The following is a 205,011-nucleotide window of genomic DNA, read 5'->3' as shown; positions in this document are numbered from 1 at the left end:
GAAACTAGAAGAATTAAAATTTCAAAAGCAAAGCTTTCTTAAATATTTTAGCAAAATTAATATCTCAGGTGAGTCCCTAATTTTCTGTTATCAGTCTATGCTCTTAAAATAAGTAATAGAAAAGAGTGAAGACAACAAGCTTTGTAAAATTTAATAAATAATTTATTTCCCTAGAATATAAGATGAAAAATGAGAAAAAGGATCTTATGATATAGCAAATTAAATCCAAAATTAATCCAAGAATTAAAGACACAAGTCCTAGCAATAAAAAGTCCTGAATAAAACTCAGTTCAAGTCCCAATGAGATTCAAAATTGAAGGCAATGACGTGTCTGTCATACACTACAAAGTACTGAAGTGTCAATAATCTCTTGCTTGTTTCATCAAAGAAATATTATTCCAGGTTTGAATTCAGTATAAATTCTAGTAAATGTCTTTATCCAAGAATTTTATCAGAGTGCTTTTGTATTTCTGGCTAAAATAATCACTTGAATTCAATAATTTGGAAAAATAAAATTCAGCCCAAACTGGTCACAACATAGTACAACTTAAAATGCTAGATGTTGAAGCATGACTGGTAAAATCCTCACAGTCACAAGATAACATAGTTTTCTGCTTGACATCAGGTTACAATTAACATTTTCTAAAACTGACCATTACCTAATGGAAAATAACCTTCTAGAAAGATCTAATGAGCCTGGTTTATTTACAACACAATGGTCTACAAAATTCTCTTAGGAATCTCCAAAACCCTGACCTTGATCAACATATTTATTCCTTCTTTATTTACCTAATAATAATCCTCATAATAAGCTCAAACACAAAGAGAATAATTGAGCTATTTTAGTTGTTTACATAAATGAAATACAGTTTTTAAAAAATTTAAAAAATCAATCACGTCAAGCAGAAATGAACTCAATTTTGAACAAGGTCAAGTCCAGCAAACAATGTTACATTAGAATAACATGTCATGAAATAAAAATTTTAAAACTAACAAATAAACAATTAAATTAAATATATATAACAATAGTAAAGATGTGATTTTTATCAGATTGATTTAATGTGTGACTTCATTTGAGGTAATTATATTGTATAAAGTTAAAATGCCTTATATGTTTGCTTAAAAGATGAGTCCAACTGCAAACTGCATAGACCCAGATCTGCTGTTGCATAAGCACTGGCAGAGCTGGGTCTGTGCAGTTTGTTAGGAGAAATCCATAAAACAAACAACATAGACCCTGATCTGAAAGAGTACTATGCTATGGCAGATCAGGATCTTTGTTGTTTGCAGTTTGACTTAACTTATAAGTGATTATATATGTTATGTAACTGTAACTGTGTCCTACTTTTTGAGGGACACTATAATACAATTTGAACCCACTTTTAAATGAATCTTGTACACATGATCACCAAGGTTATTTCTGAATATTCTGCAGCAAGGTAAAATTGTGATTAGGTTATTTTTATCAGAATTTATTGTGTATGGCAATGGTTGATGTACACATATTTTAAAAACTGAAAGCAAGAAACTGTGGTTTATGTTTCTCAAGGCACAATACATAGTGTGTCGAAATTATGGCTGGTCCATATTTTAATTAATTTTTCATGCATGGCCACCAAGGTGGTTTAGTACATATGTCATGGGCTGAATATGTGATTGCACCTCAAAACAGCATATCAAGGTATTCATTTGATTTTGCTGTCTTCTAAACATATATGTAATATTATTGGCAGACCATTTGATTCCAGTTCCGCTTATGGAAAACATTACTTGCAAAGTCAATACCATAAATACTTGCTTATAAGTTTAGTCCTACTGCAGATAACACAGACCCTGCATATGCATTGGCAGATCATGGTCTATATTGTTTGTTCTACTGATCACTCCCAACAAATGCATAGACCCCAAACTGCTGGTGCATGATGCAATGTCACATCTGGTTCTATTTAGTTTGCAGCTGGACTTGTCTTATAAGTGAGAATATATGGTAGGCTTTAAAACTGAGTGACCATTTTTTTAAAATACTTTTACTCAGACCAAAATAATAAATTATCTGCATATATGTTTTGGTAACATTGTACCTGGACTTACTGACATACGTGGTCTTATCCTTGATAATTGGGTTCATTCCAAACCAAATTATGCAGACATTGCTATTTGAACAATACAAATGGAGGATGAGACTAGTAAATTTTCATTATTAACGTCAGCAATAAGATATCTTACTTCTAAAGTAAAAGAATTTTGCAAAGACAAAGTTGAGTGTGCAGTCAACCTAAACTTTTTTAATAACCTGACTTTCCATTGGTACATACATTTTTTAAATTATTATTATTATTATTATTATTATTATTGTTATCATATTATTATTATTATTATTATTATTGTTCATTTCTTGCCACTGCGACTGTGGTCGTTTTTATCCGCAACTTGTACACACTTGGAAGGAAATTATATACAAGCCAAAATTGACTGGTTTTATATAATGCATAAAATGTACTAATAAGGACGTCACTGTTTGAAAAACCAAACTACCTTCTTAACGCATTATCTCGCGCGATAACACGTAGTTTGGCAGGGTATTTTCCCTAGTTTGCAACAAAAATAATACAACAGAATCTGTTATCTTACCAAACTTTTCCCAAATTCTACTAGTTTCAACGATCATAGCAAATATGGCAACGGCATCATTGTCTCCAGGACCTTCTGGGTCAGGTAAAATGGCTGTTTAAGGTTTATTAATGTAGTCTACTATAGACCAAGTGTAGAGAATAACACCATGTCTGGTGGTGCAAAGTAATCAACACAAATTAGAGACTTGCAGAATATTGTTCTTAAAGTAATAGTTACCTGAGTAATATCTTGCAGTTAGAAATTGTATGGCCTTAAATCGTTTCCTTTCATCTTTTATGGGCTGAAACCCTACAGCATTCGGTGTACCGTCCAATGCAGCTTCCTTTCAGTCGGGGAAAACTTGACAGTGACGGTAGAAACGTGAAACGTCGTGGGATCTCAGTTAAATACACACACTCAGATACACACAAACAACACATGTACTTTAATGCTCAAAGGTAACAGTGCAAGTATATTTAAAAAAAAAATTGCCTTGACTAAAATTACACTTGCACAAATAGTCCTACAATGTAAGAAGTATCACATGTTATTTATGTTTTAGTGCTACATCTTACTACCCAAATAATGTTCTTGTATAGCATGTTCTAATGACGGTTGATATCGGAACAAGTAGTCAAAGTTCAGGAATATCTCACACACTTGGCAGCCCATGTGGACACTTCCACAAATTGATATGTAATATACTTACTGTGCTGTTTTTATCCTGGTGGAATAAAAATCTGACACTAGCAAATGGATGCATTTTCCATACATGCCAACCATTACGCTTTTGGCATAATCATTATGATTTTTTTCACCAAATTACACATTACGCATAACTGTATTCAGATCATGCGTTTTCGGTATATACCCCTCCAAAAAAATTGTTTTCTCATTTTTATTAACATCCCATTAATCCCACAGACCATATTCTAGAAAAGATGGCTTCTATGTAACTACGACATAAGAGTACGCTTGTCCGAAGACTTACATGCACTGTCCCAACAGTTTTATGTTCTATTTATAGCAGTTGCCCTACTTCAAGCAACATGCTAGTTTCTACTTTCAACTTTTGACCTCTGTTTCTGGGGCCCCGAGTGGCCGAGTGGTCTAAAGCGCTCACCGTTACGGATCACTGCCATCTCACCTCTGTCTGCGTGAGTTCGAGTCTCAGGCTCGGCTAACATTGGTACGTGAGAAAGCCTGTCAGTAGCTTCTCGTGGGTCGGTGGTTCTTCCCGGGGTTTTCCAGGGTTCTTTCTCCACCAGTTATACTGACCGCCATGTATAGGTTATCTTGTGCTGAAAAATGGCGTTAAACCATACAACAACAACAACAACAACCTCTGTTTCTATTTATAGCAGCTCTATGGCTTACAGGGTTCCCACGTTACTGGAAAATAATGAAAAAGTCTGGAGAAATTATAATTTTTTCCCCGATCATGAAAAGTCCTTGTAATTTGCAAATATTGATGAAAGTCGGGAAGAATTCAGGAATTTTCCTCCACAATGTGACACATGAAACAATTAAACTGAGTCATAACTGAACTGATTGCGAGTTTAATTTATCGATTTCTAACCAGAATATTAGGAGGTTGCAGTATGGATCATTTGGGTGCTTGCCATAAATATATTTGTTGAGACAATCCAAACGCTCTGGATTAGATTCATCTAGTAGACTTTTTGTTTCACAGACAGCTCGATAGCGTATATTTTTTTTTCTTTCATTATGGAAGGTATGAAAATCAGTCTAGCATCACGAGTGGCCAACATGGTGGCATTAAAGCATATCCCCTTAGCAGATGGGCTAGCAAACTTAAACGTTAAATTGAGTTATACCTGCATGAAATCGATATGAAAATTATTTATTTTCTCAGAAACTGTGAGAGTATTAAAGTCGTTATGTCTTTAATCTGCTGAAAGACGATGAAACTAATTCGTTGATGAAATTTGAGCTGGTACTAGCGATTTCAATAGCATGTCGCTAAAGCACACAGAATCTCACAACTGTCATTTTGAAATATTGTAGAAAAAAATATTAAGTGAAAGCTGTATACTGGTTGTAATAAAAAAAAAAAATGAAAGAGCACAAAATTCTCTATATTTATTCTGAGACCAACTTTGGAGTTTTGTTGTATCACGTGATTACCACGTTGACATGTGATCTCTCACGTTAGGAGCATACAAAGCAGGTAACCAGACTACTCTGCTTGACGAATCAGACTGGCCCAGTATATTGTAGTTCTCGAAATAAATATGTTGAGAATTATATGTTCTCTCTGGTTTTTACAAAAGGTATCAGACTTTCATTTAATGTAATTGAAATTTTATAAAACAACATTAAAAAGGAGTTTGTTGTTGATATCACATGCCTATTGGACTTCTGATGTTGTTGTTTGAGATTTGTGAGGTAATGTGACTATTAACGCAAATGGCGAGTACTGGTTCAGGTTTCATCTATGCTGAGTTTCGTCTAGTCTTTCAGTGGACTAAAGAAATAACGATTATAATACTTGCCATTTTTGAGAAAATAAACAATTTTACTATCGATTTCATGCAGGTATAAGTTGATATAATCTAGTATAAATTTGCTAGACCCGCTGGTAAGCTATCTTATGGTAGCGGCAGATTCCAAATTTGATATGTAATTGGTCTGAACCCACACTCCATCCAAAATGTCCAAATGTGAAGAAAAAAAAACTATTACACAGTGACATGTAGCTTGAAGCATTGGTTTCAGATCTTAAATGGAATGCAGGAAAAATGGGAAATTACCGTCCCTTTTATTATATATTAAGAAACAATAATAGCCCATGTATCAATACAAGTTTGGGGACTGGTTTATTGAACTACGAGAAGATAAGTTGATTTTACAGAAAATTCAGTCCTTGTTTATACAACAGTATATAATTTTGAAGATCTTTTGTCAAAAATTTAAATCAACCCTGTTGTAAATGTCTTTAAATGATGGAATTTTTAACCAAATTGTCATAAGAAGTTTAGGTTGGTTGAAAAGTCTTGTTTGAGATTTTATTGGCACACGTAATTTCAAGGCAAAATTTTTTTGTAACAAGATAAGATTCTAAAACTTTGCATTTATTGGGTTTTTTTCATACTGTGGTAGGAAATGTTTACTTTGTGTAACATGCACACATATTGCTCTAGAATTGTTTGGAATGAAAGGTTTGGAAGGAAACAAAATAATGTATGTTCATTATGTTGTTTCCATGTAGCAACATAATGCAGGTCAGCAAAGTAAAGTTAAAATTTATATTCTGTACATTGAAATAGCTTTAAATGGCAATTTATGGGAATATAGTCGAATTTGTTTCATTTGACTCATTTTGTGGTTTTGTACATGATCATCGTTTCTGACATGTATGTTTTGGAGGGTCTTGAAAGAGAAGCATCATCAGATTTGGAAAATGCATGTTTTATAATCCAAAATGTTCTTTAATTCCATTCAGTAATGGTCATATGTTAACCTTAAAAAAATTAATTTCATCCTGGAAAAGACCTGGAAATTTATATTTAGAAAAGCGTGGGAACCATGGGCTTAGTTAGGAGAGAACAGACTGGTTTTCTAACTTTTAATCTTTGCTCGCAGATTCTTTGTTCTAATTCAGAACAGAACCAGTCTCTAGGTATTTGGCACAATAAGTCAAGTCAGATTTATTCTAGTCGATGCTTGTTAGAGCAAAAATATTTTTCAAATAATTTCACAGATGGATGAGGAAAAGACAAAAAACAATTCAGAGATGAATAAATGAATCACACAATAAAGCGTTCCATTCTAGGGATCTTCATGCCCCTTGCAGGCTGCGTGGAAAGGATTTTAATATTGGTCATGGTGGTAAAACAAGAAACCTTGAATTAGCTTGTTTACTAACTCCAGTACTGAGGTAACTTCTTTTTATACAGCAAAACTGAAATGTGGACATGAATTTTATAAATGCAGATGCGTTATCTACTGAGTTCTTAATAAAACACGGACAACCTCTAGCGGTAGAAGACTACATTGGTCCTTTGTTCAAACAATGTTTCCTGATTCCAAAATTGCAGAAAATATTCATGTGCAAGAACAAAATCATCTAATATTGTTGGTTGTTTAGCAGAAGATACTTAACTTAAAAATGCGGAAGCCATGAAAATTGGGCCCTTTAGTATTGCAACAGACAGGAGTAGTGATTGTGACAAAAGTTGTACCCAGTCTATGTAAGAGACTTTGACAACGAAAAGGGCAAAGTCAGAGTGCTCTTCTTTCATTACCAGATTTAACAGTAGATTCCACTGGAGAAAACATTTTATTTATTTACTTGATAATACTTTGAATAAACTTAAGTTGGCATAATTGTATGGGGTTTTAAGCTGATATGGCATCAGTGATGACTGGAATTCATAAAGGAGTTGCATTCTGTATTTTGAAAAATGTCTCCATCATTGTACACATCAGGTTGTCTCTGTTATATGATGCACCATGTTGCAGGAAAAGCTGCTGATAAATTAGAACTCCTGAAGTATCAAGTTGGCACTCCACTCTACCTGACAATGTACTTCATATGGATAGAGTTGATTTTTTTCATCTTATTTCCCAGGTAAAAGACCCAATAACTGTAAGATATAAATTTCCTCTTCTTTGTCAGGTTATGAAAGGAATATTGGTTCTTTACCATTTTAATGCTGACTGAGAGAGATTGTTCAGTATTGTTCACAAAAATGAAACTGAATTCAGATCCAGGCTCTCTAACCCAGCACTTAGTGCTTTACTGGTGTGCAAAACATTCATAATCTCAGCTGGTACAAAGTGTTTTTAAATGTAATATGAGAGTTAGCTGCTTTTTTCAAGTAATTGATGTTAAAATTCCAGAGGAATAAATAAATCATTTTGTACATATGCTCATTGAATTTTTTTTCATGTTGTATGTGATTACACTCTTTCTGCTCAGATTACTCTTTTTGTCCACTTGGATTAGACTTTTTCCTCGCCAGGGGTTGGCATGTATGATTTTGATGTTCCGCTGACATTTGAATTTGTTTAAATGCGACGGTTGTTGAGGTTTGTCCAAGTAGGTTCATGCGGGGGATATGTTTCTTGAATGAAACAAAACAATGCTTAAATTTCCAATAGGCATAATATATTGTTATTCGTTTTGTTCAAGAATAATATTTCAACTCATCCCGATTTCTGCATTCCTAGCTTTCATTGCTTTCCAGCAGACTGAAATATAGGCCAACGAAACTTTAAAACGGGTCCTTTTCTTTTGTGAGAATTTGAATTTATGAGAGAAAAGACATCAGGGTAAGTAAAGTCCGACTAAAACATCATGACTTAACTTTGTAGAAAAGCATTGTTATTGGTTGCCATTTGTGTCAGATATTCTGGAAAATATGATTTTCGTTAAGATGCTAGTCAGCATCAAAACATGCTACACAGCACCGTTAGTTAGGCAGCAAGACCCAGATGCCCAAAAGGTAAATATCAGCATCGAAGTTTTACATGTAGGACTATTGTACAAAATGACCCAAAAAGTTAATCAGCCTCTTTAAAGTCCAATTTCAATTTTTAAAATGTCACTAGAAGAAAACCGTGTTTGGATACAAATTTACACTGAACCATTTTTGCTTCAATCTATTTAAATGGCAAAACTTTAAGGTGAAACTATAATGCATTTTGTTTGTATGCTGTGAGACTCTACATGATCTTGTCGATTATGGCTACAGCCAGATCCTAATCCCATGTCGTGCCATATGCAGTTGTATGTAGGTCACATGTAATTCAGAAGTAATGTTCCCAATGTTTTCCATGACTGTTAGTTAGGGATGAAATGATAAACATGTGCCGCGGATTGATACAATTCACGATATGCAGCCTGCGATATGTATCACATATGAACTTGATGGTATTTCCATCTTTGGAAGGTAGTTGGTGCCCTTTCTTGTAGATATTCTGGTGTTATTTCTAGTGTGCAGATGACAGATATAATTATCATATATTTATATGCAATTCTCATTGATGAGAGGATAACAACAATACTTTCAATCAGACTACCTATTGGTTGCAGTGAGTTTTATCCAATGTTTTAGGCAATTTAATGGTCACTCCATTTAACTCCTGTTGTTTTGTACAACATGAATGATTTAAAAACATCTTATTACCAATTTCATGTCTCGGTTACACTTGGAAGACATTACAGTGTTATCTTCAAAACAGAAGAAATAATGCAGTTTCCTCGTGCAAAGAAAATCTCATCTGGAACAAATCCAGGCATTGGAATAAGGCTGAATGCCAAATAAAATCTATCATATTTTACTTCCTGCAGATGCAAAAGACTATTGCAGCCACTTTCTTCCTGCTCCACTTTCTTAGAGCTCTACTGAAATCAATATCTTTGACAGATGTCACCTCAAGTTGTATAAGCATTAATCTGTTAATTAATTCTGAGCACACTCTGCTCCTTTTCTTTGTATCAATATTGTTCTGTGCTTCTTTCTGAAGGGGCATATACATTGCTAACTTTGTCAGCTTGAATGTGTTGGGAAACTGATCTTTGTGACTTTTTTCAGAGCTCACAGATATTATCTTTTGGCTACATCTGCTCCAAGATATTATTTTTCATTAACATAAACTTCCTTTGTTAAATCTGTAGTTTACTGACTACTATGCCAAATTTGTTATCTGTTCCAAAATGCTGTATTTAGTCCATCAATGCATGTGCAGACAGAGGTATTAAAATAAATATATTTACTTATTATATTTCATTTTTACCCTGATTTTATTCAGTTTATCTTAACCCTGAGATGGATACATGTACAGTGTGACCCCACTTTAGCTTGCTCTGTTAGAATGTAAATTCAAATATTACACGGTCGTGGCGTGACTCCTGAAATTTTTTATACATGTATTTTTCTCACACAAAAAAAAGTCTTTTTGAAAAGTATGAAAAAAACATAAAAAGTTGATTGTCATTTTGGGGAAGAGATCGCGCATGAATAATACAAGACGATCGTGGAGTGGCTCCTGAAATTTTATGTATTTTTCTCATACACTAAAAAAGTTTTTCCTTCTTAAAAGTATGAAAAATAATGTGTAAAATGTTTATTCTAGGATCGTGTAGGGCTTCGCCAATGTTACAAACTGTTATTTTATTTTCCTTATTGGCGGCAAAATATACCATCTGGTGATTTTTTTCTTTTGCCGACATTGTTGGCTGTTTAAACTTGTATATACAACCATTGGTTTGGAGTGGAGAAATTCAGAGACCCTATGAAAGGAAGCCGCAAACCTGATACAAAATGCACTAAAATTGATCTATTGTTACATAAACAATTTCTTTGTCCATATTGACAAACCATCTTAACAGTGCATTGGTATATCATAATCCACTTATGTTGACATCAAGCATGAGTACATGTACTGTATGTTGTGAGATATCTGCTTTTTTTTGTTGTTGACATTTCTGGTAACAGAGATCAACCGGATGAGGCATGATCTCATAATCTATCTCTCATCAGATTTTCGGCAGCTTGCTAGTAATTAACATATTTACATAGACTGACATTTTTGTGTGGATGGTATGTAAAATTCTTCTTTCCACTCAGAATTAAATCCTTCAGAACACCCACATGTTCTGTACTGATCCTTGTCATCAGACCAGAACACCTGCGTCTCTATCATCCGTTGACCCTTTGTTGAATTGTTGAGTGGAAGGCAGCATCACTCCGCAACAACAAATGTAAAAAAAATTAATTAAAAAAATAAAAAATCTTGGTTTATTCAATATTTTATTCAAATGTAACTATGATTGATCAAACGACGGCCAATTGCGTTTTTAAAAATGTGTGACTTTAACGAATTTGCAGGAGTTTTCACATTTCACTATTCTCCAAGAGCGCGAATTTGTACAAATTTTGCACGATTTGTGCAATGGCACACCCTGACAGCATTTCCGCTTAAGTAATTGACATATTAATTGACTTTACCATGAAGTCTCTATCTCTTTCTTGCTCTACCAATACTTCCTGTTTGTTACACAGAGAATAAGCTACATTGATTGGTTATTTTTTAATCTGGACCAGAAAAGCAATAACCGCATATGTGAATTCAGTGTTACATATTTCACCGTGCAACACACATAGCTTTCAAATCGACCAAAAGGAGTCAAAATACAATTCAGAGTAGAAACTTTGCGTGAAAGTTGTTATTAAATGATAATTTTACAAATCTTACATATGTTGCTGTTTCCCCATAACTGTATATTAGTTACACTGCTAGTGGTACTAGCTTTATTTAAAACATAATATGGAAATAAGAAGTTTCACCGTAACTAGTCAAATGCTTGTCTTACAGCATACATGCAGTTTGTGGTTTTGTTTATGGATTTTTTAGCACATGATTGGCTGTACAAGGCAACCAGTATATTTGCTGGAGGAGGAACCCAGAAAGAACCACTGACCAATGGAAAGCCACTGGCAAGCTTTCTCACATAATGTTTGATAGAAGAGCCTGAGGCTCCTATCCTCATGAACAGAGGTAAGGTGTCAGTGATCTGTAAAGGCAAGCACTTTAGACCACATGGCCATCTAGGGCACTCAGTTGGTCATCAATGAACATGACCAGAATGGTGAAATTGATCAGCCACTTTGAAGCTGTAAAATATTCCATTTCATAACAGTATTTCATCTTATGTTACATTTATCTGTCTCATCTGCTTTTTATGCCAGTAACCCCTTTTTTAGTTCTGGAAAGGTCCTCTTGGGTTACTGTATTGTATCTAACCCTTTAGGGATTAGGGTACACTCCTCAGATTTTCAGAATAAAAATGGTTCATGTGTAAATCTTATATGTTATAATGTGACATGGCCCTGCTTCAGTTAGTAGGAGTTCACGATACCTGTAATTAAATAATTGATAAGTTCAGTGTTTTATTTTATTTCACTATTGTATTTTAATACGATGTGTGATTTGTCACATTATTGTGTCTTTTGTTGCTCTAAGAAAAGAATAAATGTTATCAACTGAATGTCTTCCTTATTAAAAAGGAAGAAGAGAGTCAGAATACAGAAATTCCTCACTGGTCAAGTATTGTTTATATTGTGCAATTAATATGGGGTGTATATGGCACACAGTACATATAAACAGGTGAGTGTCACATGTGAAAATGATATTGTTATTGTTATTGTTCTCATTCAGATAGCTTTTATTTCAAAGAACAATGTTAGAACATTCAGTGGGAAAGTGTGGTCACAAAAAAGAGCCCTTGGATTACTCACTCAGACTCCATTACGTGTTCAAAGTGCACATGTAAGAATCATTGTACTTTATGCAAATTCAAGTCTAGCCAATTCCAACATATGTATAGAGGGCGGAGGAAATGTCAAGCCTCCTCGTCATCTGAATTGATCAGGATTTTGTCTTGCAAAGCTCCAAGAAGAAACCTACTATATGAAGTCTGATTATTCAGCTCTAAATAACACTCCTGGGTCCCAGAAATCTATGTCACCAGTCTCATTAGAAACAGGAAAGGTCCTTCCTATCTGAGGGAATGAACATTCAAGTACCCCCTCCCCTACCAAAGTGTGAGGAGGAGGGAGGTGCACCTGTTGTCTCTGGATAGTGAGTTGCTGCTTTCTGCAAGGAAAGAAGTGGATCTATTTTCTTAGGGTAGTGGCACATCCTCTTGAGGGAGAGTAACTGCACCTCACTCTGCCCAGAGTGTTCTAGATGATGATGCATTATCTATCATCATTGATTCCAATGGATTTGAAATTGAAACAGCTCATTTAATGCTTCCTATCAGACCCATCAGCTCCTGTCTGTTGGATGAAGAGGAGAAGATCTGGTAAAATGGTAAGGCTGTAAATAAAGTTTACTGTCTTCTACCAGCAGACTTATTTCCCAAAAATTGCCCAAAACAAACTCAAGATCATTTCCATTTACAAAAAGATTTCCAAAACCCAACCATAACCAGATCTAGCTTGAGACCTGTGTTCTCTGCCTCTTATTACTGGGTATGTTCCCCAAAGTGGCCCATTATACCTCCCCATTCAGACATAGATGCTTCCCAAGTAGCTATTACAACTGGACTCTGGGCCAGCTGCATTACAGGCCAAAATAAATGTGTGTTTCCTGTTGCACTGGTTTTAAATTAGGGTAGGTAGATAGATTTTTTTTAACATTAAAAATATTATCATGATTAATACAGGGTTTTCAAAAGACATACCCTCGGGTTTGACATGTTGGATTTGAATATGACCCATTTTTGATGCTTTGTCTTTTACTATGAGTGCACTGTCTGTAACAAATTTACTATTGGAGTCACTGATTGACATCTACTCGACAACAGTTTATACTTATTTGGCCAATAATATCGCACCAGTGGAAGATATATATACATGAATATGAACTGGGCAGAGCGAACAGTTAACTGATATCATGCTTATGGCTTAGATGCATCTGAATTAAGTTGAATTGTTTTGATATTACATTTGAAGTTTATGATGGAGGAAGAGGAAACAATTATGACATTAATAGACTGCCTTTTAATTAAATATCAGAATTGGTATGTTTGGACATCAAAAATTATTATGAACTGGTCCGAACTGGAGCATATTGCAGCTTGCAAGGCTGATTGTCAAGATAAGTGGACCAATTTGAATTGTTTTATTGGCAACTAATTTGCTTCACTTTGCGGAATGTTTAAAAGAATATTTAAGCATTTATGACATCACTGGAATCATTTCTGATAAAATATGGATGTTTTGTTTTATTGCTAGTTAAATTATAGTCATTTAGACAAAACAGGAATATATTGCTTCTTTAGAAGCCAGTTTTCAGTGAGGGATTGTGTTTTATTGGCACTTAATTTGCTTCACTTGGCAAAACATTTAAAACCTCGAGTGTTTTAATTCATGGATCATTCAGAAAACATTGAATGGCCATAATGCAAAGTGCATACATCTGAACTTTAAAATCATAATGGTGCAAGAAGTATTTATTTTCTTTCTCAATCTTGGAAATGACCTGCTGGTATTGAATTTTCTGACCCTCAGACTCCAAAGAAAGAGAAAGATAGTGTCATTTCTAAGGAGAAGGAGAGTCAATCTCCGAAATTTGTTCAAAAATGTAATGACTATTTGAAAAGTGAACTGCCAATTCTGTGATGTACATCCTTGACATCTGAACAATATATAACCTTCATAGTTGTATGGGTATATGTTTGCATATAAAATGATTTTAGCAGTTGATAACAGAGTACATTTATGTTGAGAAGTTTAAAATATAATAAAGTATAAAATAATGCTGTCTGTTTCATATACAAAATATAAACACAGTAACACATAGTTAAACGAGAAACACTTTTAACAAAAATCAGATTGTATGTATGTTTTTTATAAAATACTGCACAGGTATTTCTCATCACTCAGCATGAGACAAGAAATCTAGAATGTCATTTGTTTCCACGATTAACAGGGAACCACAGCTATGGGCTCATGATTGTCCCAAAGAATTGACTCTTGAGATTTCAGTTTTGACCCCTGAGAATTTCATTTTGACTCTTGAGATTTTAGGGTCACGGGTCAGCTGACTCTTCAGTTTTGAAATCCAGTGAGAACCTTGTATTATATATTATGTATTAAGCACAATTTAAGTGCTGGGCTAAACCAGCTCAGTTAGATGCACAAATCAGTTTTGGGGATTTCTTTTTTTTCTTTCAAAAAATATTTCTAAATATTTTTGTATGAGTTGTGAGGGGAATGCTAGGGTTGGCAGTGAATGACAGGGATGGTCAGCCAACAGGAAACACACATTTTTCTTTGCTAAATGCATTCTGGAAGTTGTGGCCAGGACATCCCAGCATTCACTTTCTGTCACAGTGGCTTTATGGGTGGAACTTGTACACATTCACTGTGATGTTGCACTGGATTCCTTGAAGGTCTAACTTAACCGTAGTGAAGACCTTCTAAGGGCTGCTCTGTTGGAACCTTAGACCCTCTTTGGAGGACCCATCCCACAGTGGCTTCACAAGATTGGAAGCATCATCACTATAGATCCTTTACAACTGCTCTTGGCCCATCATGATTGATCAGGAAGCCTACTAATGTGAATCACCTCCAGAAGCAACCCTCCAGAACCTTCCAACAGATGCATCACCAATCCAGTGCAGAACCTGAAATAAGATCTCCTCATCAGTCAAGTTCTCCATGTGGAAGTTGTCCAAAAACCCAAGGAATAAATTCCCCTAACTGCCTTTCTTCATATGCCTCATTTTCTAGGCTTGCTCAAGCATCACAGATGAAGGGTGGGTCCTTCCCAATGTTGGCAAGGGTTACGGACTTCAGTTTTGGGAATAACTCCCTCTGTCAAGGAATCTATGTTCCTTCACTACTCCATTCTAGTGAGATTAAAGGAAGAGGTGCACACCCTTATGCAGAAATGGGAAATAAAAAGGGTCCTGAACAATCAGTCTTCCTAATAATACACTATTCCTGGTCACTGGTCACCAAGAAAAGCAAGAGATTTCACTCAGTCTATCTCTCTCCAGTTTCTTCTTTGATCCAGAATACAATGCGTGCTTCAGACTGAGTATATGTAAATAATTAAATATTGGCATATAATTTTAAGGTACAAATAATGATAAAAATATAACAAATGTTCTTTCTTTGCAAAACAGGAAAAACCCAATTTCCTTAAACATACCATATTTTATTTTCCATGCCTTTTTTTTATTTAAAGACTGATATTATGTTTTCATATTTTTGGGTAAGCTCAGTTCTCTCAAGAGTGAGTTCTGTTGAAGCCGACTTGTCTGATTTCTAAAGCCCTGAGCCACTATTTTGTTGTAGTGATGTTAAACATTAAAACTTTACATGCATATATACATTCTTTTTATTTTATTCATACTTTAAATTCCTTGAAGGAACTATAATATATTGATTGGTAAGCTGTCTGTATTTACTACCCAGTTGTTACTTAAATTTACCTTTTAAAAAAAGAATGCTAAAACCAGTCAGTAGCATTTATTGTACTTATAAATTCATCCTTTCAAGAATGAAGCAGGGCTGCTAACATTTCCTTTTCCATCTTTAGTTTCTGACTGGCTCACATTTCAGATTGAATAAATTGCTATCTGGCATTAATTACTTTAGCTTCTGGGATAAGTGGACAGTAATCAGCATAACATTTAGAATTGACTATCCCCAGCCATTTGCTGCATAAACTGTTTTTTTTTTTTGTGTGTGTGAAAAATAACCCCTTTAATCATATCTACTCAACTGCATATCAAAATATTTTCAGTAAAAACTGTACTGCTGCAAGCAGTTCCAATAAACAAAAATCTCCTTTATGCTTCACTGCAACAGCGAATAGCCAACTTTGGGCACATTTATGTCCCAGTTTATGATTTTAAGAAATCTAATACAGCCATGTGAGAGGTCTGACTGATTGAGACTTAACAGTATAGGCCCCAGTCAACCAGCTCATTATGTGACTGCAGATCAATTGCTATGCTGGCTATATTTCATAGTTTGTTTTGTTTACAGGTGTATTGCTTATAAATTGAGTCATTTGCAAACAACTCGGATCTTGATCTGTCATAGTATAATGCACCTGCCGATCAGAGTCTCTGTTGTTTGTTCTACTGACTACTCCTAATAAGCTTCACAGACCCAGATCTGCCAGCACATTATGCAATGGCAGATCTGGGTCTGTGCTGTTTACAGTTGGACTCGTAAGCAAGTTGATATGGTATTTAGTTGATATTGTATACATGTACATGTACCACCCTTAGGTCAAGGTACAAGGGGAGAGATGTGGGTTAATGTATTTCAAGTTAAACCCCTACAAAAAATTATATGGATTTTCAGATGTGGCCATCAAAGCTACTTGTAGTTAGCTCTACTGGTCATAAACCAAATTGCTTTTATTATGTCTGTTGTTTATTGTCTGGCTGTTAGCACAAGTTTGTTGTCAGTGCTTCTTGAAAATTTCATTGAGGAATGCCATAAAACTTGACACTGACACATTTATTCTAGGGAGTCTGGTTTGTCCAAAATGAAATTGGTGTTGCTTAGACATGCAGTATGGTAATTACCTTGGCCATCTTGAAAATTTTGTTATTGCTACTCCTAAATTATTGGCCATAGCAATACCAGGTTTACACTAAAAGAACTTGTGATGTCAAGTTTATCCTAAGTGAAATGGCACTGAGCTGTGTGCCAATATGGCTGTCATGGTGGTCATCTGAAAACCTTGTTATCATTACTTCTAAATGGATGGCAATATCAATGTGGGTTTTTCACCAGTTGACTTAATATTTTATCCAATGAATCCCATATTAAAAGGATACCAGTGTTCATTGAAATATCAAACACAATTAAAATTTTCCTATCACTGCTTCTCTTGAATAATGGTCTTAATGACACAGGGTTTTCACCAGTAGAATTTAGATGCAGTCTAGTTGGTTGTGAATGAAACTGGTGCCTATATTGGACATCCAGTATGGCCACCAATGATACCAATTTGAAATTCTTGTTGTAGGTTGCTTATCTTGTATTCCTGGAACTTCTTTCTGACAGTTAATCATCAGCCCCTTTGCATGCCTTAGTTTTTATTTCTTTTTTTTTTTCACTTTACAAACATGTACATATGTGCATATAAAAGTGCCCCAACTGGGAATTTTTTTGAGCGTGGAGGGCAAGAGAAAACACCTTGAGTGATTGGGGCACATGTTTTGAAGGAAGGGCACTTTATGGAACAAAGAGGCATTTTTTTAAATAAATAAACTTGCTGATATTATAAAATTTAGAATTTGATACTTTGAAGGTGGAAACAGACAAGTACTTTCATGCATTTATCCTAATTAGGCAAATGTTAAAATAAATGTCACAATTAAAAAAGTGAGTTAAGGAGAATTTAATGAGAGTTTCTTCTGAATGTTTTCAAGTAGGATTCATCAGGGTTGAACTAGGCAGATATCTTGAGATGTCTTGTTGTCATGTCATTTTAAGTAGAAGAGCTTTCTCTTGTATTTTCAAGACCTGTAACCATGAGGGTATGTTAAAATCACACTTTCAAGTTTTCTAAAAAAAATATCTTTTGCCATATTCTTGGAAGATACATGAATTTTATCTCTGTGTAAGAGTGGAACAGTCACATGTCTACCCATATATACTTGCTTATAAGACAAGTCCAACTGTAAATGGCACAGACCCAGATCAGCCTGTGTATAATGCACCAACAGATCTGGTATGTACAGTTTGTTAGGAATAATCAGCACATTGTGCTATGGCAGATCAGGATTTTTGTTGTTTGCAATTTGACTATTTATAAGTGAGTATATATGGTACTTGAAACATGGTGCTATACATTGTAATTTAAAGGCATTTATTATGAGAGACATGTGGCAGGGTAATTAACAGACGTGTCAGCAGGCTAATTGTCTGAGAGCACATTTAGAAAATACATTGTGCCTTTTTTTTCAGCCACTAGTGTACAGTATGCATATTGATTCCTTAAAGGATACTGTAAATCAAAAGATTTTATGTTTGTGAAAAAAATATCTTTTTGATGAGTCATCTTATTTTAACCCTAAAAACTGGTAAAGCACTGATCACACAAATATGTTGTCATTACCATTAAAAGAAAATTTTAATTTCTTGCCAGAGTTTGTGAAAATTTTGTTACTGTATAAAACATAGTTTAAAATGTGAACTTTTACTTTTGTTGTGGCACATTTTTGGTGTGAAAATTTAAAATTAAATTGTAGGTTCATGCTCCTAAATTTGTTGATGAAGGTCATAGTTTCTCACAGAAACTTGTTTCATATGTACTAATTTCCTTCGATTGACTTCAAAAATGTCTGACATCAGCTGACTTAATTTACCTTTCTTACCATTAGACCCTTCCTAAATTCATTAAAATTCATCACTCAGATGTAATTTATGGAGAACCTCAGGGTCCAACAAATATTTGGTTACCACATGTTGATTTCAGGTAGCCCACTGGGATACTGCAAGATATCTTGACTTTTTACATAACTTTCATAAATAAAATAATCATGATTAACTTGTGTTTTTCAGCTAACTGTTTCAGTATTAAAGTGCCTTCCCTAGGTTACTAATTTAGCCAGGGCTACTAGTTTTTTTTTATCCAGTAGCCTACTGGGCTACACTTGCTCAGACACACATAGATGTGTTACTTATGAAAGCCATAAAATATGGCTGTAATCAGCTCATAACATAGTCTTCATTAAGATTAAAGAACTACATTGTTGACTTGAACTTTCCAGCACATTTTTTATCATTTGATCAAGGTCTGTATAGTTATCTCTTCAGGGTTTTCATACAGAAGGCAAATTCCCCCTTTTATACTGTCATCAGTGGGAATTTAGCAAGGACTCAATTATGGATGATATAAAAGTCCATTATTTACATAATCAGATTGAGATTTGTTAATCTTACATTAATGTTACAATTTTTGTTATGCAGGCAACAAATCAACTGCATGATTTATTTCACACATTTGTAAGGAGGAATTTATTAAAGTTTAGGGGATTCATACAGTTGTGCATCTTAGAAAAAAAACAGTCTTTATGGATTTTTTTTAATGCTATGGCACATAATACTGAGTGTATTAATTTGTAGCTCCTGGTAGCCCTTATATGTAAGCATATATGGTTTGTCAACAGCTTGGTCATATTTCTCCCTTGATGATTAACTTGGCATTTTACAAGATTAATATTTGTCTCTTTAGTACTGAAATATAGCTGTGCCCTCTGTACACCTGTATAATTTTTATTGTCCCCAAATTTACTTTACATTACAGTCATGCACAGAAACATCTGAGCTGAAATTGTCTGCTTGTCATAAACCTGTGTTGACATTTATAGGAAGCAGAAAGCCTCAGAAATGTATGTTGGTTTCTGCTGTTAATCATTAGCATGGATGTGTATTCCTTTGATGTGTGCATTACATTGAATTACAAGATGTCTGACATCTGAGATGACTTTGGATCTGTAATTAGGCTGTGTTATTTTACCCATGCTTGTATTAAAGTATACATGGCAGACTATACAGTTTTGTGTTGTATAGTGAAAGTTCTTTTTTTTTTTGACAGTCTTTAAGATCAGAGTCTTCTCTTGGTGTCTGCATTCAGTGCCTTTCAGTAGTTACCTGTGCACTGTATTTTGATATCATTCTTATGGTGGAGTCAGACATTGGACAGCTTACCGGTACATTCATTCCAACAAGAACAGTGTTACATTTGCACATTTGTATTTTACTTAGTAATAATACAGAGTGTTCATTATAATAATTTTGTTTGTTGCATGAACACATGAGTGACACATATGAATATAGGATGTGCAACATGCTTTCTGTGGACATGTGACTTGAAGCATACACGTACATCTGCATTAATGAACGTTTAATTTTGTGCCCATTTTAAAATTCTTGTGTTGATTAATGCATTTTGTCCAAAGCATATATGATTTACATAAATGAGCTAAGCCAAATGCCTTAGGGTATGTTGCATTTGGAGATATTTTTCATAAAAGGATACCTGACACTGTGATTTACATGAAGGACCACACATTAGCTAGCATGTTTAACACCATTTATCTCCTTGGACTTGTTCAATCCATCACATTTCAGTGAACCCCAATGTACATTAATGTGATTTAATTTTTGCAGAATTTCCTTCCTGGCATTGGAGCTATTAAAGACAATGGACAAATATTGATACAATAATATTACTTGTGGCAAAACAAAAACATGTTGCACACGTCCTTGATTTTTTAAGTCTATTGTGTGCCTTTGACTCATGAGTTTGTATGTTCTTTTATCTTGGCACTCATTTCATGGCATTGTTGGCACTATGGAATTTTTTTTAATGATTCTTGCTCAGAACTGAGACAGACCATTCAGCTTTCTTTTAAATAACAAGTGAGCAGAAATTGTCTCCTGGCATCATTTTTTGAGGATTTTTCTTGGAGCTCTTTTTATATACGCCTGAGCCAATATAGGATGGATCCATTTTCTACTGTAAACAACAGTTGTCGATTGCCTGTTGGATTTGGTGGCAGCAGGATGGGATATATAGTGGATCAGGACTCTGTCTCATATTCTTTACCACTTCAACCTGGATATACATGTACCCCTTTTGTAGGAATACCATCCACTGCCAGATTTTCTTTATTTGGTAGGTCACTTACATATTTTCATGTAATTCTTTTGATCCTGCATTTTTTACAAAAATTAATTATGATTCTGCAAGGAGTCTTAACAATTTACAATACTCTCAGGAGTTGAAGTTTCCTTAATCCTGGTTTTTGACATTTTGGGAGTGTAGTGGAGCAAAGCAAGTACATTACCACAATGTTGCACAGGTATTTAAGTCATTTGCATCCTGTTGAATCAGAATTTTGTCTGAGGTTACAACAGTAATGTCCAGAAGTTTGCTCTTCCTATAAAATAGAGTATAGGAATTTATAATGCATATCACCTACAGAATAGGCATTTGTATGCATTATGCATTAACTTAACCTTAAATTTCAGATAATTCGAAAAATTGTGTTTTAGATTTTGAAAAATTAAGTCACTCCAACAAGAAAACTGGCTGAGAAAAATATATGGTACATGTGCTTAAGTTTCTTTGATATTTTCCATCGTTTTGAAAAGACATTTCTTGTAATAATAATAATAATAATAATGAGGACTTTGTATAGCACCTAATATTTAGAAGCTCTAAGCACTTTACAACATTAGACAACACCTATAACATAAAAATCATATACATGTATAATGATACATGTATTATTACAAAAAACAAACACCATGAAATTAGAAAACATAAAAACATGCTGAAAATATTTAAGGTAGGGAACATTATTAGGTCTTTAGGTTTGTTCTTGCAGTGGAAATAAGTGAGTTTTTAAGGCACTCTTGAATGGGATCACTGTGTCTTTGTGTCTAAGTTCAGTGGACAATTCATTCCACGTTGCTGGGCCTTGGTATGCAAAAGAATGTTGTCCATATGACTTTGTTTTTGTAGTGGGAATAATGAGTATACAATTGTCAGAAGAGGAGCGTAAGTATCTTGCTGGTGTGTACACACGGGTGAGGTCGGATAGGTATGTTGGACTGGAGTCCATCAGTGAAACTTAGCACAGAGAACAAATTTTGTGTTTGATTCTGGATTGAATGGATAGCCAATGTAGGGTACAGAGCAGTGGGGAGGTGTACTCTGATCGTGGTACTCTAAGTATGATCAGAGCAACTGTGTTTTGAAGTTTCTGAAGTAGATATTGAGATGAACCAGACAGAATTGAGTTACATTAGTCCAGTCTTGAAAGTACTAATGAACATACAAGTGTTTTAGCAGAATTATGTGCAAAATCTTGCCTTGAATCAATTGTCCTTTGGCTTTTTTTAGATGGCACTGTTAGATTCGAAGCAAGTCGATTCCCATAATTTTATTCTAATCATCATTAAATGAAAAAGCCAGAAAATAGAATATGTTCATCTCAACTGGTTTTATTGTCAGAATGGTTCTGATTTATTAAAAGACTTCAAATAATTATTAGTTCGTTCACAGAAATGAGTCACTGTGGAAAAGTCACAAGTATTCCAGTTTTAATAGCAGCAATAACTTATCTCTGTTGTGCAGCTTATACTTTTTCATGTAAAAAAAAATACCCTCATCCATTCAATGTGAATATATCCTCCCAGAATGGAGAATTGTTAATATTGCACATTCCACTCGTGTACCTCACATGCCCATGCACAGAACAGTCAATCTTTTTCAATGATACCCTGTTAATGGTTTTCCATTCATCACAGACCCCCCCCAAAAAAACTGCTTGCTGTGAGTTTAAAACTGCTTTTGCTGCTTTCCCTTCAACGATTATCCATTTTCCATTTCATCATCTTAGTAATTAGTTTGGTTACCACATTGTATCCCACCTTTTAGGGGTAAGGGTACACCCGTTATTATTAACATTCAGATTTTAACTGATAAGTCTTGTGTGTTAAGTAATAATGCAACATAGGCCCTATCACTGCTTAATAGAAATTCATATTCCTTTATATTAATTAAAAACATCAGATTGGTGTTTTTTCTCTCCAATTTACCATTGTATATTAAATACGGTTCATGCAACTTGCATCTCTTTGTTATTTATCTGTCTGCATTACTCTTAAAAAGCAGTAAAAGTTTTAACAATTGAATGACTTCCTTATTAAGAAAAGACAGGAAATTACTTCCATGTGAATCATTGTTTTGCAAGTACAATGGGTGTGTATATCACACACTGTATACATATTGTCAGTAATATTAGTCTCTTTTAGATATATTTTATCTCGGTGAACAATGTAGGGACAGTCTGGGGAAAAGTGTGGTCTCAAGAAGGGCTCTAGAGACACTCAACTAGACTGCCTTGCATGTTCAAAGTACACACATAAGAATCATTGCCTTTTTTCAAAATATGGTAAAATGAAATCTGGAGTCTAGCCAATTCAAGATGTATGTATTTTGGTCGGAGGAAATGTCAGCCCTCATCATCTGAATTTTCAGGTTTTCTCTTAAGAGCCTCAAGAAGCCCATGGAAATAAGACAAGTTCTTGAGCTCAGAAGAATGCTCACAGGTCCCAGGATTTTATGGGACCAATCACTTCAGAGCCCCACCTGTAGGAGGGAATGAATGTTTAATGATTAGATTGCCTCCTCCAAAAAGGGAGAAGTCAAACATCCCTTGCACTCCAAGTAGCATTATGCTGTTTTCTGCAAGGAAAGAAGTTCACCACTAATCTATGGGTTGATTTGGGAAGAGCAGCACAACACATTGATAAGTGATGAAGACCAAACTAGGCTATGATATATCAGTGTCGCTTGACCAGTGTCATTGTACCAGGCAGTGACTAGTCTGGTCACCATTTGACTCATTAACCCCTGAAGCAAACAGCTAGGTGTTCCCTTAAGTATGCAAAGGGGTCACCAAGAGCAGTGTTCGCCTTACCAGTGCTACATCCCTGAAACTCATTGACAGCACCTGACTTGATAATTTTTACCAGGGTTGTTATTTGTGATAAATTAGTTTTTTGTGTGCCTTGTATTCCTTCACTTATGCTGAAATTTGTCACAGATGTTTTCAATAAAATTATGTACATAATGGTATAAATTTCATGCAAAAAGGAGGAAATAAAATTCAGCATAACGGTGAAAATAAATGATTTACTTACCAATTTGCTTTTCGTGTCATTTATAATCCATACAATTCATTATGAATTGATGATGAATAATTCAAACTTTCAACACATAAATTTTGATTTTATTTACTTAGACAAATTCCACATGTCACATCTCTTGCAACCTTTAACCTCATGTGAAACTGCAGACAGGCATACTTTTTCTTGCCAATTACATGCCTATCTTCCTTAGAATTCTCCACTGAACATTTAAAAAATAACAAAACTTTTTTTTAACAAACTCAGAATTGTGTACACTCGTGCTAACTAAATTCATTTTCCCAAATATTATTTACCGATTCTTCAAAAAATCTAGAAAATTCTCCATTAGAGTCTGTAAGATAACTTCTACTCCAGTGGATGATTCTCATATTTTACATCATTTTCACATCTAAATAACTCCTCTGTTTCTGGCGCTATTGAAGTCAGTTTTTTTCCCTTTGTGTTTCAGTGTTTCCTGTATCTATGTAAGTAAAAATTTATAAGTTAAACTACCTGCATAAGGAGGAAATGGCTTGAAATCAACCAATTGTTTGTGCCACTTTAACTTGTCGTGCAGGATACAGGTATAGATTAATACTGCCACTCAAAAGCAGTGCCGATGCTCTCATGGCACTTGGGAGATGAGGAGGTAAAGTATGACAAGTTATGTTGGCAGCAGGGGTAATGAGTTAACATCTGGTCACAGGTCAGTTTGTCAAAGTGACCAGTTATTTTAGAGTTGCATCTTGCTGATCTCATTAAATATTTTGAGCTGCAGAGTCCTGTCTCCCAATCTCTTACACAAAGATGGAATCTATCTTGTGTTTTATGGTCTTCCATGCAGATCCTCACACACGAGGCTGCTTTTACTCGCTTTGATGTCTGCAAGAAGATCTAGTGAGATTCATGCATTGTTTGTTGACACTGGCTGGCTGCAGTTTTATGGGTCTTATGAATCCATCTGGATTGTTAGCCAGAACTTGGTTACCTTTGGTAGCTCCATTACCTATAGAGATTCTCAGTCCAATCTGTGCTGTAGATGATCAAGATAACCTTTTGTGTCCTGCTAGGGCACAGCATTTCAATCTAAATGCCTTGGAAGGGAAAAGAAAGTGTAGAAGGCATCTTTTCCGTCCTCTTAAGGGCTGTGTTGATATTTCAGCCTCCATTATCATAGGTGGATTATAACCACAAGAGTTTTATGATATAGACCTTTCTTTTAGGAAACTTAAAGCCCATGAGACAAGAGCCGTCACTGCCTCATGGGTGTGTCTAAATCATTCTTTCTTGGAGGACATCATGAAGGCAGCATTTTGGCAATCCGTTTCTGCTTCTCCTACATCCACTCATTGCCAAAGCAAAAGCACTTTTTCTCTTGAACCCATAGTTGCATCACAGCATGTGGCCCCAAAGAACATATTCTATTAGTGTATCTCAAAATGGTTAGTATTTTTCATTTTTGTATGTTTTAACAGTTTAACACATCATCCTATCTCGCCTGACAAATTCAGGTGTACAGTAGCATTGGGTTAGTTATTGCTGCTATTAAAATAATTTTTGAAGGGTGTTAAAGTAATTTTAATTATGCAACACTTACCCATTGCTATTGCTTAATGCCCTCCTTCCACCCTTCTCTAATGTGCTGGCATTATTATCGTCTATGAAAAAGGTGACTTCTGCACCTGGCATATGAGGTGTATGCATGGACTGTGTGTTATTGACAGTTCTCAACTCTGTGGAAGGATCATTGACATTGAACAGGTGATGTTTTTTTATGCAAACAAAATAAAATTTATACAAGAGCGACAGGTAAGTATTGCATGCATAATTAAAAATGGTTTAACCAACCCACCCACCCCCAAAATGCATGCTCATGATGCAGGTTGGTGATAATGTGCCCATCTTCAGCAAAGTTTGATTCCAGTAAATTGTATCAATTCAGTTACATTTATATGTTTATTTAGACTTCATTTCCCGTTTTGTAACTTTGGCTTTGAATCTTGATTTTGTGTACAAACATGAATGTGTACATTTTATTTTTGTATGTACCTCAGATGGGGAAAGGTGTCATATTGTCTTTTCATACTGATTATTGTTCATTGGTATTCATTTTTGGTTTGGGGCCCCAATTGGCCGAGTGGTCTAAAGCGCTCACCATTCCGGATCACTGCCATCTCACCTCTGTCTGTGTGGGTTGGAGTCCAAGGTTTGGCTAGCGTGGGTACGTGGGAAAGCCTGCCGGTAGCTTCTCGTGGGTCGGTGGTTCTTCCCTGGGTTTTTCAGGGTTCTTCCTCCACCAGTTATACTGGCTGCCATGTATAGCCTATCTTGTGCTGAAAAATGGCGTTAAACCCTAGAACAACAACATTTTTGGTTTATAGCAACAATAAAATCTTTAAAAACCTGTTTCCCATTAGTGAATATACAGTACTTATTACTGTTTCATTCCAAAACTGGCTCCATTGTGTTCATACTAATGAAATCTTTCATTTCAAATTTACTTCACAAAATTTCTCATTTCAGGGACCCCAGACAGCAATAGAAGTCGGAAGAGGAAAGGGGCCAGTGGGGAATCCAACAGTGGGAGAGAGTAAGTAGCAATCATTGTCCCATGTTGTTGATTTTCTTAAGAAACAAAACTTTCAGGCAGCAATGTCATCCAAAGCAGAACAACTCAGTGTACGTGACCTGTGACCAAAAGGGTGCTGGTTTGATCCTGTCATCAGTTCAGTCCGGGTCGACTACCATATTGTCCATGGGCATGGTGCACTCCATATGCCTTGGCACCATTTGTGTTGCAGTGCTATAAAAAAGCCAAATCAAACCAAAACCAAAACCTGCAGCATATAAGGTACTATGTATACTCACTTATAACAGTGTTTCCATTTACCCTCATTTGCGCTTCAGAAACACCCAGATTTTTAATTTGACCCCCAGCAACAGTCTTGCAATCCTAGGGGATACACTGCTTATAAGTAAAATCCAATGGCAAACAGTATAGATCATGATCTGCAATAACATAATGTGCTTGCAAATCAGGGTTTATTTTGGGGGGTTTTCCTACCTTACAAACTGAACACACCCAGATCTGCCAGTGTATTATGTGACAGCAGATATGTGTTTTTGCAGTTTGCAATTAGACTAATCTTATAAGCAAGGTGGTAGAGACTTGAAGCTTTTATGAATGTGTGGTGTTTGTAGATTTGCTTTTACAATGAACCATGCCTTGAGAAACCACCCATTCTCTCGAGACCAGTTGTTTCTCAATAGGGGTCATTGCATCATATGGCAAAAGTGATTTCCGCATTTTGAATCTGATCATTTATGATATTTAGTCTTTCCAGTCAGTACTAGAAATTTAATCCATTTCTTGTTTGGTAGGGGATGGGTGGTGGGAGAGGGATCTTTAAGTGGAAAAATGTCATCAAATGTAGTGTATCTCCATCTTTATGTTCATTGTATTGCTTTGAATTCTACATTTGAAGTCCATGTAAGAAAATGAAGACAATTAACAATCTCAGGCTTAAAGGGAGGGTCATAATGTCTTCATAAGTAATTTAGAAGCAGAGCTCAAATTTAACATTCACATAAATTTGGGTTGATTGTGCAAAAAATGGTACTACACAAATTTCTAGAAGCTCTTGCTTCTTTTTGCAGGTACTAAATTTTCTGTTGAAGTTCTGTGAATCAGTAGTAAAACTCCTTGTGCATATGTCAGCAAAAGCAGAAGCAAAATTTATAAAGTGTAAACCAAGCATGTTGTGGCATTTGATCCTTTGGTTTGATGTATTTCTTTTGGTGTGGCCATTACCTTCTGTTAATATATACAGGACCAGGGTACAACCAAATATTTTCAAGGTGAAGTAGTATCTCTTTCAGTCACAAAAATATTTCTCTGATATTATCTTACTTTAGCTAAATTCTGGTTTTTTTTGTCTTGTTTTTAAGATAATTTCTAATGCTTGTGTTTTTTTGGTAGGATTGTGTCCCATATTATGCTGACCACCCCTTAAAAACAAATTGATCTCAATAGAGATATTATTGCAACTTTTATGATTGAAGTGCTTTATATTTTTATTTCTAATAGCCTTTCATGATCAAAAGATATGAACTTGGACATGCGTAATCATATTTCAGTCATAAACAAGAAAAACCAAAGTAGGAGTTTGTTCATGAAGAAATTTAACGGAAAGAAAAGTAGTTGCATTTTATTGTTAAATTAAAAACTTTAAGGTATGAAATGACATGTAAAGTAACAGATTTTAAAAAAATAGCTAGGTCATAGGATTTTGCAAGTTGTGTTTTTATATGCCTTCCATGTGTCATGCTATGATGTGGTCTGTTCATCTGTCCATACTTACATCTCTCTGTACATACAGCTCTTACATTTTTCATTTCTGCACATAAACTTTAGTTTTACACTTTAAACTTTTACCAAAACATTTTTGATGGCTTGTACTATGGGTGAGTATGAGGCCTATTTGATTTGGTGCCAAAAGGCCAAAGGTGAAGGTCGCTGACAAAATATTCTGCACAATAAGATTAGTTCTATATCACAGATCACAGATATCAACTAAACTTTGTGAATGGCTTGCACTTTGGGTAAGGAAGAAACCCAACAGTTTTTACAACAAAAGGACAAAGGATAAGATCATTGTGACTGAAAGAAGAAAAACTATTTATGTGTGGTAATTTGAGTTCTACAAAACAGACCTGGACCAGACTGTGGGTGGCTTGCACTTGGGGTAAGGAAAACATACTATTCATTTTGGTACAGAAAAGTCAAAGGTCATGGTCACGCAGACTGAAAGAAGTAAATGGTTTCCATACATTGACTTTACTTCTATGCCACATACAAAGACAGCTCCAGTGGCCTAGTGGTTAGAGCATCTGCCTCAGATGCGGGAGGTCTTGGGTTTGAACTCTAACCAAGACATACCAAAGACTTATAAAAATGGCACTAGCAGCTGCCTTGCTAGGCATTCAGCATTAAGAGGTTGTTGTTAGGACTGGCTGACCTGGTGTCAGGATAATTTGTCTGGGTGGGGCATGATGCCCCAGAGCAAGACATCACTGTAAACTGCCACACTGCAGACATGGTAGTGATATGACTGAAAAATTGTTAAGGCTACATTAAAAATCCAAAATACACACACACACACCACATACAGAATTCATACTGTATGTGGTTTGCATGTGCAGTAAGGTTCAGGTCTATTGATGTTGGTTTCACATGGTTAAAAGTTAATGGTCACTGCAGAAAAATAAAAATGGTGTCTGTTCATATATTTCAGTGCACCATGAACCATCACCAAGGTTTGTTGACACTTAGGAGAAGAAAAAAAGTGTTGATTTTGGGGTCACTGTGACTGAAAGAAGACAGTTGTTTTTGTAAATAATAACTTTAGTTCTAGACTGTATACCTTAACCAAAGTTTTGGGAGGGCTTGCACTTAAATAAAGAAGAGACTTATTGATTTGGGGGTCAAAAGGTAAAATGTCAAAGTCATTGTGATTTAAATAAGAATATGTTTTCTACACTAACTTGTGTTGAAGATTAAGGTCCTTGACCTAACTTTGTAGATGGCATGCACTTAGGATAAGAAGGAAGCCTACAGATTTTGGGGTCAAAAGGACAAAGGTTATGATAAGTACAAAAAGAAAATAATGGTTTCTGCAAAGTAAGTTAAGTACAAGTGCACATAATGTGACTAAAGGTCCAAGTCAATGAGACCTTTTGGTCAGTAATGTCCAGAGGCAGCCATACTCTACTAGTACCTACACAGAGGTCTATTAAACACAGGGTGGGTGTGTAATGTGCCATTTATGGTACTCTCTTTTTTTCCATTTCAGCTTGTGTTTTCTGGTGTTCATCTCTCCTGCTTACATATTGAATGTGTTCAATTTTTATCTATCCCTTTTGATGTAGTATGCATGTGATAGCCAAGTGATATACATGTCAGCTATACTAATTAATTGTAAATTACCAGCTTTTCATTCAGTCTTGGACTGTAAAGACTTTAAAGAAGCCTATCGGTGTTCTTCACAAGAAGTTGATGGTTTATGTTTATCTTCATTATTATTTTTGGGGGGGGGGCATTTCTGTCTGTCCTGTACTAATATCATACATTGTGTTAACTTGATGTACCAACAGTAGTTAATAAAAGCTCATGATTCTAACACAACTAATGGGTGGCAAATATGTTAAGGCACTGTAGTTGCTCAGTTATCTGACATTCCGCTTTATCTGACATAGCCATAAGACGTGCTATTTACAGTCTTATGCTGCATGCACATTCATGCTCATGCATCCCACTTTTTTATCCTGCAAGTCCAGCAGTGTAAATTTTTATATTATGTTGGTATCCTGTGATCAGACTGCTTTGATGGCCTAGTGGTTAGAGTGTCCGCCTTGGAAGCAGGAGGTCTTGGATTCAAACTCCAGCTGAGTCATACCAAAGACTTAAAAAAATGGTACTAACAGCTGCCTCACTAGGCGCTCAGCATTAAGAGGTTAGTGTTAGGACTGGTCGGCCTGGTGTCAGGATAATGTGAGTGGGTGGGACATTTCTATGGCATGATGCCCCAGTGCTAGACATCACTATAAACTGTTACACTGCAGACACTGTTGCGATATGACTGAAATTTTTTAAAAGCTACATTAAAAATCCTAATCACACACACACACACACACACACACAGTATCCTGTGATCCTGCACTCTCAATGCATGTACTACTTATGTTTGTATCTTTTGGTCCTGCATTTTCAATGTATATACTACTTATGTTTGTATCCTGTGATCCTGCACTCTCAATGCATATGCTGCTTATGTTTGTATCTTTTGGTCATGCACTCTCAGTATATACTAATGTTTGTATCCTGTTGTCCTGCAGTCTCATTGCATATACTATATGTACTTATGTTTGTATCCTATGATCCTGCACTCTCAATGCGTATGCTACCTCACAGTGTATATACTAATGTTTGCATCCTGTTGTCCTGCACTCTCATTGCATATACTATATGTACTTATGTTTGTATCCTTTGGTCCTGCACTCTCAATGTTGCATTTAAAATCCATTGTTCAGTTTACTGGATTGAATTTATCTCTTCAATTTATAGTTCTTTGTTATGTTAGTTGCACTGATGAATAATTAATTATGAATGAATCTGGTTTCATACTTACACTGCACATTTAATTTGTGTAATGCCTCCCCCCCATCTGCATTATCTGACATTTTCGTTAATCCGACCAATTATCCGCCCAGTTCAGGTCAGATAACCAGGTCTCAGCTGTATGTCCATTAAGTCACTCCTAGGTTAAGCCCAACGGTGTCAGGATAATTTGTAAATTGCTTTATTTTGTATAGAAAATCATATATGGAGTGATGAGAAAGGAAGAGATTGAACAATTAAAAAATATATTCAAGCTGTAATGAGATAATTTTGATGCAACATGTACTGTAATTGCACAGTTATATGGTTTTGCCCTGATGTATGTGCTGTAAACATTAAACCTGATGAGTAACAGTTATTCATATGTGTTGCATTGTGATTCCAAGTTATCGAGAGTGCAAGAGAGGATTTTCTGTCATTTTATAGCTCATAGCCTTGTTCTTTGGTTTCATTACCTAACACCTTCAATCTGCTATTTGTGCATTCAAATCCATGTTTGTAATATTATTTAAAGAAAAAGACCTGCTGGTGACAAATTGATTTAATTAAATGTAAAAGGTAAATACAATTTCTGCATTTCGCAAAGTTTTGCTTTTTAACACATTTCTAAGAGATTTTTCTGTATTTCTTTTGTGCTGTCAACAAATTTCTTGATGCATGGGACGTTGCAATATTTGAGAGCTCTTTGCTTGTCAGAGCAGTAATTGTCCATACCTGTGATGTTTAATCTATTCTGATTATGTAACAGAATGGTAGTTCATTGAAAGGACTCAAAAGTTTTGAATGTTTTTGTTAGACACTTAGATTTTATTTTTGGATATAATTTGGTCATATGAAAAATTACATAACTTAGCAGTATCTTGGTGTATCTTGATAAGAATTTGATTTTACATAAAGAAGTACTGGTATATATATTTATCTTGCCATAGTGAAAAGTGTTTGGTTATCAGAGTAGGTTGCATGAATCTGACAGACTTATAAACTGGTTCTTCATGCATGATATTTTGGCAATAATGTATGACATGCACCCTGATTTTTGGCACAGAATGAGGTGAAAATCTTAGATGTGTCGTATAATACACATGATAACCTACATTTCAAAATCTTGATGATTTCACTGCTTTCAATTAGAAACATTTTCCTGTTTTGGATGGTAAACTAATCATGATTTATCAAATAATGTTTGATGGTTTGGTTTTCAGTTTAAAAATGCTTGACAGTTTCTGCTGTTTTCTATCAGTGCTTAATACATGTGCATGTACTTGAATGTGGTTATGATGGCTGGATTTTCTCTATCACTGTAGGAGTTTCTTACATGGCCAATGTTGATAATTTTGTCTGACTTTATTCATTAAAATTTTTTATCAAACGCAGGATGCTGTGTGAAAGTTCAGGTCCAGTAGTTATAAATATTTCGTCTTACTGACACCACTGAAGTATATACCAGTGTTGGAACGTAAATTTATCCACATGCTGTATCATTTAGAATGTTGGGCATATCAAGGGTTTAGAGTTTCCCTTTAATAACACCCAAGTCATTGAAGTCTTGATCACCATATGGTGACAAAGAGTATCCATTACTGTGATTTAAGATGAAAATTGAAACAAAGAGCTAAGTTTTTTTCTCCAAAGAAAAGTAAATACAGATTTATTTAGATAATGCATTGGACTTGTACTTAGCTAGCTGGTACAGGATGAAGCCAGGTTGGATTGGATCTAGTGAAAACACTTAACACAAGTAGGTTAGTGAGATGTTTATTTATAATCCAAATAAATGTTAATGTGCATAAAGTTCAGCAACACATATAACAGAATCATTCCTAAATGGATATAATCAGTGTTTGGGTTTTCAACAAATTATTAATTACTGGTATACATGTACTGTTTTTCAAAGGATATGATCAATACAAGGATTTACCAACATACATGATCAATGGAATTATTGTCCCTCAGCAAGTGCAATGTTGCATTAAATTGTCATATGTATAATGAAATTGTCTTGTAGCTTCAAAACCAAATATGTTCATTTATATTCCGTAAACACAAATGATGATTTTATCCCATGCATCCAGACGATGATCACAAAATATTTCCAATCCACAGCTCCCTACAAATTCATTAAGGAACGGCCTCACGTAGACTGCTCCTCCTAGTCTGCCAAAGGATTCTTCATGAAAACTTCCTAGTCCGTATACCTATTTTTCCATGACCTTTAGCCCCTTTCAGAATTTACCCATATTTTCGCTTAAACCAATGTCACCATTGACTGCAGTATCCAGGTTACACAACCCCTAAAGTTCAACAACTGCCTGTAACAGCTTAGAAATGCAATAACTTAGAATTACTTTATGAGGTTATTATTATAATGATTACATTCATGCAGCAAGAATAGTCACACTTTATTGGAAAAGCTTGAACATTTATCATAATTTAATGCTAAAAACATATAAATGAATTCAGTTGTCAGTTCAGCTATAAATTGTCTATCTTGGGACCAACTGTATTCTGTCTGACAGAATGGCATTATGTGACATAGGTCAGAATTAGTACACATTTAGAATAAATTATGAAATATTCATTGTATGAAACAATTCCATCACATGTCACAGATAGCAAGAAAGAATTAGATATTATATATTGCATACCTCTACAGCTGAAGATTGCTTCCATAAAGTAGACAGCTTCTGACAAGGCTCCTGTGTTGTGACAATACAGAGTGCATTAGCACTATAAGTAATCTGTTTGTGGTCAGATCCACAGACAGAGAACTTGAGATACCCCCCCCCCCACTGCATGTGCCTGGTTTGTACAGCAGCTAATAGATATCAGTATTTAATACAAGTAAATCCACTTAAAGTATAAGTTTGGCAAAAGCATTTTCTTTGTTGCGTTGCTGCTAGTCACTAGTTCTTTAGTGTGGAAGAGTAGTCCCTGGTCCCAGAGTGTATGGGACCAGTCTCTTTGGAGATAGGTAAGGCCCTTCCTTTGCAAGGTAATGAGTGTTCATAAGTATATTGCCTCCACATGTAAGGAGAAGTCAAACACTTCGGTCTCACTGGATAGTTTTTCTGTTGAATTTTCATCTGACAGTGTGGGTATGACATGGATTTTGAATGTAGCTTTAACAATTTTTTTAGCCATATCACTACGATGTCTGCAGTGTGGCAGTTTATAGTGATGTCTAGCACTGGGGCATCATGCCGCAGACATGTAGCATGATGTCCCACCCACTCATATTATCCTGACACCAGGCCAACCAGTCCTAACACTAACCTCTTAATGCTGAGCGCCAAGTGAGACAGCTGTTAGTACCATTTTTGTAAGTCTTTGGTATGACTTGGCTGAGGATCGAACCCATGACCTCCCACATCCAAGGCAGACGTTCTAACCACTAATCCACCGGAGCAGTCATCCAACAATGACCTATTGCAGAAAAATGAGAATAATTTTAGACTGAAGTTCCAAATAAAACAAACTAATGATTTTTATAGAAAGCATGCATGTGAGATTTTGACTGCGGCAATCAGGTTAATTCCTTATACAACTGGTGGCTTTTATACTGAACCAACACTGCCACCAGACCCTCTTTTTTTTACGTTAATTTTTGACAGCAATGAGCTATTTTTAATATTTTCCTGTGACAAGACAGCTAAAAGAATCAGTATGTGCCTTATGCATGAATAAAGTTCAGTAGTGCTATAACAAATTAGCATACGTTTCATTACCCCTCAGCCATCTTGATTTTTAGATATTTACCTCTGTAGTAGACATACATAAACACATAAGCCAAGTAAGTTGTTCATTTGCTGCCCAAGTTACACATTTAATCTCTAAAGCTAGTCTAACTGTGACAGGCAGTCACCAAAGAAGCCAACCCATTTTCAAGCCTAACTCAAAGTAAATCTAAACCACATTACAGATGTAGCTTCTGTGTGAATTTATAAATAATAAGCTTATAATAATTAGGTTCATGCCTTTTACCTTAAAAATTAGGGAGATGTCAAAATATGAAACTATCCAGTGAGACTTCTCACTTGAGAATAGTGTACTGCGTGCTCCAGCAAGGGAGGAGAGTCACTGCATGTCTTACATTCTGAGTAGTGTGTTGCACCCTCCCACTGACAGAGGAACTGCACTGCACTCAGGACTTCAGGGTAGCATGTCACACCCTCCAAACGGGGTGGGGTGGGGAGCACCACTGCACTTTACTGAGTGATGAATCAGATGAAATACTTCTGGGATAGTGTGTCATGCCATCCTGAGAGGGAGATGCAACAGTGCACTTAACACATTAACCCCTAGCGACGATTTAACGTGGCAGGAGGTAGTAGCCTACTGCCGAGTTCTGTAGCATCATGGTCATGCATGATACACTAAAGTGGGTGGTGTTATAGAAAGGTAGACAGATGTAGCTCTACAATGATACCAAATAATCTGGAATATCTAGTTGCACTACAAAATATAAGATTAAAAAACCCTCATTTTTTGGACCCGACTTTTTTTAACCCAAAATTAGCATGTGGTCGGAATCTGGTTTTGCGTCCGGATTTTAGACTTTTTGGTCTCAGATCTAAGGCAAACCGGTATGAACTGCAAACAGACAGATGAGCCTTTGCAAAAAGTAGGATAAGATGGGCATTTGGAATAAAGAGTGGTCTCCATACAAAAATAATGGCTCTGTTTAGCAAAAAAGAAAAGAAAAGAAAAAAAAAAGAACTCCAACCTTTACCCTTCTGCTCATGTGCGAGTCAAATAGCCAATGAAAAACGATGTTTCTATCACAATTAGGCAGTATGTTATTGAAAGATGACCGGGGATTTTGGTGTTTTCAAGTCTATTCAGAAATAGTTTTCAAAATGTGTTTCCTACTCGATTTTCAGGCGAAAATGACAAAAAGTCCCAGGGGTTAATGTGTTAACAGTGATGAATCAGACAAACACTTCCAGCATACCTTGTTTCACATGCCTGAGTGGGAGGTGCCACACCACACTGTACAGTGTGATGAATCAGATGTACCAAGCTCTGAGATATCTGATCAGTGACCAGTGTCTGGTTTGACCGCCAGTCAATGTCTGGTCTCTACTAATCATCAGTCAGTTCATCTAGGTGACTGATCAGTTTGTCCTGGTCATCACTAAAGGTGCCAGTGGGTATCCAGGTACTCGGGTACCTGCCCATTCATAATTACCCTGGTAATAAAATTAGCTGTAGTTTATCTATTCAGTTCATGTTTTAAAAAAATATCTGTTTCCAAATTCAGATCAGAGATTATATCCGGTAATGTCAGGAGCAAGAAAGACACAAATAATGAGTACAGTTCGAGGCTTGTGTCATGTGACATTGATCCATCATATCTACTGATCTTCATATCATCAACATGTACTACCATTTGGCTATGTACTCAAACAGTTTCCTTATTTTCCATTTATAGGAACTGTACATGAATGTTTCGAAGAAAACAGATTGGTTTCTTGAATTTGAAACCTTTTGTCACAGATTAATTATAGTTTGATACACACTTACGTGGTGGACCAATCTTTATTGAATATTGAATGGTTCCATGTATTAAGTAAAATGGGCTTTATTGATGTGACTTGTGGATCTTTATGGATGAAAACTATTAGAGGAGAGGGATTTTGTTCAATTGAAGAACATGTTGCATCAGGAAAAGGACAAACAATAGCACTTTAAAATATTTGAAAGAGGAATTATACAGTAATATAATACAGCATTCAGAAAATGTAGACTTAACAACATTTGATGGAAAGTTAAATGTGATGTGACTAACTAAAGTGAATGTTGTGTGTAAATAATTTATCATTTTGTTTTGTGTCTGTGTATTCACATACTAATCCACTTGGATTTAGCAGATTTGTAACAAGAATTTTAAGTAACTGCAGATCCAGGTAAATAGCAGAAATAAATGTATGTATTTTAAAAATTATGGAATATAATAAATAGATCACTCTTTTTATGCTTAGATTGCGCTTTTCTGCCACTTATATTAATAATAATTACGCTTTTACCTCTCAGGAGGTTGACATATATAAACTTAGAGAAAAGCAGCCAGGTTCACATTTAATAAAATTTCCTTTTGATTGGGTACCCAGATAACAGATCATTAGGATCGTCATGTACCAGGTTGACTTTTTCTAAAATTTTATATCTCTGTCTGTTAACTGGACAAGCAGTCTCATCGCTCAAGAAATTTTTTTTGAGTGGGACAATCCATCTTGACCCTCCTGCCTGCATTTGGGACTGGCTTATTTTCATTTGAAGCCATCTTTGTGGTGGCCATATTTCTGGCACTGAAGAAGTAATGATAGGGTCTGCAGGGATATTTATGAACCGAGCATTGATCGATGTAGTTAATGTGGTGCAATTGACCATCATTGTGCAAGTGTTTGCCATTAAAGCAAATGTTGATTCATTTCAGAGGCTACATGTATGTTTTTTGTAAGGTTTGATGAACATGTTGATTGATCACAAAGGTCAGTTTGAAACTAAGTAAAACAGTTAAGCTGAATATCTTTAATGTAGCCCTGAAGTTTTGTGTGATTAGCCGATTGATCAGATCAGAGCCTTCTGAACACCCGTTCGGCTGAAGGTGAGGCCAAAGTAGCATATTGCACAGGAGCAGCAACCATTGGCCCCTCCTCTATTCAGCTACCATCCTCCTTTTTTCAGATGATACAGGACGCAACCTGTAATGTTCTTTGATTGTTACAAACCCAAAAGGGATGATTAGGAATGACTCAAATTTAAATAGGTTTTTATGTCTCTTTTATTCAGACTCCACACTACAACTGTCTAATAGACTCTGTATCCTGCATGCAATGCCAGATCAAGGTAGGGCTAAGTAGGGTTGGCATTGCTACTGATTACTATACAACAAATGGCAAACAGGTTATCTCCACTCATTTGCCTCATACAGCTTGCAGCGAGGCCAATTGTACGACCCCTTACCTGCAACAATTATTTCTTTCAGCTGGAGTCCATTTCTGGTCCGATTTCAGTCAGAAGTTGGAATATGGGTTTATATGATCAAAGTCTTGGGCAAATTTGATAATGAACAAGATCCATATATATCATTGAGATTCTCTTGCACTGGATTGACCAACCTTCTTACCATTCTGATGGTCATCTTTCTAATCCAGTTTTGATCAGACATGAAATAGATACTTAAATCATAAAGATCTGGGATGAGATCGATAGTGAGTGAAACCCATGTATATTAAGTAGGTGATATTGCATCTGATTGGATTAGTTTGTTACCACTCTGGAGGCTGTAGCATGTGAGTGATATCACTAAATCAGGTCTATTTGGGCCTCTTGTTTTTAATAGGTATACCAGTATATGATTTAACAAAGAAACACATTCTGGCTGTATTCACCAGAAAGTAAAACAAAAACCATGAAGAATCTTGAGTTAATCCAGAAAGGCATATCAAACTTTGAACAATACAGACAAAGAGAACATGAAAAGACAACCAGATGAAAAAGAAAAGAAAACAAGGAAGCTATTTTTTGTAAACAAAATCATAAGTTCATTAAGAACTTTAGAAGTTTTTGATGATGAATCAATTCAACACTCAGTGGAGAGACGGAGCCAACTTTTAAGTTCAGATTATCAAAAGAGAATGACCTTGATGAACCTGTTTTGAAAATATTTCACAGAGTAGGGCTGATGTCTGAGGGGTTTAGTGGAGGAAAAAGATAAATTTTCCCAGGATAATATTTATTTCTTTCTTTTTCACTAAAAGATATTATTTGTATGGGTGGACCCAAGAATATATGCAAGATGATAAAACCAGTCACCAGTGCAAGGTGTTTTGAATCTTATGTATATAAAAAATCACTTTCCCTTCCAATTATAACTATCTCTTTGATGGGAGATATCTAAAAAGAAAGAAGCCTGGTTTACTAGAACCAGTTCAGGAATTGGCACCAAAGAATAAAATGTACACTATGTTTATTGATGGAATGAAGGTTATTGTTCTTATTGACAAAGTTCATATGGATTTTTATATATTAGTCGTGAGAAAGGCAGGAACAACACTAAAAAAGTGAAGAGCTCACACACTTTTCTTGCACAGATCTATTTTCAGAAAAAAGAAAATTAATGCACTTACCAGAAATAATAATAATAATCATAATTATTATTATTATTATTATTATTATTATTATTATTATTATTATTTACAATGGTCATAAATAATAAGAAAAATTCATACTTATGGCATATTGTTAATTTTAGAAAATAAAACTAAATGAATTTATTAAGATGACTTGCAAAATAATTTTATCAGTGACTAACTTTTATATCCAGTTGCTAGTAATATTGGAAGATGTATCACTTGAACTGAGAACAAATTGCACTCAATAATTTATAATAGGGACTAGACTTGGCTAGTCTTTTTTTCTGTAGGTGAAAACATTTGGTGTCCTGTCATATCCATCATCATACCTTAAAAATATTAATTCGTGCTATTATAGAATGTGTCAAAAAAATTATCTTGTAAAATCTTTGGAATAAATTTATGCTTAAGCAATAAATTCTTTGCTTAAAACAAAGATGGCAAGCTAGAAGCTTAGGATTGTATTTACTATCATTAAAAGCCAAAATGGATAATATCCAAGTTGGTCACTTACTTTACTGTATCAGCTAGCTGAAAATTTCAGACAATATTTCTCTATAAAAAAAAGATGATGCCCTACATGTGAATACAGGGCTTTCTTTATCAGCCAGGAGCTGGGTGACATAGCTGGCCATATTTACTTTACACCTGGCCACTTTAAAAAAACAACAAAAAAACTATTTCTATTGGGGAAGGTCCCCCAAATCCTCTGCCTACTTTTGTATGGTAAATATATAAAATATTTCTGTATCAGTTCAAGTATATTTGATGAAGCTTATTTTGTGTATGAAATATTTGAAGCATGCATGAAATGCAGTAAAATAGAGAAATTGCTTTCGACTGTAAAGAATAAAACGTATTACCCAGCATAATTTAAAAAATTTAACAATATTTACAGGAAAGTTGAATCAAGCTTCACAAAACTTATGAAAATGAGCTCTACATATCATCTCAAACTTTAAGAAGTTGTGAAAGTCATTTATATCTTTTAAGGGAGAAATTATATAAAATGTGAATATTTATCACAAGTAATTGATTTAAGTGATCAGTATGGCCCATTTTTCATGGGCTACAACTCTACTACAAAGTGACAAGCTGAAACAAGAAACAACATTCCTTTTAATACAGAAGAATTACAATAATAGTTATGATTAATAAGATGTATGAATATTTTTAGGTTGAAAACATGTGGCCTTATTATTAGTGTGCTTTACAGTAAAATTTAAAATTTTAATATTGATAGTCATCTTTTCTACTTACAGTTCCTTCATTGCTAGAATTGATTATCCCTAGACATTTACTATCCCCTAATCCCCTTGCCAACAAAGTTGGTATACATTATTGCATTTGCCCATTTATTCATGTTTGTTCATACATGTGTGTGCATTCGGTTGTTCATTCATTATGCCATTGGAATATTGGCAACCTCATTTTAGTGTCTTGCTCTGTGGAGAGAGATACAAGGAAGAACAGTCCTGTTTTGAGTAGGCTGAAGATGTAATTTCTTTCATTGTGGAACCAAATGAGTTCTCAAAGGTACCTGCCCACCATGGGGGTACCCACCCCCTACCCACCTGTTAGACTAATTATTGGAAGAGCAAGTTTGGATGCTTGATATAAAGTGGTGAACAAAGTTCACTGCCTCTTTCCCCTCGAATTGTGTCCTGAGCTTCTGGTGCTGAGGACAAAGAGATTCTCTCTAGTCTTGAGAGGCTCTTTGGTGCCTCATCTCCTCCAAATCTTCTGTTGCTCTGCACTTTGTGATGGTGTAGGAATTTGCACAGAAGTCTTCCCAGGGACAGGAGTTTTGTCAGGCAGCCGGTGTGGTCTGTCCCCTCGTCCACACTTCAGCCACTGGTTTCTTCTGAAAGCTGTCAAGTCCATTGTTATGGTACCATTTGAATGTCACAAGTGGGAATATTGGCTGGGACATTGGCTTCTTCCAAGCTTTACAGTGGGCACAGCCTTAATGATCTCACAAGCATCTTCACTCTCACTTGAGAAGTCAGATTTTGCCCCTTCTTAAGACTTTGTACATGTAAGGATGAATTTCCTCATTAGGCAAAGGAGAGTTTTTGTTCCTACAAGCAGGATTGACTAAATTCTGTCCTTTGTATGGGCTTTCCTGGCCAGTATCTCATCAGCTCATGTTTACCACTTTCTCCTGGGGACTCTGAACTTGGCTATAGAGTAAGTTTACTTGCACCCTCTCTAGTTCCTGTTTTTAGCAAATTGGAGACCCTCTAATATATCAGATCCCTATGCGATCCGATTTTCTCCACCACCTCTGTTGGTGGCTAAATCAGGAACTGTTTTTAACTGGAGTCCCAGTTTACACCCCTAAAATCCCACTCCTTTCTGATGGGGTGTTCACCAGAAACCAGGTGTAATTATTCTGGGATTTTGGTCCCAGGAAGAAGCAACCTTTCATAGGAACAGCTTGGAAATGCAGGCAGTGTTTCATGCCTTATAGGGGTGTGTCAGCCTCGTTAGGGATTGTTGAGTTATGGTTGCCTTAGACAACACATCAGTAGTATCCTACCTAAGGTGTCTGTGAGGTACTGTTACATATGCTTCCTCTCCTTTTGAGGGAAGTCTGAAACAGCCTCCAATGGCAGGGTTAAACTAGGAGTCCACCATTTTTCAGGCAAGAGGAGTATCCTAGCAGACAGTATGTCCTGAGGGAGTTGTGTTTAGTCTTCATGGAATGGTCAATACACCAGTTTTTTTTAATAGCAGAGTCACTTTTTCAATTGTGGGGGATACCCTAAGTTGACTTATTCACTTAGAAACTGAACAACAGTCTCCCCTTTTATCTTTCTCCAGTATCAGATCAGAAGGCCTGGACAGTTGGCACTTTCATTCAAGTGTGCATATGCTTTCCCATCTTTGAAAATAATTCCACAGGTGTTCCACCACATCAGGATATACTTGGCTTAACTCATCCTGGTAGCCCTTCTATGGCTGCAGTGGTCATGGACCAACAGCCTTGGTTGATGAGCCCAGATTACTACAGAGGAAGAACCTACTGTCATAGCACAGGGGTCTTAACCCCACAACAACGGACAGATTCTTTATTTTCACACTTTGCTCATCTTAAGCGATCAATCCATTAGAACTAGTTTTCAATGCAAAGTGGGAAATTCTAGGGAATTCAATAATCTAACTATTACCCTTTCACTGCAGTTGCAGAATTTGTTCTGTTCCATTTTTTGAGGAAAGATAATATTCAGTGTCCACTATTAAGGGCTGTAAGGCTGCCCTTTCTAACTCTTGGAAGTTCTCTAGTGGTTCAGCCACTTGGATGGGCCCTCATCTTTTGGATGTCATCAAGTATTTAGAACTTGAGAGACTTGAATCTTTCATGTGTGGACATTATCAAAAACCCCTTATGAACCTTTGAGGGAAGCTTCTATTGAGAACCTTACCCACAAGACAGTTCATATTTTCCTTAGTATCAGCAAAAGGAGCAAATTTATTGCCCTATCGGTGAAAAAGGTTATGTTTGGTTCAACATTAATTATGATTTCGTTTCTCCTCTTTGCCAACCTGGGTTTCTGGCAAGAATCAACTGCTTTCATTAGCTCTACTTTCTATTGAGATCCCCAGTCTCGGTTGTCTATGTGCTGCTGATGATAAAGTTAGTCTCTAATGCCCATTTATGGCCTTAAGAATTTAACTTCAAAAAGGAGAAGGAAGGATTGAAAGTGTATCTTCCTATGTAGTAAGAGTTCCTCTGATATTTGGACTGCTGCTGTTTCAGGTGGGTTGTCCTCACTCTGTCAAGAGAGCTCATCAGTCCCTCACTAAGAGGGACCTATATTAAAATTAAAGGCATGAAGTTAGGACTGTTGCTACATCTTGGGTTCATTTGAATCATTCCATCTTATATAATGTTACAAGAGCCACCTAGTACCTTCTCCTTTTACCTTCAATCCTTGGCACACCATATTGAAGACCTTTTATTGTTGGCTCTAAAGTGGCAGAAGAACACATGGCTCAACCCTCTACCAGCTTACATTGGTGAACACTCCTAGCACTATGGTAAGTACAGTTTTTTGGCTGTCAGTTTACCTCCTGGTAAATTTGGCAATTCAGTAGTAGCAGTTAATGTATTACTACTATTAAAATGCAGTTAGGGAGATAAAACTGATGTGAAATAATGTCATACTTACCTGTTACTAATTCAAAAGTCCTTCTTCTGACCCCACTCTGATGTCCTATATTCTTGCTCCAAGTCAAAAGTGGATGGTATTCTGCATTTTGGCTGTGAGCTAGACTGGGATTATCTTCTTTTCAATTCTGACCTTTCAGTACTGATAAGGGAATAACTGTCTCAGACTGGGGAAATGTCCTGGTAAAGGAAAGCAGTGCAGTAGTAGCTGATATGTAAAAAATAATTAAATTTAGTTTCACCACCCCCACCCCAAAAATGGAACTTTAGTAAAGTAAATTTTAGAACAAATTAGCTTAGTGTATAAACTTTCATATTCTCATTAATAGGTTTCATGCCATGTGGATCCATGTATAATTCACATCCAAGTGCAAGATAGAAATCTATTGTTTCCTTCAATGTAAACCTTTGTGATGGATTTAATTTATTAAACTAGAATAACACAATTAATGTCAGTATTGTCTGTTTGTAAAAAATTATAGCTGCATTTCTATTTGATAGCAATATACATGATTATGGTTCAACTTCACTATTTGGTCTTTTGATATAAGCAAGGGAACTTCCAGCTTTATTTTTTGTTGTTGCTATGAGGCACTTAACTTCAGGTTTAATCTATGTATCCTTTTGATGAAGTAAATGTCCTTATTGATAGTTAAATCAGATTATTATCTTGAATATACTTGATGATTAATGTTGACAAAGGTTTGTTAGGGACTCAAAATGGCGGCGTAAGGTGCACACACATTGCATTGTGGGTATTTGCATACTCAATCATGACATCTGTGAAAACAACCCATAGAAGGAATCCAGTGCATTAGTTACAAGCTCAGATGAACCAGATCTGTTACTTGCATTAGGCACTAGCATATTAATAAAAATTAGCATGGGTTCTTTTGCATTTTCTGAATAAATTTGGAATGTGGATTTTGTTTGGATTGGTGTTTTATGGCACAGTTAACGATAATAAAAGGATGGGAGAATCAGTCTTATCTTGGATTTCTAGTAATTTTTATTTGGATAAAAACACACAAATCTCAAAAATTCTGTGCAACTAGTTTCTCATTTAATTTATGCTTCTTCAGGCACGAAATGTTTTGAAAGAAACAGATGATGTCTTCTATTTTAAAATAACAATTACATCATTACATGTCTTAAATGATATGCATCATATATATATGTATGTATGTATGTATGTATGATAGGATCTAAAAGATACAAGAGTCTCTAATGAAACCTGAATCAGTAAAATAATATAATAAAATAGAGACAAACAGTCATACATATAAATATATTGTTATAAAGGATATATAATATATCAATTTAAAATATTTTTTAATTTTAAGCGTCTAGAAAATTAACAATTTCTTCAGCGCATTTAATTTTGCTGTGACATTTTGATTTGGGACAAAATTTTAGCCCTTTGCCTACCAGTATATAGTCATTATCAGTTAATCTTCTGTGTGAGAGGTTTAACACTTTCTTTACCTCTCTTAATTTATTTTCTTTCTTTTTTCCACTCTCTTCTACTTTTGAATCTGTTGAACCTCCTATTCTTTTGTCTTGCGATGTTGCCTCATTTAGCCCTTGTAAAATCTTTACCAGGTTTATCAGTGTCTTTCTCTTAGTCACTGTTTCTGATCCCCCCCCTTCCCCGATTTATGGCACCTAAAATTAAAAGAATTTTTTATGATAAAGCATACAGCAATTCAGAGAATAAATCAAATTCTTTTTGTTCTAAAAAATGTGTTATTTTAACATAATTAAATCATCTTTTACACCACCAAGTGAATGTGATTCATATTTAGATTTTTATTTTGATGCGATCACAGAAGAGATATTAACTGGTAATCATTAAAAGCAATATCATAGTAATATTTTTGAGGACGAAATTAATGTATAAGTATAAATGATGACAGTATAGTGATTAAAATGGCTGATAAATCAAACACTGTTATTATTATGAATCAAGAAGATTATGTTAAAGAAGTTGAACGTCAGTTAAATGATGAAAAATACTACAAACATTAACGAAGACCTGTCAGTAAAATTAAATAAAAAAATTCAACATACATTAATGAGATCACTAAAAATAATAATTCCGTGTATGAGGAATTTGATATTTCCCTCTTAACATACGTACACCTCAGTTCTTCATGTTACCCAAAACTCATAAAAATCCTGACCATAATTTATCTTTCAATTATCCAGGACGACCCATTATATCAGGTTGTAATTCATATACTGAAAATCTATCCAAATTTATTGATAGTGTTTTACAACCATTAATGAAATCACTTCCTTCATACATTAAAGTTACTACTTATTTCATTAAAAAGTTGAGGTCTATTCCACTGCTATCTGATAACTCAATCCTGGTATCGTTAGATGTAATATCACTATATACCAACATTCTGCATGCAGATGGTATTGAAGCGTGTAAATATTTTCTTGATAACAATCCTAATAATAGCACACTATATACAGTAGTGAAGATATTTGTAAACTAATAAAACTTATCTTGGAAAATAATTATTTTCAATTTAATAATACAAATTACATCCAAATAATGGGTACGGCAATGGGTAGTCCTATGGCTCCTTCATACGCTTCCCTTTCCATGGGTAAATTAGTAAAATATTTTCTTCAAAACGAAAAGTTTAATCCGTCTGTTTGGTACAGATTTTTAGATGACATATTTATATCTGGAACCATTCAACTGAAGAAATTTTTTTATTGATTGCCAAATACATTTTCACCTGACAATTAAATTTACTTATACTGCATCTAGTACACATGTTTCATCTTTAGATGTAAATGTAATAAAAAATATTGATAACACTATCTCTACAAATATTCATATCATGGAAATTAATATTCACCATATCTCTGTTTTATTTTATTATTTTAGCAATTTTTATTAAACAGTAGAGCATCAGTCCCTTCGAGGGACTCTTGTTCAAATATAACTTTTCAGGGACAAGTAGATCAAGAAGTATTTGCTTAGCTCTGCTAAAGTAAGGTGAGAATTAGTGAGTGACATCTGCATGCACTAAAGGGACTCAATAGTTGACTTGGCATGTGATTGCCTGAACCTATAGATTAACTAAAATAAGTTGACGGCTTGACCTTTCATGAGAATATCAAGTTGGGTCTTGCTAATTTGAGAAATAACGTATTTGCCCAGGTATAACGCTCACACAACTGCGAACAGCATATCTGCTTATCTGCCATTATTCTGTTATTGCCTTCTTCCGAGGAACTGTTCTCCAGTAGTGTCAACTGGTGGGTGCGCTCATTGAAGGCATTGTACCACACCAGACAACTCTGTCGGATAACAGTCCCCAAAAGAGAAGGCAATAATAGAATTAGTATTTCACATGATGTAATGTTACATCCTATGACAATTGGCACATGGCAATAGTTCCTGATGTATTAAATCAAATGAGCCAGGTTTAGTATCTAAGAGTCAAGGGGTTGTATGCACGGTCTTAAATAAAACCCTATTCTTAACCAGTCAGAGCTTGAGAACAAATTCCCATTGTTAGGGAATCAAAACTTGAGAATTTATCATGTGATGTACTAATTATTGCATAATGAAACTTATGGGATTTAAATATTTGCAGTTGGGTGGGTATTATGCATGGGTAAATACTGTAAGTAGCGATATTTTGTGATTTTTTTTCCAGCTCAGATGATGATGAGGGGCAGGGAGGGTCTTTTACCCAAGAACAGGCAGACAAAGAGCGTTTTGCCAGGTAACTACAGATTTCCATTTAGCAAACATAGCACAGTAAAACTTAATTATCTGTACACAGATTATTAGGACTGTTCATGACACTTATAATTGGAAAATTAAATGATACTAGTTTGATGATAATTTCACTGAACCTGTAGTACCGTTAGGGATCACATAAGATAATGCTCAGGTCCCATGAATGGTCAGTCTTCAGATAGGTCACAGGACACAGTATGAGACAAGGAGGGTGAATGGGCACGTGAACCCAGAAGGTAACACATGTTCAGTGAAATTATCATTAAACTTCAACTTGGTAAGTACCATTAAGGTTTCCATTTTCATTGAACCTTTCATACCCAAAAGGACCCCTTAGATGTGTAGAGTGTGCCCTGCAAAAGAACCATAATAGGGTAAAAAAAAATTGAATCGTTTAAATCACAAGAATTTATTATGCAAATTCAACTGAACAAGGTAAATGTATGTAATGAATTTAATAGCTTAGGTTGGAGATGAATCAAACAGTTTTTCACTGAATGTCAAGTCATACGTGACAGATTTCTGATCATAATTTAGGAACATAAAGTCTTTGCTCCAACTGGCTGTTTTTAATGTTGTAGATACAGGTACCTCATATGATAAAGGTAGCATTAGTAAATGACATTCTTGTATTGTAAAATTTGTTTTGATGGCAGCAGCTGGCAAGGTGGATTTTAGCCATATTGAAATAGTGGGCCTTGAAAGTTAAAAGTATTTTTTTTTCCTCATTATTCCTAAATATCTACAAGAGTGACTGTACTAAGTTGTATATCTAGTAAATAAGCTGCTATACAAATTTCACCTAAATTATTTTACGTGCATCATTGCTTAATATGACCTATCATAAAGATAATTCAGTTTTTATATATATCTAAATTTCTAAGACCGATGTTGGGATGGACAGTGGAGAAATTTCACTGGGTATCAGGTAAGGAAGTACCTGGCAGGACTTGAGGCAACAAGATCAATATCAAATTTACAAAATTATGATCAGTTTCTGGAAAATATCAGGCCTCTGCATGCATTGGGAATCATGGTTTAATTTACAAATAGAACATCAGCCTCCAGTTTAAATTGGCCTGGCGGATGACAAGCACTGAGACAAATATCTATTGCTCTACACTATTCCAAGAAAAAAAACACCAGATCATCAAGTTCCTCATACTAAATCCCATTTTAATTATATTTGAAAAGGCAACAGCATAGTGCATAAATAGTCTTACTTGCTGACCTTTCATTCCTGAACAGAAGCATTGTGAAATCAAAAAGACCTGCTTTTAGTTAAGAAAATGTATATGCCACAGTCTTTCTTCTGATGACCAGTGGTACTCTGTGGATATGCTAAATCATAGTTGAGTCTTCACAACTGTGTTAATATGAACCATGTAAGGCTGGAATACAAGAGAGGGTGAATGGTGAAATGCACATTCTGTATTCAGCATTGAACAAGTTTGTGACCTTTGTCCTCAAATCATGGCAATGTCAAATTCACCCCAATGAAATTTCAAATTGAAGTCCTCCTATTTGACATGGACTCTAGTACAAGGTAGGGCACTTCAGACAGACTGGTAACCATAATTCCAATCAATGTTGCAAAATACCTACTGGGAAAAGAAAGTTTCCTCAGCAACTGCTGTCAGTGAGATATCAAGTTATCAGTCTTGTGTAAGGCACCCAGTCATGTAAATATAATAGTAAGTGACCAAACACAATAACTTGAATAACGAATTCCAAGTTTTGGACTAAATGCAGTGTCTTGCACATCTTTTATACAGTCAGAATGTGTCTGCCTGAGGTAAAACTCGTCAATTTGCACTAGATTACACCGTGGACTTTGCACTTGTATGCAAAATAGGTTTTGATAACTTTGTGAATACACAAAGTGCCGAGGACAACGCACATGGAAGTTAAATAACCTAAGTTATCCCAACATAATCTTAATGTCTCTGCAGCAGATCATGAACGGGAATATAATAGTATTCCTTTTCTAAGTAGATGGAGGCAAACCAGCAGTCTTTTTAATCATTAGATTGATGGCAAAATGTAAAGTTTCCATCTAAAAGTGATTTTTTTTATTTGTATTGATTTAAGTGTTCATGTTTAAGGATTTATCATCTGCCAAAGGGTTAAAATCAACTTCAAGCACTTCCTCAGTGTCACTGATGTTATTTTTGGGGTGAAAGATTTTCATTTGAGTCAGTTCAGTTTTATATTGCAGTAAAGTCTTTAAAATGCAAGTGTCAGCAGTTAGTTTTTTTTTCTGGAAATATGACCCTGTTTTGCCAGCAATGAAATTGGCTGGAGTGTTAAAAGTACTGGAAAGAAATTCCCAATTTAGCTTTGAGGTAAGGACAAAGGGATCCATAGATTTACTTACAGACAAGGTATCATTTGTGGCAGCCTCTACAGCCGAGCTGAGCCCTATCCCATTTGTTCAGCCTCCCCTCTTTGACCATAAGACTTTGTTATGTTTAAATGGTAGATTTGATTGATGGAGAATGAACCAGACTGAGTGTCCTTAAGAAAACATGGCTTGTACATAAACTGCTTGTGAAAAGGCAAAATGTGTCAGTTGCCAAAGTTAGGGCACCTTTAGAGGTCTGTTACTCTCTTTATTTGTAAGAACAATATCCATTACAGGGGATTTTGAGTGGAATGATGTTATTGATCATATGTCCCTGAACTTTCTGTACTTGGATTTCAGGAAACCTGTTATAGTCTGACATTTTTAACCAATTTTCTGGATTTTCTTTTGGAAGTTAAATTCGTACGTTTCTTTGGCTGCATGAACTACCCATGATGAAATTCACAATTACTGTAGCCAACTTGTCAGAAATGGCAGGCCCAGTATGAGCCTGGAGTTGACTGAACCATACCAACTCAAAATGCATTGGAAACCTTATGCAAGTTCATTTGCAATGTTTTCGGCAAAGAGGACACCTAATTTGTCCCATGGTGTTGCCTGAGTCAGTCATCATCATTGTTGACTGAGGGTGGGTGGAGTTGATCCTTATCACATCTCCGCCTTCATGGTAGCAGCTCTGACCAGTGCACTCAAAATTAGCAATAGGAAGGAATTGCTATACAATTAATGCAGTATGAAGGAAACAGTACCAACCCAGTCTAATATCTTGAAAATACAAGGAAACAGTACAAATCCCAGACTTATTAGTTTGAAAATACAAGGAAACAGTACAAATCCCACTCTTATTGTATTGAAAATACAAGGAAACACTTGGAACTAATGGATGAACTGTAACAACTTTGCTAGTAGCTAAAACCTTGAACTGGCTGTGAAGTTGGACTTTGCACTGACCAGTCACGTGACCTGTGTCATCTAATGGGGTCCCATAGGAATACATGCTTTTTGCATAATTATTATATTTTTTCACCTAATTTTGTCTTATGGTTGCCTGTATATGGATTACACTTATTTTTGGTACATTTAAAAAATAAAAGCAATCATCTCTTTATTACCACATTTATAAGTTTGAAAATATTCCACACAAAAAGTATTATGCTTTATTCAAATAGAGTAAGAGCACATTTGTCAGCATGTACTTTGCTTATTTTCTTTAAGTAGCAGCTGCACATGGCACATTTTAATGGAAATGGACAGATTTCTTCAACTTGAAAACTTGTCTCGAGATTCATTATACTTCGATAATATATTTAGGTACCAGACCAGTCTATAATTTTTTAAAAATATTTGGAAAAATAAGCTTTATCAGTGTGACTCATGGACGTTTCTTGACTGAAAAATGTTAGAGAAGATAAATCAGTTTAAACTTCAAAACCTGTTCAGATTAATAGCATTATATGCAATAAAGCACACGGTAGATTGTCATGCTCATTGCAGAATTTGCAGACTCTGCAACCATTCAGCAACAGTTAGACCGCTATAATAGTTAAAGCGAGTGTTGTATATACATAATTTGTCAGTATGTTTTATGTTTGTATTCTGGTATGAATCCTCATGGATTTCGCCCATTTTTGACAAAAAATTTAAGCAGCTGCAGATCCTATTTAGTAGAAAAGTAAATGTGCGTTTTAATAATTCCTGTAATTTTGGCATGTAATATATAGATTGCCCATTTTTTCTACTTACAGTAGTAATAATTATGCTTATACCTCTCGGGATTGGCATATATGCATGGGGTAACAAAGGTTCAATGAAATTGAGTGTTCCTTGGAACTACCATGTTTATCATGAACATTTTTTCCAGATGATTACAGTCAACTCTGATTACAGTGACCAGCTTGCTTTCAAGCACTTTTAGCATTATAATGATACTGTCATTTGTAATGATTCAGGCAAATTATTTTGTGTGAATGCCATTTTTTTAAATAGGCTGTAAACAACATGTAATAAAAGAGATTTTAAAAAAACATGATAGTGCATTTGTTCTACCAGTTGTTTTATAACTTGTATGGTTTACTAATGAGAATTATTATTAGTTTTCTAAAATTACATAAAAAAATAAGCATCCAACATGTTGTGCGAACTTGGTCACATCAGAGAGTCCCATGTGATAAAAAATCCAAATAGATAATTTACATCCATTCAGTGAGAGATGACACCTGGTCTGCAAAGTTTACACATTGGAGTGGTGTTGTTGTTATGGTAAGTTTATATAGGTAATTTGCATGTTATGAACATTGGCAGTGTTGAAAGTAGAATGTTCCATTGTAACAGACAAAGTTTGTTAGTGTGTACATTTTTGGGTGGTACTTTTTCTTCAGAGATGGATGTTCCATTATATTGAATGTCATTGTACAAAAAAAAATGCTTGATTTGGACAAAATCAGTCTCCCAGGAGTACAGATATTAAATGTATGAATTATTTTGATCTTTCACAACACTCTAGAGAACTTAAGAGAATTATGCTTACAAAGGTCAAATGTATATCCCTCCATCCATCAGACATCCATCCAACAATTGTTTATGAACAAACACTCTAGAGGCTTATTTCTGATCCGATTTCAATCTGACTTGGTATGGGAATGGAAGGAACCTGAGATAAGCATAATTAATAATCACAGGATTTAAGAAGAAACTTGTAGTAAATTAAAAATTAATTTTAGAATACAGTACTGTGTGCATAAATTCATAAGAACAATTATAAAAAAATTTAAACTAATATATGTCATGGATTATTATTAATAATTTGCAGCTCATACTGAAGAAAATAGAATAAAGGTGCGAGTTGATAATAATTTGATACAGTAATTATATTTATATTTACATGACTAGTTTGTAAAATATTATTGAATTATAATTAATCTTGTGGATGTGGAGGATTTTAGAAAAGATGCATAGGAATTTACTAATGATGCAATGTAACCTCTGAGCAAATAAAAGGGTCTCTGATACACACCGGTAAATGTATCAAAGTATCAACATTTCTTAATCTTATGCAAGGAAGATATTTTGCTTTAGGAATATGTTTCTTGTAAAAATGCTGTCCAAGTTTATAAATTTATTTGTAGAGAATTGTTACTACAAATTTGTCCACATCTGTCATTCTTGAATAGTTTGAGGCAGATATGATATGTTTAGTTACATAGTTTCACAGTTGTTATCATTGCCATAGTAAAGTTGTTTTGTTGTTTATATGTTATCATATATATTGGACATTATTTATAACATCTCACATGTATTCAGTGCAATGTCTGACATTATTTCAAATGTATATATTTGTATTTTAGCTTTTAACACAATATACTTTTTTCCTCAAACTCCTCCAAATTTAATTACTCAGAAACCATTTTTTAAATTAAAAATCCTGAAAAAATCTGTAGTTAATCCAAGCAGATCAGAGGGTGGAAAACAAACCTGCAACCTTCTGGTCATGCGTCCTATGGCTTAACCATCGATCCACCAAAGCTTTCATGGGTGGGATCTCAGGTGATACAAAGTGATGAATCCAGGGAGAGGGCTCTGGAGGGTGGAGGGTAGGGGAGAGGTAAGGACAGACCTAGGAATCTTTGCTGACAAATTGACTCTCTTTATACCAAGATCGATGAGACCGTCCTGAATGTATAAATGATGTGTCCTTATTATGCTTGGAGAATGATGCTATATATGTGGTTTAGGTAGAAGATAAATGATACCAATATCATAGGCAATATAGGAACTAAGTGCTTGTTTTAATTTCCCCTCTACAGTTTCAGTATGTTTGTGAATGTGCATTTACAAGCTAACATATAACTTTAAAGGTGAGTGATATCAAGCACACCTGTGTATCTTGTTTCATTTTTGATTTCATATATATATATATATATATATATATATATATATATATATATATATATATATATATATATATATATATATATATATATAAATGCAGTATTTTTCAAATGATTTATTTGTAACCTCTTTTGGCTATTAGCATAATGAACTGTGTTTTTAGCGTCTGTAGCCAGTATTGAGAAAGATCTGACTGTTGTGATATTGTGTTAAAAAGATTTTGTGTAACTGCAGTATAATTATAGGTTACTGCATTTGTATGGGAAAATATGAAAAAGGTTTTTCGGATGGAAATACTGCACGACCTTGGGAGTGCAGTATATCCATCCGACAAAATGAGTTCATATATTCCCATACAAATGCAGTAATCTTTCTATTATATGCTCATTTCCTTATTCTACCTATGGCTTAATTATGTAAATAAAAATACGTGAAACAAAGTAACTGAATGAATGCTGTATTCCAAACTAAATACATAAGCACAGATTCATCATTACACAACAACAACATTATTAATGTGCACATAACTCCGCTCAGATAAATTTGAACTTAGTCATGCAATAGACATAACTTTCGAAAGAAAATGGCATTTTGGTTTACTTAAAATTGAAATTTGGAGTCATATTGTGAATGAATGCGCATTGCAACAACTTTTCCATTTGATCTGGAATGAATAGAGTTTGGTATATTTTTTTTTATTCTATGAAATTTCGTGATTATGGACTGGACTTATCTGCCAATTCTACATGAAATACTTCAGATTGAAGCAGTGAGGAAAAAGTGTGCTGACATCTGCAAGTGTGTTTCTGTTCTGACATTGAATTTTTGAAATCATTATGTTTGAAATCATAATGTGGGGAAAAATATGAAGTCTTTCAATTGCAATTTGCAAAAAGACGCTATGGAATTTAATGTTTATTTCATTTTGAGTACAGTAAGGATGATTTATTTGCACTTGGAATATAGTCAAAATTACAGTACAATTTCGAAATGTGTAATCAAGCTTGAGAACCCATGACATGACTCATGTAATTTGGATTTGCAGAACTAAGAAAGTACATTTTGAGGAAATTCGGGATGTAAAACTGTAAGTATATTTTTTGCCATTCTTATTACCAGCTAAAGACAGTTTATGTCTTGTCACTTGCATGTTATTTGTAAGGACCCTGTCTGGCATCTATAGCTAGCCTAACTCCAAAACATTGTTTCAAAAAAGTTAACACAGAATGCAGCAAAGCATCACGTAAGTTGCAGTCTATGAAACATCTGCTTTAGTTCATTCATTTGGTTTACTTCCACAGACAAATAAAATAAATCTGTGCTGGCATCTGCATCCATTGTTTACAAAAGAAAGTAGTTCCTTTATTCACGTCAGTTCAGTATGAATTGCACATGAGTTCAATATCGTAAAATACTGCATGATTCTGACAATGTAAAGTTAACAGAGAAAAAAATGAGCATATAATAAGGCTGGATATTGCTAGAATTTTTTTATTGTTTTACTGAGAGGATGGTGTATTACATTATGTCTTGCAATATGTTGTGCAAAATCTGATGATAATTTCATACCATTCACAAACTTTACCATCACTGCATTAGTTTCTTACAAAAGGCATGGTTATTTATTACTTTGTCATCTTTGGAGAATCAAAGCAAAAAATATTGCCAGACAAGTAATTTTGCATTTTGGTAGCAGCTCATTCATTGTACAAAACTTCTGATTCTACACTCACCATTTTGGTTGTTACTTTTCAACACATAGGGCAGGCATACGCAACATATGGCTGTGCTTATTCAATCACAGACTTTAAAAATTGCTTATCTGGCCTGAACCCTGGAGGAAGTTGCTCATGACTGGCTTATGGTACACAAATCAACTATTTTGGCAGAAACATTTTTCAGAGATCTTTGGGCTTGGGCTAGGTTGAACAACAAATATTGGAAGAGACAAAATACTCAAATATAGAGGCTGAATAAAAATTTTAAAAATTTTGTTCACAGTTTATATAAATGCCACAAAACCATTTCATTGGCAGTGTTCTGTATGCATAATTGAACTGGCAGAATCTATACCATAATATGCTGGTAAAGCTGCACACATCTGTTGCAATGATGTATAATTTGGATATTCCAGACATCAAAATTATGGCAGAATCTGTCAAAAAAGGACACCAAAATAATTTCTGAATTTTGCTCTTTATGGAAAGATTTTTTTATATTGAGGTTAATTATGTATGCAAAAAGTATCAGAAGATTTTCATTAATATTTTTTTTTTAAAAGGTCTCCTTTATATTTAGGTTTCTGCTAAGATAGGTTTTATTGAATTCTTCTTACAGGGAAAGTCACTGTGAAATTGAAAGAAGACGAAGAAATAAAATGACAACCTACATCAATGAGTTATGTGATATGGTACCTACCTGTAGCACTCTAGCCCGTAAACCAGACAAGTTAACAATACTGCGCATGGCAGTCTCTCATATGAAGACTCTCAGAGGTTTGTCTTTGTTTTTTTCATCTACAAGATGTGGCCTTTTAAGGAAATTTAATGTATTATTTCATGGGCCTATAGTGAAAAATGGTCTGTTTCCACTCCCCAATTCAACTCCAGAAGTTAGGCCAACTCAATTTTTTTTATAATTTTAGGGGTGGGGTGAGATGTCTTTCTTTGTGCTTTACAAATGTTGTGTTCCTGGGCTTTGTTGCAACCATGACCCTGTTACTGATTTATTGATATTAGTATGAGCCCATCATTGTCATCAACACTTTAATTCATATGTATGTTGGTCCATTTCAAGTGCTTTGCTAATTGTGATACTGTGGTAATGTTGGTTAAGATGAAGCAAAATTAACATTTTTGTGACATTTAATATAAAATACACTTCAGAACTTTTCTGTGAAGGTTACATATCAACTACCCAGTCAGGCACTAGATCAAAACAGGATGGAAATGTGCATGGTAGTAGTGACGTGCCAAGCACTTTTGACTTACTACAAACTATTTATACCGTTTGTCAACCCATGTTGGACTTTAACCGCAGCTGTAAATATTAAATGGGGGCCCCAGGTGGCTCAGCAGTCTAAAACTCTAACTTTTACAGATCACTGACATCTCACCCCTGTGGGTTCAAGTCATGGGTAGTTGAGAAAGCATGCCAGTAGCTTCCTTCGTCTTACTGGTTCTTCAGGTGTTTTCCCGTGTTCTTCCTCCACCAGATATACAGGTCGTCATATGTAGGCTATCATGTACTGAAATTTAGCTGTTAAACCCACTAGACTGAACTAAACTTGGAATTTTGAACATAAAAGCTGCTCCATGAAAACTTTGATAACATGACCTTTCTGGATTAGAAAAAGACAGGGTACATTTCAGATGACGATGTATTCTAGTTCCAGCAAGAAATAGAAGGCAGTTAAGAAAGTCCAGAATGTGTGTGGGAGATTCACAGGTACTAAGTCTGTTGGGTTGCTTATTCATTATGTTGTTACTTTAACATATTAGGAATTTGTTTTGTTCTGTTTAATTTTTTTAATTAAAAAAATGAGTGTTCTGGTATGTCAGCTTTTGAGATTCTTTGTTTTGTTTGCTGTTTTCAGTTCAGTTTCATTGGTTTTATGGTTTATTTGCTTGTAATTACATTTTAAAAAATGAACCATCCAACTATCGTTGAACCTTTCATTGCTTTCTAAGGGTGAGTTTGAAAATACGAAATCAAATGTAATATGAGGTTTAGAAAAGATCAAAAATTAGGATTTAATACTTATGTTTTACAGTTCCTTTTATACATGTTAGTCCTGGCTTTAAGGCCATGTGAGCTTGTATGATTTTATTTCTGTTGTGTATCGTCTGTTCACAGTTATTTATGACGTCTCAGAAGATGCTTGACCAATTTGTACATAATTTGACAGAGAGCACTCTTGCATCAAGGCCTTGCACTTTGATTCAGTGAATGTTGATTTGACATTCAATATTGCCACCATTACTACAAGAATAAGAACTCTTAAAAGACTTAATTTCAACAGTTGGAAAAAAATTTGACCAAAAAACATCTAAGCATGAAGGTCTTTCAGATATTGTTGGAAAGATACCAATTTGTCCACGACCGCTCCGGTGGCCTAGTGGTTAGAACATCCACCTTGGAAGCGGGAGATCATGGGTTCCGACTGTGGCCAAGTCATACCAAAGACTTACAAAAATGGTACAAACAGCTACCTTGCTAGGCGCTCAGCATTAAGAGGTTACTGTTAGGACAGGTCGGCCTGGTGTCAGGATAATGTGACTGGGTGGGACATCATGCTATATGTCTGCAGCATGATGCCCCAGTGCTAGACATCACTATATAAACTGCCACATTGCAGACATCGTAGTGATATGACTGAAAAATTGTTAAAGCTACATTAAAATCCTAATCACACACAAACACACACACCATTTTGTCCACCCCTTGTACAAATAATGCTGACTCACCATCAAGTATCATGACCAGGCAGTGTGTCATATACTATAGCAACACACATCTGCCTCATTATTTAGATGTCTGATAATTGATTACTTATGGTTCTTGCCTTGATAACTTTATAAGGACTTTGATATTTAAATCAAATTTATTATGAGCGTTGATATTAAAAACATCAAGATCAGATTTGACTTTTAACTTTTACAGTAAGAGTTTTAGTTATGGCTCCTGTTAGACTTAGTTTTCATTTTGTTCTTGAACCAAGGTTCCTTTTTATTCATACAACATTTATGTTGGTGGGGACTAACAATGTAGTCCAGATACATTTCTATTTTTTTTCTTCAAACAGGAACAGGGAATACCAGCACGGATGGTTCATACAAACCTTCTTTCCTAACTGACCAGGAGCTGAAGCATCTCATTTTAGAGGTAAGTATAACTTGACCAGAATGGTCTTTCACTTTTACTGATTATCAGAAATGGTATGTGAAATGAGTTTACTTGAACAGATAAAGTAGAACCTTGTTTTGGTTCATTTAAGTCAACACCATATGCCCCAGACTTTTCTTATATAACCTAACATGGCTGTATTTGCCAACTTGACCACAAATAGTTAAATTGGTCATTTGACATGTCAGATATTGGACATAAGATATTCATAATTGTCCCTTGAATTTGTTTGGTCATTATCTTTTCCCATTGTCCCATATATTGTTTTTGATCAATATCTTTTCCTTTCTTCCCATGTATTTGTTTTTTCATTATCTTTTTCCATTGTCCCATGCTTTAATTTGGTCATTATTTTTTCCCAGTTGTTTAAACATTGTGTCGTCCATATCTGCAAATTGAACATTTTTCATTTCAGTTGCTCAAACCAGGTACTTTAAACTATATTGTGTGTCAGTGTGACAGCACATATAAGACCTTTAGAACAAATTGTATTGCCTTGGCCCAAATTAAAAAGAAAAAAGAATCAAATGTCATTTTCTTCTCCCAACACTTCTTTGAGTACCTCACCAAATAAAAGAATACTTGAAATGCTTTTTAATTCATTATCATGTATTTTTAGGTAGGAATTGTGCTTGTTGGTAATTGACAATGAGTTTCTAAAACAAACAACAAATAAAGTAACATAAATACTGTAGTAAAGTGAAAATGCACACACACACACACACACACACCTAACTCATGATTATTAAAACCCTTTACAAATCCCCTCCGCCTTAATAATTGGGTTTCTTTTGTAAGTTGTGTATTAATTATGCATGATTGGCGAAGAGAAATATTTGATTTATACAATTTTTCATTGATAATGCAGCTCTAGGGTATTGGTCACAATATTTTAAGAAAAGAGAGCCTATTGTCAATGGTGGTAATAACTAGCAACTTTGCACATGGCCTAAGACTTAATGACCCCTCATTTGTAAAGACAAGCCAGTATATGTTAAGCGCAGCAATTAGATGATGTTGACTTATTTATGAACATGTCAGAAATGCTATTTGATTATTACAAATCATATAAATAGTATAAATACCAACCCATCTTTTTTTGTTCACTGATCTTGACTGTGAAGAACCTCAGTAGCTCAGTGTTTAAGGCATTGGACTTAAAACTAAAATGTGTGGGTTTAGTTCCCACAATAAGGTCCTCCTTAATTGGCTGTCTTGGTGTGTTCTTGGTCAAGGTACTTTATTTCACTCGTTTCTGCACAATATAACCTCCAGTGCAAAGCTGTATTGTAAGACATCAAAAGTTGAACTAGGACTTGAGTGACTTGAATTTGTCCTTTCAGTAGAAGTTGACCTAATTTTACTGAATGCATTCAGAAATAAGGTCTTTGAAGTTTGCACAAATGAAGTTCATCTGCCATGCAATATGGCTATGTTTACTATCGCTGTCCTGTATCCTTTCTGAACAAAGATTTTGAGGACTGTAGGATTTTGTTGTCAAATTAATAAAAAAAATTCTTCTTAATTTATAAAAGAATCAAAACAATTTGTTAGACTCTAAGATGCAAGTATATACAGGTGTTTATTTTGAAATTATGATTAATACCTTTTCCAAAGGTGCTCACCTAAATTAATATATTAATATAAATCATTTCTCTTATTTTCTTTTCTCATAAATAACATATAACATGACAAAACACGACATGTCACACAAATAAAACATGACATGTCACACAAAAAGGACAATGTATAAATCCCAAACCCCTAATGCAGTTGTATTTCGAAAAACACAATATTTAGAAATCTAAGGAAGAAAAAAAACTTTTTTACCACCATGATATATGATGTAACCTGTAGCCTATATAGAGTAAACAGTCCTGCTCATGTAAAACTATTCTGCAGGCAGTTTACACAGTTGATTTTCATGGAGGCAGTTGAAAGATAAGGCTGTCAAAGATAAACAAGGATGATGTCGTGTTAAATCCTTTGAGCACTGATGTGGGATAGCCCAGCAGGCTAATTCTAATAAGTGAATTACACTAAGTGGAACAACCTATTTCATTTAAATTAAGTAAATCAAGGAGATACATGTTGATGAACGGAAGTTATTGCACATCATTCACTTGATTGTTTAAGCCATCTTTATTCAAGATCAATGGCAAGTTCATGAACAGTGGCAATATTTCTGATTTAACTCCAATATTTTTATCATGCAAAAATTATTTGGATAGTCCGGATAGTGTACAAGTGTGATTCATTTTTTAAGGCAGAATGTCAAAACACTGCTGTGGTTGGCAGATGAGTCATCTGCAAAGCAAGCAAAACTACACTTAAAACTACTGGTTGGCAGAGTTTGATTTTGTGAAGTACAGCAACAGTGAGAAGAATTTTAAGTCTTTGGTATGACTCGGCCAGGGTTTAAACTTGTGACCTCCCACATCCAAGGTGGATGCTCTAACCACTAGGCCACTGGAGCAGTCTCTAACCATTTATGTGTCATGCTACTGGTCCAGAACATTAAATTGTTGCTCCCAAACATAATTGCCGTATACCCTTGTTTGTATCAAAGTATTTTTGGAGATACCATGGTACAACATTTTTCACAGTACCCAGCTATAATGGTCGCATCAAATGGAGGTTTAACTCAGTGACTTCAGATGATGTCCTAAATCAAAATGGTGCCAATCTAATGGATCCATCTTGAAAATATTATCATTTCTTCTCCAAAACAAAAAGTCATATTGACCTAGGGTTATTGCCAGAACACTTCTACTCAGACATCCAATATGGCCACCACTGCAGCCATCTTGAAATATTGTTATAGCTACTCCTAATTAGACAGAGATATCATAATGGGATTTTCACAAAAGAAATGTTTTGATGTTGAAACAAAAATAGTACTTGTCTGAGGTCCAATATGGGTACTACAGCAGCCATCTTGAAAATCTTCTAAACAGAGAAAGTCATATCAGCATGGGTTTTTCACCGGATGATTTCTTATGGTATCTGCTTGGTCTTAAATAAAATTACTGCCACTTTCATATCAAAAAGCCACTATGACAGCTGTCTTGAAACATTTTTTTGTTGTTAATATTCCACCTAAATAGAAATTCTTATTACCATGGCGTTTTGACCATAGGCTAATTATGATGTCTAGTTGATTCTGAATGATAACAGTGCTGATCTGTCCTCAAATACACCTTACATAAGGTTTGTATTGAAAATCTCAAATTTTCACGAATGGATGGTTATATCAACACTCAGGTCCAGTTTGTCCTAAATGAAATGGTGCCAATTAACAGACAGTTTTACTGCCACAGTGTTTATATGCAATTGTATCTCTCAGTAACATCAGAGATGGTTTCAACATCTGAAGTTAAAAATGAAAATATGTTCTTGAAATCCTGGTAATTCTTTTTATACAGTACAGCATCAGTCCCTTCAGGTAACTCTTGTTTTTTGTAAGTGTATTAAATGATTCAAAGAAATCATTTTATTTTATTCAGATGTTAATTTCCAGTAATTTTTTAATAGGCCTATACAAGTAAATAGCTTCTGTTCATTTGTATGATATTGCATTTTTGGGTCCACAAACACTGGTTATTTTCCCATGGGTTGTTCAGATTCATCACCTCCAAAACAGCTTTTTGCCATAATAGTGACCAGTAAGTATTTTGCACAAGTTGTTAAATAGAGAATCTTGCATGAGTGCTCATTTTCAATTAAATTTAGGAGACTTGTTGAATCATTTCTATTTTGTAAGCCTTGGCAAGAAAATATTGATATTAATCACAGATTTAGGATTATATTCATCACATAACAAAACAATACTTATTTTATTTGACAGAACAGTAGAACAGTGTAGTGAAAGGACTGAAATACATTTGGAATGCCTTAGTCATTATGACTTTGCATGATGTTAAAAAAGCATTTATGACATCATGAGTTGTTATTACACGTGTTACATATGTACAAATCATGATATTGGTAACATAAGTAACAGGGTAAAATTGATACAATTTGGTATACAATCAATGTAGACTCAAAAATGCTAAAACTTGCTTTTCATTTCAGGCAGCAGATGGGTTTCTGTTTGTGGTACAGTGTGATACAGGAAGAGTAATTTTTGTTTCGGACTCCATTGTACCAGTCCTTCATATGTCTCAGGTAAAGACTGCAGTATTTACTTGTATCCTTACTTGTTAAAATATATACACAACAATTAACAGCAATGATCCATAATGCCATGGCAAGCTATGGTTTAGCCTCCTCTTTGCATAAAAGCACACCTTGACCTGCCAGAGCATTATGGGATGTACAATACATACTTGTGCACAACATTCACCCAGCAGCCAACAGCATAGACCGTTAATGTCCAGGCAAGCTCAGTTTTCTGTTAACCTTGACCTTATCTACCAGAGCATTAATGGATGTAAAGTATTTACTTGTGTACAGCATGTACTTACCAATTTGACCTCCAATATGGCTGTCACAAAGAACATTATTGAAAATCTTATCACTGATTCTCCTTAATAGATTTCCATATCAACATGGAGTTTTCACCAGAAGTCTTCTAATGGTTTCTGGTTTGTCCTAAATGAAAATGGTGTTGATTATACATGTAATTCTGCCACAGTGGCTAATTTGAAAATTGTATCCCTCAGGAACATCAGGGATGGTTTCATTGATCAACAATTCAAAAGAAAAAGGTGTGAATTTGGATTCCTGGAAATTCTTTTTGAACAGTAGACATAAATGCCAACCATTACAGTTTTGATGTAATCATTACACCTTTTTTGACACAATTATGTCTTATGCCCACCTGTATGTGGATTAGATTTTTCTGGCACATTAAAAAATAAAATAAAACTAAAACAAGAAAAAGTTTAGATTGTCATGCTTATTATGATTTCCTTAATCCCACTCATCATATAAATTTGAGAATGAAAAGAAAGACTGCTGTATATAAATAGAATAAGAGTTCAATTTTCCATTCAAGAGCTATATGTACTTTCTTTATTTTCTATTTATAGCAGTTGTTTATGACCCATTTCCAAGAAAACATATGGGTTTCTTCAATTTGAAGGATTATCTCACAGATTCATTATATTGATAATTATGTTAGGTAGTGGACTATTCTGTACTTTTCAAGAAAATGGCATTAGATGTTTAGCAGAATGGGATATTACAGTGTGTCTTGTGTATACAAATTGGTAGGGCAGATGGATCTTTTTAAACTTTAAAGCATGTCCAACCAGAAAAAGAACAAATAAACACCACTTACAAATTTGAAAAGAATATGAGAGTAGTTGTAATACATCACTCAGATTGAGCACAAAAGAATTTTTGGACTTCATGATCATTCAGTGAAAGTTAGGCATATATCTTAGTTGAGTGTTGAATATAAATAATTTGTCAATATGTTTTGTGTTTCTATTCTGGTTCTAATCACATGGATTTTGCCTAATTTCACCAAGAATTTTTACCTGCTCCAGATCCAGGTTAGTAGCAAAACTAAAGGTATATGTTTCCTATAGTCTACTGTAATTATGGCATGTAATATTATAGATTATGCTTTTTTGCCACTTATATTAGCAAAAATTACGCTTATTCATCTCTTGGGGTTGGTGGGGCCCCGAGTGGGCCGAGTGGTCTAAAGCGCTCTCCATTACGGATCACTGCCATATCACCTCTGTCTGCATGGGTTTGAGTCTAGGATTCAGCCAATGTGGGTATGTGAGAAAGCTTGCCAGTAGCTTCTCGTGGGTCTGTGGTTCTTCCCGGGGTTTTCCCAGGTTCTTCCTCCACCATTAATACTGGCCGCCATGCATAGCCTATCGTGTGCTGAAAAATGGCGTTAAACCCCAGAACAACAGCAAATCTCAGGGGTTGGCATGCATGAGTAGAGTGACAGTCCCTTCAAGGGTCTTTTGTTGAATATTGTTTTAAAAAAAACATTGCAAAAGTAAATAATGAAATCCAGAAGCTGTAGTAAATATTTTGCTTTTAATTTACATTCTAATCTCTCCGATATATCATACATAAAGATGACTTCACAATTTAACAATTTCACCCAATATTTTCTGGTCAGAGAAGGGATTTTTAGCTTTGGGTATGGCACTTCCTAATCTCCAGCCATAGATTTTCCAGAACTTCCAAGAAAGAAAAATGGATCCCTTGTTTAATTTTAAATTATCTTTTTTTTTTTTCAGATGAATATAAAGATGTTTTTTGTCTGTTTTTAAATTAAAATATTAAAAAGATATAGAACATCTTGATGGAAATGCTTCATCATCACAAAGCCAATCCATTTGGGAGTAAATGCCTACCCTTTTTAAGCTAAAGCACTATGATGCACTACTGTAGATTTTGTTTGAATTAGCTGCCAGTAATACTGATGAATCTAAAGCAACCAATATATTTGAGTCCACAATAACCAAAATTATCTAAGCCTCTAAAATAAACAAGAGTAGAAGAGTTAATAATGCAGAAAAACCTGGTTTGAAAAACCAGTGATATGAGATGAACATTCTTGAGAGCCCAGATTCTTGATGCAGAGATTCATTGGATTAAATGGTGTTATGAAATGTCATGGGAAACCACCTGTCTTGAGAAACCATGACTTTTGGGGTCAGAAAGAGTTGGTCTTTCAAGACTGGAAGGACAGTTGACTTAATGGTACTCAATTAACTTTAGGCCTTTGAAGACCAAAGTTGAGCTTCATTGGTGTTCACTTTTAAGAGATTTGTAGACAATCTTCAGATTTGATGTTATCCTTAAGCTAATCTGCATACCATGTCATTTTTCCATGTCTTTAACTGTTACATGAAATCAGTTATCTTAGTATAATTTACAATTCACCCAAATCCCATACTTATATGGTGTATGATTTTCTTATGCCATTATATGTCACAGATATTGTTTAATATTGTATGTTCTATATAATGTTTACTTCTAGACGGACTGGTTTGCTAACAGTTTGTATGAACTAATTCATCCAGATGATATGGAGAAAGTCAGAGAACAGCTATCAACATCTGAATCTCAGAACACTGGCAGAATCCTTGATCTCAAGAGTGAGTCCATAGAGATTTTTTGGTACTGCTTGGCATAGACCAGAAGAGCTTCTGTTATCCATCACCTGTTGTCTGTCATCCATAGTCAATCTATCCACTGAAACAAGTGTTATAGCTACTTCTCTTAAACTACTTGGAGGTTCGGCATGAAATTGTACACACACATTCCTCCCCAGGTCTAGCTAGTCCTAAATGTAAGGACTGGTCAGCCTGGTGTCAGGATAATGTGATTGGGTGGGACATCATGCTACATGTCTGTGGCATGATGCCTCAGTGCTAGACATCACTATAAACTGCCACACTGCAAACATTGTAGTGATATGACTGAAAAATTGTTAAAGCTACATTAAAATCCTAATCACACACACACTAAACTCTTGTTACAGATGCTCCTTCTGAATGGAAGGTCATCAACATAAGGTTTTCACTAAAAGACTTCTTATGATGTCTTGCTGATCTGAATGAAGATCTGACATCCCAAAAATATGGTGGCCACATTAGCCATCTTAATAATAATATTGCTGCTCTTGAATAAAAGGTCATATAGACATGGAGTTTTCACAAAAAAGACTTCTTAAAAGTTGGTCCCATATGAAATAGGTGTGCTTGGACATCCAAAATAGCATCCATGTTGAAAATCCTGTAACTACTTCTCCTGAATGGATGGTCAGATCAACATGGGTTTTTCACTGAAAGATGTCTAGTTGGTCCTTAATAAAAATGGTTTTACTCAAACAGTGGCCATCTTGAAAAACTTGTTATCATGTTTCTAAATGAAAATATTGTCCTGCAAACATCCAGTATGACTGTCACAATGAACATATTGAAAATATTTTAACTAATCCTTCTCAATGAATGGTTATATTGATACAGGGTTTTCACCAAATGTCTTCTAATGGTGTCTGGCATGTCATAAATGAAAAGGGTGCTGATCTTATGTTCAGTATGGCCACCAAAGCATAATCTGATTCTTCAAGAATATTAGAGATGGTTTCAAGACTCAGCATTAAAAGAAGAAATGATCATGTATTGAATTTCTTGAAATTTCTTTTTGGACAGTAGAGTCATTCAGGGACCATGCTTCCAGGCAAAGTGGGCAATTAAGTTGCCTAAAAAATGTAAACTTCGCCTTCTTCTGTTAGAAAAGTGAAAATGACTTCGCCCTGTGATTTTTTTAGAGGTACATTGACTGACCATACATTTTGAGATGCCCCCTCGCCTTAGCCAGGTTAATTCTAGTATTGTGTTGTAGCAAAATGTATTCATCAAGCCACAAGTAGTTGTAGCTAGGTCTGGTTTTGAAATCCATTACGCTGACAAACACACTCCTGCACATTCACAGGCATGTGTTTTGATAGCATTGACCATTAACCAAGTAAGCTATATAGCAACTATCACTACCTGATTTCCATATGTCATCCTTTGATGGTAAACACATACAAACTTGTGTTTCGGAACTTTAACAATAGTATGTAAATAGTAATTTGTGTTTTAAGAACTGAATTGGTGATCTGGATATTTTACCTTACTCTTGTACACTATTTTGTCAAAAAATTAGTTTGAAACTGTACTGTAAGTGAACCAGGCATAACCGGGAAATAGTGGCAGACATCGCTTATTAGATTTTCTGTTTTTGTAAATCATCGGGCAGATATATTTTGAAAAATACACAATTCGTACAAAACAATGCCTAGGTATTATGTTAGTTAAGATAAACTTTAAAATGCAATTATGTAGGTCAGAAATGTTTAGGGTAATGCTACGTTGTGGAATTCGTGAGAAGCGTTGTAAGGTCAGAGTTGTTTTCTGACTTGACTCATATTTGTAAAAATACCCAAAAGAGCAGTGAAGCATATACTATTTAACCAATGTGCAACATTACTACAAGTACATAGACAAATAATAAAACCATAAATTTGCACTCCTATCAGTGGACAAACCGTCCTTCTAAAAATAGATGCACTCACATTTGTGTTTATTCGGTTAGAAAGAAGAGTTTAGTTCATATACCAACTTTAAAGGAGCCACGTCTGTAATTTTATGTGTTTTAGTGTGTTATGTATGCATAGTTAGGGTAATGTTTTATCTGCAACAAAGAAATTGAGGACAAAGACACACGCATTTGCCCTCATGTACATAGTACAGGGGTTGTTTCAAACGCATTTAGAAATCTTTGAAAGTGCCATTATTGTGAACTTTTAGAAAGTATAACAAAACAAAAAAATTAAGGGTAGTTGATTAAGCATTTTTAAAACTTGCAATTGCAATAATGTAATCTGGTTACTCAGTTAAAATTTGTTACATTGTAGTTTCTATTATTCTCTCTTACAGTGATATGGCCAAAATAACTTTAAAAAATTCTACTTGAAAATAAAGTATTGCTTAAATCAAATATTAAATGCAAATATGGATACTGCGAAATAGAGGACATAATTCAGATAAGAGAACACACACACACACACACACACATATATATGTTGCATTTCTTGCATCGCATCCACTTCTCCCTGATGAGATTTCACTTCTCCCTGTTCTTTCCAAAAGGAGAAATGACTTCTTCCTATAATTCAAGTCTAGTTTGACCCCTGGTCATTCATTCTCTTAAAGAAAACTTGTTAGTTTTGCTGGTCATGGGCTAGAGGAGCTTATGTGATTGCCTATCATCTGTTTGTCATCCATCTGTCATCCATAATTTATTACCATGAATTTAGTTTTGCTGCTCCTCCTCAACTACTGAGATGATTCCATAAAACTTAACACTTTGCATGCACAATAAGTCTAGCTGAAACAAAAAATGAAAAAGGTGATCCTAGGACATCCAATATGACTGCCATGATTGGTATTGTGTAAGTTTCCTTCCAACAGATGGCCATATCAGCATAGAGTTTTCACTGAAAGATTCTTATGGTGTCAGGTTGGTACTAAATGAAAATGGTGCTGATGTGAATTCTAGTATGGCAACCACAGCAGTCATCTTGTAAATTTTATTATTGCTAGACCTCCTGAACAGTTCATCAACATGGGGATTTTCAAAAAAACTTATTTGGTCCTAAATGAAACTGGTGCTAATTGATGGCCATCTTGAAAATCCTGTCACTATTCCTCCTTAGTGGATGGTTTTATTATGATGGTGTTTTCACAGAAAGTTTTCTAGTGTAGTTGCTACCACATGTTGCCAATCTGACAGTCAACATGGCAGGGAGGCCATTTTGAAAATCTTTATATTGCTACTTCTGAACTGCCATAGTGTCATGGGATTGTCCCAGAAAGACTTCTTCTGATGTCTAGTTGGTCACAGTTGAAAATTGGTGCTAATCTAACATCCAGCATGGCTGCCATGGTGGACTCTTTAAAACTTTATTATTGCTACTTTTTCTGAATGGATAGTTGTAATGACCTGGATTTTTCATAAAAAGACTTCTTATGATGGTCTGAAATGAAAATGATGCAGACCACATCACTATGGTAGCCATTCTGAAACTCTCATTATTTTTACTTCTCATGGTCATATAGAAATTCATTACAAAAGGTATTATTTTTAGTTTGTCTTAAATAAAAAATGGTGCTGAGGACACTCCAGCATCGTTGTCATTGTAGCTATCCTAAAAATCATAGCTCTTGAATGTGTGGCCATAATGACATGTGTTGTTTTCTGAAACACTTCTCACTGTATCTAGTGTAGCCAGATATAACTAGTACTGACTGAAAATGGTGTTTAACTGGCCTCTAACATGGTAACATCAAAAAACGTGTTATCTGCACACTTCTTGAACTTTATAATTACTTCGGAATTAAAATGATTCAGGTCTGACCACCAACATATCTACACTTTTGTGAAGTAGTTTAAAAACCAGACCTGATTGATAAAGGAGTTATGTCAAGGTCATTGTTTGCATTTTTATGTTTAATTGAGCCTATGAACATGGTACAAATGTTTATGTACAAATGAATTTTGAGCAGGCTTGTATTTAGTTACATTCTGACAAACAAGATGATGGCACAGTCTAGTTGATTTTATTGTCAAATGTCTCTATTAAGATTTTTAACTATAACAGGCTCGTGCGCATGAAAACACAAGTATGAATGAGTTTTTATTAAACCTAATTTGTGCATATATCTGAAGAATACCTTGAATGATACCATTTCAGTAAATTGGGTTTTTCTTCCAAAATGATAATTCTGTATTTAACCAAACTTTGTATGTGGGCATATCCTGATATTGCCTAAGACAGTTTAGCTCAGTGATCATCCATTATATTAAGTTAAAACTCAGTAGCCCTGACAAAGAACTTTGTACTACATTTACAGCTATCTTGTGAAAATGTTGACTGTAAGAAAATATTTTTGTTTCCAAATTTGGTACGTTGGAGGATTTTATGAGCTACAGATGAGTTAAAAGAATAACGGGAGTGAAGAAACTGACTTTTCATGAATTCCAAGAATTTTTGTCAACCAGCTCAGAATAATTCCCTTTGAAGGACTCTTGTACAATTTTTTCTTGTCCCTTCCTCCTATTTTCTCACCTGCAAATTATAAGCTAGTCATATGTCACTGTTAGAATGGTGTAAGAAGGGATGCTGGTAGGGATTGTATTGTCGGTGTTGCTGTCATTGTTTAGGCCATAAAGTTGAACTGGTTTTTATATTTAGCTCAATTTATCTGAAACTATTGCATACAGACTCCTGATAATTACTTTACAGTCCCTCAGTGATTAAGATTAAATGAGAGGTTGATCCATACAGACAATTAAATGAGATAATGTACAAAAAGTAGAAAAAATATGTATGTATATCTTTGCATAAAGTCTTCCTAAGTGAGTTATTCTATCTATTTTCAGCTGGAACTGTGAAGAAAGAGGGACATCAGTGTAAGTTTCTTCTTAGTTACATCATGCTTGAATAAACCATTTGTTCTTTTTTTAGCCCAGAGGTATTTAAAAATGGCAATAACAAAACCATATTTGCCTTTTTGGAAGTGAGAAGGTACTGGCTCAGAGTTAAATAGTTTTAGATCCATGAAAAGGTTTATATGAAGTAATTGTTTAGTTTCATACTTTATCATTAATTGAAAGTGAAATAAGGGTGGTAATGGGGAAAATGTTATGTACATGAATCATCTGTATAGGAATAATCAAACTTCTTTCTTTCCACAGCTTCAATTCGATTATGTATGGGATCACGACGAGGTTTCATATGTAGGATGAAGATGGGAAATGTGCAAGTGGATCCAATGACAGCAAATCATTCTATACGAATCCGTCAAAGAAACACACTCGGTCCAGCCAGTGATGGCAACCATTATGCTGTTGTCCATGTTACAGGCTATATCAAAAACTGGCCTCCATCAGGTAATATGACAAGATATAACAGCACAAAACTTGTACCAGAATAAGTTTATAATCAGAACTTTTGAAAAATATTTTCCTGCTCGTGAATCATAGGAGAGACTATTATATCACTTTTCTGATGGTACTGTAAATGTTGGTGTAGGTATTACATTTTTGCTTTTAGTCTACTTTCTTTTGATGCTGCTGCCATGTACAGTTCTCAAACATTATGGATGTATTATTATTCATCTTGGGAGGGGTGTACTGTTCATCACCAGGAATTTGATCTATGATTGATGTTCCATTGTTATTGCCTGGTATTTAGAATATGACTCAGAGGAGTTGGCAAGAAAGCATTCTGCTGAATTCTTGTGTCAGGTTGGAACTCTAATAGAGCATTTAATTTCAGTGACACCAATATACTACAAGTATCTTGGCTGAGTGGGGATAATGTTAGTACTAATTTGCCTCACTCCCTGTCTTGGTATTGCTAATGCTTAGTTATTCACCAAAAATTCTTAAAATTCATGGAGAGTGATATAAGAACAAAAGAGAATACAGACATCACAGCTTCAAAGTTCTGTTGCAGTTTTTGAAATGAGGATGTGTGAGTTGAGAATGAGACCTCAGATGTCATGTCCTTTGAGGTTTTTCTATAAAATAATACAAAAATACAGGTTCTCAGATGTCATGTCCTTTGTGAGGTTTTTCTGTAAAATAATACAATAATACATGTCCTCAGATGTCCTGTCCTTTGTGAGGTTTTGCTATAAAATAATACAATAATACAGGTCCTCAGATGTCATGTCCTTTGTGAGGTTTTGCTATAAAATAATACAGGTTTCCCTAGATCCATTGGTGATTTTTAAAGACCTGGAGATACGTGGAAATTCTGTCCATCATTGAGAAAACCATAAGCTTAGCATGACTAGCTGATTGATCACACTAGGCCCTTAAGAGATCCTGTTTAGTCTGTGGCTGAGTCCAAAATAGTGTGTTGCATCTAAGTGGCAACAGCTTGGCCTCTTCTGTGTTCAACTGTCAGAATTCCTTTCCTCAATTGAGACGTGTCTGCTGATTACACATAAAGTGATGTTGGAGTTACTAGATCAAGTGCACTGTATAAATTTGTTTTGATGTTTCTTTGCTAAACATAAGAATGAATTACAAGTAGTTAATTTTACACAATCTACATATTTGTTCATTTTAAATCTTCAATTATAATACATTTTTTATGTAAATGAGTATCTAGTATGGCCCTTATTAGATAATTTGAATTTTTGGTGGAGTTTTGGGGGGAATAAATCTCCATTGTGCATCCACATCAACAGTTATTGATTGCTTTAAAATTTGCATCACAAAATATAGCCCTTGTTGGAAATTGTTCTTTCTGAAAAATGACAGTATGAAATATGTACTTCTTAGCTATTTATGGTAATTGCTTTGTTTATTACTTTGCATTGTTTTGGATGGAAACTTGGTCAGTGCTCTATACCAGATGGCTGGCATAAACGCTTTTCAAGCAATCCATCTGAATGTGATTTAGAAGAACCTTTTTAAAGAACCCTGGCATCTTTTACTTTTAACTTTGTTTTTTTTATAAAGAAAATGTTTGTTTTTAATTTCAAGCCCACATTAGTAGGAAGTGAGACATTGGCAACTTGGCATTACAATTTGTTATGACTTACAGGTTTTAACATAATAGGAAAACTAGAGTGCACTAGATTTAGAGTTTTACATTAAAAAAAGCCTTGTTTCCTTCAGATCAGATCAAGTAGGTGGTAGGATCTATAAGCAGTTGACTTTGTTCTGGAACTGTGTTCTCTTTGCATTGAAATAAAATGCTGAATATTTTTAACAACTGCACTGATTCACTGTGTGGAAATTATGTAATAATTTATATCCTTATACTTTGCCTCTTGGAAATGTTTATTTATTTTCATTCTTCATAACCCTTTGCTTCCCACATAAAATTCTAACCCTGTTACCCATGCCTCCCATATGTCATTCATGACATCACAGTCTGGTTCCCAGTTTTTTAAAATAAACATAAACTGTAAGGCAACATCATCATGAGGAAATTATATTCTTGCCTTGCTGGAAGGACCTCAAAATAAGTTAGCATTTGTTATCATTGCCAGATTTCCGCAAGTTATCATTTGTCAACATTATGTGATGAAAATATACTTTCGAAGCACACATTGCTACGTTTTAAGCACAGCTACTTGTGCTTCAAAACTTAAAACATCATGATGTAAATATCATTATGTATTTAATGAGCATACTTGTTGAAAGCATTCTTTAAAATATTTTAGTGAAAATGTTCACTGCTGTGCAGGCATTATATTCTTTGTAATATTAGTCTGAAGCCACAAGTAAATTGGTTGACCAGCAGATAAGTAAAAATGGCAGACATCGTGGTATCTGTGCAGCACCTTTTCATTAGATTTGCCATATCTGTGATTTCTTAAGCATATATATCAAGAATAATATTGAATTTATAAGAAACATATTATAAACATTCTGTGATTGAATAGTTAGCTGCTAAAAAAATTACAGCCTGTTTTTCCATACTTGGGCATGTGAAAGGTTATTACAAACATATTTTAAAGTGTTTTCTTTTTATTTGTCATTAATGATGTGGTTACAGATAGGTAAATCTATCTAGTCATACATGTGTATATAAGAAAAATAATGCCTAATGATGTTTCATTTCATTGAAGAGCTGATCTTGAGTATAAATATCAACTCTTTGGGAAATCACTTGTTTTCAGACTTTCATGTTGATCTTTAAAAAAATTCCAACTGGAAAATATAAATGGAATAGGTATAGTTCTAAAACTGTTTCATGTAAATTATGTGATGGCCCTGACTGCTGAGGAAATGGACTTGTTTCATTATCTTGCATGTCTGCAAACCAGTTGGGCTGTTCATCATCAGTGTCACTTGAGTCTGATGACATTTCATTGTAGATATACGATCAAAATCCATAATCTTAAATATCATCATTATTGATAAAATCTGGTATTCCGTTGGAACTGAATCCAGATAAATTGTTTTTGCTTCCAGACAAATCAACTGTTGTAATCAACAAATGAGGATGAAATTGACATGACAAAATCAGGAAATTCTCTTTGTAAATGCAAAATTTCACTTCCGGTATCGTATGTGATATGATTTGATTGAAACTTTGCATATTCAAATGAATGGGAGATATTGATAATACATATTCCTAATTTTTTATTTTTATTTTATTTGCCTCACAGTTGTGGCCAATTTTGTGTTTTAAACGCCTTAAAGCTCCGTTATACATAACAATGTATGGAAGAAGACTTGCCATATTTGCCATGCATTCTAAAAATGTGATTTTTAACATAAAGAACATAAAGGCATTATGAACTTATATTATTGATGTAAACTTCAGCATCATATCTGGAAAACATAACACTTATAAGTAGTAACTTACATATGTGAAAAGGCCATAATAGTTCCATCAAATTGAGGTATTACCATCGGCTAACATCACCATTTTGTATGTGGCCTTGAAAAAACCCTCTACATATAATTTGTTGGTTTAATTTAGATTCATATGGTCTAATATACGTCATGAAAACCCAATGTTAATAAAGATGATTTTATTAGTTTTGACCTGCATTTGGTTACCATGCCATGAATCATTTACCTATTCATAGTATACACTGTAAAACATAGAAATGTGTTGATGGGGGCAAAAGTAAAAGCATAGTTATGAGTAGATGGAAGGGGGGCAAAGGTAAAGGCATAGAAAAGCATACCTGGGGAGTAAAGGGTTAATTTTGTGATATTACTTGTATCACACATACCACCTCCTTGATGTGAACTTGCAAAATAGAGCCTCACACAGAATATTTGTGATTTGATGTAAAATTACTGAGTTCAGTATGTTTGGAACTCTAAATCATGTACTACATCCCCGACCCCCACCCAATAATTATTCTGGGTTGATTTACAGGTGTGCAACTTGACCGTAGTGAGGTAGATGAACATGGAGGCAGTCACTGTTGCCTGGTGGGTATTGGGCGACTACAGGTCACCAGTATGCCAAACTGCAGCGACATGATGAGTAATGCAGCTGAATTTATTACAAGGCACAGTGTAGACGGCAAATTCACATTTGTAGACCAAAGGTTTGTGTAACTGTGATTTGAATAATTTATTAAGAAATTTATTCAGAAATTATAGATTAATTTGTGTGTCAAATTGTTGGGTTTAACTTAATCATCCTGGGATCATTCCTTTATTCAATTAAAAGAAAATTTAAAATCAAACAAAAGTTTGATATATGACACAAAATTGTTGTTGTTGTTGTTGTATGGTTTAACGCCATTTTTCAGCACAGGATAGGCTATATATGGCGGCCAGTATTAATGGTGGAGGAAGGACCCGGGGAAAATCCTGGAAAGAACCACCGATCCATGAGAAGCTACTGGCAAGCTTTCTCACATACCCACATTGGCCGAACCTGAGACTTGAACCCATGCAGACAGAGGTGAGATGGCAGTGATTCGTAATGGTGAGTGCTTTAGACCACTCAGCCACTCAGGGCCCCTCGCTAAATTGTAGTTATATTATACAGTATCTTAGGCTGTCGTTTAGTTTATGAATCATTCATCAGTTCTATTTTGTACAAATATTTATCATCCTCAGTTGTTCTTTGATACTCTGTATTCTAGCTTACAAGTACAACTGCAAACTGCACAGACCTAGATAAGACATCGTAATAATTCTCTGGCAGATCTGGGTCTTTGCAGTTTGTTAGGAGTAATCATTAGAGCAAAAAAAACAAAAAGTTTAACAGATTTACATGATTGTGATTGAGCCACTAAAGAATAGACATATTTGAACTTTTTCATTAAAAAGAAACAAAAGTACAGATAAAATGCAGCAATAAATACAAATATGATATGAAAGTTATGTATATTATTTGATGATTGTAATAAAGTTCAGATTTTTATGTAGAGTAATTAAAATAAAGGCAATATAGAAGTAGAATGCAATTGTAATTACATTTCTCAAATTATTTAGCAATGAGGAATCTTGTCCTACAAACTATGTAGGAATTTAATGGTGAAGAATAGTTTGTTAATTAAATAATTTCAAAAATGTGTAATTTATAGTACATGAAGCCATCCAACAGCTAGTAACTTATTTAACTGGCCTGTTTATCAGAGCAATTAACAACAGAAGTTTGATAATTGTCCATAAATAGTAAATGTAGTGCTGTAATGAATAATAATGTGGGGAAAATAATGACCGGGGGGTGGGTGGGATTAATCTGTTCTTGTAGTTATCTGTATTTTGGTAAGTCTGCATACAACTCACTCTCTCTCTTTCTCTCTCTCACACACACACACACACACAACACAAAGAAATCTGAGTGCATTCAGTTCGATCCCCGGCCGAGTCATACCAAAGACTTACAAAAATGGTACTAACAGCTGTCTCGCTTGGCGCTCAGCATTAAGAGGTTAGTGTTAGGACTGGTCGGCCTGATGTCAGGATAATGTGCCTGGGTGGGACATCATGCTACATGTCTGTGGCATGATGCCCCAGTGCTAGACATCACTATAAACTGTCACACTGCGGACATCTTAGCCATGTGACTGAAAAATTGTTAAAGCTACGTTAAAAATCCAAATCACACACACACACACAAACACTGAGTGCATTCACTCATTTAGCCTCCTCCTTTAATCCTTCTCTTTTTGCTATTTGTGGTGGAGCATACCAAATTATGACGATATTCATTAATATTTTGTCCCTTAGTGGGGTTTTTCCCCACATAATTACATAAGTTCTCCACTATCTACCATTAGCAAATTTTGCAAGTAGTTTGCATTGGGGAGCTTAAGGATCAAAAAGGCCAAGTCAGGGTCACAGTGGCTGAAAGAAGGAAAACTGTTTTACACAGTTGCCTGACTTGCATAACAGATGCCTTGAGTAACTTAGTAAATCGCTAACATTTAAGATAGGAAAGATGCCTGTTGGTTTGTTGGTCAAAGGTAATGATGACTTGAACAAGAAATATGTTTTCTGCACAGTATTTTGTGTTTTAACGCCTAGTTTTACATATGTGATTGGCTTGTAGCTTGCATTTGAGACCTGGAAGACTCCTTTTCATTGGGAGTCATAAGGTCAAATGATAGATACACAACTGCTTAAGTACAGTACCACAAAGTTGTTTTGTATTTTGCATCTGAGACAAGAAAGACACTTAATGATTTTAGAATTAAAGGTAAAATATCATGGTCAATAACGAAAATCCTATTGCAGAAACTGGAACCAAATTTTTGGCTGGCTCAAGTTTGAGACCAGAAAGGGACCAGTCGGTCTTGGGGACCATAGATCAAAGATCAAGGTAACTGTGACTGAAAAATATTTATTTTGACAAAAAACTTAGTGCAGTGTCTTTTATCTTGTCCAGACTTTATAAATGGCCTGCCTTTAAATGAAGGAAGAAGCTATTTATAAAACAAGACATTTAGTGTTGCTGAGTGACAGACATAAGTCAGTCAGTTATTATGACTTGGTATCCGAGTGCCTGACAGGTGAGAGTATTTTACATACATGAAAAATAATAATTTTATTTTGTTTTGCAGAGTGACCAACCTTCTTGGGTATCAACCACAAGACCTACTGGGGAAATCAGCATTTGATTTCTACCATCCTGAAGATCAGACGCATATGAAAGATACATTTGAGCAAGGTACAAGTGCTAGGCACTGCTGCAGTCAGCCAAATAGTAAAACAGATTTAATGTAGCTGAAAATATTATTTGGCAACAATCTGTTTCAAATGCAAAACAAAATTGGAAGATATTACAGTTACTTCAGTTTTGTTATTGATTGCACTGACACTGGCTTAGGGGGCAGTGTACATTTTTGCATTTAGCTTCATTAAAACTGTATAATCATGAAAAGTGATGGATACATTTACCTTTAGAAGCACTTTTTTCATTCAGCAATGACATGCTGTAATTAACTTATTTTCATGCACAGTTGAGAACTTGATATATTTGGATTAATCTCAGATTCTGTTGCATGTTTAGTCATAAAGTTGGTCGATACTTTTGTGTACCAATATTCACACCCTTAAAATGCTGTTCACCACGATCTACTTCTGCTAATCTACTGACTATTTTACCTTGATGGATGGACTTGGCAGCAGCATAGCAGGCTAGATACAGCAATTTCCTGAATTCTTGTCCATCAAATAACTGTTAAGCCCAAAATTAAACAGAAAAAGTTAGCTCTGATAAATGTATTTTTTAAAAAAAATGGTAATCTGCGTGTTCCAACAGAACAAAGGCAACTGTGTTCACTATGATCAGTAGAGTTTATGGTATATACCCAGATTGATTTGCCAGCAGATCTGGCTCTTTGCAAGGAATACACAAATAAATGCAGGCATCATGTTTTTGAAACTTTCTAAGGCATAAACTTGAGCTCAGTCTGGAAACATTGACAGACAATAATTTTAATTAAAGCTAGAATTATCACAGGACTTTTATTTTTGTTTCCTAACTTAAGTCTCTTTACTAGACTGATAAAGTTTGATGACATAGATTTATTTTATGTATCGTATCTGATATTGAGGCCCTTGAACTTCTTGCTGAAAATGTTTTGAGAAAACAGGGTTAGTAGGTGTGTTATGAAATTATTTCTACTACATAGTTGTTGATTTTCTCCCATATATTGCCAGTTTTGAAGCTGAAGGGTCAGGTGATGTCCATGATGTACAGATTTAGGGCATCAAACAGGGAGTGGATATGGCTCCGAACCAGTGCTTTTAGTTTCCAGAACCCCTACACAGATGAAGTGGAATACATTGTTTGCACTAATACCTCAGCCAAGTAAGAAATACCTTCAAATAGACATCATCATAATTGTTGTCATCATCATTATCACCATCATCTTTAACATTACAAGTTTTATAACCTTCAGTAAATGCAATGATGAATGCAAAGATCTCTGACTTGCTGCACAGTTTTAGGTCAGCATCACTATTTGTGCCTGTTTTAATTTAATAACATTTGAAGGACTAGGGAGATTGAAATTTTAATAATGTTTGAAAGACTACAGGGATTGAAATTTTAGTAATGTTTGAAGGTATATAGGAATTGAGAATTTAATGTTGCTTGCAGGACTTTATGGATTGAAATTTTAAGGTTTGAAGGACTAAAGGAATTAAATTTTAATAATGTTTGAAGGACTGTATGGGTTGAAATTTTAATGTTTGAAGGACAATATGGATTAAAATTTTAGTGTTTGAAGGACAATATGGATTAAAATTTTAATGTTTGAAGGACTATATGGATTAAAATTTTAATGTTTGAAGGACAATATGGATTTAAATTTTAATAATGTTTGAAGGACAATATGGATTAAAATTTTAATAATGTTTGAAGGACAATATGGATTAAAATTTTAATAATGTCTGAAGGACTGTATGGGTTGAAATTTTATAAATGTTTGAAGGACAATATGGATTAAAATTTTAATAATGTTTGAAGGACAATATGGATTGAAATTTTAATAATGTTTGAAGGACAATATGGATTGAAATTTTAATAATGTTTGAAGGACAATATGGATTAAAATTTTAATAATGTTTGAAGGACTGTATGGGTTGAAATTTTAATAATGTTTGAAGAACTGTATGGATTGAAATTTTAATAATGTTTGACGGACTGCAGGGATTGAAATCAATTTTAGTGGATTTCTTTGTATTGAGGAAATGCAGATCAAGTTTGATATTGATTCTTGATAGTCCAAATTTGGCTGAGTTATGAGCCTTGTTTGAATGAGATGTTTGCTGTGGCTTTATGAACTCTATTTCCACCTAATAACTTTTGAAGGGCTTTCTGAATTGAAAACTAAGGATTTATATTGAATGACCTGGGTTAAGTTAGTTTTTGTTGCATTAAAATTCAACTGAGTTCATCTTTTTTGGAAGTGTGTCATTGTATCACCTATTGAATTTCCAAATTAGTAATTAAAAAATAGAAGTTGTTATGGACGTTTGTTTGTTCAGGATCCATACAAATTGGATTTTCTTGTAATTCTTTAAACATGTGATGGATTTAATGCTAAGTGATTTAATCTTTTTACATTGTGTCTTAAATTAAGATGTCTTTAAACACACCATATTGGCAGGGCCATACGTGTTCCTTAATAAAATTCTGGTTGTAATCCTAAGTGGGTGCAATTGGATGCCCAATGTTTGACACTGTTTTAATCATCATGAATTTGAATTTGGCATTTTAAATTTCCCTTCAAGCTAAAGTATTGTCTATTGTTTTTTAATGCTTAATGTTAAAACATTAATGCTAGATCAAGAGTGAAATTAAGTTGAAATTTGAAAGATATGGAAGTTCACTAATTTCATATAATGAAAATTACAAGCAATATAATGTATATATTTTGTACATTTTTTGGTTACCAATAATCAAATTTCAGAACAGTTCAGCAAGCTTCCTCCAACTCTGGTTCAAATCTCCCAGACCCAGTTGAGCAGAGTGCTGAACCTAATCATGCAACACTAAATTTTGCCCCACCAAGAGTAATGCCAACTCCAGACATGGGTATCCAGGCTACAGCTCAAGGCAAACCAGATTACCGGGATTCCTACCATCCAGAAATGTATTCTGGCCAGACTGGTTTTCCAAGGGGACAGTTGGGAAGACAAGATATGTATACTGGATACAGTGCTCAATCCCCCATGAAGTACCCGACCAATAGTGTAGCCACTACTTTGCCAATGTCACAGACAAGCATGGTTCAACAGAGGCAAAGTCCTGCTCAGGCCAGCAGCTGGGGCTCAGCACAGGGACACTATTCTCAGAGTCAGGTCAGGATTTGAAAAGATTTATACATCTGCTGTTCCAAAAACCAGACACTATTGAAACAAACAATGTGTGCTCATTTGTAGAGGTAGCCAGTACAGAGAGTTTGTATCAGAATTAGAATGACGTTGTTGGGACTAAATTATGTGGACAGTATAGCAGAGGAAGCAAAGATTTCACTGTATATGTTTATGTAAAATCAGTACTGATATTCAGCCAGAGTGCTGTTTTTGTCTCAGGACAAAAATATGCCACAAATAATGTGTTTAAAATTTATTAGCATGAATTTTCCTGATTAAATTTGAGAAATGTTAGGTTAATTGCATTTAACGAACATTGAATATAGATTCAATGGTAGGAAATAAATAACCCAAAATTTTTTATACACAAGAAACATGATTCTGTTTCATATATTAAAACTAACAATTTAGATTTGGCTGCAAGATCTTTGTCATTGGCAGGGCAGGCATAAGCTATGTGCATGTAAATGTAGTTGTTTTTCGAGGGGCACCGAATTCGAGAAGAAAAGGGCTGCAAAAATCAGACAAGGGAGCTAAAATGAAACAAAACTTTTGTTTTTTCTTCACATGGAAAATTTTTTTTATTTGGTCATAACTTCAGTTTCTTCCAAGCTTTCTTATCAGTAAATATTTTAATGGGGGAGGGGGCATAAAATGTGTTTCGCACATTATTGCCTCATGCTGGCCATGGTCATTAGACAATATGCTTATTCAGAACTTTTCTTATAAACCTAATCTTTATGTTGCCAGTTTTTTATCCAGACATGTCAGTATAAGTATCTTGTTTTAAAATCATATCTTTTTATAAACCCTCTTGTGCGTTCAATGATGTAGAAAAAATAGGCTCTCTTTATCCTCCATGCATGTCATCATATGAGGCCACTATAACCTTTCTGCTGTGAATGATGTTGATGCTGAGAAGGTTTGGATGTTTTGAAAAGAGTGCAGTTTATATAAAAATATTTGATATTGAATTTTAAAGATTTTACCCACTTTTAGTTCTATCTTTATTTTATGTGCCTTTTTTTAATAATTAAACTTTACTCTGTATTATTTAGCCAGGATTGTGTTGCTGTACCATGCATGAATGCATCCATACACCCATCCTTCCATTCATCCATCCATCCACCCATCCATCCATCCATCCATCCATCTATACATACATACATAAACACACACACACATACACACATACATACATGCATGCATACATACATACATACATACATAGCTGCCAACCCTCACGAATTTGGCATGAATTTCATGACTTTTCCAGCGATTCATGCCACAAGCCAAAAATTCACGAATTCTCCAATTCTCAATTATTTTAAATCTTTAATAAAATAACCAACTTCCCGTTAAGCGCTAGTCATGATATTAGCAGTTGCCGAAACAGTCCAGTACTGCTGGTCGCGATATTAGTAGATCTACAGTCGATTCATACAGTTGGCCCAGTAGCAAGCATTTTAGCCTATTTTAATCTGTGTGTATAAGAGTAGTTTTACAAATGCTTTTGAGAGAAACTGGGGCCTAACCGGAATTTTGCTCCGCACATGCATCATCAACACTGATTTGAGTTATCGTTCAGCATCGCATATACAATCTTGAAAATGTCTTCACCACCAAAGAAAAAGAAATGTATTGCTCAAAAAGTGAAGTTTAATTTGGAATATATCAAAAATTGGCTGTGCATTCTGCCATTAAACATTGATATTCATCATGCTTTTTGCACTCTGTGTGCCATCGCAGAGATGATGTGAGGTAGTAAATCGGTTGCAAAAAAAACACGAAGAAGTTGGGAAAATTAAGAATTTGCAAATTTTAGCTCTGGAATATTTTAAGCCATCGGCGGAAGACCTGCAAGCTACCAACGCTGAAGCATTATTTGTGAGTTTTCTTGTCAAACACAATCTACCTTTATCAGTTGGAGACCATACTAAACATTTGTTCTGACAAATGTTCCTGGACTCAAAAATCGCTTCCAAATTTTCCTATGGAAGAACCAAAAGTGCTACAGCTCCTGTGCATTCCTCTCAGCAGCAGTGACAGCAAAAGAGTATTTTCTCTAGTGAGGAAAAATAAGACAGACTTTACGGCCTCCTTAGCTGCAGAAAATTGGCAGCAATTTTAGTCACCATGATCAACCAGCGGGCAAGAAGTCTGAACTGTTTAGAAAACAAATTTATGATCAAGCAGTTGAGGAAGTTCAAGTCTGCTACAGTATCATGTCTTGATAAATAAATATTTCTGCATATATGTAGTGTTTTAGTTTTATATTGCGATCATGATATAGTGTAGTATTGATGGTCAGAGTGGATGGAGTTATTGTCATGGTATTTTTGGTTTCGTATTTTTCACTAATTCATGTCCAAATTCACGACTTTTATCCCTATTTTCACTAATTGTGGGCCTGGAAGGTTGGCAGCTATGATACATACATGTGAAATTCTTTCAAATAAATTTAACATTGACTTAAAGAACAGATTGCTTAAGTCATAGATTTAATGCAGTGGGTCTGTTAAGAAGGTCAAAATTTAAATGTGATTTAATGTTTTGATCTCAGAGGTAATGCATTTTATGTTAATGAAAGTTGAACTAGGTGTAGATTGATGATAGTTCAAGTAATCACAGCCAATCATTATTTGTTCCAGTAAAATCTACATGGGACCCAGGAAAGGTACTTTTAAAATAGAATAGTCACCCATAGATGCATTTAGAATTTTGTATTGTTTTCAGATGAACTCTGGGGTAATCTAAGTACCCTAGCCTTTAAGTTTTAAAAAGTACCTTCCATGGGTACCATGTATGTTTAAATGGAATAGCTCATTGTATCTTCTTACAATTCCCTTCACTATATCAGACTTCAATCAAGATGTGCTATTTGCAGTTGAGAAATCGTCAGGTTTAATCTCTTCAAGGTTTTGCCATTTCTTTGGCCATCCATGTATCCATGATACACACTTTTATTTCTGGAGCAAAATTCTGGTGAAACATTTTATGCTTATTAGATTTCTGATCAAGATGTGCCTTTTGCTTTTTGGAATTCTTCTGTTTCATTATTTGTAATGTTTTTGGCACTAATCATTGACCAGAGAAGTCTTTTGTCAGCCGTCCATTGGTCGGTTAGCACAATATTGCTATCACTACTCCTATTATACTACCTGGAGGATTGCTCTGAAACTTGACTGCCACATTCATCCCAAGATCTGATTGGTCATAAATAAAAATTATACCACTTTGACTTTCAGTATGGCTTCACAATGAACATCTTGTTATCACTACTCCTTTTGGTCATATCAATATGGGGTTTTCACTAAAATACCCCGTATGATTTTGGCATGGTCCTAAATGAAAATAGTGCCAGTCTAACATACATTATGGCCATCATTATTGCCCTCTTGAAAAATCTTGTTGCTTCTGCTACAGAATGGAAAGACAAATTGACATAAGAGTTTTCACCAGAAGACTTCTTGTGGTGTCTATTTGGTTCCAAATTAAAGTGGTGGTGAAATGACCATGGTGGTCATCTTGAAACTCTAGTTATTGCTACTCATTCTTAATGGATGGTCAAATGGACATGAGGTTTTCACCAAAAGACTTTTTGTGTCAAGTTATTCCCAAATGAAAATGGTGCCAGTATGACATTTAATATGGCCATCATACCAGCTAACTTTAAAATCTTGTTATCGCTACTCTACCAGAACAGAAATTGATATCAACAGATTTTCACAAAAAGACTTCTTATGATATTTAGCTGGTCCTAAATGAAGTTGATGCCAATCTGACCTAACATATGGCAACCATGGCAGCCATCTAAGAAAATCTTCCCACTACTCCGTTCTGAAATTGAAATGGGGTTTTCACCAAAAGACGTTTAATCTAGTTGGTCCTAAATGAAAATGATGCTGATCTGGCTTGAAGTGACACCATAACAGCCCTCTTGAAAATCTTGTTGCTACTTCACCTTCTTATATCATGTTGGTTCTAAATGAAAATGATGATAATCTGACCTTATGTAAGGGGTTCATAATGAAAATGATGATAATCTGACCTTATGTAAGGGGTTCATAATGAAAATGATGATAATCTGACCTTATGTAAGGGGTTCATAATGAAAATGATGATAATCTGACCTTATGTAAGGGGTTCATAATGAAAATGATGATAATCTGACCTTATGGAAGGGGTTCATAATGAAAATGATGATAATCTGACCTTATGGAAGGGGTTCATAATGAAAATGATGATAATCTGACCTTATGTAAGGGGTTCATAATGAAAATGATGATAATCTGACCTTATGTAAGGGGTTCATAATGAAAATGATGATAATCTGACCTTATGTAAGGGGTTCATAATGAAAATGATGATAATCTGACCTTATGTAAGGGGTTCATAATGAAAATGATGATAATCTGACCTTATGTAAGGGGTTCATAATGAAAATGATGATAATCTGACCTTATGTAAGGGGTTCATAATGAAAATGATGATAATCTGACCTTATGGAAGGGGTTCATAATGAAAATGATGATAATCTGACCTTATGGAAGGGGTTCATAATGAAAATGATGATAATCTGACCTTATGTAAGGGGTTCATAATGAAAATGATGATAATCTGACCTTATGTAAGGGGTTCATAATGAAAATGATGATAATCTGACCTTATGTAAGGGGTTCATAATGAAAATGATGATAATCTGACCTTATGTAAGGGGTTCATAATGAAAATGATGATAATCTGACTTTATGTAAGGGGTTCATAATGAAAATGATGATAATCTGACCTTATGTAAGGGGTTCATAATGAAAATGATGATAATCTGACCTTATGTTAAGGTCATCATGGTGACCATCTTGACAATTATGCTATATTTTTTCTCTGCATGAATGTATGGCCCTATTAACAAAGGGTTTCATGATACAACTTCTTATGTTAGTCATAAACAAAAATGGTATAAATCTGATGTCCAATATTGGCACCACTGTTGTCAGTTTGAAATCTTGTTATTGCCCAAGAATATGAGAACTCAACACTGCAATGTTCATCACTAAGCAGTTTAAAAGAAAGATGGGTCTTTTCTCTGGTTCCTTGGATATATTTTCAGGCAGTTAAGAATCAGTCACTTCAAGATTCTCTCATTTTTTGTTTCATCTTTCCATCTATTCATCTGTTATTCACACTTTCATTTCAGGAGCATACTCCCAAATTGTGTGACATTTTTTTTACATCTGTCTGCCCATCAATCTATCCATCTTGCATAATTTTGTTTCTTGAGGAAAAAATAAGTTGAACTAGTTCACATACACATAGTGTATCACTTTTATACATTGTATATGTTATCAATATGCACGTTCTGAAAATAGGAAATATTTGACAGTCTTGCTGTCTCCTAGCAAATGTTTGGCAAGGTAGGGGATGTAAACAACTCCATCTTTTTATTTTTATTGTAACAAGTTGTCTTCATGGGTTGTATAGATTTTTCTGAGTTATTCAGTGTCTTTCTTCTGATTAGCAGTGACTTAACATTTTATTTTATATTTAACAGGGAGGTGATTATGCGGGCACTGCACCAGGAGCAGTATACAGTCAAATCAGTCCTGCAGGGACTTCACCAAGTAAGAATAGTAAACTTCCAATACCGTATATACTCGCTTATAAGTTGAGTCAAACTGCAAACAACAAAAGATCCTGATCTGCCATAGTATAATGCACCTGCAGATCAGGTCTATTTTGTTTGTTCTACTGATTACTCCTAACAAACTGCACAGACACAGATCTTCTGGCACATTATGTCATGGCAGAGCTGGGTCTGTGCATTTTGCAGTTGTATTTTTTTAAGCGAGTGTATACAGTATTGTGCATTAGAAATTTTTACAAGCTTAGTTTGATTTAGCACTTTTGGCTATTTGGTTTTTTTTGTGTAGTTTTTTTCTTTTTCAAAATGACTTGTCTCATTTTATTTCTGGCTTTATAATAGTCTCTAAATCTGCCCTTGTGTCAACTTTCCATGTAAGAGCTGTTCCAGTAAAACATATATCCCCCCTGGGGACAGCACTTCAAAAAAACTTCTGTAGGAGGTTGTGTTTCAAACTATTTTGATTCTGACAGTGGAAGGTTGGTTAGGAAAATCACTTCTGTTGTGGGTTGTGCTAACAAAATGAGAAATCGCTGGTGGGTTTGTCAGAAAGAAGAAAGAAACAAAAAACAAATATATATTTAAAATCGCATCACCCCCCCCAGCGGTCTAACATGAATAAAACATTGGGTCAGAAAATGATGCCAGTACACGCGAGTGCATGTACTTTGTATGAATTCGCGTACTTTTAAAGCAGTGATATGAGTTCAGCAAATTACGTCAACGCCGCAGATATAAAAAATGTGCTTTGTGCAGTATGCAATTTTTATTAAACTTTTAACTTTAACTTTAAAAGTGCATTTCACGATGTAATTCGCGCTGCCGCAGCTGTCTCACAATGCTTGATGCAACATCCAGATATCTGGATACTTCGGTTCGACATGAATGGCTGTTAAGCGAAATTTGATTCGTTCACTGGCCCTGGAACAGGCATTTTATGGAGTTTTAGCCTTACTTTCAACGTGGAAGTTTTACAAATGCATGTTTCCAATAAGAGCCATACAGGAAACCAAAATGGTTGAATCACAACACGGTTTGTCTTCAGACTTTTTCAGTCGGCAAATACTGGCTGGTGATAGCTATGATGACAATGAATTTCATGTATATTGATCTGTTGGACATTGGAAAAATGTCACTGGAAATACCAGTGTGTGATTTTGAGCCCAAAATTGATGTTGAGTGCGAGTCCGATGTACGTGTTTGATGATCAATAAGCCGGTTATATTTATTAAATATATCCATGTCTAAACAAGCAGACTGTGGGAATGTTGGACTTAAAACCCTAATACAGCATTATGGAAGAAACAAATCTGGCATAAGAGGCAGCTAAACACTGATTCAAGGAAGTGAATCTTTGGCAGGGTTCATGTTAGTGAAAACTGACAGAGGTCTCGGAAACGCTTATAATCATGCATATTTGGATGCCAATTTTTTTTATTTAGGCGGGCGGTAAAATTCAAATACTTGCCAGCACTGCTTCAGTCACCTGCATAGTGGGAAAATGTGTTGATCAGTTAGCTGTGATGATATTTACAATGACAGAATTTAGTGGTTGAAAGCCCCCCCCCCCCCTCGTCACCATTATAAGAGTACATCAGAAGAACATGCTGCAATAGCTAAGTGGCGAGATCAAAGGCTTTGACTGGCAGCTGGGTGGGAAAATCTACTGATATTTACAGTACTTGAATTCAGAAGTAGAAATACCCAGAGATGTACATGTGGTCATTTATAACAGTACATCAAGTAAACAACTTTAGCTTTCATTCTTGTGTTTATTTCTGAGTGTAATGGAATAAGCAGTGCATGTGACCTCGGAATCATGACATGTTGAGGCATAGACTTGAATGAGTATTTTGGGGTTCAACGGCAAACTGACGAAGATTGTGAGATTCAGGAGAGGGCTAAAGTTGCTAGAACTGATAGTTTGAAAGGGACATTAGCTAAGTGTATGAAAGTGTGTGATGCCTAGCTTAGTGCTTTGAATAAGACCTTCCTTGGATCAAAAAAATTCAGACTCACTCTGATGGACAAGCAAGAGCTATGTCAGTGTTATAAAGAATGAAGAAATTAAACTCTATGGCAACCAATAGTTACTATAATTGGCATAGTTTTCTGAGAGGGGACTGCAACTTTTCCTGATGGGACTCATATTTTTACCAAAATGGGAGCCATGGACTCTTAGTTTTAAAATCCTAACGAGACCTCTGGTTCAAAACTTTTCTTTCTGGGACAGAGATATCCAAGAGAGAATACCCATGGGGCCATACATGTGAGATGTTGAAAAATGCACAACTATAAAGAACAGTAACTTGTTCAAGCTAGTTAAGCATATGCGTTTCAGACAGCAAGCAATGAAAGGAGTTCACCGCACAGAATAATATTTGTACACCGAGGAGGAGGATCATATTAAATTCAGAAACAATTAACAGATTAATGCTCATAAGGAACATCAGAGAATCCCCATACAACATAATTAAGTGTGTGAGGATCTCAAGTTGGCAGAACCACTGAGCAACAAAAGAATAAAAAGACAAACTTTGTATCATATGCAGATGTATGACCAAATAATGTACATGCTCTCTGTGTGCAAAAATTAAATGACATTAAACATAAGAGACTGACTGATCTGTGTAAACTCAAAGCAAGATGGATAAAATTTGAACTGTTTATGTTCGGTTCTTCCATATATATAGATCATGGTGGTATTTTCTGCAGACCTTTTGGCACTTAGTTCCAAGCCATTATTTGGTATTTCTATTGCAAAATGGATAACTAAAAAAGTATATTATCTAGTACAGTACATTTTTAAGCAGTATCATTAACTGATGATGAAATTGATGAAAAAATACTTGATGTCATTCTGATATATGGATTCTTTACTACACTACTAATCTGTTCATCCTCATTCTTTTTTTTTTTTTACCATCTCCTTTAGTCTTACTGGTACCAGTGCTTTTAATAAAATTGTAGCTTCTATTTTCTTGCAATCTAAATATTTATAATGGTGTGTTATTGTCAAAAGGTAAAATGTGCTTAGTGTTGTAAAATCTAAAACTATTAATTAGCAAGGGACTAAAGTAAAAAGTGGACAGAAATTATTGCCATATTACAGTGCTGTTAGAAACAACAGAATAGTTGTACAAGATGTATTTTGCACAAAGTTGTAGAATTAGCGCTCGTATTGTCACCACATATTCTACTTAAATAATTATATCATTATTTCTGTATGTTCCTATCAGTATTTTCCCAGTGGTAGTAATTTTCTGATCTGATGTTCATTTCTTGTGCAGTTTTTACACATCAAGAATTCTCACCGTATCATTAAAAAACAATGTAATCTGCACCAAATTGAGTTGTTTGAGAAGAAATTAATTTTTTTAACCCAAAAATCACTGAAGCTATGAGTTCTTGCATTAAAGTCTCACATTAAATAACATTTGAAGTAGCCACGATAGTAGTTTAGGATGCAACTGTACCAATTTCACCTTTGGTATATCCAAATCTTGAATGTGATGGAGGAACATAGCTCCAAAATAAACACATCAATATTAGAACCTGTTCATTGACTATGAATCAACTATCCGAGTCCAACTGAATTGCTAGAAATTTTTTAATTCTTTTGACAACATCATAATTAGCTGTCAAATATGGAGTAAGCCTATAGTCTTTATACCATCCGAACCAAGACCCCACCACAACCACGTGACCATGCCCAATGACGTCACAGTAATAATTGCTATACAACTAGAGATGACATCTCTTTGAGAATTTTGATTTCAGTAGAGCTGTAACAGAGTGGAACAGTAAGAAAGAGTAACAGATATATAAGTGTTAGGGAGATATTTCACAATGGCTATTCCCACCACCACAACTTCCTCATTGGAGATCACACACACACACACACAAAACTTGGAGTACATCCTGAAATCCTGGCAGCATCCCTGCAGAGGAGATAACTTGACTATTCAATTTTATTGGTCTCTGGTTATCCCATGGTATTACTGTTACTTGAACATTATCTTACAGTGTGTCCATTCAGCATGGTCGAAAAAGGCTTACAACCATTGAGTTGTTCAAAGACTCCCATTACTACAGATGTGAAAGAATGAGAACCATACTATAAATCAGTGAAGATAAAATAGAGTATATATGTATTTGGCTGTCCCTGATTGGTTGATAATGAAAGTAAGATTTTAGTAAAAACAATCTTTTGAGAGCTTGTCCTACTTGTAACTGAAAAAAAGTGAGGGACATTGTTTTATTGACATAATTTCCATCCCTTTACAGACCCGAGTTTGGACGGCTCATTACTGAAATCAGCAGCTGACTCTTTGGTGCAGTATTGAAAGCACACATTTCAAATTTGTATAGATCCAGAAAATGGTGCGGCTGTTATGGGTTTATTTTTTCTTCACAAAAGCTGTCGTATAGATGTGTCTATACTGATATAAATTTGAACATGAGCACTCAAAATTTTAAGTTACTAAATTTTAATATTGTGGTGTTTGCACAAATTTACAGTGGGAACTGAATTAGTGCAGAGTCCTGAACTCTTGAGTTTTGTGCAGAAATATGGAATCCAAGCACTGCCAGAATATATCCAGAAATGTAGAGGTTTTTAATCTTGGATTTAGTCTCCCCATTGTGTTTCATACTGATATGCATATTCACAGAACATTTGTATAGTAGTAGGAAAAGTAAGTGAGAAATTTAGATACATATCATAAACAGGACAAACAGTATGTGGGGGGAGAAGATCATTAGAACAGGCTGGAATGGAGAAGTATAATGAAAACAATAATGAGTTGAAGTGTGCCTCCTTTTTTTATGTGTGCAACATTATTTTCTTAGCTTCAGTAAGAAATTTCATCAAAAAGAAGACAATAAAGGGTGTACAGTTAACTAAACCAATATGAATTTAGCTACTTAAAAGCTGTATCAAATTGATTTTAACCTTCTGGTCTGTTTCTGTCCATTCTGGTGATATGTCCACTGAATCAGTATGGTTGGAAAAAATATTTGGCAAATTTAAAAAATTAAAAATCTTTTGGCAGATTATGATTATACCCTCCTTCTGCCTGAGAGATGTGAATAATTTTATTTCTTGGTTTGTTGATTGTGGTTGTTGCTCAGTTCAAATGCATCATTGAAAAACACTGATGCATTCTCATACTTCGTTTCAAATATTTATTACAGATGCATATCATCATATATTGGTGAATATAGCTTGAATAAGTTATAACAGTTCTAGCTGGAACAATGAACATTGTTAAGAGAAAATTTAATTGAGCTAAAATGTAAACTTTTCGGCAGTATGTGATGCAGGATTGCTCAAGACTTTTCCATCTCATATGCTCACCATGAAAAATCCATTTGCACCAACTGATGATGACTTTTAGGTAACTGTCAGAAAGGCATAATTGATGATATTCTATGGTTACAAAAATTACTTGCATCAAAAGTTGTAAACTCATGCAGCTGTGGCAGAAATGATTGACTAGTACCTTTGCTGCTGTTGCTACAGTTGATTAGTTGGTTGATTCAGTGTGGTTTGATTTTGGGGTTTTTGGTGATTTTTTTACAATATATTAGGTGGAGGAAGGACCCCAAAAGACCACCAACCTAAATTGGTTGATCTGTGACACAAACTCACTCTGTGAGATGTTTAAGTGACGTAAAAGCAAGCACCTTAGTACACTTGGGCACATAGAGCCTCTGTTGATTTGACGTTTATCTCCAACAGCTGAAGTTATTTAGACATGAACTCTCGGGGTTTCAGTAGATCAGTATGGCCTTTACACCATTTTCAGATGAAGAGAATCTATATATGGCAGAAAGTTTTACTGCTGAAGAAAATCCAAGTCCTTTTGAGACACCAAACACCACTTATGTAGAACCACTGACCTTCCACAAGTAACTGGCAACATTCTCATTAGCACACTGGAGGCAAGTAATCACATGACAAGCATCTTGTACCACTGCCATGGAAGCCCCTCAGATCTGTATCACAAGACAAGCATCTTATACCACTCTGTCATGAAAGCCCCTCAGGCCATAGGTGTAAGTCTCATATGAAAGACTAGAAGTGGGAGATAGAACCTGTGACAACTGGATTGAAAGTGCATAATGTTACTGCTAGGCCATCAGTGATGATGATGCTGTTGACAATGCAGTTAACTGCAATGACATTGATTTTATGAGTGCTCTGGGAAAAACGATTCCTTGACTTTCATCCATTTTTTCAAATCTATGATATAAAAATGTTTGACTTGCTATATTTTGTTATAACTTTATATATTAGTCTTGCAACAAGGCGTAAAAATAAGACATCGGTAACTGAAAAAGATGTTCTTACAAGAAATGATATAGTGTAAAAGTAGACAAATGATGCAACATCACTTCCACAGGCATCATTGTATTTTTTCTCTGACAGATCATAAAAGTTTACCAAAATATTTATTGGAAAAAATAATAACAATGAATCGTAGAATCTGACCACACATTTAAAGCAATACAAGATTTAACTATTATTCTAATCAAAAGCAGCATGCCTGAGAACACAGAAAAATAGCAAGACATATTGATCACTTTAGGAAACACAGAGTTTAGTAAGGATACAAATTCATGATTTCTGCATTAGAATAGAAATATCTATTATAAAATCTGTATTTATGGATGTTAAATTAGTAGGTATTAAGGGACTGATCAATGACATCTACAAATAATAAGCCACCATGAAAATCTGTGATTTTACAGTATCAGAGACATACTTGGCTGACAGACAAAGAAATAAAAGTACAAAAGACTGATTATAATGAATGAATATAAATAAAAATATGCAGTAGATTATATGATGTATATAAATTCAGTAGATTACCTTCAGCCAGCTGTCATTTAAATCACTTCTGTCCCCAACCCAATATTAAAATTGCTTCTACCGCCCACTAACCCATAGCCAGAAATTATGTTAAAAAATATACTTCTGTAGGGGGCAGTGTTTCTCGATTAAAACACATCTGAAGGTGGATCATAATTTTTTTAAATTGCTTCTGTTGTGGGTTGGTTGAATTTGAAAGTGCCTTCCCCCCGAGGGGTATATGTTTTATTGGAACAGCCCTAACTTGTCCTCAATCTGTTTTCTTTTTTACACCTTACTGCTTCAGATGATTGTAAGATTTTACCTTTCTTATTGTATTTTAAGTTTTTGGAATGGTAATGTCCATTTCTGAAATCGTTTTATTTATAAATAAATTCACCATGCTGTTTGTTCATTGACCATTCATTTCTGCTGAGCAATATATATCCATTTCTTTCCTTAGTTTGTAATAGTCTGCTTTAAAATAATTACACAGTGGTCACTCGACCTAAATAAGTTGTCATTCTTGATTTGTGCTGCATGTCATTCACTAAATTAAATTCAGTGTTGACAGCTCTTGATTTATTCTATATCTTGTATGTTTATGAACCAGTTGTTCCAAAATAACAATCTATAATACACTTCATGAATTTTTAACCTTTATCACCTCACGCATGCCATATTGACAAGTCTGTTTTGGGAAAATTAAAGTCACCTGTAATTGTTGCATGTCTTAAAGAGCCTTCTAATTTACTTACACTTGTCAGTAGGTCATTTAGATTCTCCACTGTTGATTATGGGCATTTTTAAATACATCCCAATAAAAGTTTATGATTGTCTTTCAAGTTAATTTTAACCCATACACTTTTTTGGAACTCACTTTAAATTTTAACCATGACTGATTTTAGTTATCATTTTACATTTACTAAAATTCCTCCTCCTCCTCCTTCAGGAAAACTATCTGGAAACATTTCATAACCACTTATTGCTGACTCAGCTTTGTTTAACTTAACTCTCGAGTTCTTCATAAAAACTTTGTTATCATAATAATATCAGGCATTACCTTTTAATTACTTATATAATGCAATTTAAATTTATCGTACTTATTCATAAAGATGTCCTCATTGGTAAAGATGCATTTAAGTTCATCAAACTTGCCTTTTTTTAGAATCAGAGTCATTTTAAAATCCTTTTCAACAGTAACAAAAGAACGTTGAATACTGATTTACAGTGTTATTTACATGATTACTGTTTTATTTACCTGCCCATGCACATCCTTACTGTTTTTCTGGACCACACACCATGAACTTAAATTTTGTCAATATTTCATTTTCATTCTTTTTGGCTTCTTGCAATTTCTTTTTGTAAGGTTCTTCTTGATCTCTGCTTATACTGTTTGTTACAATTTTTTCCCATGAATTTATTTCAGTCAGGATGGTATTTCATGAAAGATTTATTTGTTTTATTGTCAAGCATTATTACTTTTATCAGTCCAGACCTGGCCTCATTGGTGTCACCATTAGTTTCATCAGGTTTACCTATTCTTGTAAGATTTCTAACAAGGGGCAGCTGTGTCCCAAAGAAAGACACTTAGCACCCATTTCCTTAGCTTGATATGGCCCATAATGTTCTAAAAGTGCTTTTTAATGCCATCAAAAACAAAATCATCTTGTCAGAGATACTTTTGTATTGCCATTAATTCACAGATGATTGACTGCATTACAAAGTATTTATGAAAATACTGTGGAGTTTTTTTTATTCACAGATACTCGACTGTATCACAAGACATTTATAAAAATACCATTTCTTTTTTATTATGCATGCAACTCAACTATGTAGTTCATTATGTCAGGGATACTTCATTGTGCTGTGCTATATCAATTCCCATTTGTAGTCATATGAATTGAGTGTTGATGTGTTGTAGCCCCTAGCACATCTAACACTTGCTTCTTGTCATTACACAGGAAAGAGAACAGTCAGGAGACTGTTCAGAGAAAATTGACTCTTTTGTATAACAAATGTTTAAGCAAGAATTGCATGTCTTTGCTAATGTTTTATCTTTTGGTACTTTACATAAAATAGTTGTATCTTCCTTAAACTATTCACTTTTGTTTGATTCTTTGTTACCATATTGCCTTAAGTTCTCTTTTCTGTAGTAGCAGCTTTCTGATCATCTCAGACAAAGTAATTTCTCTGCCTTTCATTGAAAAGCAAGTTTTATCTCTCCAATCTTCCACTTCAGGCAATAATGCAGGGATGTGGCAGCCATCATCATGGCAACAGGGTGGTACAAATGATGGTAACCCAGGGCAACAAGGTCAGGCAGGCCCCCAGCAAAGTCAACCTGGGCAGCAACCAGAGGAATTCAGTGATATGTTCCGTATGCTTGATCAGCAAGGGCAAGAGTTCAGTGACCTATCAGGAATGTTCACAACATTTACTGATTAGTATCGTTAATTGGCCTTGTTGTGGCCATAATTTGTGCTTTATAATTCATATGTAACAAAAATGACTTTTCAGTCAGTAAGCAATATTATCATCCAGTCTGTAGCGTGAACATGACGTGGATTAGATTTCAGACATTAGTGGATTGCTTTCAATCCCAGCGTACAAGTTCAACTGGGGGACTTTGACTTTGAAGACCCAGATGGATAGTTCCACAATTGGTTCCTATTCTTTTTATTGTTTGCCCAATTGCTTTTCTGGGACTTGATGCTAAACACTCACAAATAACATTTCTTAAAACTACAGATAAATTCTATAAACACTGTTGGAGTTATGTGCAATCTGTTAAATAATTAGATATTTTCTGTGTGTCATCCAGTGGGTGGGATCTGGGCACACAGGCTAACGCGCATTTTGTAGCATAATCTAACCATTAATGAATTACTAGGTTTAGAAGATGTTATTAATTGACGTCAGTTGTTACACTGGAACTGTTACGTCATTGGTGGACCATATGGTTAGAAATCTAGATCACATCAAGTAGTCGGAGGATTGGAGAGATTTAAGGAATAAATATTTTAATTCTCTACTGGATGTGCGAGACAGGAAAAGATCGTATATTAATATATGGGACCAACACTTAATGGATGTATGTAATCTATAAATGACTGATTATGTTGTAACATTCACATACACATATTAGGTCAACATATTTTTTATACACATACAAAACTTTTAGAGCTTGCAGCCTTCATTTAAATTTTGTTTCTATATATTTAATGTAAATGTCCTGTTGGAAATTCATGCAGACATTTACTGTACTAATGCATTTCATTCAATAATTTCTGCCTGAGAAGTTCTGATGTATTCAGTTTTATTGGATCCTTTTCATCACCAGTGATTGAAGAGTTGGGCAGAAGGTGGAACAATCTAATTTTCATTCTTAGGCAACAGATCATTTTCAAAGAAAACACATTCCCCATTTAATGGGTAGAGTGTTAGTGCTATGAATTCTTAAACTGAGTTTTTATGTTACTATTGACGAGGGATCCTAAAAGAATATACACATTTTCGTGGTGCAGAGAAAAAAAGTGTACAGTTCACACAAAAAGTGTACTTATACAATATTACACAGTATATAGCTTTGCATTGTAGATTTTAAGAAATATTTTTCCAGATTGTTTATTGTTATTTACTAATAACTCTGACTTGTATATATCAAAGAAAATCAGTTTAAGTCATGCAGTTAATTACTTTTCAATAGTTCTTGTGTCTTGAATATTCATTTATGTTATGTATACATTAAATGTTTTGAAGTAGAGCTCGTTTTTAACTTTAATAAATGTGAAGAAGCATGGTCTATTACTAATGTTGACCTTTTGTCACTTCAGAAAAAGACATGACATAGCAGTCATAATGTCCATGCATCTATTCAGTGTCAGTGCTTTATTCGTTTTTTTAAAGTGCAATAGCCTGCTTTCATCAAGGGTTTGTCATTACATTTTGCCCACAAATACATCAGGTAGTGGGAGAGAGTGAACATCCCTAAAAATTAACAGCCAGGGATGTTGAATTTCAAGTCCATGAGGTGAAGTGGTTAAGGGGTTTACAGTGGGATGTATATAAGATATATACTGGCAGGGATACAACTTAATATATCATTGGCTGTAGAACGGTATTAGATATGTATCCAGGTTCTTTGTCACATCTATATGGAAGATAGATCAAGGCATGAAAGGTCAGGATCACAGGATGAATTGTTGCTTGGTTTTGTTCCCTTTGTTTAAAGGCATTGCAAACTGTATCTTCTGTTTCATGTTTTATCAGATTTATTTGCAGAGGAATGGAATGGTTAAAAGATTAGAGGTTGAGTATGGGGATGGGGGTGCTGCAGCAACATTATTGCAGGAAAGGTGATACACTTATCAAGTTTTCATATATTTATGTAGGATAAAAATAATTAGTAGACTGTTATGTTTTTTAATTTCTTTCTTCCAAAGATTGAAAGTGCCTGCCATTTTATGATATCTATCCATCCATTAGACTGTCTGTTACCAGTTTCGTTGTGCACAATAACTGATGTTCATCATATATAGTTCCCAAACTTTGTCGATGTTTTGCATGTGAAGTACAGAAAAACCCTATAAATTTTGGGCTCAAATGACAAGGTCATGGTGACTGAAACAGTGGTTTCTACACAATAAGTCTAGTTTTCCACCAACTAAAAGCCACCCAAGTTTGCAATTGGCTTGCATTTGGGTAGAGAAAAATCTATGGATTTTGTGGTTAAAAAAAGACAATGTCACTGCCACTAACTGAAAGAAGAAGAATGGTTTCTGAGTTACCAGATTTTTTGGGATGGCTTATATTTGCAGTAAGAGAAAAGCCTGTTGATTTTGGAATCCAAAGGTCAAAGGTTACTGTTACTGATTAAAAAATATATCTATATAATGATATTAGTTGTTCATCACATACTTGGACCAAACATTATGGCTGGCTTTCACTTGGGGTGAAGAAAAAGGCAGTTTGGGAGGGTGGGGATTAAAAAGGTCAAAAGTAAGGTCACTATCTGATAGAAGAAAAAGGGTTTCTGTACAAATATTTCATTTATTAATGACTGTTCAAGATTAGGGTCGATTTCTTTACATCATACTCATTCAGAGTTTCAGATCTTTTCATTCATTTAGTTATGCTTGCTTCAGTTGAGTCTGATAAAAATATTTAGTTCCTAAAGACTGCAAAGTTAGATTTGTGCATGGGGCAAACAAATCTTTCAGAGAAGACTAGCAGTTTTTTTTAAGGAAAAAGGAGTATGTTTTACTTTTGCAAATTCTTGAATGATATATTTTTGCATCAAAAATCAATTGTACTTTTAAGTTTCTTGACTAAAATGATTTTAAGATTGTGTGATTACAATTAGAAGTTATTGACATTCATTGATTTTTTTTCTTCTTTCTTTTTTTAATAAAGAATTTATGTTGCCATGTATACCAATTATTCATTTTAAGAATGTTGTTAGTGTATACATGTAAATTGTAGCATGTCTTTTAAATCATGTGTAATTGTTTGATATTTTAAATTTTTTAATGTATAGTGAAATATACAAACTCTTAGTTGACTTGGCCATAGGCCCAGTGTGCTTATGGTATGGTCCTCTTTGCATCATCCATCCATTTGTTCATAATAGCAATTTTCAGCTTCTTTTCAAACTCACTTCACAGAATTTGACCAAAATTTGAAAGAAAAAATCCTGGCATGAATATATTTAAAATTTGTTACAACACTTCTGATCCACCATCAAAGATGGACCCGATAACTAAAAACAGATTTTTTTTTTAATTCTCTTAAGAATTAGTACCAGATTGACAAAGCATTTAGGCATGAAAGGTCTTTCAGATTTGTTCAGATGTCCTGATCCATTGAAATAAATTTTTATCTATAAATTGAAAAATCTTTATAATGTACACTTAGGAAAAGAGCAATATAATAAGGAACACTCTAAGTTTATATTAATTTGATAATATAATTATATTTTTGTACACTAGTTTATAAAATAACAATGTCTTATTACAATCTTGTGAAAGAAGTGGCTTGTACAAAGGAAAATAGATGTGATGTAATTTAAAACTAATGCATTGTAGCCTCTAGGTTCAACAACTAAAAGCAGTTCTGATGAACACCAGTAAAGGTGTCCAACATTCTAAGTATCACTGCATATTTTTAATTTGTGCATGATAAAGTTTTTGCTGTAAGAAAAACATTTTCTTTTAAAACCCTTTTCCAAGCTAATAAATTTATTTGCAGAGAACTGTTGCTTAAAACTTGACCACATTTGTAATTATTGAATATTTTGAAGCAAGTTTGGTTTACAAAGAGTATGAAAGTTACTAGCACGTGACTGACATGTTGTTTATATCTTATCACATGTTTTGGGCATTAATTTAAAGCTTTTTACATATTAAGTACCATTACACACAATTCATTCTAATTTTTTTGTATTTTGTAGCTTTAAATAAATAAATAAGAAATTAATAACTGAATATGCTTTGCTCCTGAAACACTTCCAGATTTATTATTAAAGTAAAGAAACCTACAACCATAAAAAGAAATCCTAAGAAATTTAGTTGTCAATTCAGGCTGATACAATTATGGGACTCAAACCTGCAAACTTTCTGGTTTTGTTTCCATTGCCTCAACCATCAAGCCACAACAGCTCTATTGGGTGTTTGATTTCAAGGGTTTCCCAAGCAAGTCCGAGGAAATATGAAATCCAAGCTAACTGCTCGGATTAATTCCCATGTAATGCAAGTAAGCTATGAAAAACTTGTAAGCATGCATATCCACTACTCAGGTGAGCAATATCAAGCCATGTGGGCCTCTAGTTTTATTAAAGTATTGTCTTTTGAAGAAATAATAGATATTTTAAAACTCTGAGATGCTCAAGGTTCTCAATCAAACATTTAAATTATTGATTCAAAGGATTTTACTTTAAAATTTACCAAAGTGCACTGTATGTGTGTACAAGTACATATATGTATGTTTTGTATTGGGTTTGTTGTAAGCTTGTTTGAAGTTGTTCTTATATTTGCCTGTTGACATGTTCATGTAGCATAAAATGCATGTTTCAAAAAAATTCAAAAAAATATATTGGAGAGTTTTCAAAATAAAAAATAGAAAGGATAGTTCCAGTGAATATTATAGGAGACCTAATAAAGAAGACAATTTCAGAAGCTGTGCAGTCATTCCTTTTAACATGTTACATGTCTAACTGTCCACAAGTTTAGACATTTATATGTTGGCAAGGTCACTTAATATGCATAATGACACATTAGAACAATTGTGGCAATATAACACCAAAGGTCACTTATGAAACCACATCCCGTTTTGAGGGGATTTTTTGTCCCAGTTTTTTGTTGTCTACTTGGATACAGTGACCTAAATCTTTGCAACATTTGTCAGAAAAGTAGGTTACAGAATCTTACTTTTGTGCCAGAAAAAAACACATGGCAAACTATTCCTTTTGGCAAACTTTATTGATGGCAGTGTTTTCTTGTCTGTGTGGATGGAATGTAATCCCATTTTAAGCTTTAATTTCATGGCTTCTAAATATTTCTTTTTAGATACGCTGTGAAAGTAAAAACAAATATTGAAAATTACTTATTGAAGCTATAATGATGAAACTGTTGAAAAAAATGTTTCTTAAAATATGGATCTTACACTGTTAACATTGCAGAAACATAAATTATTGACTTGAAATTTTTTTCCACAGAAAAATGCTGAAATTTGCAGCTTTACCTCCTTTTTTCTTCTCCCATAAATAAAAAAGGGAAAAAATTAGGTTAGTTAAGCCCCACCTACAAATTATTTTGGATGTCAAGGTTGAGTATGTCAGTATGGGATTTAGAATGTAAGCTGACATTAGTTCCATGTACAGAAATTTTTTTGCAAGGTTCTCACAGTCCTTGAAAATCTTGTAGATTTTAGAATCAGGCTTGTCAGTAGTAGTGATGAATAATGTAATTATGCCTGTTTTAAAAAAATATGTTTCCCTGTAGTTTATGGGAAATATCTTGAATAAAAATTTTAAATGCTTAAAAAACAACTTTTGACAAGATTATTGTGTGTGTGTGTGATTTGGATTTTTAACGTAACTTTAAAAAAATTTCACATGAAGGTAAAATGACTGAGGCATGAACTATGCTTCAAATAGAGGTCATACTGGCTGTCACTCTATGGTTACTCAAAGCCTGTGACTTTCACACAATCTTTGACTTCTGAGAGTGGATAATGATAATAGTGTCTGAAGCAGATTTTAAGAACAAAGAAATTACTTCTTTGTTATGAAAAAGAATGTTCTTGTTTTTATTGTGCTTCATCTATTTAAGCCCTGTCACAGTCACAGGGGCACAAACTTTTTGCTTTCAAGATTACTTTAGTTTGAATTTATTGACTGTATGATAATTAAAGTTTACAGTGGCTACTGTAATTTGTTTAGTTGATTCTTTTTCTTCATTTTAAAGTTCACATTATTAGGAAAGCAAGACAGCAATCACTTTTCCAGTACTGGCATCGTTGTCATTAAGCAGTATAAGATTCTGCATCCTTTTCCTAAAGCCCTTATTAGCTTCTAATCATAATTGGCACATATTATGAAGCTAAGATAATCCATTCTGCCACATGCTTTCTTGCCTCATTGACCTTGGAGTTAGGCTCACTCATACAATTTGTGTTATGGTTTTATTCTCACTTTTACATTTGCTTATAATTTAATTTATTTTTAGTTTCTCAACTCCATCATAGATTTGGTTCATTATTAGAATTGTGAAGCCAAGACCATTTATTCTTTGACTTTCTCACATAACATTTTGACTTCTGGGTCATGGTCACATGTTTCTCAGCAGTGCTTTGATTATGGACTCAACTTGTTTCCCTTGACCTTCTTGTTTGATAAAATCATCACAGTTTTATTGGACACCTGGGAGGGTCTCATTGGTTAGTAAACCAAACATTTCAAGGTCAATGTGACATATAATTTTTGGAATGTAAGGGCAATGTATGTTTCAGGGAAAAAGATAAATTTCAAATGTTTTCACTAAAATGTTTAACTTTTACCCTTCATCTGTCATCTTGCCCTTGGTTTTACATGTGATAATATATTTTAATATATATTCATTTATAGTAAAAAGGACTTAGGTATAATGTACATTTCAGAGACACGACTTTAACCTGGATTTTAGATATAGTTATTTAATTGATCTTACAGTTATTAGTACAGTACCATCATGTTCATGATCTGACTACATTAGCAACAGACATGTATGTATATTTCTCTTTGTGCATACATATATCGTGCTACCCTTTAGAGTTCTTTTGGTTGGAATTTGTAAATCATTTCTTGTTTTCTGATTCAAGTATTCTTCATAATTTACTTTTGTATCTGATCCAACACCAGGAACAAACTCTGAACTATTCAGTGTAGTGTTTCAAAAAACATATCCATGAATTTCAAAATATTTATGTCAGGTACAGTTGGCAACTGGAGGCCTCACTCACATTGTTGTAAAGTTGTATTTAGCATCTTCAGAGGATTTATTCACAATTAATGTCAATTTATCCATCCAGTTCTTGCATTTCAATACACCTAATGCATCCAAAATATCATAAAGAAGTTGTGTCATATCCCTAAACTGCATTTTTGTGACTTGCTTTCAGGATATTTTTTTTTCAACATTGCTAAATGTGTCTGGACCTAATGTCAATATCAGTTTACCAAGTGGTACACACATTGCATCATACTTGTGTTGTGCACCAAAATCTGGGTCTCTGTGACTTATCTGTTAGGTTTTATTCAATCTTGTGTACAAATTCTAAACTTCAGAGAACTCTAGTTCAAGAAAACCTAACCAGTGTTGACTTGAATATTGACTTGAATGGTCAAAAAAAGAGAGGATCTTACATGAGTGCTCATTTCAAACGAAATGGATCAAATAATGTATTTTTGGCTAGCCTTGGCACTCAAACGATTTTTATTGGACAAGTTCCATAAGTTTTATTTTAAATGAGTACTGATGTGACATTTTGTTTGTTGCATGATGAAATACTGATTTTACTTACCCTTACATTTGGATGCCTTTGGTTATTATGCCTTTCATTGGATGATTTTATGTCTTGAGGTGTTATTACATGTGTCAGTATATGTAAATTTTGACCTGTATATATAAGCATTGTCATATGATTAAATGGTCTTTTTGCACAGTTAAATAAAATGTTCTTCCAATACAGTTTTGAAATAATTAACAAAGTAGCTATTTCTAGTGTTAAGTAAGTTGTGAAGGAATTGGAAAGTCCATATGTGTATTATTTTCAGTTCGCATAGCAATCAGTGGTTGATTTAATTCAGAGAGGATCAATGCCACCATATTAAATTTGACTTGTATTATGGTCCTTAATTGACACATGCATAATATTATTGTCCTTGATGAAATTTTAGCAACTTTTGTACAAGAAATTTTTGAAATGTATACATTTTGTTACTGTAGTAAAAAATATATTCAAGCAAAGGCAGATCATTTAAGATATTTACATCACAAAAGATTGTCTTTTGAATACTGCAATTTCAGAAATGGACAACTGAACTTATCTATGTCTGCAAACAACAAGTTCTTGATATTGTAATATACTCCTGCATGTATCATTGTTCTCATCCATTTCAAGAAATGTTAAATTTTGAAGTGTTTTGTTTATCATTGTCTACACATCAAAAAAGTATCCAAAATTATATTTGTACTAAAATATGTCTAATATGATATTTATAATGTAAATGCATGTAATAAAAATGTCATTAAAATCTTCAGAAATGATTATATTTGTTGCTTTTAACCAGGGACTAAATTCATCCAATAAGGATGGAATACTGTAAATTCATTATTTTTCTTGGGGCACCAATTTTTATGGTTTTGTGAGGTAAGCTAAACCACAAATTTAAGGTCTTAATGAAATATAAACCAAGCTGTTAATAAGCACTAGTGGTTCGTATCGCAGTACTGTTTCACTGTACCAGTATTTTGGTAGTTTCCATCAGCAAGGAATGTATGGAAATTCCAGCATAATTTTGTTACAAATTTAATGATAGTAACAGGATGTTTTCATTATACATAAAAAATAATTAAAACATTAATTTTTCTTTGTACAGAACAGTAGTATTTGTCACAAATTAATTTTGAACACTATCTAAAATAAGTATAGTTATGATCGTTTTAATCGTGTTTAACACCTGTCAAATGGGATGTTGTGAAAGATATTTAAGTTAAATCCAAACATTTGGAAAAAAACAGGATTTTGGCGTTAACCCAATATCATCAGGAAAGCAGTTGTTTTTTGTTTTAATTTTATATAATTTCTAATATCAACTAAATATTTTCTCTTTCTCAGGTAAGTGTATTTTATGTTTACTCTGATTAATAACACTTGTGTGCTGACAACCTACTCAAGTTAATGTACATTGTAAGTTGTAGGCTTCATTGTCAAGCTCTGTAATGTCAACACAATATCATAAACATGGTCTTGGCTATAGTTTAAGATTATTCATCACAGTCTTTAGATCACAACTTATGTGACGATTAACATACGCATAGTAAATTCATCTATTATATGGTACTACCCATTTAATGGGGGGGGGCTGCAATTTTCTTTTAACGGAGATATTTTTTATCTCAAGTTAATTTTTTGGAAATAATAAACTGGATATGTTATTTATTGTGATTGCAGCAGGATATTTTTCCAACTATTGACAGAATTTTGTTTTTTAAGACCGTGACAGGCCCCTGCCCAGGAACATTGAATTGTTGGTCCATAATTTGTATATTCAGAAATAACATGTTTGAAAATTGTTTGCAGTACCCAGCTCTGTTTAACACACATACAATCGTACATCGTCTGGCATATATGATTATAAAGCTTTACTCGTTTGTTTTAATAACTACAATGCTTTTAGGTCCAAACAATATATATCGTGACAAGTTGATGAAAGATGAGGAACAATGGAAAAATTATTTTGATTTAATTTGCATGCCAAGATTCATGAACTTGAGAGCTCTATATTAATGTTTTGCATCTGGTGCTTTAATAAAAAATTAAATATCACATGTCATTTACTTCCCAAAGCATATATTACATCCATTTATAACATTTGAAAACTGTTAAGCAATTAAATGAAATTTGGAAATATCAGAGAAATGTTGAGAGTAATGAAGTTAAAGAAAATAGAAAATCAATCACAGTTTGCACCTTTCTTATGCACTTGTATCATTGAATATTGCTAATCCTTGCTGATACATCAAAATATCTAACATTATGTTTATATCACAAAAGTACTGTATTATCTACTGCCGGACACTGTTCCATACTGACCAGATATATTAATGTGAATGTAATTACCATGTCTGCATCAAACATTAGTTCCATGAATTTTAGAAAAGTCTCTGCATGTGCTTTTCAGTATTCCAGTGAGGTAATGGAACTAAAGCATATTGTTAATGACTAATTATGTTTCATATATTTAATTAACTACTGAATAAACAACAGGTCAGTCCCACTTTTTCAGCAGGTACAAGGTATTATGTCAAAGTAGATCTTTACTGCCCTTCTAGTAGTTTAATTGAGGAAACATCTGGGCTGTAATGGATAAATCCATGGGTTGCAACTTAACCTTGCATGTGGTTAGCAATATGCTTTGAAAACATAAAAGAGTGCTTGCACCTTCTGAACATAAATGGGCCAATGCATCATGTACAAAGTACACATGATATCAGATTCTGGTCAACAGATAGACTCTGTATCATCAATTTCACAATGGTAGATTTAACTTAAAGTTTTCTGCATTTTGACCAATGTGTCAAATATTGTGACAGTTGAGAAAGTGAAAATCAATTTCAACAGGAAGGTTTACATGTGGAAAAGAAAGAAACTGCTTTGAAAAGTTTGGTTTGCTGCCACTGGTGTTAATTCTTAATCCCAAATTATCAAGAGTTTTATGTTTTGATAGTGGTTTTTAAGAACACAGAAGAAAAAACAATTGTTTTTTATTGGACGTAAGTTGTTAGGATTTTACCTGTTCCCCATCATCACCATCTGACCAGATGTATGGGGCATTACTTTAAAATTATTTTCCGTCCTGATTTTTTACTTATGTTCATTTATTTAAACCCAACACACACATTCACACAGACAAATGCACTCACAAATGTTGTATAAAAAGAACCACTTATTTACAACCCCACATTGCCTGTTTGATGTGAAAGTAAAGAAAAACCAAGAAATCAAACCAAAAGTTGACAAAAGGGTCCATTTTTTCTTAACCTCATCACTTCTTCACTTTGGCAACATTTTTCCAGCCTTTTGTATGATGAAGCAGCTTTATATAACAGGTGAGATTTGTGAATTTTGATGCACAACGTGATCTGTATATAACATTTTGAGAGCAAAATTAGTTGATAAGATCATCAATTTTTATTTTCTATAAAGACATCTTTTATGTATTTTAAAATTTGGATTGTAAGTTTGGATCCATTCTACAAATAATTTACAAAAATGTTCAGTACATGAATAGTCATAGAATAAGTGCTTTATTTGTTCTGTTACCTCCTTAAATAATGTGTATTTATCTCTGCTTAATTATTTTCAAAAACTGGTTTGTGGCAATATTTCTATGTAGAAATTTAAAATTAAAAGCTGATCAGTTTTGTCTTTTGTACAAAGTTTAGCAAAAACAAAAGGGTTGGTCCATTCATTCACACCAATGTGCAATTCTAGCTGCCTGGACCACATTGCATATTTACCATTTAGCTATTGTATCTTGGTTATTATTAGATATGTATAAATAAATGTATTTCATTGCTCTTGCCTTAATGAGCCAAGTTTTGTTGAGTATTCATGGAAAGTATTTCCATTTTCAAAAACTTTTAATTTTTCACTTCACTGAAATTTTTTAAATAAGAGCAAACTACTGTATAAAATTATTAGTTTGTGTTTCATCAAAATTTAATAGAGATCCTTGTGCAATATAAGGATGTTTAATAAGTACAACACCATTTGTTTCCACCTTTTGTATGGTTTAAAATTGTATATAGTTACTAAATTAATATCTTAAGTCACATATTCCTAAATGACAATTGATATTTTTAGTTGTACAAGTAATTTCTATTAGTTTGGTGTTTCCTAATTTTAATAACAGCATATCTCCAGATTTTCAAAATATTTGTTCAGAAACCAGTTTTTGCCAGAAATCGTCTTGGACACATGGTACTAATGATATGGAAAAATGGTAACCAGCCTGGAAATGGGTGAACATAAAATAGAGTATATATGGGTTAGGCTGACCATGATTGGTTAATAATGTAAGTTATGTTGTAAGAAAACTAATCTTTTGAGAGCTTATCCTAGTTGTAAGTGAAAAAATAGAGACATTGTTCTATTGATGGAATTTCAGTCCTTTAACAGTCTTGAGTTTGGAACACTCATTACTAAAATTAGCACCTGACTCGTTGGTGCAGAATTGAAGGCACATGTTTCAAACACATGCAGGTCCAGAAAATGCTGTGGCTCTTATCCTTTCCTCTACAAAGAAGCTGACATCCAGGATTCATTTATACTGATAAATATAGGTTTGATCATGAGCACTCAAAGAATTTTAAGTTATTGAATTTTTAATATCATGGTGTTTGCATAGGTTTACTATGGGAACTGAATTAGTACCATGAGTCCTATAGACAGCCACAGCAATACAGTGTCTCCACATATGCAGGTGCAGTTTACTTTGCTATGAATACAATCACATGGTTCTATTTGTGGATAACAAGCAAAATTAATACATTTTGTAAACCACAGTAACTTTAGGTACGATATTAAATGCGTATTCAGATATATCAACTGTTGCCAAGAAGGGGTGAACAGTGTGTAGATTTATCTATGGTAGGTGGAGTTTTTAGCACTTTGGTTTCTATCTAAGTGATGCATATATACAATTTATACAATTTACCATTTATAGAGTAATTACAGTAAGCAATATGATATTTCCTAATTGTGTTTTGAAACATAGTGATTCAGATATGATCACAGAGCTCTTTTCCACTGTGCTTAATGGTGAAGACCTCTCTGACTTTGCATTCCTCAAATTTCTTTCAGCGAGTGTTTTGAAAGTTCATATTTTGCATTTTAATGGACTTATGTCTACTTTACTTTAGTTATAAATTATATATCGAGGGGGGGATTTTAGGTAATTTTTGTCATTTAAATCTCTTTTTCTGTAATAACATGTACATATAGATGGTCACCTTGACCTTTTACTCATTAATTATATATGACAAGGCTGGTAATATTTTTCAGCATTTAATTGAAGAGCGATAAATGGTGATATTAAAAAAGATGATTCTTATAAGACAGCTATTTAAATGTTGCCTGAAATGCATCATTGGTCTTTAGGTGAAGATGAACTTGCAGTATAATGTAATATTCACAAATGTAATCTTTTGACAAGCAGGACTATGCACATTGCTTATTTATGTATTGAACTACTATTCCTAGGGCTGTCAGGAAAATCAAGGGTGAATATAGGACACACGGTACTAATGGTATGGAAAAATGGGAACCAGCCTGGAAATGGGTGAACCTAAAATAGAGTATATATGGGTTCGCTGACAATAATTGGTTAAAAATGTTAAGTTATGTTGTTGGAAAAAGAATCTCTGAGAGCTTATCCTAGTTGTAAGTGAAAAAAATAGAGACATTGTTTTATTGATGGAATTTCAGCCCTTTAACAGTCCTGAGTTTGGAACACTCATTACTAAAATTAGCACCTGACTCTTTGGTGCGGAACTGAAAGCACCTGTTTCAAACACATGCAGGTCCAGAAAATGCAGTGGCTCTTATCCTTTCCTCTACACAGAAGCTGACATCCAGGTTTCATCTGTACTGATAAATATAGGTTTGATCATGATCACTTAAAACAATTTTATTTTCCATCCTGATTTTTTAATATCATGGTGTTTGCATAGGTTTACTATGGGAACTGAATTAGAACTGTGAGTCCTCTTTGTTCCATACAAGGGGCCTAATCCAGGAAAGTTTTACATAACACATGAATTAATACAAGTGGCTCATATTTACCCCCACTTCCTTAAAGAGAGCAATAATAATTTCATTTTACCCTCAGTTTTGTCACCCCATGTAAGCTTGAAAAATAATGTATTCAGTTCTTTTTCTATATGTTGTGGAGGACTTGATAGAGCAGCAAAAAGATAGATATATTCTGGCAAAATCAAGGATTTTATCAAAGTAATTTTTTCAATAACGGACAAATTTCTTATGCTCCACCAGCTGAGCAATTTTTTACTTCTGTCAACTTCGAAAAATAATTAAGTTTAACCATATCCTTCAGAATCAAAAATAAATCTACTCACAGTAATCTAAAATTGGCAATTGACCAGTTAATATCAATCTTGGGCAGGGGGGGGGGGGCATATTTTTTCATTAGAAAGTTTTTTTAATTTCCAGTCTAAAATGCTTATGATTTAAAATCATTGCAGTGCAGGCTGATACCAAAGCAAAGTTGTTTAAAATCTGCATGGTTGTTTTCAAGGTCAAAAGATACTTGCTTTTAAAAAAAGTGTCATCAGCATATGGCCCTAATTTCAACTCATATCTTTATGGAAAATGCCTGTAATATTTGTGATTTTTGAAAAAGTTCTAATGCAAGAAGTTCAATTCCTATCATAAATCAGTAGGGTGCTAAAGGGTCTCCTGGTGACAGCTTCTCACCAAATTGAAAAATGGGGAGAAATTACCATTATTAATCACTACAATTTTATTTATTGCAGAATACTCTCAACCACTGACATTGATTCCCCTAAGTTAAATAAGTCCCATTCAACTGTTTCAAAAGCTTTTTCGAAGTCTATCAGTAAGAGAATACCAGATTCCTCAAGACACTGCATCCTCTAAGTTAAATAAGTCCCATTCAACTGTTTCAAAAGCTTTTTTGAAGTCTATCAGTAAGAGAATACCAGATTCCTCAAGACACTGCATCCTCTAAGTTAAATAAGTCCCATTCAACTGTTTCAAAAGCTTTTTTGAAGTCTATCAGTAAGAGAATACCAGATTCCTCAAGACACTGCATCCTCTAAGTTAAATAAGTCCCATTCAGCTGTTTCAAAAGCTTTTTCGAAGTCTATCAGTAAGAGAATACCAGATTCCTCAAGACACTGCATCCTCTAAGTTAAATAAGTCCCATTCAGCTGTTTCAAAAGCTTTTTTGAAGTCTATCAGTAAGAGAATACCAGATTCCTCAAGACACTGCATCCTCTAAGTTAAATAAGTCCCATTCAACTGTTTCAAAAGCTTTTTCGAAGTCTATCAGTAAGAGAATACCAGATTCCTCAAGACACTGCATCCTCTAAGTTAAATAAGTCCCATTCAACTGTTTCAAAAGCTTTTTCGAAGTCTATCAGTAAGAGAATACCAGATTCCTCAAGACACTGCATCCTCTAAGTTAAATAAGTCCCATTCAACTGTTTCAAAAGCTTTTTCGAAGTCTATCAGTAAGAGAATACCAGATTCCTCAAGACACTGCATCCTCTAAGTTAAATAAGTCCCATTCAACTGTTTCAAAAGCTTTTTCGAAGTCTATCAGTAAGAGAATACCAGATTCCTCAAGACACTGCATCCTCTAAGTTAAATAAGTCCCATTCAACTGTTTCAAAAGCTTTTTTGAAGTCTATCAGTAAGAGAATACCAGATTCCTCAAGACACTGCATCAAGTCAAACAAAATTTCACCAATGAATCTCACTTTCATAAAACCATTTTGATTGTCGCTAATAATAAAACTGAGGAATTTTTTACCCTATAAGCAAATGATGCCGAAGCAATCTTGTAATCTACATTAAATAATGAAATTGGTCTTCAATTTTTAATGAATTGTTTGTTTTTATCTTCCTACAGAAATGCAAGTAATGATTCCCAACAACTGAAATTCTGAAAAATGTTGCACATCATATCCAGCATTTAGAGACCTAACAAGAAAGCCACCTAGATCTTTCCAAATGAATTTGTACATGGTTCCCATGCTTTTCTAACGATAAATTTCCAAGGGTTTTCCAGGATGAAACTAATTTTTTCAAGGTTCACATATGACCATTACTGAATGGAATAAAGGAACATTTTAGATTGTAAAACACGCATTTTCTAAATCTAAAGATGTTTCTCTTTCAAGACTCTCCAAAACATCTAAGTCAAAAGAGATGATCTTGCACAAACCACAAAATGTATCACATGAAACAAGTTTGATTATATTCCTATAAATTGGCATGTAAAGTCATTTCAATGTACAGAATAAAAATTCTAACATTTTTTTGCTGACCTGCATTATGTTGTCAAGTGGGAACAACATGACGAACATAAATTAGTTTTGTTTCCTTTCTTTTTCAAACCTATAATTCTAAAGAATTCCATCACTGCTTCCATCCTCGATAAAAATCAAGTCTCAATCGTGTCTTTACAAGGACGATCAAGACTGACTTTTTTGCCAAGTTAGGTCACTGATATTGCATTTAGCAGTTGCTAAGGTAGAGGAAAGGTTGGAAAAGGTTATTCCCTCTGCCCATTAAGGGGCTCAGCTGATATTGCAGCATCCACCATCTTTTGATGTAATTCACCCAAACTATTAAGAGCTTATTGGCCTCTCACTGAGACCTATGATCCCTGAGGTCAATAGACCAATAATGGTCTTACTGCCAGGAAGCTCTCAAAGTTGATCAAATTCTGCTCAGGGCTATTCCATTTAAACATACCCCTGGGGGGAAGGCACATTCAAAAATGGGTGACCACCCATAGAAGTGATTTTTTTCTACCACCACCAGTCATGGCAGTGAATTTTGGACACCCATGGCCATGCATCTTTTGATATGACATGGCACAGAATAGATTATTGTTTATTGATGACCATGCATGGAAGTTTTTTTATTTTGCTGTCCGTGGGGTAGTGGAATAGCTCTCACAAGTCATTTAAAGGGTTTTGAAAATTTTGTAATGGTGGCCATATTTAAAGGCAAACTGACCTCTTTTGTACAGATTTGAGAGCCACTCATACCAAAATGTTCCATGCTAAATCTGTTCCAATTGGTCCAGTAGCTTTGGATAAGTTTAAAATATATAATTCCCGAATGACATCATTAGCTGTCATATTTGTGGTTAGCTGGCAGATTTGCTGTTGACTTTATATGGCATTTAGAAGTTGAAATAAATTCACTTAATCTCAAGATAGTTTTCCAAAAATTACATAACCAGAAACCAAATCAAGCTTTTTGTTAGTATCTATATTTGTGATTTATAAGTTGACTTTGCTTCAGTGTGCCTTGTTAAAAATGGTAAATTTTGGTGATCGCATATAGGAGAAACTGCCAGGTTGCCCATTGTATAATGGGCAGAATATCGACTGCAAGTGACGTTATCGGGAAGCATCTATAGCAATTGTTCGTGAATACAATGGATGGCAAACAACAGACATAGGGTCATGCCATAAATTCCCTTTGCCTTACAGTTATGTGAGCTAAAAACCATGAGACTAGTTGTGCTAACAAGATTGTCTATTGAACAGAAGGACAGATGGATGGACATAAGGATTATTATAACTCAGTTCCTATAGGTGTATAAAAATCTGCAACCAATGCTCTATCCAGAGCTGGATGGAGAGATAAAAAATGGATACTCTTCCACTCAGACATTAACAGATTTCTGTATAGAAAAAAGTACTTGTATAAACAGCTCAGTCCAAGCTAAGCCATTACATACTTCCATTCTAAAAATGTGAACTGACAAAAAAGTAAAATAAAGGACTGCAGCATTTCAAATAGGTTTCTGCATCCTACATCACCAAACTAAGGAAAAATGTTTGCCAAAATTATCTGCAACATTTGTTAAAACTCTGTGCTTTAAAAATGGGATTAAGGTAAAAAGATAAATTTAGACTAAGTTGTATACTGCTAGTTATCAATTACACCAACAACACCCATTTTTCAGTGGAGATTTATTAATCAATTTCTTGCTTCAAGAGTTTAGCACAACATATTAGATACAGAATAAGAACTGAAATAAATGCATACAGAAAAATTTGCCTATATGTGTCCGGAATGTACATTTCACAAATTTACTGGAAAATGTACATTTCACAGATAACTATGCAAAACACAACAAACCAAATCATTACAAAGCTTTCCACAAAGTTAAAAAACCAACTAAATTATTTTAATCAATAAAAATAGAGTGCACAGTGTTACAGAGGTCAAGAATGTAAGTTAACCAATTTATATTGCCATAAATTACTGATCAGCTAAATCAAGGTAAATTAGATAATGATTTACATGAAAGTCAGTTGGTGACATTACACACATAAGAGCCTATTTTTTCACTAACAAGGTCATCTTGACTTGCACTACCTTAAATAACAACAATCAACATACATGTTGAAGATCTAAGAGACATAACAAAATAAGTTTGAGGAGAGTAAAATAATGTATTCTTCAGTTTCTTAAATTTAAAGAACTGAATATTGCACAATATCCTACATCTGAATTTAAAGCCATTTTAACCATCATTTGACTTTATTCATTTGCATGAACTCTGACTGTGACCTATATCTGGAAAACATTTAAATCATCTCTTTCAGGCAATGTGATTACTGCCACATCATGTGCAGTGCATTATTCATGTATCCACAATTATAATATATATATATATATATATATATATATAATGATAAACATTAATTGTAATGGAGACTTGTAACAAATAGTTACATGCAATAAATAAGCATAACTAAGCAAACTGTAATCCATATTTCAAACTTCAAAAAGCTGCTAACAGTAGTAACTGTCAAACTTAATGTCAATTAGAAATATTAACTACAAACTGAATGTCAATTAGAAATATTAACTACAAACTGACAGGCTCTTGAATATGCACAAACACTTGCCAAAAGAGAAGAGAACAGAAATTAAATTTCTTAAGATACCAATATTACATACTTGTCTATTACATATGGATCTAGAAAATGAATCTCTGCAAGATATATTCCATAGTTTATGAAAATAGACTGCCATTTCATTTTCCAAGATGATGATAATGGACAAAAACAATGTCGGGTATACAGTGAACATAAATGACCAGAGTACATTGTTTTTCTGGAAGAAAAGAAATGTGTTGAAATCATTTATGACAGCTTCCATGACTGACCTAGCTGATGTCACAGCCCTGCCAATGTGGACGGCAAAAGATATTGAACTGTGAAGGACACTGATGAATTAAACTAAAGATTTGAAAAACTTGCATTTGCACATATCTTTTTTATCATGGTGTCAAAACAGAATGTTTTAGCATTATTACAGAATTGGACAATTTAGTTTGACTTTGATACATTATAGCAACAATAACTATTGTCCACATCAAGTCCATGTAATCCTGCCACCCTGGGTTAGACCTGAATGATATTCAATGTATGAAGGGCTAATTTAACAGCTGACTCTCACGAATTCATTTCTGGGATCAGTTCTTATTTTGCCACATATACAGTTGGAAAGTAGTCTAAATGATTTACCATGATTGATAGAAAAAGGTGACAAGAATGGAAGGTATTCCAAGTTGATAACCTATGCATCTTAAACAGTGACTTAAACTGAAATGCTGGACAAGGAGGTAACTACTCCAAACTGGACAAAGTACTGGGTACTGGTTATGGAGGTAGGCTTTCATCAAAGTCACAACACTCTGAACTGCAGTTTAATAAAGATTTCTACTTCAGATCTACTTCAAATAATTTTTATACAATACATGTTCAAGCAGTCAAATTCATGAAATGGAACTCACAGTAATGTCATTACTTGAACCGATGACAATATTACAAAACACACCCAAATTATCATCATAAACCACACCAACTACTGACATTAATACAACAGAGTGAATTAAAAAGGTTCATTGCATCCGTATAACCAAATATTACAATCACCTCCAAGTATATGACCTTATCCCACTTAATGTATGATGGATCAATGATAGTAACACAAAAAACTGGGTTACAACTGCTGATATGTTTGTACTTTTTTATTTTACATAGTTTTTTTTGGTTTCAACATGTAGGGAAATAAAATATCTCAGGAGCAAAGAGCACAGTACACACACACTATCAAAACAGTCACAGAAGTGCTACTGTACACTCCACTAGTTACTTTTCTCTACAAGGTCCATTTCTGGCAAGATCAAACATCAGTTAGAAAGATCCTAATTGCTCATCCAAATGATCGAACATGAATACAAATTCCCACCATTAGGTATTGTATTTGATGACGACTTTCATTTTCTAGCTCAAGGACACTCAAATACACCTGAAGGCCATATACACACACTTATAAGCGGTATGCAAGAGTACACTGTTCAAAATTCTGCCATCACACAATGCACAGGTAGATCTAAGTCTATACATGTTAGACGTAATAACAAGAACAAAGAATGTAGATCTTGATCTGCTGACACATTATGCACCTGCAGATCAGGGTCTTTGTTGTTTTCAATTGGACCAACACAAGTTAATATATACAGTACTATCCATTTAACCTCTGACCCTAACTAACAATTTCTGGTTGGATAATACAAAGGTTCTAATATAAATAATATCAAAGATCTTGGAAATGTTATAAAAACATCATTCTCTGATCACTTCAAAATCAAGGTACTGTACAGACCAATTAATAAATTGATCATTTCAAGTTGATAACTGTTACCTATATACACTACCAGCCAACAAAGAATGTGCTAATAAATTTTTACAGTAACAGGCCTGCAACTGTTAGATACCTACCCAATTAAAACAAAATGCACAACTATTGGTTAATTTCTAATGCAAAAAATGTCCGTGGCCTGAAACAAGTTTTACTGTGTTTGGTGATCTGGAACACTTTCTCATGTTGAAGAATAAACCATTAATACAAAATAATGTTCAGAACAAACAAATATGTTCACAAAGAAAAAATGAAATTATCTGCAAACACAAATCTCCTCGCTACACAAGTCATTTGGAGTAGCTGACAATGCAGTGATTGGTATGACGGACTGAAGCTGAGCAATGGGAGTTCTGAGACATCCCAAAAGATATGCCCTGAAGAGTCGGCTTTATAAAGAATTTGCATCCATTACCCACTAGTTGAGTCTAGCTAATAACTATGCCACCATGCGGATTAAGGAAATATTACTGAAATCTACTTCAAATTACCATGCATTAAAAACAAAGTTTCATCAGTATAGGTTCAAAATAAAGTTTGATTAGCCTAGATGTAAGACTCTAGGATAGAGAGAAACAAATTATTAAAAATATAAATGTCACTGAGACAGGAAAATCATTTTAATAATTGACTTGCTGTCACCAAGATGCATCCAAATATTAATTTTCATCTGTATATAAGACAGTCCAAGATAGTGTGGCTGAAATTTGTGAAGAGCTGAACATATACTGGTCTCTCAAGCATGCAATTTAGGTCATGGCAGCAGAGGTTTTATATATTTTTATTAGAATCACTGAGATACATCCACATACAAATTTTTTTAAGTGTAGGTGAATTAGTGTCAAAGATATTAAGGAATATACACAAATCATTCCAACATGTAAATGTGGTTAAAAAAAAACTTATTTTGTAAGGATGAGTTATTCTTCGAGGTGCATAGACATACCAATTTTCATATGTAGGTGAAATGGGGTCTAAATCATTTAGAAAATAATAAATGATTTAAACTAAAAAGTTTTGGTACGGATGATATAATTTACTTGATATGCAGCCACATGTTAATTTTCATTAGGGTCTAAGATATGAAGGGCTTAACAATCAAATAAAATATGAAAATCACTCAAGAAAAGTATGCAAATGAGGTCAAAATGACCTAGTTATATGTGGTTGGTTTACTCTACCTGTGATGCTTCAACATACCACATTTTATCAAAGTAGTTGAAAAAGTATCCAAGATACAGTGTACTGTGGACATATCAAATGAGCACAAATGTATGAATAAATATAAAAATGGGATAGTGTATTCTATAATCTTGTGAACCAATGTCAACATCTACCTATCTACAGTGCATTTTTACTTTATGGGTGTACTCTTTACTCCCAATAGTATCATTACAAACATGAAATATCCAATTCAAATGTGCATACATGATACATACAGTGAACAAAAGAAAAAAGATCCTGATCCGTGATAATGCTAGTATAATCATACAACATATTTCACAATGTCACATATTCTACAATGAAATGACACGAAACACGTGTTCAACATTATTTTATATAATAATAAAATGTCAAATACAGATTAGTGTTAACATTTTGAAAAAATAGATGGAAAATTAGATTTTTCTGATCTTAAAAACTATGTTTAGCGAAGGAGTTCATGAAAAAATCCCACTATCATCCCTAAGGAGAGGCTGGTATGAACAAGACATACAGGAACAAACAATATTACCATCATAAACATACCAAGAATTGTCACCGCATGTTTTAATGGCATGCATATAGCTTATGTCTAAAGCATGCTCATTTGTTATATTAGGCGCACCCCACTCTACCTCCAACAAAATTCTCATGCCATCTACCATATATACTTGCTTATAAGTGAAGTCCAACTTCAAAACAAGACAGTCCCTCAGCTGCCAGTGCATCATGAAATGGCAGATTTGGGTCTATATTGTTAATTCTATTAACTACTCCTAAAAAAATACATAGGCCCAGATCGGCCAGTGCATTATGTGATAACAGATCCTGTTCTGTGTAATTGGCAGTTGACTTGACTTACCAGTAAGTATAGATGGTAACTTTTTATATGTTGCCTTAAGAAAGAATAATATTCACATGTAAATAAAGTAAATTCTTCCACATTACATTTGACCACAAGTCATTCTTTTGACAGACAAAAACTGGTAAAACAATTTTGTATCATAGAATAAAAGCAAAGACCAAGTTTTCATGAGAACAAAATAGGTCTAGAGAGATTTCTTTCTGCTCTAAAGCAACTCTCATGAAGCCAGAGGGGTTAGCCTCCAAACCAGGTGAACAGTAGCAACTGTTATGGAGACCACATGACAACTATGGTACAACTGGCCATTATGGTCACCCCTATTAATGATCTGCCATAAACAGATAAGTTTTCATTAAGAGTTTACACAGTAATATGTTGCAAAAATGAAGTTCTATTAAGCAGCAGTCTGTCTTCAGATATCATTTTACCACAAGTGATTGCATAAGGTTTACTCTATTATAGCCTATGACCAGTCAGCCACAGAGTGGCCACTTACAGAAATCATAGAATGTCAGGCACTCCTTTGCAAGCATGCAGAACTGATCATATTAACAACAGGACAGACTAGCTAAAAAACCAGATAAATGACAACCCTAGTCAGCCCCAAGCATAATAAAACAGCAGTGCAGTAAAAGTGATGCTGACAGAGGAAGTATTTTCTGAAATGCCATCTTGTAATGTGTATATATAAATGAATCTGTATAATTAAAACTACCAATGGCCATAGTGAATCAGATCAAAAGAACAGAATAAAACCGTAAACATTCTGCTAGCTGCTGAAAGACGATCTGAGCGATCCTAGTCGACAAAACCATACAGATAGCAGCATACATCAAAATCTTTTAGTGAGACATATGAAAAACAATAAAACAAAATTTAAATCTATTTATATGCACCTACTGATGAAATTCAATGAATTTTCAGCTTTAACTGTGAAAGCTATTAGGACACAGAAACGTGATAATGAAAGTACACTTGCTAAATCTGCCCAAAATGCACGAGTTGACATACATTTTAAAAATCTTCCATAAAAATGTGTGACTTATTTTGCTTTTTATCTTAACTGGCAATTTTTTCAAGTTTAGTTCCGGCTAGAAATTGCATGCATTACTATCACTATGACAATACATGAAACTAAAGAAAATAAATATATTCTATTTTTATTACTGCATTGTCTTTTGTTAATGAGCAATCAAATATTCTGTAACCCAGTCCTCATATTATCATTTGCTTACATACAGCTGCTAAACTCTATTACCATAGAGATTCACTTACTCGTAGAGTCCAAATGAAAACTGCTGAGTCCCAGATCTACCATCACATAGTGCAGCAGCAGATCCAGGTCTATGCAGTTTGTAAGGAGTAATATGTAGAACACACAAGAAACACATGATCTGTCTGTATGTGAAGGCCAATCAGGGTCAATCTTGTTTGTAGGTGAACCTGACTTAAAAAAGCGAGTATATAATAATGTATTAGACACAAAGATTACTGACCAGGATGCACATAGGCATTGTAAAGAGCTGCTGTCAGATCATATGTCAATTACCTGTTGGAAGCATTTTCCCCGATTTATATCTTTTTACAAAGGATACAGAAACACAATGAATTTTGACTAAGCAAATTTCATCATCAAATTTTGAGACTGGAGTATGTCTTTTGCATTATCTTCTTATTAAATATTATTGAAATTATATAAAGTAACATGTGCTTCAAATTTTGACAGTCTCATATAGAACTTGCATGAAATTTATGGCTCTTGACACCAATAAAATATCACAGTGCATGTTCCTGCAAATTCTAAGCATCCATATTCGACCAGAAATAAGATTTCGACATGTTTAAAGATTACAGGCCCTAATCTTTAATATGAAATTTTCATAAACTGAAGGCCATTGCACTGTGTAGATATACTGCCATAATTTATACCAGTCACATCGATAGGCAACTAATATTGCCCTCTCTTAATCACCAGCTGAACCTTACAGCTGATGCTCCTTCAATCTGAACAGAATAGTAGGTTGATATTGTTAGCAACCACATATGCTGGGTCAGAATGAAAACTGGTCAACAATGTCTGTGTTACATAAAACATTTAAGGATATCGTAGCACTAAATTAAACTTTTTCTATTTTTTTTTTCATTAGTTCATAGCTACTCCACAGTCTGAAATCAGTGTATGATGTGTTATATTTTTGGAATAAGAAGATATCATAGGACACTTTTTGGCCAAAATTTGTTAAAAATGGGAAGTGGGCTTATCATCAAGCATGAGCTTATCTTTGAGTAAAAATAGCATGCAAAATCAATAGCTCTAAAACGGGAACAAAAAGAAAAATATAGCCTTTTACTTCAGACCATCAGAATGGCCTCTGATCATAATTCCGTGTATTCACAAAATAAGCATCTTGAAAGCCTTTCCAACAATGTCAATGGAGCTATATTTAAAAAGTTTCTAACTAAAGCATTATAACACAATTTGTATTTCTTTTTCATACTGGCCAAAGCTGTACCATCATTTTTAAAATTTCTCCTCAAAATGAGATTTTATAAGTTTTTAATACATCAACAAAACTCTACACTGGGTATTAACAGCAACTTGGGACTGGTGAAAATAAGGAGGAAAACACACCAAGCTCTAAAATGTTATGAAAAACAGTAATATTGTTAAATTCAAGATATATGGATAACACTTCATTGTACTGTTTGGCGACTCATAATCTGTCAAAATTTCATAACCAACAGAAGAGGTATCAGACATATGCTTCAAAATCTGAATATAAGGAAAAAAAATTCAGACTATAATAGAACAGCAGCTTTAAACAACCAGCACTAAGTCTAAGGACTTTTCTTATGGTCTTTTCCTGCATGTATATCTAGATGGCTAGTTATATCATAACAGTGTCTCCCTCTCGGGAATGAAAACTTGTGTTTCAGTAGCAGGGGATTCTTCCATCAGCTCCTCCAGTAATTGTCAGTTCACTGCTAACTCCACATTGATGAACTGCTTCAGTCTCTCAAGATACTGTCCATACAATTCTACATCATTGTGCCCTGCCCCCTCAACCCACAGGGGCTCTACAGTACGTGGACAACGTTCATATATAGCCAGGCCGTGTGAGAAATCAATGACTTCATCTTCTGTGCCATGAATCACAAGAACAGGGGAGGTGATCTTTGGTACTTTGTCAATGCTGAAATAAAAAATAAAAACATCTCATCTCTGCAGCAAACATGACACCTTTGCCTTAGTAATAAATTACCACATGCAACTGCAACCTTTATGATCCTCACCTTGGACAATATCAATGCAAGTGAATGTATGATCTTCTCTGTTAAATTTATGTGCCAGATAGCGACAACAATCCACTCATGGAAACAAGATCTAGACATGTAACAACTTACCAAAGTTAAAAATGAGTAATGCAGTGGCATTGACCTTTTATGTTGTTCTCCATCATTCTCAACAAGTTTCTAGGTACACTGGTAAATCTAAAGTCTGACATCTATCCAAAGACAAAATACATGATATTATGTTTGTCCTCCATCTAAAAACTTTAACCAATTGACATGTGATCAGCTGGTATGTTGACTTTTCAGCTCCAATTCATTTGAGACATTCTTATAAGCAGACATCTTTGAAAGGCCTAATGACAATTCAGTCATGGTAACTATAGCAATCTTGCACCTAAGATCCCAAGGGCAGCAGACAGTGTACCCTACACTCCAAAAATCTGGGAGACAATATTTGAATGGGACAAAGTAAAACTGAAGTACTTTTTATAATGCACTAGCAGCACTGAAAAGATTAGATAATCTGATTTGCTAGATAGTTTTTCCACCTTAACTGTGTCATCTGCACTGTACTGTACAATCATATTTTCCTTTGACACTTACTTATTGCAAATAAAGTTTTATCACATGCTCAAGAAACTTCTGAAAACATTAACATGCGAATATCTGGTTAACCTGCAATTAGTATCACCATGGAATCTTCTGTTCCAGATCTTGATCTCATTTTACTTTTGTATTCATTAGTTATCAACCATCATTTGTTAAAATAAAGGGGTAGACAAATCCATTGACTGGAAGCCCAGGACAACAAAAAATGAATGCAGGACAATCTTTATTTTTTATTAATGTGAGAATCCAACCGAACAGCAAAACTTATTAATGAGTAACTAAAAAATTTTAAACTATAAAAGAATTTTATCTCTTTTTATGAAACAAACGTTTGATCCTTATATTATTTCTCTGGAATGGTGTGTGTGTGTGATTTGGATTTTTAACGTAGCTTTAACAATTTTTCAGTCATATTGCTATGATGCATGCAGTGTGGCAGCATGATGTCCAACCCAGTCACATTATCCTGACACCAGGCCGACCAGTCCTAACACTAACCTCTTGGGGCCCCGCATGGCTGAGTGGTCTAAAGCGCTCTCCATTACGGATCACTGCCATCTCACCTCTGTCTGTGTGGGTTCGAGTTTTGGATTCAGCCAATGTGGGTATGTGAGAAACCCTGCCAGTAGCTTCTCATGGGTCAGTGGTTCTTTCTTGCGTTTTCCCGGGTTCTTCCTCCACCATTAGCCTATCTTGTGCTGAAAAATGGCATTAAAACCCACAACAACAACCTCTTAATGCTGAGTGCAAGCAAGGCAGCTGTTAGCACCATTTTTATAAGTCTTTGGTACGACTCAGCTGGGGATTGAATCCATGACCTCCCGCATCCAAGTCGAATGCTCTAACCACTAGGCCACTGGAGCGGTCCTCTGGAAGGACATCCACTAAAGATTATGGTTTTAAATTACAGGATGGGTAAATTTACATCATACAATTATTTTTCTTTATTTCAATTATAAATTGGCACTAATCAAATTACAAATTTGCAATTATAATATATTTTATAATAAATTAATTTTTCATTCAGGTAAGATCAGCAAATAACACAAGTAGTAATACATACAACAATCAAATAATACTGACACAGTTTTTGAACTTTCCAGAGGTTGTCAACATGGTGATCCAATATCCCCAAATATCTTTCTATTATGTGAAGAAATATTGTCCATACTAATAACACATTAACTCCTAGCGACGACTTTATGGGGCAGAAGGTAATAGCCTACTGCCGAGCTCTGTAGCATCATGGTCATGCAAGATACACTAAAGTGGGTGGTATTATAGAAAGGTAGACAGATGTAGCTCTATAATGATACCAAATAATCTGGAGTATCTAGTTGCACTACAAAATACAAATAGAAAAACCTCATTTTTTGGACCCGACTTTTTTTTTTACACAAAATTCGCCCGTGGTCGGAATCCAATTTTGTGTTAGGATTTTAGGCTTTTTGGTCTCAGATCTAAGGCAAACCGGTATGAACTGCAAATAGACAGATGAGCCTTTGCAAAAAGTAGGATAAGATGGGCATTTGGAATAAAGAGTGGTCTCCATACAAAAATAATGGCTCCGTTTAGCACAAAAAAGAAAGAAAAAGAAGTCCAACTTTTACTCTTCTGCTCATGCGCAAGTCAAATAGCCAACGAAAAACGATGTTTCTAACACAACTAGGCAGTATGTTATTGAAAGATGACCGGGGATTTGGTGTTTTTGAGTCTATTCAGAAATAGCTTTCAAAATGTGTTTCCTACTTGATTTTCAGGCAAAAATGACAAAAAGCTCCAGGGGTTAATGTGTTAAAGAATAATACAAAATTAAAGGTATCAAACTAAAGGAAACAGAATATTTACTGTCAGTTTCCAGATGACACTACTTTAATTCTTGAAGGCTCTTTTGAATCCTCTAATAAGTACTGAAGTTCTTTGCAAGGATTTCAAGACTGAAACTTAACATTGCTAAAACAAGAGCAGTTTAGATAGGAAGCAAGAAGTACAGTGCAGAAACATTGCTAAAACAAGAGCAGTTTGGATAGGAAGCAAGAAGTACAGTGCAGAAACATTTCATCGCAGGTTAAAATTACAACGATGGAATTTACATCATTGGGCATAAAGTTTACAGTGGATTTGGATAAAATGGTAATTTTTTAAAAATAAAACAGAAATGATTAAACTTGTTTAAAGCATTGGGAAAAGTGATCCTCAACACCAATTGGTAAAATAACAGTTCTGAAAAACTTAACTATTCCAATGGTTAATCATTTGTTAATCTCATTACCAAATCTTCTGCAAAATTTTATCAGGGAATTAATTGAATTATTTTGCACCTTTATATGACGTCAAAAGTGAACAAAGTTAAAAGGGATTATGAGTCAGGCTTCTGGAGGCTTGGCGATGATAGATATTGATAGCTTTGAAAATAACATCGATTCATAGAGTTCTTCTACCACATAGAAAATTGTTCAAGCTATCTGAAAATGAATAGAAGATGAAAAGATGACATTATCCAAAAAGACAAATAATGCTTTTTGGCATGTATTTTTACTGGCCAGAAAACTGTTTATTAAGAAAAATAAACTCCAGACAGAAGAAAACCGTATGAAAACAAGTTCTTGGATAATCTTTCTGATAAGGGTGAACAAAGTACCAATTTTCTATAGGAAATGGTTTGAACATAAATGTAATTTATATTGGTGATATGCGTATAAGATTGGGGAATTATTACTGACTTTGACAGCTTTAAAGTAAAAAATATGACGTCAATACAAATTTCCTTGCCTTTTTAGATTTAATTCAGTGTGTGAAGTCCTCATATAAAAAGTTAGATATAATGACACAGGTCAGACCATTTATCCCTTTCCATTTGAAAATTTAATTTTTAACAATAATGGAAGTAAAAACTACTAATGAACAAATCACATTTGAAAAAGGATGTTTAGCCAACTAGTAAAAATAAATGGAATGACATTTTCAATTTGAATATGGGTATATGGCCTAACATATAGGCTAAAATGTTTATAATCAGAAGAAACTCATAATTAAAATGGTTTCAATTTCATGTTACTCAGAATTTTACCAATGCTTCGGAGGCCCCGAGTGGCAGAGTGGTCCAAAGTGCTCACCATTCCGGATCACTGCCATCTCACCTCTGTCTGCATGGGTTCGAGGCTCGGCTAACATGGGTACGTGAGAAAGCTTGCCATTAGCTTCTCGTGGGTCGGTAGTTCTTCCCGGGGTTTCCCAGGGTTCTTCCTCCACCAGTAATACTGGCTGTCATGTATAGCCCATGTTGTACTGAACAATGTTGTTAAACCCTACAACAACAACCAATGCTACGTATTCATTTATATATAAAATAAAACGGATACAGATAAATGTACTAGTTCTAAAAATGTTTTGGGAAATTAATGTGATAATCATAGATATTGTTCCAAGTGCAAAAACTGTTATATTGGGAGATACAAGTAGAGATGGAATAAACAACCTTTTTGTTTTCCTCTAGCCAAATATAACACACACACCCCCCCCCTATATATATATATATATATATATATATATATATATATATATATATATATATATATATATATATATATATATATATATATATATATATATATAATAAAAGGGGATATGTCTAGATTATATGGGTTAAAAGTTTATCTTGAAAACCAGTAATCTGCAAAAATATATTGCAATCAAATAAAAGAGAAGCGCTTATGCTGGTTTGGGAACAGTGGGAATCATTATTCTGCCAGTAAATAGTACTAAGAATGATGTTTTACAATTCAAATGCATGTTTAACAGCATCATATCACAATATATGTATTGTAATATAAGCTAAAATCTAACAAAAAAACCCCACCATAATATAGTCACCTACACACGATATAACGGGGTATTTGAATTTGTCTAAATTATGTATCAATAATGAGACTGCATACTATATATATGCTTGCATGTATATGTCTTACTTTTATATCTTACACTGCATTTATTGTCCCTAGATTACATTAGCTTGTAAGGTGACCTTGGCAATGCTTTTTTAAAATCAATGACACTCTTTAAACAACAAAAATAAAATCGACAGTACATATAAAAACACACCATAAACAGCTGTAACACAAAACATAAAAATGCATGTCCTACACAAGGATGACTTTTAAAAGTCTATAAAACTTGTTTCGAATGAGATCCTGAGTGATCAAGACTTGGGATCAGAGTAAATTTAGCAAATTAAACATATATTTGACTAAGCTAAGAAATTATATTAAGTAATAATAAATCTTCAGTATTAATTTCAGAATTTAAAATATTTCCAAAAAAAACAAGTTCATTCTAATAAAATATCATTGAACTTTGTCTCTTAATTGCTTTTGTTTTAAATGGCATGACTTAACAGCAGATTTAAAGTGAGCTATATTTGAAATATTCTTGATAAAGTGAATAATAGGTTTCAAACATTATGGTGTCATAAAAGAAACTTTCTGAAGGAACACCAGTAAAATGTGCAATGAAATTAAATTTACTACTTCAGTGACAAATATGTAATGATCACTAATTTTAAAAACTCTCCACCCCTTATAAGATGGACATTTCTCATTTATAAAAAAAAAATAGGAGTATGAATTTGGTCTTAATTGTTTCACTCTATGAGCCACTTTTAACATTCACACACCTTCAAGTTCAAGTTGTTGCATAATTTATAGGGGTTCAAGGTTACTTATAAATTCTGGCAAACCACAAAAAACAGAAATACATTACCAATATAGTACCAGCAGTTTCCAGTTAGAGTTGTGCTCATTAAACAAACAGTTCATGATGAACAATTTCATTACCTGCCTAAAATGTCAGTTATATTAACAGGTTCATTTAAATTAAAAGTTGTCCTTTAATATATTTCCACAGGTAAGGAATTGTATTTATTGTAAATGCAGTTCAGACCACCTAATTTCAAGACAGCTGACTTTTCTGTCATGTGTATACACTGTACAAACCTGCTAAAAACACATGGCTAAAGGTCAAGTTGTGACAGTAATATTCCAATACTGACTGAATTCAAATCAGTACAATGGAAAGAAGTCTACAGATACCTAATTAATTCAATTTGGGATACAAGGTAGAACTGAGTTACAAACACTACTCATTCATTTCTGGGTGCCTGGATAACTTTCAAACCCACTTATAATGTGGATTGAAGATGAATTTATCCTCACATAAATTTTAAATAAAGAAAAAGATTCATCTCTGCTGAACATAGCTCATTTCACTGTTGAAAACACGTTGGTGCAGGGAAATTGTGAATTATTTTGTGACATATTGTTAAATTTTTTATTTAAAAAAATGTACAAAACTATTGTTAGGTGAAATTCTTGTTTCAATTCAAGCTTCTAAAATGGTTTCAGTGTAATCATAATGTGACATGCCCTCTTGCATTCAAATGAGAAAAGTATCAATTGACTGTCAATATGATGCCAACAAGCGTTTCCATGACAGCGTAAGTGCACTGCTCTGGTGGCCTAGTGGTTAGAGCGTCTACCTCGGATGCGGGAGGTCATGGGTTCGATTACTGGCCGAGTCGTTTCAAAAACTTACAAAAATGGTACTAACAGCTGCCTCGCTTGGCGCTCAGCATTAAGAGGTTAGTGTTAGGACCGGTTGGCCTGGTGTCAGAATATGTGACTGGGTGGGACATCATGCTACATGTCTGCGGCATGATGCCCCAGTGCTAGACATCACTATAAACTGTCACACTGCAAACATAGTAGCGATATGACTGAAAAATTGTTAAAGCTACGCTAAAAATCCAAATCACACAAACATACATGCATAAGTGCAGATTGTGTTCTGATCAGCAATTTCCAGAAGCATTTGCTGTATTGTTACAAAGCAGATCTGCTCCATACTATCAAGTTAATTATGTCTCTTGCATGAAATAAAGGAGGTAGCAAAAAAGTTAAAAGGTTGCATGTCAAGTCAACTCATGTCAAATGACCAATCTAACAATTTTAAACATCATTATACAGTACAAGCAACATTATTAACGTATATAATTGTTAATCAGTGGTTGATCCTTCTCATTCACAAATGGGATCAAAGAAGCAGGGAACTAAGTAAAAGGTGTTTTCTGTGCATGAAAAGAGTGAAGTTTGAAGCTAGATCCAAATTTTGATGTGACCTTAAAATTTCTTTATTGGCATTCTGATTTTCTAAAGGATCAGCCAAAAAAGAGTGAAGTTTGAAGCTAGATCCAAATTTTGATGTGACCTTAAAATTTCTTTCTAAAAGATCAGAATTTTTTTTTGCAAACACTTGCAAAGAAATCATAACATCAATATTTTACTGACAGAACAATAAAAATAATCTAAATGCAAGTTGAACATTATTTCTTGAAAAAAACGTCTTAAAATTTGATTAAGAAACCCATGAATATATGTTTTCTTGATTAACAATAACACATAACACTACAATGTATCCACAGTCACATGCAAAAAGCAGTGATGTAATACACAATGATTTTGCTGTTACACATGTGCATATAACATTTTGAACAATCTTTCAAATTTTGTGTATCAAGAACTGGCATATACATACAGTAAAACTCTTCTAAGCATGATCCATTTTAGACTGTCTTCACCACATTAACCATACAATTTTTCCCCAGCTGATCCCATTTCACAATATGTCAGACGAGTTCCTGTTCCTGATATCACTTAAATTTGAAATCACAGCTATCACTGCTGGGTGATTGTTGTTTATATTGACCAGGAAGTGAGATCTGCACGGAAAAGTCAGACTAATATCATGACATCAAGTACTCTTTGTACTGATAAACAAATGTCATAAGCATTCAAAATATGCAGACCTCTAGTCAACCCATTTCCTAATATGTCTTTTATAAAAGAAAATAGACAACACAAACAGCCAAACAAATAAATGATATCTCTTACAAATAAGTTTAACACTAAAAGTTTTTAAGAATGCATGTTATCTTCTGTTGCACTAAACCATTTGAACAAGTTTTTTTAAAAAGGTTTAAATATCTGTCAAATCACGTTTAGTTATTTGTGTGTGTGTGTGTGATTTGGATTTGTAACGTAGCTTTAACAATGTTTCAGTCATATCACTATGATGTATGCAGTGTGACAGTTTATAGTGATGTCTAGCACTGGGGCATCATGCTGCAGACATGTAGCATGATGTCCCACCCAGTTTCATTATCCTGACACCAGGCAGAACAGTCCAAACACTACCTCTTAATGCTGAGCACCAAGCGAGGTAGCTGTTAGTACCATTTTTGTAAGTCTTTGGTATGACTCAGCCGGGGATCGAACCCACGACTTCCTGCATCCGAGGTGGATGCTCTAACCACTAGGCAACTGAAGCAGTCATATTGTTTAGTTATATATACAGTTATAATAATATCTATCAAATCATGGTTTCAGAGATATATAGTTTAAATAAACTAACTACAATCAGTGGATAAAACAATCACTATCTTCAGATTCAGAAGACACCAGAACACGTACACCTTTCTGTTGAATAAGAAATAAATCCTGTATAAATCAAATAGGACTAAAAAAACTTAATAAAACAAATTGCCAAAATTCCTAAATACTGTTCATTTATTAGTCATACTGGACTAATATCTCTGTTCAGTTTTAGTCTGTGGTGAAAACTTCTAGTCACTGACTAACAGACTAATTTTGTTAGTTTCAAACCCAGAAAATGAATAACCTCCTGTCTGAATTCTCCTAATCTCATGATTATTTAAACATGGACAATGTTTATATTATTAGATAATTTTGGGGGTTTTTTTGGGGGGGGGGTATCATGGATGCAATCTTGTTTGCACATACACAAATAAGGTCTCTCTGTTCCTTGAAAACTGAATGTTGCTGAAATGCTGTTCACTAAAAAGTTTATATGCATCTTCATTTTATATAATTTGTTCCTTTTATCACTGACAAAACCTAACATTTTGGTTTTCTATACAAGAATGTCATAAATCTGATAGAAACCAGTAAGTTTTTTAAAATCTCCAACCCATTTCCATTTAGTGTTTTTGGAAGCCACAACTGATCATGAAATCAAAGGAAGTCTCAAGTAAACAATAGTCTGAAGCTTTTAAAACTTCAAAAAAAATTTCATTGAAAGTACATACATTGCAATAATGGTTGAGGAATCATCAAATGCTAACCTTTCTCAACAGAAATCTATTCTTTATATACCCTGCTCAATATTTTGCAAAATGTTCTATTTGGGAAGTATCACAACTATTATCTCAGAGTCTCTTGCAAAGAGTCAACATTATTCAACTTGCACCAAAAATAGATAAGAATGTTGCAAATGCCATTCAAATACATGGATAATCAAACCTCTCTAAGCAGAGCACCTCTATAAACCAACCGAATTCCTCTTTTTCTCACCCAAGTGACAGAAATCGCGCACTTCTGTGATCCTTCATCTTCTTAACACAGTCAAGTAAATTGGTTGGCAAGAAAACAAAGAAATCCCAATCACAGAAGCAGGTTTAAAAGTGAAATTCAATTTTAATTTTTTTTAGCATTTCTTTTAGTTTTTGTGTGAAAAGCTTGACATTTCTTTTGCAGTCCAAGACACAAACCAGTTATCTCCATGGTGTATATTACATTAATTAAATATTTGATAAATCATGCTTAGATTTAGTTTCTAAATAAAATGAAAATAAAGTTAAAATGAATAAATAATTAAAAACAAATACTGTAAGTGCTAAGAAATGTGCACGCTTTCTTGATTAGTAGGCTAGCCTAACAAATAACCATGTCTAAAAATGCAGTTTTGTAGGCTTAGGGTAGAGCATTCATCATTTTTTGTTCAAATTTTCAGGGTATTATTTTTTAAATTTACATTTTCTTTGCTTTTTCTGAGGCCCACTTCTTAACCCCGAGAAGACAGATTATTTAAATGTTTACTTGAGACTTCCTCGACTCAACATAAGCTGCTGTAACCCTTTAACTGTTTTTTTTTTTTACTTGACATAATCTGTTGCATCCATCACATGACTCTTCTTCATACTGGAATGATTAAAAAGGTTCTCCAAGGAATGAAGTTGTATTTGGACAAGCTACATATAGTATTTACCAACAGCTCATCCAATCTTCTGGGCCTTCATATCCTTTCAACAAATATGCTTTACTTCTACTGTTTGGCAGTACAGCAGGACTAGGAAATGATGATTATTGTTGTATAGGTCACTAATTAAAACAACACACATAATACAACCAACCTGTAAGTGCATGCTTCAAGGAAGTGAGAGAAAAAAAAGTGCACTTCACCCTAATACAAGTAATTAATTACATTGCCCATTATATGATATAACAGTCAAGCTGGTGCAACACAAGTCGTTGTTGTTGTTGTGGGGTTTAACGCCATTTTTCAGCACACGATAGGCTATACATGGTGGCCAGTATTAATGGTGGAAGAAGAAGCTGGGAAAACCATGGAAAGAACCACCGACCCATGAGAAGCTACTGGCAATCTTTCTCACATACCCACATTGGGTGAATCCGAGACTCAAACCGCTGCAGACAGAGGTGAAATGGCAGTGATCCATAACCGAGAGCACTTTAGACCACTCGGGGCCCCTGGTGTAACACATGCCATGCCATCCATTCAAATCATCCATAAATATAACATGGCATGAAAAATGCATCAGCTAGATACAAACTGAAGGCTTCCCCTGTGCCCATCAAGCAGCTCAAATGGCTCTGCATACACAAACCAAAAATGTCCCGAAATCGTTCATACTCTATTAAGTTCTGCACGTTTTTTTGTTTATTCCAACCAAATTTTTTTTTATTATTGTTTTTGCAAGTAAAATATGAAACATAAAAGTATGCCTTCAGTGCTCTAAAAAAAGGATAGTCTGGCACCTTCTGCATGCCCCAGAGGCATTACATTTTCCGAATGACAGGTGTTTATTAGAGCACAATAATTAAAGTTGTTCTTTAGATGTATTCTTATAATGACCACATGTACATCTGGAGATCTTGCTGCCACTGAATTCAGTCATTGCAAATATCTTCAGAGTGAAAATGATCAACTGGTAATACATTTTCCCACTTGGCAGCTCGTTGATTAGTACTGGCAAGTCTTTGAACTTGACACCCAGCTACTGCATCATGTTTAACAATATGTGTGTCCCAGTGACTTTAGTAATTTATAACCTATATAAAAATATTAACACATTTCATTGGCTGAAGGATAAAGATTCCCCAAGGAATTTGTTGCTTCAAACCAATCACTTGACTCCTTAAAACCACTATGCACAACTACAATTAATTTTTCCAAGGTTGCATCTGGATAAATCATTTCTTACAAAGCTTGGGCCTAATGGTGAAAAGTTGAAAATTAAACAAAACAGGCTATAACTAAACTTTACCATGACAGGGAATACAATAAAAAAGAAAACGAGTTCAGAGATTCTTGGCTACAGGAGTATCCTTAGCTCAAGTGTGTGTGTGTGTGTGATTTGGATTTTTAACGTAGCTTTAAAAAAATTTCAGTCATATTGCTACGATGTTTGCAGTGTGACAGTTTATAGTGATGTCTAGCACTGGGGCATCATGCCACAGACATGTAGCATGATGTCCCACCCAGTCACATTGTCCTGACACCAGGCCGAACAGCCCTAACACTAACCTGTTAATGCAGAGCGCCAAGCGAGGCAGCTGTTAGTACCATTTTTGTAAGTCTTTGGTATGACTCGGCCGGGGATAGAACCCATGACCTCCCACATCCGAGGCGGACGCTCTAACCACTAGGCCACCGGAGCGGTTGTTCCTTGGCTCAAGACAAATGAGGATCGAACAATCATATCTCGTAATGTTAAATAAGTAATATCTATCACCTAAAGACAAAAATCGGTGCACTGTTTGCAGGACAGGTTATCACATGGAAAGACACTGTTAACACACTAAACGAGTGCAAAGCATAAAACACATCAGTTAAAATTTGATAATGAAAAAGCCAAATATGAGAAAAAGTGTGTGATTTGGATTTTTTTTAAACATAGCTTTAAAAAAAAATCAGTCATATTGCTACGATGTCTGCAGTGTGACAGTTTATAGTGATGTCTAGCACAGGGGCATGATGCCAAAGACATGTAGCATGATGTCCCACCCAGTCACATTATCCTGACACCAGGCCGACCAGTCCTAACACTAACTTCTTAATGCTGAGCGCCAAGCGAGGTAGCTGTTAGTACCATTTTTGTAAGTCTTTGGTATGACTCAGCCAGGGATCGATGAGAAAAAGTTGTGGATGATTTAGACAGAGTGATTAACAAATATGCAGAGTGATTAATACATGCATTACAAGAAGCTGTTTGACATAGCATATGCCATAGCTGCAATGCTTACATTCAAAGTATAACCAATACATGAAAGAATATTTTTGAGAAAGGTCACAATGATGTACAGCTGTATAAGGTTTTTACAAAAACTGCCCCCACTTACCTAAACACCATTTTCCATGAAAGAGACTCCACTGGCATTATCTAAGATCATTAAAAGGGCGAAATTTCAAAGTACACAAGCCAGAAAAGGAGCTATTCAAAAACAGCTTTCAGTTTTCAGGTGTACTTGTTTGGAATAATATTACATTATATTAAATCAGCTCCAAGAAGATCTTCCTTCCATAATAAGTGTATTAGATAATGAAATCATTTAGAAAAATGGTTCTACACCACCCACCTCCTATACTTTATTTTCATTTCTGAAGCAAGGTAGCATTTATATGAATAGTTGTTTATATACTGTGTATGCGTGTGTGTGTACATTTTATTACAAGCTTGTATCTTACATGTAAATAACAGACAGCCTCAAGGTAGATTAGTTTCTCATTTGTAACAAATTGAGTCACCCCCAAAAAAGAAATCTTTATTATTACTATTATTATTACCGGTATTGCAAAGTAGAGAAAATCTTTTACAGACTATCAATTTCTCTGTGAGGTTCAAATAAAAAGTAGAGATGAACTTGGAAATGATCACATCAACAGAAATGCATGCAGAGATTTCATCAACAGTTTATCTGACGTCCTAATAAGAAATGCCAAGGATAAAATATTTAGAGCTAAATTCATATCCATTTTTTCAGATGCAAGTACTGATTCGGCAGTTATAGACCAAGTATGCATTCTTGTTAGATTTGTAGACCATGACCTTAAAAAAACAAAAAAAAAACAGCTGAAATATCCATTATATTTTACAGATCATTACTGAATTCATTTAAATATTTAAAAGGCATAACTTAACAAAAGCAAACATTTTAACAGTTCTGTCTTCCACTATTCTTTTCAACTATGAAAATATGGATGAATGGGTCTTTTATATGGACAAGTAAACTTTTTGATTTACTTGTCCATGGACAACTGGATTTTGACAAAATTTCTGTACCCTGGTAAACGTGTGATCAATTGAGACAGCTGCAGCATTTTGCTTCTAATCATGGATCTAAAACAGGTATTGAAAAGTACAGGTCTTATACTGCATCTTTCAAATTTTCTGTTCTTAAAATGGGGGAGGGGGCACTAATTAGGGAACATATGGTAAGTATTATTATTATTAATTATTATTATTATTGCACAAATAGAATAGAACCACCTGACCAAAGATATACCTACTGATAAAAAACCACATCAAGTTGATGCCTGTATAAAAAAATGTATAGTTTCACCCCTAATATGTAAGCATAATTTGCCTGTCTTACCAAAAAACATAGTAATTTGGCCAAACATTAACATTATGGTCGATGAAAAATTAATTAGTTGTCTGCATCCTAAAGCAACTGATATACATACTCTGTTTCAAAGGATCTAGATAATATGCTCCCCTTCCTTCCCCCAATTTTATCAGCCAATTAAGATGAATTAATTTGTTATTCTCTTGTGTAAGTTGCAGATGTTTTTACTTACAGATCCAAGTGTAAGTCAGGATGCAGTTTAAAAACAGCTATTCTGGGATGGTAAATACAGTCTGTTTAATGCATTTCTCAGCAATGCTCTACATTACAATGTTTCACCACATCTGTATGTTGTAAATTTGGGCATATAAGATTAACTATTCTTGACTTTCAAAAGTGGAACTAGATACAATGATCAAAAGCTAGAGGGAAAACATGTACAGCTTATATAAGAATATTATTATAAAAATATATCAATTTTCCCTATTAGGTCACACCAAGTAACATCTAATTAAACAAAACCAGATCACTAAATAAGGTTACATGATCATTACCTATTATGTTTGGTTTCTGCTTCTGTAACTTGGCAATAAATTTATGATAATTCATACCATACCACCCACCCCAAGTTTTCCATAATTATCAACCATTTTATTCAGGTTTATTTTATTATAGGTCAATCTGTCTCCTTTCATGTAAATTGATGCAAATGGACATGGAAACATTTTCTTTTCATAACTCATAAATTACCTAACTTGGGATTTCATTAATGCTGAAAGAAACTGCTTGATCTCTAAAAGGTGGAAAAAACTAAAGCCCGTGAACACCAGCGGATTTAAAGATTTACTTCCCTTTTTTATAACAATTATAGTGCATGATCAGCTTTCAAACAAACATTTGCCAAACCTATCCCTCTAAAGGATGAAAGGTAAATTACATCCTGCACCTGGTCATGTACAGGCCAATACAATCATTTATAATTTTAAAATCCTAAGATCTGCATGAATTTAAAAGTTCCCTGTCTCTATCAGGTTGCTACAATGGTGCAAATAAAAAATGACGCTAAATTTTACATATAAGGAATAGTATGACCAGGAAATTTAAAAAAATATTAAAAATAGCACAGTTAAATTTAAAAAAAACATATATTGTCAAACTTGTGAGAAAAAAGGAAGAAAATATTTATGACAATTTTCCAAAGTTATCTATAGAATTTAACAACCTGCTGATAGTAGAAACAAACAGACAAATAAACAACTGGCTATATAAGCATCTTATTATATTAAAAAAAATATTTTCAAAGCTTGGATAACTTTATTGTTCCGTATTCAAAAAGATTTTCTTTTATCATCTAATAACATTGCTGTACAGTTGCAGTCTATAAATCTTATCTAAATCATAAATTGATATTAGGTCCCCTGAAGTTGCAGGAATGATTCCATACATGGGCATTTATATTATAGAAAGATAATATTTAAAGGAGTTAGCCTAGTGTCAGAAACAAACAATAGGTGCATTTATGTCCTAAATTACAAGTACATAAAAAATTCTTTCAAACCCATATCCAAATATTACAAGGTAAAAGAAATTATTTGGCAATGACATAAAAATGGTAACTTAAGTGTATTGTTTCTGAAGTCATGCAGAAAATATCATATAGGACACAGGAACCAAAATACTTCTTTTGGAAAAAGCCCAAACGTTTCATAGGGAAACTTGGCAGAAAAGGGTAATCTTTCAATTTTTAAGTCAGCAATTGTGAGACATGTATATTTTTGCAGAGGTTTCAAGGATAAATGTTGACATACGCTTTTTATGAAAGTAAAAATCAACTTTTAGATCTTTGACAAATAATCACACCTGAGCTCCCCAAAGGGACAGACAAAATACAAGAACATCATGACACGTGGGTAAATAAACGGAGTAACTATAAGACAGTGTAACTATATGCAACACAAAAGACCCTACTTTATTTTTGTTTGATTTTGTTTTTATGTTCAATTTTCATTATTTTAAACATATCAGAAGATAAAGAAAGGGAAATCATGGTATGGGTAAGAAGGGACCAACTTCTATGGTGGAAGCGAGTGGACAGAGGATCCACCTGCCACCACATGTGGGTCCCAGGCCCCCTAGCCGAATTTATTTTTATTCCATAGGGCTCTATATAAATAAAGTCAGCTAATTAGAATTTCACCTTTCAAGCCTGTCCATACAAAAATAAAGAAACAATGGGATACTATACAATATAATATAGCATACATTGGACACCCACAGATGCCTTGGCAAGGATCACTAGTTAAAGTAAAAGGGTCATAAACCAGATAGAGATTATAAGCCTTTTTAGGGTTAGGTGCAGGCAGAACATGAATTCCAAATTATACGAATTTTTACCAAAATTCTTTCAGATTTTAGATTTTTTTCTCTCAACAAAACATGCTACAACAGACTATGGGGGAATACATAAACACATAAAAGCTCTTAAATCTTTAGGCACAAGGGGGTCCTCTCAAATCTAGCCATCTTATTCACAGGTGGAGGGTTGCGAGAGGTCCACACCATTAAAGGATGAATAGTTAATTTACAGGCCCAAAACAAAAGTCTGTATATGGTGATATATTACAACTGTATTTAAAATAATGATGGTTGCCAACTGGCTGATAATAACTACTGGAAAACACGACAATGTGTTTTAAGAGGAAGCCTTCATATGTTTATGCCCAGACATAGGCTTCAACCTAAAACAAACTCTCAAAAATCCAACTCACAAGCTCACAATTTGTGAGTGGAAAAATGTATTTTGCAAGCTCAGAAAATAACAAGTAGACTATCAAATGGCGATACTCTTCACAAAAAATTATGATTTTCTATCTACTTAATTTTTTTTTTAATTTACTGGCAATCAATATGACTAGATTAGGGCCTAACCGAGTAGATAATTTTCACCGAGTACCGAATCCGAGTATGTGGATATACTATTTGCCAGATCCAGGCATGAACCGAGTAGTAGGTGCGACTCTGGAGAGTACCGTTTGTTTCATTATCATACGCGAAGCTTAAACTTAAATCTTCTTCATCATCTCTCTTTCTTTTGTGGCTCCCTGTGGATCTGGTGTATTCTTCATACTCAGAGTGATGGAAGGATCAAAGGTGATTTATTAGAGCATAATTGCAATGGCAGTAGCTGGTACAGGAAAGTAACATTTCCATTGGCCAGAATGTTACGTGATCAAAATGAATTGCATTCATTTCTGTATGAACTGTAAGGAGAATTACTTTTCAACTTCTATAAATAGAGTCACGTGTACAGCATAAGATAAACACTGCCAGTGAAGGCAGACACGAAGTAAGCATTAAAGGAAAACAACATTCTTACATTTTTTAAATAAAAAATTTGAATAAATCTGGCTTCCATTAGTTGAAGGACTGGTATTATGATGACCTTACTACGATCAAGCAGGACAATATCAAGTGCTACATATAGCTACATAACAGAAAACACCCAAACATATATTACTATGCTCAATTAAGATTTCTATTTTTTAATGATGCAACCAAAATAACATAACAAATAATTGAAATTTCAATTATAAGAGTTTAACGTTGTTTTTTCTGAGTTTATCGTGGTATAAACTGTCAGTTGTTGAATCACACAGCTTACATAACGCCCTTCGGGCGTTATTTGCTGTGTGAATCGGCAACTGACAAATTATACCACGATAAACTCAGAAAAAAAAACGTTAAACTCTTACTGAAGTTCTATACGAACGAGCATTTTTGCTGCCTCGTGTTAGCCTTTCCTTGCAGACATCACAATTTGCCTTCGATTCGCCCACAGCATTTATAGTGAAAAAGTTCCAAATCTTGCTACTTAATTTCGGAGTAGACATTTTTCGATGAGTATTTTAATATATATATATTTATTATTTATTAATTTTATTTTGAATATGTAATAATTAAATTTTGTTAAGATTTTTTTTTACAAATGGCGTCTCTACACTCAAATATTTACCGGAAGCAGAAAAGTTACGCCACCTGGGGAATGGTAGTGAAATTACTAAAGGAAATTGAGTTAAATAAATTATCATCAATCATGATTCATGAAGTCCAATGGAATGTTAACTGTTTGTGTAATTATAATTTATTTTTAACTAAATTATGTATTAAAAAACTTTTTTTTTTATAAAAGTTCGATATTTAATGAATTATTTATTTTACTTGTAACCATCTGTGCACGTATTATTTGCCAAGGCGAATACTTCCGAATAGTACCGAAAAACGGGATATTCGGCCGAGGCGAATGTCCAAGGCGATTTCCGGTTAGCCCCTAACTAGCATTTTCAGTTTGGACTCCAGTTATGATTGCTGAGAACACAGAATTATAATAACAATAATAATGTACTTATACGTCTTGAATGCGTGCCATGTGTGGACGTTAGGCATGCATAAAGGCATATTCGGTGCATACATCCCACCCCTTTCAGCGTATTGTCAACTGTGCATCTGTACCGAAGTAACTCTGCAACATTTGGATCAGTCTGGATTGATAAGAGTCGACTGCATCAGCAGCAAGCACCCTGTCCCACTCATACATCACATGAGTATCACGTGCTGTGTTAGATTCCACATGCTTTGTTTAAGTTCATTCTTTTCTATTTTGTGTTCCCATTCTTTCTATCTTAACCCACTTCGTTGGGTATCCTTGCTTGGTTCATTAATTATTATTTACATTGATATTTAATATAGCTATTTTTAAAAATATAAATAATTAAAAGTTTCTAGAAGACACAGCTTGTGTTGCTGTCTCAACTGCACTGTGTGAGCAAGGGTTCAGTTTTGTGAACAGAATTAAAACAAAACAAAGATTGGCTCTAGACAATTCCACCTTGTGTGATCTGCTACAGCTGATTGTTAATAGACCACCAGCCAAGATTTATGACCCCATTCAAGCCATCGACTAATGGTACTTCTTGGCTTTAGGCGAACATTATGTGGGCGGACATACACGCAAGCTTGCAGTGGCTGATTTATAGGTTAGATATAATGTTTTTATAAAAACTGCAATTATTATGGTATTTATTATTATTAAAACAAAAACAAATTTCAGAGATCTCGCCAGGATTTTAAAACTAGGAGTCCAGGACTCCCATTTTGGTAAAAATAGGAGCCCCACCATCAAAAGTTACAGTCCCTTCTTTCCTACAGAATCAACACAGACGTGAGTGCATCTAGTTTTAGATGGAGAGGTTTACGTAATGTAATCACTCACTTTAATATAGCTTCATTACAACAGTCCATTGACAGGATTGCAAATTTATGATTTATTTATTTGTCTACGTCCTTGTAGTAACTTTACGCAATGGTTAAATAGTATCTGATTTGCTGTTTTTCCCTCATATTTTTGTAAATATGTGTAAGTCGGAAAACAGCTTAGACCTTAAAGCGCATCTTGCGAATTCCACAACATAACATTGTCTATACATTCCTGACCTACATAATTTGCAATTTAAAGTCAAATCTTTAATAAAATAATACCCTGTCTTTGTTTTCGATGATTTGTATGTTTTTCTGAAAATATCTGCCTGATGATTTACGAAAACAGACAATCTAATAAACTGGTACATCCCAGACTTAACAAAGTCCACCATTATTTCCCCTTAGGCCTACTGGTTCACTTACAGTTTCAAACTAATTTTATGATGAAACAGTGTACTAAAGGCAGTTAATATATATCCAGATCACCGATTCTGATCTTAAAACACATGTTTGTATGTTTTATCATCAAAGGATATCATGCAGGAAATTGATAGCTGCTAACTTACTCACAAAAGGGTTAATGGTCAATCAGCTATCAAAACATATGCTTGTGAATGGGCAAGAGTTTGTTTGTCAACGTAATTGATATCAAAACTAGGCCTAGCTACTGATCTATTGATGAATACATTTCGCTAAAACACTAGAACTAACCGGGCTAAGGCGAGGGTCATTTAAAAAAGTATGGTCAGTCAATGTACCTATTAAATAGCTCTTGTTCGTCCATCAATGATACTAAATTTTGTCAACCAAAGTAAGGACTTATTCCAAACACTAAGCTAGGCATCACATATTTTCTTACACTTGGCTTCTGTCCTATCCGAACTATCAATTCTTGCAGCTTTAGCACTCTCCTGAATCTCGTTACAATCTTCGTAAGTTTGCCATTTAACCTCAAAATACTTATCCAAATTTACAAATGGCATTTTGTCTTAAGTCTCAACATGTCTTGATTCTCGTGCACTACTTATTCCGATACATTCGGAAATGAACACAATAACGAAAGCTAAAGTTGTTTATTTGATGTACTTTTATAAATGACCACACGTACATCTCTTTGTCTTTCTGACTCTGAATTCAATCACGTTAGATATCAGTATATTTTCGCATCCGGCTGCCAGTCAAAGCCTTTGAACTTGCCGCCCAGCTATTGCATCATGTTCTTTTTTATGTACTCTTATAAAATGGCAACATTTATGTACATCAAGGGGTCTTTCAGTCATTGAATTCTGTCATTGTAAATATCAGCACAGCTAACTGATCGACACATTTTAACACAAAGCAGGCGGCTGAAGCAGGACTGGCAAGTCTTTGAATTTTGCTGCACACCTATTACATGCATACGGAGGACTCCTGCCTCATTGATTTTCTGCATCCTAGATCAAAAATTGGCATCCAAATATGTGTAATTAAGCGTTTCTGACATCTCTGAAATTTGTCAGGATTTTTTGTGTTTACCTGAACCTATTATATATATTCAGTGTTGACAGTTGTCACCATCCTCGCCCCATCCCCACCTTGTTGTTGGCATTCTTTGCCTAGCAAGCTGTCATAACAAACTGTGAGCTACTCATGGCTACAATTTTCGTGGGTTGCCTAAAACCATTTCCTTATATCACACAAATACTACCAGACTTAAAACAGGGTGATCTCACATGGTCATATAGGCACAGGCAAGGGAATCTTCCTCACAAACAAGCTGCAAAGCATATCATTTTCATTGTTTGAATCTTTCATCCTATACAGATCATTAATAGGATCAAGTGCAATTTACTGATCTTAAAACAATTTAAATCTGTCCAAACATTAATACTATGGTCGACTTGAATTTAGTTAGCCGTTTGTGATCTCTTTGCTGCATCACCTCAATATATGCAAAGTGTAAAGGGAAGTAACAGCAGCATAATAGTTCAAGCATCTTCCTAACTGATACTGCCAAGTGACCATGAGACAACTGTCCATATCTCTAAACACTACATTATCACAAGTGGTGAAACGATACACCTGTGTTGATTATCAATATGATTCAAGATACAAAGCCCACTATAAGATCTTCTTATCAATACAAATATCAACTTCATATTTCCAATATGCAGATCACAGACAAATATAGACTTTTGTCTATTCATATGCCATTTTCATCCCTGACAAGATAATAAAGTACACTACCTGTTAGGTGTCAGTGAGTTTTTAAAACCCTTTATGACATTTCTGACAGCTCTAATTGATAGGGCTCATCTTGGTCACCACACCCTTTGTTCTGCACTCCAGGAATGTTTCTAAAACATACGATTACCAATTTCATGTCTTTACTTTAACCTGGAAGGTGTTACGATATTTTCCTCACAACAGAATAAATAGAACAACTTCCTCATACAAAGACAATCATATCTATAAAAAGTTTGCGTCTGAAAGTGGTAATTACTAACAACTGAATCCTTCACACTGTACCTTCTGCAGATGCAAAAAAAATGCTGCAGACACATTCATTTCTGTGAGTGGGTGAGGAAATTATTAAAAACACAAACTCCCATTCTACAAATTAACAAGGTGACTAAAACCTGTGTCATGTGGAATTTGCCCCTCCCCCGGGTTTTTTTTCAAATTTTTATTGGTATCCCTTTGGCACATTCGTACAAAAGGAGACATTCCAAATTTATTCTCCAAGTACTTTACCGATCATTTAATAGCCTGTTCTGAGCACGGCTTCCTTGTTGCTTTGTATCTATTAAATTTGGATGCCAGTACTTCTGGTGTATCACGCAGTGAACGAGCTACAGGCAGTTCTGATTGGTGGTTATTGCTTTAGTCTGGATTTGCATGACAAAATGGAAGTGTAGACCTCATATTCAATACCAGTAGACAAGATGTGAAACAACAGCAAAACTTCACATAAAAGTGGTTATTAAATAGTCAGTAAAGTATTAATATCATTTATGGGGAACATATCTGGTATGTCTTCATTATGCTGCAGAGTGTAATACTTAGGAGTTTTCATACTGTTTGGAACTAGAGACAAAGGATATAACAATAATTCACAAGTGTAAATGTGGCATAGGCTGAACATACATACGATTCAATTCGATTTCATTTTTCCCAAGGCTTGCCAATAATAAATTAACTACTTTGGTGGTGATTTCTCATTTCAGTGACTTGCTGCTTTCATCATCACTTGGTCAGACAGCCTTTTAACCAACATCCTGTTTTTTCAGCTTATTCTTGATTCTATTTTGTTGGCTGAAGCTCCTTTAACAGTCAGCATAATTTCTGCCAAAGTACCAACTTTTTTTTATCTTTTTTTAGGATAACTTTAAATTCAAAATTACAACAATATTTGTAATATTTCTGAATTTGAATTTGAAAACCAATGTATCGCCACTGGGGCTCATATTGCTGCTTACAATCTGTAGACAGGCCATACATGTACTACATAACACTACAAGGTAGGATACTTATTTCTCATTTCATGTGACCTAACAATGCTATCTCAACCAACACTTTGCACAGCGAAATAAATTTGTTACAGATATTTAGCTCAGACATTCAACTTTGTATGCCTACACGAAGCAGTGTATCCCCTAGGGGTGCAAGACTGAGAGTCAAAACTCTCCTTAGGGTCAAAACTGGGGATCAGGCTGAGTAAAAAGCAAACTTTGGAATCAGAACTACGGGTCAAATTAAAAATTTGGGGGTCTCTGAAGCGCAAATGAGGGTAAAGGGAAACACTGACGAAGTTTGACCTACCATCAAACGTTTAAGGAATGCTAGACCATTTTCCCCACTACTACTCAAAATGGCCATGATCATCCCTGCTAATATGTAAGCATAACAAGTTGAATGGCATACTTACCCTGCATTGGTTGACTGAAAATAACATACTACGCCTATTGAGAACCTAATTTTCTGTCAACCAATAAGTCGACAGTATTCCATCCAGTGCATTCAAACCATGTATAATGTTGGTCAACTGTAAGCAGTTATGAGACCCTGTGTATATTACAAACACTCTTTAACACTGGTCAATATACCAGGCAAAATGAACAAAAAAGCTGCTTTAAAAATGTAAACTTCATCTTGTTCTGTTAGGAGAGTAAAAACATCATCACCCGGTGACTTTATTTTAGACAAAACAATGACAGTAGCTTATGACTTTTGAAATACTCACCATAGCAAAGTATTTAGACTAGTTCTGACAGTGCTGTGTTGTAGCCCAAGGCAAATTTATTGTAGACAGTGTTTACATCAATTGGGCCAACAAAAAGACTGACTGACCATTAACCATTTCTTGAACCAAGCTATTAGTACCGATTTTCAAAAGTTAAGACTACCATTTAATGATGAAAATACACCAACTATTGTTTCAAACCTTAAACATCAATGTGTAAATAGTCATTTGTGTTTTAAGAATAGAATCTGAAAATCCCCTTTGTGCAATACTGTGGATCTAAATGCAAAGGACTAAATAAAACTGGAAAGGTCAAAATTAAATGAGATGTCATCAGCTAAATAAACTGGTAACATCATTCTATTATTAGCCTATTACCTAGGAAAAGCATCAAAGAACCAGGTTCTTTTTGTTTCAGGAAAAGCAACACGCATTCCTGACATGAGTGGTGAATGCAAGATGACAGCTCCAACTTCATATCTTGATGCTAGATCTATGGTCGGGACTGTTCCTATACTTTGTCCATAAAGTATAATATTCTGCGGACTGATTCCATATCGTGTACGTAAGGCCTGCCAAGCAGCATCAATGTCTGAATATAAATTTTTTTCAGACGGCTTCCCTGAACTGCATCCATATCCAGAATAATCAAAACTGAAAATATTGCAATTTATCCGTGAACCAAGCCCAATGTAAAAGCTGCTCATCTGTCCAAGATCAACAGCATTGCCATGGCTAAAGAGAATTGTGTATTGGGCATTTGGTGAACATCGAACAAACATGCAAGCGTTTCTGTTCCCTCTGGATGTCCGTGTCATGAAAACTTCTATACAATCCAGTTCACGCTGTGTATATTGCCATTCGGCTTTTTCCGTCAAGTGTAGACTATAACGGGACCCTGTATCATCTTGAATTAGGGAATAGGTTGGCTCCGGGGGCAGGAAGGCGAGCTTTGCCGCGATCCTTGAGGGGCATGGCGGACAACAAAACAGACAACACAGCTCGCTAAACGATAGGCCATTCATATTGGCCCTCAAAATAGGAATTTCTGTGACTACAAATTGAGTTCTAACGTCACTTTAGTGGCCCTTTCAATTCTGAGGGAATACCACCTCACCATATGCTGTCTGTCATTGTATTTCGAAAATTGAAACACAGCTCTCCTTTTCTTCCTCTCTTTCCGTCTGACGTCACGGTATTGACAACCGGAAGTTGCTATTTAAATTAGTATTCATCTTTTGTGTAATTTGTGGATCAAAAACTGTCGCAAAAATGTTATAACAAAGAATCTTAATAAATAATAGTATTATTCATTACCAAACATTAATATAAATAAAACATGCAATTGATTGATCAGCTGGTACTCGGATGTTTAATTCAACTCTTCCGTGGTTACACATGTAAGGGCTAATGCAACAACGGCAAACAGCAGTGCCCATCTTGGCCAATCAGAATCATCGAATCATAAGTTTTCTGTTACTTTTCACTTGGTCGCGGGATTGGATTTATAATTTTATGAGGGTGCATTCACTATTTTACACATAACTGAAATATTATTAACCTTATAAAAAATTGTGTTCACCTTTTTAAAATCTCATTAATGACAATCAGGACATATACACAAAACGCAATTTCCTTTATTTATTCTGCACTGAATTCTGTCTCAGGTACCTTCTTGTAAAGACTGACCACTTTTATTACAGGTTGTTTCCATTCGCTGATATCCGGCATAGATTGGCAAGCACATATCATAGATCGGCATAAACTGGTAATCCGTAGTCGAACTCGTAATCCAAGGATCCAGAGTTCGATACCAGCCCGGGTCTGTTGCATCGACATGTCATTGGGAAAGGCACTGGTGTAACATGGTGGAGCGAAATAGTCGCAAACTGACATCCTTGTTAAAAAGGGAGTGCGGATTAAAGGGCAATAAGGGGAATGTAACATTAGGTAGCCATTTTTTCGACACTTGGGATACAATGGGGAATTAACAGCATGACACCATCTTTGTTGGTTATGAGCGCCTAAGAGAAATGCAATGTTTAAATGTCCATAGGTTTAACATGTTGAGTCCATATGGGGTCAAAAGAAAACGTAATTTTAAAAAATGTCAAGGGTTTATCATTAGGTGGCGCTTCGGTGTCGAGATGGTTAAAATGTTTATGTGTTTAAAATTATGGCTATCTAGCTTACATATATGACGTTGAGAGCACTTTGTTCATTCTTAAAAGTGGTTGACCTGAAATAGAACCTTGTGACATTTAACGGGATTCACATCACGCCGTATGTTTGAAATGTGTGGGTATGTCTGACCTCTAACGAGAAAAGAAATGTTAAAAACGTATACAGGTTGCACATACAATTTGACTGACCAATGTCTTTTTATCCACCACTCATACTCCGGTTTTATACTTTTAATACCTCACATTTACTAGTCACAACACCTCTATTTTATTTTTCCAACCTATCACCCCATGATCTTTCATAAATAAATTTATTTGCATACATTTTGTTGCAAAAATAAATTTTCAGTCTTAAAGTGTGTGTGTGTGTGTGTGTGGTATCCATGCTTGAAAAATACACATCAAGCAATATAGACACGTTTTGTTTGTATATTCTAGTGAACAAAAAGAATGAACTTTTAAAACGCATCACAAAAGACCATTTTTCTTCTGTATTTTATTGTTTTTCTTTCTTGAATATCGTTTTGCATGCATTTGTTGGAATAGATTCTTTTTATTCTTCATCTTCGTCCTTGTTCTCATTTTTCATTTTGTTGGGACACTTTGTGGACCAATGTCATTTTTCTTTACAATGATAACATGTGTTGCTATATTTGTATCCCTTTTCTCCTGTTTAATAAGTTCCATTTCTTTGACGCGGTGGACATTTCAAGCCCAGTGTTTATAGGTTACTGCATTTGTATGGGAAAATAGGAACGAGTTTTTCGGAATGAATACTGCACGAACTTGTGAGTGCAGTATATCCTTCCGACCAAACGAGTTCGTATTTTCCCATACAAATGCAGTAACCTTTTTATTATATGCTCATTTTTTTTTATTCCACCTAAGGTTTAATTATGTAAACAAAATACACTACAAGAAACAACGTAAATGAATGAATGCCGTATTCCAAACTAAATACACAAGCGCAGATTTGACATTACAAAATGACGTCATTATTAATGCGCACATAGCTCCGCCCAGATAAATTTGGACTTAGTCGCGCGGTCGACATAACTTTCGAAAGAAAATTGCGTGTCTAGTTAAAATTGAAATTTGCAGTCATATTGTGAATGACTGGGCATTGCAACGACTTTTCCATTTGATCTGGAGTGAATATATTTTGGTGTTTTGTTTCGATTCGACGAAAGTTTGTGATTTTGGACTGGATTCATCTGTGCAAATTATACATGAAATACATCGGATTGAAGTGGCGCGGGAGAAGCGTGTTTACGTCTGCAAATGTGTTTTTGTTTCTGTCACTGAATGTTTGAAATCATAACGTGGGGGGAAATATGAAGTCTTTCAATTGCAATTTTCAAAAAGACGCTATGGAATTTAATGTGTATTTCATTTTGAGTGCAGTAAGGAGGATGCAATTGCACTTATCATCGAAATTACAGCACACTTTCGAAATGTGTAATCCAGATTGAAAACCTATGACATGACTCATGTAATTCGGATTTGCAGAATTAAGAAAAAACATTTTGAGGAAATTCAGCATGTAAAACTGTAAGTATATTTTATTTTGCCATTCTTATCACCAGCTTAAGAAAACAGTATATGCCTTGTTATTTGTAAGGACCTAATCCGTCATTTATACAAGGTAGCTAGCCTAAATCCGTAACATTGTATCAACGCAAAATGTCAGGACAGCTGGGGTTTTTTGCAGTCCACGAAACATGTTTTAGTTCATTCAGAAACAAATAAACAACCACAACGTAAAGAGCCTCTTACGCGAGTGTACATGATTTGTTTACAAATCAAAAGTGCTGGCGTCTGAGTCCATTGTTTATTTACAAAACAAAGTAGTTCCTTTATTCACGTGAATGCTATAGGTGTATTGTTGCGCGCGTTCAGTATCGGGAAATATTGAACGATTCTGTCAATGTAAAGTTAACGGGGGAAAAAAATGAGCATATAATAATATTATATGCAGTATATTGACTTTTATCGTGGATAGGAGTTGTCTGTAGTTTCTCCAGAAGGTTTGTTGGAAGTGTATTTTCGAATCACTCTTTGTAAATTTTTTACCAACAATGCCATCTGTTGTGGCTTTTTATCTTCGCAGATTGAAGTGCACGAGTTTATTCTCTTGGATGGACTGGTCTCTATAATGACAGAAGTCGTAGCATGGAAAGTTTGATAACATGCTTGCGTTTGCAGAGAAGCCATGTAGTAAATGTACAAGAACTAACTTTTGTCTTTAGGTTTATTCATTCTTTGTCTTGATAAGGCGCTTGAACCTTTCGTACATAAATTATGTCTCAGACGTTTTCCAAGGGTCAACTGAGAAAAAAATTGTTAGGATGCACTATTTTGACACGAAAATCTTGACCTCCACTCATTAGAAGTAGACAGTCTGTATTTCTTAACTTCTGAACTTTTGGAAAGCGCCGTTTATAGAACGCAGTGAGTGCAGTGCATGAAAAACTATCAGTCTCAACGTGTGAGAGGTCTCTTCTCTTAGGTCTCTCCAAATACGTTTCATACATTTCTCTTACAGTATTTCAACTCTGCCAAAATGTCTTGTAATACACAAACAGCTATGTTTACACTCTCTTCCTTCGGTTCGCTCACCAAAGTTTTCACCTTCTCATATTGTTGCTTCTTTATTCGGCTTCTTCTTGTTAAGCAAATGTCTCTGCTTCTTTTCGCTGTTGTAAAAATGATTCGATGTTTCCCTTGTGTTTCCTTTTAAAATCATAATAAGATACCAATGATGGAGAAGGAAGTGACGGTTGTTATGCCAGCAAAAAGTCATACGAAGAAGATAACCATGTTAAAAAAATAATCTCTGGTTTTTTTTAATGTAGATTGTTTTTACCATCACAGAAAGAAAATATGACCTTTTTTTATAAATGAGATTATTTTGCAACATAAAATAAGGAACAGCAATTAATTTAAATAGTAAAACAGGTTAATGGGATTTTATTGGTTTATTTTTTAAAGATCGTATGGGTGAGATCTGGATAAGATAGGCATTCGCACACACACACACACACACACACACACACACACACACGGGCGCATTATAAAAGAAGGAGGTTTTTTTTGTTTGGTTTTCACCGTTAGGAAAGGATAATGGAACTGCGTCTTTTGATATAACAATACAAATTACGTCGATTTTCCTTTTTTTAGTAATAATGTAATCATGTTGTATAATCTGGGATGATGCAAAAGTCAGCAACCTTTGGGAAAAGTTTCTTTTAGTGTTGCAGTAGTATACACTCTATTGATTAGAAAACTAACATTAACTCTTCGCAGTAGTAACCATCTTACTGAAGAAACTAACTTTAGTTGTTACTGTAGAATACAAGTTAGTGAGGACACAAACGTTTCCTGTTACAGCAGTACACATATTAGTGAGAACAAAATTATTTTTACTGTTGCAATAGCACCCAATGTAGTGAGAAAACATTTACCGTTGAAGTGGGACAACTCAATTAACATCTCGAATATGTGTGTGTGTGTGTGTGTGTGCTAGATTTTTAACGTAGCTCTAAAAAAATTTCAGTCATATCACTTCAATGTCTGCAGTGTTGTATTATATAATGATGTATAGCACTGGGGCAAGTAGCATCATGCCCATCTAGTTACATTATCCTGACACCAGGCTGACCAGTCCTAACACTAACCTCATAATGCTGAGCGCCAAGCGAGGCAGCTGCTTGTACAATTTTTATAAGTCTTTGGTATGACTCGAACTGTGTTCGAACCCACGACCTCCCGCATCGGACACTCTAACCACTCACATTTTACTGGAAAAACTGACTTTTACTATTGCGTTAGCACACTCTTGAGGAAACAAAACTTTCTTTTACTGTTACGAGAGCACCCATTGTAATGACACACTTACTTTTATTGTTGCAGTAGAGCATATTATAGTAAACAAATTGACTTTTACTGATGCAGTAGCACACAATTTGTCCGAATAGTAGTAGATCAGTTGTGTTATTGAATTGACTTCTTTTGTCTGATTAGCCTAATATCTTGCAAAAATAATTTGAATCTGACTGGGTCAGTAGTTTGTTCAGATTAATGGATATAATAACATAAATAAAATTGAAAAATTTCTCGAAAATTCTGATATATTTATTTAATAATGGGTGGTCGATAACAAAGGGAAAATATAGTACTGCATTTAATTTTCTGAAGGTCCGTTTCTCTCAGTACAGAAACTACTCGTGGCATATTTAGTCAAGAAGATAACTTGTATCGTAGTAGCTAATAGCTTAGTGAAGAACCTTAAACCTCGCACTCCGTTTGGGTGTTAGTATATAGGTATGTTTGTGGGTATGCTATGTTGGTGTGCAGTCCGATAAATCAACCGCAAAATCTGTGTTTATACTGATAGACGAAATTGGTATGATGTCACATGTTCATTAAACTGCAATTTTGTTGCATGCAAATCTTTCCGAAACAAACCTGCATACACTTAAGACACAAATCAGTAAATGGTAACATACATATCTAGCGTGAAATTCAAAATGGTCACAGAACAGGGGGTTGTGCTATTTCACGTGGATTTACAAGTCACCAAATACAGGATTTGCTTCGGAAATATAATGGACATGTCACCAAAGCAAGCATTCGGACGACAATAAATCCTTAGCCGCGAGAAATACCGGTAAGTGTATAAAATGTACACCGATGTATGCAGTCAAAATCGACTGCAGATTTTTGCATGTTTTAATGAATAGGTGAGATCAGCCTCTAAACCGCCAATTAATATCATCACGGGTGAGGGGCTGATTTATCGTCCTAGTTCGTATAGTGTGTGCAAGCGCGCCTACCCTACGCTGGAATCCATATAAAGTACACTGCATCTCACGCCGAATTTAGGTTTATTTTCTATTGTTGAAACAATGTAATCACGGCGTTCTTTAAACGTTTTGCTGGAAGAGTTCGCAGGTTAGCAAATACAAAACGTGTACTTAAAAAGGTCGGGACAACGTTCAGAGTTTTAGACTTTTGTGTCAAAACAGTGCATCCTTACAAAATTGTACATATATTATCAAAATTGTTGCCGCCTGGAAAAATCGGGAATATAGCATGAAAGGTATCTAAATGCTCTGTAGAGACAGAGATTGAACAAGCCTGAAAGAAATTTATTGTATGCTTTTCGACAAAACTCGTCAGGCTACGACTTCTGTCATGATAGAGACCAGTCCATCTAAGAGAGCACAATCTGTGAAGATAAAAGACCGAGAACAGATGACACCGCTGGTCAGAAATGTACAAAGAATCATTTAAAAATACACTTTCAACAAGACTTCTGGAGAAAATCCAGACAGCCCCTCTCAAGATACTTGTTTTACCTGTCAAGAGGAATACCACTGGGATCCAGAATGTCCACAAGGTCAAAGAAAAGAAGCTCTAAGACAGGGAAAAGAGAGACAAACATAAAGATGCTACCATGGTCAGGAAAAAAGGATATTGGCACGCATAGTGTCACAAAAAAAGTCAAACTTGAAAACAAGGAGGAAATTTCAGATACAGACGAAGCAGAAACAGTAGAAGAACCCATTCCACGTTTTCATTTAAAACAAGACAAGCATAAAAAACATAAGAAGAATCTATTACAGTGAAGATATTAAAAAAAGAAAGACAGTAAAAAAGAAGACAAAATGGACGCTTGTGGTGTATTCTAACACCCTACCCAACTACATACAGGATTTATAAAGGATATAGGTTTGGGATTGTAAATGATATGTCAGTTCCCTTTGCTTTAGTGCACCATTCTTCTTTCGATTCTGTTCAGTGTATACTGAAAGATATTTTTGTTCCTCTCCCTTCTTTTTTCCTGGTATAATTGTAGTAACAGTGCTGGTAATAAGGGAATGGTAGCTTTGCTTATGACGTGGATGGTAGAGAAGTTACAGACGGGTTAGGAATTTTATTTTATTTATATGGTATCGTAGGGCGGTAGGGGGATAGAGGGAAAAAGATGTTCTGACTAGTAAATGTGGTTATGAATCGTAGAAACACATTATCCTGAGACCTGGTGGAAGTTGATTCCTGATAAGTGTGATCATTCGCTCCCTTCTTTGATGTGATCCTAATACCTTAGCTAAAGGAGAAAAAAAAACCCAAGAACAAAAAAGAGAGTATCGGGGAGTTTACACCACAAACCCCTTTCTTCCAAGAAGAAATACAAAAGAGGACTACTTTTCTGTCCGGACAGAGAGGTCATGCGGATATAACGTGCATGTGCGCACGGAAACCTGCAGACACACTATCGATTTCTTCTACAGTCTCCTCTTATACTCCTCCATTAGTGATCACGTCTTCTGAACATGATTTACATCAACTATTACCCCATCTGATGAAGAAATGGAAACCTATTTCTTGGGTTGCTACTGCTGAGGCCAAACAGGAGGCTGCTTGGGCTGCTACTGCTGAGGCCAAAGAGGAGGATGGTTGGGCTGCTACTGCTGCGGCCAAAACGGTTGAACCCTTAAGACCCCCCCCCCCAAAAAAAAAATAGTCAGAACAATAAAGTTACAAAGTTTAGTGATTTGTCCAAACAAGAGCTGGCGCAATCTAGTCCACTGACAACATCTCGTCGTCAAGGGGTACTCAGAGTCAAGTTGGTGCAATATCCAGACAACCAGTGGAGAGGAATTGCAGCAGAAAAGAAATGCTGAACAAGAATCACGTCAGTTTCTCTCAGCAAGATGACTTCCTTTTAAAGTTAACAGCATCGACGACCAAAGAGGTCTTCCAAAACTATAAACAGACTCCCCCTCCTCGTTCAGCTAACATTGTGATGTCTTGTCAGTGCTCACTAAATGCAACGTCCAGATGCGAAAACAGGTAATTGAAAAGGCATACAAATAAATAATCGACATGGTATGTGAAAGTTGTTTGAATGTATTGAAAGGGGTGATTACTTCGACCAGGTCACAAGAACAGCTCTTAATACGACACCATGATATTAGACAATGGTTAAAAGGAAAATTCTAGTCAGTAAAAAAAACAAAAACATTTTGCTCTTTCAACGGGTAGGATTTCTTCTCATGCGGATAGTTGCGTTGTTAAAATCGCTTCTGCCTTGTTAGGCTCAATCGCTGGACTTCTTTTGAGATGAGTGTTAAGGTGAAGATAAAAGGGACAAACCCTTTTTGGTAGGACATCGACCATATAAACCAGGATGTTATGGATAGACAAAACCTAACATTGTTCTTTACAAACGGTGGATGGAACTCTGCCGTTGGTACGAACAGTTAGTACCTCACGTACCTGCCCCCTCCCCGTCCTAATCTCACAGAGATGTTACACGTACAAGAAGAGTTACTATCACTGATGTATCAAACATAATTTTTACTCGAAAAAATTGCATAGGTTTTTTAAAAAAAATGTAATGTCTTCAAGATGAAACGGCTATGCCTACACTGCGAAATTTAAATGTCTTGGATCCTCGAGGATATGTCTTTGTGAACATTAGTTTCACATATTCCTGTTCCAGATGTGAACAATATAGGTTCATAATATAATATCATGATGTCAACACCCAATCAGTTTCATATCCATTGCTTGAACATTTACAAATCGATCTTCAAAGCGAACAGAACAGTTTCATATCTGTTATGTGGAAACCTTCTTAATACTTCATTTTGGATTACTTTGTAGACATGTTTTGTTTAATATAAATAGTGTAATAGATCTAAATCGTGTCCTTTATTTAGGTGGGATCCGAATAGCACATGTTAGAATATGTCTGAATTCCATTATATATTTCCATATCTGCCGTTTGTCAGTTCGAAAGTAGAAAATCCACTCAAACTATCCTTGTGATAAGTGCACCGAAAACTATTAACAGTAAGCAGCAAAATTATGTACACGAAGAATATAACAAGGCGTCTACAGTCTAAACGATGTTTTAACGGATAATACATGACATTGCGGAAGACATTAAAATATATAACATTAAACATTATTAGGTCGCAACAAACTCTCTCTCTCTCTCTCTCTCTCTTTATATATATATATATATATATATATATATATATATATATATATATATATATATATATATATATATATATATATATATATATATATATATATATCCATCTCTTCCCCTTGCTCCTGTTTTTTAGGGCATTCTGAAGAAAGACCAATGTCCTGTCTCTTGACAATTATAACAAGGATCTTGACTTTTGTCTCTTCTGACACCAGTCTTGCTTTTTTGACGGTCTGGACACTTTGTAGCCCATTGCCCTTTCTTCTTACAGATATAGAAAGCATCTTGACTTTTATCTCGAAAGGATGGGAAGTAGTCCGTCGGCTTATTTGAAGAACACTTTCGTATGACACCTCGCAAAGGTCTGATCAGAAGTTTCATCAATGTGAGCTCTTCCATCGTTCTGGTGGGTTTGAGAGTGAAATGAACAATGGAAGGGAAGACACTGACCCTTGATATAGGGAAGACACTGGTTTGACATGGATATAGGAACAAAAAGCGTTTAAAATTTAGTCATTTGACTTTATGCAGCCAAGATGAAACGATCGTATCATTTCGTGGAGAAAAGATAAGAAAGTAAGAGGCAGAAACGTGACTGACCGCCTCGCACAGTAGCTGAAGTCTTGGCTCAAATTCATGCCAGCGATTTTGAAGATGATATGAGTGAGCCTGAATCCAGACCCAGAGAGTCTACACTCAACCAAAGCCCACCAGTAAACCCTGAAAAGTACTACCACATTCGAGAGACTGAAAAGCGCTCCTCTAGAAAATTTAGAACGACAGCCTATACGTACACGGAGAAGTTTAAACATTTCAAATCCGACGAAACGTTGGAGAAAGCAGAGGGGTTCATCACCGAGGTGTGGGAATCTTTGTTAACCACACTGAAACGATAATATGAAGCCAAAAAAAGACAATCGCTTGAGACTTTCCATTCATCACGACAATTTGAAGTCCCCCGTTTGGATCGAGTTTAGCAGCCCGGCAGAATTAACGACTTCCAAACTCATCAATAAGATTCAACACCTGCAACAATCCAACGACAAGTTTCACATCACCGATGGAAAAGCGACAATGTTCATGACCCACGTGTATCTTCCCCAAGTGACCGGACGCATAAAGGTGTTATTCGTGGACGACCTTCGTAGCACCAAAACGAGCCTCATCCGAATTAACAACCATCAAGACCAGATGTGTTTAACCCATCCCATCGTGGTGGGACGAACGTATGCCGACAAGAACGTCACGGCAGAATGGAAAAGAGCCTGGAAAACTATTCGACAATCGGACCGAGCCAAACAACAAAGAGAAGCAGAACTCCTGTTACAGTAAGCGGGGATATCCAAAGACACACCCTGCGGAATTCTTGAAATGCAAAAATTGCAAGACGTCTTGGCTCCATGCTGCACCTTGAAAGTACACCCTCAAGAAGTGCGTGGACCTCTGATGTTTAGAGGCAAAGATTTCAACAGCGGAAAATACATTCACGTATATCATCACGAAGAACATTTCGATGCCATCACCATTATCGCCGCATTCTTGGGATACGGTTATTACTGTGAGAAATGTGACTATGGTTATAACAACTGAGAGCAACACAAGCATTGTGGATCGAAATGTATGGGATGTTTGGCCTCTCATCCCTGTCTGGACAAAGGACAAGAACGAGTGCATTGCCCTGCTTGTCATCGCACCTTTGTCAGTCCAACCTGTTACCAACAACATTTGAAGACACAAGGTTAACAGCAGAAAAGTGTTTGTCAACCGCTAAGATTGCGCCGTACATGTGGACAAGGCATACGTACCAATAATGCTAAGGCACACGTATGTTCAAGAAAGAAGCGATGTCACATTTGTCACCAAATTGTGTACTTGGAACACGAATGCTACATTCAAAAATACCGTTCCAAACAAGAGGAGGAAGATGACCAGAAGAAAGGCAATTTATCTTTTTCGATATCAAATGCATGCAAGAGACTGACATTCACATTCCTAATTTCTGCGTGGCTCATCGAGCGTGCGAGAAGTGCATCAAAGAGCCTATCGTTAGTCATTGCCCTCACTGCAGCAAGATTCCTGGAGGACGTGAAAAAATATGTCGGGTCCCTAACACGCTAGCCGATTTCTCCCAATGGATCTTAGACCCCATCGACGAGACATGGAGCCAAGAGGACATCGAACGTTACGAAGATTGTCTCACAATTTCTTGGGATACGATGGGCAATTTCTTTTGATATACTATACGGAACAAAGTACCGAACGTCCTAAAGTGACTTTGATTTGCCAAAATCAATTCCATGAAAGCGGGACAAGTGCAGTTTAAAGATTGGATCAATTACTTCGCCATGCCTTTGAGTCGAATGCCTAAAACGTTTGGAATGACATAAATGACCAAAGGCTATTTTCCGCACTATTTCAATACCGAGGCCAGTCAACACGCCGTTCTACCCCATTGGCCAGAGGATCACTAATACTACACCGACAACAGGCGTACCGAGCAATGAGAAACTTTCCAGGCTTGGTACCAGACTGACGCATAGGACCCCTTCGACTTTCAGGAAGAAATGTTCAAGTAGTGTCGTTCCGACGTGGACATTTTACGGCTTTGCTGTGGTCAATTTCGAGAACTGTTCATGGGGCACGGAGAGATCGATCAATTGATAGACGCCTGCACCATGTTCCTTAGTGTACCGACAACGATTCATGATCGAAAACCCCCTTGCTGTCATAAGCCCTCAAACGACCAATTTTGTCAAACTTCAATACTCGGTAAAAGCCCTACGCTGGTTACATTCCGCAAATGAGGAGGCGAAAAGACCATCTGAACGTATTCGGTGAATGGTTGGGACTTAGGAAACCCCCAGATCGTGTACGAGTTTAACGGATGCTTATTTCATGGATGTCCCATCTGCTACCCTCAACAGTAGTGAAGGGGGGCACCCTACGGACAGTGGGAATTAGCATTAAAAACACCCCTGGGGCACTCTACGGACAATGGAAATTTAACATGGAGAAAAATCGTGGGGCACTCTACGGACAAGGGGAATTTAACATGGCAATAAATCGTGGGTCACTCTACGGACAAGGGGAATTTAACATGGGAATAAATCGTGGGTCACTCTACGGACAAGGGGAATTTAACATGGGATTTTTTTTTTTAAATTTAAAAAAAATTTTTTTTAAAAGGGGTAGGCAATTCAAAGACTATCTCTTTTCGAGAAATATGGCTGGCCCTGAAAAGGGCCTTTGGGTTTTCTTCTTCTTCTTCTAATTTCTTCTTTTCCTCCACCAAGTTCTTATTTTATCTCCTACACTCTTCTTCTCTTTCTTTTTTTTCTTCTCCTCCTCTTCTTTCTTCTTCTCTTCCTCCTCTTCTTTCTTCCTCTTTTCATTTTCTTCTTCTTTTTCAATTTTTTCGTTCCATTTGCGTATTCTTATTCTTTCCTCTTCATCCTCCTTCTCCTCCTTGATCTCTTTCATGACACCACTAATCTTGTCCTTTGCTTTCCTTAAGTTATTAATTTCCATCTTCACACGATGGGGACTATAGGAATAATGGTCTTCAACCAGTCTTAATAGCATCTGTTCCATTATTCCTAAGTTGTCTAAAACCTCTTGCAAGGTTTGCATCTTGTCCATTTGGTTACAAGCCATCTTCTTTGTAGAATGGTTCCAACGAAGAACGTGGTGGGTTCTTATACTGAAAGCGCGGACGTGATGGAAAACATCCCCCTAAAAAACATAAAATGGATCTTACCGAGATCATGACCCAACAACGCGCGGACGTGAAGGAAAACATCCCCCTACTTTCTCATTTCATATAATAAAACCCTAACTATACTCTTCACATACGCTAAGAAACCCATAATCTACTATTCACACAAACATACCTGAGCTCTTACATACACAAACACACAAACACACAAACGCATACCCTCACACTATCTTAAAAAAGAGTTAGTGTTTATATACACACTACTCTACCTACACACATTGGCAAATTGATCGTTATTTCTTTTCTAGAGTATTGGGTAGCCCTGAAAAGGGCTGTTTTTTGAACTCCTGATGCACCTATCTAATGGTTGCACCGTCCTGGCCTGGCGCCACACACGCATCTTCTTCCCCAGTCTTCTTTCACCTTTCTTCTGGGGAGCGCAGAGGGAGGATGATTCGCTTCAACACCCCAATCCTCTGTCTCGGGAATATTGAACGACATCCTCTCTTCTCTTTTCTTTTCCTCTTCTTCCCTCTCTCTTCTCTCCTCCTCTTCCTTCTTTACTCTTGCTTCTTCTACTATAGCCTCCGCTGATAGTTCGTTTACTATGCGCCTGGCATATTCCAGGTGCATCTGGAGTTCTAACAGTTTCACTATTCTGCTATTCATTCTTGTGTTGATCAATCAACAAGGGTAGCTTGACTGCCCAGCGAGTTTCAATTTATACTGAAAGCGCGGACGTGATGGAAAACATCCCCTAAAAACATAAAATTCATCTTACCTAGATCATGACCAAAAAAAAACAACAACGCGCGGACCTAAAAGAAACACTCGCTCACTTTTTTATGCTACCCATCACTATTGTAAAATTTTTATAAATCACTTCAATAGACTATCCACATACGCAAAGCAATACAATCTAACCCCAAATATACACCTCTAACAGCCCAAAAAAAAAACCAAACATCATTTTAATCTACTATCCACACCAACCTATTTTATCACTTACAAACACAATCACACAAACACACAATCTCATACCCTCACATTTTTTAAGAAAGTGTTAGTGTTTATTTTCACACTACTCTACCTACACACATTGGCAAATCGATCGTTATTTCTTTTCTAGAGTATTGGGTAGCCCTGAAAAGGGCTGTTTTTTTGTTTTTTTGCTATGGCATTCTTTTTTAGTTTCTAAGAATGCGATGTCCTCTGAGGATAGACTTTCTGGCGATAGGTCTGCTTCTTCGAAAAGAGAAGAAGAACTCTTTGGTGTCGATACGACAATCGACAAAGCCTCTGTCAGCTTCAGGTTGCTGCTGCTGCTGCTGCTGTTGCTGTTGCTGTTGTTGCTGCTGTTGCTGCTGTCTCTGAAGTCTGTACTTCTCTGTCCATTCTTCTTTTTCCCTGTTCATTTCTTCTCTGAAGAGCTCTTCTATCAGGTCTTCAGTGATTTTTAACATTCTCACATTCTCTATTTCTTCTGGTTTCGGTATCAGACTGTGTCTGACCCTATGCAGATTCACGTAGGCTTCGTTGAGCTTAGCTAGTTTGGAGCACATCTTCTTAGGAGGATGAGTCGACAATGGATGGCTAGACTGGGAACAACCCGGTTCTTAAAGTTAAAGCGCGGACGTGAAGGAAAACATCCCCCACACGGTTTTTCGAGCCGCAACGTTCATGAGAGGGATAGTAAGAAATGAAAGAGCATCAATCCAACATTCTTATAGCTAAACAAACCACAAAAGCATTTTTTCAAAACACAACATTTTTTATTCAAAAATCACTTAACACTAAACAACAACTCTAACATTTTTAACAATAATATAACACTATAACATCAAACATTTTTTTCAAATCACAAACATTTTTTTCTCAATTAACAATCTACTTAGAACAGGGCTGACAACGTTGTGAATGAAATTGTGATTTCCACTGTTGGAAATCATTAGGCCATTGATGGACACTACGTTTCCTAGCTTGAGACAAAAGATAAGCATAATGGTCACAAAACCATCGATCTACTTTCACATCGTTTCTAGCAGAAGAACGAGGATCGAAATGAGTCACTAAATGTTCTAAGGAATAGCCCAGGCTGCGATGATGCAGAAAATACACACAATATTGTCCACACACCAAGGAATCTGTGCCTTGTAATTTCACGTTATTGAATCGGGTAGTCTGAGCATTTCTTCTCATAAAGTCGATGATATCGTCTTCCAAAGGGGGCAATCCGTACGAATCGAAATATTCCACACATCCTTCTTGAGGAAAATAGACGGCTACCCAGTGGGTTCCTGGGAGATGACTGTCGTCCGTGTTGATCACGTAAGCTTGATGGTCTTTAGGTTTGCGATGAGGGAGTTCATCTTTAGCACAGACGACAGGATTCCAAGAAGCCGTATACGAACTGTGGTTCAAAAGGTAATAAAGTTCCCAGGTATCCATTGTTTTGTGTTTTCTTCTTCACAGGTAATAATAAGTCGTCAATTCGATCCTGACTTTTTGCTTGAAAATGTCTGACGAATAAACGGTTATTCGTTCTGTTTCCTCACTCTGATTCAGGAGAGCTTCGATACGATGGATCTCTTGAGTGGTTAATGGTGGACAAGAATGTTCACGCAAGTCTTTATACCACTGGTGCAACACGTCTTTGTTCGAGATGAGACTCCAAGCTTCGTCCAGATACTCGTCCAATTTTTCTTCTTGACTTAACATTAGGCATTTATCGTGTTGAATTTGACTGGGATGATCGTTTTGACATCCATAGCAATCTTTCTTGATCAATTCCGTCATTTTATCGACCAAGTGTTTGGCAAAACAGGAGACTAAATGGGCTTCTTGTTCTGGCCATCTCGACTTCATTATGATTACTTCTTCTTCCACAGTCTCCTCACATTTCATGTCCAAAGTTTCTCCACTAGGTAAAGAGGGATAACAGTCTTCCATGACTTCTAGTAATCTAGAATGACTTCTCTCAAACTGTTAATTTCTATGGTATTGTCAAATTCTGCATACAGGATGACGTTCACTGTGTGATCTGGAGGTGGATTTGCAAACTGAAGTTCCACACGAATCTGGCCTGATTTTATAGGGTGGAAATGTCCCTCGTCGCTGCCTTGGTCTGGAGTGAAATCGAAACCCCACAAAGCATAGCCTCCTGCATAATCGTCGTACGAAATACCGTGACTGGTGTTGGTTCCTAACTGTCCCGTGGCTTCGTACAGGGACAAGTACGATCTCAAATAATTCTTTGCGACACCAAAGTTGGGCTCAAAGGGTCGGGTACACAAGGTCTTGCCGTCGCGACTGACTTCGATCTTGGACACATTGTAATGTTGAAACTCAAAAGGATTTTGATCGTGGGTTCCGTTGAAGGCTGAATTCCTGACGATACCAACAATCAAACGTTTGGGTAACTGTCCTTGGAACAGATGATCTTCGATCATAGATCGCTGTCCAGCAGGAATGGTGAACGTTTTCACTTCTACGCGTCGTATCGGATACTTGGCAGTCGTTCTGCTCAACGTCTGACTGACGTCGTTTCCCACTTTAGGTAACACTTCCACACGACGCACGTAAAGTCGGGCTTCTTGAATGATAGTTTTGTATTCGTTGGCATGGGCCATCAAATGGAAAGTGGCACTGCTACGATTCAGTCTCAGACGGATATCCACCCCGTTGAGCAAATACTTTTCTTGTAACCACATGTCCAAATGCAAACGATCCATCAGTTCTAAACTTCGCCCTTGCAGAATTTTCTTACGACGGTCGTTAAACCCCACGTTGTGAGGATTGTCATCTTCTGTTAGGACTGTGTCGCTAAACGTGCCTACACCTGCTGTGTCAGGTTTCCATACCACGCAAGCATCCAGATGAGTATTCTTGGCTTCTTTTCCGTACGTCAAGAGATTTTCCAAGTAGGCACGATATGGGTAAGTATCCATGCTGCTGCTGACCAGTTTGTTATTCAAGTACAAGTCCACTTCGCTAAATAAGGAATGCATGAAATTGTTGACAGGAGCTACTCTAGCATCGCCTCCTGGATTGGTGTTGTCCGTTTTGATCACTTTCACTTTCAAATACAGGTAACTGCTATTCAGATCGATGTAATCTTCGGGTTGTCCTTTGATTTCAAACTCGATGGGAGCTGATTCCGTCAAAGAGGAGACGGGATGAAATTCCACCCACTGGGATTCTTGCATGGTCATCATGGTGGGGGGCATGGCAAACAGGTCCAGTTCCGTCTTGGAACAAGCGCAAGACTCTCGGTGCATCATTTTTTTCTCTTTCTCAATAATCGAAAACGTCTAAGTCTCGAACGGTTCTTCTTTTCTTGACCTTTCTCGCTTGAAGTCTGGTGAAAGGGTGTTTTCTTCGTCGTCTCTTTCTGCCTTGTCCTTGCTGAATGCCTGACTCGGTAGCGTGCAGGGCATTTATAGGTGTGTCTCGTCGGCCCAAAATGTCTTTACCCGTTTGCAGCAAGACATTTTTGCCTGCCCTCATGAAGGCTTCTTTAGGGTTTTGTTTGTCGATGATGACATTTTGGAGAAATTCTTTGCCTTGCGTCAGTGCCGCATCTTTCAAGGCGTGCAATCCGCGTGTCACCATCGGTTTCAACACCGGAGCCACCGAACGAAAGGCCGATTTCAGCATGTCTCCTAAACCGTGTCCTCGCTGTCGAGCAACCCCTCGGTACACTGGATACATGACTTACTTACGAATCGTGAGAGAACCGTTTTCGAAAATGGAGTTTCACCGTGACTTTTCCTTTGGTGAATGGAATATTTTGTCCCAAATCTCCTTTTATAGCAATGTTGACCGTGTCCATATACGACTTGCTGACAGGCAAATAGTGAGGATGGACAAATTCGCGGTGGACGTGATAAGTGTTTCCACCTTCCTCGTCAGCGTTCGTGGCAGAATCCACTTTGAAAGGAATGACACGCAGTAACGGTACGGAGGTGTGTCCCACCACGTTATACTCCACCACATCGGAGTACACAAACATCAAATTCAGTCCTTGGTTCAGTTCTACCGGGGCACGAAATAACTTGCTAAAAGACTCGTTGTCGTAAACGATGGGTGATTCGTTTTTCTTCATCATGGCCATTCTCATGTCCATGTCTCCGCCCAACATGTCAAACAATTCAGGACAAAATAAAATGGACAGGATTTTACTCCCGTCAAATTTCATCAAGAAGCGACGAGCTGTTTTGTGGTATTCCATGGTGACACTTTTTTTGACACTTTCCAAAGCTTTCAGAAACACGACATTAAACCTGGAGATAATGGTGCTCACCAAATGTTGACCACTAAAATAATACCCTGGGGGAATGAACAAGTGATAGGTGGTGTACTTTTGATTTTTTGTGCCAGGGGTTTTCTTGTCATATTTGCCATAGGTATCCAAGTACTGTTGCAATTGTTCGTCATGAACTTCCACATCAAAAACATTTTGATTGGGAAGGACATTGAGGACTTGGGTCGGGTGAATCATTTCCACTAAAGCCACTTCCCAATGGGCTTCGTGATCTAAGGGGATGGTCTGAGGTAATTTGGCCGTGTAACAGCACAACGTGTTGTGGGGAAACACCTCCATGGAACTGTCACTGGGTAAGGTTAAGTAAAATTGGTTTTGGTGACTCATAATTCCAGAGTTCTGTGGCTGTCCGAGGGGTTATTAATGGACGTCAGAGGCGTGTCTCCGCCCAAAATGGGGTTCTGGTTGTGGTTGTTGGAGTGGTGACTGGCACTGGCACTGGACACAACGTTCCCGTTCGAGGAGAATTTCAGGGAGGGATTGGGAAGCAGGTAACCGATGCAACTGCTCAATAAAATGGTCCACAATTGTTTGTCTCCTTGTTGCAAACTCAAATTGGCGATGGCTGCCCCGATGACACAATACACCACGAAGATTTGGCAGAAAAAGACGATTTGCGTTTTAGGCACACGTTCTCCACACCACACCCACAAGGGTTGTTTTTGTAAATCTTGCACAGAAGAACTAGGGGAAGAAGGAGTGGTCGACGTAGCTGCGTCTGATGTGTGAAAGGGCATGATGGTCACTTCTTCTTTTTATAGTCGATGACTTGCGAAGCGTCGATCCAAGAATCGAGACTGGGTGGATATCCTTTCTAACGTACTTTGACTTCTTTGACACGTCGTTTGCCCACTTTACGGGTTCTGCGTTCGAGAATGCTTTCGATGTCGTACACGTCGTCTTCTTTTTTGGTCACACGTTGTAACTCGGGCAAATAAAACGTTCCTTTGAGCACTTCTCCGTTCATGTCTTCCAATTTATAGACGGCAGGATGACGGCCATGCACTCGTCCAGTGACGCGAAATAATTCGGTCGTCCAGTTAGGTAAGTAACCTTTGTCGAAAGTGCGTTTGGTTTTGCCAATGCGCACCCAATCTCCTACGGCCAACTCTCCACTTTTCTTGGGGACAGCCCTCGTCGGGGACGTACCGAACAGGCGCTCAAACACCAACACTTCGTTGTCGGGAGTCACGTCTTGCGGGGCACGTCCGATGCTTCGATGGTAAGATTGGTTGTACGCTTGCACCAGGTGCGGTAAGATGTCGATGTACTTCAGAGTGTGGTGATGCGTAAAATATTTCCACATGCGTTCTTTCAAAGTGCGTTGAAAACGTTCCACGATGCTGGCTTTGGTTTCGGGATTCTCGGTGGTAAAAAAATGAATGTTACGTTTCTTTAATTCTTTTTGGAAAGCTTGGTTCAGAAATTCGGTGCCTTTGTCCGTTTGCCATCGAAGAGGGCGACGACCGCTTTGTTTCAACACCCGTTGCAGGGCTCGCACTAACTCGCTGCTCGATTTGGAAGTCAAGGGCACGACCCAGGCAAATTTGGAAAAGACGTCGATGACACAAAACAAATATTTGTAACCACGATTGTAGCTGGCCAAATGAGAGACATCGGCTAAATCGGCTTGCCATTGATGATCGATGCCTTCCACTCGGGTGCGACTTCTGGCAAACTTGCGTCGAATGGGTTTGTGCAAAGTGTAGGTAGCTTGTTCTTGTAACCATCGTTGCACTTGAGGTAAACGGAGACTTTTCAGTCGCGTTTTGGCAGCACGATACAATTTTTGAACTCCTGCGTAACCTGCAGGATGCGAGGGATCGTAGTAAATGCTAGCTAAGACTTTTTCCATTTTTTGTGTTGGTGTGTTAATAAGGTACCCACTCTTGGAAGAGGCTACTCTTTTTCTCTTGGGGTATTTTCTTGGATTGCAAGGCTTTGCGTGTGCGGCCAGCAATAGGTGTCGAAGAGGAGGAGGATGTCTGAGCGGGGGATATCGGTTCTTGTTTCACTTCTGTCTTCACTTCTGTCTTCACCTTCTTTTTCTCTTGTGAGGAAGAAGGGGTGGCCATCATCTTTTTAATCCATCCAATTCTGGAGGTAGGTGGTGTTGTTAACTTGCGTACTTTTTCTGGTGGAGTTTGAAACCCTTCTTCTTCTTCTTTTTCTGTCTTGGTCACTGGTAGTGGTGGTACTGGTACTGGTACTGGTGATGGTGCTGGACTTTTCATCAAGGTCTTAAAATCTTTCAAAGTGGGTAGAGCTGTTTCGTCTAAAGCTTTCTGGTGAAAGAGTTGTATTCGTTGCAAGAGTTGACCGTACTTTTGCGATTTTTCTGTTTCGGACAAATCTTGGCGATCCATCAAGGATTGCAATTCGTGTTGTAACTGGGACATCTCGCTCAAATTGGGATTGGGAGGTAAATGCGGGGTGCGTTGTTCTTGCCACCGATGGTATTCCATCCATCGTTTGTAAGGCACTAAAGCTAGTTTCGTCCTTCCATGGGTTGTCAGGGGTGATTTCTGAGATCTTGGGACTTCCGAAGGCCTTTTTATCTTGCTCCCATCAGTCCTCCCAACATGGTTCCCAAGACTCCTTTCAGTATGGGACCTAACAAGAGGGGCAAAATGCCTCCACGTTGCACTAACATCTTCTTTCTTTGACGAATGGGAATTTTCTTTCGAACCATTTGGCGAAGAACGTGACGATGTTTGCTTAAGCATTGTTTCTGGTGTTTGGACAAAGGGATCGTGCCTTTCAAAACGTTCAAACAACATTCGCACACGGTATCGATGACCTCTTTGGAGGCTGTTTGAATGAGTTTTTTTCGTAGGGGTGGAGAAGCTTTGGACAGGATAGATAACATGTCCCCATGTTTGGCTAAACGTGGTGGCAGTCCTTTCCTTTTCTTTCCTTGGGGTTTTCTGGAGGGTGACATCTTTGAGTCTTCAGGAGCACCGAAAAAACACTGATACCCTACTTGGTCACAGGCCTTTTTTATACTGGAACGCGTCGCCACTGATTGTCTTTACGTCGTATCAACTTCATGACAGGCATGACACGTCGTGCAGGGGTACGCAACGGACTAAATCGAGCCAGTTCTTGCTTGGACAAATCCAGTAAACTTTGTAACATGCCCGATCTTTCATGGACTTTGATTTTGGGAGAAGGTACTTTGTGAGCAGCAGCCACTGCCGCTAAATTGGAAGGTCCTGCCACTGGGGAAGTTCTTTTGGGGGTCATCAACGGAGAAGTTCTTGGTGTGATCAACGTCTCCAAGTACTCTTCAGTTCCTGGTGACATCAACGGAGAAGTGGACAAACGTGAGGCTGCCGGAGACGCTGTGGCAGGTCGTGGCTTGCGAGTGTAAGGTTGCGTCCTGGCCGAAGTGCCTCTCTTGCGACTAGTTTTCTTCTTCTGTGGACTTTTCTTTTTCTGGGGACTTTTTCTCTGTTTCTTTTTCTTGGGGCTTCTTTTCTTTTTCCGGGGTGGTGTCTGGTAAGAGGAGGGTCCTGCCACTGGAGAAGTTATTCTTCTTGGGGACCTGGTCTTTTTCTTTTTCTTCTTGGGGCTTCGTTGGACTTTTGTCTTGGGGATAACTTTGGGGGCATTAGGATCCCATCTTAAGAGTGAGCGAATGATGACCCCTCCTAAAGTACCGCTCCCTCCAGGTTTCAAAATAATTTGTTTTTTGGTTTGAGTGTCGATGCGGGGATCGGCCAGTTGGACCAAAGCGACTTTGTTTCGATCGAAAAAGCGTTGGGTTTGATGAGGAATCTGAATGATTCCTTGGAGTAATTGACGTGCCGTCACCGTGAACCATCGTAAGACTTCTTTGAGACTAGCTTCTAAGACACGGGCTCGTGTTTGTGGATCTTTTTCTCGACTGATGCCATACAAGGCACGAATCAATTTGACGGGAAGATGCGACTGAAGGGACGTCATGTTCACACTGTGTGAGACAGACGAAAAAGGGTCTGAGGTTTTTATAGATTTTTTTCATGGGGAGTGAAATGAAGTCGAGGACGGAGACGTGTACAGGACAGGCCCTCCGTCTTGGCACCAGTGGTGAAACAAGTGGGTACGAAATCGCAAATCCTCGGGAGTCGTAGGTTTCAAATCGACGAGTAAATAGGCGTGTGGCGTTTGAGTGGCATCGTCGTACGCCTGAGTCAGCCAAGGCGTTCCTAACTGTTTGGCTAAGACTTGCACTTGCGATTTATCTCGAGGGCTTTTAAACAAGACCACGTAATGCGCATTGAGACTGATGGTGCGATGGGCTTTACTTTGTTGAAACAAATTTTGGGTGATGTAAACGACACTGGCATTACGGTGATGCCCTTTGCGCGTGAACCACAATTTAATTTCTTCTTCGTCTTCTCCTAACATGTCGTCGAAAATGACCAAATGGGTTTGACGGAAGTCAGAGACGATGCCGTCGTCTTCTTTAGGAATGCCTTCCACAAACACGATGGAATCGCCTTGACTTTCTCGCAAGAGGCTGTACGCCGATTGCCACTCTTTGTGACACCACACGATCCGTTGAGGGGGCCGATCGATCAAATGATGTTTATGTTCGATCAAACGTTTGACGAATTCGGTTTTGCCTGAACCGCTAGGTCCAGCAATGAGCATGTTAAAGGGATGGCGAAGATACAAAGCCTCCCAACTGGCACGATCTAAGTGTTCGTCGATGACTTTGACAGTAGAGGAAGAGGGAGCAGAGACAGTAGAGGTAGCCATGGTGTGCGAAATGTCACTTGTGACACAAAAAACAAACAAGACAAGAGTTTATATACTTTTTCAGAACACGTTTATTGAATGTTTTTTTCAAACATGAATACGAAAGACAAAAATACATAAAAGCCAAAGGCTTAAGTACAAGGATAAAAGGCACATGATAACGATGAACGTGGAATAAACACAAGTGTCTGTACAACAACCACATGTTTTGGGTAATGTTCTAACCAGTTCAACAGGGGGTAAGGTCACACAAGTGTCCTCCCGAAAGGGTCTTTCAGGTCTGTCCACGACAGTCCTGTCCTGGGTGACGGGTTCTTCTGGCACCGTCACTAACACGGGTTGAAAAGTAACTTTTTTCCTTGAACAACTCTCGTGCATACTGGGCCACTTCTTGGGTCCAAGCCTCAAAATCCCATTCTTTCCAGGCACGGACATCTGTCCAATGGGGATGTAAGTCACAAGCTACACACACATCGTCATACACGTCTTGGGTAGCTAAAAGTTGACGAATCTTTTTTTCCTGTTGAGGTCGAGAAGTATCCAGATGAAACCGCAAGGCTTTGAGCAAAAGGAGTTTTTCGTGGCCATTTAAGGCCATGGAGGTGGTAAGTACTGATCGTAAAGAATCCACAAAGAATCGGCTGGTAAACGAAATCCCAAAAAACAAGTCACTAAGACACACACCACTTGTCGTCCCAAATTGAATGGATAAAATTCTTGTAATAATTGATGGTAATGATCCACGGTTTGAATATGGTCATTGAGTTCCTTCCACGGAACCTGTTGGATGACATACGACATAAGTCGTGGCATAACAACCTGTTTTTATAGTCTCTTTGTTTCGAAAAGAATACACGTACTTTCTAGCCAGTGATCTTCGTTCTCCAGTTGGGAATGTAAATCTTGCATACTGTAACCGAAACGTCAGAGTTCGATTAGAAGTTTCCTCTTCCGCTAAGTAGATTCCACGTAAAATATGTTGGTAATCCTTTACCTCGTCTTCCTCAATGGGTTGCTCTAGGTGAATCTCGAAGTAACCAAAATGATCAACACGTGAATCATCGGGGGCCTGGAAGTATTGAACAAGGTCTGACCACTGAAACAATTTCTGACGAATCAGTTCTCTTATACCCTTCAGGTACCAGTGGTTAAAGATCTGGTGACGTAACGGATGCAATTGTTCTTTACGTTTCACTTGTATTTTCACCAGCTCTCGGTAAATGCGTTCTCTCAACTCCACAGGCAAGCCCAAAATGTACTCTTGTAAAGTATCCATAAGTATATACACTGTTTTTGGAATCGTTGGGTGGTAGCCAATAGCCTCGTTTAACTATGTGCCTAATGTAATATCCACTCATAATCAGTCTTCTTGTACTTTGGAACAGAGCATAATTTAAAAACGGATGAATCACTTTGAGTTTACGTTTCACTTGTATTTTGACCAGCTCTCGGTAAATGCGTTCTCTCAACTCCACAGGCAAAGCACGAATGTTCTCTTGTAAAGTATCCATGAATAGGTCATACTAAATCCTCTTTGGTCTGACACAAGAAATGTACTCTTTGCACAAACATGGTTTCACTTCAGTGTCGAATTTAAATCGTTGAGTCACTAATCTACACATTACAATTCGTTCAGAAGTTTCCTCTTTCACCAAGTTGACATTGTGTTCAAGATGTTGGTAATTCGTTAACTCTTCCTCTGGAATTCGATGCAGTACGTTTACAATGATGTAACTACAATCGTCCATACCAAACCAATCCTTTTTAAAACTAGAGGATCGTTGATCAATGTCTGTCCGATGGAACACTTTCAATTGAATCAGCCCTTGTATAGCCTTCAGGTACCAGTGGTTCAAACACCGGTGACGTATCGGATGCAATTGTTCTTTACGTTTCACTTGTATTTTGACCAGTTCTCGATAAATGCGTTCTCTCAACTCCACAGGCAAAGCACGAATGTTCTCTTGTAAAGTATCCATGAACAGATTATTATGGTAAAAAGTTACTTCAATGTCTCGGTCCCACTAAAGGTAAGTAATGACAATTCGGTGACCATCGAGCATGTTCTACGTAGGTCGAATCTTGCGGTTCCCAGTGGTGAAGTGACACACTGCAACTGAAGCACTTGACTTTATCTCCTTCCCCCAAGTAGAAAAATCCGGCTCTGGCTAATTCTTCGGGGGTCGGTCCTCCCAGATACTTAGGCCATTTTCCTTTGAACGATTGAAGACGATTTTCAAAGTCGCAGTATTCCGACAAACGCACAGGAAACGAATATTCGTTTTTCACAGGTTCGTTTCGATGAGGGTTGAGTGAAATGGGCAGGAGTTTGCTCAGGGCTGGATGACATCCGTAGGGAGGTAAACGTGAAGGTCGACATTCCCCTTTAAAACGAAACCCAGTAAAATGTCCAAGAGGACGAGCAGCATCGCTTTCGCATCCCACAGGTTTGACACGCACAGCATCACTTTCCATGATAGGGGTAGGGGCACTAAAGTTCCCATGATGCTTTATGGCATCGCTCAGGTCACAAGGTACAGCATCGGTCCCATCGCAAGGCTCACAATCGCATTCCACTTCCGAAGCCTCACACTTGAATTGTGCCCTTCTAAACAACTTGTTCTGTGTTTCTCTGAAAGTATTCATCTTGTTCGCTCGGTCTTGGTAGTCACAATGAACTATCGATCTTGACCATAGCCCCCTTTTTATACTAGTCGCAATGCAGTCTCCAGCTTGTACATCTTTCCTTTTTTACGTTTTTTATGTCCTGTTCTGGAAGGTACCGTCTCTAAGGTACCGTCAACATTGTACCGTAGTGTGATGGGTGGAAAGGCCATAGAAAGGTAACGGCAGTGCGGAGACCATCGAGTACGTTCCAGAATAGCTGAATCTTTATAGATACATAGATCCATTCGTAACTTCAGTCCGCAAGCGAAACACTGTACCTCGTATCCCAATCCTGACTCAGGTCCCAAGTAGACAAATCCTGTTCTAGCTAAAACATGCGAAGAAGGTAATCCTTCCCTATCCGTAGGCCATTTCTGAAACGTGTCCAATCGACGGGCACAATCACAATAGTCAGGTAAGAAGACTGGAAAATGGTAGGGTTTGAACTTGGAGTTCTCATCGGGTTTCTCACTCGATTCTTGCTGTGGCGAAGTCATCTTTCTGGTGGGGTAACTATCCTCTTACAACCAATGTTTTATACCAACGTGTCCATACGGTAAGGTGAAATGATTGGGAAGTCGAACTCGCTTCTGGTACACGATTTGATAAACTTTTTCCAAAGGTCGACTGACGATGTGGTGAGTGGGTAAACGTACAATCTTGTTCGGTTGGTGAGTGGTCACTTTAAAGTTTCCATCCTCTCCCGATTGCAAGGCTTCTTTCAATACCCCAAAGTTGACCACTCGACTGGTACGATAATTCAGAGTCAGTCCTTTCACTTTGCACGTGGTGTGCACTTCTCCTTGTTTGTCCCGGTATTCGTAGCCGTAATTTTTGGGACCGCCACTGACGAAACTTAGAATCTTGTCGTCGGGATGTTCGTCTGTCCAGGCTCCTAAACGGTCTCCTTCGATGTTAGGGTGATGTTGAATTGGGTGATGGATGTAAATGCAACTGTCCGTGTCAAAGTACAGGACGCGTTCCCCTAACAGTTCTAAAGCTTCGTACAATTTTAAGCGAGCATGGGCTGTCACGTAAGCCGCAATGATGACATTTCCAAAAGGGTCGTCTTGTACAAAGTCCAGATCTTCTTCGTAATTGACCAAGATCAAATTCTCTCGAACGACGTCCACGTGTTTCATGTATTTGGTTTTGTCGTGAATCATCTGGAAGTAGCGGGAAGGTTCTGTCAAATATTCCGTCTTGGGTAAACACGGTCGTTGTGCCATTTTACCCCACAAGCAATTTAACATCACTTTGGCAAACGATCGCCTGCCTTCGTTTTTCTCGATGTGGTCTAAAGTGATGCCTTCTTGTTCGTAGTATTTCTCTTTGAATTGTATTTGGTCTTCGGGAGTGTGACACCAGGAAGGATAGCCGCTGGCTTCTTGCTTCAGTTTCAAAAAGGCATCCACGTAGTCGGCGAAAATGCCTTTCTGAGTAGGGTCACCCTTGCGGTATTGTTGTGTCTTGGGAAAGTGGCAAATTTCGTACACTTCTAACAGTTGGTATCCCATGTCCATAGCTTTGAACAATTCTACGCTGACCCAGGTTCCCGTCAAGGCACGTTCTTCCTGGCTGTGCTGACAAGGTTGGTCTTGGTTGCACGTTTCGGCACAAGTACGGCACAAGGGAAACATCAGTTTGCCTTGACAATGGTGAGGTAAGACGGGATGGTATAGGTTCGTGGGAGGCAAAACTTTGCACTTGATCAAGCCTTCGTATTGTCGAATGTTGACCAGGTCGATGTGTTCCGTCAGCAATTGCGGGTGCCCTACAGGAAAGCGACAATATTTGCACACGTAGGGATACAGCGAACACACGTCCAAGTATTTGATTTCTTCTCCTTTCTCTTCGTCGGCTTGGTACAGCAAACAGGTGGCATTGGTCCTTCCTCCGTACAAACTATCCCTCGGGTTCAGCGGGTCCATGAACTGGTAACTTTCCACGAGGCGTTTAAACTCGGGATCGGTTTTCAAACGGTGATCGTACTCGTGTTCCCACATTTCCACCACTTGGTATCCTTCCTGTTCCAACTTTAGGCGTCGCTGACAAGTGTCCTGGTACAAGTCTTCCATGGTTCGTTGCAAAAACTGATTTTTAGTGCTACGGTCAGGGTAACAGACGGGACATCCGTGAAATAAGCAACCGTTAAACTCGTACACGATCTTGGGGTTTTCTAAGTCCCAGCCATCGACCGAATACGTTCCGATGGTCTTTTCGCCCCCTCCGTTGCGAGCATGCTGAATCCACTTGTCTTCCTTGTCGCACAAGTAATGTAACCAACGTAGGGCTTTGACCGAGTATTGACGTTTGACATAGTGGGTCGTTTGAGGGCTGATGACAGCCACGGTGTTTTCAGGCATGAATCGTTGTCGATACACTAAGGAACACGCTTTGGCAATGGTGCAAGCTTCTTTCAAAGGATCGACCCCTCCGTGTTCCATGAACAGTTCTCGAAATTTTCCATAGCAACGCCGTAAAATGTCCACGTCGGAACGACAATACTTTAGCATTTCTTCCTGAAAGTCGAAAGGGTCCGAGGCGTGAGCCTGGTACCAAGCGTAGAAAGCTTCTCGTTGTTCGGTACGCATGTTGTCGGGGTCGTAATAGTGAGCCTCAGGTAAATGGGGTAGAACGGCGTTTTGATTGGCTTCCGTATTGAAAAAGTGTGGAAAGTACCCTTTAGCCATTTCTGTCATTCCAAACGTTTTAGGCATTCGACTCAAAGGCATGGCCAAATAGCTCATCGAATCTTTAAACTGTACTTGTCCCACTTGCATGAAAATGATTTTGGCTCCGTTCAAAGTCACTTTAGGACGCTCGGTGCCTTGTTCCGTATAGTACCTCAAAAGAAACTGTCCATCGTATCCGGAGAAATTGTGAGCCATCACCGTGGCATGACGATGACAATCTCCGTAACGTTCGATGTCCTCTTGGCTCCACGTCTTGTCGACGGGGTCTAAGACCCATTGGGCAAAATCGGCTAACGTGTTTGGTCCCCGAAAGATTTTTTCACGCCCTCCGGGTATCTTGCTGCAGTGAGGGCAATGACTGAAGATAGGTTCTTGAATGCACTTCTCGCACGCTCGATGAGCCACGCAGAAATTAGGAATGTGAATGCCGGTTTCTTGCATGCATTCGAAATCGAAAAAGATGAAATTGCCTTTCTTCTTGTGACCGTCCTCTTTCTCTGGTGGGGGTTGGTATTTTTGCACGTAACATTGGTGTTCCAAGTCCACGATGTGGTGACAAATGTGACATTTTTTCTTTCCTGAACATACGTGTGCCTTGGTATTATTGGTACGTATGACTTGTTCACACGTAGAGCACAATCTCAGCAGTTGACAAGCGCATTTCTTCTATGAACCTTGCGTTTTCAGATGTTGTTGGTAACAGGTAGGGCTGACAAACGTGCGCAGACAAGTGGAACAAGGCACTGGTTCTTCGCTCAGACAGGGTGAAGAGGCCAAACATCCTGTGCATTTCGATCCACAATGCTTGTGTTGCTCTCGATTATTATAACCATGGTCACATTTCTCACAGTAATAACTGTATTTCAGGAATCCGGTGATACTGGTAATGGTATCGAAATGTTCATCGTGATAATAGACATGAATGTATTTTCCGTCCTTAAAGTCTTGGCCTCGAAACAACAGAGGTCCGCGCACTTCTTGAGGGTGCACTTTCAAGGTGTAGCGTGGAGCTAGGGTATCTTGCAATTTTTGCATCTCAGGAATGCCACAGGGTGCGTCTTTGGACAGTCCGGCTTGTTGTAACAGGAGTTCTGCTTCGTTTCGTTGTTTGGCTCGGTCGGAACGTTGAATAGTGTCCCAGGTTCTTTTCCATTCTACCGTGTCGTTCTTGTTGGCATAGGTTCGTCCCACCACGATGGCACGGGCTAAACACATCTGGTCATGAGGGTTCTTAATTCGGACGAGACTTGTTTTGGTGTTGCGAAGGTCGTCCACCAATAACATCTTTTTGCGTCCAGTCCCTTGAGGAGGAGAGACGTGGGTCATGTCCAGTGTGGCTTTACCATCGGTGATGTCAAACTGATCATTAGATTGTTGTACGTGTTGAATCTTGTCCATGACTTTGGAAGCAGTTAATTCTGCAGGGGTACTAAACTCGATCCAAACAGGGGATTTCAAACCGTCGTGTTGTATGGAAAGTCTCAAGCGATCGTCTTCTTTGGGTTGACATTGTCGCTTGAGTGCAGTGAGCAAAGAATCCCACACCTCAGTGATGAACACTTCTGCTTTCTCTAACGGCACTTCAGCCTTGAAATCTTTAAACTTCACCGTGTATTTGTAAGCCGTGGTTCTAAATTTTCTAGAGGAGCGCTTTTCCGTCTCTCGAATGGAATAGTACTTTTCAGGGTTGACTAAGGGTGATGAACTTGGTTTAGAGGGTTCGGATTCTGGTTCACTCATGTCCTCTTCAAAATCACTGGCATGAATTTGTGCCAAGATTTCAGCCCTGGTACGAGGCGATAGATCACGTTTCTGCCTCTTACTTTCTTCTTCTTTCTTCTCGAATGAATGGGATCGTTTCATCTTGAAAGCAAAAAGTCAAATGACTCAAGTTCAAACACCATAAACTACTTTATAGTCATAGCAGACCAGCGTATATAAAAGGGTGTGTGTCTTGTCCTTTCACTATTCATTTCACTCTCAAGCCGAGCACAACGATGGAAGAGACTAACCAGATGGAACGTTTCGTCAGAGCTTTGCGAGGGGTCATTAGAAAATTCTCTTCAGACCATCCTACGGACTACTCTCCTTCCTTTAGAGATAAAAGTCAAGATACTTGCTATATCTGTCAGAAGAAAGGGCATTGGTCTTCAGAGTGTCCAGACCGTCAAAAAAGAAAAAAACAGGGGATAAAAAAGACAAAAGTCAAGATACCTGTTATTATTGTAAAGAAAAAGGACATTGGTCTCCAGATTGCCCAAAAAAGAAACAAGAGGAGTCAGAAGAAAAGAGGAATTCTTCAGAAGAAGAGAGGGATTCTTCAGAGGAAGAGAAGGATTCTTCTGAGAAAGAAAGAAGACAGGTGAAGAAAAAGAAACAGGAGAAAAAAAGAAGAAGGGAAGAAAGCGAGGAGGAAGAAGAGGAAAAGAGTGTGACGGTGAAGAAATTAAAAAAACAGAGAGACTAAACAAGGAGAAAAGAAGAAATCAATGAACTTTTTATTAAAGTGTTGTGTTATAAATTGTGAATTGGATTGTAAAAAATGGATGAAAGAATAAATGAATGATATAAGGTAAGTGTCTTTGAGTTGTGATTTTAAAATAAGAAGCTACACTCACGCACTCATACACAGACACGTACTAAAAGGGTAACATGGGTGAGTTTTTTTTTTTTTTTTTGAGTTATTGGCAAATTGAAATTGTATTTCTTTTCGAGAAATGTGGGTGGCCCTGAAAAGGGCCTTTTTTCTTCATGGTGTAGGGGTGAGTTTAAGCAATCAATTTTAACTGCCTTAAGCCTTTGCCACGGCCAAGGCCTACTTCTGGACTGCGTAATGTTGATGATGATAATGATTGGGTTGAAATCACTAAGGGTGGTACGGTAGGCTTAGTCACAGGGTTGACATGTTTGGCTCGGGAAGGTCGTATTCTCTTCGGTCGTGATAAAGAAGTCTGATACATTTGTTTCAGACTTCTTAACTCCGCTAAAATGTCCAACAGTACCGTGACCGTTTGATTTTCACCCTCTTGTTTCTTTGCTGCTACTTCTTCTTGCTGTTGTTTTTTTCTTACCTCTTCTTCTTGTTGCTGTTGCTGTAGGAGAAAAGCCTGTTCCGCTTCCTTTTGTCGTTGTATAAATTTCTCCAATTCTTCTTTCTGTCTCTGTCTAAACTTCTCCACTTGCGGTAATGAAGAAGGTAACGAAGGTTCCGGAACAAATTCTTGCGAGGAGAGAAAATCCACAAAATCCCAATTCACCTCTTCTGAAAGTAAGTCCGGGTTCCCTTGGGCGGTCTCCCCTGCTGGTGCACCCCACTGGATCGTTTTCTGAGTTTCCGTCATGTTGAATCACTATCGCATAGATTGACTGCACACAAGCGCTAGCGAATCTATATTGACTACGTGACGTCACAGACTGCTCTCTTCGGATTGGATGCGGGCTGACTGAATTCTGTAACGCGTGTTTGGATTGGTGAATGAACTCAATCCGTTTCAATCCTTTCTGTCCCTATAAATAAGCACAGTTCACTGCATTGATTCACCTATTCTCGGAGCCTCAACATGTGGACCGACGTTGAATCTTCAACCCTTGTGTCAACAATGATGTTCAGGACGGACATGCTCATGTATGTCCGATCCAAGTGGACCGTTGTCCACAGGACCAACAGCAGCCTGTGGATAAGAAGAGTCTATATAGAGAGACAAGGTTGCCTCAAGAGGACTCTGATGTATGGCCCTGCTGTAAGACGAAGTTTGAGGAAAAGAAGATGTCGCAAATGCCCTTTATGTTAAGGGCATATTAACATAAACCAAAGGCCCTTTTCAGGGCCAGCCATATTTCTCGAAAAGAGATAGTCTTTGAATTGCCTACCCCTTTTAAAAAAAATTTTTTTAAATTTAAAAAAAAAAATCCCATGTTAAATTCCCCTTGTCCGTAGAGTGACCCACGATTTATTCCCATGTTAAATTCCCCTTGTCCGTAGAGTGACCCACGATTTATTGCCATGTTAAATTCCCCTTGTCCGTAGAGTGCCCCACGATTTTTCTCCATGTTAAATTTCCATTGTCCGTAGAGTGCCCCAGGGGTGTTTTTAATGCTAATTCCCATTGTCCGTAGGGTGCCCCCCTTCACTACTCTCAACGTGACACTAAAAATCAGTTTTTACGACGTACCATTGAAGACTTGTGCCAGGCCACTTGTCCGTGTCAGCGGCGCTTGAAATTAGAACAGCAGGGATACCAAGTGGTGGAAATGTGGGAACACAAGTACGATCACAAATTGAAAAGCGATCCCGAGTTTAAACACATCGTGGAAAGTTACATGCTGGTGGACCCACTGACCCCGAGGGACAGTTTGTACGAGAAGGATTGGTTTGTTGTGACTCATTATTTTCACTACAAGATAGACATACTGCATCGAATTCCGGAAGAAGAGTTAGAGGATTACCAAAATCTTTTACACAATGTAAACTTAGTTCAAGAGGAAACTTTGAACGGAGCTTGATGTGCAAGTGACTAAACCATTTAGATATGCCACTGGAGTGCGATCATCTTTGTGGAGAAAGTACATTTATTGCCTTCGACAAAAAGAGGTATAAAAACGGGCTACCATGCCACGACCTGCATCAGTGTTGATAAACCAGATTCCGTTGAAGGAAATCAATGAGAGTATTCAAACAGTGGAGGATTACCAGCACATATAGAGGGTTTCACGGTTGCACAGAGTTACTGATCGTAGCGCCTAAAATTACCTCCCTTAGCTCCAATGCGCATGCCCACAAAAAATTTCCAGTTCCGGATAGTTCACCGTTCTACTTGGTTAGCGAAACATAAAGTCAACAAAGGAAGGAATCTTGGCTGTACTACAGATCATAATGGTTAAACCAATGAATCAATTATATGTCAAACATCCTTTCTTCATACTAGGAGAATAATTATAGACATTAAATCAGATAGATTCAGTGTCCATACTTACATTATATCAGATATTTAAATAATATTTACGTTCCATACTTAAATGATATTAAATAATGAAATTAAATACACTGTCAATACCTGATAATATAGATTCATTATCCATACTTTCAGATACATTTGTAGGAACATTTCACTTTGCTCTCCGATTTTAAACATTTTTGGCTATATATCTTTAACGAAAACAATTTTAACAATCTGCATTTTCCATATGTTAATATATCCTTATTTCTCAGTTACTTTCGCAAGGCCAATAGTTCGTTTATAACACGAGATAAGAAAGTTATAACACAATGTCGATAAGAAAATTATAACACGAATTCGATACGTCAGCTGATTTGTAATGCTGAATATTTTAAACCAGAATTTTTTTTATTAATTGGAACACAGTATATTAATGTATTCAGAGGAACTTAACAAAGCAATAATTAAATTAGCTATCATAACGATAAATGAGTGTAATTAATGCAGACGGAATATTTATTCATATTTGGGTGTAAATATCGTACAATATTCAGATTAAATAACATGCCCAATGACGTTTTTTTTGTTTCATTTTCTTTTTGACTTTTGAAACATCAAGTATCGGACGGTACATGCAGTAACTTTCAGCATGTTTTTTTTTCTTTGCTTATGCTGGCACGTAATAACTCTCAAATTTGCTGGGGTCTTTAGACAACATTTCTGATTGCCACCAGCAAATTCATCTAGAACAGCCTTCTTAAAATTAGTTTAATTCTGTTTAACTTTCCTTGCATCAAATATTTATGTTTTAAAGATCCAATTATTTCACAGATTCCGTCCTATTACTTTGATTCGCCTTTTAAATCAATATTGATCCACGTGACCTGATGTAAAATTGTAAACAGTATGATTTAAAAAGGAGACTGCTTCTAAGAACATGCTCTACAAGTCAATAATAATTTATCTTTCAGTCACTCTTTCTATCTTAGCATCATTTTATACTCGTTTTCAACCAGAAGTAAGTTTATGTAATATACGTATGTGAACACATTCTTTCGAGGATATACATACCCATGCACCACATGAAAGGAGACAGACATACAGGCAGACAGGCAGATAGGTGAGAGCCACAAATGTCCTATACATGCATAGTGTGTCTAACATCGATATTTCTCCAAATTTTATACTTTAAAATTTCCAACCGTTCAAGGAAATAAAATAATCATCAAGGAGACTCGTACGTGCGCCTGTCTGTTCCAAAGTGGTTCACATTTGTGCATTTTGGAGAAGAAAAAAACTCAAGGTATTTCATGAAAAATTGAATGAACATTAATAGAAAAGCAAAGTCTAAATCAATAATAAAAGAACCTTAAGAAGTTAGAATTTTTTTCTCGTTGTAGTTCAACCAACATTAACTGCTATCATTGAAGCTGTAAAATATAAACATATTTTCGTTATTCTTCAAGCGAGATAAATTGCAAGAACTTTTTACGCAGCGATACACTTTCGCACTATCAAATAATACAAACTAGAGCATAAGGTAGTAATGGAAAGATACTGAAGTTTTGAAATGGGCAGAGAATATTTATTTGAAAACTGGGACCAGCGCAAGTTAGTGGAAAAATAAATAACAATCGATCAAATATTGAAAGAAATTCTTTCTAAGATAGTGAGGTATCGATCCTGCTTGCACAATGTGAGCGGTCTGTCACATTTTCTTGATCTACATCTGCCATCTTAATTGATTGAAATATCCGGAAGCGAGTTGCACAGAGATGCCCTCTGGTGTTTTCAAGGAGAGACACTAACCGTGAAACCCCCTATAGCTAGAACTGTGTCCCATGAATTGGGGGTGGGTGGGGGTGGGGTGCCTTAGTGACTTCCTTTCTGGGATTTTGTTTACCAGCCGATTCATTGTGGACTCTTTACAAACAGTACTTACCACCAAATAAAACATGAAAGTGGTCCCTTTAAATGACCACGAGAAACTCGTTTTGCAAAAAGTCTTGCGTTTTCATTTATATACTTCTCGACCACTACGGGAAAAAAAGATTCGTCAGCTTTTAGGTACTGACGATGTGTACGACGATGTGTGTGTAGCTTGTGACTTACACCCACACTGGACAGATGTACGTGACTGGAAATGTTGGGCTTTCGAGACTTGGACCAAAGAAGTGGCAAATTATGCCCAAGAGTTGTGATCCTAAATTCAAACGTCCAGTGAAAAAAGTAACGTTTAAATCTGTGTTAGTGACAGTACCAGAAGAAGAACCCGTCACCGAGGACAACCACTCCCTTCAGGACGGGACTGTCATCGACATTCCCGAGAAACCATTCCGGGAGAACAGCTGTGTGACTGTACCCGATGTAGAAACGTCAAGAACATTACACTCTGTCCCTAGGACACAGTTGTTACCAAAACATGTTGTACAGAGACTTGTTTATATTCCACTTTGATCGTTGCGATGTGTATTCTATGGCCGTACTTAGCCCTTTAGCTTTTATGTATTTTTCTCTTTCGTTTCGTTTCATTTAAAAAAAATCAATAGACATGTCCTGAAAAAGTATAAAAACTCTTGTCTTGTCTGTCTTCGTGTCAAAAGTGACATTCCCTGCAATATGCCTTCCTCTGCTGTTTCTGCTCTTTCTTCCTCCACTTTCAAAGTCATCGACGAACACTTAGATCGTGCCAGTTGGGAGGCCTTGTATTTTCGCCATCCCTATAACATGTTAATTACCGGACAGAGTGGTTCAGGCAAAACCGAATTTGTCAAACGTTTGATGGAACATAAACATAATTTGATCCATCGTCCACCTCAACGAATCGTGTGGTGTTACAAAGAGTGTCAATCGGCGTACAGACTCTTGCGAGAAAGACAAGGCGATTCTATTGTTTTTGTGGAAGGCATTGCGGGAGAAGACAACGGGATCGTGTCTGACCACAGTCAAGCCCATCTGGTCATTTTCGACGAAATGTTAGGAGAAGATGAAGAAGATATTAAACTGTGGTTTACGCGCAGAGGGTATCATCGTAATATCAGTCATTTACATCACCCAAACTTTTTTTTCAACAAAGTAAATCCCATCGCACCACCAGTCCCAATGCTCATTACGTGGTCTTGTTTAACAGCCTTAGAGATACATCGCAAGTGAAAGTCTTAGCGAAACAGTTAGGAACACCTTCGCTGACTTATGCGTATGACGATGCCACTCAAACCCCACACGCCTATTTACTCGTGGATTTAAAGCCTACCACCCCCAATTATTTCCGATTTCTTACCTATCTGTTTCACCACTGGTGCCAAGACGGAGGACCTGTCGTGTACATCCCTGTCGTCGACTTAACAAAAAAAATCCTTCAAGACCTCGGACACTTTGTGTCTGCCTCATACAGCATCGCAATGACGTCTCTTCAGTCTCTTCTTCCCGTCAAATTGATTCGTGCCTTCTACGGCATCAGTTGCGAAAAAAATCCACAAAGAAGTCTATCGATGGTTCACGGTGACAGCACGTCAATTACTACAAGGTATCATTCACATTCCTCATCAAACCAAACACTTTTTTGACAGAAACAAAGTAGCCCTGACGCAACTGTCCGATCACCGCATTGACACTCAAACCAAAACGCAAATCATTTTGAAACCGGGAGGTAGCGGTTCTTAAGGAGGTGTCACCATTCGCTCCCTCTTAAAATGGGATCCTAATGCCCCCAAAGTCCTCCCCAAGATAAAAGCCACTCCCAAAAAAGCCAAACGAACATAAAAGAAGACAAAGAGAAACGGTGTCAAGACCAGGTCACAGCCCCAGAAAAAAAAGCCTACAGAAAAAGAACAAAAATGGTCCCCAAACAATTAAAAGCCCACAGAAAACAGCTAATAACCGCAAGAGAGACACGTCGGCCAGGACGCAACGAAATTCGAATGGAATTTCATCGTTGGCAAGTACAACGGACCCTGTATTTACCTCATAATCCTCATTTGAACGAGATGTCCCAGTTACAACACGAATTGCAATCGTTGATGGATCACAGCGATTTGTCAGAAACGGAAAAATCGCAACGATATGGTCAAGTGTTGTAACGACTGCAACTCTTTTACCAGAAAGATTTAGAAGAAACAGCTCTGCCAACTCTGACAGATTTTAAGACCCTTATGAAATGTCCATCACTGTCACCACCACCCTCAGCGGTCAAGACAGACGCAGCGCCACAAATGCTTGAGGAAGAAGAGACACGACAGGTCTTTTAAACACCATCATCAGCTCCCATTCCTAGTAAGATTGCAGCGTCTTTGTTTACCCCATTCCCCACTCCTCAACGAGAACTTAAAGCTTGGGTTAAAAAGATGATGTCCTATCCTCCTTCGACAGAAGTGAAAAAGAATGAAGGGAAACCAGAAGTGAGAAAAGAAAAGAAAACCAAAGCCATCCCATTGCTACCACCACCACCACCGCCACCACTACCATCGAATTATACTCCCATGGCACGTCGGACACGTAAAGCCGTTTCTAAACAATCATCTCGCCCCATCCAAAGTAGCATCAGCGAAGAGTGGGTGACTTATTAAAAAAATGGAGAAGGTGTTATCCAGCATTTACTACAATCCATCCCATCCTGCAAGTTACGGAGGAGTTTGGAAATTGTATCGTGCCGCCAAAACTCGTCTGAAAAGTCTCCGTTTACCTCAAGTGCAATCGTTATTATAAGAGTACACTTTACACAAACCCATTCGGCGAAAAGTTTCCAGTTGTCAAACCCAAGTGGAGGGAATCAATCATCAATGGCAAGCCGTATTATCCGATGTCTCTCATTTGGCCGCCAACAATTGTGGCTACACAGATTTGTTTTGTGTCATCGAAGTCTTTTCCAAATTTGCCTGGGTCGTGCCATTGACGTCCAAATCGAGCAGTGAGCAAGTGCGAGCCCTCAAATAAGTGTTGAAACAAGCAGTCGTCACCCACATCAATGGCAAACCGACATAGGCACAGAATTTCTGAACCAAGCAGACCTCTCGGACAACAGAACTCTGGAATTATGAACAAAAACAACCAATTTTACTTAACGTTGCCCAATGACAGTTCCATAGAGGTGTTTGACAACAACACTTTGTGTTGTTGCACCGCCAGATTACCTCAGGCCATCCAATTTGATCACGAAGCCCATTGGGACGTGGCTTTGGTGGAAATGATTTACTCTACACAAATATAAAACATCACTGGAACTCAAAACACTTTCCAGGTCGAAATCCTGAATGTCCAATTGCAAGAAGAGATGAAGAAAAAAAATCGAGTTTTCATGTGACACAAAGTTAGCAAGCAATTCATCATTCAGCATTTACACTGTGAAAATACCGCCAGGCTATTTTTTAGCGGCCAACATTTGGTGAACACAATTGCTGATAGGTTCTAGGCAGTGTTTGGAAAAGCCCTGAACAGATCCAAAAAAGTGTTAAGACTGAGTACCATAAAGTGGCACGTCGCCTACTGATGAACTGTCAAGTTACCGACACATTGTCCATCAGGTTCAATGGTAGTTTGTTTGAAATTTTGGGTGGACATTAACAGATGGTAGCACAAAATCTGAGTCCGATGATCGTATTTTGACCCTGTCAACATTGCTATAAAAGGAGATCTGGAACAAAATATTCCATTCTCCAAAGGGGAAGTCATCGTGAAACTCCATTATCGAAAACGAATCTCTAACAAGTTGTAAGTCATGTATCCAGTGTACCGAAGCGTCACTCGACAGCGAGGAAATGATTTAGAAGATATGCTGAAATCGGCCTTTCGTTCGGTGGCCCCGGTGTTGAAGCCGATGGTGACACGAGGATTGCACAATTGGAAAGATACCGCATTGACGCAAGGCAAAGAATTTCTCCACAATGTCATCATCGACAAACAAAACTCCAAAGAAGCTTTCTTCAGAGTAGGAAAAATGTCTTGCTTCAAACTGAGAAAGACATTTCGGGCCGACGAGAAGCTCCTATAATTGTCATGGACGCTACCGAGTCAGGCATTTCTGCTTCCCTGACACCACATCAAGGACAAGGGAGAAAGAGACGACGAAAATACCCCTTCAGAGGATTTCACACCCCCAGAGCTCTTAGACGTCTTTTTTATAAATTATTAAACGAATTACAGAAAGAAAAAAGAAAGAAAGAAAGAAAATGATGCGTTGAGATTCTTGTGCCTATTCTAATTCGGAACAAGATCTGTTCGCCATGCTACCAACCATGATGACGATGCAAGAAATCAAAGGACAGTCCGAAGATTACATCGATATGAATAGCAGTTATTTGTACCTGAAAGTCAAAGTTCTCAATCCGACTGGAAGTTATATAGACGATGAATCAGATGTTCCCGTCAACAATTTTATGTATTCCTTGTTCAGCTCAGTGGAATTGTAGTTGAATAACAAACTAGTCAGTAGCAGCATGGATACTTACCCTTACCAAGCGTACCTGGAAAATCTCTTGACGTACGGAAAAGAAGCTAAAAACACTCATCTGGATACTTGCGTGGTAGGGAAACCTGACAGAGCAGGCCAATTTAACAACACTGATTTGATTAAAGATAAAAAGATCAAAGATGACAATGTGGGATTCAACGCTCGACGAGACAAAATTATAGGAGACAACAAAAGTTTAGAACTGATGGATCGTCTGCATTAAGACATGTGGTTGAAAGCGTAGTATTTGCTGAACGTTTGGGATGTTTACCTCAGACTGAATCTCAGCAGTACCGCTTTACATTTGATGGATGCAACTGATGACGCTTACAAAACTGTCATCGAGGAAGCCAGACTCTACGTACAACGTGTGGAAGTGTTACCTAAAGCGGGAAACGACACTTTGAGCATTACGATTGCCAAGTATCCGATACGACGCGTGGAAGTGAAAACTTTTACCATCCCCACTGGACAGCACTCCATGATTGAAGCTCATCTGTTCCAAGGGCAGTCACCCAATCGTTTAATCACTGATATAGTGAGCAACGCAAGCTGCAACTGAGTCCACAAAGAAAATCATTTCAACTTTTATCACTACGACGTATCCAAGATTGAATTCAGTCGCTTTTGCAAGACCTCGTGTACCAGACCCTTCGAACCTAAGTTTGAGAAGAAGAATTACTTGAGATCGTTCTTGTTCCTATACGAAGCCACCGGACAGCTAGGAACCAACACCAGCCACGGCATTACGTACGAGGATTATGCAGGAGGCTGCACTTTGCTGGTTTTTGATTTCACTCCAGATCAAGGCAGCGACGAGGGACATTTCCACCCCATAACATCCGGTCAGATTCGTGTGGAACTTCAGTTTAAAACACCTCTAACCCACATGGTGAACTACATATTGTATGCCGAATTCGATAATACGATAGAAATCGACAGTTTGAAAGTAGTCATTCTAGACTATTATAAATTACAGAAGGCTGTGTAACGTCGCCCTCTTAGGAAGAGGGGTGATTAATTGTATTTGGCTGGCGTTATCTAGAGGATGACCTCCCTCGATGTTATAGCCCGGCGGGAGTGAAAGAAGAATGGAATTTCACCAGACAACTGAGCGAGAGTACTGGGAACAAATAAAACAATACGAGCCCCCTTTTGAAAAGAAAATAAACAAATTTAATCAGAACAAATTATAATGGCAATTCAAATGCAAGTTAGATTAGATCAGTAGAATTTAACATGTGTGTCTAATTCGGATTTATTTCATCATCATAAGGTGAGGTGAAAATAGCGCAATGTCCACGATCGATTTGCATCACCTTCCTGCCTGACTGTATATCAACTTCTCCTAGATCATCCTTCCTACGCTCTATGCTTTGCCCCTTCAAGGACTTCCTGGTCCTTTTATTCTGACCTCGTCCTTCTGTCTTTCCCCAGATTTCTGTCTCCAGACAGTCTCGTCTTTCTCTCAGAAAGCTGTTCCTTAAAGGAAAAAATTACCCCATAATTCTGTATACCCCACTCTCTAGAGGTAGATACAATTCACGTACGTTCTTCAGAGCATGTTGCTATCCACACACTGCGTAAATTCTGACTTAGTACGGTACGACATTGACATCGCTTTCCAGCGGCAAGTCTTAAATTACCGTATTATTTGACATATGCTACTACATATCTGTATCGTTCTAACAAACAAAGTTATTTCATATAAACCTATGAAATCCTACACATGTGAACATTTTGATCGTATGCAATCAATTCTACCAATAAACTAATAACTGTATAATTAAAAAGGTAAATTGCATAACAATTCTAGCAGCAACACTTTCCATGAAATTGAATAAACGATACACAATTTGGAAACCTAGGCATAGCAAACACATTTGCAAAAACAAACAATCAGATAATAGAATATTTACGTGAAACTAATTGCTTACTTTATCTGTTCTCTTTCGGAACTTGTGCGTCCTAGCACTAAACATGTCTTTTTTTTACAAGATGACCACCTGGCCCCTTTCTTGTTTCACGAGGAAAGCACTAACTAATCTCTTTATGCTTCCACGGGGTCTAGACTAAGTTCCTCTTCTAGGAAATTTTCAACTAAAGAGTTTCGACTAAGGTCGTCACTTTAAAGTCTGATTGCTCTAAAGTGTACGCCCTAATTTATTGTGCCCAATCGTAGGCAGTGGTCCCTATCTTTTCCCAAGAAATAATTCCTTTCATCAGGTTTAGACAGCTCACAATCTGGGAACGACAGTGCGTGACAATTTCCCTTTGGAAAAATGATAAGTGGACATAGGTTCCTACCAAGCGGTTAGGGTTAGTAGCTCAAATGTTTACTTTTTAAGGACCGTGTTAAGATACCCCGGTCAATTTCACTGAGTTGGAATGCTATCCCTTTGAAGTTGCCGCTGACATAGGGGGTGGGTGGGAATGAAGAAAGGTCGAAGTGACTCTTCACAAAGACTTTTCTGGCTTACATGCGATAACAAAATAATAAAATCCCTTCTTAGGGCTAAAAGAAAAAAATGCCTATTATATAAGATATTCCACTTTGGCTTGGAATCCCGATTCGATAAAACCACAAAACTAATTTAATCCATTTCTCCACCGCTTCAAAATAACAACTTACTACACCTAACAACGACTTAAAATATTATATTTTAAGTCGCTTAGACATAATAATTATTATAGATTTTTATGTCAATTAAACGTGCCCTATGTACTAGAATTCTTTGGAACAGTTAATATGTAAGAAAATTCCGAAACTCGAACATTTTGACAGAATTGCACTGGTGGCTTACACATTATTGGATTTATTTATTGTCCACTAGTAAAACTGGACTTGATTTGAAATGAAAATATGTCCTGGCGTTTTAGGGCTGGTGGTGTAATGTGCTCGGTGTATGTAGTTGTAAAACTAAATCTGATAGGCAGTTGGATTTTTCGGATCGTACTCATACTTAGTGGTGGCAGGTATGTAAACCCAAATTTGATTGGTAGTTGAATTCTTTGGTTGGTTTTGTATTTTGGTGGTGTCAGGTATGTAAACTCGAATTTGATTGGAAGTTAAAATCTTTGGCTAGTTTTTCTACTTGGGCTAACTCGAACGTAGTAATTATGAAAGGCTGCATCTGAGTGGAGGTTTAATTCTTGGCTGGTTTTCCAACTTGATAGTGCCCAAAACTCAAATTTAATTGGTAGTAGCAGCAGAGAGGGTGAACAGACCATAGAATTCCGACAAAACAAATAAAACAAACAAATAAATCATCTCGTAGAAAGGTCCAGATTTTACAAATGAACTTTCCTTGAGATGTTTATTTTTGCAATGACCGATTGTACTAATGAAACCTCAGTTCGAAATAGTATCTGAAAAAAATAAAGTACTCTACGTGTTTATTTATTTCTTGTTTATTTTTTGACGACCAACGTTGGTAGACACCCTCTCTGCTGCTCCTCTTCTGCTGATATTAATTAAATTATTATGTTATAATAAAATGATACATCCAGAATCTCATACTGCAAGAACAGCACGAGAACGATTAGAAACAATTAAAAAATTTCTTCCTGTCAGAGACTCATTTAGAAAAAATCTGCAAGCGCAGCAAGAATCAAAAGTTGAGTACGAAGAAGACACTAAAAAACTATTTAAACCCGTCACTGCAGCTACTAAGAAAGCTGCAGCGGCTGTTGAAAAAACTATATGGGGAGATATTGCGGAGGAAGATGAAAAGAGGAAAAAGGGTATTTTTCCGGTATTAGAACAAACTGCGGCGCAGGCAGAAAAAATAGCAAGAAGAACTAAACAGACAAAGAAGATTTTACGAGGCCTTCCAACTGACATAGCTGCAGCTCAACCTCCACCTGTTGATGAGGAAATACTTGAAGGTATTGAAGAACTTCGTACTGAAGTCGCCGATGTGAGAAAAAAACTTGCATCTAAATCCAAACCAGCAGGAGAAAACGTAGAATTAATTGCAAAATTTAACGAAGGAGTTGTTGAGGAAATTAGAAAAAACTGAAAGAGAGAGATTACCTGAAGCAATATTAAATAGTATATCTAATAAATCTAGTATTTTAAAACCCCGTTATGAAAAAACAATTGATGATAATTTCATTAAATGGATATATCGCGTATATTACAACAAAAAACAAGCTAGAGGTCTAGAATACGAAAGACTTAATGAAGAAGTAAAAAGACTTTATATAGAGAGACGGGAACAACTAGAACAAGGAGAGTCCTCCCAGTATCAGCTTCCTCCACCTCTGCGACAAATAGAACAACAACAATCTTCTTCGCCACAGCAAAGGTTGATGTCGGAAATTAAAAAGGCTAAAGAGTCACTTAAATCACCCTCCTCGAAGAAAATTCCTGCACCAAAAATGACATTTACACCGACAGGTTCACCACATGGATTTCGAGAAGGTTCACCCCCGGACACCACTGAAGTACCTACTCCGGTAATGCAACCACCACCTCAAGATGAACCTAAAACAGGATCTGGTTTATGTCCTGATAATATCATCAATGATGTGTCACGGTTAGAAGTTCTCATAGGAGGAAAACGTGCCGGAAATAATTCACCAGAAATAACCAATGAAGCAGCTGATATTTGTCGGCGACTATTTCAAGGTGGCATCATGGATATCGGCGTTTACCGAGAACTTATTGATGAGCTCGTTGATGACTAGTTGTTAGATAAATGGTAAATAAAATAAGATGATTGTGCATGATAATCATCGTAAACCCACACAGGTTAGAGCGGTAAACTCACGATTACCAATCTATAGTGTTATTTACGGAGATGGACTTGGTGATGTCATTCGGGGATTATTCACGAGGATAGCTCCCAAAGTAGCACCTGTTGCAAAACAATTATCGATGAAGGCTATTGATATTGTTCGTGATAAAGCTCCTGGTGCAATTGTCAATGTTGCTGGTAAGGCGTTCTCGGCGATCAAAAAAAGACTAGCACGATTATTGCGACGAAAACAACAACCACCGGTGAAACTGGCAAGTACTGAGGTGATGCCCTCAGACGTAAGTAAAATAATAAATCAGGCTGCAAATCAAAAACTAGCGGCGATATCTGAAGAAGCAGAAAAAAATATAACAGCAAATTTAATAGCAGGAAGTGGTCTTCGTCGACGATGATCATCATTTGGAAAAATGGTAACTATAATAAAAATGTTCAGGCGCGAATCAGACCCAGCATTTGATATGGAGGCACCTGTCCTTAAGTACGAGTCAGTACGTGATTATCAATTTTATTCTTATGACGCAAGACTACCAAATCAGCGAGGGAGAATCGAATTACAGGTTCATGATACGAGTAGATATTTCTTGCCCGCTGAAGCGTTTATTGAAGTAGAAGGTAAACTTGTAACGAATGTTGTAGCTAATACGCCATATGCTGCTAATTTGCGTGTTGGTTTTGTCAACAACGGAATTATGGCACTGTTTGATAGCGCCACATACATGATTGATGGAAAAAATATTGAATCAATTCAGAAGGATGTTGATGTTGCTACAACAATAATTGGTCTGGCGAGATATTCTGACGACTTTACAAGATCAGCTGGTCCAACAATGATGTTCGCTAAAGATATCACCGACAACGCTAACCATAATCAGTATACCAAGGTATTCACTCCAAGGGCTACTGCAGTTGATCCACAGGCAGAAGCTGCCAACCCCGATCGTGAAGCTAGACCAGCTGCTGAATTTGAAATCATAAAAGATATTGCCCCGACTTTCAACTTAGGGTTTGCAACACGCCGATCAGCGCTGTCGGGAGGTGATAGAAATTTTTCGTGTGCAATTCCATTATCTCACATCTTTGGATTTTGCAGAAATGTTAGAAAAGTCATCTTTGGAGCTAAACACACAATTGTGCTCGTAAGAAAGAGTGATGATAATGATGCAATCTGGCGAGGTGCTGGTGCTGTTGCTGAGGGTAAAGTAAATATATCAAAACTTTCATTGTGGATGCCAGTAATGACTCCATCTATTACTGAGGAACAAAAATTACTATCTTTTATGGATCAAGGCGGTAAATCATTGCTATCATGGTTAACAGTAACCACAGATGCTGCTCAAAGCAATATTAATGGTTTATTTACATGGCATATAGCATCACAACAGGGTGTTTCTGCACCACGACATATTTTTATTGCATTGCAAAATATTAACCGGATAAATGATCAAGAACAATCACATATGGTATTTGATAACCTTGGAGTTAGTGAAGTATCCTTACGGATAAATGGACATCAAGAACCATCCGAGGATATATTGTTAAATTATGCACAAAATCATGTAGCGCGCGCATATCATCGTTTGATGTCATTCATGGGACGTGATCAAAATATAGATACTGGTTTGCAAATATCACAACTAGATTTTACAGGTCTATATCCGATTTATTATTTTTCATTAGAACATCTTGATTTATCCAAACAATCTGTTGTTGATATACACTTTCGAGCTCATGTTACTAACCCACCAGCTGGTGGTGCCTTTTACAGAGCGATCGCGGTCATACTTAGCGACAAGGCCATGTTACTTGAAGGTGGCAGTGGTCGAATGAGGGTTGTTGATGCACCGGTGGAAAATCTTTAATCGTGTTATTTAGAAAAATATATTTTATATAAAAATGTCGTATAGTCATGTTAATGTTACTCTGACCCCCGGTCAGGTAAAAAAGCTTCAATCAAAAACCGCCAACAAATGCGGAACTAAAATATCACTAAAACGAGATCATATTAGTGGTGGTCCAAACAAATTATCGTTGACAAATAATCAGATTAAACATTTCAATAAGGCTCTGGAATCAAAAATTGGAGTTCAATTCCATCTCTCCCCGAGCGCCATCAAAGACATGGTTAAAACGGGTGGTATATTTCCACTACTTGCGGCCATTCCGGCATTAATAGCTGCAGCTGCTCCAGCCGTAGCAAAAGCGGCCGCGTTAGGTGCTGTTGGAACAGCCGCTGAAATGGCACTAAAGAAAGCAGCAGGGCGGGGATACAAAAAAAAGGGACGCGGTCTAAGATTACCGGGATCTCGTTGGGGGAGAGGCCTAAGGCTTCCAGGGTCATTTCGTTAGACGTTCCATCATCAAATTTTGATTTACTTGATGCTGCTAAAAAATTAAAAATATCCGCCTTTAGAGGTGTTTTTATGCGAGATCAATTACCGAAACAACCAAACAAACTAGAAACAAGGATTATTAATCTTGACAAACGTTCCGGACCGGGTACTCATTGGGTATCATACGCGGTTGATCCGCGTGGAATTGTTTATTTTGATTCGTACGGGTTAGCTCCACCTGTTGAATTTATCAAGTATGTCGCACCACTCCATGCAACAACCTCTGGTTACAAAGTTTGGTATTCAACGCTACCCACACAAACAATGACAGATCCGCCAATATGCGGCCGTGAAGTAATTAATGTACTCGACGCAATATCAAAATCATCCAAGCCGCCACATAAAGTCGTGCACGATTATACAAGCAACCGATATGTTGCGCGTAAAGCATTTTAAACAACGGATCTTATTATAATGGTTGATATTTACGGAAGATCTTCTACTAGTAAGAAAATAAAATCCGACGTTGATCTGTCAAAGTATGCGACTAAAGATGACCTCGCTGATATTATGAACCTTGCTGGAGTTGACCCAGATGAAGTTGTTATTTTTCAAGATCGATATGGTAAACTAAAAACCAGCAATATCAAATGGAATGATATAGTCCGGCGAGTACTTGGTGCAGTTACGAATAATATTCCCGTGTTTACTGACGGTGGTAGAATCAGAGATTCAAGTATGTCACTTAAAACCATCAGAGATGAAATTGCAAAAAGTGTTGCTAATCGCGTGAGAAACACCGGTGACACGATGACAGGTGAACTTAGCATGAACGGGAACAAAATAGTAGCTGTAACAGCTCCAAAATCTGACAACGACGTCGCAAACAAACTATACGTCGACGACGTGGATGGAAAACTATCCACGCTACGGGCCGAATATGATGTTCACACGGGCGCGTTTACAAGGCTTCGAAGAAATTTTCAGAAAACCGATGATGCCATAAATAAGTTCTTTGGAACTCCTTCCGTCATTGACATGAAACTCGTTGATATCAAAAGTAACCTAGACACGATCAAACGAACACAACTAGACATCGTAGCGGGAATTCCTGAGATTATCAATAAAACCAATCTGATTAAAATTTCAGCTGAAATAACTCCCGGGCATATCACAAACATCGTATGCACGGTATCATCGGGATTTGCAACATGGTCAAAACAAAATAATACCATCAAATATACCGCAACAAGCACTGGCGTGTACAGGCTATCTGTGTTTAGTGCTGCAAAATTTGAAATATTTACAACGTTTCCATGGCGTCATTCCACAGACAGGTTTTCCGGGGTTGTATCTGTTATATTAAATATCGGAGCCGAGGAAATATTTATTCTGGAAGCAGCTGATAGGACATTAACCGCAACATCTTACTGGTGGTGTTTGGAATTTGTAGCTGAAGCACATCAATTGGTTACTGTATAAAAATATATATGGACGGTGCACAATACAGATACAATCAAGCGCGTGAATGGCAGGCGGCGCTAAAAGATCAAGTCGATCAATATACAGTAAAAGTAAAAAAATATCGACGACGATTGGTTATCGTTGATGTGATTGTTTATTCAGTATCCGCTGTTGTTGCTGGAACCGGTGTAATATTATCAGCGTTGACAACGATGGCACCAGTAGCTGTAACTATCTGTATTTCAGCAGCAACAACTATTGCAGGTGTGCTTGGTATCATCACAAAAAAAATATGTACTTGTACGAACGAAAAATTATCCGATTACACAATAAAATTACATACAGCGACGGTAGCATACTCGAAATTATCCTCGTTGTTATCAGCGAGTCTCAGTGATGGAATTATATCTGATTTCGAATTTTCAATGATAACCAAAATATACGACGAAGGTATCGGTATTAAAGATACAAGTATCAATAATGACAGAATTACTCCAGCAGATCGTGACCAACACAACTCCGCCAAAGATAACGATGATCTCGGTAAGTTCAACTAATCCTGAATTTAGTGTTAATTTTCCTACTGCAATTCCGGTAAAAGAAATAGCACTAGCACAATTACGAGTATATTACAGCTGGCCAAATATCAGATCAAAATCATTTAATGGTACACCAGCAAATAATTCACTCGTATTTACTAACAAGAACAAACCCGATGGAACACCTGACTGGGTTGTTGTTGGAATACCAACTGGCAGTTACCAGATTGAAGAGATCGGTGAGGAATTTGCGCGTAGAATAAAATCAATAACAGGAAAAGAATCAAAAATATCAATAAACGTTCATGAGCCGACGTTGTCCTCGACGGTTGAAATAAACTCGCCTGATTATGCCGTTGATATTTATCAATCTTCAATCAGATCAGTGCTAGGATGGCCTGAAATCCCCCCGGTGTATGAAGGACCACCAGAACCGAAGTTAGATGAATTTCTCACAGATGAAGCTAGGTTTATAACAATACCAAAATACCGAAATTTGTATCCATGGACTGAAAATGAACACTACATTTTGAGAGATGGTAAAAGATATTCTGTGATACCGTTTTCTATCACCGATGTTGATGTGAAAACTTTAACTGAATTTGTTTATGAACGAAATTTCAAAATAACAGCTAATAAAATTAGAACTGAACACACAACTACATTAACGACATTAGCATATTTACTTAAAAACTATATCCTGGAGTATCCCAATATCAATCTAAAACATCAGATCATTGTAACGATACAACATTTAAATCAAATTGTATTAGATCTTAAATACGCTAATCAGGCTATTATTAAAGTAATAAATGATGATCCTCCTTGGACAACAACACAAAGTCTCAAACAAATATACATTGATCATTATAAAATAACTGAATCGGATTTATTAAATTTTACACTACCAGGATTTGAAACAGATGAATTAAGAAAAACACTTAAGGATCTTATCAACGAAAACTTCCCTAAAATGCTCGATGCATGGAGAAAAATAGCACCACCTCCAACTGTTCTCAGATATGATAATGATCCACATGGCGGCGGAAGACACGTATCCCCGCGGATCGTTAATATAACATCGACGGTCGCGGTCAATCTGGTTTGTGACGTAATCGATGGCAGCTATCAAATAGATCTCGGAAGATCAAATCAAGCTCAACAAGGATACATCCTGTACACGTTCACACCACAAGTTCCCCCTGGAAATTTAATCGTGCAAGAACCAACTAATCCCGTGTATTTGCGGTGTCACAATAATATGTTAACGCGAATCAATTTTAAACTCACAGACCACCTTAATCGCTTGATTGACATACGTGAAGAAGAGCTTGTAATAAATCTGTATGTAAAGTCGTAAAGTCTTCCGTCGTAAAGACTTCCGTCTTAAGGATTTCTGTCTAAGGACTTTTGTTGTAGATCTTCAGAATCAAATTCGATCAACTTAAAAAAATATTTTATTATTACTGGCACAAATTTGTGTTTGGTACAAATTAATCGGCCTAGGCAACTAAAAAAGCTAGTCGATGAAAGTAAAATTAAAATTTCTATCACAAAAAAAATAATATTTATTAATTTTCCTGATTTTTACTGAAATTGTACAAATTACTTGATTTTGACTACCAACTACCCCCTCAGAAACATAAAAATGCACGAACTACTTGATTTTGACTACCAACTACCCCCTCAGAAACATAAAAATGCACGAACTACTTGATTTTGACTACCAACTACCCCGTCAGAAATAAGAAATTCTAACCTTGTCAAATTGTTCCTAACAAATTTTGTTTATTATAAATTAATTTTATTTATTAATAATATTATTTTTTCTGAGATTTTTATCTTTTTTTACTAAAATACAACGAAATTGCTCAATTTTCCTGATTTTGACTACCAACTACCCCGTCAGAAATCAAGTAATTCGTACATTTTTCTTTGATTTTGACTACCAACTACCCCGTCAGAATCAAGTAGTTCGTGCATTTTTCTTGATTTTAGTAAAAAAAAAATTAATTCAGTAAATAAATAGATTAATTCAGAAATTAAGAAATTTGTACAAATTTGTTAAATTTCAGTAAAAAAAAACAAATTACTAACCCATCAAATTCAGAAATATTATTTCTGATCAAAGATCTCAGTCATCTTCGGAATTACTACTTTGGATCGTTTCACGATCTGACATTATTTTTCTTAATAGTCTTATGCGAGTACTAATCGTTTTCTTTGCCTCATACTCGTGGGATAATAACGACTTTATTCTTTCTACGGCGGTAGAAAGAGGAACGAACTCCTTCACATGATCATCTTCTACGGTAGCTAGCGACTGAAACATTGCCGATTGAATCCGTTTCATGAGCCTGTATTCAGATGATAGTGTGTGTGTCCCCATGGTTTTACGTTCTTGTAAAATCTCAAAGTCAGAAACTATTTTTTCAGGATTAAGTTCATCAGATATATTAATTCCATCTTTTTTTAATTTTTTAATAGCGACAATTACATCATTGATATTTTCATGGTTCATTATATAATATATAAGTCTTTAAAATAAAAAAAATATCCCTAGAACACCTATCGAGTGTTTAGCGAGTTCGTCGGGATGTTTCAGGGACAGCACAACCAAGAACTCGTAGCTTGCCACCGCAATCTACCAAGTTCATTAGGCAAATATTCCCTCTACGAGAGCCCCTAACCCGCCAAACAACGGTCTAGAGGCCCAAGAGGGAGGACAGCACAACCCTCATTAAACTCGTAGCTTGCCACCGCAATCTACCAAGTTTAGAGGATATACACATAACATATAACTAACTAAGGACAGCACAAGGACAGCACAGTCCTCATTAAACTCGTAGCTTGCCACCGCAATCTACCAAGTTTATCGGACATACATATAACATATATACAATGAATGAAGAGCCCCTATCGAGTGTATTAGCGAGCTCAGATTATGAATGAAACGGCACTAACTAAGGACAGCACAAGGACAGCACAGTCCTCATTAAACTCGTAGCTTGCCACCGCAATCTACCAACTTTATCGGACATACATATAACATATATACAATGAAATGGTTATATACAATGAAATGGTTATATACAATGAATGAAGAGCCCCTATCGAGTGTATTAGCGAGCTCAGATTATGAATGAAACGGCACTAACTAAGGACAGTACAAACATGTACGCTCAGCAAAATCACACCCACAATAATTAATCCAGTGGGTGATACGAAAATATGTATCAACCACAAGTCAATATTGTGGTTGTGAATTTGCTGAGCGGGGGGGTTCTTGCGGTTCCCCCCACTATTATAAAAATCGCAATTATGCGCACCACCGACAAATTGTCAGCCATGGGGATTCGATCCTGGACCGCGAGCGTCACAGTCAAATACCATACTGATCGAGCTATCAAACATTGTTACGAACATATGTTTCGGAAGTTAATATATAGCTAAGGAACCAATATTTACACTAAACAGCGGTTTCTGAATAATAACAGTTTCTGTATTTGTAGCGGTTTCTGAATAATAACAGTTTCTGTATTTATAACAGTTTCTGAATAATAGTTTCTGTATTTGTAGCGGGTTCCTAAGTAGACTGAGAATCAATAATAACAGTTTCTGAATAATAGTTTCTGTATTTGTAGCGGGTTTCCTAAGTAGACTGAGAATCAATAATACAGTGGCATTAATGCACAACTGCAGGTCGATTACAATGAGCAACGGTTTCTGTTTACACACAGCTTCCTACGGATCAATAATATTATCATGTGTTGTATGATGGGGAAATATTTAAAAACCATAAATAATACTTATGAGTCTAATGAGTTAGGTTCGTCGGCACTATACGATGTAATTAGTTAAACTGACTAATTACGATCATAAAAAACCAACCATCTACGAAGAAAACTATATATTACAAAGTAATCTCCCCTTATGTAATCAAAAATTCAGTAGTGTATGGAGGACCTACTGTGACATAAATTAAAAAAATTAATTCAATGTGGTGATGATAGTTAATAATGTGGTGATGATAGTTAATAATGTGGTGATGATAGTTATTGATACTTAAAGATAATTTTCTGCTTATATTTTTTCGATAAAGCTGTTTTATATATATTTTCTGCCACTCTTTGTACTGATTGCGGGTGAATATCAAAATATTTCGCAGCAGAAGATATTGAACGAAACATAATTATTTTACCGGTTTCTATGTTTGTAGAAATTACCGCCCTCTTTCCGATTGTCTTACATCTTCCTGTATTACCGCGTGTATTATTCTCGCTGTGAGAGATAGCTTGTAAATTGGATAAATTATTGTTTTGAGTGTCCCCGTCAATATGATCAATAACAAGACCATCATTGATCAAACCCTTGTGACACTCGTATGTAAATCTATGACACAGATAATGTTTCTTTTCCCCCCCGCATGTGAACATTAGATAACCAGCATTAGTAATATAACCAACTTGTTTCTTCAACTTGCAGTGTCTGATGATACCATTAATATTTGATTCATAGTTTGTTATGACAGGATGTGGGACAAATATATTTTGCTCCATTATAATAATATTATATGTTTAAATCATTGTTTGTCTGAAATCTTGATATATAATCCTCCACGGATTTTATAGCGTTTTCACCGCTATTATTTTTTTTGTCATAATATCTTTTAAGCTCTCTGAACCGTTTCCCGCCGCACTTACCACATAATTCTGTCTTTCCTCGCACTCCAATACCACACCGTAGACATGGTATTGGTCCTAGACTTCCTCGTCGTATGTTTTGTGAGTGCATCCAACAAAATTCCTTTCTACAGGATTTGTTGCATCGATTTACTGAGCCGATCATCAACCATCTGCATTGGGACATTGTATATATATATATAATTTTCTTTATTTAAATATTTGTTTTAATTATATGAACGAGTTTGAGAGATTATCCCAAACTAGGCCTGTTAAGTATAAATTCAACCTTGACAGATTATCTTCTGACTTGCCAGTACGAGATCTGGTTGATCCGAAAAATAAAAGTTTGATCTCGAAAATTCACGACGCTAAGAAAGAATTTTACACGGATGGTGCATCTCATACATGGTCAACGTTCAAGATCATACGCCTTGACGGAGTCAAGGACGCTGTCACGGACGCTACAATGAATGACAAGCGAGCGGCAACTATCATTAACTACATCGCTGAATACGAGGGCAATCAAAAATATTTATTCAGAGTAAAATTTATTGTATTAACAGAAACAGGTAGTTGGATTATCCGTGACAAATATGATCCTGTCCTTGGTAATAATAAAACTATCATATTAAGTAAAAATTCCAGACCGGGTCTATTGACAGGTATTGATAAACCGTATTATGAACGAGCGTATCCTGTAACAGCGGTTATTTATGGAATCTATGAGATAAATAAAAAACCTAACGTTGATAAACTAGCGCCGATGAAATTTTCAAGGTTAAATTGTGTGGCCGAACGAGTAATAGAACACTTTACAAACGCGATGCGTGGAAATGGATTAACTGATTTAAGGCGTGAAAAAATAAACTCGTGGGCTGATTCAGTTAAGGACACCGGTGCTACAATAAAAGATGTTGCTGAGTTAGGAAAAATATTAAAATTTCCAATAACTGTGGCGACAATAACGGGAGAAGTACTGTACCAGTCGAAATATAAATCGAAGGGAGCTCCAATAAATATTATCGATCATAACGCGCACGCATGGACTAACGCAGTAACAATATTTCCACGTGATCGAACTGTTAGATTTTACCCCACAGATATGTTTGATTTTATCAACGAAATAAGTAAAACCGATCCTGTATCGGTATGGTTATTTAAAAGTAATGAGGAGGGTGAATTTGATCAGTTTGTCAAACCGAACGGTGAAATATATCGCACAGAATCCCTCCATGACGAGATGAAAAATCTTGCGACGTTTTTACAGTGCAAGCACGCGGAAAATACTGACAAATTACTAACTAATTGTTTTACCGTTCCATCTGTTGCGGCTCATTTCGCCAGAGAACGAAATTCATGGAAACCAACACGATTTGATTTACTCGAGGACGTACGCGCAAGTTGCGTCGAATATGGACATGGCGGATTATGGAATACCAAATATAATTACAATGATGTTATTTCGGTTGATATGGTTGCATGTTATCCAGGAAGTTTTCTGGGATACGGAGATTGTTCTACGTACTTTGAAAGATTTGGTCACCCTACAAACGAGATGACGCGAGTGGCAATTAATGGACCATTACCTGATTTTGATCTGACTGGATTCGCCTGTATTGAGTCGTTCGAGTTTAACGAAAATCTTCACAAGATTTGTTATGTTTGGTTTGGCAGACATTTTTGTGAAAAACGTTGGGCACCTATAGTTTTGTTGCGATATATGCTAGATTGTGCGATACTGACATCGTTGGTGGTCAGTGAGGCAATTATATCATATCATGCACAGACCAAAGTTTGGTTGCCCATGTCAGACTCTGAAGTTATTAGCGAGTTTAAGGATGTTTCCGAAGATGATATTCCTAATAAACTCAAAACCGCAAAAGATCTCGGTAGAAAAATTATAGGTAAATTTACTCAAGGTGGTGCATATGATTATAAAAGACATCACGCACGATTAATTTTAGATGATGCCGAGTACGATTTTATAATCGCTGATACAACGGCGAAAAATACATTTGTAAATCGAGAGAGTGTTTATTTATCCGACGGAACAAAATTAGGTACGATCGTTAGTTACATAAATGACGTATCCCCGCAATATACTCATCTAAGATCTTCCATGTTGGCTTATGTTTCTATAAATTTATTATCGATGATTAATAGATTTCCTGAGACCGCAGTCAGAGTCGCAACAGATTCGTTTTATATTTCAAGTAAATATTTAGAACCTGTTATGAAATTTACAAGTAATGATGAAGGATGGGGTTCGTGGAGAATAAAAAAGGAACTATTACACAATTATGCAGAATCAGCAGATGTTCCAATGAGAGATTTTTATCGTAAGGGTAATAAAATATCAGAAATGTCGAAAGCACCATCGTTGAGTGATCCAATAACCAGATATAAGACAGTATATCTCAATGGACCTGGTGGATGCGGCAAAACAACTCGAACGATTAATGTTTTTAGAAATTCAGATATAATCGTGCTGACACCCACACATAGACTTGCACGTGAGATGAAACAGCGGCAAGTACAATCGTGCACGTATCATAGTTTCTTTCGGTGGCGCGGAGATACATGGACTCCTGAACGGATGGGAGAAAAATATATACCTAAAATAATTATTTGGGATGAGATATGCACGGTGTCATTGGATACATTAAAAATGTTTCTTGATTGGTTGTTGACGAAAAATACCGCCATAATAATGTGTGGCGATCATGGTCAACCGCCGCCCTTTGTTGGACCATCTCCACATGATTGGTTAAAAAATTTCGTTGATTATTACGAAGAAATAGATGATGATCATAGAGCTCTTGATGCAAATTTGAAGGAGTTTAAAAAATTAATCAGATTACAATCAAACAAAATTCAGTGTGAAATAATACGTGGAGTGATCTCAGAGACATCAATGAGTGATTTTTTGAACTCATGGAGACCCACCGATTTGATCGTAGCAAGTAGAAAAATAATCAGAGACGCTTTACAACAACAGTTATTTCAACTACATAAAGAACAATATTTAGAACTACCCGTTCCGTTATGTTATAGACCATCAGATACACGAAAACAGAATATTAATGTTGATATTCCAGGACAGACAGAGTCAAGGAAACAGAATCTCGTATTAAATGATATTGTCGCCGTTGATATCAGTGTGGTCGAAGATGCATTACGCGCTGACAAATCTCCATGGGTGTTGGGATACGCTATGACGATCCACTCGTCTCAGGGATTAACTATTTCTGACACACGAGTCTGGATTGTAGACGATCGCATCGAGTGGTCAAATTTAGTTTATTTAGCGGTATCGAGGGTCAGAAATATATCTCAATTACGTAGAATTATAATTCCTGAAATCGTTGATAAATTTAACATCATCGATGATGATATAATAAGAAAAAAATTAATCGGATACAAACAATCTGACAAAAAAAAATAAACGTGACTTTGATCTTGATGTTGAATTTATTATTGAGTTAAAACAGGAGCAGAACAATCATTGCACCAGTTGTAATTGTATAATGTTATGGCGGTATTCGAGTAATGATTCAAGACAATTTACCGTAGATAGAAAAGATAATAGTCGCGGTCATACACGAGAAAATACCATGTTAACCTGTCTTGAGTGTAATCGACGTAGAGGCGCCAGCGCCTTGGGTGCTAGTTAAGTGATCGAAATCACCGAAGTGATCGCGGCGGTAGTTGTGTATCCGCGGGAATTATTTGTAGTTGTTCACGTGTAAATCCACGTTGAGGAGCGGCCGAATCTAATCTGTAGATTGCAGGTCTGGAAACGCCTACATTTCTTCCAGTGGATCTTGTCACGGTAGATATTTTGTGTGTGGTAACACTCCAAATAGGATCAGTTGCTCTCGCGCTACCACCTTCAAGTTCACCAGGCTCATATAAATATCTGACTGTGACATCACCTAATATTTTTTGTTTTCCAGCATCTTTCCGTTGTGTTGGTATATTTTTTTTTGTGACCGCGCTAATGGGTTTCATGTTGGTTGTTCGTGTGATCTCATTATTTAATGCAGCTATCACGTTTGGTAATCTTGCAACCCATTCACGAGATCTTTTATCCTGAATAAATTCCCTCGCGTATTGATATCCAAATAACCGTTCAGCAAGTGTTCGATTAAATCGCTCAACAATTGCTTGATCACGGTGAATTGCAGTATGACCTCGTCGTATTTTGGTATTATGTTGTTTCATCAGCGATGATACTGGACCAAGAAATTCCCTACCAGGATCAACCTGTAGTAGCTGTGGCCATCGTAGACCACCTTGTGGTCCGAGTCCTCGTTGATAAATTAGTTCAAACGCATCGGCTACTTCAGATGATGTTTTCGCCGATAGCGGCTCTGCTTCTTTATATCTACTTGCAACATCAACTACGGTTAGCGCGTACTTGTATGTTTTTCCACGCACAGTATCATGCGGTAAAAACAGAATATCAGCCTGATGAACTTCATTAGGAACACTGACATCGAAATACGAGTACTGAATTTGTTTAGGACGTGGTAGATAAATTTGCCATATTGCTTGTTTAGATAACCACGTTTTAGCAGTAGAATGTTTAACCGATGCTGCATCAGCAAGTTTACCAATTGCTGCTTTGCCTCTCCAGTATCCTCTCGGCGAATAATAAATTGATTCCATTATTAATTACCAGCCCCAATCGCTAATTTACCTTTCATCGAGGATCTTACTAACCAATTAGCTAATGATTCTCTAATATTTTTATTTTTTATAGAATTTAATGAATGAATTAATTTTACATCTGCAATATGCCTATCTTGTAGATTTTGACTTTTATAAGCTACATCATGAGCATGACAAGCTCGATCAATAGCATTTATTGGTTCCTCGCCTGGTTTTGGTTGATCTTGATTATCGAGCCTGATATCAAGTCTGGTACCAGGACCGCAATAATTATATCCTGGTAGATGTTTTTCTCCACTATATTTAGCCCATGGAGCACCTGGAAACTTTGACATCAAATTAGCAATATCACCACCCCGCTTATTAGGTAAAAACGAAAATTTCTTTCTACAGCATACAGAACATTTTCCACCGTACGCTATTTTTTTATTTTTTGTTGTAACTGTAGCTAAATCAATAGTTGGAGTTTTAACTCTACAGCGTAAACAATATAAATTCATGTTATAACATATATGGATATAATTGATTTCTCAGCAACTCGGCAACGAGAGCCAGTTAAGCATCATCCTGCGCTACCGAACTCCATCAGAATGATTATCATAGGACCATCTGGATCGGGTAAGACGCAATTATTACTTAATCTGATAATGAGATGGTTGAAATGGGATAAGTTGTATTTAGTAGCACCATCCGTTGATGATCAACGATGTTATGATGTACTTAAAGATTTCAATGAAAACGCGCGATTACTGGATGAAGATAATGATGTTATAGAGTTTATAACCGATATTGATGAAGCACCATCCGTAGATTCCATAGACGGATTTATTAATAATTTAGTTGTATACGACGATGTGATGCTAGATAAACAATCAAATCCAGCCAGAATATTTTCCCGAGGGAGACATAAAAATACAGACGTGATCTATGTTACTCAACGATATACACAAATACCAAAAGTGATCAGAGACAACTGCAACATTTTAGTTGTGTTTAATGGCGTAGACACACACACGTTGCGAAATATTCATCAAACCTGGTGTGGTGGTGACATGGATATAATTAAATTCAAAAATTTCTTCTCACGAGCGCAAGCTACCCCGCATGGATTTATAACAATAAATTTACATGATCCAAGAACAAGATATCGTGTGGGTATTGATAAAATATTTGGGTAACAGGGGTGATGATAAAATTAAATTTAATTAAACAGATATCATTAATATAATGAACAACTGTGCGTGGCTGCGTCAAGGAACAACAGATAAATGCAACAAAAGGTGCCGTGGAGAATATTGCAAGAAACATAATTATCTTGTAAAGAAAAACCCTCATGCTGGTCCACGAGGTTGTGTTGGATGTAACAACGGCGTTAGAGGATTATATCAGATTTGCAAAAATTGCGGTGGAGATCGATATCGAAGTTTGATGAACTATTACAGAAAAAGAAAGAACATAAATCCAAAAATAGAAAAACCACCATCAGAACTTGAATATTACTTGAAACATAGAACAAATTCCGAAGATTCAGATGAAGATGAAACAGATGAGGAGAAAGGACAGCGAGAACGCGTTGAAAAATATTCATCAAACTTGGTATGGTGGTAAATTAATAGCAGCAGAGAGGGTGCCTACCAACGTTGGTCGTCAAAAAATAAACAAGAAATAAATAAACACGTAGAGTACTTTATTTTTTTCAGATACTATTTCGAACTGAGGTTTCATTAGTACAATCGGTCATTGCAAAAATAAACATCTCAAGGAAAGTTCATTTGTAAAATCTGGACCTTTCTACGAGATGATTTATTTGTTTGTTTTATTTGTTTTGTCGGAATTCTATGGTCTG

At 36.1% G+C, this 205,011-nt stretch overlaps 2 protein-coding genes across 6 annotated transcripts; one reads left to right on the top strand and one right to left on the bottom strand.

The window, feature by feature from the left end:
* Positions 1–2,557: 2,557 nt before the first annotated feature.
* On the top strand, positions 2,558–103,861 carry LOC149801743 (aryl hydrocarbon receptor nuclear translocator homolog). 5 transcript variants are annotated; one of them, XM_089956062.1, is made up of 16 exons: positions 2,558–2,715; positions 26,358–26,424; positions 47,010–47,078; positions 54,394–54,435; positions 55,686–55,843; positions 58,153–58,232; positions 62,328–62,420; positions 65,212–65,329; positions 70,167–70,196; positions 70,482–70,676; positions 74,647–74,821; positions 77,294–77,400; positions 78,396–78,546; positions 80,153–80,543; positions 86,110–86,179; positions 95,298–103,861. In XM_089956062.1, exons 1-16 carry the CDS (start codon positions 2,676–2,678, stop codon positions 95,501–95,503), a joined length of 1,992 nt encoding a protein of 663 aa, XP_089812188.1. In that variant the 5' UTR covers positions 2,558–2,675; the 3' UTR covers positions 95,504–103,861. The 5 variants fall into 5 exon arrangements, with proteins under 5 accessions (XP_089812188.1, XP_089812189.1, XP_089812185.1 ...); XM_089956059.1 differs by lacking the exon at positions 2,558–2,715 and adding an exon at positions 19,681–20,808; XM_089956060.1 differs by lacking the exons at positions 2,558–2,715; positions 54,394–54,435 and adding an exon at positions 19,688–20,808.
* A 9,198-nt stretch (positions 103,862–113,059) lies between these two features.
* Positions 113,060–145,209, bottom strand: LOC149801742 (alpha/beta hydrolase domain-containing protein 17B-like). The gene is made up of 2 exons (XM_089956064.1): positions 144,369–145,209; positions 113,060–121,084 (listed from the first exon to the last, which is right to left on the bottom strand). The coding sequence occupies exons 1-2, from the start codon at positions 145,013–145,015 to the stop codon at positions 120,865–120,867; spliced, it is 867 nt and encodes a 288-aa protein (XP_089812190.1). The 5' UTR covers positions 145,016–145,209; the 3' UTR covers positions 113,060–120,864.
* Between the last annotated feature and the right edge of the window lie 59,802 nt (positions 145,210–205,011).

The sequence above is a fragment of the Sinohyriopsis cumingii genome, chromosome 4 (genome assembly GCF_028554795.1).
Source record: "Sinohyriopsis cumingii isolate HCF-2022 chromosome 4, ASM2855479v2, whole genome shotgun sequence".
Lineage (NCBI taxonomy): Eukaryota > Metazoa > Mollusca > Bivalvia > Unionida > Unionidae > Sinohyriopsis > Sinohyriopsis cumingii.
The sequence above is the reverse complement of the archived record's forward strand: the minus strand, read 5'-3'. Positions and strand labels throughout refer to the sequence as shown.

Excerpts from the sequence above, each read along its gene's own strand:
- LOC149801743 (XM_089956059.1), top strand. The coding sequence starts at position 20,634 with ATGGATCCATTTTCTACTGTAAACAACAGTTGTCGATTGCCTGTTGGA. Across the intron at positions 58,233-62,327 it reads TGAAGCATCTCATTTTAGAG|GCAGCAGATGGGTTTCTGTT; the intron begins GTAAGTATAACT and ends TTTTCATTTCAG. Across the intron at positions 70,677-74,646 it reads CAAAAACTGGCCTCCATCAG|GTGTGCAACTTGACCGTAGT; the intron begins GTAATATGACAA and ends GTTGATTTACAG.
- LOC149801742 (XM_089956064.1), bottom strand. The coding sequence starts at position 145,015 with ATGAATGGCCTATCGTTTAGCGAGCTGTGTTGTCTGTTTTGTTGTCCG. Across the intron at positions 121,085-144,368 it reads TTCTTTGATGCTTTTCCTAG|CATTGACAAAGTACCAAAGA; the intron begins GTAATAGGCTAA and ends TTTTTATTTCAG.